The following is a 266,266-nucleotide window of genomic DNA, read 5'->3' on the forward strand; positions in this document are numbered from 1 at the left end:
GAGGAAAATGGATCTATGTGCCCTCTATTGAATTATTTGCAGTATCTGCACTTTGATGTAAAACTGTTTGATATCAGTGATTTCCCCCAGTTTTTAGTTAGGTCAGCTTTTCACCTCACACTGTGTCACCTTTTAGGAGCCAATTCTCTGGTGCCATTGAGTGTGTGTGCTGCAAATGGCAGATTTGTGCCTGCTGTAAAACATAAATTTATTCTCTGGTTTTTGTTTTTGTTTGTTTTTGGTTTGGTTTGGTTTGGTTTGGTTTGGTTTGGTTTTTTTTCTCAACTGCATTTGTAGATCTGCTACTTTTTCATATTTTGGTAACCAGCATCTTGGGGAAAGCAAAATCCTTGTTCATCTTTTCATTAGATCACATAATGAAGAAACTGATGCATGTGATAGTGGTTTCTTTGGATCCAACAGTGCTGTCTTGTGAGGGTTATTATCATGTTCAACTTCCCTAAATACAACTTCTGGGTGTGCAAATACCTTCCATGGCAGAATGCAATCAAGCTTTTGTACCTACAGTTCTCAGAAACTTGTGGCTTGTAATGAGTACTACCATTCCAATTATTGCATTAATTGGTTTAAAATCCTTTTTGAAATCAGTATGGAAATAACAGCATATGTATTCATCAGCTTGTTGGTCTTTCTGTGTAAAACAAAAGATATTTGAGTGAGATTTTAATAACATTTAGAAACTGCTGAGTGGTGCAGCCCATGATTTGTCCTATGTGACACATTTCCTTCTTAAACCAGGTGTAATAATAACTTCTCAGAGATCAGCAGCTTCTATTCAGTGTGAGGCATCTGGGTAGCAAACTGCAGTAATTCAGAGAGATAAATTTAAAAATCATGGAATCATAGAATGGTTTGGGTTGGAAAGGACCTCCAAAAATCATCAAGTTCTAACCCTTCTGCCAATGGCAGGGATACTTTCCCCTAGACCAGGTTGCTCAAAACCCCATCCAACCTGAGCTTGAACATTTCCAGAAAAAGAGCATCCACAACTTCTCTGGGCAACCTGTTACAGTGCCTCACTACCTTCATCATAAAATGTTTCTTCCTTATATCTAGTCTTCTCTGAATCTACTGTCTTTTGGTTTAAATATCTTCAGTAGAGAAACCGAGTTTGAAACTTCATGAAAAGCAGAACAAAAAAATTAAATAAAATATGAAAATTAGGAGTTTGTGCTAACCACTAAGATAGAAATCTTGGCTGGGGAAGAAAAAAAAAGATGCACAGGAAGTGTGGGGGTTGGAAGAGAAGAAAATGCTCTTGTTGGAGATGGGTGACAGTCAAGAACAGCCTTGGTCACCAGAAGCTTCTCTGAAGCACAGAGAGGACCTGTCATCTGTGGGATTTTGGAGTGGTCCAGGGAATGCTCTATGAAAATGAGGAAACAGGTAAGGAAATGCACATAGAGACTGTTATTTCTCTGTTAGCATCTATCTCGTTCTTACATTGTCAAAGCAGAGTACCTCATCTCCTGTTGCTCCCTGAGATGTGTTACGTGCTGCTTTTTCATGTTTTCCTGAAACTTTAGCTCACCTGAGTGAGCTATTTCTGGGGCTGGAGCTCAGAGGAATGGTCACTTAAGCTGTGCTGGGGTGCCACAGCGGTGCAGCTCCAGGGGTTCTGCTCAGCTGAGCTCCAGTTCCATTCTAACAGGAGGCTGGTCTGACATCAGCTCTCATGAAGCAGCTGGCCTTTCAAAAATATCACCCTTATGGACAGACTCCATAGTTTTCTCCTTCACTGGGAGTTATGTAGGTGTGTGGGAAAGTAAATGGGGCTGACACATCATGTTGTGAACAGAAAGATCTTTGTGAACTGGTGGTTAAGGCTTAAAAATTGTTTTAGGTGTGAACAGGGGAAATTTTGAATGTTATATAGTTTCAGGTAATATGTAAGTTTCTCTTTCAGATTTAAAACCAGTAGAGAGCAAAACTACTGCAATGGCTTAGTGGTGTTGATATACCTACTGCTTTGCTTTATAATACTTTTAATGGTGGTGAGGGTATGGAGAGTCAGCTAAAACAAATTGATGTACAAATTTGCACTCAAGTATCTTAAATCTTGAGAGGAAGTGGATGGCTCCACAGTCATAATAAGACTTGCTCACTTTGTGGAAGTTCCTATATTTTTATCTACTCTCAGATATCTTCTTTCTTTTGTTCTAAAAATATCTATAGACATGATATGTGCTGGTGCTATCACATAGCTTCTTCCTGCTGCTTTTAAATTACTGTTTCCAAGTCAGTTTGGTGCTTGCATGTTTCATAGAATCACAGAACAATTCAGGTTGGAGAGGACTTTTAAGATCATCTGGTTCCAACCTCTCTGCCGTAGGCAGGGTCACCTTCCACCAGACCAGGTAAACTTGATCAAGTAAAAGTGAACATGTTCATTTTCAGTTAGTATGTGAAAAAAACTATTCCTTGATATTGGAAAGTGTCCTTGTTTCTGGCTTGAGTTCTGTAACTGAAGTGAGGCCTCTGAAATGGAGGTGTGTATTGAGGTGGGTGAAGTTCTCTTTGGAATAGCCCAGGAGAGAGTGTCAGTCTTTCATGAAGGTTTCAGAGGTGGCCCCTAACTCAGCTATTTTGTTCAGGTAAGTGGAAAAAGTGTGTGACCATCTACTGTCCTCATTCTCAAGTTTTTCTTCTTCATCCCTGCAACCCCAAACCCATGTGGGCTTCAGTTTCCAATGTTGTGTATGAGTACTGCAGACCTGCCAAGGGGCAGCCCTTGGCAATCCCCACTTTACAGAGGCAGAATATCTGAATTGCTCCTATGGGGTGTGACTCTCCTTCAGCTGCCTGCAGCATGGCTAAACTTGGAGAAAAGTATTATTGTGATTTTCAGTGGGTGTAAAAAAGGTGATTCGGGAAATGGACTGAACTTGATCAACTGAGGATACCTGTGGCATGCATGGAAGTAGAGAAGGATGGAAAGCAGTTGGCTTTATCTTGTCTCCTACATCAGCATTCTTTAATAATCTTACAGAAATCTTGCCTTTTCATACAGAAATTGTGTCATCTCTTCTACTTCTAGGCTTATTAGCCTGACATTTCTGTACCTGATCTTCTATTTGATTGCTCATGATGAACTGCATGAGCTGTCAAAAACATAATCTACAATTAAAGTGAAGCCTTTATTTAAATTTCCTCCTTATTTTAGCTTGGCTTACACAACTGCTGTAAGTCAGGCCTGCCTCTTCCAAACATCTTTCAACCCGTTAGTCACTCTCAGGCAAGTTTGACAGGTCTTTAAAAGCAGAGTTGGTTTCTGCAAGTTTTGTGGAAGTCAGTGTCAATATTAGAGAGATGTGGACAGACCAGTGCCCCTTTTCCCTCAAGGAAGGCTACAGCTCCAACTAAGAAGTTTCCTGCCTGCCAGCAGTCCAGTGAGGATGTGTATGGCTCAGGATTGCAATTGGAGATTGTGTCAGAAGGCTTCAAGGATATGGGAGGACAGAGACTAGAGTTACTATGGAGATAGAGGAGCTGAGGCTTGGCAAAAAGTTTGGGGGCCACGTGAGTGAGTGGATAAAAAAACAGCCTTTGTGGATTTGCTGTTCATAGAACATTCTTTGTCCTGCAGGAATTTAGATCATGCAAACCTATTGCTGCAAAGCAAAGAATTTTGGTATTTGCTCTCTGCAGCAGGTTTTACTCATTGCAGTGAATCCCATTGATTATATCTAAACAACCAAGATCACATTTGGCTTTGTTTTTTCCAAGAGATAAATTTTAGAAGAGTGGCCTCTTTCATGTTGATTTCTTTTCCTCCATTTTAGCTAACAGAAGTGCCTAGGATGAATTTGAGGGTGCTTCATCTTTCTTGCTCAGGAATCAAAAAAAGAGATTTTTTTTTTAAGGAAATGAAGAAAACACAATTTTCTTTTGCTTCTTCATGTTGATCACAATAAAATATAACTCCTTCAGGACAAATGTTAAGGCTGAGAAATAAATAAATATTTGCATCACAAAAAGTGACTTTTATTACAAAGCTATGTTAACTGACTACAGTTAACATATTTACATTTAAAGGAATTGTATGAGTATATGTTGAGTAAGATTTAGCTCTAAGAGTTATTTTCTGCTTCATTAAGATTTTCTTTACATCTCATTTTCCCTAGATTTCTGTTAAGAAGACTGGTGGTATCTATGTGGCCAGAGGTGGTGAGCTGAGCTAGATGAAGTGCTAGAGCTTGGTGAGGAGGCAGATGAAGTGCTTGGGGCTTGCTTTGCCATCAGTACAGATTTTGTCATTTTCCTGGAAGTTTCTGTTGTCAGTGGCACTATATCAGTGATATGGCTGACCAAGCACATGTGTCTGCACTGAGGGAGCTGACTGGCTCTCTGGACTCTGTTGTTTGTGTTAATTAGATTTCTATTGACTAGAATGAACCTTAAGCACCTGTTTCATAGTTATCCAAATGTATGTGTTGTAATGGAGGGTACCCTAGCACCTCAATGAATTTCTCCACATGTAGGAGTGTAGTTATATTTAAGTATTACCTCAGTTGCTGTAGAGTGATTATGACACCCATATGGGACTAGTCTGCTGATGTGCCTGTTTGGTTAAGAGTTTGCTCTCTAGATTTTGGGACACTGAATTAGTGAGTACTGTGATCACTGTTGCCTATGCGACTTAGCACATCTTGCACGGGCTGCAGCTTGAGCAGCTCTACACTCTGTGACTCATTTCCTTTAACTGTGAGGAGAACTGCTCACCACTGCAGTTCACTAGCATGGACAAGGTCCATGACATGTTTTCTGATTAGCTAACATGAAATCTAGTTTGTTGGCATTTCTTTTTAAACAAATATGGGCTCTGATTATCCTGTTGCTAAGATGTAATATTTGAAACAGTCATATCCAGAGGACAACTTTTACTTTTCTCAGGTCACTGTACCAGACAGATGCAGCTTTCTTATACTGAGATGTTATAGCTTGGCACTTGTATCCTTCAATTCCATAAAGAAATTTAATCAATTGCTGCATAAGAAACAATCCGTGTGAAACAGAAAATAGCTAAAATATGTATACTTTTGATTTCCTTGAAAAGCAGTTTTGTAGCATCTTTGGGTAACTTTTGCTTGCACTTTTTTACCACCCCCATGTTTATTGTTGTCTCAGTCTTTAACCTCTAAAAGTCATCTTCTATCTCCTATCACTGCTATTGCATCTGTTTTTTAAATCTTGTCATTGCTGTTTCATCAGAATGCATGACAGAGAAGCACTTTATCATTTCATGGAAACTTTTTAGCAAAAAGAAAAAAAAAACAGAACATGTTCTCATGACAAGTAGACAAAATGTCTCATGCTATCTAGATATTTGATAGATCGTGATGACTGTTCTTGCAGGTGCTTTTGGTATTTTGCATAATCACATTTGCATTTTGACAGATTTGTGCTCTTGGTGTGAATCCCCTCTTTATTTTACATCCCTAGACACTTGCGTTGTTTAGGACTGAGTCTTGAGCATGCTTTTTCCCATGACTGATTATTGAGCCTCTGACTTGTTTAGGGGGTCCTATGCACCCCCGTTTAAAAACAACATTGGCTTCTGCAGAAGTTCCTAATCTGAGGTTCCAAACTGGTTTTGGTTTCTTTATTTTAGTGCCAGATTGCACATATTTTTAAATGCTCTGATGCTCTGACAAATAGTTGTGCATGATTCTGCATCTTATAAATAAATAAATACTATGGTCACTGGTGCCCAGTGGGGCAATGCTAAGCAGAGGCAATGGACACAGTCTGAAACTCAGGAGGGTCCATCTGATAATCAGAGAACACGTTTTTAATGTGAGGGTAACTGAGCACTGGAACAGGCTGCCCTGGGAGATTGTGGAGTCTCTGTCCCTGAAGATATTAAAAAGTAATCTGGACATGGGCTTGGGCAAAGAGCTCCCAGCGGCCCTGTTTGAGCTGGGGGTTGGACCCCATGGCCTACAGAGGCTCCTGCAAACCTCAACCACACTGAGATTCTGTGAAATATCGTGTTCAAAGACACTCATTCTCACATCTTCTTTGTACAGCAGTCAGAAATACTTCTGACCAAGAAGAGGCTGTTCCTCTTGACTATCATGGAAATTAGTTGTGAGAACAGAACGTGGTGGTCCTCAACATATGGATGGGGAGAGTAGCTCAGAGAATCTGAAGAACTCTTTGCAACTGACTGAGATATATAAAACAAAAAAAACATTAACTAAATCTTCCAGTAAAGATTGCATAAGTGAAATGAATGAAGAGATCCTAGACTGTGTCTAAAGAGTGTTTATGAAGGGATATTTCATTGCAAACTAATTTCTTTAGCTCAAATTGACACTACCTTCCTTGTGCTAGTATATGGTAATAAAAATCACGATACTTTTAGCAGATTTAAGTATAAGAAGAGAAATACCTCATTTCTCTTTTGTTCCCTTATGAAAGGGACGTTCCTCAGCACATCATAAGCCAGATGAAGTTGAAAGTACAAGATTTGGGTTTAAAAGCTGCTCTCCTGCCCTCTAGTGTTACTATAAAAGTTTTGAATCGGAGGGTTTGTGTGTGAATGAATTTCTCCTGTTTTTTAGAAAACTGAAAACTAACAAATTAATTGTTATTCTAAGCGGAAAATGACACCGGGAGTTTAAAATGTTTTTAGAGCTTTCAGTAGTTACTGCAGAATTAAAACCTCTCCTCTCCTCTCCTCTCCTCTCCTCTCCTCTCCTCTCCTCTCCTCTCCTCTCCTCTCCTCTCCTCTCCTCTCCTCTCCTCTCCTCTCCTCTCCTCTCCTCTCCTCTCCTCTCCTCTCCTCTCCTCTCCTCTCCTCTCCTCTCCTCTCCTCTCCTCTCCTCTCCTCTCCTCTCCTCTCCTCTCCTCTCCTCTCCTCTCCTCTCCTCTCCTCTCCTCTCCTCTCCTCTCCTCTCCTCTCCTCTCCTCTCCTCTCCTCTCCTCTCCTCTCCTCTCCTCTCCTCTCCTCTCCTCTCCTCTCCTCCCCTCTCCTCCCCTCTCCCCTCCCCCCGCCCTTTTCTTCCATGCATGAATTAATAAGGTGAACCTTGCCATCAAACTTACTGAACCTTGTTAAACCACTGTTAAATTCCATGGAATTTATTGAACTCTGTCAAATTATTACCTTACCTCAATAAAACATATTGCCCACTCTCTGCCTTGACTGAGGTGCATTCCACTCATCCACAACAGAGGCTGAGCATTGATATTGCCCTGTAGTGTAAAGGCAGCTTCGTTTTATGACGGTTTATTGGATCTTTTTTGCCTAACACCCAAGAAAAAGCAAAGATGCTGCCGAAGAACACTAGGGGTCACTGTTAAACGGGATTACAATGAGTCTTCGTGCAGTCAATTTACGTGCAAACTGAGCCCGTATTCCTCAGGCCGGTATGTTGACCATTCCAGGACTTGGCTAAGTTTAATTTATCTGGCTATTTTATTTAATCCAGAAAGACGGTAATAAATGAATACCAAGATTGAGCTGGGGGATAGAATATCTTCTGATTTGTTGCCAGTAATCTTTACAAAGGTGGAGATAGTGTTTTGCACACTTCTGTGCTCATTTCTCACAGCGTGCGATGATCTTGCAAGTAGTTTTAAGGACTTTTTTGTGATGATAAATGAGATAAGTGCTTTTAGTCTAAATTCATGGAACCAAACACCAACGATGCCAGAGTACCCGAGGTGCCACTGAGTCACTTTAGTCACAGGGGCTGAGGATGCCTCTTGCAGAATCAGTGCCCTTAGCTCCTGTTCAACTTGGCTAAGCAGACCTCCTCTTCTTGGATATTTTATTTTTTTATCAGCAGTTGATAAATTCTTCACACATACTGGAAGTTTAAAAATTGTTTGAGAAGAAATTTGAAATTCCTCTTGTTTTTTAGCTTAATGAGAGACAAGCCTTTGTCCTGAGCTGCATTTCTCAGTATATTATCCAAGAGCACCCCACCTGTCCCTCAAAGGCCAGAGAGATAAATCATGTCGTGATCTGCTGAGTTGAACTTTTCTACAGTTAGATACAATTCACAGGATAGTAATGAATTCCATAAAATAATCTGTCCTCCTAATATACACGCCCCCAAAAAATATGGTAGGAACTGGAATGTTGCTTGTCAAGTTCAGGCTTAATATCTCATTTGTTTCTATTTGGTTCCTTGGTAGATTCTGTGCTTGCCTCAGGCAATAGCAACATGTTTCTTCGTGATGAAATGTGATCAGTTATTTGGATGTTAACTGTAAGAATGTAAGTGGCATTTCTGTTAGTTTGGCAAGAGTATCAAGAAGTGTTTTTTTCTCTAACTGCTGCCTTGGTTGTTCCAGTCTCTAGATCAATGCACTCCTTTGGAAGCACAGCAAACTAGCCTCAGTGTGTTCTAGTGTTAAGTGTTACAGTTTTTGCTAGCTGACTCACCTTTGGCATGTGTGATGCCTCCCTTTGGTTCTGGCAAAGCCAACACCTATTGACTTCTTGATGGTACAGCATTCAGATGACCTCTTGGCATGTACATATCTACCTGGACTTTCATCAAACCCTGCTTGGAGATCTTACAGATCCCAAATGTTATGGCTGGAGGGAGAATGGGTGTATCAGGGAAGTGACTTTCAGTGAGGTACCAGGTTCTGTCTCTCATCATCAACTTTGTCAAGTTTATCAGATTTCATTTTCCAGTTGATGTAGAAGATTAAATTTGGCTTGAAATTCCCCTGGAGGAGGAAATCTTTTGACTGCCACAGATCCAGTTTCTGCATGCTGTTCTGCTTCTACTCCTGCCTGGCAGCAGCTAGTAGGAAATGGCTGAGGCTTAGGAAAGAGGATCTCACCGATCTTTATGTGACACTGGGGATATCACAATGTGGCACGAAGGTCTCTGAGGCAGGACCTGTTTAGAGATGCTGTGTTTGCTTGTATTCATTGTTAGAAGGGAGACCCTGACCCAAAGCACCTCTGGCAGCATTTTCCACAGGTAGCAGAAATTGCTAGGATGCCCAGGATGCAGAGAGCTAACATGCTTGCTTATGTTTGTGCTCAACAGTGCAGTAGAAACTTGTGAGAGTTATTGCACTTGGGATGTTGATTGTGGATGGGCATTAGTCCTCATGCATGTTCAGGGTAGTCCAGGCTTACTGTTCAAGGACATATATTTGCTCTAAGCATGGTGACTCCAAATGTCCAAAATCCATCAGTTATCACATATGAGTAGAACCTGATGAGAATGGCTTTGTTGTATGTAACAGACAAGGTTGCTCTGTTCAAGAATCACAGGTAATGGTTACTTCACGTGTGAAATTGTTCTAGTTTAATGACCAAACCAGGAGGGGGAGAGGTGATTAAAAGGAGAAGAGTTGGTAGTCCTGTCTAAACACAAAACCACATGCATGGGGCAGCTTTCTCTCTCTTCCTGTCCAGTCTCTCAAATCTAAAGAGCCTTTTCTTTCTTCTGAATGATCTCAGTCCAGTGTCTGGGCTTTCAGTCCTACTGGACTTAACTAAGTTAAGTTGTTTGCCTTGCAGAAACTGAGGATTTGAAAACCACTTTCTAGAACTTCACACATTTGCCACAGTCAGATTAACATGGTCATTCCCTGCAAGCAAGTGACAAGTCACTGAACTTTAAAGAAGTTATGCATTTCACTTTCATGGGATAAAAATTCCTTACCTGTATCTTAGAAAGCACATACATCTGTGGTGTAAAGAGAAAACTGTCTTTTCCTCCATGTATAAGGATCTGTTCAATATTGTTATCAATAATCTGGGTGAGGGAACAGTGTCCATCCTCAGCAGAAGACACCAAATTGGATGTGAGTGTTGATCTGCTAAAGGATAGGTGGTTTCTGCAGGGGGACCTGAACAGACTGCTTTGATGGGCCAAGGCCAATTATATGAGTCTCAACAAGCTGGGTCCTGCACTTGGGTACCAACAACCCCCTGCAGCACTACAGGCTGGGGGCAGAGTGGCTGAAATACTGCCCAGTGGAAAAGGACCGGGGGTGCTGTGACAGCAACTGAACGTGGTCCAGAGTGTGCCCAGGTGGCCAAGAAGGCCAATGGCATCCTGGCCTGTGTCAGCAATAGTGTGGACAGCAGGACCAGGGCAGGGATTGTTCCCCTGAACTCAGCACTGATGAGGCCATACCTCAAATCTTGTGTTCATTTCTGGGCCCCTCACTACCAGAAAATTTCTACTGGTGCTGGGGAGTGTCCAGAGAAGAGCAAGGGAGCTGGTGAAGGGTCAGGAGCACAAATATTATGAACAGCAGCTGAGGGTTAGCCTGGAGATGAGGAGACTGAGGGAGGACCTTACCCCTCTTTACAACTGCCTGAAAAGAGGTTGTAGCCAGGTGGGAGCTGGTTTCTTCTTCCAGGTAACAAGTGATAGGACAAAACAAAACGGCCTCAAATTGAGGGGAGGTTTAGATTGAATATTAGAAAACCTTTCTTCATAGAAAACATTGACAAACATTGGAACAGGCTTCCCAGGAAAGTGTTGGAGTCACTATTTCTGGAGGTATTCAAAAGATATGTAGATGTGGCACTTGGGGACATGGTTTAGTGGTGGACTTGGCAATGTGGTTGTAACTTGTAATTGGATTTGGAGTCCATTCCACTCTAAATTATTTTCTATGTCTAGTTCAGAGATTTGCTCAATACCTATTCCAAGATGCATGTGGAAAGATCTGCAAAGATCCCAGTCACTTTTGTGAACAATATGATGACACTTAGTAATTTGCCAGTCTTTCTAAAACCATTAAATACCTTTTCCAACTTGTGAACTGGTTATTTTCTTCTGTAAAAATAAGTTTATTTCTTCACTTGTGTAATTGCATCAAACTCTATTTTAGGCTTAAGAGAGTGCTTACTGGGGGGGACAGCTTTGAAAGTACTATAAAATTCAAGTAAACAAAAAAAAAATGCAGGCATTTTATATAGTGTGTATATATAAAATATATATACAGGAGCATTCCTAGTTTAAGACCAAAACTTTATTCTTAAAATTTTAGCCCAAAATATACTTGGGAGCAGTAATTTGGATGAAGCATTCTCCAGACCCCTAAGGTCGAAGAATACATTCTGCAGCTGAAAAGGTGGCATATGATCATGATGTACTGAGGGGTGTGGACTCCCCATGAGCTTTTGTTTAGATATGGTAATGTGCAGTACTTGCCCCTTCTAATTGTTAATTACTCCTGTGCTGATATGTTTTGCTTGAGTTTATCTTATGCAGCTGCTGCAAGCCTATGCCAGATGGCAACTTAGCTCTTCAAGCATGAGAAATAGAACTGAAAAGATGAGGAAGGTCTCAGATTCCCCATGTAAGGCTCTGATCCTGTAGGCAGTTGGAATTCTGTTTATGAAGGGCTTGTAAAGTCAAGCCCATTGCATGCTTTAGCCTAATACAATTAACCTCCTCTTTGATTTTAATGGCTTGAGCTGTTTGCCATTTACAAGTGTGGTCAGATAACAACACTTTTAAACTGGAGGCAAACATCTTTATTCAAATTTGATTATCTAATTAAGATATAGAACTATACCAACAAAAGAAGGCTTGTGGTTTTTTATTTGCTTTCCTGAAAATACCGAGCGCCTTTGTTTACAGGCTATTTTGTTTTGGCACATAATTTAAACTCCCAAGTTGGTGTAATTTTTTCCTCCCACTTCCTGGTTGGTTTCATATGTAGACTATGTATTTTGTACTGGGAATGTTCATGGCACAGAACGTGGAGCCCAAACTTGTCAAACTCTAATGTCTGTTTTTGGTATTGGAGGTAGCATAGCATGCAAAATATTTTTCTCTTTATAAAAACTCTGAATTACAAACAACATTTTAAAAAAAATGTCCATACTTATAAATTCCATAGAAGAAAGTGTTTATCAGTCTGAGAAATTATAAACATAAAAATAAAATTGTGTTTACAGTATAGTGGTTAGTTGCATCAGGATAATATGTTATATGATGGAAAAAATGTGCCACTACATCTATGCCAACCTTGGTCTTTTTCTCAGAAAGGTCAGAGGGTGAAATTATGCCCTGTCAGGCAGCCAGAACCATTTTACAGCTGTTATTAGTTGCACTCAGCCTAGAGGAAACGGGCTCCTGCCTTCAGCTCACAAAATCAAAGCCTGAAATTCGTTGTGCAAAACATTCAGATTGGATCTCTAAAGTACTTAAAATCGACCTTGATTCAAGTCCAGACTAGCTCCCATTGCACCCATTTGCTGGAATTTTGTTTCTTTGCTTTTTCCAGCAAACGTGAATATTATTTTTCCCCTATATCTGAAGATCTGCAAACTTTTACAAGTTTTCATTAGTAGTGTTATAATGTGATCTGTGTTTTATACCTTCTTTAGCTGATGTTTGTAAATTTTGCTTTGATTTTTCACACTAAGACTCACTTCAGCTGGTGTCCTAAGACAGTCCAGTGGACAGAGCTGACTCCATGTGTATCCTCATTGACAGTGAGTTTGAACCAGTCAGGTGGTCTGTATCCTTACTGTGTGTCTTCCAGCTCATGTGTCTGCCAAGCTGTGTGTCTTTTCATGTTGTTTAATCTATCAGTCACATTTTGCCTAGCCTAGTGACACTGAAATGCTGTAGCTGGTGACTGCTAGTATGTTCCAAAAGTGTGACACAGGATGTATTGGTAATGCAAAACACAGTTAAGAATTTGGAGCAGCAGCAAAGATGAAGTAATTTGCACTTTAACTTATTAACTTTTAAGAAGCTTGCTTTCAGGGCTGTGAGAACATATGTAGCAAAGGACAGACTGAACTGCTGCACAAGACAGAAAACAGAAAAGCTGCAGAGACTTTGACTAGTGGGTAACCAGTATTTCCTGAGGGTTTACACCCTCTTTGCTTGTCGTTCCTTGGGTGTTTTCACACATATTTATGTGAGTGTGGCCAGGCTACAGCTGCTATCTGTTTGCTACATACCAGCTGACCCAAAATCCAAGGTGTGTTGTCCTCTGGGAGATGCTAGCTATGCCTGGTTAAGGTTGTTCTTTCTTGCACTGTAACCTGTTAATTTTTATTCTAATTTGTGCTAAGCTTCAAACTAAGGAGCCTAAAAGTGCAATGAAACTTGGTCCATGCAGGCTATTAAAAGAGCTTGGCCAGGTTTACTCTGTATGCTTCTGTTGCAAGGAAGCCTGGCAGAGATGGTGAGACCAAATTAAACCAATTACCAATATTATGCTGTTCAGCAAATGCTTCTGTTTCTGATGGTGTTAATGAAGTGGCAGGAGCAATTTGAAGGCCACAGCTCCCGCAATAAAATGCTGGCAGTGCACAAATGAAGCAGCAAGCGGCCCCAGGAGGGACAGCTGGAGGGTGGGGGCAGGAAGGCAGAGGCAAGAAGTGATTGTCTGTCTCCTGAGAATGGGACCAATTTTCAGTGCAGCTATGCCAGCTGAGCTCCGGGGAGGCACCGGGGAATCCAGCTCAATGGGATTTAATTTGTGTGTATGCGTATAGATTATATATGACAGGCACGATTCCACATGCATCCCAAATCATGGCACTGTACTTAAGCCCTTATACATAGATAATGCAGACGTGGGATAATCAAAGCAACCTTTGTCATGCTGAAAGCTGAAACTCCTGAGGGCAGAGTTTAATCAGTGTATTATTGGAACTAAAATTCCAGCCTTACTGTAGCGATTGTATTACTGGATGCCATATTTAATTCATGAAGAGAACTGTGAGTTTTAAAATCGAAATGAGACTCAAAATTTGCTGGTTGATGCAGAATGTAAAATTAATTTTCTTCTGGTCATGAGCAACAAAGAAATAGGTAAGAAAGAGCAAAAAATCTTTCTCATCTGTGGCTGAATTCCTTTTTTCAGATTACTAACAAATACTCAAAAAATACTGAAAATAAACACTGCAGAAAGGTAGCTGTGATTCCCTTCACAAGTTGCATTTCTGTTCATACCAAAGAAGGATTTTCTTCTATTCCTTTAACAGTGCATGTAAATGTCAAACTTCTACAGGCTGAGGAAATATTTCAGCATTACTTAAATTGATAAGAAAATCATTACTTCCCTAGGGTTTTTGTAGTATTATCTCCTTTTGCTCTTTTTTGGAATTGCTAGGAGGTGGTAGTGTATCACTTCTACATACACATATAGACTGTAATCATTATCCTTGTGCTTGAGCTTGTGTGTTTTCCAACAGCTTTAGGAAGCTTTGCTTTAATTAAAAAAAATAAAGAAACTGCTGATTAGAAAGAAAATATGACAGTGAAATAAATCTGGTTATATTCGGTTAATAAGGAAACAGAGGATGATGCCGGATGTGGAGGTGACCAGGATGTTCCATTTCAGCTTTCCTTCCTCATTTAACTGTTCTTTGGCTGCTCCAGCTACAAATAATGTTTCAGAACTGTAACAACAGCAGGCATGGGAGATTTTTCTTACCTACTCCTCTGCCACAGTAGCACATCAACCATCACATCTCCACCTTCCTTCCTGTATGCTCTTTTTTTCCCACCATAGGAATGTCCTTTCTCCTGATGTACCATATCTTCTCCCAGGTATGGTTTAATAGTTGCTGTTCACAAAGCCCCACTAGAAATGAGCTTGTAAATTGGAGAGCTGTAGCAGAACTTCAGGATGACAAATTACACAGTGCCTTCCTGTAGCCCAACAAACTCTAATGCTTCCACACATTGTGGTTCATATGTTTGTTCAGACTCCGGCTTTTCAGCTGTAGAAGAGCAAAAGAATAACTGCACCTCTTGTTGGCAAGGAAGTGACATCCCCACATGATATTTCAGGCACCAACCTCTCACTGACCTGTGAACCTGGACCTCAAACTCTGTGATTGTCTGTGTCCAGTTATCTGTGTCTAGTACATAAATGTGCTTGAATTTGTGATAGTGGCTGAGGACTGTGGAATAACTGTAATACTCAAGAGAAGAGTTCAAATTTTTCATATGCCTGAACTATTTGCTTGGTGACCTAGTTGGCTTGTCTTGGAATGCAAATAGTGAGAATGGTGTCAGGTGCAAATATGACCCTCTGATTAGTGTGACAGTAAACTTTATGCCAGAGTTCCTCAACTCTGAGGTGAAGGTATCATTTTCATCCTTCACAGCAGGCTGTATGGCGGGATGAAACTATTTTAATACTGAAGGGACAGATCAAACAACAGATTTAAACAAACCATCGTGCTGTGCTCTGTCCTGGTAATCTCTACTTCTTGCCGCATGACACTGAGGCTTCTTTTGCTCTTCTTTTGTGCTGATGTAGTTTTTCAATACATACAAGTTAAATCCTACATCTCATCTTAAATAACCATTACCAATTATTTTTAGAAATACATTTAAAACATAGAGCAGTTGAGATGACTTCAGTGAAGTTAGAATGGTGTCAAACATGAGTGTTGGAAGCAAACAAAGATCATAGAATTAGGAACAAAGATCATAGAATCATAGAATGGTTTGGATTGAGAGGGACCCTAAAGATTGTCTAGATCTAATCCCCCTGCCATGGACAGGGACTTTTTGTAGACCAGGTTGCTCTGAACTCCATCCAGCCTGGCTGTAAACACTTCCAGGGATGGGGCATCCAGAATTTCTCTAGGCAAACTGTTCCAGTGCCTCATCAGCCTCACAGTAAAGAATTTATTCCTGGTATCTAGTAAAAAAGATCCTCACTGTTAAGTTTTATTTCCACTTTTGTGGTATCACTCTTTTTCTTTTTTTTTTTCATGTACCTGCCGCATCAACTGAAAACTTTATAAAAATGTTTCTTAACTTTGTAAGAGGAAAGAAAAACTTGAAAACATGAACTCTGCATGTTCTGCAGCTGGAAAGCAACTAAAAATAATCACAGTTCATATTTCAGTTTCACAACTTTTAATGCAATTATACAAGTACAACATTTTTAGAAGGCCTGGCTCAATTTTTTAAAACTGTAGGCAATATGGTTTCAACTCATTGTTGTTGATTAAATTTGGCCTGGAAATCCAGGTGAATAATTTTATCCTGAAATAATAAAAACTCTGTTAAAAAACAAATAACCAAAACCAAACAAACCAAACCCCCCAAAACAAAACCAAAAAACCCCAAGAACAAATTTGGAATATTTAAGTAATATTCCTTTTATTGTGGTAAATATGAAAAAATAATAAAATAAATACACTCATACTTGGTGTTTATCCAGTTTAAAGGGGTGTGTATGTGAATACCAGATTAGTCATTCCTAACTTGGACAAACCCTTATTGTGTCTATATTCATAACTTTTCCATGGAAACCAGCATGGATTATTGAGTTGCAACCATTTTACTGGATTTCTCATGTTTCTATCAACCCTGAGGAGAGCTATTTTGGTGTTAAATACTGCCAGTCAGTGAGTTAATGTTTTTACTTTACCAAAGGAATATGTGGCTTTACTTCTTCCTTCCTTCCTTGCTTAGTCTTAAATTCATCTTTAATGAACTGATTCAACTAATTAACCCACTGGAAAACTATTCTTCTTTCAAAAAAACCAACAAACAATCAAAAATGCCTTTTCTCCTGCAGTTAACTTTGCTCAGGATTTAAACAGCACAAGTATAAGACAAACAGGATGGAGGAGAGGTGTAAGGGTTGGAGTTAAAGGGGAAGAATGACCTCTTGTTTCCCATGGCAGTGAGCTGGTAGTTAATCTCAGTATAGATGTCTTTAAGATTTCAAAATTAATTAATCAGGGGTTTTTTGACGTGTTTTTTTAATGTAAGGCTATAATATCCTCAGCAATTACAGTGAAGATAAAGCTGCTAGCCTGGATTTACAACAGTAAAAATGAAAGAAGGACTTGACCCTGAGATTAACATTTCCTGTAACTCTTGACATTCTTTTTTATAAGTGGTACTTTAGTTCTCTTTTGTTCCAAGTATTTAGTATGTAATCATACCAGTGCTTCAGTAGCAAAGTGTTTTAACTTTGGAGCCAGAGATTTTGAGATACTAAAATTTCTACTTAATTATAAGGCAAATGGCATTTTGTCAAGTATTTGAGGTTATTATCATCCCAAACTGAAGCTTTTAAAGAAGAAAAGGAAATAAGAAATTTTTGGGTTCAATGATGTAACTTGTTAAGGATAGCTGGCCCCTTACAGTGTGCCCTGATGATCCAATCTAAAACCACAAAAAGCAGAGGACCTCCATGGTGTTTCATTTCAGCCATAAGGTCATAGGACATTTTCATTATAAAATATAATTGCTACTAAAGCCAAGTTGTCATCTTCCTTCTGATAGCGAAAGAAGTTTTGGTTCATTAAATTAAATTTCTGGCTCTTGTTTAAAGGCTTTAAAATCTTCCTTTTAGAAATGAGCTACTGTTGAAGGAAACAGATGACACATGCCTGCAATGTGATTGTTGTAAGAGAGGTGCACAACAGAAGCTGAGTTTGTCTGTCCTGGCATTTTCCCCTCATGGTTGATGGCTTGGGATTGCTTCCATCCAGCCATGGAGCTCTGTGGTTGACCACTACATGGTGGTCACCCCCTCCACATGGGGTCTGGACACACTCTAGGATGTGTGTTGCTGCAGCACATTGGAGCAGTCCCACTACTGCTTTGGGCAAATAAGAATCCTTTTTCCTTCTTGACCCAGGCACTTAGGTATGGTGCAGCTTTTCTTTCTGGTTTGGTGGGTTTGGGGTTCCTGCCCTGGGAAACTGCCAATTTTCTGAAGCCCGGAGTTTGCAGTTGTGTGGAAGTCACTGAAGTACTGTAAGGTGGTGGTTATGGAAGATGTACTTCAGTACTAAAAAGTCATAGTCTCATGTGTTAGAGCTTCTTTCTTTCAGAAAATAAGTTTTCATCATTAACATTTCAAATATTTTCTACTGATCCATATTGCAAATGAGAAAGGAGAAAATACCTTAGAAAGCATATCTAAGTGCAGCCTCCAACATGACTGCAGATGAAATTCTATGTTAAATAAAGGAAGAACTGATACTGGTTTAAGTCTTGGTTTTGATTATTAGCCCTTCTGAGAGAATTGCTGCTACCCTGCTTGGCTATGCTAAGATAATTATGATTTTAATGATTTTAATGCGCATTTTCTTTTGAAGAGGTGTAATTAAAAATAAAAAATACAGAATATGTGTTTCAGAACAAAAGGGTGTGTCTCCTGGACCATAGATCAATGGTGGTGTAACCACCATTGGTAGGGCGGTAGATTGTAACATGCAGAGAGTGCTGTTTCTCCTTGTTTCAAGCTGCTAAATCCTATTAAAAGGGATGCTAGGAAAAAAAATTATGTATTTTCAGGATTTTCACTCTGTGAATACAATTACTGTGACAGACACAAAAATTGCATGAAGTCATGAGTAAAGAAGGAAGTGTTGCTGCTGTGGGAGGGTATTAGTCTACTAAGAATTCTACCTCATTCGTGGCAAGTGGCTCAGGGGCTTCAGAGCCTCTGAAGATTTTCCAAAAATCTCACTCTGAAGTATTTGCTGTCAGCCAGCTGTGTCTTTGCTGGAGAGACCTTGGGTACTGAGATGAATATTGTCATGTGGGAAAAAAGTCCAAATTGTAATCAGATCAATTAGTTATGCTACAGTTACTGCTGGCTTATAGTCATTTTCCCAGTTAGGCTTTTTCCTTACTAGCTATTATAATCTCAAAGGCATTTTGTTGGGAATTGTAAGGGAAATGGCTTTTATGTCATTTTGCTTCATGGTTCTTTTCACTATACTGAAGACATAATGTCTTTAATATCTACACTCTTACAGAATACTTAACCCCCTAGTATCCTAAACTATACAAATCCTTCCATCTGATTGTCATCACACGCCAGCTAATTTTAAAATTCTGTTTACAAGTTTTGGTGAGTCTAGCTTTATAGTTAAAAAGGTTAGTACCCTTACAAGTCCATTTTTTTTGATGTGGAAAGTTATTGTTTGCATAGGAACAGCAGTATTTTAACTTAAACCACAGAAATCAAATTATGTTGATGGATAGGGTTACAATCACAAAATGGGCTTGTGACTCCTGTTCTGCTGGTTCACTATGCCAGGAAAGGACTGACTTTCAGAATAAGGGCAAAGCAAAAAGGCTGAGGACAGTAAAATTTCCAGATACTGTCATTATCCAAGAGGGTGTAAGAATTCTTTGCTACTTCCTAAATTGCTTTCACAGGAGTGTATTGGAATAATGCTATTTCTGGAACCCTATCTTGTTCTAGTTGTTCTTTTGCTTTCCATGATTAACATGATCTCTTTCCTTCATCTTACTTTTCACACTTGTTTCAGCTGTTTTTCTCTTTTTTCCCCATCTCATTTACTTGTCTGTTTTTAAAATTTTTCTTCCAGACAGAAAAGAGAAATATAAAATAGAGAACCTGTCACTGCCTTAATTTAATAACCTTATATGTCTTGTTTTCAGGATTATTCTCTTGTCACTTGATTAGCAAAGGAAGCTGACAAGTGCTTGCTGATGATACAGCTGCTGTCCTCTTCCAGAGGAAAGAAAGGGAATTCTCCTTTTCTTTCATTCATGTGAACTGCCTCAGCCACCAGAGTCAGAGAAATTTCCATCAGTCACGCCAGTGGAAAGAAAAATTCTTTCTTCCGTTGGGATTGGTAAAGAATGTCCTTATGTAAAAAAAAATTCTCACTTTTTCCTGCTGCTAGAGCATACACATGACTAGTAAAAAGTTTTCAATTGCAACAGTGGGAGAGTATAAATATACTTGACAAGAAATGGTATGACTTGTATTTTATTAGTTTGACCATGAACTGGTGTCAGGTGAACTATAAAATCACAGAAAGATCATAGAGTATCACAGGTTATGGCAGATCTTGCCAAATACTTCCACTGATCATATTTTCATGTGTAACTTTACTGAATTTCTCCTTGTGATAAAGAGGTTTGCAGCAGGTATCTGCATCAAGTTTGCTTAGTTGTCAAAAGAAAAATGTCCTTCCAAATGGCTTAACCATTTTCAATGGAAATGATGAGTGGAAAAAGGTGTTTTCTAATGACTACTTCTTACAGATGTTCTAGTACCTGTTAATTACAAAGCACAGACAACAGCTGATGTGGGGAAGGCTGCAGTATATATTTACTTTTCCATAATTTTGGAACTTTCTGACTGTGATGCTCCTGGATTTACATCCATACTACTTTTAATATAATTATTTGGTCTGTAAAGTTGCCTCCACAGCAATTAAAGCTGCCTCATATTTTTCATTGTAGAAGCCTCTCTTTTAGCTGGAAGTTTTTGGTCAAGTCTTAACTGGTTGGATTGGAGCTTGTTTTGCTTTCTGCCTCTGATTAAACAGTTTTGGGAAGCTTTAGTAAAACTGATATATCTGTATTCAAAAATTGTGTTCACAGAAAAGCTGGGAAAAGGCTGAGGTAGTTTTTGTTTTCAGTGCCACAATTTTTATTTCTTTTTCTTTCGAGTGCTTTGTCTTCCCTGAACAAGCCCTCTGGAATTAGAACTGGGACCAAAGATTTGGCAAAAGGATAGTCCTGAGGTAGAAGAAACACCATTTACCATCCTCCAAAGACTCAGGCAGATTTTGTTAAGCTATACCTTTGAAAATTCATTTACATGTGTTCAGAAAGTACTGGCTTCAAAAATGTTTATTTCAGTGAGCTCAGGCTAGAGATAATGGTTAAGGAAGTGATTATGGTAGACATACAGATAGTATGAGCCACATAATGAATTAGACTCAAATAACAGAGGACATACCTCAAAAATCAAGACCCATGACCACAGAGGCTTAGCAGTTCAAGGCAATAGGGAGGATGGGTAAAGGCAGAGCTGATGCCAGCTCCCTGCTTGATGGGCAGTACTGCAGCTTCCCTATGGTTAGTGTGGGAGGAAAGCTGGGAATTTCTGACTTGCTGGGCTCAAAGCTTACTAGATGGACATGGAAAAGCAAAACACAATCAATTTTCTTTCCCTGGAAAAGCTTGCTAAAACCTCTTCTAGCCATTTTGTTGTTGATTTCCTTTACCTCTGTTACAGATGAAAATCAGAAGCTGTTACTTTGCCAGTATAGGTTTTGGACCCCTCACTGCATGTGCCCTTCTGGTTACCTTAAATGTTGTTACAGTGTCTGGCTGTTGCTCTCACAGAACTGGTAAGCAATTGCTTCTGATTTCTGCAATAATTTTTAGATTATTTCTGAGAGCGCTATTTCTCCATGGTGCACAGTCTGAGTGAGAAACTACAGTAGCTACAAATTGCCTAATAAAGTCTGAAGAGAGCTCTGGGATTCATTTGATAAGAGTGGCTGCATTAAGTGAAAGGCTGTTAATTGTGTGGCTGGCTGCCATGTGCAGTTAATCCTCAGCACAAAAGTGCTGCAAAATGTGCTCTATGAGCAGTTCTGATCCAGAAATAACTGTGAAGGAAAGAACAGAAGCTCAGGGTTACCCTTTGGCTCTGTGATTTACACTGCCCACGAGGATATCTCGCAACGTTGGCCATGTATTTTTCAGCTTGTTGCCAATCCTCGTGCCATCATTGAACCTGATACTGAGGCTGGGATTTTGTAATTCTATCCAGAATGGCTCAGTTCTCCTGGTTCACTTTCCACAGCTCCTGCTTTTGTTTATCCTCAATTAAACTAGAGGGGAAAACCATATAAGTAGAATCAGACTTCTTCATGCTTGTTTTTTTTTCCCATGCCTGGGAATCCAGAATTTAAAGTATTTGTCAATCTTCTGTAAGGGGAATTTTGCCTGAAATTTTATACCTCCCCTACAGAGACTTGCTCCTTCTTGATCTGCATTAACTGGCCTTTGTAACCCAATTTTTGGTCCTTCTTAAGAGGATACACTGTGTTCAGTGTCTTCCAAACACACTCCTGCCTATATGGAATTTTGGCACATCTTACAAGAGGAACAATTCTATGGCTTTATCTCAGATTAGTATGAACCTCCAGTCTTGGAATTGCAGTAGTGCAGTACTGTAGGTGAGGACATGGCTGATGTCTGAAATGCTTAATCATTGATTTCTGTTACTTTAGTTTATAAGTTTCTCTTGAGTACAAATCTGATATACTGTGTTGAGAAGCATGAAGATAGTCTACTGCCTCAAATGCCTTGGAAACTTTCTGTGATTTCTTAGACTGAAATTTTCCAGGCAGCTGAGTTGATCTCACAGCAGTATCCTGCTACCAAAAAAAGCAAAGGACTGCACTTTTTCTTCCCTGCTCATCTCCCCCCTGCTCCCACTGTGGTCTTCTCCATCTCTTGCAAGAGCCCTGGAATTCGTGACTTTGCAGAAAGTGGCAGAAAAACCATCCGGGTTTGTTTGGTTTTGTTGTGTTGATTTTCTGATGCCGTCACAAATTCAATTAGCTAATGGAGAGGTTTGGTGAAAACCAAAGAAATCCAAAGAAAACAACAGGAGTTTGCCATTTGAATCCTGAACAGAGAGAAGGAATGGAAAGGAGGAGGATGCTCTGCTCTTTCTGTATCTTGTGTAATCACAGCTTCAGCAGTGGAATTAAGTAATTCTTGTTGATGTCTGCACAGCTCTGGATATTATTCACTAGTGGCAAGCCATAAGTGTTATGATACAGATTTGCATGATGTGGCTGTGACCAACTTTGCCTCAGGTAAAGGAACTGTGCAAATGTCAGGGTATTTGTGACAGTGATGTGTAGTGAGTCCTACCTGGGTCATTTCTACTGAGCAGCATTTACTTTCTGGACACACTTTAGGGCTTGGTGAGTAGTCAGTCTATCAAAAAGTAGACTGGCTGCAAATGAATCACAGGAGATACCAACCACCACCTGAACTACACAAACCTTCACTTCAAAAACCTGTCCCTGTTGTTGACTGGTTTTGGTTGTTGACTGTGCCCTATTTGGGATGTGTATTTCTCACTAATCAAAAATATTTAAGATGGTTCTGTCCAGTGATAAATCTTCAAGGCACATTGTGCTTGATCTCCATTGAGCAGTAAATTAAATTTTCACTTTTGCCTGCTTCCTGCTCCACTTTTTAAAAAATTTAATTATATTTTTGCTCTGGCTTTATTTAATCTCTCAGCTTTGGGTTTCCTTTTTCCGGTGGTGTCTGTAGGAACAACTGGCAAAGTCAGCAGCAATGACTCACTTAGTAGGATCAACAGCTTTGCTGAGACATAACAGGTTTGCTTCAATTATTTTCTTAAAGTAGGGCAACGTTTTCCCCTCTCTATTTGTTTTTATTCCCTCAGTTATTAAAGTGAAAAACTAATTTAAAGTCATCTTCTCTTCAACAGAGTGTGGGAGGAAAATGACCTGGCATTAGATTTCATGTGACAGGATAAGCAAGTGGCTTTCTGAAGTGTTGATTATACCTTAGGCTGCCTTTTAAATGTGTCCTCACAGAGCAGTTTATCCTTAGCTATGTTTATCACTGGGAAGGAAACTTGATAACTACATGGAAATAGTGCTGCTGATGTTACGTTTTGGCCTTATAATCATTTTTGTTGTCTCTTTGTTCTCATTATGCAGGACATCTTCTCCAGCAGCAAACAGTTGTCTCTTTCAGTGTCAGAAAGTTAGTCTTCCTCCAACTTCGTGTACAGAAGGGATAAAGAAAGGATTCTGTTTTTACAAGGGCATAACAAGCAGCATGGATATCCAATGGGGTGTTCAAAATTGCTGTATCCTTCTCTACACAGCATGCAACAGATACTGATAGGTAAAGCTCTGTGTTATTATTGAAGAAACCCTTTTTTCCACAATTTTCATAGTGACACAGGGAGACAAAGCCCTTTGCAGTGCTGTGAATTGGACCCTGAAATACTCTCCTGCAACCACAGCCACAGCCTGCATGATTAGTGAATGCATTTTATCAGAGTAAGCAGAATTTCTATAAATATTTGTCAATGTATTTTCCAGAATTATCATCGTAATTTTTGTCTCTAGTTTCGTTCTTAGGGTCTTATCAAAAGCTAGGATTGCTATGGGCAGTGTACAAGCACACAATGGGAGTTATCCAGACTTTTGTGAAGTCAGTGGGATTCCCTCCATTATCTTTGATGGGCTTTGGATCAAATAGTAACTTTTCCATTGACTTCAGTGAGATTTGGACTAAGTCCAGTTGCAGACCATTTTTGTCCTGGAGGGACTGTAGGACACTGTTTTAAATAGAGAAGCAACAACTGGGTGTAACGAACAAATGGGGAGAGATGTATAAGGAAGTATAAATTAGCTATTTTCATCATTGTCATGATTTTAAGGCTTTTAAAATTTTATTTTAAAATGGAAGATGTTAATAATCTCAATTATATATATGTCTTAATTTCTAAAGCTGACTGTGTCAACAGTGGATAGAAATGGAAATAGTCCAGTGGAAGAGAGAGAATCCCTTTGGACATCCTGAGGCATTTTCTAATTTGCAAAAAATGTTGCCATGTTGTTTTTCAAAGAGAACATATCCATGCTAAAAGTGTGTTTGTGGGGATTGGGAATGAATGGGAGAGAGGCAAAAAGAAAAACTTATTTGTACTATTATCTGAGGCCAAACAATCCCTTTTCTGGAAGGGCTGAATTGAAGATAACCAGAGAGAGGCCAGATGGAGGAAAGCAGGGAAAGCACAATTTTCATAGCTGGTCTTCAACATCTTGTCCTCAAAAGGCTCTTGAAAAAGAATTGCTGAAAGAATAGTTTTGTTTTGAGCATACTAATTCAGTGTTTTCCTTTCTCATCCTTTCCTTCCCCATATTTGATTATTTGATTCAAAGATACTTCAAGTCCTATTCAAAACAAATAGTAAATCCTGCTCATCCAGGTCTGATGGTTTTGAGTGGCTAATGTCAGAAGAGCAGGTTTCTGGAAGAAATCTAGTGCATTGTCACATCCTGAGGTGTCTCCTTAGAGCTGAGATCACCTCTGGTGGACATGCAGGTGGTTTGGAACCCAGCTCTTTCCAATGCCCGCCGATGAGAGACTGCAGGAGGCTGTTCTTAGAGGTTTTCATGGTTGTTTATTGTTGCTTATCTCAGGAATGCTTTGTCCAGCGAACAGCAGTCTGCTCGCCAGACGTCCATGGCAGAATCCGCCTGGCAGAGGCAGGACTTATCTTTTATAGTCTAAACTACGTACTAGGTATTTACAAATGACCCCCAATACAATACAATCTTGTTACATGGTCCAGATCTGTTCTTGTCCAATCTAAAAGTGCCAGCGTGTCACCCAGCATGGATGACACGGAGAAGAAGGAGGAAGAATATCCACACCCCCAATTCTCCATGTTGGCCACGTGTCCCTTATCACAAACATTCTAGAAATCTGCTAATTCTACATTCTAACAGTCCAATTTACACTCCATTTACTTTTGTGGCTTGCATTTCTTCTCTCAATGTTGGCAAACTGCTCCAAGGAGCCAAATCCAGCCCCCAAGACACCTGGGTCTCATTCCAGGGTCTTTGGGGACCCCGCCAGGGGGGTCTTAAACCTTCCAAGGAAGCCAGAGGAATACTCTGGACCCCCACATCTCCCCCCTCTGTTTGCACCAAAAACATCTCTTTTACAACTTTCTCCATGGCATGACAAATGCACTGAATGATGCATGGCAAAATGACGAGAAGAACTACAAGCCCCACTAATATATAAAATCCTACTTTCAAAATTTCTTTTTACAAAGGTAAAAGATCAAAAATGTCAAACAGACCATCCATCCTTGATCTAGTAACTTTCTCAAGCTTTGCCACACCTTTTTGCAACTGTCTTATGTTCTTCTGAGTTGATTTTGAATGATCAGACAAGTTCATGCAGGCAGGGATAGCAGCCCAAATTTTGTCCCTACAAACAAAAAACGTTCCCAGCAGTAACTGTGCTAAAACTTGGAAGGATGGTTTGTTTGAGACTATAATACAATTATTATATACATCCTGTTTCAGAGTAACATTCATTGTTTGGTTCTTTGTCACTCCTGAAACATTAAATACAATGCAGAAGTCCATTCTTGTTGAAGCAAAACATTTCTAATTCTTCTGGTTTGAAAAAGGCCACAGGGAGAAATTGAACCCACACATGCCATCCGTCCACAGGAGCTGTCACAACTCGCATCACCCATGAAGGGATGCCCTCTGGAATGGGCCATTCTCTCACTGGCAATCCCACCAGACATATTGAAAATGGCCTTCCTGGCCTGGAATGTCCCAAACAAATTGTGTCCAACCCCGCTGTCTCTGCTAAATTTTCTCCAAACCTTCTCCCTTGGCTGCATCACTGATAAATCTGCTTTGTTATCTAACATAGTTGACGAAAAGATAAGATACAACATTTAAACAAACATGTTTCACTGTCAGTCCTTAAATCTTTTATGTCTTGTCTGAAAATGAGTTCACATTCTTTGTCTTCAATTTTGTCTGCGAACTATTTTCCTCACTTCCACGATTGGCTTTTGCTTGCGTTTGGGCCCAATATGGTTTCATGTATTTTGTAGGAATCCATCTCAATCCTTTATCTGTGAAAACACAAGCACAATCTTTTCCCCACATGATTAGTTTGAAAGGCCCTTCAGTTTTTACCTGTTTCTAAATTTCTGATCAAAACCAAAGGATTTTCTTTTAGCTTTGCTCTTGTATCATTTGTAAAATATCTTATAATTGGTGGAGTTCACTCTAAAAAAGAACTATTTAAGAAGTTTAATACATAATAAAACTTTTGTTCAATCACATGTGAGGCATAGCTTCTGTCTCCCCCCCCCTTTTTTTTTTCTCTAAAATTGTTCATAAAATGATGTCAACTAGAATATAAATGTTTTCTCAGTTTTCCAAAAAATGAGTATTTTGTCACGTCCGTCTGCTACAGTTGAAGACCTTGCAGTCCCCTAGGGTTGACTGCTCCCATAAAAACTGGCGACTATATCATTTGACAATCCCGACAGGACTAAGTAATTTCTTTTGCTTGGCTTTTTTGAAATGTGAAAAAATTCAATCAATACTTGTGTATTTTGATGAAAAATGCATGGCTTAATTTTACCTGCTTAAAAATATCTGGCAAGGTTTGCAAAACAGACATGGTCAATCTATCTGTCCATGCATTCCCTCTACCAAAATTCTGGGAATGATGAGCTTTAATATGTGTAATAGAATATTTATGTGTCCTGTTTTTCTGCAATGTTTTCATACATGATAAATACGAATATAGAATGTCATTGCTTGTTTTCTTTAAAAGTGACCCTTCCAATCTTTTAACTATGTTTTTCACATGCACCGAATCTTTGATTAAATCAAGGGGTTGCTAGAACAATTAAAAAACTCTGACCATTGCTGCCAATTTCACAATCTGTGGTGAATTTTGCACTGTTTCCACATCCAATTCCTATTTTCCTATAATTTAATTCTGATATATAATTACTGATTTGTGAGTTTTCCCTGAACCATCAGTGAACATTATGATCTCGTCCAATGGTTCCTCACTCATTTTTGATTTTTCTCTGAACTTTAATTTTGCTTTCAACAACCTGTGACTCAGATAGTGAATTGTATAAATATCTGTATAATCCAACAACACAACTGCCAAATCCAGTGATTTTGGTGTGCCAAATCAAAACACTGCTTTTTCATGGGTAAATGCATTATAAAAAATCTCTGCCTGTCATTGTCATCAGCCTTGTTTTTCCCTTTATTATGATCTATTATTTTTAAATCTGTAAAAATTGTCTTCGGGGATTGGTAAGATAGAAAAATCCACTCTATAATTAAAAGTTGGTCCCTTTAAGACTCATCCCATTGAAAAATTAAACCATATGACTGTGTTCCTTCTCCCAACACCACTAAACAAAAAGGCAATGAATCTAAATAACGATGTGCTTGTTTCTGCTATAAAATTCCTGCAACCTTTTCCAAAGCTCTTCGTGCTTTTGGTGTGAGAGTTTTAGGAAATTTGATATCGCTGTTCCTTTCAGAAAATTAAATAAAATGAAAGGTCTTCTCTTGTGATTTCTAAAATCGGCTTCATCCAGTTTATCTTTCCAAAAAATTGTTGTAGGTCTTGCAAATTGTTGATTTTTGAGCTGATTTCTATTTTCTGAGGCTTTACAGTCTCATTCAGCTTTCTGAGATCATGAAGCAATCTCCATGAACCAGAGGTCTTCTTCAGAGTAACAAACATGAAAAATTCCAGTGTGCAATTTCACAAATCTTGAAATACTAATTTCCAATCCAGCCTTTTGCACTTTTGTGATCAGACAGTCATGAACTTTTTGCAGCTTCTGTTGCATGGATGCCACAATGAACGAATCATCATCTTGACTAAATTCTTCAAATCACTCAATTTCTTCTTTTTCAAGGCCCACTGACCCATCTAAAGAGGTTTATTAGTTTTTCAAGTCAGTTGTCTGGAGAGAAGTTCATCATCTTTGTTTCTGATTCAATCTGTGAGCTTGCCTCTTCACTTCCAGGGCTGGCATCTGCCCGCGTCTTGGCTGGACATTGCCTCATGTATTTCATTGGCATTCATCTTTGTCCTCTCTCTGTGGAGACACAAGCAGAACCCTTCCCCCAAATACTTATTTTGAAAGCTTTTCAATTTTTCTTTGTTTCTAGATTTTTGATCAAAACTGGAGAATTTTCCTTCAACTATTTTCTAACAAAAAACAAACACAAAGTTTAAATCTTCTGAAGTTAAAACACAATACAGCAATTATCAATACCTTAAATATCAAACATACATTTACAAGATTAGATAATCATCAATTTTTAAAAAACTGTGTCATCACCTCTTAAAAAACTGTGTCTTCACCTCAGGGTCTGCAAACAGCTGACAAACCTCAATTCAATGAGGAATCAGATGGTCATCTCCGGAAAATGAACACCAAATTCACTTCAAGGTTAGCTTCAGCTGTTATACTGACAAGGTCAAATTGCCAATCCAAACGACTGGAATATTATTTTGATGCAGAAAACTCCTGGGTTTACACATTTTTCTCTTTCAGTTAGAATCAAGGCTTGGCCAGAGCCTAAACTCTAATTGGAAGAGAACTCCCTGACATCTTCTTATTAAAGAAAAAAAAACCTCACAACTCTTAACAACAAAACTACAATACAAAATATTTCAAGGTGAAGAAGAAATCAAATTCCTTTAGCAACTCATTTTCTCTAAAATTCTTCTTTAGGGTAAAATGCTTTGAACATGGCAAGCTGCTGCAATGCTTCTGTGATAGCAACTCAGGAAAACCATAACACTAGAAATTCATTCTGAGAATGGAGCTCAAGTAATTTTCTGAAATTCTGCAAAATATTCAAAACTTACACAGGGCCAGGTCACAAAAGACCTGCCAAAATAAAAGAGAGAATTAATAAAAGAAAGACAAAAAAACCATTAAGTTCACAACTTAACTAATTACACATTTGATTCAAGAATACACCTGGAGACTTTCCAAAACTTACTTAAAATGCTGACAGAGTTCAAATTAAACAATGAAACAGAAAATAAAATCATTCTGTGATACAGAATTCATACAATCTTATTACAGTGTTTTTTAAAATTAAATACAGAAACTATATTTAAATCTTAAAAATTGAACTGATAGATAAATACTGCTTTTCCAATATATGTGAAAAGAATTTTGATTTAAATTAAGTTTTACAATTCAAATGATGATCCTAGAAGTGGTCTTGATTTGTGTTCACACAACATTTCATTGATAATTTTAAAAATGTAGACTAGAAATCCATTGCAATTTGATTTGAAGGGAAAACTAAAATATTCATAAATCTGCAAAACATAAATCTGCAAGCTTCTTATAAGAATTCGAAATCTATTGATTTATATTGACAGTATTGCAAATACTTAGAAACTGGTTTCTTTGAAACAATTAACTATAGGAAAATTATAACTCAATGTTGACATTTAAATAAACGTACACTCATATCTGAGAAATAACAAATCACTAAATATAGATGATATGTATTTAAATAAAATACAAAATACCTTATTATACCTTCAATTATTAAAATACCTAATACTATTAAAATACCTTCATCACTCTTAAAATTTCAGCATCTTTTTAACAATACAAAAACAAACACCTTAGTTTAACATACAATAACTGAAAATAAAACTGAGTCTTTTATCAATTTCCCTCGTTCTGCTTGTTCTCCACAATATAGATAAAAACAGGTCTTGGTGTCTCTCCATCCCCCATTCCCCCTCCCCTCAGCAGCACTTGACCCGTGCAGGGCAGGGGAGAGCAGCGGGGGTACTGTCGGAGCCCTTTTTTGGGAGCGGGGCAGCAGTGCTCCCCCTCCTCTCTGTGAGCCCTGGGCTGGTGACCTCACGCTGCTGTGTCCGGGTTTTCTTTGAATCAGCTCCGTTCGGGCAGCTGCCTGTAATTGCTTAAAAGTTGTTAAATTTTTCTCTTTTGACTTTACAAAGCATGAATTTTTCCCCTTTTTGAATCTGTCTTTTCCTGAAACAGTTTTCCCTGCATCGCTGACATTTCTGGGTTTTGTGTTTCCCGCGCGCTTCCTGCTCGGGGCCGGGGCCGGGGCCGCTGCTGCGGCACGGGCCGGCTCTGCCCTGTGGTGACTCATTTCTGGCCCCTCCACGCTGGAATCACTGCTCTCTGAACTAAATTTTGGTTTTTGGGCTCGCATGCCGTGATGCCTGTCTACATTTGAGTGTCCCTGTTCTGTTCCTGTCACTTCCGTGTTCGGGGATGTTGGCATCTCCAGGCGCCACGCCTGCGTGTGCTCCCCACGCCCAGGTCGAACCACGCATGCGTCGCTGGCTGCTCCCGGGTCGGGCTGTCCTGATCTCCCTCCCGGGTGTGACCCGTCCCCCCCGGACGTGGCTGGCCCCGCCGCCGCTCCTGTGCCGGCAGCCGAGACCCAGCCCGTCCCCGGCATGGGCAGCGCCACCCCCGCGAATCCCGCCGCGCCGATCCCGGCCGGAGCCACCTCCCCCCGGCCGCGAGAAATTCCCCCGCCCGCCGCGTCAGGGATCGATCCCGCCGCCCCTGGGGGTCGCTCCGCCTGGGTTCCCAATGAGGCGCCACTGACCAACGGGGTTTTTCCGCTGACAATGAATCGCGCTGCGGTTTCTAGACTCATATCTCCACCCCCCGCCACTGCTGCGCGTGTTCCTGTCCCCCCCGCCCCGCTTTCCGAGATCTGTGGCGTCCCTCTCCGCGAAAGTGGTGACAAAGCCGGTAAAAGTGTCCCTGATCTGAAATCCCGATGGCGTTGCAGTTACTCTGTGTATTCCCGCAGCACCACGAATTGTCTGTTCTAGCATTGTAGAAGTATAAGGTATCGTGTGTCCCATTTCATCTCCCTCCCTTGATCCCCCCACCGCTCCCTGGGTAGAATGCAATTGCCTCCCTGCTGGTGGTGAGGTCATTTTTGAGGGATTGAAAAAACAAAAGTCTAAATCGTCAAAATTCTTTGGAAAAACCTCCATTCTGAGTTTTCCCGATTTAGGGGTAGGTTCAGGTAATTCTATGAATTTGGGTGAATCTGAGGAATCTAAGATGTCCGAAGACGAACTGGTCTGCTGCTGGCAGACAGTTTGTGTAGACACCAGCTGCTGGCTGGATTTCCCTTTTCAAGTCCTGAGAGACCCTCTATGGCCTTCAGAGGACTAGAAACCTTTATTTTTTCAGCAGACAATGCCTCTAACATAACTTGTGCTACCATTAAAAAATCCTTTGCTGAACCCGCTGCTGCTGGCACGGCAGCCATAAACTTCCCTCCCCCAGCTCATAGCTAGGTGAGAATCCTTCCCCAGTCTCTGAGGGACTTTAATTGCTTTCTGCCAAGGAGAGACTGGATAAAGCTACACTTTCGGGAGTCCTTCACTCCCTTATCTTTCAGAGTTACAGACTTATATCAATCACAATTAACTTTTTGCCAGAATCCTGCTGTAAATAGTACATTTGTTTCTGCCTGTGGGTAATGAAACTTCACCCACACAAGCAAATCTCAGAATTCCTTCTCTGTGACAGAGACAGGATGAACAAAAGCTAAAACTTTCAAAGTGGATAGTAAAGTGAGCTGTTCCTTGCTGAGAGTTCTGCCTATAGTGTTCCTATGATATATCTGAATCTGAACCGTCTTACCCAAAAGCAATTTGTCCAAAATCGATTCGGAGGTTCCTGAAACTGACCAGCAGTGCACAGGAGCGAGGCTTCCCGGGACACCTCCTCTCCGACTTGCGTCTGGACCTCGACTTTTCTTGGCAGAGGGCCAAAAATCTCCTCCGCAGTCCTTTTCAACGGCGTGCCTCTTCTGAAGCTCGGTCTTCTGGAGGTCTGTACCTGCCTTTGCAGGCTACAAGGACCAGCCAGATGGTTAAATGTCTCTGCCTGAGGGGGTCTCCTCCAGCTGTGTGCATCTTCTCGAGCTGGGTTTTCAGGGTCCAGGGGTCCGCACCCACCTTTGCAGGCTGCAGCCCACCCAGGGACGCCAAATGTCACATCCTGAGGTGTCTCCTTAGAGCTGAGATCACCTCTGGTGGACATGCAGGTGGTTTGGAACCCAGCTCTTTCCAATGCCCGCCGATGAGAGACTGCAGGAGGCTGTTCTTAGAGGTTTTCATGGTTGTTTATTGTTGCTTATCTCAGGAATGCTTTGTCCAGCGAACAGCAGTCTGCTCGCCAGACGTCCATGGCAGAATCCGCCTGGCAGAGGCAGGACTTATCTTTTATAGTCTAAACTACGTACTAGGTATTTACAAATGACCCCCAATACAATACAATCTTGTTACATGGTCCAGATCTGTTCTTGTCCAATCTAAAAGTGCCAGCGTGTCACCCAGCATGGATGACACGGAGAAGAAGGAGGAAGAATATCCACACCCCCAATTCTCCATGTTGGCCACGTGTCCCTTATCACAAACATTCTAGAAATCTGCTAATTCTACATTCTAACAGTCCAATTTACACTCCATTTACTTTTGTGGCTTGCATTTCTTCTCTCAATGTTGGCAAACTGCTCCAAGGAGCCAAATCCAGCCCCCAAGACACCTGGGTCTCATTCCAGGGTCTTTGGGGACCCCGCCAGGGGGGTCTTAAACCTTCCAAGGAAGCCAGAGGAATACTCTGGACCCCCACAGTGCATCTGCCTAGTTTGCCAAGCTTTGTAACCAAAGCAGGCTAGATGCTAGTTACATGCTAGTTAGATGCTGTAGTATAAAGGTGCCTAAAACTGGTGCATTAATCATCACGTGACAAAATAACCCTGAGGAGAGTGATTGTAAAGAACTGGATACCAGAAGATCACCAGACTTTTTTTCTCCTCTCCTTCTATAGGAGTATGGAAATCAGGAGGAGAGAAAGAACCAGTCTCACCTTGAGGTATCAGTACTTGTAGTGCTGAGGAGCATGTCTAAGATTAGTGGGTTCCTGTTGGTGTTTTTGTTGGTAACCTCTGTGTGTGTGGGGAGTTATACAGTGTTCCATTTTCAAAGGAACTTAAGCAATTATTTTTACAGTAATGGGAAAAAAATTAACATCAGCAATTGAACCCACATCCTAATATAGCATGTGAATTTATGCATGAAGAAGAAATGAATTGTTTTGCTAGTGAAATGGTTTTAAGGTGCCTGGGGATTATTATGTCACACAGTGAGATGATAAACAATTTTAAGGGAATTAATTCTGAAGTCCTTATATGGGTTATGCTCCCATTGCCTGAGGGGCACTGTGTTGGAAATTAAGTCTTTGACAGGGTTTAGTTGCATGTATTTTCTACTTTGCTCATGTTTGGTGGTTTTTTTGATGGTTTTTGTTTTTTGTTTTTTGGTTTTTTTTTTTTTTTTTTTTGTTTTGTTTTTTTGTTTTTTTGTTTTGTTTTGTTTTGTTTTATTTTTTTATTGTTGTTGTTTCCTTTTAGTGAGTAGAGATAATTAGCTAACAATTTATTTTCCACTCTCATCCTTTATTAAAAATTTGTCTCTTGGGAGCAGTAAGATTTTGAAGTATAACTGCCAGTCAAGGCTACCCATTGTTATTTCTTGTGCTTTGAATATGTTAACATCCTTTTGTTCAGTTCTTTGCTCTATGTCTTGGTGATTGTGCTATTCTTGTTATTTGCAATGGTATTTTCTTGGCTGTGCAGAAGTATATCTTAGGAGTCTATTTGAACTCTTTAGCACTTGTTAATCTGAAACTCTGATTTCATCAATAATCATAAAGATAAAAGAAGTTATTTAATGTTGCCGGGAATGTGCTATTCACAGATCCTGATAATCTTGTTGCAACAATCACTTCACTGAGGGGAATAAAAAGGCCCTGAAATTGTGGCCATCTGCTAGGCTCCTTATTTCTTTTGAGAGAAGATGAGAAGGCCTTGTGAAATAGCCAATACTATACCTTCAGCTTGTGGCCATATATTGTTGGGGCACGTGTGTCCACTAATGGTTTTGCTGTCTGGATCTGTAACAGAAATGAAATGTTTATCCTTTGTCGTTGGAAATACCCTTCCATATCACTATGGAAGATCTTCTAATTCCTCTGTTCTGTTATGTTAGCCAGCAGTTACACTATTAAACATATGATTCATTGTATCGGCAAAGCTAGACTTGCCCAGCAGAGTAGTGGAAAATGAAAACGTTCAAGAAAGTTGTTTCAAAGTCTGCTGGAGATGCAATGTCTTCTTTATGTTGGAAAAATGTAGAAAATGCATACAGTCTGGTTACAGTTGTGTTGATGTTATGATACAGAAATGACTGTCCAAGAGAAGGCAGGTATTTTTTGTTAGACAGCCAGCAGAAATAAAAAGACTAGTGTAAGAAAGCACTCAGCACTCCTAAGATAAGTCACATTTTCCAAAAGGATACTTATTTAGCATGCTGCCAGAGGGATAAGAGTACTGGAAAAGGACTTCTTGTGTTGAAAGTATTCCTAGGTCTTTTCTTATTAGTGTTTTAGAACAATCATTAAGATCACATTGTAGATCTAAAGCTTCTAATGGAGTTAGTAGTTTAACAGCATAATAATATTTATCTCCATCTGACCTAAACAGCCAGGTTACATATGAGGGAGAAGAACAATCTGTGAGCTATGTTGGACTAAGTAAATGCCATGGAAAAAAAGCTGGTAATGGGATAGAGCAAGAGAGGATTAAGAGAGGGGACCACTTTCTCTCAGAGTGGGCTTCTGCAGGGAGTGACACTGGATCAGTTAAAACAATGAAACAATGAAATTTTGTCATGAAATACATTTTCACTCTCTCATAACACATGAACTGTTCCAATTCAGGCAGACTCAGTGATATGTAAAGAAGAGAGAAATACTTGCTATTTAAAAAATAAGAGACCCATAAGTAAAAGCAGCAAGCACATCACCAACACAAATCCCTCAGTGTAGGACATGACCAAAGCACTGCCTGAATGCAACAGAAGTCTTCCATGTCTCTTTCTGAAGCATCTTTGTGATGAGCCAAAGACCAGGCTTGAATCCCTAACAGCAGACTTGTCATACATACTACCAGGACAGGTTCCTTGCTTTTAGAACAGAGTAAATAATTTACACCATTGACTGGGATATTGTTTAGCAGTTTCTAACTTTGTCTGAAATTTCCTTGAGCTGCTTGGCTTCCTGTGAGAACATTCAGCTGCTTTTTTTTTTTTTTTGTGGTAGTCATCTCAGAGGAGGTGGGTTCCCAGAAGGAAACTGTTCTCAACTCCAACTGTTTTCAAGGGATGATGACAGGGCTCATCTGCATCCTTTCTACTTCCCATCATGTTAAGTAGCTGACTTTTACTGGATAGCAAAACTAAACTTGGCAAACCTGTGAGAGTTTTGGCTTCTGCTGCTATCTTCTCTGATTCTTCAGGTGCCTTTAATTATCATACTAATAAGTTATTTTAAAAATAACTTTAGGAAGACATGTAATTTGTAAAAGAGTGTTGTTACTGTACCAGTCAGTACAAATTAACAGTGTGAAGTACAAAATGTAGTATTTATGCAAACTCTGATTTTAATTTGCCAACTCTTTCAAACTTGAAACAACTAAAGGTGGGTTTAGAAACCGGATTTCTTCTGTAGAATTCTTATCAATATAATTTCATTTTCTGGGAATTGTTGTGAACAATTTCTGTCTCATTCTTATATGTCTAACTATATATTAACCCTGGCATTTATAAGCCCACCCTTATCTCTGTTGCAGCACTTTACACATGGTTTTGGAAAGATTTTATTTTTAATTCTATACAAAATGTTGCAGAAGGGAAATGTAACTTTTGATATTTTTTCCCTGTTCCTATCTTCTTTGAGGAAAATTATTCAGACTGGAAGCATTTGCTCTTGGATTCACAAAAACATGCTGACATTTTTTGTACCTTTGCAGCATGGAGAATATGATAACTTATCCCTAAACATTGCCATCTTTTCAGTTGTTTCTCCAAGAGGTGTACCTTGTTTTCTTCCTTGCTTCCTATTTCCCACTTTCTCTCTTTCTCTGGTTCACTTTTTTTGTGATCTCCTTCAATGCAAAGCCTTCACATCACCTAGCAGAGACCCTTATGATTTCTTAGAGCAATTTCTGTCTCTCTTGGTAGATCAAAAGGCCAGGCTTCAGGGAGCTCTGTCATTCAGGACAACCTGCCAAATAGCCCTGCTGCCCCCAGGTACCACAGCTGCAGGTGCTTCTGCTCTGGTAGCTGGTGTTCACTGCAGCAAGCCTGTGTTTGTGCCAGGAGAAGGCACAGTGAGCTTTCTGGGAAACCACTACGGGAGTATAGAAGTGCCAGCATGACAACACAGGAGCACTTGAAAAGGCCACTCTCTGGTCACTGGGGACCTTGTTAATCACTGCTTGGTGTGAACCCCATAATAAGAAACAAAATTCTGTACCTTCCAAGCCATCCTTTGCTCCCCATGATAGTTATTCTTTCTCTTCGCTCAGAAATTAATACTTGTTTTTAATCCGAGAGCAATTGAGTCATGGAAAATATTTTGTTCTCTACAAGTACATTTCTTCACTGTATATCATGGTGATCTCTAACCTTTATTCTTGGCCCTTCATGCATATATGAAGTACACTGCTCTGTAGACCAAACAAAGGAGAGTTCTGTATGAACAGTGGATGCTGAGGGTATTTCAGCTACACTGATATCAGCTCCCTGCTTTAAAAGAGCCACTGTTTAAATAGTCAGGCTTATAAACAGTAGTGAGCCTCTTGAAATTAATTCATACAGAAATAAATTTATTTGTTTCAATATTGTCAGTTTAGTTAGAAAAATACATCAATTTCAATTCTCTGCCTCATCTTTAACTTTCTTCCACCTGCAAGTCAAATTAGGGGAACAATGGAAGGAAGGAAGGAAGGAAGGAAGATATTTTTACACAGTTAATGAAGCAGACCCAGTCTGGAAATAATGAAGAAGTATTTCTTCGTATTAAAGCTAATTGTATTGTGATACAATCTTCCTAAGGTAGCAATGCAATTGAATCATTGCTGATGCTATTCACTGCTTACAGATTTTGAAGAGGGCACAGTCCTGCATTATTACTGATTTGGACCAAATGACTAATCAAATCTTTTTCACTTCTAAATTTGTTGAAAATCATTATGATACCCTAAATGGATACAAAAGCTTTACATACATTTGCTGGATATGTGTCCTCTACCTTATTTCTCATCAGTAGCATTCACAACACATTAAGAATGAATAGAGAGATGTTGTAGTCCTTTTGGGTAAGCATATTCTTTAATGAAGTCTTAAGGAACATGCTCTTTATCGAACAGTTGTACCACCTTAAGTTCTTCATACTTTGCTTTGTCCCATTTTAGCTGAAATAGTTGTTGCCACATGGTAGAATTGACAGGTAGGCTTGATAAATCTCTGTAGACTGGTCTTTTTTAAAAAATGGTGTGAGAAACACCAATCTGAGTCTTTTCTAAAGCAAAACCCTGGAGACTTGTGGTATGCTAGTAGCCAGTCACGTGGGGGTTGTCATGGCATTGCTGCACAGAAAATGAATGAATAGCTGTGGTAGCATTTCAAACAATACATCTAACAAATAGAAAATAAGAACTGGATGTTATAACAAAGAGTATTTCATTCATACTTTAAATAGATTACCAGTTATACTTCACAAACCAGCTCTACTTCTCACTAGTGAAGGAAACAGAGTGGTGTAAGCCATTAATCCATGATCCATGACTGGGGTGGGGTTGGAACCAGGCAATCTTTAAGGTCCCTTCCAACCCAAACCAATCTATGACTCTGCAAAATTCATACAAATATGTAAAGGACTGTACAACAAGCTATATTTACTGAGTCTTGAATTGCATGACACCTCAGTAATGCTCTCAACAAACCCACTGGTCTTTTGCTCTGCAATACATTTTTAAAAACATTTATTTCATTTATTAAAATGCACTTTTAGAAAGCCAGGGCTAAAGTGTTCATACTGAAATAGTTCTGGAATTTAATAGCCTTTTCACCTTTCTTTATCTGCTTGATATCTGACTGCTAAGAAAAACAGACAAAACAGACCTCCAAAAGCCATTTACCAAGCTGACTACTGGTTCTCATCCAGGGCCACCATGGCTTTCACTCTTCTTAGGAAATAGTTGGCAGAAAAGTGAATTGGCAAAGATGTTTCCTCAGGCCCTCTCAGAAACAGAAAAGGTTCTTCTGCTTATTTGAGATCAGCTTGATCTCCTCCAAAAACAACTTTGAGTTGACACAGATCATTTGAAGTTTCTCTTGTTATGGTATGGAGCACCCTGAAACTGGGTCTGGAAGACTGCTGAAGAAGTTTGCTTTTGGTTCATGCATTTTCTTTATAAGGTCCTTAGTTTCTAAGGAGAAGACTTGAATTACAACTTGCAGCTGCCTTGGGTCTTTTAAAACAGCTAGGTTAATGCACATTGTATAAGAGTACTGAAAAGTAGAGAGGGACTTGGCAGATAGTACCAAAATTCACAAATGAGAACTGGTCTGTTCAAGGATGAGCTAGGTTCAAGGATGAATTCCTTTTTACTACAAAGCAGTTTGTGCATGTTGATCTTACACAGTGTTTCATGTGGATGCAGCAACACATCTATCACACAACTACCCAACACAGAATCAGGACCAGTGCTCTTTTTAATGTGTATCTTGATTAGCTTTTTCATTTCAGTGGTTGAAGTAAGGTTGATTATAGGCATTAGTGATTTTTATTACACTTGGTGGGAAATGGAGCTTAAACAGCAGAAGCAGACGTATAATTAAAATCTTGATACTTACTAATTTTGAGCTGTAAGGCAAATACTCTTATTTTCAGACAAATGATGGAAGGAAATGAAGAGTGTTTTTTTCCCTACTGTTTGTGTTCTTAATTTCTGGTAAATATAAAAGAAAGACGTTGAGAATGTCAGTCAAAATAAAGAGTACAGAATTTAAGTGCATTTTTTTCAAATGCTTACATAGAATTGAACTGCACGCATAACACAATTATATTTTGCTCTTGATTACATAAAAGTGTTTGGCAGGGCCTTGGGTCAGGGCAGAGTCTTTTAAATTCTATATGTTTAATGATCTGTTATGGATTGATCTTAAGGACATCATTATCTTTTTGGTAATTTTGATGAAGCCCTTAAAATATAAGAAAAACATAGACCCTTAGATTGATGGAAACATAGCCCAGTAAGAAAATGAAATCACCTGGCATGGGTTCCCAGCTGCTTCTCAATTAAATTCTGTGAAGGGAAGTGGCTTTAAACTTCCTCCTTGGTTGCCTATTCTCTTTCTACGCTCAGAAACTGTGTATGTGTTCTAAACTGGGCTCTGGGGGAAACTGGTATTGCTGGGTTTTCATTTAGACATAAAGAAAGAAAAACTCAGCAGCTTCAATGGTTGTCTTCATGTCAAACTACCTAAGGTCCAGCAGCAGATCCTTTCTATCAGAAGATTATTATGGAAGACCGGGACAATAAATCCTACCTCTACTTTTAATTTCACCTCTAAACTTAGAGGTCTAGCAGGAAATTCTTTAAATGGTGCTTCACTGCTTAATCAAAGCAGTCTTCTGAAACATCCTTAAAAAGCTGCAGACTGAACTTGCATGTAATTTCTTAATAGCAAAAGGTACTTGCTAAAGAACAGATGAAAAATTAGTAGATAATTAACATAAGAATATATTTATTTTTGCAAAAAATACATTTTTCACTCTGTATTAAGACACAAATACATTTAGCTTTTGCACACAGCAGAGAGAATTGTGTTTTTCTGCAGCATAAGAGCAAGGTAGTCAATACCAGACTACTGTGTTAACTTGTTAATCTTGGAGCATGCTCAGCTTCTCATCTGAGATCTCAGCACCCGATGGTTCTCATGGGTTTCTGGGTTTGTTTTTTAATCTCACTTTTGTTTTGGTCTGATTTTTAAGTGAAACTCTTCATAAAATATCTGGGGCTGTAAGCTCTGCAAGTGGTATTGCTGCTAGGAATTTGATTCTTGAGTTACTTCCCACTATATTGCAAATAGTGAGTCCCTGCCCTTTCCTCTCCCACCCCCTTTACCAGCAGGAGAGCTTGGGCTGACTCAGGCACTGCTAGCTACAGCAACTGCTCATGTTTACTGCCCAGTTACAGAATAAGTTAAAAAAATGCTTCTTCTGCCATTGCACACCCATTGAGATGGTATGTTTGGAGGTACTGTTTCTCACCATGAGCAGAAGTGCCTTTTCCAAGTTTTTCATTTGCTGTGAACTTGGTATATTTACTAAGAAAATGCAGGATTGTGAATGTACATTTTCTAAGGCTTTAAAGCTTTCTCGTACTTATGAAGAGGAAAATATATCCTGTTGTTTTTGGTTGGTTGATTGGTTGGTTTTTTTGTTTGTTTGTTTGTTTGGTTTTTGTTGACAGCTTTCCTGACTATTTTAAAGTTCTGGCAATTTCTCACTTTATTCTATGAAGTATTTTACGCTGACTGTCTTTGAACATATGCGCAGACTGAAGAACAGGATGGGAGCCACTTGTGGGTGTGTTTGAGGATCAAGCCCAGTCTGCCTTCATTCGTTGCCTGTCCCGGATATGTGTTTCAAGATGGTGAGAGAAGCCAAATTATTGTTCACAATGTTACATGATAGGACCCCCATGCTGTGACTCTGACCCTGCAAGCACGGCCCCTTATCAGATAACTCACGACCCGACTCAGTAGCTGAAGAGTCCATCTGTACTTGGGGGATTAAAAAAGCAACTGGAAGCCGTGCTGGGATGAGTGGGATGAGCTGTGTCTGTGCATGCAGCATACCTAGGGGCTTCCATCTAGGAGCTGCCTGCAGTCATGCCCAGGGTGCCCTTGTGCATGAGAGTGAGCAAACCCTCCCCAGCGTGGCACAAGTGCTTGCAGGGCTGAGTGGGGCAGAGGGACGGGATGTGAGGGCTATGGCCCCCACTGCAGCACAAAAGAGATTGACCAGATGCTTCCTTTTAGACTTGACCCCTTCTGGAAGTTTTGAGCAAGAATTAATTTTTGGCTGGGGAAAAATAAAGTGGGAAACAACTTATTGTCTGAGAAATCAAGACAAGGGAAAGGGGTTGGGAAGAGAGGAAGAGGAAGGGATAAACATTGCTATAATCACAGAAAGTTCTGTTTATCTGTACATATTTATATCTACTTAGACAGTTTAAAATCTTTTGGACTATGTTTACTGAAATACACTATTTCCTTGATCTCCAGAAAAATTCCAAGAAGACTAGCACTGACAGCTAATGTTCCAGAGTGGTTTTAATGTGGGAGGAGGACACAGAGGGAGAGGACAGGGCAGGAGATGACTATTGAGCAATTGATTGAGCTCCTGCATGGAGGTCTGTTTGCTTATGCAGCAGTCCTTAGCTTCCTGGGGAAGGAAGGCTGGTCTTGCTGCATGAATGATACAGAGTAGTTACACACAGGTAAGGCCAGAGCCCTGTCCTGCACCTTTGCTAGAGGAGGGGGGCGTTTTCTGAGTGACAATCTCCCTGTACTGGTGCTGTTCCCAAAGAAGGCATTGGGTGGGGTATGCTCTTGCTGCTGAACAGCTGATCTGTAGCTAGAGGCCAGCATGTCTGGGGATAGCCCCATACGCTCCCAGGTGAGGGTCTGTGTTCAGCCATATGGACACAGAGGTACAAATGTTGCTGCAGCAATGGCTGCAGTGAAGGTGTCAGACTTCTGTGTGTGCAGGCTGGAGGGTGTTGCTGATTCTTTGGCTGGCAGGTTTTTTACTTCTGGGTATTTTCTTTATATCAGACCCTTGCCAAGCTTTACAGGAGTAAATCAGCCAACTTGTCTGCATGAGGCACAGCTAAATTTATACCTGGAATGAGGGCCACTTACCAGCACAGGCAAGGACCATGTTGCTGTAAGAGAGGGGTCAGCCTCCTAAGAGCAAACAGAGGAGGAAACTCGGGGGCCTGAACCACAGCAACCTCCTAAGAACAGACAAAGCAGGGTGAAGCAACAAAGGCTTTAGACTGAAAGCAAATGCAGACAGAAGCTTTGTTCTGGGGGCATGGGCTGTGGCCAGTGTTCCTGAAGGGAATGCTGCACACTGCAGTGGGACATGGTGCTGTTGCAGGGCTGGCCTTTCCCCTGCTCAGGGGACATGTAGTAGTACATGCCTGTATTAATTCTTGCTAATGTGTGGCTCAATGTTTTGGATTTTTTATATTGCTTTTAGGGCTGATATTAATTCTTACTGCTATAAACAGCTGATTGTTTTATAATGGCTAAAAGAAATTAGTGAAGAAAATGAGGAATTAATTAGAATTTTACTAGGTCCTGTGATTGTTTTCTTTTTTTTCCACTCCACCACAGACCTGGATAACCTTAAAAAATAGTTACTTTTTTTTTCTCTTTCTTCATCTTTTTCTTCTCCATTTTCCTTTTTTATTCTCCTTTTTTGACCTCAGAAATAATTGAGAAGTATTCAGAGAAAGGCACTGTTTCCCTGAATGCAAGAGCCATCCAAACACTAACTCTGGGCTAATGTTCTAAACGTGCTGGGCATGCAAAAATTGGTTGCTTAAGGGCCTGTGTTTGATTTTGGTTAAAAAGATGGTCTGAATCTCTAATATAGTGGCACCTGTCTCATTCTCTCTACTGGCTTGGAGAGACCTGCCAATTGCAAAATCACACCAACACACTTAGTCCTGTCATCAGCCAAGAAGACACAATAAGCCAGCCCTCTGACAAGAACTGCCAGTCTTACCTGTGTGTCCTGCTACTGTTCAGCCTGTTCTGCACAAGGGAGAAAGGAAGGCCAGTCCTGCAGTGCTGCCTTTGGATATACCCTCTGGCTTACTTGGATTACTCACTCTGGTTTGCTGGCACAGAGGAAACAAGTTACAAGGTTCTGGCTCTCTGAAGAACACCGCATACAAACACTGGCTTTGTTTTGTTTTGTTTTGTTTTGTTTTGGGTTTTTTTGAGTGAGAGCAGATGTCTTGAATGGGGAGGTTTTGTTGTCCTTGAGAGTCTTTTGGGCCTCCATAAAGCCAGAGTGGTCAATCTCTTTGAATGAGGCTGGAAGACAATGTGGGAATGGTGCAAGGGGACCTGCAATCATGCCATTTCCAGAGGCAAGCCAGCTATATCAGCCTCAGATGGGATTAACTGGGTGCATTAGTTTCAGACTATATATCTTGCCTTGTGATCAGACATAGGCAGATAATGTCATTCTCAATAGCAAATTAATTTCTGTTTGTTAGGGCTTCTCTGTGGATACTTGCAAATATCCCTCCTTGACAAATCAAACTTTCCCAGTGGGTGCAAGAGGAATAAGCTCCTGAGTGCAAGGAATATATTTTGCTCTTTGACATTTCTGCTTGTTCCATGAGTGACCAGACCTTCCATCTGTGGAACTTAGTTGCATTATCACAGCTATTTCCAGCAGGTGGCAGATGATAGTCATGCTAGTAACCCAATCTGGATACAAATGATGTATTTTCCAGGCTGTTTATTCAGATATTGACTTAAATCTACACATTATCTGGTGGCTATAAATGTTTCCAAAAGCAATAAACTAAGATTGCATAATTGGAGCCCATTCGTAGTTCCCCATGAAAATATGTAATTAAATACTTGGGTATAAGTGTGGTATGATTTTTAAATTCAGCCTTGCTTTTTTTTAATCTCCCTTGTCAGAGAAATTGCTTCTATTCCAAAAACTTTCAAATAACCATCTGGCTAATTGTGTTTCACGGTATAAGATTATCTTTGCTCATCAATGGTGGGCTAGAACTCCTTCCTGTAGTCATGCCTGGATAATTAACTGATGCTTCAAATAATTATGTGTTAAAATATAGTGACAAACGGTGCTATATTGCCTTTCCTATGTAGCTTCTCATTGACAGAGTTGCCCTGCCTGAGTGGTACTATCGACTGAAGGAGTTTTTTTCAGATTAACAGTCCTTAATGAGGACCAGATTTTGCTCCTTTTGCTCTTATTAGTAGTCACTGACACACATGAGTAATCCCAGTGTGTTCAATGGGAGCTATTCACCATGCACAGAGAGGGTGGCATTTGCAAGTTGACCTTCCAGCGTTGGTTTCAATGCAGTATTTGAGCAAATGGAAGACCACAGGACCTGACCCGTACTAAACGCGTGACTACATGGAAAAGTCTGCTCAAGGTTTACAGCAGTATGTGGGATAGCTGTGTGCTCCTGCTCGTGGGGGAATGATGCAAAGCTTCACAAAGTCAATGTAAACTTCATGGCATCTGTCTTGCAGGTCTAGCTTATAGCACAAAACTGGAACACATCTCAGAGACAAAGAGGTGTTTGTTTCATGTGTGTTTTGGGGTGGATGTTCATAATATAATCCCAATGGCTTTCCTGTGGGTGGCTACACAGCACCTTGCAGTGGATAAGAGGGAGAAGATAGGGTAAAAGCTCTCCTTGCTGTCCCCTCAAAAGTGATACTACTGATGCTGCCAAACTAGAGGGGTTGAAATTTTGCTTTGGAGGTGGAGAGTAAGGATGGAGTCCTATTTTTTCAAATTAAATCTATTAAAGAACAGAGAAGACTGCAAATGAGCTGATGACTTAAAAGAGATATGAAAATTATGGTTATGGCTGCCAATATGCAATGACTCGTGAAATATGGTTGTTTATATGCTTGTTTGCATAACCACGTATTTATTGTAAACAGAAGTATTCAGTATTTTTAAAACACTAGCAAGTCCTATTGCTGTTCAGTTTTTCTTTCTCAATATTATTTGCTGTTTTTACCTAGTAGTTTCACAGAAGGTAAATGTGGAAGATATGAGAATAGATGCATACCTTTTAAACTGCAGGAAAATTCACCATATTTCATTCCTGTACATAATCATTGGAGTTTTTAGTGGTTTTGTTTTTCTGTAAGATCTTATTGCAGTTTTATTACATTATAATCTTTTATGGAGAGATAAAGGGATTTGTTCCTTAATAGAAAAGCAAAGTTTATAGGTTCAATTAAAGCAGATATGACCCAGAACACAATGCTTTTGCAAGTTTAACCAGAAAGTATTTTATGTTGGTAAACTTCATTGGTATCCTGAATGTTCTTTGCTTGCTGCTGAAACTACTTGGATTTTAACATAGATATATATTTTAGGAGAAAGCTAGATCAACAGATTTTTAGAAATTATGAACAAGAATTAAAAGAGAAAAAAATAATTAAAAAACATATACCATGAAAGTTAGTTGTATTGTCTTGGCTATTGTAAAAACCAGTTCTTACTGGCCCCTTTTTCCTGTAATTAAAGCCATTTTTCTTTTCTCCCTTCTGGCCTCTTCCTGGCCCTGTGTTCCAGCAACAAGCAGCTAAAATGTGGGATTTTTTGAAAAGGCAACTAGTAAGAAAAACAGGTAGACATGCTTTACTTCCTGTACTCAAGGGTCACAGGGGAGATTATTGCTTTCTTTAAGTGTAGCAACTGCAATGCAATCCCCAGTTTTCCTGATTCTGATGCATAGATCTATTTTTATCTGGTGTGTGAGTGTACCATACATGCATATGTGCTGCTACATACACAGAGGTCAGTAACAGCCACTTCAGTAGTATCTGCTCTTTCCCACATTTTTCCTTCAATTAAAGTTTGTCACTTCTGTATTATTGTGAAATCTGTGTTTTCTTTTCACTGTTGCTGATGTTTTGCTAATTAAAGGTTTCTTCTTGTCACCATTCTCTTCCTTTCCTTCTTTTATTTAATGTAATGGCCAGAGTGTTTTTCTGCCAGACTAATCATACAAGCAATTTCACTACTGTTTCATCATTCCTCTGTAGCTACATCAGATGCGAACTCTTAGCCTGGGGAAATGCAGGTAATCACAGACTCAGTCCTAATTTCCTGCTTGCATAGTATATTTCTGCCATATCTCACTATGCATGGAGACAGAAGGAAGGACTGCAGCCTTTTCCTGACCAGTTGGTTGGTTCTAGGATTCCAGGAGCAAAAAATACCCAGCTACTTTTGGCTATCTTCCTGTGAAAGGTATCACTGCAAGGTCTGAATTTATCACACAGACAGGGAATAGGATGCAGAGGCTCTAACAAAGACTTCTTTGCTTCTGCACTCACTTTACCAAGGATAAATGTTTATTTGGTCACCCTAGTCAGCATAGTTGTCATATCATGCAGCATCTCTACATGGATAGTAGCTGCCTTTAGGCCTGGTACAGATATTATTAGTTAAAACTGTCTATGTCTTCCTAGAATTCAATTACAATATTTCAGTCAACAGATCATAATCTTGCTTTTTATAACAGTGATATTTCCTTAGCTTTGTCTTAAATGTGTTGTTCCTTCACATAAATATAGGTAGCAGCTTTGTACTACCCTGGGGATAGAAGGTTCATATTTTGTTAGTTTCTTGCATAATGCAAAAGGAGATTAGAGATCTTCTTATATTCTGTTTCCTCCCAAGAGAAAGCTATCATGTAGATCAAGAGAGGAAATGATTTCCTTGCTTGGCACAAATGAGTCACAGAAAATGACCTTCTTTGTAGTCTAATTTAGATTCAAGAATCCTCTGAAGAGCTGATAATATAAACCCATATGGCTTGGATGAAGAAAGTCGGGATAGACATTGTCACTAACAGACTCATCCACATCTTAAAAAGCAGTATTTCACTTTGCCTAGATTTCTTTTTTGTCAGACTGCTGCAGCTGCACACCTCATGTTGCCTGTACATGTTATGTGTAATATGCACATACATATGTGATGCTGCTGCTGAGGTTTCATTTCAGCAATGGAAAAATTGAAAAAGCCACACACTCTTTGTGTCAAACATCTTTAAAAATACATATTCATGAGAATTTTGAAACAGTGCTTGCATTTACATTGTTGGACTGTGTAACATTTGGCGACAAGTTTATTACAGAGGAAGCAACAAACTCTCAGCTGTATGTCAAGAAAACAAGATCCAACAGAAAATTAACTAGCACACTGATACACAAAAGCATTGATAAAAAGTTTCAGCAGAAAAGATCTGGTGTGAAAAAAGAAGCATAGCTGGACAGCACAGAGAGCTGCAAGCAACCATTTGTAGACTTTCATGTGAGGAATATTAATTTATTCCAACTTTTTTCTTTATTTTTTCTTGCTATACACTGGATTTTTACTTACTAATTTTTTGTGTGTTTTAATGGTTTTAAAGGTTGGACTGTTGGTAATAGATTCTGTAGGCATCTTGGTAGTTTCTGTTATGCTTAAGTGTGGAAGTTTGTCATGCTTCACTACATTTCCTGGGGAAGGCTGGGTTTATGGTTAAATTTTGCCATAGTTTTTCTGGACATATCTGTGCTCTTGACAAAGCTAGACCATTTTGAAAAATAGCCTGGAAGCATAGCCATGGGGAGGTATTCATTCCTAAAACTGCCCAGCATGCCACTGTGCCCTAATCACACCTTTGGACAGAGATGCTTTCTGATCAGTTTGCTTATGATAGTGGTAAAGAATCGGTAAAGAATTTCCAAGTGTCATGTCTTATAGGCCTCTTGTTTTTAACAATATACAAATGGGAGTCATGACAGTACATTTTTTTTTTTACCCAACAAATGTGTTACACCACACACCCTTGTGAGACCAGTCTTACACAGGGAGAGGTTGCAAGCAACACCTGAGGTTAGGGTGTGGGAGAAAATCAGCACCTTAGATTTACAAGGTGATTTTATGCTGAGTCAAATGACATTAGATTTAAGGTGGTGGGCTTTGACTGCAAATTTGGGTGTATGGAAAAGAGTGGAGAATTTATACATAGCTTGATTTTTGTGAATGTACAATGCCTGGTATTGTAGGTAGACGTATTTGTTCATTTCCTGGGTATAAAGGATATAGATGGAAGTGCCATGACTGTTTGAAAAGAATACAGTGGCAAATTGGGAAGGATAGTCTGTTCAGTATATGCTGACAACAACCCTTACAGCAGCAAGTGCTGGGAAGAGAATTGAAAAATTGGTTTTTTGAAAAAATGACTACTTTGGGGTCAACTTTCTGCAGATAAGAAAAGCTTCGAACAGGGAAACGAGGCCAGCTGAAGTCTTATGCAGCAAAAGCAAACACAGAAGTAAAATATTTTATACAAGATGTCCCTAATACTTAGAGCATGGAAGCACGTTTCTCCCTGATGCTGTTGAGGAAGATTTATAAAGATCCTAAGCACAGGATCCATTTACCTTTGCTTATAGCTAAACATTATCCACTGCTTATAGCTCTTAATTCTTTGTTAGTGCCTAGTGTATAGCATTTTGTGCAACAGTTGCTTGTCATTTTTCTTCAGTGAGATAGCCCAGTGGGCTTGTATTTATTTTGTACCAATATGTTCAAGGAATGTGCATGTGTGTTGAAGGAGCAAAAGCAACAGACTTTGTGTATTCCTTTTTATATCTGAGCATGTACAGAGTGTTAAAACAGACATGCATACCCCCAAATTGTTTGTCACATCCAGCATCTGAGAGGCAACATCAGGTTAGCTGATCTAAGACAATGTCCTTCTTAAAATGTGAGCTCTCTGGTCAGCATTCTTGTAGTTTCTATTCAGACTGCTGCTTATGTTGCCCCTTGTCCAGCTGGAAGGTGAGACAAAAGTTGGGGAATCAGAAGTATTGTGACAATTGAAATTTGGGTTATGGTGCAGGAAATGTTAAAGGTTACTAGGGCAGGGAGCACTGAAGGTGTCATGGGGGATGTGAAGGACCAGCAAGCAGAGGAGCTGAAGTGTTGGGAGTGAGCTGAGAGCATTGTAAAAGAAAAGACACGTGGTGGAATAGGTATAATGAGGTTACAGAGGACATTGGGCATATTACAGTGAGGAAGAAGGAATTAAGGCATGGATGTTGGTAAATGGAAGCCTGTACTTCATAAAATCTCTTTAGAGTCCTGTGCTTTAAAAGTATTTTTATCAAATTACATATGTCACTTGGCTATGCAGACAAGGAAGACACAGTAAGTCAGGCAGCTCCTTGAGATAACTCATTGCTTCCTTTTTTGGCTGTGAACTTGCTAGTTTCCTTCAGGTAGGCCCATACCTGTGTGGGAAAACTCAGATGCCTCAGGCTTTCCTACAAGCTGACTTCCTCTGCTATTGTAGCTTCTTCCCAACTTTTCATTTGCTCTTCTATATTTCAGTACTTCACTTTTTTTTTTTTTTTTTTTTTTTTTGGTCATAAAGGGCATTTATTATATGATGCACCTTCCATGATTCAAGCAATGATAGATTGCTCAACTGTTTTCATCAGGCTTGCATGCACCTCTTTGGTATGGACTTCATACCACATGTGACTGATTTGCCTTCTGATTTCTTGCTGTCCTTCATTACTAGATTTTAATACATGTATAGATTGTCCTCACTGAGTTTGCCTTTCTTTCACTCCTGAAATTAGAGCTGGAACAGGAAAGTATTTAATTGTATTATATTTTTTTGTTTGCGGGTTTGAAAAAAGGCATTTTGTTGTGCTTATCAGACATGTTGGACCATGCTGTGCCTGTGCTGTTCTGCATAGGGATGTCCCAAGCCTCTTTAGGGGGTTTGTGACTGCACGAAAGGTAATTTGATTGTTTTAGTTTTTGAAATAATGCAATCTGTAGACCTCCACTGAACTCTGTGATCTGCTTTTGCCAGACCTTTAGGGAAGGCGTATTTCAATTACTGACTTTACAAGACCCAAAGTTTGGCACCGAACACTGACACAGGTCCTATTTCTTGCTTTTTAATGTGTAATCATGCAAGTCTGAAATCTGAATTCCCTGCTCTCCCCGTGCAGTCAGGTAGAGCCAGCTTTGCCGCTGATCAAATGGAGCCAGGAGACAGACTGGCCTGCTCCCAGCGCCCAAACGGGTTTGTTTATTTAATACGGGACTTCTTTTCCTCACTAATGAATGGCTTTCAACCCGGGGCATCGCTAGAGCCCTCTCTTTATGGCTGTGTGGGAAAGAGGACTTGCACATCCCTCCCTCCCTCTCTCTCGCCATGACGCCAACGCCTGCTGCTGGCGGCGTGTCCGGGGCACCGGAGCGGGGCCCCGCAGTCAGTCGGCGCTCGCTCGGGCTGCCCGCGCTGCCCGCAGGGGTCCCGGCGGGGCCGGGCCGGGCCGGGCTGCGGGGGGCGGCCGCGCTCCAGCTGTTGCCGCGCTCCGCGCTGCCCCGCGCTGCCCCGCCCCGCCGGGCAGCGGGCCAATGAGCGCCGCGGCCGCCGCCCCGCCGGCCAATGAGGGGGCGGCAGCGGGGCGGGCGCTGCGGGGCGGCGGGGGGAGCGGCGGGCGCTGCGCTCCGCTGGGCTGCGCGGCCGCTCCGAGCCTCGCTCGCTCCAGCCCGTTGCCGCTGCGTCCCGAGCCGTCCGGCCGCCCTCCCTGCTTCCCGTCTGGCGGAGCATCTCGCCTGCCTCCTCCTGCCCGCTCCCCGCGCCTCCGCGGCGGCGGGGCTCCAGCGCTGCTGAGCGTCAGGCGCAGCGGCGGCACCACCATGGCGGTGGAGGAAGAGGGGCTGCGGGTCTTCCAGAGCGTCAGGATTAAAATCGGTGAGCGCGCGGGGCAGCGGGCAGGGAGCCCCCGCTGGAGCGGAGGTGCCGAGCGCCCCTCGGCGCTGCTCTGCGCCCCGCCGGGGGCGGCGGGGCGGGCGGTGCCCGCGGCCGGGGGGGCTCCGCGGGGGCTCCGCGGGCCGTGCGGGCGGCCGGTGCCCGGGGACGGGCGGGCAGCGCGCTGCGTCCGGCAGGCGAGCGGCGCCGCCGGGACTCCGGGCGCCGCAGGACATTCGGCTAATTTCGCGCGTTTTGGTGTTTGTTTTTTTGTTAGGGTGGTTTTTTCTTTTTTTTTTTTTTTTTTTTTTTTTTTTTTTTTTTTTTTTTTTCTTTTTCATTTTTGTCGCTAAGCTACGCTGTAAAAGTTTGGAAGCCGTCACCGAGTCTCAGCGCTGTGTGTCACTGGCAACGCTGGTGTGAAGCCGGCCCAAAAGCGGCCGTGTGCAGGCAGCAGCCGCTGTCTCAGCCCCTTCCCTCGGCAGGGGGACAGGCAGGGGCTGCTGTCGCTTCCTCACGCCTTCCTCCGGCTCGCGCTTTTGGAGACTCGCTCTTCTTGCTGTTGAGCGAGTTCCAAACCACATTATTAGAAAGTAAGCGACAGATGTCAGCGAGCGGATTAAACTCTCCCTGGTCGAGTTCTGAGTGTGCCGGCTGGGAGGGAAATCCCTCGTTTCCGTAAGACAATCGGTCCCACATGCCGAGGGAGCGGTTCTCCTCCCGGGCCGGGGCGCGGGCGCTGCGCGCTGCAGGGGAAGCGGCGAAGTTCAGCGCCCGGCTCACAGCGGTGCGTACCGAGGGCGTGTGGCTTCCTAATAAAGCTCTTGAAAAATCTCCCTTTGCGTTTCCCTGCGTTCGGAAGCAAACTTGCAGCCACCAATTGGCGTGTTAGATAAAACTGAAACGTGAGATTACGTAGAAAATCTCATTATTGGATAGTGGTATTAGCACTTCAAAGAGAACATTGCTAGGATCGTTTCCGTTAATTGTCAACAGGTAGTTTAGTGATAGCAGATAGTGATAAGTTTTTAAGACTTAAAATTTTATCATATAAACTAAAAATTTTATGTTCATTTTATGTTCTCGTATGCATCCAGAAAAGAGATTCAGTAAGACTGCAGAGTATGGTCGGAGACTTGTTTCAAAGAAGGGAGGGGAAAATAGAAAAGATCTTTTCACAAGGGAGAAATCCGGACACCATGTGTGTGATATTGCAAGTTGTTTCTCTCTGACGTTTTTTAGTAAAAGGGATAACATATCTCGTGTGTAGGATGATGACTTGTGGCTGAGGTGTTTGTGTTTAATTATTTTTTTCGAGAAAAAAACAGTTATGATCTTATACCTGAACGATTGAAGGCACGAGAGTGTGGGATTTTCTTTGAATTGTTGAAAAGATCGAAGACAGTAACAGCAGCAAAAGTCTTGAGATGAATCTCATTATGTCGCGGACTAAAGTTAATCCTGCTGCCGACTTCAGCTATCGGAGCGGAACCCCTATCAGAGCTGAGCGCTTGATTACTGTAGAGCTGCAGCAAGCATCCCCGCTGGTTTTTAGCCTGGATAGCGAGAGGAAGAGCCGCGAGCATCCCGCGCGGTGCTCGGCCGGTGCCGTCAGAGCGGGAGGTGTTCCCGCAGGACGGCGGAACAATGCCCGGCGCTGCGCCGCCGCTGCCCGGCAGGGGGCGCAGCCGAGCGCTTCCGCCTGCAGCGGCGGCTCCGCGGCTTCTGCCGCCTGTTCCAAAGGCACGCTGCCCCCGTGCCTGGCTGTCTCCTGGGAAAGTCGCAGAAAATAGGAAGTGGCGGGATTGCTTTGATGCGTTGAGGAAATATTCCTAATCAGATTGGCCTCGTAAAGCAATCCTAATCTTCTAGAATTTGTATATGGAGCTTGTAGGCTCCCTACAGAAAGTCCTGGGTCTGAAGGGGGGTCACAGACTCACAGGGCTGTAATGGTCGGGAGGGATCTCTGGGTATCATCTACTGCGAACCCCCTGCCAAGGCAGGGTCACCTAGCATGGGCTGTTCAGGAAAGTGTCCAGCTGGGGTTTGAATGTCTCCAGAGAAGGAGACTCCATGAGCTTTCTGGGCAGTATGTTCTAGTGCTCTGCCATCCTCAATGTAAAGCACTTCTTCCTCCACCTCCAAGAGGTGGAACTTACTGTTTCTATTTATGGCCTTTGCTCCTCATCCTGTTTCTGGGCACCACTGAAAAGATGATGAATGTTGGAGTGTTCCCATTCATGGGTATTTTGGTTGTCCTTTTTTTTTTTTTTTTTTTTTTTTTTTTTTTTTTGTAGTGACAGGAGGCTTTGAATCTTTCAGTGGGTTAAGTGAGCTTTGATTTATCATTTTGTGGAAATGGTCAGTTCTGTTCTTTGGGAGCTTGTTTTGCAGCCAAGCTGTGACTGATCTGTGACTTTCAGGCATTCTGTGCTTGATCTGATAAGGTGTTTCCTTCTCTGTAGCACATCTGCTGGCAAATCATGAACGGGAACGCTGATATACAGGTGTGCCTTAGAATAAATTGGATGAAATGTAGGATTGATGCATTGAGCAATCAGTGCAAACAGAGTGGAGCCCTATGTTGGCATGCCTCTCTTAATGGGGAGTGGATGCAGCTGGGAGGCTTCTGGCTGTGCAGAACACCTGTAGCCTAGAGATGTTTGAATGCCCCAATGTAGTGTACTGCTGTGCTGGCTTGTCCTGTATTTCCAAGAAGCTGCAGGTAACTGAAGGCGTTTTCTTCTGCTCATATAACTTGTTCTTTTGGGACTGATGGGCTGCATGAAATCAACCATATTGAGCTAGTGGGTAATTGCATCCTGGGTCTTCTAAGTGCTTCCATGTTCTGAGGAGTGTTGTTTCTAGTCATGCTTGTATTTAGCCTGAGCCATCTGTCTCCTTTTTTGAAAATGTTGAAAAAGTTAGGCTTTGTAGGAAGCTGTGTGTTTGCTTCACTCAGTTGAACTGACAATGGGGTGGCACCTCCTAAAAATGTCTCATTGAGATGCTGAAGTTGTGGAGCAGCAATGTGAACAGTTGATGTGAATACCAGTGTAAAGAGGAGTTGTTACTGTGCTACCTCTTGTCCAGTTTCTTTTGTGGTTAGTTGAATTGAAATAAGTTAATGCCTGGCAACTTCTGCTCATGTTGCAAGGAAGTAACGTACAGTAGAAAGAAAAAAAGTAGTACTTGTGTTAATGAATATGCTGTTCAGATGTCTGGTTGAAATTGATTTATTTTGGCTTCCCATAACTGAAACTGTTGTACTTATGTCTTTTTTTTCCTTAATTGAAAATTATTTTTACCGGAATCCCTTGTACATAAACAAAACAATGTGTCATGTAAGACTAAACAAACACTTCCTATAAGATTGCCACTTTGAGGAAGTGTGCAGTGCTGATATTTCCATGAGTCAGTGTTTCAAAACCTGAAAGGAAACAACATAAAGCTCTATAGCTGATGATTGGCTGGAAAAACTACAAAGAGAGTCCTTCTGCTTGACAACATGACTTTTGTTGTACTGTTAATATTTAATAAATATGCTGTACTTAATTGCTACCTTTTTTCTCCTTAAATGGTATCAACTATTAAACTTTCAGTTTAAAAAAAATAAAAGCTCATGTTTAGTGTTTCTACTGTTGAAAGCTATATGCTGGCTAGCAGAGAACCTGCTGCCAGATTTTACCTTGTGAAATCGTTTATACTTGAAAAATCTAAAGAAACAGCTCATTTGTGAATTTTCACTTTAGCAAGCTTTTCATGTCCCTGAAATCTAGTACTGTTATGCTTAAGGGCATTTGGCTCTGCTTTAAAATAGTATTTTTTTCTAGCAGTAGTAGAGTTTGTTATAGTTCTGTCTGATAGTTTGAAAGTAGCAGTTGGGGCAGGAGGATACTGCACACTGAGAGTTTGTGGGGACTCTAAAATAATGAGGAGGACCCTTTGCTTATTATTCTTTCAAGCTGACATATAATAACAATCCACTTGTGCCCTGTGAGCACGTGTTGCCATTTAGGACATTATGAACTTCTAAAGCTTTCTTTTATCATCTTTCAGAAGGGCTGTTTTGTGGTTCCAGGGTGTTGAGGTCTTAGTCTAAAATGAGGGAATTCCTGCAGCATAAGCTGTCCTTAGCACTAAGTGTGATCAGAATCATGAAGCAGTGAAATATTTGTGATAAAAGTTACCTCCTAACTGATGTAGGTTAGTGCTTCACACACAGCTTACCCTGTTCTAAACTCACCCCATTTTCTAGGAACTGTAAGACCTTGTTTATGTCCAGTTGACAGAATGAGGATGGTTGGTCCATAGATGTGCCATCTCTTTGCCTTTTTATTCTTAGTGTGCCTTCTTTACTAATTCAGGCAGAGTTGTGTAGTTTAAGACACTGTGAAAGCAGTTAAACTTCGTGAAACTGAGTCTTGGGTAGAGTCAGGGAGAGTGTTTAGTTAAGTGCTAGTTTACTGGTGTTTAAGCAGGTTAATTGCCAAGAGAAGGTATTTACAGGCTTCCATCGTTAAACTTGGTACAGAGTAAAAGTTTGGGAGATGTCTCTGCATTTCCCAGGCTAAGAAGAAACTTATTTTGTCCCTGACAAATTTAAGGTCTCCCTTAAGTCTAATAATACTAAAGTTGTTCAGGGAAATCCATTTGGTCTTGAGAAGATGTCCCTTTTAATGTTATCTGCTGGGATTTAGTGCCTTAAGTGGTTACCTGTAGAAGTAATTACGACTAAATATGTTCATTGCATAATACTGTAAAAGGATTTATTCCCATTTAAATGGGGCAAAAGGTTGTGGAATAGATATTTTTAGAATGAGAGAATTTTTCACAGGTACCTTTCTCTCTCTCTCACTATGTGTGTATATATATATATCTGTGTGTATGTGTATATTTATATATATGTAAATGGAAAATTATTATTTAGGAAGTGTGAAATGTTTCTTGTAAAGATAACAATGTTTTTTTTCCGGTGTTTCTAAGTTAGAAGACTAAGAAGTAAAGAAAGGAAGAAGAGCTATTTGCATCTGGCCCTGAATATATTCAAGACTTCTCAAGATCTTTTCTTCACATTAAAAAGTTAACAAGTACAGTTTGAACTGATGTTGCATAGGTAAAATGAAATGGCAACTTAACATTCTTATTGATTGACTGTAGCAATGCTAATTGATGCTTGAGTCTCACAGGCCATGGAAGGTGCAGAATAAATTATGCAGATTTGTCACTGCTGGTTCAGTATTTGAAATTGCTAGATTTGTTGGTGGTTATGTTTTTTGTTTGATAGCTGCAGTCCAAAGCATGAAATCATGATATGCTCACCCAAATTAGTACCTTGATGCTGCTGAGAATGTAGGTCTTGTCTTTCTCCTTCCCTACTCATCTTGCTCCCAGCCATGAAGTGCTCTTTGCACACCTGCTGTTGACTGATGCTCCTCTGCTCTCAAAAGAAAATCCAGTTCACTTTGCAAAGCAGAATGAAAGACTGCAACTTAATTTTCTTTTCAGGTTTTGTTTTTTTCCATTTTAGTGAGTTGTGCACTCCAGTGGTTGTCAGGTGTTTCTGGACAAGTATCCAAGAGCTTGACTGGGAGTGTTTGTGTAGGTTTTCTTGATGGTGCTGTATATGTTACCTGCCAGTACATACCAGCTTGGTCATCTGCTCTGGAGAATAAATGTTAAAGCTCCAGTAAGAACGGCAGAAGGATTATCTGACAAACTAATGTATCTGTACCTCTGACCTTCTGCTTGAGAGCTGCTTGAATCAGTTCAGGAGCTTAGCTCTTTATGAAAGTTTAGGTGTTTTAGCTGGTATTAGTTAATAGTCACACACGCTGCCCATTTCTCCATCACACACTTGTCTTTTAAAGCTGGGGCACCTAATTGATTATGATAATTATTCTTAACAGAACTCCATCTCCCCTTTCTCTGCATCAAAGCAAGGTTTCTCCTTATGCAGTTATGTTGTCAAACACTGCTATCATATTAAGTCATTTGTTGCACTCATGCACTGATCTCCCTTCCATTTAAGGAAGACCTCATGTAAACACTGGACAGTGTTGCCTACACCAAGGTTAGAAAATACAATTGAAAAACCTCATCAAAAATACCTTTGATAGTATTAATCAGGTTAAATTTCCCTCTGTTCTTTCTCACTGACTGATCTCCATTACAGGAGTATAAATTAGGAATAATTCTGTAAGGGCATTTCTGTGAGAGTTGAATTAAGTCTTTGAGTATCTCATGTAGCAATTTTTTTTTTCTTGGAGGAGGTTGGAGGGAAACGATGAGGTAAAATCCACTTTGGGTTGTTAAGGAGTACTTAATACCTCTCATGTTGACACATTTCACTTTGCAAACGGATGTCTTTGGAGAATAAATCTTACAGCTAGGTCTTGTGAGAGCAAGAAGCCTAGAATAAAATCAGAGGCTTGCAGACTTGGCTGCATACTGTAAAATATGTAAATATCAGACAGTTGCATTGCTCATATTGATCTGACCAACAAATGTTCAGCCAAATATGTCAAAGATAAATTAATGTGTGTATACCAGTGGATTGTTAATGCTTCTGGGGAGCAAGTCACCTAAGGCTTATATTAATAGTCAAAACATGCATTAGTAAGTCTTAATGCTGTGTTTTTTAAAATTTCTAGTACTGGAGGTTTATGTGTTTTGTGGTTACACCAAGGAAAAGCTTAAGCTTGGAGTTAATACAGGTTATATGTTATTAAACTGAAAAGCAGATTGTGGACTTGCCCATTCTAACCTTCTGGTTTTACTGATATTTGCTAAACCTTATGAAGTGTCTGTGCTTCAGCAGTGTCTGATTTCTTCAGTGTAGTGGAGTGGTGACTGAATTTAGGATCCAAATAAAAGCTTTGTTTTGGAGTAAAAACAAAACAAATCTAACTTCCTTCCTCTCCCATCCTAACCTCTACCAAGGGGAAAGGAACTTCCCTGAAACTTCACATGTTGTTTTCCTCCTATAGAAGACTTTCTGGGTGAAAGTTTTGCAAAATGAGATTTGAAGCTTCAAAATTATGAAGAACTGGAATATTTTCCCCCTGTTTTCCTTTCTCAAATTTTAATGGATCATTGCCAACTGTAAAACACTTCATATATTCAGTGGAAAGTTTGAGGTCTTTGAGGTTTGTTTGGGTTTTTTAATCCCCCTTCTGCCTGAAAGGGAAAAATATAGTGCATCTGTATTTTTGAAGTCTGTTGAGGAAAGAACACAAACGTTGAAGACTTCTGAGGCTTCTGATTAATGTTTCTGCTGTTCAGTTTTCATTCCAGACCTCTGAAGTATTACCATTTTTTTCTACTTCACCAGAGACTTGTGCATTTGCCTGTTACTAGCTCTCAGGGAGCAGTGGGGTGAAACGAAGGTCCCTTCATTAGCCCAACAACTGAGTCTTGCTGCTCCTTGTTGGAGTGTGGGGCTGTGACTGTGTTGCCATTGACTGAAATGGATTAGTGTGATGTGATGGTAAGAGGGTTTCACTTATTTAAGAATGACTGGTAGGTTTGAACAGATAGCAGTTGATGCCATGTTTAATTTGCATAAATATGAATGTACTTTTATATGCTGCTTGTGGGTGGATGAACATGAGATGAAGTGTCTCGATTCTTCCATGTGTGATGAATGAAAAGTCTTGAAGCTGGAAAGAAGACATAGTTCTGTGATGAGGGGGAAGAGAGGGACACACAGATCTATCTTCCATAAGATGTATGCTTAAGCTTTCTTTTCATATGTTACAGAGACTTTGGGAGGAAATATAATTGTCTGTCTCTAAACTTGTTACTAAGAGATTTTACAATCCATTTAGAAGAAGTTTGCATTGAAAGACCTGAGTTTGTGTTTCAAAAAAAGGAAGATGAAACACTGGAGATGTGTTACACAGGGAGCAGAAGGGTGTTTGAACCTGTGAAGGAGTTTTATTTCCAAGATTCTTAATCTGGAGTGTGTTGTTTGTTTTTATTTATAGATGTAGGAATAAAAATTTTAAGTGACCGATAACTTGTTTGATGGCAATTTGCAAATATAAATTCCATTCAGTTCCAGTTGCATGAAAGGCATGTAGTATAAGTCAACTTTACTATCTTAAATTTTCCTTGCTTTTGAGTTTCATTCAGCTGTAATAGTCCAAGTATTGGAAAATGGACAACTTGAAGTATTTTATTTACAGCTGTGCTTCTGTTATGACTGTCTATATAAATTGCTTATGTTTAAAAAAGCAGCTCAAAAAAGCAGATGAACTGGTGGCTGAGTTTTAAAGTCCTTAAAAATAGGAGGGAGGGGAAGAAGTTTGTTATTACTGTTTCCAATTCCTTCTAAAAATATTTCTATTTACAAATTGTTTACAGCTACTTACTTTTTTTCAAGAACTCTAGAAGAAAACAGTAAGTTAGTGGTAGCTTTTTACAAGGCTGTAGTTGATTCTTGCTTGTATTTCCCAGCTGGTGTTAGAGTACATCTGGAATCTATGAAATTCCTTTCTTTGTTCCTCATTTCCTGTTTCATTGAGTACTACAGTGCAACATTCTGAAAGCTATTTCTCTTAGCATCTTCTAAGATGTGCATTTTAAACCAATTAGTGAGTTTTAAAAGTAGTTATATGTGCTTTTGTTTAACAGTGTAATTGAAAAGTGAAATTGAACTGTATTATGAAATTTCTCAGATGCTTTGTTGTCCTATTTCAGTGAAAAATAGTTTTGTTGATTTATCTGGCTGTCGTTCAGCTTGTAGAATTGTAGGAAGGAGGGTGGTAGAAATAGAAGAAAAATCTGGTAGATAGTACAAAAGCTGCCTTTCTTAGTCTCTCCCTCCCTCCCTCTCTCCCTCCCCCTGCCCAGTAACAATCACCATTTTGTAATGGAAAATTAGATCTATTTTGCAGGAGACACAGGGTGTAACATCCTACAGTTACTTTTTGATTCTGGTTTGAAAGGCTGATGACTGCTATAGAACACATGAACACAACCTTGGAAAACTGAGCTCTGACACTGTGGCACAATGTGAGAGTTATTTGTATCTAAAACAAAACCAATCCATCCTCTCCAAAACAGCTACATTTAACTTAGATTTACTTGTTGGGATTGCATTGCTGCAGATAATTCATAGTCAGTGAAAAAGAGAGGAGATGCAGTTGTCTAACAGAATTGCTCTCATTTTTTGCAAGTAGTTGTTCTGTTCTTCCTGAAAAAATATTGTGCTTTTATGAATACTTAAGGTATCTGAGTGACTGCCCCAAGTTTTCCAGAACAAATGCAAGTTTTTCATAGTCCAGTGCTCAGCTCTTCTGTTGTTGCCATTTACCAGCTGTGAGTGCTGTTTCTGAGATTGCAGTTTTCGTTCTTCATGCTGTCACTAGTCATGAAAGCTCTGTAGTGGTACAATATATGTTCAAAAACTTCTTGACAAAGCACCTGCTCTTAAGATGTGACTTGCATTGGAAGCATTATTTTTTCTTTTTATTAATGCACTTGCTGTTTTCCCTTCCATTTTTGATTTGTGGATTATCTCTGAAATGGTAGCATTTGCTCTCATGGAGAACTCAGTATTGGTGTAGTGCTTATCTTATTTTTAGCTGTTTTTAATACATTTTAGCAGAGAAAAGCAAGGAAATGTCAGCACTGAGACCTGTTACTCCTCTACAGATCTGATCAGTATAATTTCTTGTCTTCCTTTGATATTTTTTTTTTTCCAAATGTCCCTGACAGCAGATATATCATTGATTATGTGAAATAGGTTGTACATGGAGGTAGTTGTGCATTATATTTTTTCTACATATTATAAGGAGCTGAGGGAAGAGCTACTTGTTTCCCACAAGGCATGCAAAAATAGTGACAGAATTGTAAAACTCAGCAGTTGTCTTTCAACATGTAATATGGGCACAGAACCATTTTTAAGGCTTTCAGGTCTTTTGCACTTACATAAAAGTAATGGTACTGCTCAGTTTGTCTGGAAATTTGTTAAACCCAAAAACCATTTTGCTCTGTTTGTGATTATTGTTGCTGTTAGACTGTATTATGCTCTGTTTCAGGGAGGCAGTAAAGGTCTTAGAAAACTTGCACCTATTCTACTCAAGCCAGAGAAGCTGTGCTCCTGTAAATTTTGTGCACTGTTGTAACTCCGTAAGGTCCCTGTCTTAATCTGTGCAAATTCTCAGTAGCCTATACCAAGTCTAGTCCTAAGAGACTTTCTTCAGAGTACTTATCCCTGCAGCACTGGTTCATTAACCTATTAGTTCAGTTCCTCAAATGATAAGTTGCATTTTACCTCCAGGAACATACTGTTCAAGTTCTGAGTTTTGTGTTATTCCCTGGTAGATGAGAGACAGGACCCGTCAGCTATTTCTGGAAATGTTCTGTGGCCCATTCCTCTTTATTAACTCGTAATCACATTACAGTGTAGATACTTCATGTTTAGTACTTTGGCTGATGTTGCTTAATATTCAAATTTCAAATTGTTGGGATACCTGAAGAACCACATTTGTGCTCTATTAGCATTTTTTGCCCTAACTGTAAGGTAGGAATTGACCTATATTCTGTAAATATTTGTCTTACCCTGTGTTTGTAGATTGTTCCACATAATTAATTTTGCTGCATGCTGAGGGCCAGGAGCTCATGGATGATTCTGCTTGACCATTGTAAGCACCAGAGTTCTCACTAACAGGAGCTCCAGGTAGTTGCTGCAGAATAGGCTTAGGTGCTTCAGAGATGGTGATGGCTTAGAAAGGAGATTGTGGTCAGCCCTGTTTAAAGCTGGGGGAGCTGTTAGTGTCCCTTCCCTCTCCTACTGATGTGTAGAGCCAACCTCTGCTGTCTGTGGGTGGTGCCTGCAGTGGACTTAAGGAAGTTGGTGTTGCGTGTTAGAGTTGGAAGGAGCTAGATTCTAAGATAGTGTGCCTCTCCCTACTCCCCCATGGCTTTTTATTTTTTGCCTGAGAGGGAAGAAAAAAGCTAATTTTTATTCAGACCAATACTCCCGCCTGTCTGATTTTCAATGGTGATTCCGTGATTTTTGACAGGGAATAAAAAGTGCTTGGGGGAATTTGGAATGTTGCAGTAGAGCAAAATCATTTCAGTAAAAGTGAAATTCTAACAGGCTGATAATTAGTGTGTTTTGACACCTGATTCTGTTACAGTATTCCAGAAAGTTGTGAGTTTGAAAGTGGAAAAAAAAATGAGCTGAATTACTTTTAAAAGCTTCAGTATTAAATGTAACCAGTCTCTGTAACAGTCTAGTGGAAAATGTTGTGGCTAATAAAGTTTCCTGATAACACCTGCAAATTATTGGTATGCTGGTGCCCTGCTACTGGTAATGGGAATTGGTAATCTAGTCCTGAAAGTAACTTGTACTGCGTGCTCTTGAATAGGGGCTTCACTTTCTTGTCCACAGTGAATCTCTGGAATTTAAGGTGTATTTTTCTCCTGTTCCAGTGGAATCTTATTCAGGTTTATTTGTATTGTATCAAACTCTTTGTGTTTGGTGGCTGTTTGAGCTATAACCAGAAGTACCAGGTGCTTGTAAGATGGGGTCTCTGCTTCAGTACTACCGTGCACACTGCAGTGGGAGACATACAGGAGAGGAGCAAGTTCTGTGCTTAACAGACCATGCACAGTGGCAGAATGAAATGGGGTCAGGCATGAATATCTTATCCAGGAAGGGCTTAGAATCAAATAAGAGCTTACATGTCTGTGAATTCCTTCCAGGCTGCAGATACACCAAAACTCCTCTGGCCTTGCATGGGGTTCACTCAATTCTACAGAATGTGATCTGAAAACCCACTACTTGTGTGGTGGGAAAACACTGGGTATGGGGCTGGGTCAGATTCCCTGTTGCTCTCCTGAACTCCACAATATGAGATGGGGACAGGAACTTCCACCTACTTCCTTCAGAGCATGGAGTCAGTAGCAGGGCAGGACCTTGTAGCTGTGCTGTAAAGACAAGAATTTGGTTACCTTCATACTTCTGGAGGAGGCAGTGATGGTGATTTATTATTGCTTTTGCTGCATTGTAGTTATAACATTTGGTATCTTCAGTGTCATGGTGGAATGCTAACATATTCTTCAGTGTATATGTCTTCTAGGGTATCAGTCTGCAGGAGATAGGATATTTCTCTTGGGGTAGGTTGGGTTTTGATAGAGGCAAAGCGCTGTGCACTTTGGTTTAGTGCAGGTGTCATGCATTTATTTGATATTTTTTTCTTTCCGTTTTGCCATTGTTTTGGACATGGATGCTTTTTTAAAATTTTTTTTTTTTTTTTGCTCTGACAAAGTGTTTGTTGCTTGACCTCTGTGGTACACCTGAAACCAGCTGTGCTGGAGTACTGAGCCTTCACATCTGCAGGGGGAACAGGGTGTGGGAAGGATGAGCTATAGCTCAGCCACTGTGTGCTATTTTTTTTAAATTTTTTTTTTTATGCTTTGCATTGCTTTCTGTTTGAATGATAGTTTTCTTTTGGGAACATGAGATTAGCACTAAAATAGGCCAGCATAGGATGAAGATGACGACAATATAAAGCTTCTAAACGTGATTTTGAGCCATTGGGTTAGCTTTACTTTAATCAGGATTTTAGATTTTTTTTTTCAACAATCATTCAAGTAAAATCTTTGGAACAGAATATCAAGAGTATATTTAAGTATTTCCTTTGAGGAATGGAGCACTTAGTTGGATGTTGATGGGGACTAACATGAATTCTGTTGTAGGGCTGTGATTGAGAGCTTTTGTGGGGGCGAAAGGGAAGGAGGTTGAGACTTTTGTAAATTAAAACTAACTCAAAAGGATGCTGCTGTACATCTTCTGTGGTATTAGGGATGCCTCTGAAAGGTCTTTAGTTATACCCAGGCTTCAGAATCGTATCAGGAGTTACGGCTTAGCTGTAGACAGTGTAATAGCTGTGATAGAAAATTGATTTGTACTCTTGTAACAATCCAGATTGGGTAGTTCTACCCCAAACCTTCAAGATATAAGACAGTAAGTTTGACCTGGTCTGCTTAATTAATTTTACAGTCTCCTCAGGTATAATTTTTAAAGTTCATTAATTGCCTGATTAGCCTTAATGATAAATGAGTTTTTATGCTAATCATTTGAAAGACAGCCTGATTTAGGGAAGTCACTGAAACACGTAGCTGCTGTTCTGCCTGTAAAACAGCCTGGATGCTTGTCTCACTGTGACATTATGACATCAGACATATGTTTTCATTCATGTTCCTGGCAGCTGGAAGCAGTGTCTGAAAGGCTTGTATTGTTTACCTGTGTCTGTTAAGCACCGGTGTGCTTCCAGAGTCAAACACTTGAAACTGAGGGTTACAGTCATGAGGGTTGTTCATTGTCATCTTGAGTCCCTTTGTGTACACAACATTCTCACCTTTACAGGATTACATATTTACTTTTAAAAGAAAAGCACTATACTGCTTTCAGCCCATGGAATGTGTGGTATTTGTGGAATGAGCAATTATTTTATTATTATTATTATTAATTTATTATTATTATCATTGCCATCATTTGCATTCTGTTCTTTTGGAATACATGATTTTCTGCCCATATGTTTAATTCAAAACCTACTCTGGCATTGTTGAGCTCTTTTGATGCATTCCTTACTGTACAGTAGAATCTTTAATCATCCAGCCTTTTTCAAGATAGAGTTGACTCTCTTAAGTAGGGGGCAGGATAGAAAAATGGTATTTATCAGTCATGGTGTCAATTTCCATCTAATTCTACGTTTTTCTGGGAGGCAATTTCGTTGAAGTGGCAAGGATCTTGGACCTGAATATGTATCTAGCCATATTTATTCCATTGTGGCAATCTTCTTTCTTCCTGCTTACTTCATTTGTGATGTGCCTTCCCCTGCTGAGATGCAGAATGCAGATGTCTCACAAGCACCTCTCCAGCTATATGTAGAAGTGGAATCAACTGGCTTTGGCTAAGCTGTGCCCAGAGTGATGAGAGAGCGCTGCCAGGGGAAGGGACAGGGGAGGACAAGCAGGATTCTGTTTCTATGCCTAGCCAAGTCTTGCTTCCTTCCTTTCAAGATCCTGTTCTTGTCAATCTGCACTTGGAGTCAAATGCCTTCTGTGTCTTCCTGACACGATAGGGCTTTTGCAATGAAAGTCCTGCCTGGCATAACCAGTATTGGAGAAATGAAATGCAGCACTGGAGCAAGTATCTCTGTCAAGAATCAGAAAAGATGCTGATTTCTGTTCTCTGGAATTTTAGGGGATTTTTGATTTAAAAAAAAAAAATAATTATTTTGATTATTTTAAAATATTTTTTATATTTAAGGTCAAAAGCTTAATACTTATTTTGCTACCTAATACTTATTTTGAAACCTGGACGATTGCTGGACAAGCTGACTTCTCTTGAGTTCATGTTGCCTGTTTTAGCTGAAACAATTAAGGGGCATAGGAAAAGTTTAAGAGAAAACAGCCTTTGTACTCTATTTGGTTCTGAAGAACAGAAGCTAAAAAGAAAGCACTTATTAAGAAACTGGTACTAAGTTGTTGCTTTCTCTTTCCCTCGTGTACCCACCCTCCCTGCTTGTTAGACTCTTCCTGTTGATCTGCAGGATTTAGGACAGTTTTTGCCTTTCTGTAGGCTAGCAGTAATGGAATTTTGAGCACTGCACTACCAAGGTCTCAGTCCTGGTGTAGAGCATCGGTTTGTACAAATAACTTCTGTTCTAGTTGTTTGGAGTCTAAACAAAAGTCTGCTATAGCCTTATTTTTTTTTTGTTTTGTTTTGTATTCTAGCCGCTTAGCTTTTGGAAAAGCGGCTGTTCGCTTATGTTACAGCATAACCTTTTTGCTTAGCCTTGTTGAGTGTTGCCCTGTTCTGAATAACAATGGTTAAATACTCCACTGATCCTTGCGACCTTAGTAACAGAACTCCAGTGCCCTGCTGATATAAAGGTGTGTTTTATTAATATTTAGAGCAGAACTGAATAAACAAAAGATTAATTTAATGTGAGGCTATCCTATTCCACTTGTCACGGATCACCAAGGGGATTATTTGATTAAAAAAAGGCAGGCTGGAAGCTGAGCTTGACAACAAAGCAGGCAGGGCAGTGATCTTGTCTGGGAGGTGGGGTAGCCAAACAGGGGTAGAGCAGGTTCATGATGTTAGCCAGGGTCAACCAAGAGCCTGGTGACCACCAGAGAGCTCTGCAGTGATGAGTAGGTCCAAGGTAACACCAGCATTTAAGTCACCAGGGCAGAGTCAGGGTTGGTGAGGCAAATGGCTGGGTGCAGACAAAGGGCCCAGGGTCTGAGCTGGAATGCAGCCCAGAGGTGGGGAAGGGTGTCCAGTGAGGCCTTTCTCGCAGGGCTGCCTCCCCAGCAGGCTGCTGAGTTTGCACAGCTGCACTGTGTCACAGCTGGCCCGGAGCCGAGACCCCCAGGGCTGCCGGGAGGCTCCGCTCAGCGCCCTGGCACCCTAACATCTCGTCTGGGCTGGCCTTAGAGCACATAAAACCTTCTGCAGCTCCTGATCCCGGGATAACCGTGGTGTGAATCGTAAAGGGCGAAAAGAGGAAGTGGGGATGCAATAACAGAAAATAGGTCTGTGCGTTTTGTAACACTGACTGTGGCAATAAAACACATCCTGTGTGTAGGGGAGCCAGCCCCCCGTGGTGATTGTTGCAGACACTGTGACTTGCGGGTATTTCCACAGCTCTTTGTGGATAAGGCAAGTGTGGGAGGCACTAGGTGTTAGATAGCTATTGCTACAGTATGTTACCGTGATTGCTGGTTAGTCTGTTGGGATGGACAGAAAGGAAATTCTCTTGAAGTCTCTTTAACCTTTTGCAGCTGTGTTTTTGTGCCTTTATCATCCATGTTCTTTGACTAATATCTTGCTCTCTCATTCTATGACATTTTTAGTGATTTATTCTTCTTCCCTCTTTCTGTGGTTTGAAAACCATGTCTGATTGTTGTGAAGTTTCTGGTGCATGCTCTTACTTCTCTCCAGGCTGTGTCAAGTCTGCCCTTCCATCATGTCAGCAGCATTCTGTTGATTAGCAGAAGAGACCTATTAGAGTTCAGTGTTCCTTTGTTTCCTGCCTCTTTTATTTCCCCCTTCCCCAGAAGGATTTTTTAGAGACTTTTCTGTGTTATTTCTGTGGGAGCTGTGCTGAAGGCTTTGCAGACAGAGGGTTATAGAAATTAGCTTATGAACTCAACTGTGGTTCTCCCTGCAGACCTGTACATGAGATGAAAGGGTTTTTTCTGTTTGCATTTGAGTTTCCTGCTGCTTTGAAAGACAGTGGTGTGTCTCAGAACAGCAGTATTTGCAATATGCTCCTTCCACAGAAGGGAGAGTAATGACTGGTGTTTTACAGATAGGCATGTGGTTCCTTGTCTTCCTCTTTAGTTCTGCCTGGTTAAGAGAGTTAGAAGTTATCACTGTTAATTTTTTTTTTCCTTTCCTGAAAAGGCAATGATAACTCATGCAAAATATTTTGAATTGTAGTCTAATGCATATCATGGTAAATTCATATACTGGAGTATTGCATCTACATGCTGCATACAGTTTTAACTACATCTGAGGCTTGTTCTGCTTAGAGATTTTTGTCTTCTCTTAAGACGCACATAAAATCTGCACTTTGTGGGTTTGGTAATTCCTTGCTGCATGACATCAAGCATTCCCATATGTTTAAGGGTATCTTGCTTGTGTAAGAGCAGGGATGTGAGAGGCAATCAAGTTAAGCAAAGATTAAGGAGACAGCAGTTGGATGGTTGTGGAGGGAAAATTCACAACGGTTAAATAAAGAAAGTGATATAGGATCTCCCAAAACAAAGTAGCAGAGAGGGCCCATGAGATGTGTTCAGAAAGTTATTGAATGTTTCTTTATGGCTTGTCTTGACTGTTAGTGCTGGAGTTGCATGTGAGTTCTTTTACTTAAGTGCAGTGTTGATTCTGGCACTGTCTAAGTTAGATTAGGTGCTCCTTTGAGCTAAAGGGTACAACAGGGAGGTGGAAGTGGAGAGAAGTTGAAAGGAGGGCTTATCTAGTTAAGTGGCTTTTTCCTCCCTGCTGAGAAGACCACAGAGCTGTACTATCTATTCAGTAAACATCTTCCTCTGGGTGTGAGCTGATGGTAATTTGCAGCTCTTAATGATAACAAGGGAGAGAACTTTGTTTTAGATAACCCACATAATGTAGGTGGATGTTGTAAAGCATTTAAATGGGCATCTGAGGTGGGGGGTGGAGAGAGGATGAGGAAGGAAGCTTGTTGAAGAGGAAGGAAGCTTGTTAAATGGGTGTCCTTCTCATTTCTGCAAGTACACTGTAAGTGGTTAAAGCTCAATGATGTAATTGGATTCCTTGGCAGATTTATTTTAGGTGGTTATTTTGCAGTTATCAACTGTACATGTGCCCCATCTCTTTCCATTTAAATGTAAGCCTGACTGGCAGCATTTATGACTTCTGATTCCTGAAGAAAATGAGGTGGGATTTATGTTACAGATTTGGAAATTCAGTTCCTAATCTACAAGACAAATTTTTGATACATGTGTTTGTCTACTTTGCCTTTACAAAAGGGAGAGAACTAGTGGAAGAGGTACCACTTGAACAGGTCTGGGTGTGGGTCTGATAATGGGAAATAGCAGTCTGGGTGTCATTTACTTGAGTTTTGTGTTTCACAAGACTGTAACAATTTGTTGGTGTGGGTTTTTTACCTCTGCAATATGAACATGTGTTGACTTTGGTCAGCCATGCCAGCAGGAGTTACACAACTTACTTGGAATGGCAGACGGTGCCGGACAGAGGATATCCCGTGAATTTGAGAATGAAGCTTGTAGATGATAAATGCCAAGGCAAGAGTTAATTTAGTACCCACTTTCCATAAATAGAGGAAGTTGATTCATACAGTCACAGCTAGAGAGTACATGAGTATGTCAGAGACTTCACTGTCTTGCTTGAGATCACAAATTTGCTGAATAATGTGGCAATCAAGTTGCAAAACACAGCCTTCTACCCTTAGAATGGAAGTCAGAAAGATAAAGTGGCATGGAAGAAATGGTCTTTTTTTGTTGTAATTGTTCTCTTTCACTACTTAGCTCTTCAATACACTCAACACTTTCACTATTCCAGACGCTTCAGGTGTATTTATGATGTAGTAAAAGATTAGCAGCATGTGATATTTGATTGTGCTTGTAGAAAAAGAGTATTCTTTCATCCAGATTAAGCTGTATCAAAACCCAGCAGAATAAGTAGTCAGAATGAAAGTAAGATTTTTTTTTAAATGTCAGCTGAACAGAGTTTCAAAGTTAAAAGTTGCTTGCAAGTTGTGTAGGGTTTTCATATATCTCTGTAACACATGATTATACAGTATAAAAAAACCATATAATGTAAAGCAGTTACATGATTATTATGGTATATATTATGCAGGTTATGATTGTGTACAGTGTATTTTATTATTATATGCTATATATTATTATGGAGAACAGTATTTCAGTTTCTATATATGCTTTACTGACCACAAGTGTTGCTGTTTTGAGGCACATTGGCTTTAAATTACAGCAATAAACATGATGGGTAGAAGAATCACAGGGACTATGGCTTGGGTTGTGCTGTTGATAGGGTTGAGTGTATCCAGAGCTGATTTTAGGACCATCTCTGTTTTTAAATGTGCTAACCATCTGGCACAATTTATATATGTGGTTTGCTTTGTGCTAGAGGGTTTTTTTTGAAGGGGTATGAATAGATATACATACATGTAAGTTTTCTTTTGGGCCAGTTCTGCTGTACTGTAAAGATGGTGTCTAACTGCACTGGTTATTTACTTTCTAGTTTTTTAGAAATGTTAATAGAATAGGTGGTGGAGGCTCGTACCAGGCTTGTTAATGGACTAGGAGAATAGAAGTGAGTGAATTTCTCGGCAGATCTGCAGTAGAGTTTGAAAAATTGTCTGGATTGGCAGAGACTACTTTGTTAGTTTTTAAAACAAATAAATTCTTCTGCCAGGAAAAAAAAAAAAAAAGAAAAGCTGCACCTTGTAAGTTCTTCAATATATACCAGACTGGAGTGGTCACTTCCAAAAGTCTGCCCAGAAAAATGAAGTATTGTAGAATTATTTTCTTCACTACTCTAAATTTGAGACTCAGAGGCATTAGTAGATCCTGAAATGTGAGCTGGTAGTTCAGGGATTTGTTGCATACTGCCTATCAGTGCTAAGCATATTAGAAAAAAAGATAACCGCTTACCCTAAACTGTTCCCATAAAGTAAGTGGTCAGAAGCATAGCTTTCTTTTCTGTCCAAAATTTTTCCTTTGGCTCTATATTGGTCCTGTAGATGCATAACTGATTGAGGACTCATTGCTGTCTGTCCATAAATGCTGATGTTTTGGTAGGAATTGTTTCAACATGTGGTAGCTCAATAATATGTGGTCTCCCTCAATGTATGTTTAAACTGTTACAGTGGAGTATTTATAGTTTCTTAAATTTTACTCTTAAGCATATGGAATATGCATGAAATGCAGTTGATGGGCTGCAGTTGAGCCAGACTGACACAAATAAAATCCTCTCATCATGTTCACACAGATAGTTAGTATGACTCCAAATATTTTCCTTGCTGTTTTCCACTCAAGTGAATCTTGGCTGGAGTTGTTAATAATTATTAAAAAGTATACACCCCTATTCTCCACACCTATATTTGCACTGTCTTGGTGCTTTGTAGGTGTCTTGATGCTATCAGGCTTTGTAGGTGTTTGACAGAGGAGATAAACAATGTTCTCAGTGGTTTTGTAGAGAATCTACAACAACAGCTTTGTGTTCTACACAACATGCAGCTTTTCCGTGCAATTTGAAGTATTCTTTCTGCCTTTCTTCTTGATATGTTAATTATGCTATATTGTACTAGCAAAATGACATTTGGCATCAATTTATTTTTACTATCCCATTTGGAGATGCATGAGTGGAAGACATCCTGTACAAGTGTTATGTTTTAGAGTTAATTTTTAAAATTATCTAGCTCTTGTTATGTTGCCATCTGTTTTCCACTAGCTTGAAGAGGAAACAGCTGTTGTGAATAATCTCAAGACAGTATTTTTAATAAAGTCTAATAGGTCTGCTTACCTTCAGTTTGCATGTGCATCACAGGGAATGACTGTGCTGTCTAAGAGAGGAAAATGTAGAAACTGTAATGAGTTTGGTAAAGCAGTGATTCTGATATGTCTCCTCCATGGCTGGTTTTGAATACAGCTGGAGAGATCAGTGCTAATGGGACACACTTCACTTGCTATAACTGTGCATTGTCTTGTAGAGGGGCTGTTATTGCAGCTCCTGCCCTCGAGTGCAGTGGTTGGCAGGCAGCTGAACCTGCTGATCCAATGTAAGACCTCACTCGTGGCCACACCATGCCATCTTCAGTGTGCTGAGCCAGCAGAGGCTGTAGCTGTACTTGCTCTCAGGGAAAGCACTGGAGATGGAGAGCTAATGACCCAGCCTCTTCAGCTGGCAGAATGCAGTTGTATGGAATTAGAGGTAGCATGTGCATCAGCGGGTGACACCATTTTGGGGAAAATATTTAATTCTCTTATGGAGAATAAGTGTTACTGATGGTAAGTAGGGTGTGGATGCACTTGAATAGCTGATACCTTGTGGGTTTCTTGGTTGTATTTTAGACTTAATTTTGGTAAGGAGCAAGAAACCTCATGAAAGAGATAATGTACATTATGAGCTTCAATCAAAATGGTGATTCAACTGAATAAAGGGAAGGATAAATGAAAGTAGAGAAGTTGGCTGTCAGAGAATGCCTTGGAAAAAAAGTTCAAATTGATTTATTTGAGCTCAAGCATTGCAGAGTGGCCAAAATTTGGTACTGTTCTACATAGATTGGCTTTCTTCACTTATTTCCATTTGATAGAATTTGTTAGGTCTGAAAAACTTTAGAGGAATAATAGAGCTTTTTTTTTTTTTCAAAAGACTCCACAGTAAAAAGAGTGGAGATGCTAATGAGTGGTGGTCAGGAAATACAGAGCTGAATGGAGAATGATGATGAATTGAACTGGATCTTCCCATAAGTAGACCAATGGCATTATAGAACAATGCCAGCAAGAGTGGCTGTGAAAAATGATCCCGTAGTTCTAGTGCTTGAGATTGGAGCCTCAAATCTTCCAGGAGCTTATATCCCATAAGTCTGTATGAAATATGTGTCCAGTGCCATGCAGCTGCCCCATTTCTTGCAGCAAGGTAAAAGGCTGTGGTGTGGATCCATCAGGAACCTCTACAGTGTCAGGGCTAATGGCTGCACAAGATCTGATCTGAGCTGATGTGGTCTGTTCTGCATAATGGATTTGTTAGCTGTGAATGTGTTTTTGCTCCTCTTGGGGGAAGATGGGCAGTGAGCAGTCAGCTGGCCTGTGGTGGCTTCAAGTGGCTGTGAAGCTGCAGTGTTACTGGTGAGGACAGTACAGCTCCCTGCTTAAAACCCCCCTTATAACTCTCTTCTTCTGATGCAGAATGAGTGTGTTGGAGTATAGGAAAGGAAGACACTGACTTGCAATTCTGTTGAAAATCATTGAAAATCATTATACTTGCTTTTGAGCTTTCTTGCCAAACTTATGCTATTAAACAGCGTTTGCTGTTTCTCTGGAGGAATATCTTATGTATGCTAAGAACATATTAGTACAGAAATCTAACTGCCTTTCAAAGGAGAGAAGCTTTGATTGATAACTATGAGAATTCACAAGAAATAAGCAAATAGCAGTGACCTAGAATATTGTTACCTGCATAGATGTTTCTTTTAAAGACTCATGTTTTTGCTTAGCTTTTTAGGCAGTTTCTTTCATTGAATACCAAACTTGCATTTGTTTTCCTGCTTGCAGGTATACCCACTGCTTCACTTCTGAATTCATAATGCAAGTATATTAATTTCAGAACAAGTTAGAGCTGGAAATAAGAAACAAGTAGTTTCTTTTGCAGAAACCCCTACAAGTGAAAAATCTTCAGTACAGGAAAGATCTGTTCTGACTGCACATCTTTTGAAATAATTCACATTCCTATTCACAAACAGCTTATCTTGGGAAGATGAGAAGAAAATATCTTTCTTTGGATCTCTTAACTCCATAGCTGGCAGCAGCATGTTTATACTGTGGTTATGGCATCGTTATTTGAGATGTAACAGTGCTGGAATACATAGAGCTGAACTTTGAACTTTTTGGTGAGAGCTGTTTTTGGGTTTGCCTGTGGTACTCTGTGCTTCAGTTTTGTGTACCTACCCTCTCTCCACTGGGAGTTTCTCTGCCCTTCTGTTTTGGAATGGAATACCTCAGGCAGCTTCCCATGAAGAGTGTCTTTCCTATGAAAGTAATTTTTGTCACAAGGCATTTTTCTGCCAAGTTGCTCTGCAACAGTTATAGTACCTTTTTCATGCCTAAATTGGTGTTCTTTCCAATAAAGCCCTTGGGGGCCATTTTTTTTTTTTCCTCTGTATGGATGTGACAGCACTGTTGTAAGTATACACTGCTAACAGTGAGATATTTCCTGTCATGCTGACTGGGAGCTGTTTGTTTTACCTGTTTGTTAAAAGGACCAGATGCTTTATCTACTGCTCTGCATGGATAAATTCTGTTTTGTATTTGATTTCCCCACCTTGTGCTGTTATGACAGCAGGTAAGAGGCTTCCCAGACCGAGGTGTTGATCTTGACATGCTGCACAGGTGAACCTTTGGTGTAAGACAGGTGAGTCAGGCTGGGATGGCTTTGCTGGCCCTCAGATGCAGCTTGGGCAATCTCTCATGCAGTTGCCTTAGCAAATACTATAATGCATTGCTCCCATGTAGTCTCATCTGAGGGATCTGAAGTTGCATTTTGATTGAGGTATTAGATAGGGATGGAGTTTGACCATGGAAGTTTGCTGTGTGACTTACTATGCACAATCACAGATGGAGTCTGCAGCAGAACTGGGATGAAATCCAGGTCTTCAGCCAAAAGAGAGAGCTTCTTGCATGGGGATGGAACCTTCCTGCACAGAACAACTTTGCTATGTAGTATTGCTTTGTAAAAATAGATGGACCACTTTTGAAACCACATTAAATGAGAAAGGGGTTAACTCAGGCTGAATTCATGACTTTGTGTCTTGGGTGATCTCTGCAAAGAAGCATTAGTTTGTTTTGGTAGCCAAATTTCTGACATATTCATCCCCATCCCACTACTATATGAGTACAGTGTGCACATGGATTTGTGTCCATCTACTCTGTGTAACTTGTGTTCTACCCTAAAAGGTAAAAAAAGGGAATATTTTTATCCAACAAATAGACTTTGGATGGGCATGTCTATTTACGTGCTTTAACTTCTGCAGCTGGTTATTGTAAATGTCTGTGAAGCACTTCCTAACAGTCTGTGAAGGTGTGTGATATAATCCAGAAATCAACTTCATTTTACACATGATTATCAGAAGCATTCCCTGACTCCAGTCTCCTGTTCTTTTGCAAGCCATGAATTTGCACAGGGGTTTGAGAAGATTATTTCAAGACAACTTGATATTGCACATGTGTAGTTTGGCCTTTAGATACCTATTGACACTGACTGCATGTGATGGCATAGTTTCATGTGACCCTCAATAAATATGAAAGGATTTATTGCTTTCTATTTTTTGAGTTTGAGATAAAACTAGTACATGCTGTATCAGCAAGAAAAACATGATTTTCTCACTTCTGTTGGGCTCTGAAAAAGATGAACTGTAAGTTGATGTGTGTGGGTAAATTATCACTTTCTGCCTGCTTGATGTATTCTGTAAAGTGCTGATGACAGAGTTAACCAAGGTTTTGTGTATTTTGGGCTTTTGATGACTGAGTAGTTGCACCACATAACTGTGATTCAAAACTGTGAGTTTAAATTTACTTAAATGTGTGTTGTCCTTTTTGGTGGTTGGGCTGAGGAATAAGCTTGGTTTCAGTGCCTTCTTCACCTGTGTCATGAAAGCAAACCACTGTCTCCAACTAGCTCTGTTGGCTCAAAGACTGTGGAGTCAGATCTTGGTTTGATTTGGCAAAGTTTTCAGAATAAGGCTTCTAAGTTAAGGTTAACACTACATTTCAGTGCATCTTTTGTATTGCATTATGTTTAGGAATGCTGTGCCTTTGTACTTCCATCCTGTCAAATATCCTTTACCTACCCTTCCCTTATCCTCCCTTGTCAGGTATGAATATTTGTGTAGGCTTAAGCATTTTAAGAAAGAGAATGTCTTCTTTGTTGGTACAGCTCTCATTACTGCTGGACACTTGCTACTGAGGCAAAGTCAGAGTAGGTTTGTGCTGTGTTAGACAGAACTATGAAACTGAAGATGCATATAACAATAAAACTTGGTGAATGTATTTTGGAGCAATTGCCAGATATTCCTCATGTTCATGTGTTTGAATTCCTTCATTTCTGCATAGACTAATTATTTCTGCTTTTTCACTAGTAGAAAGTATGCAAAGTATTTAACACTTCATGAATATTTCACAGTCAGAGTGACTTCACCCCATTTTCTACAGCTGATATGACTAACTTGTAAACTAGACCAGAAGAGTGAAAGAAAACCAACATCAGTTGAGTTTCATTATATTAACACTTTGCATAATTTTGAAAAGGAAAGTAGGTCACTTTCCATTTTTAATACCCACTTTATACTTTGCATAAAAACCCAACAAGATTACAGACAGTTCATGAAAAGTTATACATTTCCCTGTAAATACAAATTTTAATCATATGAATGTTTGTGGAAATTGCAGGGGAATATTGTAGTTTTGGCTCAGATGTTTCTTCAGAATCTCAGCTCCTGATATCAAGTGATGTGTTCTTGGAGCACAGAGCTACACAAACTTCTGAAGTTTGTAGTTTAGATCATTGCTTGTAAATAAATGACTGTATTCAACTTCCTGCTTGTTTTTCTGTAGTGTTGTGCCTGTGTTATCTATACTCTGTGCTAAGGAGTGAAGAAGTAAATGTGTTTTCCCATAGTTACTGAAGTTGGATGATCAAGCATTTGGTTCTCATCACATTGCCTGCACCATGAGTCATGCTTTCTTCATTAGGTTTGTTCCTCAGGCCAGGATTCATGTGATGTTCCCCTTCTCTGGGCAATCAGATTAGTCACTGTTTGAAATCTTGTTTAAAAAATAAATCTCACCACAGGTTGTTGCCTGCTTACCCGTTACATGCTCCCCCACTGCTTGCTGTTTGGGTTCAGCAGCATCATTATATTGAAGAATGCATTATAGTCTTGGTAACTGACATGTTATTTGAGCCCCACTGAAATTAGTGTATTAAATTCGGGCCTCATAGTAACTAGCAAAGAATTGTCTATAAGGAAGGTGAATTTTAAGTAACTCAGTGTGCAGAAATACATCTTGGTTAAACTTGGCTTCCCTCATTATACTTTTAAGAACAGAAACTACATTGCAAATGTAATAGTAGCTTGAACTTTGTGAAACCAATAGATTTTTTAAAGCAGTAACAATATAACAAAATAATTTAAAAAATTGTTAACATAGATGGCTTACTGTTGTGGTACCTGAATCAGACTTTAGTATTTGGAGCAGAAATTCTTCTTGCTGAGTTGTCTGTACCTGGAAGTGTTTGATGGAGCTAAGATTTAGTGGAAGTTTCAAACAACTTTGGGACAGTAGCAGTTCCCAGTCCCTACTATGTGATATGCTGTTATGAAGGCTCTTGAAGTTCTTTATCTTGGTATTGGAAGATTTTAGGGGTGATGGTTCATTGTAGCAGTTTGAAAGACAAACTAATGCAGAAAAATGTGTGGTGGCCAGATCAGAAGTAGGAAGAGAGAGGGGGAAATATATAAAGTATGGTTGCTAGCTGGCTATGCTCCATATCTAGTCAATGGACAACAAATTATGATTCAGAAAATGTGTTATGTTTAGGCCCAAATCCTCTTACACAGGAGTCTGTCAACAGTAGATGTTAATGCAGGCACCTAAACTGTGCAAAGTATTGCATCTTATGAATATCCCCAGGACCAATGTCTGTTTTGTGCCTTGAGAGCAAATTAGGGTTATGATATGGTAAAGGGTTAGAAGTTGCTGAAATAAATGGTTATAAGCTCTGTCATAGTTTATAGATGAAAACCTGGTTAGAGGGAAAGATAAATTAATGATCCACATGAAACTTTGATTCTGGTTCTTATGAACAGCTGCATTTTTCGTGTTGTAAGTTGTTAACAGTGTTTTGACAGGAAAATGCTCATGAAGTAGGCGGAGGTGCAGATGAGTGTGGGAGAAAATGAGATTCTGTATAGAAAGTCCAAATAGTGATGGTTTGGGGGTTTTTGTGAAGGATTTTGTGGTGGTCTTGTTCTTTCTTCAATTGTCAGCTGATTCTCACGGGTATCATACACCCACAGTCGTTACAAATACTAGGTCACAATGTTAGTTTTCGTATCGTTCTGTGTGAGGCAGATGCATTTGGTGACTAAAGAGAGATACTAAAATTCAGCTTTGGATGAATTTTGTGGGTGTGGATGAGCAGCTCATAGGGGATACCCAGCTTCCGAAAACCATTGCCAGATTTGAAAAATACTCAGTCCCTAGGTGATTAACTACAACCGAAATTTAATTTTGAGTCTTGCTCTTATTTCTGTGAAAATATCTACTGAAGTAGAACAGACCTATGTTACTTTGAAGTTTGTTTAATCCTCCTGCATTAGGTTCCCCTGGAAGACAACATAACTGTGTATTTTGGCAGTTACTTGATGCAGAGATGAGTTTGTTGGGTCTTATGTACTGTGGGATGGGGACCTGATCCTGTGGCTGCAGATGAACAAGCAAGAACAAGTAAATGCTTAGGTATTTGTGCATGCAAACTTCATTTACTTAAAAGATTCTTCCCCCAGCCACCACCTGGGACACTGGGAAATTGGATGGGGGAATGTTTGTTTGTTTTTTTAGAGTTCATTTTGCTCAGTGCTAGTCAGTCAAGTTCCTTTATTAGATTTGTGGGTAGATCTTTACAGCTTGTTTTAAAAATAATCTCATGCACTCTTAGCTTGCAATTTGAAAACTTTCCAAGGCTTAAGGCAGTGGTAGCTACAATTGTCATTTCTTCCCTATACTCAGGTCAGTTTATCTTCATCTGTATTTTCTAAGTAAAAATTTTATTTCAGCAAGGAGCCAGGAATCCTGTGCTGATGAGATTTCTGAAAAATACAGATACTTGTTTAGTAAACCTGCTGACATGGTAAATGGAATGTTTAGGATCTTGGATGATGATGGTCCAGTTCAGTCAATGTATGGATGTTCTGAAAGTAGCCACTTCTAGAAATTCTTGGGCCAAACTGTGTGGTGACTGTAGTTAAGGCAGTCTGGCTTCAGAGTAGAGGCATGTCGTCCTCTTACTTTCTGTGAAGAAAACAATGGGTTTGTAGATCAGTTGCAGTGTATACTTGCATCTGCGGACTTAAGAGTTTAGCTGCACAGCAGTGCAAGCTGGCAAGTGATTGCTTTGATAGTCAAGCTCAAATGCTTTTAGGCACCTTAAAATGTTGGAGGGGAGATGCTGTTGGTTTTGCTTCATTAACAGAACTGCAAGCCAGCAACAAGAAATTACATAATTTACGTAAATTCTTGTGTACTGTTGTCATGCATCTGTGCAATACAGGCTATTCAACATTTTTAAAGTCACCTATAATCATATAAGGCACCAACCTTAGTAATGTCCAAGTGGGATTTTTGTTTCATTCTACTGGAAAAGGTGTTATTTAAATAAAGACACAGTAACTGAGGTAAAATAAATACTGTGGATGTGTTTGATAGTGTTCTAATCTGAGAGCTGAGTTTGTAACATAGTATTTTTCAGCCACCTAACACTACAGCTAGAAAGGTAGGATTTCCCCTTTTCATTCAAAACCCACTGATAAACATGTAGACTGAGAACTGGTTATGATCACACTTCTCTTAAAGGGTTTCCTTTTATCTTGTTCCTTGGTGCAGAGGTCGCTTGTTGCGTGTGAAGAAACACGAGGAATATTTAAATGGGAAAAAGGAATTTGATGTCATTGTAGGAAAGTACCTATTTTCACTGTTTTTGAAGAAAGACTAAAGTTGAGGAGATATAGAAACCTTATTCTTTCCCTTATGATGATTAATTTTGCAATAGGAAGAATGTTTTGAATGTAGAGGGAGACACTCTTTTCTTAATTAATTCCTAAATCTTAGATGGTTTTCAAGATTGCTCAAAATCACTGAGTTTCTCAACAGCCAGATTTTATTTTGGTTTGAACACTGTGGAGCCAGAGGACCAAACTGAACCTGATCTAAACTTGATCCTGTAGGATTCTGTTTGGTGTAGATGTGATTCTAAAGCAAGAGCCATTGTGGACAGCGGAATCATTAGAGGAAACAGTGACAGTTTCTTAACAGTACCAGTAAAGCTTTGGCCTTTCAGCAGTTGTTGCTTTTGGTTAGTAGTTTTTAATCTGAGCAAAACACAACCTTTGGTAGATTTGTACTTTTCATGTTACTCTAAAAAGTTAGGGTGTTGCTTGTTGGGATAGAAGTGGTTAGTGTCCTGGAAGAGAAGGGATCACTCCTTTTTCATTGCTTCTGTTTGATTGTTTTTTTCCACACAACTGTTGCTTTTTGATCTACAATTACAAATAATGAGATGTACATAGATAAAAATCGTCCTTTTTCTTATTTTTTGTGACGTGACTTTTGGTTTTGTCTGTAAATAATACAAATGAAAGTAAAAAGACTTATTTCCACAGACATTTCTTTTTGCTTACCCTGATGTTTTTGAGAACGGTGCTTTCGTTCCTTAGCAATGACTTGGTTCCTTGCTACAGAGCAACAATCTTAAATTGTACTAAAGTACAGAGGCTCTCAAAAGGGAATACTTGTTGGATTTTGTTGTTTGATGTTGTAAATCATATACTTGTATTTCCTGTGTCATACTGTTTTTCCAAAAATAGCTGAAATTGCTTGCTGTTTGCTCAGTGCAGCTCCATGATGGAATAGCCTGTTTAAAGTTACTTCCTCTCAGCTACTCTGCCCCTCCTGCAGCCTGAATCTCTCCCTCATGGCCTCCCACAACAGATGTTCAGTGACTTAAACTTTGCTGAGAGAAGGTCTGTTATAACTTTAGGAAGCTGATTTTCTTTTTTAAAAAACAACTACCACCAGACCAAGCAACTCCCCCTCACAATTGCCCCACTTCAGAGCAAAAACAAAACACCGACAAAGAGCTGCACAAGCCACAATCTAAACAAAGGTCACAATTCAGAGGTTTCAGAACAACCTGTAGGGCAGCCAAATGTCCCTGCAGTTCTGAAACTGTAAGAAAAACCTCACAAGTCTCTATCAAATGCAGCTGAGAAGTTGCATGAGGTGTCTTGATGCAAAGTACCATCTTCAAAACACAAGCTGGATTGAAAAATAATATATGTGGAACCAAGTCTAACTTTGTATCAACACAAATAAAGAGTCTAGCTAATTCATCAGTTTTTCTGCAGAAATATGAAAAAAAAAATCTCATCAAAGGAATTTATATGCTAACACCAGAATGCCACAAGAAAACCAAATTTAAATGAAAACTCCTTGAGAATACCTTTTTCCTGTCAGTATTCTACTTTAAAATAGTAGAATACCTTCAAAGTGTCCTTTTACACAGAATAGCTTCAGTGTTGCTAAAAAGCAGCTGGACTGTATTTTTTTATTTTGTGGGATTAAGTTACTATTCTAAGGGGATCTTTAGAGAAATCTGATGCCTGCTGTTGACCACAATATTGGCAAGTAGTATGCAACCAGTTATTAAAGAGTTGAGGAGAATTATGCTTCTCCTCTTGTACAAACTAAAATCTTAATTTTGCAAACAGGTCTCATGAAACTTGCTTTATAGGCATCTTTCCTCTCAGCCCTGGGATTTGATTAACAGCCCTTGTGCTGTAAGCACTTAAGTACTTAAGATCATGACAAGATCTTTTGAGCCTTCTCTCTGTTCATTCTTCTTACAAGAAAAGTAAGACTGTCAGCCTGCAGCTTCTCATTGCTCTCCAGCGAAAATATCCTCAGCTGCTTCTGTTACACTCAGAAAAATAAAGCAAGATATGTGGACAATTTATTGGACTTTCAGGGCTGCAAAAGGAGCACTGGAATGTCTGCTCACACATGTATAGGAAAAAGGGAATTTGGCTACTTGCCATTTTGAGTGATAGGTCTGAGTCTGTTCACCATGCAGGCTGGGCTGGTTAGGCTTAGCAGTTTTTACAGTGGATGGAAAGGTCTGTTTGCTGTGCCACAACAGGCTCCACATCACAAAGGGATCTATATGAAGGTTCCTAACTAGTACAGAAGAGTTTAATCCTGTGAGGGGAAAGGAGGTAGTATAGTAGTATGGCACTGGGTGTACTGGTGGAGTGGATTGTGCAGATGGGATTTTAACAGATTCCAAATGTTCCTGTCACTAGGCTGTGGATAGGGGTATCAGCAGGTGCTGGTCTTCAGTTTCAAGCCAAGATTTGGGGTTGGTGCTCTTCCCCTGAAGCAGAGAGGGTTTCCACACAATACTGTTGTTTAAAAAGTTGTAATTAGCATAGTGTGCTGTCCTGGATGGCCACTTGCTGGAGCAGTGCTGTGGTCTCGTGGCCATGGTACTGAGCTGCTCAGGGGCTGCTGCTAATGCCTGGGTCTTCAGTATTGTTTTGTTGAGGAAGTGCCTTCCCTGATAAAATGTGATGACCATTTCACGTGGAAAGAGGCTGGCAAGCAAGGGCTTTTTAGATTAAGAACAGGTCATCTAAAAATCTCATTTTCCAGATCATCAAAATCTCTTCCCAGATGGCTATTTGTGACCTGGTTTAGAAATCTAATGCAATCTGCCTCTCCATGAGAGGAAAGCCATGTGGATACATAAATACCAATGACTGAGGCAAAGAGATTGTTGGACTAGTAGTATTTCCAGCCACATCTGTTTTAAAAGAAATAAATTTTTTAATATATCAATTTTATTTATTAGATATTTGATTTATGTATGTTTGTCTTTTTTTCAGTCTGTGAGAATTATACATGGAGGGAAAAGAACATTTTTGACACGTGGCATGTATAGCACTGAGCTACTTGCATAGCTCCATAGTTGCATGCTAGGTAACTGGTTCTTGGAACTTCCCTTTTAAACTTTATTTTATTTCATTGCTATTTTCTATTTGGAAAGGCAAAAATTAATTCAAACTTTCTTTTCTGAGAGATACACACAGTATGTCTACATATAGGAATAATTTACAAATATAACCATCTGTTCTGCTTTCAAACACTACTTTGATGTAATATAATTATCACATTAGCTGTCCAGTAACAAAATTGTTTTCTAATGTGAATGGAAGTGTTTCAACTGGGACCATTTAAATACTAAACCAAATTGTTTTCTCTTCCTGAGGTATAACAGTCATATCCCTCCTCTAGTCCCTATCTCATCTACAAAAAATATGATCTTTCATTTGCAAGAAAATAAACTGCTTTCTCAGCATTCAACATAAATGCAACTGTTTCTGTTCAGTTCAATGCATAGGTATTTCTGTGTGTTTTGATCTACACTGAGTGCTATTATGTTTCTGTTTTAAGTAAAATTAAGTATTAATTGGAAACTTGCTGTCATCTTGATATTTTACATGCATGCTAAATTTTGTGCATGAGTAGCTTTTTAAGCATAAATTATGATAATCAGAGGTCTGGGTGTACATACATTTTCCTTTTTCAGTTTTTGCTTGATCTGTGGATGTTCAAGCAGTAATGCTTTCTCAGAACAAAGAAAACTTGAAAGGAGTGCTTGAGATAATTTTTCAAGATTTCCAGCATCTCTATTGAGATAGAGAGCTTAAAGGAGAACAGAAGAAGCTTTTCATTCTTGACAGACATTGCTGCTCTGTTTTTGTTCTTGAAATGCTTCCCTGCAAGCTTCTTTGGAGAGTATTTTCCTGAACATAGCAGAAACAAAGTGGATTGTTGTGGGTTTGGATAAGATGCCCTTTTCAGATTTTAGGTGTTTTGTTTCTGTACTCAAGTCTTTCAGCATGCTCCCTGAAGTCAAATGCTCTGGCATTGAAAGCTCAGCTGCTTTTATTGGATTTATTTTTGGAGGTAGGTTTCTGTTTGCTTGTTTGTTTTCTGAAGCAATTTGAGAAATGGTTCTCTCATGCCATCTTGGTTAAATATCTTGCTACTGGAAAACAGCAAGAGAAATCTGCTTATGCATTACAAAGTCTTCCTTAATGCATTCAGATTGGCAGATCTGTGTGTGCTGGTGACCCAATATTTGGCAGCACAAGAGCAGGAAATCTGTTCCAAAAGGTAGATGTTATACCTGGCTGTCATGCATTCTTTCCTTTTCAGAAAGTTGTATCTGGGGAAATGTGTCAGAAGCAAAGATAACACAATGGCAGGCATCTGAATTCAATTAAAAATATTAGATGCTTCAAAAAAATCAAGTGGCAAAACCTTAAGGAAATGTATGTATATACTTGTTTATTCCTGGAAGCATTTTCAAAGTTGTTTTAGTTCTTTCCAGTTATGTTTCCAGTCTATTTCCTTGCCATATGTGCAGAAGAGCTTTTTTTACTTGCTTTCATTTTATTGTCAGTGTTTTAGCAGGGCAGGAATATGCAACATTGGAAAGAGCAAAGAAGATTAATACAATTTTGAGTTTTTCCTTCATCTTTTTCCATCCTGTTGCATTCCCTGTGCCTGGCTCAAGCTAAGCTATGTGTGCTGCCGTGGTAGTCTATTTTTGAACTGTAGCAACCCTGTAGTAATTCTATGAGGAGAATGGGAGAAGCTAGCAAGCCAGTGACATATTCAGAATTGAACAGTCTATTTTTTAAGACTTGTCCAAAATACCTAACATTAACTTCTCCATAGCTAAAATCAGCTTTGCTAGGTTTAAGTACTTAGTGCTAAATTGAGTTCGGCACACAGTTAAATTAGGACCCATGTCCATTAGGAGTGCAGGGATAGAGGAAAAAGCTATTGCAAACTTGAAGAGATTATTCTGCTGCTGTGGCTCCAAATGGAAGCCTTATGCTCCAAAACAAAGTACTTGTGTAGTCTAAATTGTCAGGGTCTTAGACATCTTAAGAAACATTCCATTTCTTCTTAGTGGAAGTAGAAAACTGAAGGTTTTGGAGGCGAGTGTGTTGACCTTTCATCTGCAAGCCCTCTCCAAGTTCTCTAGTGTACAGGTACTTCAACACATAAAGAGGGAAGAAAAAAAGGGAGTTGGCTTTTGAAAATGCAGTTGATGAAGATGCCTCTTCTACACAGATAGGTTAAGTGATTAAATTCTTTCCTGAAATAAATGATCTCATCAGCTGTGTTTTTTTGAGAAAATGGAAATGGCACATGACTGTATCATATATTCAAGGCCTTCTTTTTTTCATTTTGCTGGTAGCAAATCCAAAAGAATACTGATCAGATTGTTCAGCTTCATTGTAGATGGCAAAGCGGTGCCACAGAGTGAACTTTTTTGTCTTGGAGGAATCTAAAGAGCAACCAAAGCTCTAACAGAGAGCGCTTGTTGACTTAAAATGTCTGGCTAGAGAGCTGAGTCTTTAGCTATGCTTGAAAGCTTGATAAATTTTTCTTTCTCAACTGTTCATTGCTGGAGGAATCTAAACAGCCATTGGCTGCTGCTGGTGTTGGGAAGAAACAGTATTTTTTTTTTTTTGTAAGCTACTCAAGTCAGTAACATGATTAATATAGTGTGGTGGTCAATTAATCCCTTGTTCTAGTCTCAGTGGTTTTTCACGGTATTTTTCATTTTTAATAAAGAAATTACTGTAAAATGTCTTCTCCCTCTATCTTCCTTCTGTGTACTTTCTAACATTGTGATGGTGATGATAGCCATTTTCTAGTTGAGCTAAATGGTGTCTTTCTTCACACTGCATTTGGGTTTCAATATAGTGGGCTTTCCTATTGTAAGACTTTAAAAAAAGCAGAGAACTGAGTTTTCAAAAATGTGGTTCTTACAGAGTACTTGACATAGCTATTACCTTTAAGTGCTTAAGTGAATATAGTGCACAATCAAAAATAAAAGAAAATCAACATTGAAAATTGAGATTTTGTTTCATGTAATGCATTAATCTTGAAGTAGGAAGTGGAAGAGTGGAGAAAATGAGAAGCTGTTTTAATGTTTTGGTTTGATTTTGAGCTTGAAAAGTTTTGTGTCTTTCTCTGGGAAGAACCGTGAGAACAGTGTTCTGCCAGCCCTGGAGGAAGACTTCCTTATCAGTCTGCTATTGAAACGCTTCCTGTTGACACTGTCTCATTGGGGAACTGTACCCAGTTATCCAGGAAAGAGGCTGGTCTCATGTGACTTTAATGGAGAAAAATTAGTAGGAATTTGCTTGGAGAGAGAAGACAGACTTGGAGGCCTCATTCTGTGTAAGAGAAGTGCATTTGATTTGTAACTTGCTTGAACTCAGACTAGGAAGAATAAAACTTGGAGATTTAGTATGGCCAGATAGAGTTTAGTGCAGAATGAGCAAGCCATCAATAAATAATCCTCAGTATATTTTTTTTCTGGAGCTGCTGCAGTTAAATTATTGCTAACACTTCAGCTTAGTTTAACACCACATTGAGTGCGGCAACAGATGTTCAGTCACACCTTCAATTTAGTGGAGACAACATTTTTTTAATGCAGTGTCTCTCAACTCTGAAGGAAGTGGGAAGAATGTTATCAAGTTATATCAGCTGAGCTGAAAGTACAAACTTATTTAGAAGAACTTTGGAGTGAGGCATTACTGTCTGAAGCAACAGTTTCACGTCCCTTTTTAGAGCCTCTATATATGCTCCACTGTTAGCCTTGGAAAACATATGCACATACAGTCACCTGTATACAAGCCATTTGTGAGAAACGTGGTCGTGTGATGTTTCCAAGGGCATGCCATGAGTCAGTTAGCAAAACTGTGTGGACAGTGTGCCAGAAAGAGATCATAGGCAGGAGGACATGGAGTCCTGTATCATTTTATGTCTTTCCTTGATAGCTGAGGGTTCAGGTTGTCTCAGCATTTCCTTGCTATGCATCTTCAGTATTTTCAGGCACATGCATCAGATTGCTGTGGAACATATCTGCCAAAAGGAAAAAACCTGTCTTTACTGAAGTTAGTGTTGAAAAAAGCAAGGCGATTCTCTTAAATAGTACAAAGCTATTTGGGAGCTGGAGACTGGGAAACAATGTGTCTAGGAAAGTGCACTTAAGCTGAGCTGCGGACTTTGGGTAAAAAGTTATATTTGTTGCCATCATTTAGAGTTTCCTTCTGTGCTGGCAAACAAGCCTGTGTTCCCTTGGTCTGTGCAGTTTTAGTTTTATTCCTTATATTTTTACCAGGAGAGGATGATCTAGTACCCATGCTATGTGCTAATAATCCCCGGCTACTGGAAGAGCGACAGTAAACAAGACCATGAGTATTGCAGACTTACATTTAGGTCAGAGTTTTTTCTTCAGAATTAAATCACTCATTCACATAGTGATACGTACTTTAGCAAAACTATGAGGGGCATTGTCCAGTTTCCTGTTGGAGAGTTTTGATTTTTATCAGTCAGCCAAGGAAATTTAGTGCTCAGCTTTGGTTGTTAATGGATATGTAGGGGGGAAACCTGTGTTTTTGTTTTTGTTTCATATGCTTGAGTTTGGTAATCTCTTGGTTAGCCTGAGTTCCTCAGTCCTGTCCTTTTTGTTGTTGTTAATTATACATACTTCTTGCTGTAGTTTTGAAACAAATGTTTATTGTGAAGAATATTCATGACTTGCCTAGTACCTTTGTGTAAGGACCTTAGGCAGTTTCACAAGTGCTAATTATCCCATCAGAGTGCTTTGAAGTCCAGCTTGTGATCTGAGGCTTTTGGCTGTAACTAAAGTGACTGTTTTCCATCTCCACATCCGTGGTGAATGGTGGAGCTGTGATCTGCACAGTTTGCTGTGTTCTGGTAATGGCTTTAGGATAAAATCAGTGGGCTGTATTGAAAAGGTTGTTTGCTATGTTGTGTGGTGTTCTTGATGTCTTAGGGGAGCATTGATCAAAACCTAAATATTGTATGGAAGGAGATAGTCTGCATCCAAATACATGGGAATAAATTGGATAGAGCAGACAGCTGAGTTCTTAGCTGAGCTCTAAACCTTGTGAATGTCAGGATCTGCTGCACTGAAAGCAGGAGACTGCTGCAAAGTTTAATAGAGATTGCTCATCTGAGTAGGAAAATATAATACTTTGCTTTAGCCATGTTGCTGACTCTGCATTAGTTGATAGGTGACTAATTCACGGATAACATTTTAATACATATTTTTCTGTTTTTTTTTTTTTTTTCTTGTCTTTAGGTGAAGCCAAAAATCTTCCTACGTATCCGGGGCCAAACAAGATGAGGGATTGCTACTGTACTGTAAACCTGGACCAGGAGGAGGTTTTCAGGACCAAAATAGTGGAGAAGTCATTATGGTAACACATACATATATGAATGTTCTGTTAACTCTTCTGATTCTCTGCTTACTAGGTTTGTTTAATATTCCAAAGATACTTTCTTGAGGGGAGAGGAGAGAATGAATAGGATGCTTCTTACAGTTTTAAAAACACTAGTGGTAAAAACAGTAATGTCATGATACCTGTCTGTGTTTATAGGAAAATGCCTTCACCAAGGCAACCCATATTAATTTTTTCCAAACAATGTACCACCAGTGCTCCTTTCTTTCTGCAATATTTGTTTTATACTTCCCTGAGCTTTTAAAATCTCAATTTAGAAAAAGTGCACTAAACTCCATTTTGCATCTTTCTAGACTCAGAATTTTGTGTTGGTCTGGCTGCCCTAGGGAGTTAATTTTTTTTTTTCCTGTCATGAGGCTGTAACTGAAAGGAGAGGTTTGAACATAAGATGCCTGCCTGATTATCTTGGACAATTCATATGAGATTGCAGAGGTCAAATGTAGGATGGAAGAAAATGAGAAGCATTTAGCAAAGTTAAAATGTTTTCTTCTGGAAATCCTTAGACATCAAAAAAAAAAAAAAAAGGGAAATAGGCTGGGCATATATGCATATTCTGGTAAGCAAAGCTTTTTTTTTTTTTTTTAGTGGAGAGGAAAGAAGCAGCAAGGAACAATCAAGTTTATAACTTTTATCTTAAGAGAACTCTCACCCTTTTCCCAATTTGAGTAATATGTTAGGAATTTGTTATTTGTCTTGTTATTTCAAATAATGTACTTCAGGAAATATCTCTAGACCTCACTCCCAGTCACTCAGAAGTACCTGACACATTCAGGAATGTAAGTGGGATTTATTCCTGTAAGTCTCTTTAATTGTTCTTTCACATAAATTTTTATCATCTTTAAGCCTTGGTGGTTTTGAGTGATGATGCAAATGCTCTTTTCTTTGTATACAAACAAAAATCAAAAATTGGTTTGTATGCCTTCTTACTCACTCCTGTAGCTGACATGTAATGTCCCTGAACCTAGTACCCCTGAACCAGTTGCTTCTTTAAAAGTGATTTTGTAGGTCATATACATTTTTTGTGTTGCTTTGGGATTTTTAATTTTTTTTTTTTCTGGATGATCATTAGTGCTTCACAGGAAAATGGAAGATGGGAAGTGAGGATGTGTGAGAATAGTTGATGTCATTTCCTTGAATTAATCCAAATATTTTTCTATTGAAAAAATAAACTCTTGGTAATAAAAATAAGCAACAAGTATAATTTCTTCAGTGGGAAAAGTTCCATCGGTCTTCAGATTTTCTTTCAGAGGTACACTGGGACTGTGCAAAACTGGAAGATTTCTACTTTCCTGATGGGACTAAGTTCATTTTGTTAATTGTGGTGAATTCAGGGGAGAACTGAGCAATGATCAGAGGTCTGGAAAATGTAACCCATGAGGAAAGGTTAAAATATGGGAATTGTTTAGCCTAGAGAAGAGGGATGAGCGTAGACATAAATATGTAAATAAAAAAATTAAAACCAAAAAACCCCAAACAATCCCCCCACCAAAAGAAAAATTTGAGAGGGAGGGAACTGGTCTGTCTGTCCAGTGTAGATATTGCAAATAATAGTGAACTCAAATTGCAGTGAGGAAGGAGGTTGAGGTTAACTGTGAAGAAAAATCTGTTAAAGGTTCTAAAGCACTGGAGTAGATTTTGTTCAGTTTTGTATTTATTGCTGATGGCTTTCAATAGGTTCTATATGATCAGTCTCAACTAAGTAATAAGGATCTTCCACCTTTAAAACAGTGGTGGGACCTGATGACCTCTCAAAATCCCATTATGGACCTATTTTCTTTGATCTAAGGCTTGACTAAAGATGGTTTCATTTGTCATTCTTCTTCTAGTGAATTCCTGTCTTCAGTGGGAGCCTCCTTCTCCCTGTGTGAGCTTCTGGTTTCAAATACTATTTTTGGAAAACTTGCTGCTTTACAGTCTCTGAATATCCACTTGTAGAGATTGATAACAACTCAGTTTTGCATTTAGCCATATAGGTGTTTCCCTGTCTTTGTTTTGCTGGGGCATAAAAGAAAAGCAGAGAAAAATCCCAAATACATGAGTGGTAATCCTGGGATGTCTTCCCAGTCTGTGGGTAGGAATTGCTCTTACTTCTTGAGGCACACTCAAACAGCTGCTTTTATCTTTCATGACTGTGTTTATATCTTTGAAAAGAAATGTGTACATAGACTTCCAGAAGATGGTTTTCATATGATAGCAGACCCTACTACAGTTCTCTATTGTTTTTGTAGGATTCTGGGATGAGGAGCCAGTCATCTGTTCCATTCTTTAATGCTTTTTTTTTTTTACAAATTGATTTAACCCACTGAGTGAGTTATTGGGCAGGTGAGGCTTAGGTGCCCTATGGGCCATGTAATTTCTGTGCAGCAGAGAAATTAATTTTGAGTTTTGTTGGTCCCTTTTTCTGAGGTATTGCAGTGATACACAATGTTTGGGAACAGGGATGTGAAGCTGAGCCAGTGCTTGGCTAAATTAATTGAGTCCTGCCTGAAATGCTGAGTGGCTGGCATTGGAGTGGATGACACAGCTTGACACAGTTTTCCCCTACAATCTGAAGGGGAGAGCACTGGCTCTGATCTGTTGTTCATACCTGTTTTCTATTTCTTATCACTTCATGTCTGGCTTGCTATAAAGTTATAAGATTTGCTTGTATTTTTACTAATGCTGTAATTTTACTAGTAAGTACAAATAACTTACTTGAGCAATAAGTTAAAAAAATATTTTTATGTAGTCTACAGAAAACAAGATGCTTTGTGTTAAAATCTGAATTATGAGGTCTTTCATATGCAGCCCTAGCACTACTGATTCTGGAATGATGTCTTGTTCAGATTTATCCTGGAGAAGCCCATCTTTTGCAGCATTTCTGAATGTTTTTTTTCCTTCACCTGCATGGAAAGGTTTGTCATTTGATATAATGTCTTGTGTAGTTGGGAATTACTTCCCCCCCACACACTTTTTTTCTCAATTGAGCTTCTTTAGGCTTTTACTAAGCATTGCATAAATGTATATTTTTCCATGCAGGCTTTCTTCTGGTGTAAAGCTTAAATAGAACTGGCAGTTAGAAAAAAGGAAGCGGTTATCTCTCCTTCTCAGAGGGACTTGGATGAATCTCCAATTCTGGCTTGCTTGGAATATCTGTTATAGAACCTTCAGGCTCTGACTCATCATCTCCTCTTTTATGCTGGGACAGTGTAAGAAGTTGCATCCCTGAGCTTTGTCCTAATCTTCTGCAACATATTTTCTTTTTTTATTAGACTGTGGCAGAGGCATGAGAAGACAGCTGAGAGCAGTAACCTTTTAAATCAACAATGCATGAATCATTCAGAACTCAAAAGAATTGAACCAGCACATCCTGTTGTCCAGTCAAGTGCCCTTACCCGTGCTCTGAAGAGAGTATCTATGAGCTTGATGCCCTTTATCTATATTTGTGTCTCAAAAACTGAGAGGAGCCAGCATGGTGAATCTTACCTCCTCTGTTCAGCAGTCAGGTGGGGCTCATAAATTACAATATGGAACTTAAATCATTCCTGCCATCCAGCCTCTTGGCTGTTGTTAAACTGAATGGTGGGCACTGGTGCCTTGTGCTGGAAGATTTTGAGGGTTGCTGTGATAAACTTAGTAGTGTCTGGCTGAAACAAGTCTAGGGTTGGTTACCATTGAGGCAGGCCTTCCTACAAAACCACAGAGCTACATGAAAATGCTGTTTAAATGGGTAGCTCAGAATCATCCCACTTCTCTGGGAATCTTTGGGAAGAGCAGTGAATGTGTGAATTGGTCAGACTGAGGTCTCAAATCAGGTTCTCAGGGAGAGAATCTTGAACTCTTCAAGCAGCACTGTTGTTGTAAACTTGGCACAAGCTTTTACTAAATTCTAAGAAGGTCACATGCAAGTCATAAGATATGAGGGAGAGGTCAGTTAGAGCCAGGATTTAATATGCTTCTCTGTTTTGTATTTGTCATTCAATATTTATATTACTGTCATCTACAAAGACACTGAATAGATTTGGATCCGTTCCATATAACCTAGCAAAGATGTACGTGAAGGGACTCATGTATTTATGTCCTAAGGAGCAAGACTGTTTTTTTGAATGCAGAGATCTACAATTTTTCTTTAGTTCTGAGCTGGAAGTAAACACCCTGACAAGAATTTTGCCTATTAATTCCCTTTGCTCAATAAACTACTTATGTTCTCCCATTAGTAGCTTTCCCTACTCCAGGCTCCACCATCCAGGAGTGTTTCCTAGCTACAGATATTTCCTGAGGATGAACTTTCTTGGATTGTTGGTGTTAAGACTGACTTTGCCTTTGCAGTTTGCATCAAATGTGCCCATTCACTTAAAGGGCAGTGTCAGCTGCAACAGGAAATCAAGGCAGCTTCTCAAATCATAGGTGAAGAATGGAAGGAATGTGACATCTCTAAATTTGTTTCAAGGATATGAATAAAGGGAAAATCTGTCGTACGCTAAGAATCAAATGTCTGACAGTGTGTGCTTTAGAGAGGTGAGCCAAGCATCTTGAGTCTGTGATTATTTAGTTCACCACTATTTCACTGAGGAATTTTTCACGTGCTAAACATAGTGATCAAAGTGCTGAATGAAACAGCAAATGAAGCCATAGGCACTTTCCCCACTTTCCCAGCCCCAGTCTTCCTTTTTTTTTATTTATTTATTTTTTTTTTTGCTAGTTTCTGGTGAACATAACAATGAGAACTTCAAGTCTGCAGTGTGCTTGTAACTGTATATTGAAATGTGCTGTAAAATTGTAATTAAGGCTATATTCTCTTTAATAAATGATTTCTGTGTCTTTATTTTAGGATTAGATCAGGTAACAAATTCAGCCAGTAGCTCTCAGAACTTTCTTTAAGTTATTCTACTGCCATATTTAATGTTACTTTCTAATTCTAGGTTTGCTTAAATCCTTTTGCCCCGTGTGTTTGGAGTTTGTCTGCATAGCTAAACTTCTCGTGTTCTGATAACATCTTGGATGCAGGCCACTTCTCAAATTTTAAACACAAAGTTGCTTCCCTTAGTTGGAGCCTTGCCAAAATTAGCTGTTGCATCTGAGTTAGCTGCATTAGCTGTTTCTACATTCTTACATTGCCAGCTCACCTCCTTGAAATAGCAGCTTTTCCCAGCCCAGAGGCCTTAAGCAGAGAGACCTCGAGGTGGATGTTGTAGTGTGTTCTGCAGCTTCACTCCTGCGTGTTCCCAGGGTCTGCTGTCTTCTGCATGTGACAGCACCCAACCATGACTTGAATTCCTAATGACAATAAACTTCAGATTCCTCTGAGGGAAAGGCTTAGGATTGGTAGGGGCACAACTTCAGCCTGGTCAGGGGTATTATTGAAGGCAAGGACTGCATGGCTATGCAGGGAAGTAATATAGCTGGGAAGAGTGCCAGTAAGGGAAGCCAGATTTAATGGAAGAAGGAGAATGAAGTGAACCTTGAGACCCAAGGCAGGGTTTATGAATGAGAGCGTTTATCTATAGGAAAAGCCACCCATGTAAGTACCAATTGCTGGTGTTGTAGGCTGCTTTGAGTGATTAAAAAAAAAAAAGTAAATGCAGCTGTAATGTGACTTGTGCTGTTTGTGTGTGTCGTCTTACAGAATATTTTGGGAGGTGACCAGGGGCCAAACGGCTGCTGCTTCAATTTATCATAATCCTTGTAAGCCTCATTGAGCCAAACCAGCAACTGTCAAGTGAGGTTGATAACTATAGCTCGTGTGTCTGTCTGTCTCTTCTGAGCACAGGATTGAGAAAATGCACACTGCTTTATTTTTTTCTCTGTGCAGTAGGGCTGGTTATGGGTGTAACAAAGCACTGTTCATCTGAGTGTCTCTGCACAGTGACTGAGAAAAAATTCACTTAGTCTCAGTGGGTGTCTGGTAGACTGCAGCCAGAACTCTCAACAGTGGGCATAAGTGATATATTTGGATTTAGATGTTGCCTCCTGTGCCATATACTTTCCCATTGCATGTCTTCTGCCAAATCTATGCTTCAAATATAATATCAGTGATTTTTAATAAATTGTGTCGGAAAGCTACTGTGGCATATGCCAACTCTGGCTTTTACAGAGCTTGTCTTCCTAGCCTGTTGTCTTCTAGTTTTGTGTCTAGTAGGAGACTGAATTGCATTCAGATTTTATTTGGTTTGCTCTATCTGCTTTGAATAAACCTTCTCCCTTCTACCCCACTCCCTTTACATATGCTGCAAAGCATAGCATTAAAAGTATTAGCCAAGTAGTAGAAAAAGCTTAGTAGTAGAAACAAACAAGTGTGCTCCTTTGTACAGACTGATTTTGCTTCCTGCTCACATGGTGATGTGAACTCTGCTGTTCAGTTCATGCAGCAGGATGAATTCAGTATTTCTAAACCTTTTAAAATAGTCAGAGGATGTGAAGTTGTCTGTGGCATGTTAATAGTCCTTACTTTTAATCACAAAAGCGGTTAAAAAAAAAATCCATACACAAAGAATTCTGGTTTGAGGGGTTTCATTATTATTCATCATGCAGCTCTTTCACTTCATCCACTGAAGTACTGGTGCCAACACAAAAACAAAACTGCTCTAGCGAATCCTAAGTATTGAGAAACAAGCATGAGGTTTTGTAACAGACTGAAACTAAAGAAGTGTTTTACATTTAACATTTGTTTTATGAAATCTCTTCCTCTCTGTTAATATTATTTGTGATATAGTATATATATGAAGCTATGCTATAAAGTTGCAGGTATGCTTCTGGGATTTAGTAAAATATATAAATGTGAACAATTTTTGAACCCTTTTTAGAGAGTTTATTTTGTTTGAAGTAAGGATTCTCTTCCTTATTTGCTTTCATTCCACTTGACCTGCACAGTAATTTTTGTTTCTCTTCTCCTTCCCTGTCTCCTCCTGAAAATATCCACTACCAAAACATGCATTAGAAGACATTCAAAAATAGATATCTTGAAATGGGGAGGGCTGGACAGCTGTAAGTAAGTAAAACAATACCTAGAGGGATCTTTTTTAGTTTTGTTTTCTTGGTATTCCTGCTCCTGTGCCGTAAGCATTCAGAACAAGCAAGTTGTTGGCAAGGGGAGAGTGGGTGTGCCTGAAGATTCAAATCTGTTGCACTGCTTATGCATCTGTCTGACTTTACTTTTTGTGTGTATCTCTTCTGTGATGAGAGCTCTGGAAGCATACTAGGGAAAGTGTCCTGAGGAGAGATTGATCAGTGTGTGTGTTGGTGGTAGAGGCTTTGCAGTAAGAGAGCCCTGTGCTTCCTGAGGAAAAAAGGATTGCTGAGGTTGGGCTTCCCTCTCAGGACATATTAAGGTGATGCATGTGTACTGAAAAAGAAACAAGAAAGGAGTGTGAAGTGAGAGTATGTGGAATAGAAGGCTAATCAGGCTCTTGTCTGCCTGAAAAGCTTGGAGCAAGAATTTAAAAATTGGTACAGATCTTTCTGCATTTCTAACCCCATCAGGAAAACAAGAGACAGCGACTTAAGAACAAGCCCAGTTTCATAACTAAAGACTAGTTGGTACCTGCATTAACACTCTTCTTGTTGCTGTGATGGCAAAACTAAAACAAATTTAGCAGAGCTGTTCTAAACTTAGTAGTCCTTACTGAAGAAGCTGGGTTTGATAATGCAATTATGTGCAGCTTGGAAGGAGATGAATTGTGTTTTCAGGGGAGATCCACTCTTTCTGACCTGGCAAGTTCCTACTCTAGGCAGTTATGTCCCATCACTTGTTTGAAGTCCAGAAGAAACTGAAATAATGACAGCACTGGTCTTGGCCATGCCCTTTCCTTGTAATCATATTCATGTGCAGTCTGTGCTGCCAGGGTTGGGGAGGAGGCCCTCACTGTTACTCCTCCACTTTGAATGAATAAAATTTTTCCTGAGTGTAGGGCTGATTCATCTGTGAGCAAAGTTCAACTCAAAACCTGTAAGTTGAATCTGAACTCACTTGAAAGATTTCTGAGTTTTCGGCTGGGCTAGTTCAAGTATTTGTTTTGGAGGATGTTGTCAGACTCCTGAGGGCTGGGTAGGCAGATGTTGCTGCTTTTTATTAATTGCTCTGTCAAAATAAAAGTACTCACTGAATCCCCACCAGACGAATTCTGGCTTTTCGGAGAGAGGAGACGCTGCGGGAGGGATTTAGCTGTTCTTTTGGAAAAATCATTCTGGAGCCCTGGGGTTCTCGCTCAAGATAAGTTAGCTTGGGAAATAAATCATGGGATTTGACTGCTGCGACCTCTTGCTCTTCAGGTCTTGGTGGGAGACAAAGCCAGTACTGTTCTGAAGAGATACATGGAGAAAAAGCACACATTTAACTAGAAGCTGGAAGTATTTGTGTGGTTGCATTTGATTCCTTCAAAAAGAAGTTACTGTTTCTGCAGAGCTACACAAGATTGGGTTGGGAACATATCGGATTTATCTTGATGTGTATTCTTACAGTTACAGCTTTGCTGGCTAATTACCCAGTGCAGAGTGAGTATGCTTGTTGGAAATCTGCTTGCTTTAATTAATTAAGAACAGTGCACCTCAGGGATGTTACCTGAGTGATGAGAGGTTGTGAATTTACAAGGAGCTCAAGATCTCGGAGGGGAGAAGCTAAGAGCAGAACAAAGCTTTTCTTCTGTTGGTGGTGGTTCAGACTTACAACCTTGTGCCAGTGGTAGTGACTTGATATGGTCCCTGCATGGCTAAGTCAGCCTTCACATCATTTCTTCTGTTAATTAGTCTCTTTCTGATTCTGTGCATTGGGCTAGGTACCTCCTGTTGTCCATGCTGCTTTTCTGACTTCTGTTTATTTTCCTGTGGGACTTGCCAAAGGTTCAGTTGATATCTCCTCCCTGCTCTTCCCTCCAGAATCATTAAAATATACTCAGTATAAGTCACTTTTATTTATATTGCTTTTAGACTTGCAGTACACTGAAGCTTCCCTCATCTTTTTGATGGAGGATTGGATATATAATCCACAGTTCATTAAGTATAGTTTCATTCTAAGGTCATTAGTGAATAAATTCATCTGTCATGTTCTTCCAGCAGAGAGGACAATTTTATGGCTGAATAGAGTATTAAAGCTCAGAATGATGAAAGTGTTTTGCATGTATAATGCACTAGATATCTGGGCAATATTAATGCATTTGTTTGGCCCCCTAGGGTTAAGCCTGTGTGTGAAAGCTTGCACCAAGTGATGTGCACAGAATGAGGCCCTCGGGGCTGCCAGCAGAAGCATGGCTGCTGGGACAGTCATGTACTGCCCACTTTGGAAGAAGCTGCTTGTAACAAAGAATTAAGGAATTTTGTACCTCAAGTATGGCTGTGAAATTCTTGCTACCAAATATGACCTCTCAGAGCAGAGTGGGTAAAGAGGATGTAACAAAGAGTGCTGGATGGGATGGGGCAGTTGGGACAAGCAGTCAAACCAGCTGCCATTTCCACCTGCCAGCTTTTCCTCCCCTGCTTTCACTGTAGGGATGGCTGAGTGGGCCTCACATTGGTTTTTGCAGCTTACAGATGGATGCATTTATTTCAGGGAAGGGGAATTCATTTCAGTGGTGGAAGTTTAACCTGTGGGTATGCCTTGGGCTTTGTTGTTCATCCAACATGTGTTCTTCTCTTTGGCTAGAGGAGTAGTGACTTAAATAATGTTCTTGGTGAATACTGAGTGATGTCTCTGGATTTCATGAAATTAATGTGGCGTTTTCCCTTCAAACACAGACTAATTTTCAGTGCCTTTGTGTTTGAAGGGAGACTTGTCAGCTAGCTCTTAAGGGAACCTGGTGATTCTGAGAGAGCATATTTTTCCAATAGGTAGAAATACAAGCAAAAAAGTAGGGTGGTGTAAAACATCCCTGAAAGAAGCCAGGGGAATGACATTTCCTGACAAAACTATGAAAAATTTAAAAGCTAGTCCAAGAAATTATTAATAACTTTTGCATATCTAATTTTCTAACATAAAAAAATAAATAGTGATTTAAACTACAGCACAATTCTGTCTCATTTTTGAACTCAAGGCAATAAGGAGGCCTGTGATTAAGAGGGGAAGAAAAAGCTTTCTGGAAATTTCGTTTTGTTGGAATTAGATTTATTTTTTTAAGTCTACATCTACAGTGCTTGCTGTATTTGTCCATGTGACTTGAATTGCATCCACTTATTTAGATCCACTGAAGCATGAGTGACTTGGAATGAAAGGTCTGTGTAAAATGGTAGACCTGTCAATGAATAAATAATGTTGATATATGCTTATAGTTCCTAGGAGTAAATCCTTAACCATGTAATTCGATAGAGAGAAACTGAAAGGGCTGATGTCAGGTGTCTGAGATTTTTCTTTTCCCCATTTAAATTGGTAGGATTGAAAGAAAGCCCCTTAGGTTCCTAAAGAGCTTTCCATGCTGAGATAGTACTGCCTTTTTTTTTTTTTAATAATATAATCTTACTGTAAAAAAAAAAAAAAAAAAAAAAATTATTCTATACAATTCCACTATGCAAAAATAGATATTCAGTGCTCTGAGGTAACAAGCATGGTGTCAGCTCCAAGGCTTAGTTACTGTCAGTTCACTGAATCTGATTTTAAATAAGAAACTTTGCAGGGGATGAGAAGATGCAATGGCTGTAGGCATTTTGTTTTAAGTATACTAAATGCTTTAAAAAAAAGAGCTTGAACCATACTGTGTTTTTCTCATCCTGTTCATGTATGCTTTTGTGATCTCTATCCTAATGTTCTACTGTAGGCAGCAGGATCCTCCCTCTCCCCTTCAAGGCACTGTATGTTAACAATGTGGTCTCTGCCCCCTTTGTAAAGGGACACTTGTTTTCAAGATAGAAAGAAGTATCTGTTCTTTTATTTTCTTTTAAAAATCTTGTTCTGTGGGCATTTAAGATATTTAGAGTCAAAATGGAACAATGCTTGGAAGTGCACATTAATTGGTGGGGAAGACCATCAAAGTCTTTAGTGATGTTCTGGGTGTGAAATACAAACACTCTGGCTTGTTCAGGACACCAACACTAATCTATTTTCCTTTTCTTTTGTGTGTGTTTGTGTATGTTGGTTTTTTTTTTTTGTTCACTCAGCCCCTTCTATGGAGAAGACTTTTACTGTGAAATTCCTCGGACCTTTCGCCATCTGTCATTTTATATTTTTGACAGAGATGTTTTTCGAAGGGATTCCATCATAGGTATGTGTTCATAAATTACTACTTTCCTTGCACCTTATTTCTCTTGGATTATAACTTTTGCACCATATGTAGTCTTATGAGTTGGGGGCCTTGATAGGACTGAAAATGATAGTGGTAAGTGCTGTTAAGTATTGTCCTTCTGTCAGTTGTCAAAAATGCCTTCAATATTACATATTCTATATAAAAAAGTTGGGGAGATTAAGCACTATCTCGTGTGATAGTGAATGCAGATCACAGTTTAACTAAAGCAGGCCATAAAACCTTGTTTAAATGTTGACAACTTCATTTGTTTCTGCAAATGTTACTTTTTATGTTTTTTCCTAAGTGCAAGGCAATTAGTCTTGCAGTTTTCCAGGGCCCTCACACTTGCCTGCATGCAGCATTGTTAAACTATGGCTGCCTTAACAACAGGCAGAGGAATAGCTACTGGCCATAGGTACCCCAAGTACAATGATGACAGAATTTTGTGGAGTGTATCAGAGTAAGCTGTCACCTACAGAATAGCACCAAGACTTCCAGTGCCTGTTTAAGATTGATGAGATTCCTGCTTTTCCAGATATTTGCTGTACATTTCATCTGCAGCAAATTGTGTGACACTCCATTTATCTCTTCAAGAATAAAAACCTTGTAAAGGCTTAGTTGTTGTCGAGGAGAACAACAACAACTTCTATTTTAAGTCACCTGATCACTTTGGACTTTTCCCAGTTATTCATCTCTTTTAAAATAAGTAGTGTGTAACTCCCATGGCTATAGCTATCTTGACAGAGGTTGTAGTGAGGAAGTTGTCAGATGTTGAGCAACAGTTTTAATGGCATAAAATTTATTATCTTAAACCATGGGGTGGTGGTACAGGTATTTTACATGTATCTTTACATGACAGTAATTTGTCATGCAGTCACAAGCTTTTTCTTTAATTATTGTTTTACATATGAACTGGGAAATCAGGTAATTTTTCTTTGTCCATAAGTGAGCTCATGTGTGTATAGCATCCTGAGGAGGAGGGAGGGAGTAAATTTCTGATTGTTCAGTGAGCTTTTGCAAAGCTTTTTGTTCTCTCTAATGTCTAGTTTCCCTTGTACTTTGAAAGTAACATCTCACTTCCTTCAACTGGTGAGTTCTACTGTGTTTAAATTATCTGATCTCTTGCGTGTCACCAGTTTTCAGCGGCTGCAGTGACCCTTCAATGGATCAGGGACTTTTCTTGCTCAGGGCTTTACTCCTTCTCTTGGAAAAACAGTCTCCTGAACCACTTAATTCATGTCAGACACGTGAAACTGCAGAGAGAGAAGTGAAAATAGTTTTGTTTTGTCCATGTTTCCTAAGTTCATGTTTTAATAATCCAGCTGTGATGTTTGACGGGAATTATTCAGGAGCTGCAAGAATAATCTTGAAGGTACTGGGAGCAGTTTGTGAAGAGGACATGCAGAAAATACAAAGACTTTTGTTTTCATGCTTGAATAATTGTTCAAGTTTTCATTTTTCACTTTCTTCAGGAAATGACAATATTAACTTTTGCATGTGTTGCAGAATCCACAGGTAGGCAAACTGGTGTGTTACTATAGTGGTCTTAGGATCATAGAAAGGCTTGGGTTGGAAGGGACCTTAAAGGCCATTTAGTTTCAATGCCTCTGGTTGAAACACGGTGAAATGCACACCTCCCACTAAACCAGGTTGCTCAGTGTGGGAGTCCAGAGTATTCCTCCGGCTTCCCTGGAAGGTTTAAGACCCCCCTGGCGGGGTCCCCAAAGACCCTGGAATGAGACCCAGGTGTCTCAGGGGCTGGATTTAGCTCCTTGGAACAATTTACCAACATTGAGAGAAGAAATGCAAGCCACAAAAATAAATAGAGTGTAAATTAGACTGTTAGAATGTAGAATTAGCAGATTTCTAGAATGTTTGTGATAAGGGACACATGGCCAAGATGGAGAATTGGGGGTGTGGATACCTCTTCCTCCTTCTTCTCCGTGTCATCCATGCTGGGTGACACGCTGGCACTTTTAGATTGGATGAGAACAGATCTGGACCATGTAACAAGATTGTATTGTATTGGGGATCATTTGTAAATACCTAGTACGTAGTTTAGATTATAAAAGATAAGTCCTGCCTCTGCCAGGCGGATTCTGCCATGGACGTCTGGCGAGCAGACTGCTGTTCGCTGGACAAAGCATTCCTGAGATAAGCAACAATAAACAACCATGAAAACCTCTAAGAACAGCCTCCTGCAGTCTCTCATTGATGGGCATTGGAAAAAGCTGGGTTCCAGACCACCTGCATGTCCACCTAAGGTGATCTCAAGTCTAAGGAGACACCTCGGGATGTGACAGCTCAGAGCTCCATCCAGCTTGACATTGAACACTTCCAGGGATGGGGCACCTACAGCTTCTCTGGGCAACCTGTTCCAGTGCCTCATCAGCCTCCAAGTAAAAAATTCATTCCTAATGTCTACTCTAAACCTACTCTTTGTTTAAGGCTATTCCCCCTTGTCCTATCACTACATGTCCTTGGAGGCGTCCTCCAAGATGAGGATCTCCTTGGAGCCATGTGTTCCCCAGGCTGAACAGCCTGTCTTCGTAGGAGAGGTGGTCCAGCCTCTGATCAGCTTAGTGACCCTCCTCTGGACTCATTCCAGCAGGTCCACATCCTTCTTGTGTTGAGGCCCCAGACCTGGACAGAGTGCACCAGCTGGGGTGTCACAAGAGTGGAGCTGGAGGGTCAGAATCACCTCCCTAGACCTGCTGGTCACACTGCTTTTGTTGCAGCCCCAGGATACACTTGACTTGGAAATTTGAGGTGGACATTGCCAGATCAATGAGCTTCTTGTCCACCAGCACTGCCAAGTCCCTCTCTTCAGGGCTGCTCAGAATCCATTCTCTGCCCAGCCTGTTTTTGAGCTTCTGATTGCCCTTACCCATGTGCAGGATCTTGTATACTAGGCCTTGTTTAATTCATGAGGCTCCCAAGGTCCCACCTCTTCAACCTGTCAAAGCCCCCCTGGATGCCATTCCTTTTCTCCAGTGTGTCAGCCGAACCACCTGGCTTGGTGTCAGTGTTGATGTAGCACTAGAAGTCAAAACTCTGCTGTTTCCTGTCTACATTGAGATTTTACAGTGCATATTATCTATTGCAATATTTTTTTCTCTCTTCCTCTCTCTGTTACCCTTTCTCCTTATTGCAGGTACATTTTGAAAAGTATTTCAAAGATATGGAAATGTGTTAAATAGCAATGTAGGGAAGAAAAAAATCCAGAATGACTGTTCAGTTTGATACTACTCTCTAAGTTCTGCTTGTAGTAGGAAAATTGTCTGGAAAGAGAACAGTGCTCTGGAGTAACAGCTTGTGGCTGTTTTCAGTAGTTCCTATGGAATGGGAGTCAGCAGCTGCGAAGCTCAACAGTAGAGGTTTTTTTTGAACAAGGGACCTCTTTGATTTGACAAAAGTCTGTAACATTTAAAGGCAATAGTTGCTATATGTGTCTCCAGCTTAGTTTTAAGACTTAAACCTTTACTTGAAGAGGCTTGAGCATGGAAGGCTTGGAAGAGGTCCCTGCTGAAAAGGATGGTCAGAGTAGAGCTAGAATGAGCTCTTTTCCACTGAACCATCAAATTCTGAAGTCAGGGGCCCTTTGTTTGCATTCCAAAGATGACTTGTAACATTCTGTTATCATGACAGACTTTTGCTGAAGAAAATGTGGCTACTACTGCTCCTCCAGCAATGAACTTCTTAGAGGAGAAAGTTGGGGGATTGTGTCTTCCATCCAGGACAGACTAATTTTGAGTCCATGTGTTACTGAGCTTATGAATTTACCTGTGTGAGATGTGCAGTATTTGACATCTCTTTGCATTTTTTTGGCTAATTTTGAGGGGGTTTTGAGACAGAGAATGGAGTGCATATGGGTCATAATGGTGGGAATTTGGCAAGTAGCTGTTTTTGTGAAGATGGTTGGTTGGCAGAATTCCTTTTGGTTCACTGTTAAATGTTTGGAGGAGTTTCTCTTGGTGTTACAGTACTGACTTCCAGGGTTACTGGAGCTCAGGCATACTTTTATTTATTCAAATACGAAGCATAAGTTTGTGATGGTAAATTCTTTAACTTCAGAAATGCAAAACTCATTGTGTGTCAGATGAGAATGGTTAAGCTACCAAAAGTGGAAGATGTGGGAGAGAGAATATGAAAAAACAAGATCCCCCTGAAACCTCTGACACAAACTTCCGAGAAGAGCCAAACAAACTCTAACTGGAACATGTGTAGCAGATATGTTTTGGAGCATACTGTAGTATTTTGGCATACAGGATGGGAGGATTGTGCAGATAAAGATATCTTTTGAGTTTGCATGTTTGCTTATTACATTTGCATTTTCTTAATCAGAATTGCTAAGACATCTGGGATTTTGTTAGTTTAACAGACACAACTTCTGAACAATGGTATCTTGGAAGACTCTTGGATGCTAGTTCAAGTGCAAATATAATGAAGAAAATGAAGAGTTCAGTGGATCTGAAATATTATTTTTCTCTTTAGATAAAATACAGCGAAGATTTACTGTGAAAGTAAACTAGTCTTGAGTTGTTTAATTGATATTCACTATTACTGGATAGAGTTTATGTATTTATTTATGTAGTATGTTCAGATGCTTTAAGTAGGAAATATACCACTGAAAGCAGTGGTAAATGCCATTTAAAATCACATTTGTTTGTTTCTGAATGATCAAGTAGCAATAGCAGGCCAATTTGCTAGAATGTGTCTATTATATGTAGAATAGCTATTTCCATAGAAGAGATGCAGCTAACTTGTAAAACTGTGCCCTCCAGTAATAATGGGGAAAAAAGGTGTCTGTGACTACATGCAGCAGAAGGAATATTAGGATATTAGTGCTGCTAACATCTCAGACAAATGCTCTTTAATGATTGTTTTGATATTTTTCAGCTATTTAGAGATGTTGAATGAAACATGCTGTGTCTGCAATAACAGTAAACTGGGCTTCTCATACCTCAATAACTGAGCTAGATTTAGTGAGGAAAACCATGTTTGTGATGTGTCCTGAGCTGAGTAATGAATAGCTTAGGCTGCCAGGCTGTGACCTTAAACCTACAGATCAGTTCAAAAACAGGAAATATGCCACACCAAATCGCTTAACACTTCTGTGAGAAATTAGTTGATATCATCTGTCCTTCAGGTGACAAGTACACAATTATTTATCCTCTGCTTAAGTCAGTTTGGCTTTTTCCCCTCAACACTTCATATGTCTTGGTTAGAGATGCATGCAACTGACTTGACAACATCTGTGCTAAGCAGGAGCTGAACAGAACAAAATGCTGCTGTGCTTATGGGGATAGAGTGGTGCTAAATAAAGCACAGATAGGAAATGTGAAAGCTTTTCAGTGAAAGAGCAGAAAGCCAGTGGGGAAAGACTATTGTGTGATTCTGTTAATTACATTTGCAATAACTTAACTGCTCTAAGTCACCTTCATACAGGTTGTTAGGTGTGTTGTATGATAAGCTGAGACTCTTGTGGCCATTATATCCTGGCAGTGTGTAATTCTCTTCCTGCTTAATGCTGGATGAGGTGAAGCAAAGTAAAGCACTAAAACAAATTTGCCCTTCAGAAATAGTTAAACTTAGCTAATCTGGACTAAAGTAGATGAAACCAAATCATCTTGGAGACACTCACAAAGTGAAAACACGTTGGAATTTAAAGATGTTTGAGGCTGTGCCTTTGTTAATGGTTACTTCCAAAGCTGAGGAGGTGTTTGCAGAGTTGCCACACTTTATTACCAAACATAAAAACAAACCATCTTCTGTTATTAGGTAACTGTTACCAAATGTAGCTGAAGCATCACCTTTTTTATATATTTTACTGGTTTAAAAGAAAAAAATTAAAATAATCATCCCTGATGAGCTGTGCATCTTGCTAGTTAAGTGCAGGAAAGATTCTCCACTGCAGCATGAAGCAAAGAATTCAGAATTTCAGTAGAAAACAGTGTTCCTTGGTTTCTTCTAGCTTGACCATGGCTTAGGCAGTGGTTTACTGTTTCTGTAATGTACTCATGGATGATGAGGGAGTAATGTATCTACTCAGTATGATACAAATATGTCTACTAATGAAATAAAGGAAACAGATGACTCTTCCACAATGACAAGTCTCAAAAAGATATAAACTAGAAATATCCTGGCAAGGTTCTCTGTAGTTACATAGAAAGGCTAAAGTAAATACTCTCTACATAGAATAAGTTGTTAGGCTGCATTCACAATATCTTTTACCATGATGGGTGGTCCCAAGAGCAGGAAAACAAAGTTGAGCTTTTAAAATTATTGTCTGTATGCAGAATGAGGGAGTGGAGGAGGTGGCTGTTCAGTGCAGGCTCAGGTTTTTGGTGCCTGCAAGTCTGGAGCTCAGGAATCCTCTCCCATTGCAACCAAACAGAGGCTATACCCAGTGTCCCATATGCAGGGCCATTTTAAGGCCCCAGAGAGCAACTGGCAGAGAGATAATACCAGTGGAGTGATTGAGGAGGGTTCTTTTTGTTTGTTTGGGGGTTTTGCTGTTTTTAACAGGAAGGGAGAGCAGAAATTCAGATGCAAGTCAGTTGTGATCTCTTGCATTGTGACCAGCAAAACAACCCTGAGAGAAGATAGTTCATGCAATGTTGCAGCTTGCAACTTTTAAGGGTAGAAGTTATGTTTTGTCCACAGCCTACTTTTCTCTGCTTTATTATCCAAGATAAATCCCACAAAGGGGAAAAATGGACTTAATAAATGATATTCTTAGTGTGTTTGGACTCGTTTTAAAAACCCAAACAAATGAAATTGGGGTCATGAATATCACACACCTCAGTACTCTCTGTGGATGCACTAATGCTGTGCTGGAAGTGTTCTGCTATTATTGCCACTAAATTCTTACCCATTGTAGCAGATGGTCTAATAGTGCTTGTGCTTCATGGTGCACTGCACTGGAGCCATGAGGGAGCAATTCTGCTGCTTCTAGGGCTCTGAAGCCTTATGTTGCCCCTAATTCTCATCCTTAGCTTTGTAATTCTGAAATAGGGGGTTGGCTTGTTTCAATCTTTTTCTGTGTTATGGGAGAGGTGAGTGAATTTGTGCTGTTCTTGAACAAGGCAGTCAGCATTTCTGTACTTTCACTTAAAGACAAATAACCTTTCATACAGATAATCATAAAATTCCAGGTAGGCTGGAATAGCAGTAGTGTTTCTTGTTTTAAGATAATTAGGCTCTCACAGCCTAAAGTGTTGATTAAGTGTTGATTGTCCTTACTCTTTGAAAGTGACTTTCTTTGTACACCTTCATATCAGTTATATTAAATCAATACAGTGCTACAGCGTGTCTGTGCTCTTAAAATACTGACATGAAGCAACTTCTGAAGCAGCCTTGAGGCTCACTTGTTGTCTAACACTACATTATATAGGAAGGAGAAAAAGTCTGTTCAGAGCTGACAGAAGATTCAGTTAATTAGGCTTTTGGGGCCTTTTAATGTGTGACTCAGACCTAACCCTGTGCTGTAAATTAACTGTACTGCAGTCATTGTTAATGAAGGGTATTATATAAAAAATACAATATGATATTGTTTCAAATCACTTGGCAGCAGTGTGTAAAATTCTATTGTTTCCACTGTGTAGGTATTCCAAGATAAAGATAACCTAAAGAGAAGATACAAGAGCTCCTGAAATACTCTGATTTTAGGTTTCTGTAAAATAACTCTTGGATCCAAATGTCTTGGACCATGTTTCAAGTTGGGCCTTGTGCCCTTTTAAAATGACAAGCTTCTTTCCTATTGCTGCTGTGCTACTATTTCAGTAAAGAAATCTTCTACTAGTCTAGCATCTGTCATAAATATCCACATATCTCATCTGCAAACTAGAAAATTGCTCTCAAAAGGTGGGATGTAATCCTTCAGCCAATGCCTAACCCATTTGTCACCAACAGGTAATGCAGACAGAAGGTAACCACGGATGGAGAATGCCTGAGCCAAATTACCAATTTTGTTAGTCTTTGTATGGAGATGTTGACCCTGACTTAACAGGCCTAGAGGTGTTCAGAGACAAGTTCATGAGCTGCATTGGCTTTGGGAAAATGTTTGTAACCAGTGAGAGATGGGCACTGGGAGTGCAGTGCTTCCATAGGCACTTTCCCAGGCAGTATAGCCAGAAATTCCTACCCTTCTCTGTTCAAAATATCTGCCCAAATTACTGATCTCCTACTGTCTTCTGTCTTGTAGCTATGACTCTTAAGTGGGGAAGCTCTAAAACAGGTCAGTCAAAATGACCTTTGTGTTAAAAATGCCAACACCACCCACATGTGACCCATGAAACCTACTTCTTATTCTCTTCTCCTTGCACTGAATGTTTCATTTTCATTGTTTGGGTTTTTTTAGATTTGCTTGATTTCCTCAGCAGTTTCAGTATGACCTGCTGAGATGACAGGGGTGCATGGGTGGAGAATGCAGGAGGCTCTTAAATCAGCTTGTACCAGGGATTATAAAGTAGAATTTGCAGCTTTAAAACCATCCAGGGCTTAGGTAGTAGCTTTATTAATCTGTAAGCTGTCTCCTCAATAATAGGTATATTGTTTTTTCCCTAAAGAGAGGTTCACAGAAGGAAGAACTCAGTTGTGGCATGTTGTACCCTTGTTTTGAGCAGAGTTTAAGGTTTAAATGTTCCACTGAAGATCTGTTCAGCCTGAAGAAGGGGGGTAGGGGGCTGGTCATAGGAAAAATGCTGCCATATGGATGGAAAACACACAGGAGTGTGTGAGGTTTTCCTACCCTCCCCCAGTCTGAGGTCCTGGTGAGCCTTAGGCTTCAGAAAGAAATTAGTTCAGATGAGAAGAATGTTTTTACTTCATCTTTGCTGGTTGTTGCTGAGAATCTAACTTGTAAAAATGTAACTTACACTAAGTTTTGAAATTATACCTTATATTGTTTAAAAAGCTGAGCTATTTCCTGCCTCTTCCCATATAGTGTCTAAAAGCTTAAACAGATGCAGACTCTGCAGCCTGGGGCCACTCCAGGGAAACCAGCAGGAGTGGCTGGGTGCCTCAGGTGCAAGATTTAAAGTTTCTTGATGCTGTCTGGAAGCCACCCAAGTCTTGAGAAAGAGTGCAAAACAATGGGCTCGAGTTTGGGAGCAGGCTGAAGAACCACAAAGAGGAAAACATCCTTTAAATGAGTGGTGGTAAATCTTTCTGACCTCTCGTGTCAGGTTTATCTTCAGGGAGAATTACAGGTTCTTATCGTGTAGTGTCAGGTCAAATGACAGGTGCCAACAGCTTGTGATTATTGGCCTAGATTTAACCTAGTTCTGGTGCTGCTGGAAGTTGTTTGAGCCAGGTCAGAGGCAGGTCAGCCAGTGGAAGAGCAGTGGCTGTGTAGACCAGGGCAGGAACACGACCATGCTCACTGTGTTTTATGTGGGTCTGGTGATGAGGAGGGGGAGGAATGTGAGCTGGATGAGCCTATGGATGTGGCTGGTGCAGGTAAACAGTTACTAAAAATTGTGAGGGAATTTGTTCCCTCACAGGAACAGAAGAAAGCTCCTCTGTGTGCATGCAGGGAACTGTTTAATAGGGCAGATCAAACATTCTGCCCTATCAGTAATATATCTTTGTATATGTTTAGACTGGCCAAACTGTAGGCCTTCTTTTTACTGCCACTCTCTTTTTTTTTTTTTTTTTTTTTTTTTTTTTTTTTTTTTTTTTTCCCTAGTAGGTTTTCCTTCTTTGTGAATCATTTGGTATGCAATGAAAACCCCTGGATAATAGCCAGCCCAGTCAATAAGTTTCAGCCATTAATAAAACTTGCTTGTGTGCAGAGCAAACAGTGCTGTTCAAACAGTTTCCTAATCAAAACAGTTGTATCACCACGTTAACTCCCTCGGAGCTGGAGGCACGTGCCATTGCCTGTGAGCACTTTGTGCTGCACTCATGTACTGGCTTTGTGGCCAGACCCATCTGAGTTACCCTGCCATCCTCATGCAGAGAGCAGTGGAGCTCCCTGCTGAAAGAGGGGGCAATGATCTCACCAGTTATGCTATGTTATATACAGATATATATATATATATAACATGCAGATATTAGGAAACCATCCTAGAGTTTTCTGTAAGGCACTCCTTACATGGGAGGTGACTGTGAATGGGACTGATTGTGGGTAACAGTGTTTGGAAAGTGTGTGCAGTGCTGCAGTTGAGTGGAGGATTTTTGCAAGAGATTAAAGGGTGGAGTGAGGATAGCAAGTAGTGAAAGTAAACAATTTCAGTTGAGGTCCAAAGCAGTAAGTGGAAGGTCATGCATTTCAATGTATTCCTCTCAGTGTTTTAGAAAAACTAGGTTCCCCACAAACCACTGTGATTGGAGAAAAAAAGCAGAAGCTTTATAAAAACACAGTCATCATCCCATGGATTCTCAGCAGCATAACTTGTTGTCTTCTGTTCAGCACAGTTCAGATGTCTTATTTACCCTTCCTGCCATATTATTTTGTAGATTTGTGTAACTTAATTATTGCTTCTCTAACAAGTTTCAAGTATTTTGCTCTGCTTATCCAATAGGGAGTCTCCCTTGTTAATCTCTAGTTAGATGTTTATCAGGATCTGATAATCTCTACAGGCCAAGCAGTGAGAGAATGGTGCTGAGGACAGAATGAACAAGACTTTGAAATAATGGATCAGAAGTTCTTAAGGGAAGCTAGAGCAGAAACCCTGGCAGATGCTGTGGAGGGCAGTTTGGAAGAATGGCAGGGTAGTTTAGGAGCTGGGACTGGAAATCTGGAAACTGTCATCAGAAACAGCCTGAGGTGACAGAAGAATGCAGCTGCAGCATGGTGTGGGGTGCAGCCCAGCAAACAGGAGGGCTGGGTGAAGCCATCCAGCTAAGGGCAAAGGCCATGAATTGAGGGAATCCTGGTGTGTAATGACTTACTGCTAGGACTTCTGTAAGCTTTTGGATTTCAGAAGGGAGGGTGAGTGCTTTTTCTTTGCCACTTTTGTTGTCTTTGCCACTTTTGTTGTCTTTGATCACGTGTTCTTCCTTTTTTTTTTTTTTTCTTTGTAAATGTGTTCTGTGAACATTTCCTGGGGTAATGTATTACTGACATCTGGTCAAACTGCATGAATTTAGGTAGCCTTGGTGATTTTTTTCCCACAAAACTATATCCATTGGTGAATTTTATCTAACAACATTTGGTTAAAGAAAGTCTGTGTTTTTATTACAAAGCAGTGGTTGCAAACTGTATGTGAGTAACTCACTTTAGCAGCAAAAGTCTGCCCAACCACATTTTCAAACCCCAGCTTCCTTGAGCCTTGTCAATGTGTCTGACTGCCCTGGATTCTTTCAAACATGCTGCTTTGCTCAGTGCCTGGGGAGCCACCCAACCCAAAGCAGCTTTCTGAGGATCACGTGCTCCTCAGGCATGCCACGCTCAGCTCTGTGTATACAAAAAAAGACACTTGGAAAAAGTTTCATTGCCCCTCAGAGAGTGCTTTACATACTGCCTGAGAGACTGGGCAGGACAGAAATTTCTGCATTGACCCTTTGCATTCATGTGGGCTCTTAGTTCACAGCTTGGAACTGGGTGCTGTTACTGTACCTACCAAAACAGCTAATTTAGTAGTGGTAAGAGGGGTATAAAAATGTGAGAGTTAAAACTCTTTAGTGTTTTGGGGTGGGTCTCCCCTCCTGGTTTTTTTCCACAGTCAGGGATGGCCCTTGGGTGGCTCTGGCATTCATAATGTGAGATCTTAAAGATTTGAGTGAGGGAGAGAGGTTGACAGGGCCCCAAAATGCAGATGTGGGAATCTGCTGTGACTTGACATCTCTGGTTGTTTCCCTTCTCCTACAAAACTATACAGTGAAATGCCTCATCCTGAAATATTGTTGACAATAACATGTGCATGGAACATTTAATTTGGGATTGTTACAGACATCAGCCACAAAAAAAATCTCTGCAACAGTTTCCAGGCTTTTCTTCCCACAAGTTTCATTGCATGTCAGAAAAGTAATAATGTCATTTTTGTTATAAGCATATTTACAGGCTTGTCCATAATGTCCAGTGCTTCACTGTTAGGAGAGTAGAACTTGATGAATTTTCAAGTGGTTCACAAAATGCAGTGGAAAAGGATGCTCATCAGAATTGTATGATCCATCAATATTGTGTGAAGAAGTATTCCCAAAAAAATATTTCCTTGCTCTAAAGCCTCTCTTGAATAGGATAGGCCCTAAATCATTGTTTTAAAACTTGGTTTTGATGGAAATATATCTTGGTAGAGCTACAGCATGTCTTCAACTGTGCTTCTGGTTTGTTTTATTTCAGGAAAGGTAGCTATACAGAAAGAAGATCTGCAGAAGTATCATAACAGAGACACCTGGTTTCAACTCCAGCATGTTGATGCTGATTCAGAAGTACAGGTGAGATGATTAAAAAAATATCTTGGGAAAGGAGTATTTGTAAGAAGGCCATGGCAGTTTCATGGGTTTCATAGCTCTAGGACAGATGTGCTGCTTCCCTACAAAAAGGAAGTGCTGCCCATTAGTATAGTTTGGGTTTTGGTGATAAGTGTAGGGTGCATTACAAGTGTGCATAAATCACTGGGGGTCAGGATTGTGCCTACAGAAATAATTAAAGCTATGTGAACTATCAGGTCTGATACAAGGAGGGGTGTGTTTATCTCAAGTATGAAATAACTTCAGGCCCTATAAATAACAGTTGATTCCTCAGGGAGTGGAGCCATCTTGAAAATAGTATCTGCAGGTAATGCTTTAAATAATTGTGTTGGCAGGTTGCCACAGGAATGGCAACAAGTACATCTTAAATGTGAAAAACATTCCTTGCCAGATCTCCAGGCCCTCTTCCAAACAACGAAAATGCTGATAATTGTATTACTTCAGCCTAAATTGCAAATTTTTGTACACAGTGAGACTCCTCTTTCTGTACTTGCCTTCTTTTGAAGCAGATTCAGTTTTCTATTACAACATTAAGTCTTGTGAAAACTAATTATAACAAAGCAAGAAATCAAAGTTATATAGCAGGATAATGTGCCACTTACTTTTTTTTTCTCCTGTAAATGTGTATTACAGATCACTTTTGAACCACAATATTTGTTTAGGAGGAGACATGAATATCTGACCTGTGCAAAATCTCAGATAAATACAAGTGGAAATACTTCTGTGTGGTAGGGTTGGACACAGTGTCTTGGCTTTTCAGTCTGTGTGCAGATCTGTGTGGAAGGGGCTGACAGCTGGTCTGTGAGTCAGAGGAGTGAGTTGACAGAAAAAAAACAATTGATAAGATTTGTGTTTAGCCATAAAGGAAAAAAGAAGGCATGATCGTTCACATGAGAACCAAAAAAAACAAAGATAAACACCGGACACCTACAGCTGTAAAACCAAAACTATTATCTGTTTGTAGGATTCTTGTAAAAAGTCTGCCCAAAATGGTGACACTGAATACTTTATACCAATAAATATGATAAGCTGTGTTATTGTAACAAATGAAGTAGGCACTGTGTTAAAGAATGTAAAAAAAGAGAATGCACAGCCATAATAAAAGGCCTTTTTACCTGTTACTATGTGTTATTTTATGTGTCATGTCCTTCCCAACAGCGACAGGTCTGCACATACCAGGTTGGAAAAGGACACTTAAAATGCACACACATTCCAACACACAGTGTGGTCATGGATGGTGAAGTATATGTGAAAATACATGCAAGATTGTTTTCTTCTTGTTTGGAGAGACAAATAATACACTGTTGTGCATGTGATACAAAGGAAGCCTCAGGACAGCCTGTTCAGCCTGACATTCTCCTGTAAAATATTGATCCTCTTTAATGCCACATTTCAGTGTCACTGGTGATGGAAAGGCTTTTAACAGGCTTTTAACGATGAGATCTATTCTGTTTACCCTGGTGTCCCTGTCTTCTTACCCCAAAGCCTCTTATGACTGTGCCTTTAGAACAATAGATTGAGTGTTTATTTCCTGTGGGATGTGAAAACTTTCCCTTTGCAATTTATCAGTTGAAGAAAGCCAATATTTAGATAAGCATCTGCACTGTTTGTTTTTTACAATACTTAAACAGAGTAAGTTTGTGGAAGGTTTTAGACCAGGGTGTTTTCTAGGGCAGTGCTGGTAATGTTGCAGGCTGCTCTAGGTTTTGGAGTGATGAGGAGCACAGGATTTGCAGGAAGCATGTTCTTCTCTGTTTGTAATTGTACAGTTTATGACTTTCACTGTTTGCATCCTTACTAGAGCCCAACTGTTAAATCTGTTTCTGGGCTCCATGATAAGCATTTATTACAAGTAGTGTAAATGTGATTTACATGATACTGTGATTTTATCCATTTATTTAAATATTCCTTGGTCTTTATGTGGAGACTGCAACAAGCCTTAGTTTTCCATAATAGTGGGATCAACTTTGTAAATATTTTGTATGAATTCTTATGCAAGTGAAGATAGCCAAATTAAATATTTTTGTGTTTGTATCTTTTACATTTGTGGTATCTCAGTTGTCCTTCTAAGCACTTTTTCATTTGTAAGGGAAAATAGAATACTTGTGTTAATGATGAGTATTTATACAAGGTTACTCAGTTTTCCTCCAATTTTAAAGAAAATAGTTCAAGAAATTTTAGTAGTTAAGGTTTGCAGTGAATCATACAAATACTAGTACAAAGGCAGTTTTAATGTGCCAACTATTAGTTTTGTCCTTCTAGCAATTTTTCCAATGTAATCTAATGGATTGAACATTGAACCAAGGAAATCCTGCATCTTCTGCTTTTGTCAGCTAGTGGCTGTTGTAGCATTTTCCATGTTGTAGATCACTTCATGGCTATTTAGTTATGCATTATAGCACTCTATTGAGGTAAGCTATTGTCACTCCCACACTTTGAATATAGTGAGAGTAAATGTCAGAATGTGACTTGCTTGGGGTTGTGCAGTCAGACTGAGAAATTAAAAAAAGAGACCTTGTTTCTAATTATTTCTAATACATTAGGCCGTGATATGAAAGAAACTGGGTAAGAATAATAAACCTATCAGGGACTTACCTTTACCCTGTGTGGAGTCTGAAAATACCCAGGTTTTAAGCAGAGCAGCCAGCAGAGTCAGAAACCAAAAACCACCTTAAAAAGAATGGATTGTTCAAATTTGAGTGGTATTGGTTGCTGTGTTTCTTGTGGCCCACTTCTGGGGCACAGTACCTCATTTTTCAGAACAGAAAGACTGATTTGAAATTACAGATAATAACACTTGTGATGTAAGAGCTGATATTTCGAGCTGTCTGAAGTTTAATGAGAAGAATTTAAAATTTGTTCAACATAGTTTGTACCTCATTTATATGAGCTCCTGTATACTTAAATCAATATGTAAGTGTTAATGTTGTATAACTTCATCAGAGATTGTTTCCAAGGTGTTTAGCTTGAGACTTTGAATCTACTTTTATAGTTTTAGAAGATTGCCAATTCTTACTGTTTTACAAAGCTGCTTTGTATTGTCAGGAGTGAGATTATCGCTTCATAAATTTTATTGCAGATAAGGGTGTTACTGACAGCAGGACTACATTAATTGTCAGACTACACAGATACGAGTATTACTGTCAGATGCTTTAATGCCACCTCCATTTATTGCTTCACAGCAAGTAAAGGAGTCTGGCATGATTGCTCATGTTGAAGGAAAAAGGAGGGCATTGTGTGTCTGGGCTGAGTGCTGCTGCGAGGCTGTGATCTCACCCATGGTTGTGTTTGGTCTCACATGGAGCAGTACAGGTGGGGCTGTGCAGCTGCTCAGCCCACAGATGCAGAGCAGGCATTACAACCCACATGCCTTTTGTGGGTTTGGTTTACCATTTGGTCTAGCAAACCTGCCTGGTGAGATAACCAGCATCATCAGGTGCATCTGAATTTCCCTTTGCCCGAGTTGGGGGAAAACAGTAGCACAGTGCTGTGTCATTCAGCAGTGGGCTGTAACTGCCCCTTGGAGTTGACAGGTTTTTATTTGCTCTGCTGGTACATCAATGCCCCCACATTTTACTGGCTGGTTTTACTCTCACTAGTTTGAAAATTACACATTGCATAGTTTGCTCTAGTCCTTTCAGTGGATACCCTGGGTGCTGTTGAGGTATAGCTGGGTAATGAAACAGCAGTTGTGCTCTAGGTGGTTAAGTTTGAGCTGCTCTGTGGAGAGCAAGCTGCTTGTATTTATGTTTGGAATACAAATACAAAATGACATCTGAATATTTCCTTTTTAAATATAGAATAAAATGTTAAATGTGATTGGGAAGTTTTCTTATACAGAGTAAAGAATAGAAGTTGACAGCAGCCATTAATGGCTTAACTTTCCAGACTGAGAAACTTGTTCTGAAAGTATAAAGCTATAACCAGGTGAGTTTGTGTGCATTTAGCTGAAGGAATTTTAAGTTCCCATCTTCTGATGAAGCCTACATCCTCCTCACACAGAGTTAAATGCCCAGTGTTTGCCCAGATATTTTAGTGAGAAGTAGAACAGGAATTGAGCCATTACTGAATTGAAAATGGTTTAACTTTTGCATTGAAATAGATTATGAACAATCAGGTAGCTTCAGCTGGAGGGGAGTGGCTAGGAGCAGAAGAGACAGCATTGTAAGGTGCTTGAGGTCAGTACAAGCATGATGTTGCATACTTTATATGGGACGTGTTTCTTTTCTACTAGTCATTTGTCTTTCAGGACCTGCTGTATTCTCATCATATTTTTTGAGGTCTGGAAGCAAAAATTGCCATGCTATTGTGTGTACCTCTCTTTTGATCCATGAATGTTTTCCTTTTCTTTACAGAAGGAAGTTTACCCAACAGTAACTGATTCAGATATTTGCCTAGGGCTGTAGATGACAGATGCTCTGAGTGGTCCATGTGTTTTCAGTGGAATTTAAGCCCAAGTGCACATGCAGTCTTTAAAAGGCCTTTCCTGGTTTTGAATAGTTTTCCCCTTATATTTTTTTCACATTAAGTTCATAGTTCAAGTCTGTTTTGTGCAGTTTGAGCTTTGCTGCCTAAATAGCCTTTGAGTACATGTAATCAGTGAAGTGGTTAAAGATCCAGAGATATTCTGATTGATATCTATATACACCAGCATACTGCATGTTGTTTGTATATGCCAAAGTGGGGGAGACTTGAAAGGAGAGTTAGATTATTCTGACATGTTTTCCTGTGCAGGCTCTTGTTTTAAAAGTTCCCCTTTTCAAGTGTGCATTGAGTTACTTCCTCCACCTCATTGACAAATGTGAAATAGTCATGTCCTTTTACAGTTGAGTTCTCAGTTTTAAATGACAGAATACTTTTCCAAAGCCAGTTACGCTCAAGGTCTTGTATAAAGTCATTGTCTGGGCAAAAAAGTCTGACAAAAACTTGAAAATTGCTCATTTCCCCTTCCTTCTCATGAGAACTTTGATGTGTCTGAGATATCTATTTGGCTATCAACATAATAAAAATAAAAGGCATGTAAAGGGCAGATAACCAACACTGAGGAAGCAAATTGTCTCACATTTTAACCTTCTGTACTCAAAACTTTGTGCCAATGATTTACTGATGTTAAGTACTTTCTTCAGACACCAAAAGCCTTTCCTCTTCCTTTTACCACATTAGCATTTTGTCTATGCAGGCCTTTGACTATTGTTGATTAAACATGCCTGTTCTTGAATGTGGTCTGGTATCAGTGTCATGTGGTGTACTATACTTCATTAGTGGAAAACATTATTTATGGCTATTTTTGGAGAGTACATCTAAAATCCTCTTGTCTTGCTGGACAACTTGTGGCTCTGAAATGCTGCCTGTATATTAGCTAGAAGAATCTAGCTAAGGCACGGTGTGGTCCTCAAAAACACCATTTCTTTTTGTCAGCACCTTCCCATTGAATGCAGAATTTGTATCCCAAGTATCAGGTTTTGTGAATGAAATCTTGGCATTCCTGGGGTGGGAGTTTTGCCATGAGTTCATCAGAGCCAAGGTTTTACCACAAAAGCTTTTTAATTGGCTCTTCTTCATTTCAGTCTTGTGTGATGGAGAAGTTTATCCCAGATCTGTGGAGGAAGCTGGAAGTGCTACTTTTTTATTTTTATTCACCTTGTTGAAATTTCCAAGGTCTTTCCCATGTCTGCTTGCTTCCTGTTCTATATAAATCAATGCTCTGTGTATATGTGGAGCAAGTCGTGTTGAACTGTGATGGCTCTATTGCTAATTGTTAATTAAGAATATGCATTTGAAGGTACAAGGTTAATTGTCTTTAGGAGGAACTGTATAGGGCAGTTTCACTCCAGTAATTGGTAGAATTACATTATCTGTTGAACAATTAAGAGCATTGCATGCCCACTGTCCAACACTGATATTTGCTATCTTTGTTTAGGTACTTAAACACTTCTAGCATAAAAATGAGTCACTGATGTATTTTGTACAACCTACTATAAGCATGGGTAAATGCAAATTGTAAAAAGAAGAAGCTGCTTCCAGGTTTGGTATCAGCTTTCTACCACACACAGGAAATAAATGGGTGCTACCCTCTATATTTTGAACAGTGGCACTTAAGCTTCTATCTTCTAGTTGTTTTGAAGAGAGGTGACGTGTCTGTTTTGATAGGGTGGGGAGATTTTCAAGGTGAAATGCCTACTGACAAAATTATTTGAGAAACCTGAACCATGCATCAGCAATGGTAAATAATGTTTGTGGTAAAGAGAAAGAGCAGCTATTGACCAGATCCTGCTTTGTGGCAAGACTTCCTCCCTAGGTGAATGTAAGAGCACAGTATTCAGACTTAACAGCACAAAGGGCTAAGACAGCCAATCAAGTTTTGGTCTATTACTCTTCAATAGCTGGTCTGTAACATGATGTGGTGAGGAGCACCTACTGCTGAACAATGAGTGTACATGGTTTTAAAGTAACATACGTGTTATTTTTTATATGCAGAACACAACTTGTCTGAGGAAATGAAACACTGTCACTCACAACATCTACATATTATATCCCATCAAACTATTTGAGAAGAAAACATGATTAATTGTAAGGATTTTTACCATATGGCAGTATTCTTCCTTTAGAGAAACAGGAAGGTGAACAATAATGCCATGTGAAGTTGTTTGCCAGTTACTGAGCAATTCTGACATGCTTGCACATATGGAGAGCAAGCAGATATCAGTTCCGCTTTGCTTAGCATTTATGAATCCATGCAGTGCTGAATAGAGCTGTGCACTTTCCTCAGCAATCAGCTGGGTTGTGTTCCAGTTTCTTGTGAGCTGTGCTGTGGTCCAGCAGGCAGGCTGTGATCTCTAGCATGATCCTTAGACCTTTCCCAGCCGCCTGCTGCCCTCTGCTAAAGGAAGGAGCAGCTGTTATAAGCAGCAAATGTAGACAGCAAACAAACTCCTTCCTCCTCCTGCTCTCAAACTGCTGTTAGGCCTGACCTTGTGTGTTCTCCCACTCCCTCAAGGGCAGCATTTAGTGAGCCTTTGGGTTTGGCTCTGTTTTCTTGTTTGCTTTTAAGTTTTACTGATGGCAGAAAGTGACTTCTTGGGAAATTGGCTGAAAAGGTTTCAGAGTAGGCAGAATCTGCTCAACAACATTTGCTATATCCTGAAATAAAATTTGAAAAGACTGAGAAAGCAATGGCACAAGTTTGGACCTGTATTTGGAACCTCGTTTGGAATTATCTTTGTGCAGTGCTGAGTTCTTCCAATGCTCGTTTCTCCAGACAACTTGGAGCAAGGGAAAATAAACCAGCACACCAGTGTTATCACAGTCCTGAATTTGAGATTAAAAAAAAAAAAATATGCAGTGCTGGCATGAGTCAGTAATGAGCTGTGGTTCATGTTGCTGGCCTAGCCTAGTCCTCTCCTACAGCTCATGTCTGTTACATCTCTTCCCTCCTCCATCTCCAGGAGCTGGGGTGAGACTGCTTGCAGTCACATTCTACCAGCAGGATGAAGAGTAAGGAGCCAAAAGTGGGTTCCAGTCCCTCTTTCCACACTACTGAGCAGTGAGCAGAGTTGTGTTGGGAGAAGTGTCCCCATATGGAATAAATGTTTGGAAAAACTTTTATCCAGGTTCACTCCCACCTTGGAGGGGAAAGTTCCTCAAAATTGGGTAGGCTAGTGAGAAGTAGAAAGGTAGGTGACCACAAACCTCCTGTCCAGCAGGTTTAATAGTAAACAAATACCTTATTTAGGAGTTTTTGTGATGCCAACTATTGTTCTTTTGTAGAAGCAAATTATCATGCTGTGTGAGCCCTGGATATTAAGGCTATTGACCTGATACTGAATATTCAAGCAAACAGTGTATTTTTCGGTTTTGCTTAAAATGAGCAGTGAAGACTTGTTCTTTTCCTTTGATGTTTTTAAAAAGTGAAATATTTCTAAAAATTTGATAGTAACAAAAAGGATGGAGGCCTGATTGATACTTGGTTTAAAATGATTTAGGAAATTTGGGTAGATTTGGCTCCTATCTTGAGCTTAGGCAGACTGACAGTCTTCTGTGCATCTTCTAGAGTCTTAGATAGGTACAGAAGTTCCTGGTATTTGTCAGTGCTTTTTCATAAATATTTCTCTGAAAAACTAGATTGCATCTGTTTTGAGCTAGATTGGATGTTGCATCTGCATCTACACCAGATTGCATCTCTTTTGAGGTAGGTTGGATGTTGCATCTGAATCTACAGTCACTGGTTCATGTGGGGTGTGTCAGATTCCAGGGCAAGTTGTGTGATTGTAACTGCACTCTGACACAGCTCCCCGTGGTGTCCTGCTGACCTTGAAACACTGCCTCTGAGGCCTTGTTCAGGGAGCTAAAACTGCTTTATGCCAGGATGGCAGAACCTTGTCATAAGAGTAACTTCAGGATAATCTGTGGTCATGCATTTTCTTTTCCTTCAAAGTACTGCGGTTAAATTAAACCACAAATTTGCAGCTGCTGGAAACATGAAACAGTTAGGTAGGATTTGTGTACTTTTATTTGCTTTATAACTGTTTTCTGCTGTTTCAATCCACAGTGACTCACGGCTGCATTCCAGGCAGAAAGGAGGTGGTTGGAGACAGGCTTTTCCTGTATCTATAAAACCAGAACTTTGAGTCTGCTTTTTCTTTTCTCTGCCAACTTGCAATCAGTTTCAGTTTAGTTTTCAGATAACGGATTCTGTAGTAAAGGTTATATTTAACAAGCATAGTGGAAGTTGTGTTTTCCTCGGTAAGGCCTTTCAGAAGTTTTTCTTTTTTTGTTACTGATTTCCTTTTGAATACTGTCTGCTTCCCTACAAGAAATTCAATCATCTGATAGCTTCTTTAATCAATAACTGAAAACTGGAAGCTGGCCCCATGATGTGGTGTTAGATGTGGTTAAGAAGGAGGTGTAACCTGTGAACCCACCCTCCATATCAGCTGGAGCTGATGGAAAAGGAAGTGTTCAGCAGCTGAACTGACACTCCTTCAGCTTGTTCCTTGAAAAGGGGTCCTAACCCTTCCAAAAGAGGAGGTTATGCCAACAAGCATAGCTGCTTCTAGGAACACCTTGAAATATATTTGTTAATGGAAATGTTTTGAGTAATTGTCAAACCTCCAGATCTTTTATCAGATTTTTTTTTTTTTGCTCTGCTAACGGGAAAAAAAAGCATTATAGCCTCATAATGCAGGACTGAGCCTAGACTCAATCCCTGGCTCCAAAGGAGGGATTCTCTCTGAGCAGGATGAAGCCACTGTTTCAGCTTTTGGTAATATGATTTATTTTTTTTTTCTGTTGCATTGTCTAATCTTTCATGCTTGTAAACTCGGCAGACCTACTACAATAGAAGACTCTTGTTGTTATTATTATAGTAGTTCTTCTAATAGTAAAAATATAAATTATTTTATTTCAAACTGTCAGTCAAAGATCATGGCAATTCTCTGTTTCTGTGGTACATTTAATCCATTATAGGTTGACCTTCTTGTTGATTAGATTAACTTTTGATCTTATGGACTGATTTATTGCATTTTTCTGTCTTCCCTTTTCAAAATGAATTATGTGATATTTTGTAAACCCGACTTAATGCCATTTGTCAGGAGTGAATTTTTTCAGATGAATCCTTATCTTTTGCTTGATGGTATAATTGATTTGGGAAAAAGCATTCTGTTTATATAAGAGTAACATTTTCTGTAAATTAAACCTGTCAAAGTGTGTTACTGTAACCTTATTTGAGTTTTTAACTGGAAGTAAAACACTGGAAGGTGTTTTGGGAATAGTTGAAGGCTGCTGATCCCAGTGATCCCATGACCTCTGTTTTGCTGTAGGAAGCTTGGAGTCACTTTTTGAGCAGCTGACCATTTTCAAAGCTTTCACAAGAGAAAGATGAAAGCTACAAGAAAAAAAGGCTTTTTAGCCCAGAAGAGGCAGCACTATCATTTTATGCTTAATGTAGCTAGGAAAATGTGTGAAACACTGCTGAATTTTAAATTTTTTTTCAACCTAATTTCTGAAATGAGGAGCTTCCATTTTATTCAGTGTGTGAGATTTGAGCAAATGGCCACTTCAGGTTTGCTCTCAAGCCTGCTAAGGGTCAGTCTCACTTTTAAGACCAGCAGAAATCTTTCTATAAAAACATTTGTATACCTTGTTATTTTCTACAAAGGGATATTTTTCTTTGAAGTTGCTAAGTCTCTGTTCTTGTCTCTTAATTTCTTCAAAATTTGTATTATTATTGATTTCTCTGGTAGTTAGCAGGATATCAACAAAGATAGCAGTAGTGGGTTTTACAGGTTCGTAATATAAATTTATTCTTCAGAGACTAATGTTTTTTAGATCCCATAATAGAATATGCAGCCAGTGGGAGAAAGAACATTGAAGAGCAAGGAAAATATAGTAAAACAAAAGCAAGAAAGCTGATGTACTTAAGTAGAGTTCTTAGCTGATTATGTGCCCAGCCCTTGTCATGTACAGCTACAGTGGGCATTGCAGTGGTACTGAGTCCTTAAGAGCTGGGTCTAGAAGTGGCTTTTTATGCACTTGTGCAGAGAAGTCCTGCTCTTATGAATGAGGACAGGCTTCAGTTTGGAAGCCAGTGACAGATGCTGACTTTGGCACACACTGACAGGGTGAAGAAGGATACCTGTGTCACTGAAACACAAATCAGGAGTGACAGCTGAATGCAACATTTGGTTTTTGCATTGAGGGTGGTACTGGTTTTATTACTTTGTTTAAAATTATGCAAAAGAACTTGGCAGAAGCCTTGTTTGAAATTCACACACTCATGTGGGTTCTTCCCTGCTCAAAATACCAGCGAGCTGCTGTGGTGCCTCTGCTGCTTTATGCAGATTGAAGAGGTTGTCTTCCTTGTTTGCTGGATGAACACCAGTGTTGTCTGCCACATGTACTTGAAGGGTCTGTGTTCCAGCTCTCAGATAGGAGGAAGTGTTACTGAGTCAATACTGAAGGTATAAGTAGATGACAAAGGTTTGAGGAGTGAAAGCATGAAGTGTGTATTCAAGGCAGTGCAGAAAGAATGGTACTGAATAAGGGATGTACACTAGGAAGGGGAGAGAATGACTGCATTCAGCAGTAAGACACAGGATGCCTCATAGGTGCCTTCAGGACAAGTATTCAGGCCCTGGATCCAGTGTTTGTGCTTCTTAACATGAGAGGACCAGGGAATGACCTTGAACTGAACTTCTGTGTGTCCATGCTCCTTAACTATTGCTGCACTCCTTGTTGTGCTTTGGACCACCTTCACCAGCTTTTGTCCAGACAAATCTGCTGTAGGGAAAGAGAATCCTAGCAGCATGGGTGCAACTTGAGGCCAGGGTTTCATCTTCGCTCTCCTCTGTTCCCAGGATGGATATCCCCATAGAGCAGGAAGTTGTAGTAACTAGTCACAAGAGATTGGGAAGTTACTGGCAAGAGTTTTGGTCCTGTACAAAAAGAGCAAAGGTTGAATCTGGAAGATCTTATAAAAGGGGTGGCAGAAGAATTTTGTGTGATTTGAGGTAAAGATGACACTCGTGTTAGAGCTGGGTGGATTTTAGCATCCTTTAGTACAAAGGGTGGAGGGGACAGTAATGAAAATGAAAAGCTCAGTTCTGGCTATGATAGTTTGCAGAAGATGACTGGCATGTCAGATTTGGTCAATATCAAAATGTGTTTTACATTACTGTATATGCACTGTAAAATGATGCTGAGTTTTTGTCAGTGGGAGTGGCTACTCACATTTTGAAGTACAGTGGGATTAATAAGAGAAATGCAATTGGTATTCACCTTTGCCTTTATTTTCTTAGTGTATTGAAGGATAATATCTTGGCCCAAGTCATAATAATGATGTGATGGTAAGGAGTTGAAGACTGTGTAACAGTAAATGCGGTGAATGCTAGCAACATGATTGAACATTTTTAATGTGTTTTTTTAATAGTTGTTGGATATAGTTTTACTGATACTTACAATTTATATTGCTTAATAGATTTTATTTTTATGATGTTTAAAACATGTAGGTGCTAATTTATAACACACTTCCATAATATCATTTTTAACAGTAGTGTTGCAGATACTTGCTTAATATTTAAAATGTTAATTACAACTCCAAGACAACATTTCTGTGTCAGACCATGGACACTCCATATTCTTCAATTAGTACAACACAGAGATAACATAATGGCAAGAATTATGCACCCAAATTTAGTTGAATGAATACTAGTCTGGATTCTCTGGCAGTTCAAAGACCTTAGCTATACAGCTCTTATTTAATCTTCAGACTTCTGGAATTACTTGCACAGACTGGCTTGCTTTGGTTAATAAATTGGAATGATGTGAGTGCCTATGCATAGAACTAACTTTTCCTATGGTGTTTTTGGTGTGTTTCAGGGGAAGGTCCACCTGGAGCTGAGACTGAGTGAAGTCATAACAGACACTGGTGTTGTCTGCCATAAGCTCGCAACACGGTAGGACTTGGAATGTAGCTGTGAAGTTATGGGAAACACTCTGATTGCAAACAGTGTGCAGTGCTTCTCTTGAAAATAGCTGGAGGAATCAACACATTGATTTGGACATCGAGTGTTCTTAATCAGAAATATCCTTATGAATTTATAGGGTGTGAGATTTTTTCCTTTTCCTTCTCTCCACATAATCTGTGTATTTTTCTTCCTAATGGTCTTAAATGTTAATAAATCCCTTATCCAATTTAGTCATGGCATAAATGCTAAAAAGACATCAAAGGGAAATATTAATGTCTTTCTAATTTGCATTGAGGACATTACCAGCTAAGTAAATTTGTAGCACAATGTGTGTGGTGAGTCTTACAGAGCTGACTCAAAACAAAAGTTTGCTGTCATTTACTAAGGCAGCCTCAGAATCTGCCATCCAGTCTCATTCAAGTTGAAATGGAGATGCCACAGGACTCAAATGGCAGTAAAGATTTCTCTGTCCTCTGAGGAGGAGTCTGCAAGACTGCTGCTCTCTGGCCACACCAAAGCTTGTCAGGTTCCTCAGAAGTGGCAGAGCTGGTTGGCTTCTGTGAGGAATGTTTTGTGTTCTCTGGCAGAAGAACTGTCAAAATCAGGCTGCTAGCATCATACACTTCTAGCTGTTTGGCAGTCATGTCAATATGATAAATGCTCTGCTAGGTAAGTTCTGACCAGCCCAATTTTCAGACTAGTATTCAGTACCATTTTGTTGCTGCGTGTGCTAAGGCTTTGTCATGGTATTCTTTCATCTAAGACCTTTTAACAAATGTAGGTGACCCATATGGTGACCTCCATCACTGTAGGCCTGCTCTTGATATGAGGATGTGCTGGGGTAAGTGGTCCTGCCTGCCTGTGCATACACCCTTGGCCATGCAAGTCCTACCAGAACTCCGCAGCAGCTACATTCAAACTCTGCAGTCTGCTGTGAGGAGGCAGAGTGAATACCAGGGGATGGTCTGCTGCAAGTTGCTGTGTAGACTCTGAGCCCAGTGAACTTGTTAACCAGGGCACAGTGCTGCTGAGACAAAGTTGTATCTCATTGAGAACAAAAATTGCCATGTCAGTATAGCTGTGCACCAGCTGGAGGGCCCAGCCTTCCTCTAGCTGCTATCTGAGGTGGCATAATGAGCTTCTACCTCATTGTGTCATTTCTCATTGCACAATTTGAATATGACCAAGTGATGATGGTCACACACATTCTGAGAAGCCAGAGCTCAAACCTCTATCTACCAAGTCCTAGACTGGCATCTTTTGTTTAAGTGTTATTGATCTAGGGGGAAATAGAAGGTGGGAAAAGGCAATTTCTCTGTCAGAGAGGATGTATGTGTGTGGGACATACAGGGCAGTGGGTTTATCACTGAGCTTGGACTCTCCTTGAAGCAAGCCTGGAGGATAGTGTGCTTAGAGAGGGAAAAGGAGCACAGTTGTCCTGATTACCACATTAAGATTTTTTTGCCTTGGCCTTTCTGCAAGTGTGTTCTGCACTCCTTAGATGTGATACAGCCTCAGAGCCTTCTGTCCATATCCTTTGAACCCTGATTGTGGGTTGAGATCCTGTGATATCTGTGACTCTGCAAACATAGATTAACTGAAATGCCCTTCTGCTCTTGTCTGTTTTGAATAGTTAGGTGATGTACTGAAGGATCTTCAGAAGTGTTTGCCTCTGTTTGTTTTATTCTGAGAGTATGCCATACCAAAGCCAGCTGTCTTTTAAAGGTTTTGTCTTCAGTTAAGTGTGACCTGGTAACATTACAGTACCAATGGATTTTTCAATGAACTTCTGAAATGCTAGAAATAGGTGTCTGAAAAAGTCCTTCTTAATATGTAATACATGCAGCTTCTTGCTTCATGAATAGCAGTAAGACAATGACTTACAATGTGATTTTCTAGCTTTCTATTCATTTGGTCAGACACTTTTTAAATACTTATTCAAATTTGTGCTTATATATTCTTGATTTGAAGACTATTTCATTAGCTTTCTACAATGCAGAGAAAAAAAACTTAGATTGGTTTGTGAAGCATTCTGTAACCATGATTTGCTAGGTATTGTTCAGTGTATTAGCTGCAATGTGTAGAAAAATCATGAGGTTTTAACCACTGAATCATAATGAGCCCAGGTGTCTTAGAAACAAAATTTGAGAGTCAGAGCTCAAGCAAGCTTTTTGTCTGCTGAAACTGTCTGTTCCCATTGCCACCTTCTTTTCAGTATCTGACCTAGACACTGACTTTGTCTGATTTCCACATTTATTTGTTATTTGTGTGGTAAGTGACAATGGAGTTTAGCAGTTCAAATAAGGAAATTGGGAAAGAAGAAAGTTTCTGGAGTATGTAGTTCTGTTGATGCAGGTTTTCTTGGGAATGTGTCTTAGCTGCGAGAAAAAACAGAATGCTGAAGGGGAATGATTACATCAGGGGAAAAAAAGCACTTCAAACTGTAGTCCAGCTTTTTCTTCATGCCACACTGATTGCTTCAGGAAGGTCTACAGCAAACTGCAGCTCTTGACATTTTTCCACATGATCTGAAATCTCTTTCAGGTTTATTCATAGACATCTTGGTTCTAGTGCTTCAGCATGTAAGAAAAGAGTGTGGTAATTAAGCAATGCTCAGCTAAATGGCTGTGTAGCTGGAATTTGCCAGTGAGGAGAGCAGCAAAGGCAGGAGAGGCAGAACATTTGTTAGAGGTAGGTCATAAGCAAAAAGCAGAGACTATGAGTTTTAGGGAAGTGCAGCTTCCATTTGAGTATTGTGAAAATAACTGATTTTCTTATTAATATCTCGTGAATGTTACAGTGAGCAAATAAGACAAGGCTGTAAAAATATGAGCAAGAATCTAGAATCACTTCATCTTAAAAACTGACTTTTCTGATGAATCTAATGCTTGTATTGTGAACTTCCTTGACTTTGTTTTTAAAAAAAGTATGTTTTTAGGTTTTTTTAAAGGGAGCATTTAGCTACAAAGATAAACAATACCCTGCAAATGACCTCATACATATAACTGGTTGAACAGTTCAGGTTTGCAAGGAGAACAAAAGCTGCATCCAGTGGGCAGCTGTTTAAAAATACCTTAGAGACACTTGCTTTTTTAAGCCCCAGAGTAGTGCTTGTTTTCAAAGACCACTTATGTAGGCTAAATGAAGACTTGGCCCCATTAGGAAACTTTTTTACTTCTCCAGAAGATATGAGCTTACCCATAGGTATTTATCAGTGTGCCCTCTGAGCCTGTTCACATTGCTGCCACCTCTGCATTCCAAAAAGCCTGGAAAGCAGCTGGGGCTGAGCCAGCCTGCAGTCCCATGGAGCATGCTGTGGCAGTCAGCTGGATGAATGGATGGAAAAATTCATCTGAATGGAAGGGCAAATTAAAATATTTAAGTGCTGAGCTCTTGAACATTAAGTAGTAGATTATTAAAAAATGCAAAAGGCAAGTGTGCTTCCTTAGCCCCTGCAGAGGAAGCAAAAAATTCAATTCAAAAACCTAATAGCTTCTCCTTAGGAAGCATTCAGTACTTTCATTTAGTCTTAAACCACTAAGCTGTTGTGCTTCATCAGAGGCCGTAGGCTCAGCCAGCTGCCACAGCACAATCTCCTGGACTGAATCCCTGCAAAAGAGATTAAAAGGAGAAGCATTAGTGGATTTAAAAGTTACATTGGCCTTACAGATGTAGGCACGACACTCACACTGCTTGTGTCCCCCAGCTACTTCTTCTGTTTTCTCTGCAAGAACTACAAATCTCACTTTGGATGCTTCTTCTGGGAAGAGTTTGCTACTTGTGGGCTCCCCCTGTGGGACCTGTTGCAAAACCTGTTGATCCTTGTGACTGGCCCCTGTAAGTTTCCAGTATCCCAGTTACAGGACTTGGGATGCAGGCTCTTGATGTGTATGTTCACACCATTCAAAGAGAGCAGATGTGCAGCCTGCTGACCACAGACCCTTGCCCAGGTGTGTCAGGTAAAAAACAACATGCATGGACTTTGAGGTTTGGTACCTTCCTGTAGCTGCATTTTTACTAAGTACTGTTGTGCCATGTGGTGAGTCACCTTGAGTGCTGAGAAAGAGAGTCTTACTCAGTTGGCCTGGCTTCTCCCCTCTCTGTCTTTCACTCACAAAAGATCTTGCAGTGTGTTCCACCACACTTTGTACAGCCACAGCCTTCCTGGCCCTCTGCACAATCAGCCACTGCTTGTTGTGACTATCAACATCTGGCCTCACCTTCCACTGGCTGTGAAGTGAAGGCTGTCTCCTGTTTGTCACCTGCCAGAAATCTATCTGTAATTTTATAAATATTTTTAAGATAGGCCATGGAAAGAAGTGGTCAAGACTTTCCCATGCTTCCGGCCACTTATGTACATACACACCCCTTTGTGATGACACACAGCTTCTGGCAGCTGCTTGAGCAATGTTGTATTTTTTTTTTTTTTCCCTCTCATGCTTTTTAAACTGAAACAGACCTTAATCCTGTGCATCTTAAAAACTGCATTTTTTTTTTTCTGTAATGCAGAGGAGGGAAAATGACCAGGGATTCTCTTTCTGTAGCCATGCTGGGTGGGAGTGTTTGATCTAAGTCATGAACATGTGTGTATAGCCATATTACATGAATACATCTGAAAATCAATGGTGTGCACTTCTCCCTAATTTTTTTATGATCTACTTGCCACATACAGAAACTTTTCCTGCTTTACAATTGATGTACTCAGAAAGGATCCCTAGACTTTTTGTAAACCTTTCCCCACCATTGTTAGAGCAATTTTTGGGCAACATGTTTGTGTTTAGCATGGAAAGGTGGTTCCCCAGAGGCTTTAATGCCTCTGGGCTGTCCAGACGTCTTTGTCTCATCTGTCAGAGCCACACAAGCAAGGAACAGCAGATACATGCAGTATTTATTTAATAAAGAGGATGGCTTCTGTAGATAGCTCTGTAGCAATCTGTAGGCTTTGCTGTGGTTAAGCTACTAGAGGCAACATTTAGAGGCAGTGTTCTGTATTTAGCAGGATGACATCTTGCAGCATGCCTGAAGGAACAGGCCACTGAACTCCTGTTGAAAGTCAGAGTGAGCTGGGAGCCTGGCTCCCTGATCATCCTTTGAGAATTCCAGCATGTGTATGTAATTAGTCACATTTAAATGTCTGTATTTATTTAGTGTCCCCAGCTGCTCCTTCAAGTGTTGTCTTATGTCTTGTCTCTAGTTTTAAAAAAGCTTGGAAACATCTGCTTTGGAGAGCTCACCCCTCCTCCCCTCTGCTTCTTTTATTCTCCCACCCAGTAAATCTATATAGCTAAGTAACAACGCATGTGCTTCAGAGGCCACTGCTGCCTTTCATATGCAGTAACACAGTTTTCTGGTAAACAGTTCATAAGGCTACAAATACATTATCAATGCTGAAGTTTTATTTGGTAAGTGAAAATTTTATAGTTCTGGTATGGAAGACATGGCTGCTCTGCATTAATTTATAAATAAAATGCTGTGCATCTCTCCTGAGGGCTCTACAAGATGTATTCCGACCATGTGGAACAAAGTTGAATGGGCAGTTTACAAGAGCAAGCAGGAAAGGAGACAATAAGTAGGTATGACATCCTTAAGATAAACACTTCAGGGATTATTAAAAGAACAGTGACTGATCTGTGGGCTTTAAAAGCCTTCTGAAGAGGAAGAGAGAGGTAAGGAAGAAGGTTTAGTTTGTGGTTAAAGCAGGTCTCTGCCTGGGGGTGGGAGTCCTGGGATTGGTGATGGTTTCCTAGCCTTCCCTGCCATGTGAATAGAGCACAGAGCATGCAGTTAGCTGAATCTGACCTTCCCCTCTGGTTGCTCACATTATAGATCTGAATTTCCTTGTCCATGACCATTGCTGCTCACTGGTTGACAATCACTGCCCTAAATGAGATTGACGTTATGTAACTGTTTAAAAGTCTCTTATGCAATATGATGTTTCTAAGGTTAAGGTAAATGATGCTTCATTTTGAAAATTTCAGAGGCTCAACCTTTTTGTTTTGTTGGTCACAACTCATGAAGGGCCAAGTTTCATATATCAAGTCTGGTTGGAAGGGCTGAGATAATGGCCATTCCTGCTTTTGGATCAGTAGTCTGGATGCTAATCAAAAGCATAAGAGGAAAAGATGATCCCATCTTGTCTAGTGCAGGTTTGCTGTTTCCTCCTGTGATTGCATTTGGAGACACCTTGAAAAACTACAGAAGTGTAGCTAGTCCTTCAATCATGGGACATGCTTAAATACGTTTGTGTAAAATAAAAATGTAGGCATCATCTTTGAGTCATCGCAGAATTTCCCTGTGCTAACTAGCTTGTTTCCTGCTTTTCTCATTTACATTGGAGCTAGTTTACTTTCTAGTACATTACTATCTTAATCAAATACCAGGAACAGGTAAAGAATTTGTCTGAAGGGTTGGATTAAAGAGAAAGCTTGGAAATGAATGGATATATTTACCTATTGATGTTGAAGACCAAATTTTGTTGGCTTTCTGTTGTGGTCCTCTCTCTAATGCTGTTAAGAGTAGAAAGTAGGAGTGCAGGCAGAGTGACCTCTGGGTTTGCTCCTTTCAGTTTAGAGAATATACATTTGTGTTGCTTCAGAGAAGTTTCCATTCCACTGCAGAGACATGCAGCCAGCTTTGAACTCACTTCAGTGTCAAATGAAGCTTATTATCCTGCCTAAAATATGACCTGCATCAATTAGGGGAAAAAAGGTATTGCTAACTATAAGAAGGCCAGTTTAATGTATGCATCAATCAGGTGAACTCCAAGTATTTTGAAAAATTTCAACTTCTGTTTGCTCCTGGGAAGGAATGCTAATGAAGGTAAAAGTGGTTTCATGGCTTCATTTTGAATAAACTCGTGCATCCATTAAATGTGTTACAATCTCATTTCTCTGGAGAGCAAGCCCTACATCAAGCTGTGCCTTTTCCTGCAGGATTGCATCTTGATCATGCTTTTAATCTTGTATGGGTTTCATTACAAACTGATGGGGAAAAAATGCTCAGAGGTTAAATCACATGGTATCTGGTACTTTTATCATGAAGTGCTGCAGTGCTGTGGGTTTTGGGAGTGCAGAGGGGAAGAGAGAAGAGATATGTATCTTTATAAGGCTTTAATGTAGTGCATCATTTTTTTCTTCTTTCCTCCCATCTCTCATAACACTGAGTTTACACTGTGATGTTTCTCCATCCCCACCATAGTGTCTGTTGATTGTTTAGTAGCCTAAATCAAGTTTCAATTGTTCTCCATTAAACCTCTGATATATAGAAATACTGTCTTCTACTGCTGTGTTTCCCACTTAAATGAAGTTTGTTTCACACTTCTTTGTTTTCATATTCAGTGTTTCTTCAGTGCTTCTCTGTTCATGAAATTCTTTATGCAAATCACATACAAGTATCATTTTATCTGTAATCCCAATCAACAGCAACTTCAATTAGACTGTCCTCCAGCAGAGCATGTTTTAAAGTGCTCACCATTTTGAGATTGGATAGTCATCAGCTCTCTGGAATAGATATAAAACTTGGTTTGTAATTAAAGACTCAAATGTAAGTCTTAAGCCATTCTGTTTCAGCAGTAAATGCTTCTGTGTATATAATGTGACAGTACTTCCTGTTTTACACAGAGTAGAGACAGACTGGGATTATAAATGGAGGTAAATTTTTAAATCTGTAAATTTTTTGTGTGTTGCTCCAAGAGCAACTCTTGCCAACATGCTATTTAGGTAGCAGAATGGAACTAGGGACAGACATCAAGGTAGAATAGAATCAGGGGAAGCTGGAGGGTAAAGGGGAAGTTGCAGGGCCCCAAGTGTTGAGGCTGGACGATTTTTTTGTTGGTTTTTTTTTTGGATTTTTTTAAGATATAAGGAGAGTAGAGACATGGTATACAATACCTAGGAAACACTTGTCATTAAGTTCATTGTTCACAGAAGGACTTGTTGAGAGGAAGTTATTGTAAAAAGTCACACAGTGGATGTGGTAATAATGAGAAAGTATCTCTTGCCCTACTCCATCTGAAATCATGTTCATGCTTCTGGGTGTGTTATTGAGAATGCAAGTAGTTATGTGCTATGTCTGAGTACTTCCAGAATCCACAGTGTTAAAATCACCTGGTATCAACTGTATGTCTGTCTTGATATAAATCTTTGACTTGGATACAATTTTTTTGAAATTTTAGTCAGAGTTGTTCGGGGGAAAAAATAATCTATTTTGCCAATTACGTATTTGTAACATAAAAAGCGCTTGTGAGTCAGATTAAAAATCTTTCAGTACACATTTTTAATTTAATAACACTTTGAGATCTGTCATTTTCACTGCCCCACTCTTTTCTGCTCTACAAGGTAGGTTGCTAGTTTCTCTATCTTTTTTTTTCTCATAAATACTAAGAGAAAAGGGGAATACTCTGAAAGAAACTGCAGTAAGCATGGAAATTGTCAAGGAGGACGTGCTTTTGAAGGCAGTAATGTGTGCAGTTAATTTTGACTTATTTTACTGTTGACTTACTTCCAAGCTGATGGTTTTGTAATAATTTCATGCAAGCTTCAAACAGAGGCAACAATTCAGCTAGACTGTAAACAGCTGCAGATGTACTTGCTGTGTGTGGTTTTATCCTTTTAGCTGTTTGACAGTCACTGCTGTACTGTCCAGTTTTGTGCCCCAACCCCATCCCAAACATCATGCTTGTAAAAGGTGGCACAGTGTAACAGCAGACTCTCACTATTTATGTGCTCTTCAGTCAGAAGCTGCTGAGAACAGCTGTGTGCAGCCCTTTCCTCCCTAGGGACAGACACCCAGGGGTGCTCTCTTCTCTGCATAGCTATTGAGTTTAATAAAATTAGTAGAACTGGAGTGTCTTTTGAAATCTTTAGCACTTATTCAAATTTTGTGGAAAGCACCAACTGATTAAAAAAAAATTATCAGCAGGAGATTGATTGACAAGTATAGACAGAAAGCATTTTCTCTTAAGCTTCTATCTTTAGGAGATCAGGCTAAAGAAGCATGATGTTAAACTCAGAAGTGTTCATGGAAGATCTACAGGAAAAATAGAAGAGCTGGTAAATATGTCTTAAAGTGAGTGACTGCTGGATTTATGCAAGAAAAACTTTGATGATGCTAAGATGGGGTGGAGTGTTGATCTGCTGGAGGGCAGGAGGGCTCTGCAGAGGGACCTGGACAGGCTGGATCCAATGATATAGGGTGCACCTTGAGTTCTGGGTCCTCAGTTTAGGAAGGACCTTGAGGTGCTGGAGTGTGTCCAGAGGAGGGCAGTGAAGCTGATGAAGGGTCTGGAGAGCATGTCCTGTGAGGAGTGGCTGAGGGAGCTGGATTGTTCAGCCTGGAGAGGAGGAGGCTCGGGGGGCCCCTCTCACTCTCTGCAATCACCTGAAAGGAGGCTGTAGCCAGGTGGGGACTGGCCTCTCCTCCCAGGCAACCAGTGACAGGATGAGAGGACACAGTCTTGAGCTGTGCCAGGGAAGGATTAGACTGGACATCAGGAAGAAATTCTTCACAGAAAGGGTGATTGGGCTGCCAGGGAGGTGGTGGAGTCACCCCTGGATGTGGCACTGAGTGCCATGGTCTAATTGGCAAGGTGATGTTAGGTGCTAAGTTGGACTTGATGATCTCAGAGGTCTTTCTCAGCCTGGCTGATTCAATGAAATCTCAGTATGCATGTTATTTAGAAGAGAGTCCTTCTGAATGTATGGTTACTTATTCCTACCACAACTGATTACCAATGTTTGGAAGCTCAAGATTAGTGGGAAACAAGTAATAAAACAATTGGGGGTGGGGAGTTTGTTTGTTTTTTGTCATGATCATTAATCAGCAAACAGTTTGAACATTGTGAGGATATTTTAATACTTGTGATCCCTTTGAGTTAAGCCTTGGTTGCTCTTCAGAAATGTGCTCTCAAGATGAAGTAAGCATCATGAATTTGTTGCACAAATTTACTAGGTGAGAACTTTCATCATTGTCTCGAAAGAGGCCAGACTGTGTGATCCTAAAGATCCCTTTTTGTCCCAAACTATGAGAATAAACATAACAGGATGAACTCTTCCTTCAAGACCTGGAATTTTAAAAAAAAGCTGATGTGAGCTACTAATTACAGCTGGTTATACCAACGTGCTTATCTAACTATGCCCTAATTTGCATCTTGTTTTTCCATAAGATGAAGTGACAAGCCACTAAAAACTTCAATAAAGAGCACTTTAAATTACTTTTCACCTCTAGAGGTTTAGTTCTGTACAAGCAATGGTGTAACCACCACTTGGTGAGGCACATTGTCCTTTGGATGGGAATTTCATAGGTTTTAGCTAAACCTATGACATGACTGACCTTTCAGAGTAGAATGTCAAATGGAACAGTGTGCCAGGGGAAATTGTTTACAATTTGTGTAATGCTTTGCTCCTGGTAGGGGCTACCAGGTTTACCATTTGGATGTGCTTTTGTTGTGCAGGTAATTGCAACTGGTGCTTTTTCCTGTCAAACAGGTCAAAGGGATTTTGTCTTCCATTAGAAGTCTGTGGCTTCCTCTCCAGGCACCTTCTGGGTTTTGCTCTGTGATGACTCAGTAGTAGGCATTTTCCTAAATAAAAAAATTATGGAGAGTCTTAAGAGTCTGGTGCTTTACAGTTGCATTGTAGAGGATGACGTACATTGCAGAGGATGATGCTTTATTAAGGAGGTTTCACTGCTAATGGAAGATTTTGTTGGCTGGACTTACTTGCATTGGTGTTGCTACAAAATGGCCACAAAACATCCTTCATGGAATTTCTGTATTATATTCACAGTTTGCCCCTTTAGGCACAGAACACTATTGCATGTCTCCTTGTAGGACCAGAGGAATGATCCAAATTAGCCAAGTCACCGTCCTGTGACAGCTGTTTTTGAAATAAAGGGTTTATGAATCCTGTTTGATCTCTCCTTTTGCCAAGTCAGGGACATTGATCTGGGTTTTTCAATTAATTTCATAGGAAAACATATTAGAAAATGTATCTTTTGATCCTTATGATGATTGTGCTTCTTTGATGCAGCTTTGAGCAACTTGGTCTAGTGAAAGGCGTCCTTGCCCTTTGCAGGGGAGTTGGAACTTTTTGATCTTTTAGGTCTCTCCAATCAAAACTGTTCTATGAATAGCTCTATCTGCATGCATGGAAAAAATTTAGGTAAATGAAAGTTAACAAGCCTGATCTGTATGTTGCTGTTTGGTTTACTAAAGGAGACTCTCTTGTTCTGCTTCCCTCCTTTCACAGATTTGATGTGTCTGCTTTAAACTGAATCTTTCTGGTTTGGGTTGGGTTTCTTTTTTTTTTAAATAAAGGGCAGTTTTTGAGGATATGCCATGATTTCCGTGTTAAATACTGTGTGCTTTTTATTTTTTGTCTCCTTTGTTTGATTACTGCATTGTCTGTAATTGCAATGAGATGCATTGATACATCTTTTTAGATGTAAATCCTCACAGAATTAAGTTATTAATATTATTTTGTATTAATACTATTTTGTGAATTCTAGTTGGAGAGGATTTTTATGTTCACTCTGACACAATTTATATAACTTTAGCCCAGTTCTCTTATCAAAACAAATTCAGGGTATCAGCATTACTTTGGAACTTAGTTGGCAGCATAACTGCCATCAGGTCTCAGCAGGGCTGATGAACCAACTTATTCCTTAATGAAAGTATTGCAAAGTGTAGCAAAGATCACTGCCCTTTAATAATAGCTATTGTTAATCAAGATCCTAGATTGTCTGATTATTCATGTAAATATAATCAAGAGTTGTTCTGAGTTGTTTCAAGTTGAGTTTTTTAAAGCATTAAAGGTTCCACCTACCTCAGGTGTGCCAAGGCATTCTCATTACAGAAAACTGTAGCCTCTGTGAAGTGTTTGAAGGCACCTTTGATTGCTTTCTAGTTCCACAAATAATTACTTCTTTTCTGTATAAATTACAACCTATTTTTTGTTTTGCTTTCGTTTAGAAAGGTGTATTTGTTACTACATGTAATTAAATATATTATGTGAAAATCTCTGTGGAAGAGTATTCAAAAATTTATTTAGTAGAAAAAATCATTGTACTTGGATTGGGTATGGATGAGAAGAAGCTGATTTGGTTTACATTCTGTTGGTGCTACAGCTTTCATTAAACAATCTCATTCCCTTGTATTCCCTTCCTGTGTGCATCCCCCATCACCCAAAAGATGCTTCTCAGCTGATGCATTCTCTTGGCCAAAAAGTCCTGGGTTGTTGGGCCCTGTGGTTCAGATGTGTCATGGCATGTGATTTAGCCACTTTTTTCTAATCTACTGTTCTTCATGTCCTCCCAGTTGTTCCAGGTATTTGTCAGTTCAGGTCACTCACCAGCATGTCTAAACTTTTATTCAAAGTATTACTGTCTATGGCCAGCCTGGGATATCTGTTTGACATGACCATACTCAGCTAGGTAGGAAAGCAGTAGGATGAGCTGCTTCTGTTTATCTCTTCTGTTTCTTAGAGTTGAATGCCCCCACTCTTACACACTCACACCTGCCCACTCCCCACCAGGGCGCCTTATTTCCTTCTCTCTGTCATTAATTCTTTAAAACTTCTGCTTTAAACCTTTTCCTTACCTTTTACTTCATAATCAGATTCCTGCCAGTAGGCTCAAAAGCTTTTGGGTGATTTCTTGGTAATTTTTGCTTTGCCATGGTATCACACTCTCTTAGGGGTGGGTGTCAGTTATTCCAACAGCTTCTTCATTTTGTCTTCCTTCTTGTCATATGGATATCTAACATCTAATAGAGGCCAGAAGCATCTACAACTACTGGCTGGTGGAGAGGAAATGTCAGGATGTGCTCATGCAGCTTGTTTTGTTTGCTTATGTGCTCATGCATGTACACAGTGTCATCAAGTGCTGCCTGAAAGTAGAGATTGTGCTGTGCCTGCTCCTTCCTGGGAGCAGGTTAAACTTGGACAGGTCTCAAGTTAGAGATCACTGCAGTTTTCTTTCCATAAAACCTGTATTTCCCATACAGAACACTGAGACCAATGTACCTTTCCAAGCAAATTAAAATGACATGGGTTTTTTTTTGTGTCTGGCTCCATTATTTAGTCATAACAGCCTTTGTGCCTCTGAATCCCATGGTGCCTTTTGGTCTTCTTTCTTTTCTTATCAGCCTGTACAGACAGGATCTCATTGCTTCCACTTAGGATTGCTGCAGGCCACAGTCACCTCAGCTAAAGCTGCTGGCTGGGCTCTAATCATTTGCTGTGTATTGTAATTGCTGCTGTTTTGTGCTTTGCTCCTTTTGCATTTCTCACCACGCTGCATTAACATGAGTCCTTCTGTGACTGCCTTGATATGTTGACCTATTCCTTGGCTTTCTGCCATGCTACATGAAATTAAAATTTCTTCACTTGCCCCTACAAGAATTAGTATAGTACCATCATTGAGCACATTTATCCTTTCCTGATTGTACCTCTTCTTTTGTTTTCCTATTCCATTTCCATTATAATTTTTATATATTACTTGCTTTGTTTTAACTTGTGTTTGCATCTTTTGTCTTCTCTGAATATCAGCATGTACTAGAATAACTTCTCCTTGCTTAGCCTTTCTCTTTTCTCTCCTGTCGTTAAGTTCTTGCTCCCTGTTAATAGCTGGGGTTGCCAGTCTGAGACCAAGGCAGAAGGAAATGATGATGTCAGTGCCAGGAACAGTCGCTAAATCAATGTAGTTCAAAATTTCAGTGAGCTTGCATCTCTACTTAAAGCCTCAGGCCACTGTCATAGAGGATAATTTAACCATTTTTTAATATTGACATAACTGAAGAGTTTTCTGAAGAGGCTTTTAGGAAGCTTGCAACTCTCCTGTAATTAGCTCATAAACTGCCTTAACTACTAATGGATTAATTCCTTGTCCTGTGAGAACAGGATGGCTGACACACACTGTTTAGTCTGCTCTCTTTAGCACAGATGGTATTCTGTAAGTGTGTGCTTTTAAAGGTCTTTCTAGAGTGGATATTGGAAAGAAAATGGGATGCTTTGAACTGTAGTATGGAGGACAGCTCTCATACTAATAGCAGAAAAAAAGTCTGTTTTTAAACTTTTAAGAAATGTGTAGATGTTTAATGACATGAGAAGTTTGCAGTTTGAGTGATACTGGTATTAGGGATGCATATGTGTTGACAGTATTTCTTCCTTATATTTAATGAAGTAGGGATTTTTGCATTGGATGTAGTTTTTCTGTAACATCTGTAGTAGGATTTGGTAGAATGGGGAAGTAGGGGCTGTGGTCCTTAGCTTTCACTTACTTTCTATATGTTATTTGTTGGCTTTGTGTAAGTATTTATCCCTGTTTTGCTGTAAAATATCTTCAGTAAAATACCTGGGAAATAGGTTTTTGCTTGAAGTAAGACATTAGCAGTCAATTCTTCTTCCTTTGCTCTCTCAGAAGGAAATCACCATTGACAGCCTTGTGTTAACAAGAGTTGTGTGTGAGACAGAAATTTTGTGCATACAGAGTCTTCCACTTAAGACAAAAGCTAATCTGCATGAAGCTGCAAAAACTGTTCTAGCTCAGCTTGGGAAGGAATCTGTTCAGGGTAACACATGTTTAAACACATGTCTAAATTTGTTGGACTATGACAATTTTCAACTGAACTAGAAATGGGGAAGAAAAGGTAGTGCTTACATGGGGTTGCAGCTGTAATCTCAGTTTCAAGGTTTTTATTGTGCTTTTGCCATGGAGGCTTTGGGGATTATTCTAAGGGGAAAGAAATCCAAAATAGTTGCCTATACAAACTATTCCTCTGATGTCCTTAAGGTCAACCAAAATGGGAGTAGTTTGGAGTGTAAATATAATTTGTATATATTATACATATATTATACATATTTGTATTTATATATAAATATATTTTGTATATAAATGTTTTAGAGTGAATGCTGCAAATGATGTAAAAGTCTTTATTCTAAGGAAATACACACTGAGTAAATTGCTGGTCCAGGTGAAGTGCCATTTGTTTGAATGGGGCAGGACTTCATTTAATGCCACAGGCCTCTGTGGCAGAATAAGTTGCCACGTGAAGGGGGGAAAAGTGGCTCCAGTTAACTGTTAATTCTCTTGACTGTTAAGGAGGCAGCAAGTGCTTATTTTTGCTTTATAAGACAGAACTAGTTTGTGCTCCAAAATAAACTCAAAAGGAGGAGAGTATACTGCTGGAGTTCCTCAAGGAGAATGGTTTTCCTGGAAGGGCAGTGAGAGTGGTGGGAGGCTAGACTGGAGAGCAGCAGTGAGGATGAGGACTGGATAAAGACTCTGGCTTCAGGTTTCCTGGAGAGATGAAACAATGTAATGGGAAAATGTCTTGAAAAATCATGATGATAAAGCAAGTATTGATGTATTTTGTTCAGAATGGCTATATCTACTTGGACATTGTTCCCCTTTCCCTGGTTCATTCTACCATGGTGGCACGGTCAGTGGTCACCAGACCCTGCACAGTGCTGTAACATTTGTGTCTGTGAGGGACATAATTCGAAGGTGAACACATCATTGTGAAGAGCACATCATTGCAAGCAATTCCCAGGGTGTGAGAACTGCTATCAGAGGAAACTGCTCTATTCCTAGTACAAAATAGCATTCAGGTGAGAAGAATAGTAGGAAATCTTGTTTTGGTACAAATAGATCACTTCCAAAAGTCATGAAATAGGATAGGGACTTTTGAAATAATCTTTTGCTGGAGTTCACTTACTGGGAGTGGGCATAATCCTTTGGTTTCAAATGATCTTCCAGAGGACCAGGACTTGATTCAATATGTGGATTCCATATTCTTAGCCTTGTTATTCCCTGGGGATAGGGGCAAGTTAAAGTCAGAGTATGGATTGGTAAAGAAATTTTGAGAGGCTTAGGGCATAATAATTATTGTATTTTTGATGATGAAGACAGAGTGGAATTTAAAGCCAGAATCAAGTAAACTGTAAAAATTTTTGTCTTATTCCAGAAGAAACTGGCTACTTGGTCAGCCTCTTGACAAAAAAGGGTTGTGTCTTTATGATAAATCCTCAGTGGACATCCAGTAGGTTACTTTGTGGAAGTAGAGGGCAAATGCAAGGCGTGTCTGAAGGTGCACAAACAGATGTAGCATTTGATCAGACTCAGCCCAGGATGCTGACTCTGAGTCTGTCTGAGACTTGAAGAACTATGAGAGCAGTCATACAGTGACACACTCTCCTGGCCTCTGGAAATTTATGATTCAGGGAATTTCTGAGATAGACGTGGCACCTTTGTGCTTATTAGTGGTGAATGCACTTTGTCTGAATTGCATTCAGAAAACATGTGACTATAACTGGTTTACTAAGACTGTGATAAAGGGAATAAGGAGGAAGCCTGGTAATAATCCCTGCTTGCAGTGGAAGGTGTAAGTTCACTGGTCTAAGAGCAGCTACCATTGCCCACTCAGATGTGAGGTTGGCCAAGGTGTACATGAAAGTCTGTCATGCAGCATTACAGCAAAATCCCTCCTAAACCACTGGGAATGACAAAGGAGCTCAGCTTGTGGTGCAAAGCTCACCAAAATAAAAGAACATTCAGGAATGAACTGGACATCACCTCTTTGCTGTCAGACTAGGCAAAAAAGACTGGACTGCTCTATTATGAAGTTAAAGAGTAATAGCCTTATTTTATGTGCCATGAGAAGCCCAGTCACAAGGAGAGACTATTTAGAGGTGTTCTGTTATCCTTGGAAGAGAAAGAACTCAGGATAGTACAGATGTTACAAGATGACTCTAGTCAGCATAAAAGAAAAATTGGGAAGGAAAAAAAGAAAAAGAGAGCTAGAGATCTAGAGAGACATAAGAAGCTAAGTCATATACCCAGCTCTGGGAAATGTACTTTACCAAAAAAGTACTTAGCATAAGCCAAAGATGCATTGTTTTGATGACAGTTCTTACAAATCTACCACAAGTTTGCTTCTGAGTTGGTATTTGTCTGGTCAGGCTTACCTCACAAAGTACTGAGTGTTCGAGTAATCATTAGGTCACTAGAGCAAGCCAGGAAGAAGTCTCTTGTCTTTAAAATGATGCAGAGCAGAACCTGAGTATGGCCAAAAAAAAAGTGCATGTGAGATGAAATGAAGTCTCAAGATAAAGAAATGAAAGAGAGTTGGAACAAGCAGAAGCTGAAAATAGAGGAATGGTAAGATAGATAAGCCAACTTGCTAAGTACCTATATTCATCTCAGACACCAAGCAATTAAAATATATGGTACAGCTATAGAAAGCAACTGTATTGAAAAAATGATGTATTTATTTTCTCTTGAGGAATCAAGAAAATAAGTAATCAGTAAGAAAACAGTCTAATTTGAGAAGCAGAATGGGAATGGTGTGCAGGTCCCTACACTAGGCTGAAAGCAGGGAAAAAACTGAGCCTTACTCAGTAGATTGAAGGTGATTTATTCTGGAAAAACAGTAAATACACATACAAGTTTTAAGAATAGCTATGTCCTTTCTGGGGGTTTCTTGAGGGTTTTTTGGGTTTTGTTTTTTTGTTTTTTTTTTTTTTTTCCTGTATTTGCCTTGCTTGTCCATTCTGACACTCAAGGAGGCTGCTGACACATATGCATCTTGAACTAATCACAAAGTCTGTAATTTTGAAACAATTTTTGCAGTTCCAGGGCAGAGAATGCCTGTGGGCTTGGATCATTCTGGTGTTGCTCACCTGTATTAAGCCTGGTTTTGAGTGGGTTTGTGTAGGGGCTGTGTCAGAGATTACAGCCTACACTGCTTGGTTGGCAGCCCAGAGGCAGAGGAAATGCCTGTACTGTCAGATACGAGCTGCTTAGTCTTTGTTGAAAAATCTCTCTCTTTTTTTCAAGACCTTCTGCCACCCTCTCAGCTTCCATAGACACAAGGGCTTATGGTATGTGTAGGTTTTTGAGGTTTTCTCTTATCCACTGGGAATTTTCCATAGCTTATTTTTCTTCTGAAGGTTTGGTCATGAACCACATTGAAAACTGAACTGCCTTGTTTCTTGAAACCTATTAATTTTATAAACCACAAGCAAAATACAGTGAGGCAGCTGCACTGAGAGTTTTTTCATGTGACCCAGCACTAACCTTAGCTCTGCCCAGCCAGGCAAGCTGTGGGAGATGGCTCGCTCTGCCCCAGCTGGGTTCAGCTAATGGTGAGAAATTACCAGTTGGGTAGACAAGATTCTGGCAGCCACCAGACATTTTTTTTCTCTGGGGTCTGATGAGTTGACTTGTAGTTCTTGAATAATCTTGGTTGTCTAGGCTTTCTTTCATTATTCTAGTACATGTTAGTTAAGTTAGTTCTGCAGATGACTAGAGCAAGGACATTTTATTATAACTGGCTTTGTTCATTGCTTCCCACTATACCTCCCTTTCCCAAGATCATCCTTTATTACACTTTTTTTTTCCCCAGCTAATCCAGATAAGAACTGTCAAGTCTAAACAACGTGATGGCCATGTGGCATAACTGAGATTCCATTTTATTTCCCTGAGTAGCTGACATTTTGTTCTAGCTCTTTTCCTGCTTGCGAGGTAAAGCCAGTGTTTTGGTACCTGGCTAGGAGAGAGGAGCATTAATTGACTTAGCAACTTTCCCATGAAGAAAATGACAGTAACAAAAGCAGCCCTAGCATTACAGTATCCTGTTGCTAAGGAGAGTGTTCTAACATGAGTCAGCCAGACCTGTGCATTGTTGAATTTTATTGTTTCTCCTCATAATGCTTTGTAAGAGACAAGAACCAGAATGAGCGTCTCTCCAAACATAGCCTTCCTTCCTCAAAATCCTAAGTTCTCAGTTTTTTGCCTGATTTCTTCAACATTCTTAAACAATGACTGCCTTTAAATTACCTGAAAGGCTTGTGATGCAGTATGTTGGTGTCTATTTCCTGTTTTCCCACATTTTGTTTCTTTCAAGGTTGTTTTTGCTTTTCTTATTCCAGCTGCACACAAAGAAGCATCTTACTCTTAAGTCATCATGACTGCACAAGAACATCTGTGTATTTTGTTTTATTCTTTTCCTTTTTTCCTTTTGTTTTTGCTTTTTCCCCAGAGAGCAGAACAGCTATCCTACTGTGTAAAGTGCCCCTCTAATCTAGCCTAGTGCTGGTGCTCTCTGGTGAGTGATACTTCAAGTGGTATGATTGCTCCAGTGTTGCACCCTTTCCTGATCACCAGTTTGGGATTTCCTGAGCTGAGGGAGGCTTCTGGACCATTAAGCTTTAATAGCTGCCTACAAACCTATACTCCATGAGTTTTTATAGTGCTGGTTTTAATCCATGTGTTCTTTCAGTCTCCACATCACCCCATGGCAATAAGTTTTGCAATTTCATTGTGTAGAAAAAGTACTTCCTTTGTTTATTTTTAAACCTTCTGTCTGGCAATTTCATTGTGTGCCCCTAATTCTTATTTTGTAAGGAAATGCTATTCACACCATTCATGATTTTGTGAGCTGTTTGTAGTTGGATAACTTCTGTTTTCTGAGCTGGAGAGTACAGACCTGAGAGAGCTATGAGTGGTTAGAAGCCATCTGTTGTTCTTCCCCATGTGTTCTGGAGAGCACACACAATTCAAATTGCAGGTGCCCAATGATGTACATTGTGTTCTCTCCAACCACCTGGTAATACTGCTTGCCTTTTTAACCATTGCTGATGATGGATGTGATAACAGAGGGCTACCCACAAGAAAAACCTTAAATTCTTCTATGTGGCAATATTAGAATAGAGCCTGTTGTTGTACATGTGTACAGTTAGAGTACACATAATTTTGTTTGGATGAGTTCACACTTTCCATCATTCAAATTCATCTGTGAGTTTTTAAAAATTATTTTCTGTTTTGTTTGTGTAATGATTCGCAAACTCTGTATGTCCTCGAGTGTAGATTATACTCTCTACAATCACTTTCTATTTTCTGCATGCTCTTGAAAGAACTGTTTTACTAAAACAGGAATCATATTCTCTCTGGCCACATGTTCTGACTGTTTAAATTTCACATAATTCTTCCCGTATGGATGACAGCTCACTTGGAATCCATTTATCAGCAGCAGAAAATTGGCTGACTGCTATAAAGCCGTTGAATTACTATTTCATTTTAAGGAACTTCCAGACTGCTTTAAGGAAGCATTGGAACACAGGAGTTTGTGTACACTTGGTGCACAGTTGTTCTGTTAGATAGGAATGTGTTCAAGCTACACCTGCCAACCTGAAAGAATTACCAGTAGTCCTGCTGTAGCTCACTGGCAAAGTGTTTCTGCTGTGAATGTGGTCCTGTTAGTGTAAAGACCACTGGAAGGAAAGTGGTCTGTCTTTACTTGTAAGAAAATCAAGCTGCACCTGCCTCTCCATCAAGACTTTCTACTGGTACTTACTGGATTTCCTCCTGCACTGACAGATAGTCTGTCAGAAGGCTACAGTGTAAAAGTACCTGTATGTTTGTTCTGTTCACATCTGTCCTTTGTAAATTTAAAAAGTGGCATTTCCCTACAATTTTGAGTATTTGTATTATTACATGTACAAAAAAAACTTATTCTGCGCTTTCTCTGTAAGGTAAGCTAGGTGAATTTGGAGTATGATTTGATTGCTTGAAAACAGGCATCTGGTCTATTTATGAGTCCTCTGAGAGATGTGGAGCTACCCATGTGAAATTTATGTATTTCATGGGTACCTCCTGTCTCTCTGGAGCAGCATCAAGGGATGGTGGAAGACACTAAGTCATCTTAAATGGCACTGTATGCATTGCATTGAGGCAACCAAATTATGTGTTTCGTATGTTGCTTGATGTTGAGGGTTCCTGAAGTTTGCACCATGTATTTCCAGCTGATGCTGGGATAGAATCTGTGGCTTGAATTTCACTGTTTGTGTTGTAGCACTCTGCAATATCAGATATGTGCTTGAACTAGGTGGCTCAGAGGCGTCTGAATTCTGTCTCTGTGGATGTTAAACTTGTAGTGAAATAATGAATGTCCAGAAATAAAAGCAGCATATGGCCTGTACAGTCCAGGCTTTTCTCTGTAGTTTTGGTCTATGGTTCCACTTGCATATCCAGAAAACAGAACATAATTTTGTACTAGTGTTAGTGAATTAGCAATGAGGAGTTGATTAGGTTAGGGCTGTGCCATTGAGAGGCTTGTGAGCTGGTGCATTATTGGGGGCTGTCTGTATTAAAAGACAGCTACCTAGCCTTCATTCTGGGAGGCCATGGGCAGGATAATTCAGCTATGAATGTAATGTATCATTTCAACTACCAGTGTGTGCCCCTTAGTGTGATCTTCAGTCTTCTTTTACTTGTAGTACTGTGTGAGCCTATCTACATTGTACCTTCTGTGGTACAAAAGTGATTTCTGAATTGATGCAGAAGTTTTTTCTCCCTTTATGGAGAGTAAATAATAATAGGCCTGTAGTTAAGCTGTAATTAAAGTCTACACTATATGTTACCAAATAACTTGCCATGTGGATGAAATTGTGGAGCACTGTCTGTTACCGATTTTTTTCTCTATTGCTCATCCTAATATACTTTTGCATTGAAGTTACTGTCACTGAAAACAGTAAAATGGCTATTACTTTACATGTGATGTTGTGGCACCCAGAATTTTTGCATGATATTTCACATTGCAATGATAGTACTACTCACTTGCCCAAAGAGCTTCATGGTTTGCCTTCACTGAAATTTCCAGTTAAAATAGTGCAAATACATTAGCCCAGCAGGTTACCTGTTGGAAGCAGACCCTGTTGTGGGAAGGAGAGTCCTGGAAAGTGGCTTATCTTTGTTTCCAGCTGGTGCTGCATTCCTCAGTAGGTTTTAACTTCTGAAATGTGCAGCATTTTTTCACTTTTTGGGGGTAGTTGTGTTGGGTTTTTTCTTATTATTCTTTTTTTTCTTCCCCCAAGAGATGTTGAAATGAGAGTGCAAAAGTGCTGCTTTCCCACCATTGTGTGCAGCAAACCCCAGTTTGTTCCATTCTGTCCCTCCAATGTGTCTGTTACTACTTGAGTGCAGAGCTGCTGAACATGCAGAAGGATGGCTGTGTCATATTGTTTCCTGGTCTGTAATTAACACAACTTTACAAATAAGCTCATGCCAAATTTTGCAAAAGCACTGAGGTCTTCATGAATGTTATTCTGAGAAATTACTTAGCTGCTTCTGGGATCTGTCTGTATTGGTTTTTTTTTATATTTCTGTTACAGAATAAATTCTGGTTATGTGTTTTGGTGAATAAGTTGTCACAGAATTTTAAAGTGCTGACAGCTCTCATCTTGACAGCAGACTCCTACTTTGTGAACCTTAAATTGCTGTGTTTGCATAATATGAAACCTTTGAGTTAAGGTTTCTCAGTAATTTAACAGTATTTTTGACCTTAACTAAAGTCAGTATTTAAGAACAAAATGTGTTCTCAAATTTAAGTATAAATTAAATGTTTCTGCTTAGTGACATTTCACTTCCCTAGTGTAAAATATTATAAAAATAAAAAAAAACTATGAAAATGCTTCACTTTTATTTTCACTCCAGTCTCTTTCCATTTAATTAATTTATTTGTCTTCATTTTCTTCTTTTCTAGAGTTTTGGAGTGCCAAGGGCTGCCCATTGTGAATGGGCAATGTGATCCCTATGCCACTGTTACCTTAGCAGGACCCTCCAGGCAAGTATTGCACATTCAAGAGCTTCCATTTTATAAGGATGGTTTCTGTTTCCTTTGTCTATTAGAAATTCACTTTCTCTGCTTGACATCTGGGAATATTTAGACACTGCTAGAATATGTTAAGTGTTGGGGTGGGTGTATGTATGAACTACTGAATTATGCTAGAGTAAGTAATATGAGACTTGTTTCAGTTTTGATTTATGTAAAGATCTGAATAATCTCTGAATAATTTGAATATCCCAGAGTATATAATTTGTGGTTAGTCTTAATTTATGCATCTTCTCACCTCACAGTTGGAGGCCAGTTTTTGAGCAAATTCATTGCCTAATTTTGGGCAGGGTGGAAGAGAAATGTGAATACATCAACATCTTGCCGAGTATGCACGTTTGCATGTGAATATTTAGAGTGTCTTCGCTTTCAAGGTGTGACAAATTAATGTGTATGTCAATGGCTCAGTCCTGTAATTTGATATATGCAGACATAATAGCACGGATAAAATTTGGAATGAGGTTTTAGTGATGAGATTCTGCATAATACTCTTCAGTTTAAATTTGGGATTCAATTTTCCCATCTGTTATAAAAATTTCCTGTGCTGTTGGATGTCACTGGTTTTTTTTTTCTGCTTTTCTAGTCATCTTTTATGTCTGTGTCATTTTAGAAACATAAAGCTCTGCTGTGACCGCAAAGAATCAGATTTGGTAGCATGGGTTATTATTAATGTTTACAACAATTTATTGAAAGTACTATAAATAAGGAGCATTCTTGACAAATACTTACCTTGCATGCAGAGGAGTCTTTGAGCCTGTCTGTATTCTGCATCTTTGTCTAGGTGTGTTGTGCCTTATCTCCATTAATGGACTTGTATATTTGACTTGAACGCTTTGTTTTAAGCTTGTAATTTGTTTGAAATGGCTATTATTGAAACTGTAAGGAAATTGATTGACTAACCCTTGAATGTCCAAATTTACCTTTGTCTGCTTCCCTGTGCCCACCATTCTGGCTAGTGTATGACTATTGATAATGTACTCCCTTGAGAATAAGGAGCATAGCCTTATCCTATTCCTATCTGGGTTTTGGTGGGGGGGAGAAGCCTTGCCTCCTATCTCCAGCAAGCAGCATGCAGCTTCCCATTCACTGCTTTGTAATTGCTCAATAATTGTGCTGCCTTAATCGCCTCCCGTTCTACATCCTGCTTCCCAGTCCCCTCCCAGATGGGTTTATCAGTAAAGAGGCTGATTGGCAAGTGTGACTGATGAGATGGGGTTGGCAATCTGTCCTGTGTCCTGGAGGAGATTAGTCTCTCATATCTCTCAGCTTCTCCTAGGAATAGCGGGATTTTCTTAATCTGTACATCATTCTCCTCTTTGGATTTTCCAGTGCCTCTCATTTTAGAGTAGGAAAGCTGCTTTATTCAGCTGCAATTATGCAATGACAAGCATAAAAATTTCAACAAACGTGCTGCTGTCTATTGTACTTAGTCATCAGACTTCCTGACCACGACTCTTTCAGTGCCTGTATTATAGATGGAAAAATATTGTATGCTGGTGGACAGGCCCATTCAACTCACACGAGGAGTCTGGAGCAGCACTGAGAATTAGACCCAGCTTTACTTGACCTCTGTGCAATACAGGGTTGTCCAGTGAATAAGCAGTACAAGCCATCTAAGCAGCTTTGTTGCATGAGAAATGAATGATAGATTCTGGGATGAAATGATTAGTAGGTCAGTTTTCCGCATGGCTGATGTGCCTCTCCATCTGCATCTGTTTTATCTATGCCTGCAGAGCTGTAGGGTAAGATTGGTGACACAGGACAGCACACAGCTTTTCTCTCGTAGGTAGTGAGAACAAATCAAGCATAGGTTCACAACATTTGGAGCCATCAAACAGCTGTTGGCTGGCCTGTGAGAAATGCATTGGCTGGCTTGAGCCCAGCACCAAGCAGTCAATGTCTGTGCTCTCAAAGGCAGGCACAGGCTGATGGCATGGCCTATGGGGGCTGAATGGGCAGTCCTGAGCTTGGTCAGGCCTGCTGACTGCTTGGGAGGAGGTCTGCCACATCTTAAACCTACAGAATAGTAGAAACAGAGACTTCTGCTCACCACTGCTCATAATAATTCTCCACCATATTAACCAAGTGCTGCTGGTGCTGCAGGGAAAGGTATGCTAGTACAGCAATAGAAAGTATTCTTACTGGAAAAACCATTCTGAATTTTTTGATTGTCACTGAAAAGCAGTGATTGATTTTTCAGACCAGAATTATAAAATATGAATCACAGAAATAGCTATGCTAGTCTTAGTCTCCTGTGTTTTTAGAGTATGAGGAATTTTTGAGTCACATCAAGACTGACACCATCCTCCAAATGTTGCTGGAGAGCAGAGCCCCATTCTTGCCAGTTTGTAAAGATAAAAGATTCTGCTATGTCAAGCAAGTGATAGAATAAGGGTTCAAGGAATTGTGCTTAAAATGGGATAACAAATGTGATTACTGCCACTTTAGAGAAATAGGAATGCATTGAATCTCTCTCTTAAATGTGTGCAAGTGTCTGTGCCTTGCTGTGCTGGAGCCACATGGCATTCCAGTTTTATCTGATAAATCAAGTGGATGGCTATTTCCTCCTCAGTGGCTCTGTTCTAGGATCACACTTCTACTAATGTTGTTTCTTACCCTTTTTTTTGTTTATTTTGTTTCCTTAATTCAGATCAGAAGCCAAAAAGACTAAAGTTAAAAAGAAGACCAACAATCCGCATTTTGATGAAGTGTTTTATTTTGAGGTTGGTATTTCAAAGGGACGGGTGATAAGCTGAAATACTATACTGTGGATAGCTGGCACGGCATCCTGCTCCATGTTGTGCCAGCTGTCATCTTTGAAGACTGTTTCAAAGCTTGGTGCAGGGGAGAGAAGTACCCGGGCTCAGACTGGCTGTCTGCTGAAGGAGCAGTATCCTGCTTTCACCTCAGGTGCTCTTTAGGAAAAGCTCCTAGCTGAGCACTTCTGAGCAACATTTAATCACAACTCACCCCACTTGAGTTTTGAAAAACACGTATTTGAAAATTAGTTTAAAAACCCCGAACAAACCACACACACAGAGAAACTATATTTTTTTCTTAGTCTGTGTTTTTATAGCTGCTCCACCCTGTCTTTCCCAGTCAATGGGAGAAGGTTATCTCCTTAGGAATACTGAAAACTGCAGAGGAAAAATACACTTAAACTGGTTGTTCTGGCTGTCTACCAGTCTGCTGCAATACCAGTGCCTTTTCTCCAAGTAGGGGAAACCACTATAGCTTTATTTAATACAGAACATTTTCAACAAGTCCAGCTCAAATAAAGTATAAATTATATGAAGTCCTCATTTTGGTTCTTTCTGGCAAGAGTAGCTCTAATTGTGGTGTGTCCATACATATATGTGCATGTGTTTATAATTTAGATCTCTCTTGAAACTTTTCATTTTCTCTTCTAAAGTATGTGTATCATTCTCTTTTTCTCTTGGATATCATAGTCCTGGTCGATACTTGACTGTTCTATTTCAGTAGACACCTCAAGAAAGTATTTGTAATTATGAAGTTGCTGAAAAAAAGCTAGAGTAGCACAGTGCAGTTGGCATAGATTGAAAAGCCCTTTCTGCTCATATGGCTTGCATCATTTAGGTCACATTTGCATTAGAAGTTGTTGCTGGCATAGGGATGGCACCTAGGGATTCTTGAATCAATTCTGGGCCACGGCCACATCAGGAAGGGGAGCTGGGGAGGGAAGAGCCATACAAGTGCTGTTGCACTGTGCAGATCTGAAGTGCACATGTCACCCTTGACATTGCTCTCTTCCCTCTCCTGCAAACCACCATCTTTGCCTGGCAGCCAGTAGTTGTACTGACCAATCTAAAGTCTGTCATACCAGCAGAAACATGCTCTTGGTGATGTAATGTGTTTGGATACAAGGAACAGATTTAGCAAGTTCCTGGTTGGTAGGAGAACTTTCTGGGGTGCCTGAAGGGCTGGAAGCCATGAGGGTAGGCCAGGATAGCTATCTAAGGTGATCTTTTCTAACCCAGCACATCTCATCGTGGAATGCAGCTGCCCTGCTTGCAGGGAGCTTTGTGCCTGCTTCCTGGCTCCATGAGGCTCTGGAGTTGCTGCATGGGCACAGTCAGAGGGGCAGAGGAACTGCACTGAGCTGTCTGTGTGTTTACCCAGGGTTTCAGACCCTCACCTGGCCCAGAGCTGTGGTCTTTGGCAGTGATACAAGAGTGATGCTATATGTAAATAAACTAAAGTGGGCTTCCTTATTTAACATAGGCAGTTCTGGAGGAGCCCGTCAGTGAGAACTTTTTAATGAGAATGTAGTCCAGGAATTCAGACTGTAAGCCACAAAAACTTCACCTGATTCCTCGGCCTTCTGTGTGCTGCAGAAACAGCGAATGTTTGGTTTATAAACACTGAACTTGGCAGGTGGTGCCATACTGGGAGAAGAAGGAGAGAAACAAAGCATCTTCCAGCTGGAGTTGGGAGGGAGGGGGCTGGGGGCTTGCTTAGCTTGCCTTTGTGTGGGAGCTGGGTTGCATGCAAGTACCAGCAAATGCAAAACCTGGGCTCAAGCCCAGACCCCAGTTGTTCTGCTAACTCAGAGCAAGATGAATTCTGTGTTGGTAAGAGCAGAGCTTGGGAAATGATTGAATCAGCCAGAGCTCTGAAATATAAACATACTCTTAGTGCAGACAGAGCCATCATAGATTTATGTCATTTTGAGAGTAGTTAGTACAAATCAGGCTAAACATCTTCAAGGAACAAGGTTCTGTAGAATTGCTGTGACTGGGAAATACATTCACTAATGAGATGTGGGCAGACTTGTGGCTGGTGCATGCAAACGAAGTGTTCTGATTCCTGTGGAGCTGAGATTCGTGCTGTTGACAGCCGTGTCACTTTCTGCTTCTAAACAGCTTCATCAGCTTTTCTGCAGCCTGCTAGCACAGTGATTGTCCGAGCCTCCAAGGAGGAAGCTGATCTGTAAAAGACAGTGAATCCGTGCTTTCCTTTCTACAGCCAAAAAGTCACAAAGAGTCAGTTTTCTAAATGAAAGATAGCTTATTGTTGGTTTGGGAAATAGAAGGGCTTATTTAAGGGGTGTGGTGAGTGAAACTTGCACCTGATAGGAGCCATTTTCACCACTGCTTCAGCTGCAGCGTGGTGTGGAGCTGTGTGTGCAGCTACAGGAAAATGGCCCTCTTAGAGGAATTCAAGAGGGAAGTGCTGGGGGCCTGTTTGTAAACTTGCATGTGCCGAAAAAAACCTGAGCAGCTGATAAATGGTTTTGCAGCTTTCCCAGGTGAAAGGCACCAACGCATTAGAGTTGTGCTCCTTTTTTAGTACAGTGTTTTGGGTCAGCTGCTTCAGCACTGTGGACTGGGGGTTCCTCATCTCCAGTTCCATACAGCTGTTCCTTTTGGAATACCACTCTTGAGCTGTATTGATGTGCACACTAAGTAGTCATATGAGTGAACAGAGAGATGTCATACATGCAGATTCCAGCAAAACTTCTGAGAAAGTTTTTACTTAGGTGTAACTTATGGCATATCCCTTCTATGCTGCAGTTTTTTGGAACACCTCCTGTGTTAGAGATAGTAAGATAGTAAGAGACTTAAAAGTTTGCTTCATTATTAAAAATTATGCCATTAGCTTCGCAATGGTAGTAGAAACTGTCATTTGCCGGCCTGTAGGATGTTTTGTGGGAACAGTAAAGTGTTTGCAAGGTTAGAGTGAGGAAATTTGTGTTTAACTGCTGAAGTTGTAGACTGTATTTAAATCCATTGTGCTCTTTGGTTTACCGTATTCCATTAGTCTGGAGCAGTTGCTCTCCAGTGCTGCTAGTAGTACCTTTTAGTTTTTGTGTATCACTTTGAAAATGTTGCCTGCCTCACACATACACATATGCAAAAGGCTCTGAGTGTCCTCTGCCAAAGATTCTTTTCTGGTTCCTCTCCACTTAGGCAACTGTATCATTGCCTCCCTTAATTGCCATTTGTGTCTCATGTACAGTACAAAACTAAATAGTCAAGTTTACAATAAAAGCCAGTTTTTGTAGGTGGGGAATATTAAGCCACAAGCATATTCAAGCCTACAATAAGGTTCAGCTTCTGTGTGCAACCAAGAGCTGAACCCACACATCATCATACACTCTTGTGTTTGATGAGTTCCTGCTGTGGTTTCAGCTGGGTGGGGTAGCCTTTTTCTTAAGCTTCTGACGCACTATGCAAAAATACAACCACCAGAGCGTTTTTACAATCATGGTAGAAAACAAATTTTAAGAAATGTTTGTGCAAAATCTTTTTATGTTAATGCTCTATACTTCTTTACTTTTCACTTTTTTCTTTGCCTGTGCTTTCTTGTCAATCAGTCTTGCAAATACAGTTGGTGAACTGTCCAGCTGCTTCTATATTCTGATATGCATAACACAGGCTAAGGTCTCTTGGTCTGCTTGGTATTTATTGTATGGGCAGGTTAAATTGACTTCCAGGATACCAAGACAGGAAGAACTTCCAGTGTTAATTGGAAATGCAAAATGTTTTTAAGGGTGGTTGTGGTTCCTCCCCCATGCTCTGCAGAGTGCCTCAGGGCATCTCTTATACAGCTGTATTTAAAGCACAAATATTAATTGCCCTTTTCTTTCCCTAGATGGATTATGAAAGTGGTGCTCCTTTCAATGGTATTTTTCTGTTGTTGATGTAAACTTAAAGTGCTCTAGTAATATTAAAGATGGTTTTTCTTTGTAAAAAAATAGGAGTATCTGCTTACTTTTGGAAATGATGGTGTAACCACTTTATAGGCAATAATCTGGTTTTTTACTTGCATGAATGTTTTCAGTATCGGGACTGAAGTCACTGCTCTTCCAAAGCTTTGTAAAAGTTGTATCAGAATGTTTGTGTATCAGATCAAGCTGCTAAACGTTTCCTCCTTTTTATTAGGTTACAAGACCCAGTAGCTACAACAAGAAATCCCATTTTGACATTGAAGATGTAGATGAAGTGGACAAAATGGAGATTAGGTAATACATAATACATAATAATTAGGAAATACATTATTAGCACAAAATTGTCTTCCAGAGTTGTGTAACTTTGTAGTAGACTGTGTTTGCAAAGTGGCAAGCATGGTTTTTCTGCTGATAAATCAAGATGATTTTGTCGTTTTGTCACTGTATCTGCATGTTTATTTACCTCCACTGTGCTGTAGATTCTATCTTGAACATGTGTGGTGGTTCTGATTCAGGACACATCCTTATTATTTTCCTTTGTTTCTCATGTGCACTAATACACAGTTGCCATTAAGCACAGTCTTTCATGTCTGGGCTCTCCTTTCCTTTCTCCCTCAGTTTTCCAGGACAGCCTAGAGGCTCTGTGATGCTCTAAGTTACAGAGTATGTTTTCTTTTATCCCTTGATTTTAGCAACCTCTACAAGGCCCTTCTTCCCTGAAAGGAGACTCTTGAACTCAGTTTTTCTGGGGCAGAGACAGTTTCTCTTCTCTTTTGCCTTTTAACTTTAACCCCTTTATTGCAAGATTTGCTATGATAAAAGTGAAATCAGTTGCATGGGGATAAAAAGCAATTCTGGTTTCAAAACCAAAACAATCCCACCCCACCCTATGCCACCCTCTTAGCACTATTTTAAAACCTTCTGAGGCCAGGCAACAGTGTCTGTGACAGGTGGATATAAAGAGAGATGAGAAAACAATAGGAGGTGCAAAACTTGAAAGTGTCACATGTGTCTTACCATCACATACTATTGAAACTTTGAGGCTTGGGCCATCTGTATGCACAGTAAATGAATACTGCTATTTCTGCATCAGGTGGTGAGAAATTCCCCACTCCTTTGTGTTTGGAAGGAAGAATGGTAGCATTGCCTCCCTCTCCATATATTCTCACTAGAGAGACAATGAGGCATCTCCCAGAAAACTCCATAGTTCTTTCAGAATCACAACTGGCTATAAGGAAAGGAGGGGAGACCAGGAAAGGGGAGCAATTATTACTCCCAGCAAGCAAAATACATCTGTGTTCATGAATGGATTGAGGGCTGTTCTGATGTGACAGCTGCTGGTTCAATGTAGTGTCACAGCACTAGAAGAGCATTAATAGATTTGTGTTTGCCATGGCTCTGAGGCAGGAAAGGGAAACTACTCAATGTGAGAGAGGCAAGAGCTGTGCTCTTTCACAGAGAACATTTGCATCAGGCAGTGCAAAGGTAACTGGTTTAGGGGCAACCCACAGCTGACTCCCAGGAGTAAAAGCAAAGGCCCAGGTGCAGTGCTGAGCTGCTTTGGTGGTGTCAGTGTTGCAGCACAGCAGGTGACCTAGTCCTAGCACTAGACTGTATTTCTGCTAAGCTTTGCATTGTGAAGGCAGATATGAAATAACATGCCCCATATTCCATGGGATGTATATATTAACTGGACAAATACACCATGTCACAGAAGGCCCAGTCTGGTCTCTAACCATGATGCTCAGCCATGCACTGGTCTTAAATGAAAGCTAAGATTCTCTGATAGATTTATTGATAGTTTTGAAGGAGATGCTAGACACTGACATACAGCAGTTACATATCACTTAATATTTCAATGATTCTTATTTTATACTACTGGACTAAATTAAATTATACAGTTGTTTTACTTGCTAAGTATATTTTCTGGACAAATTACTTGTCTGTAGCAATAATGTATATGGAGCTAAGCTTCAGGAAATTCTGTTGTTCCTGAAAACCAATATATATCACAGTGTGGTACAGATTAATAGTTTGAGAGGAGGCTTGCAAAATAGTTGGGAAAATATTAAGCACTTAAATATAACAGACAAAAGCAGATAAAGTGTTAGTTTTGATTGGGCAAATTCTCCTTAGAGCTTTTGTCCCCTATGGGACAATGTGTTTTTGTTTCCATCTTGGGCTCCCCTTCCGCCCCCACTCACTTCCTCCACTCTGTTTAGTGAGAGTTAGATTGTCCCCAAGACCTCTGGACAGATCATACAATTTATGGGTTTGGGGATTTGTTTTCTTTTTCTCTCCTGAGAAAAATAAAATTCCACAGGGTAAAGAGGAGGCTTGGTCTCTCATGATTTCTCTCTAAAGCTATGAAAAGTTTTCTCTTTTTTTGAGTGGGTGTAGGAAGTTGTAGGCAGGGCATATCAACACTTGGGGACCAGATGTTCTGGTGAATTCATTGTTTCTCCTCCCCCTCTCTCCTGTTTGTTTCTTTCTGTGACTACAATCTGACCAGTTTCAGAATAACACTTGTCATAATTTTGCCTTTTAAAAATCTTCAGAAACAGTGATCTTTTAGACTCTGTGTATTAACTTTTTTAATAACTGCTGTTTATTCTTTCTACTCCAAGAGCACAAACCAATAACTTCAGAATTTGCATGCCTGCTTTGCTTACTGTATAGTATGAGACCTACTTTGAATTGTTAGTTCCTTTTGTACAGATCCTTTGCACTGATTTTTTTCTGTAACTGTGGGGATACCCTATAGCTGTCTGTGTTTGAAAGTGTTATTGCTAGTTAGCATCTCAAAAGAGTTTGGATAAACTAGAAACCAGTAGCCTGTAAATACTTGGTAAATTGTAAGTTTGACTGTGTAAATACACTTAAAGATTCCTCTCCTCCTCAAGCTGCTTAGCTGTCTGAACTGGTTAGCAAGATGATAACCCATCTGATATGGAGAAAGGAGAGAGAAGGTTGAATTTTCAAAGAAGTTTTTTTTTCCCTTTTGGAGAGTTCTTGCCCTGCAGAAATACTGTCCAAATGATCAGAGTCTGGAAAAGTTTACCTAGCAGGCATGCAGTGTGAGCTGATGGTGTGTAGTGTATGACAGCTGATGCAGGAGACACTGTTGAGAGATACAAGGCTCAGAGGATTTAAAAGTAACATATTCTGTCCTTGCATAAGGTAAGATAAACCTTTAACAGGACTGACAACATCTGTTTCTTGGCCAGTCTACTGTGACTTGCTTGACACCAGGAGGATTGTGTAAATATGTCTACAGCTGGACAACTTTGCACCTTGTCCAAGTTAAAGTTGCTCTTTTAAAAATTGTCATTAGTTGAAAACCTGTATTTCTTTCTATGTACTGTTTTCTCTCAAAAAAAGTTTAAAGCATATTCAAGCTGTCACTTACCTGCAAAATAGTCAGCTGATCTTTTTTTTTTAATAAAAACAGAGAAAACCTTAAAATACATACAGAAACAAATACCCTAGAGTTTGAAACCCTTGCCTCAAGGTGGGTATGGTAACATTTATCTACAAACTGGGTTGGACACCAGTACTTCTGATTTGAATCTCAGGGCAGTTGTTTTCCATCCAGATGTTCAAGGGCATATGAAAGGGAAGAAAGGATCATCTATGGATAGATACCAGAACTTTCCAAATGTGAGGGACTGAGTGCCATAATTTGTGTAAGCTTCAGCCAACTGAATGGTAGAACTATCCTACAGCTTTGAATATCTCTACAGAACTAGTTTAGGTGCCATAACACAGGAGTCTTCCTAGGAGCTAGAAACTGGGAAAAATTCTGTAGAACTAATTCTGTAAAGCTGCCACTTATCTGTTAGTAATCCCAAATTAGACAGGGACTGACAATATCTAGTCCTTAAATAACTTTGTGCTTTTTCCCCTGGTGTCCACTGCACCTGTATTTTTCCATTATTTTGGATAGCCGGACAGCTGTCTGAATCTTTAGCAATATGGACAGTGGAAACAGTACAGATGAAAAAAAGTTCATCTGAATGATATTTTTTGCCAATATCTTATGGAGGTGAATTGTAAGGCTTCAGAAGTCTAAGGTAAGGTTATCTCTTTACTGTTTGGAAACCACTACTGTGCAATTTCAAGCCTTTGTAACTCATAGACTAGAGGGTGAAAAAACCTCAATTTGGAAAAAATGTTGGGATTTTTATTTTTTTTTTAATAGTATTTTCAATTATTTGTTTTTATTACAGGGTTGATCTTTGGAATGCCAGTAACTTGAAGTTTGGTGATGAGTTTCTAGGAGAACTGAGACTCCCTCTGAAATTTCTCCGACAGTCTAGTTCTTATGAAGCATGGTATCTGACATTTTTCTTTTGGAGAATAAGTAGAAACATATGTCTACTCTGAAGACTTAAGAGTAATTACTGCTATGTGATAAAGTTTAAATGGATTTAATTTGTATCTTTTTTGTAAGCAAGCCAAAGTAATCTTAGCAAGTGTAAGAACAAGAAGTTTTGATAATGTGATTAGAGGTTTCAGTCTGCCTCTCTTTAGCATGTGGGAGTTTTAGTATGTTGTTTTTGTATTATTTACTGCAGTTCATCAGCAGTGCTATGGTTTTAGTGTGTGGGTTTTTAATCCTATCTACATAAATCTTTGTGTTCAGAACTTCCCATGTTGCAGTTTGTGCAAAACAGACTGGCAAACTTAATTAAGTCTGATTCACATCAGTTTGATACTTATATAAATACTCTGTGTATCTGTGCAGTTTCTCTATGCTCATGTGTAGCCTGAGAAAATCTTATGTTTCAGCACTAAGTTTCTGTCCTATTTTTTGCATATCAGGTATTTTCTGCAGCCCAGAGATAATGGTAACAAGTCATTGAAACCTGATGACCTCGGTTCCTTAAGGTTAAATGTGGTTTACACTGAGGACCATGTTTTTTCCTCAGACTATTACAGTCCTCTGAGAGATGTCCTGCTAAAATCTGCAGATGTTGAGGTAATTTGCTTGTGTTGTTTGTTGTTTACTTGCAGATCATCTTCACAGGGGTCTCTGAATATTTGTCACTATCTTACTGGCACATAGTTGTGTAATTACCAGAGAGGTCAGTGCTTCCTTTTCAGACCTCACAGCCTTGTTAAGCTCTGCATATCTCTTGTGCTTGTTTTCAGTCCTTGCAGAGATCTTTATTTGCATTCTGTATGGTAGTTGAAGGCGGACCTAGGAACACGGTGGTTTTAGCAGCAGCACATTCTCTGTGGTTTTTTAATTTTACATTTTAAAATGCCAAGTAAACTTCAGTTTGATAAATTGTTTTCCTTTACTGGACAGGAACAGGTTTGTTTTCATAATTGAGAAAAACCCAAACCAATAACTAATCCTGAAATTTGGACCATGTATGGCCAGATGTATACTTTTTACAGTTGTAATAGTGCTTTTATTTTTTTCAGTAAAAGAACTGGGTTCTTTACTCACTGTGACTTGAAATTACAAAGGGTTGGATAGAGTTCTTTCTTTTCACTTGCTTCCCAGGCAAGTGACATTTACTGAAAAGACAGCCATTAAAAATGTGGAGGATAAAAAGAGAGTGTACTGTAATTGTTTTTAAGCTGCTGCCCTCTTGTGACCAGAATTTACAGCCCACAAAAACTGGGATGTAATGTCCACCCACTTTATATACAGACATTTGGATAACTGGCCATTGCAACTGCTGTGGGGGGTTCTGCATTACAAAGCTAATGGGAATAGAAAGAAAGAGTGGTTGTTCTGGAAAGATTTCTCAAAGTTTTTATTTTCCACTGTTCAGCCTGTTTCAGCATCAGCTGCACATATTTTGGGTGAAGTTTGCAGAGAAAAACAGGAAGCGGCCATACCTCTGGTCAGGCTTTTCTTACACTATGGCAGAATTGTGCCTTTCATAAGTGCCATTGCGAATGCTGAAGTGAAGAGAACTCAGTAAGTACCAAAAACAAGCTGCTATCAAAAATACCTAAACTAGAATCCTCCACTCAATTTCTATAAATATGCAATTTCTGAAGAAAATGTCAGGGTGATTCCTGTTCTTCCTAGCTAAGTGACAGAGTTCTTTCTAAATTCTTTCAGTGCTCTCAATATCTGGTTAATTTGACCTTTAGGAGGAGTTCCCATCATTTGTTGTGAAAATTATTTGCAAGACTGTTCTAACATGTGAGAGCAGGGATTTTTACTCAGTCTTAGGTATATATGATAACTGAAATTTTTCATTACCTTCAGCTGTTCATATGAAATCATTTTAGCTTTATTGTATACTAATAAATCTTTTAGTGCTGAGTAAGTGTTGAATTAGTTCAAAAAAATAAACAACTTTCTTCCTAATAATGATATTTAAGGAAAGCTGTGTGTCTAATCATCTCAGAGAGCAAAGGATTAAGGATGGGATTGAATTTGGCATGGGACGACAGAAAATGAAGTTGGGTTCTTTTGACTGCTTCTTTTGAATTCCTTGTTTGACTTACTGGTGGGCTGATAGCTCAATAGTGTAAGATCTAGTGTTCATACCAAGAAGGTCCTAAGGAATATTTGTTGCCACAGTCCTTGTGCCTGTCTAGTCATGCTCATGACTAACAGTAGGAGAGAGAATTGAGAGTGAAGGGGAATGACAGATACTGACTGTAAACTTCCTTAGTACAAAATAAAGTCTTTGTGTGGGTTGGCTGTCTTCAGAGTGTCTGGGGGGATCAAGTGTTTTCCTTCCTGTAGGTAGGTGTATTTTTTCTGAGCTGCAGGTTGACTGAAACAGCATGGTTGCTGCAGCATGAGGAAACTTGCTGCAGTTTACTACTGCAGTCATGTTCCTATGATGAAGCAGCAAAGAAGGTGTTTGTTTTCAGGGCTTTCTGGCATTTGTAACAGGCAGTGAGCTTACTTTTTTTTGTGAAACAAAATGATGAATCCAGAAGAGTAATTGATCCTGTTACTGCTTGCAAGTGAGTGCAACCATAGTAAGCTCTAAAAAGCAGAAAAGATGTGTGTGTAAATGAGCAAGAAAATAACTTCAGATCCAGGTTTGATCTGCTGGCATTAGGCACAAGTTTTGATTGTACATATTGTAGATGAGATCATTGGGTATGTACCTATTTGCATAAAGTAAATTGCTAAGCAGGGAGGTACAGGTGTGTGACAGAGCAACTGGCTGAGGCTTTAGCACTCATGGAGGCTGTATGTCTAGTACAAGATGAGTTCTGTGCAAGAGATTTTTAGAAAAACACGAGAGTCTGCAAGGTGCAACCTTGCCACACAGTTGTCAGGGCTGAACTGGAGTCTGTGCTGTGTTATCACAGAACAGTGCTCTAAGTCCCTTAGAAAATGTGGCTGTGCCATTGGAGCTTGTGTTTTCTTCTTCCTCCCAGCTCACAAGTACTTATTTTGTAGGTGCAAATAGTAGCTCGTGTGCAATATCCAGTGTAGTTGTGAGACTAAAATCACTGCCTCTTTCCCTTATTCAAATTAGCACTGTTCAGTAGCATGAGAAAACTGATGTGTTTCCCACATTTGTGCTGTAGGCCTCCTTGATTTGAGCCTGTGTGTTTGGATAGTGCACTGAGCACAGGACACAATGAAGATCTGTAGTCCCTCTGGATTTTCCAAGGCTGCTGCTTTTCTGTTATAGCCTGGAAATGCACTAAATGCTGCATGACTGCATTTAATGGCAGGCTAGTGTCAAAGGGAGGTTTTGCTTGTGCATTCAAACCCAGGATTCTGTCACCTTTTCCTGCTGCTTTTATTTCCATGTATTAGCAGTTCATTACAAAGAGACTAAATTACAGAAAATTGTTCACTTCCAGAGATCCAAACACCATTTTCAGAGGAAACTCGTTAACTTCCAAGTGCATTGATGAGACAATGAAACTGGCAGGGATGCATTATCTGCAAGTTACATTAAAGCCAATTATAGATGAGGTAAGAACAGTTCAGACTGTTTATTTGGTAAAAAGTCGTCGTAAAGACCTTCGGAGAACAAATACTGTTTATTACTTCTCATTTTAAGAACTTTGTAAGAATAATGCTTAATAACTGTTAATAGCTTGTTTCTGCATTAAAGTCCTGTGTTAGGTTAGCCACAGCTGAGCCACCCAATTCAGAAACAGTTGGATTGCATTAAAGGAAAAGGAAAATTTCTGTTTATTAAACAACATTACTCTGTTTTATAAAAGCTAGCATATATTGTGTCTGAGAAATTAATAAATAGTATATACAATAAAAAGCTGTTGTGAAGCTATAAGTAATGTGTTTCATCCAGTGAGTATAAAAGGATACAGTTATTCTTAGATTACTGTGCATGTGATGCACATTGGAACAATGGTTTATTATCTATCCAGTCCAGAATGGTGGGTGTGGGTATTTTAGTGCTGCAATTGGGCAATACTTTCAGACCACAGACTTCCTTTAAATTATTTGACAATTTCTTCAGCTGTTCTTCTCTTAATGTTTCATCAGAAAATGTCAAGTTTTAAAGAATATGGATATACTTTCAAAGTTGACTGTTTTGGAAAAATGGGACTTTTCTTGAACAGCCTTGCTTGAGAGAGTCTAAAGAACTCATTTAGAGTTCTGCATTTCAGTTGTAGGAAATGATAGAATGAATTAATGCTACTTTTTGCTGTTCAAAAGAAAAAAAATACTGTTTTTAAAGTTGGCTTTTGCCTTTTACCTCTCATCTCAAAAGCTAACAGCTTATGCTTTTTACAAAACTTTTTGTACTTGTAGATTAATTTATATATCAATTGTTCACTCTATATTTTTTTCTAGATCTGCCAGGTCCACAAACCTTGTGAAATTGATCCTGTGAAATTAAAAGATGGTGAAAACCTGGAAAATAACAGGGTATGCATTAGATTTTGAAGTCAGTCTCTGTTTATGCCATCAAGTTAAACTGAGGTCCTCAGAAGTCTGATCTTGCAAATAACACTGTCATTCATTAGAATACACTGTAAGCTTTCTTGACACCACCCTTATAATTATTTCACAACAGCTTTACATTACGCTATAAATGCAATACCTGTAGAAAATTAATGACTACTTCTGCTACCCCGAGGATAAGGATAACTTAGCCTGTGGCTAACCTGGAGAAAAGGAAGCTCAGGGGAGACCTCTCTCTCTTCAACTATAAGGAGCTTGTAGCAAGGTGGGGATTGGCCTCTTCTCCCAAGTAACAAGTGACAGGATGAGAGGAAAGGACCTCAAGCTGAGGAGGCTTAAACTGTGTATTGGGAGAGAATTTCTTAAGGGTGGTCAGGCACTGGAATAGGCTGCCCAAGGAGGCAGTGGGATCAGCATCCCTAGAAATGTACAAGAGACATGTGGGGACGGGGTTTGGTGGTGTTCTTGGCAGTGCTGGGTTAACTGTGGGACTCAATGATCTGAGAGATCTTTCCCAGCTTTAATGATCCTCTGATTCTGCTGGTGATGTAGTAAACAGTGCTAGAAGAAGGAATGATTTGCCATACGGCTGTATCATGTAAAGTTTTGTTTGATAGGAATGATATTTTTACTCTTCTTCTTGAATATGTGCATTTCCCAAACAGTATAATTGAGTGAGAGTTTGTTTTTCAAGTGTATAATGTTGGAAGTGGGAATCTTTTAATGATGCCACTATGAATGAAACCAGGAATAGTACCACTTTCCACAGCAGAAAATTATACTAATTTTGCCATAATCTTTGCATTTTTTCAGGAAAATCTGAGGCAATATGTTGATCGCATTTTTACTGTAATTACAAAATCTGGTGTAAGCTGCCCTACAGTGATGTGTGATATTTTCTTTTCACTGAGAGAATCAGCTGCCAAACGTTTTCAAGGTGAGTTTATATATATTGTTTTATTTTACATAACTGATAGTTTTTAAATACAGTAGTTTAGCAGTCTGCATGATCCCTGTTGGAGTTAGTAATTGAACAGCAGCTTATCAAAAATAATATTTGCAGTATGTTAATGCTGTTTTCTCATCGATTATTCATTCCACAAAGGAACATGAATTTTGATGATGATTGGAGTTTTTCTTAAACATCTTTCAAAGGAAGACAGCATTTAAAAAGATCATTGTGATGATCCTTTATGTGTTGAGTATTTGCAAAGTATATGCAATTTTCAAATGTTCAGGATTTTGTAATGGCTCATTCTGCAAATTCTCTGCAGTGGAATTATTTTCTGCTTGCATGTCAATCTGTAATAAAAGCCAGTCTATTATTTGGAGTTACTGCAAGCTCACTACTCTAGGAGGCCATGTGCTGCAAAGGTTTTCTGGCTGTCAGAGACAGTTCTTTCCAGTCCCTCTTAGTTGTTTTGACTCTGTGAGAGAAAGTGGACAATGTAAAACCAGAATTAAGCAAAACAATGAAGCTATGTATTTTAATGAAGTGAAGCAGATTACAGTAGGGAATTTTTGACAGATTAATACAAGTTCAGCTTTCAAACAGTCACTTTGGAATAGGCAAGCTCAAGTGGAAAACCATTGACTGTACTGCTATGCTCTTTATTTTATGTTTAAATAAGTAAGTAACTGTGACTACCAACTGGATGTATTAGGAGTCTGTACAATATTTGTGCTCAGGGCTACAAGTAGGTAACTGAGACTTGGCCTCTGTGCTGAACATTTCATAAACTATGTAAATTATTCATCATACTTCAGTGCATATATGGAATAGCAGATGTCTGCAAAATTCCCTGTGTGGTGGAAAAGTGAATGGTGTTGCAGCTTATATGGTGAACCTGCTTATTTTTTAAAGAGGCTCTCATTGACATTTCCTTGGGTTAGGCTGGCTGATCTCTGGCTCCAAATCCTCTATCATCAGTTAATCCTGTAACTCGCAAATATATACATTATCCAGCACATGCTTGAGTTAGCTCTCTCAAGGCTCTGATCATTTCATGAGGCTTTTCAGGAAGGATTATTGAAATGCTGAGTAGAGATTTTTTTGGCTTTTTTTTTAATAGGTGACCTAGATGTAAGGTACACAGCTGTCAGCAGCTTTATTTTCCTGAGGTTCTTTGCTCCTGCCATTCTTTCTCCAAACCTCTTTCAGCTTACACCACACCATCCAGTAAGTACTGTATCAGTTTTTTTTCTAGCTATGTTTATGGTTCTGTCACCGTAGTCTGTCTCTCGAGATTCTTTCTTCAATTCTTTTAATAGTCTATAGGAAAAGTACCTTTGGTAGTTCAAAGATCTATTATATCTATTGGATATTCAGCCTATGTTGAATGACTATGTATGTGAAGAAATTGGGAGATACTGGAAGAAGAGTGAAATTTAAGGACAAACAAGGTAGATGGTCTAAGCTGCTGTGGAAAAAAGGGTCATTGCTTCATTCTTGCCACATCATGTTAATGCTGGATTGATTGGCAGCAGTGTTGGAAATACTTTAGATGTTAAACAATGTATGTCAGGCTTCCAGTAGTTGTTCTTATTGGGAGTGGGGAGGACATGGACAGCCTTGGTTTTGTTTTGTGAGTGATTGCCTTTGGATCTCTGTAGGTCAGTAGGGTAGTTGTGAAGCCTGATGGCTTACAAGCCAAAAACCTTTTAATATAAAAGCAACTTTTTTCCTAAGTGTTTCATTAGGGGTCTTTTCTGATTTTTTGCTACTCTTCTCCAAGTGAAAAAAGAAATAGAGTTTACCTTCCTCTATTCATTATTTTAAATAGCTAGTCCATATAATATTGTTCTCCTTCCTAGGATCCTCAGACTTCTCGAACTTTGACACTTATCTCTAAAACCATTCAAACACTAGGCAGCTTATCAAAATCTAAATCTGTAAGTATGCTATTTTCATTTAATGGCTTAATTTAGGAAAGTGATTTTTTTAATCTTTTATCACTAATTGTAATTAAGCCTTTAAAATGCTTTAGTTGAACTAGGCTCATGCAAAACTGGTTATGTGTGCTTTGATAAGTCTGTCATATTTAGAGGAAAACTAAATCTGTCTTAATCTGAACTAGATTTCAGTAAAGCAAAATTGTGTGACCAATATAGAAGTCTCTTTCAGAACTCTTCTGTTCTTCCTTTGGAAGAAGGACAATGATCAGGAGAACCTGTGAAGTTCTCTACTTATCTATGATACACGATTAGCAGCTCTACAGCATTTTAAAACTCAGCTGAGAAAGGTCACCCAGCAAGGGGAAGGGCTATAATTTCCTTTTCATTTCAGTTTTCTTTCAGTGGTGAGATTAGAGCTAGATACTCTGGATGTTTGATTGAAATAAGGATACCTAAGGCACCACACTGCTGTAGCTGGTGGTAATTTGGGGTGTTTGGGGTTTTTTTTGTTAGGATTCACACAGGCAGCTGTGGGTGACTGTGTGCCTCAGTTGTGAATCCTTCGAGACAGTAGAATTCTTTTTCTTTCACTTCTTGTCAGGAGGAAAATTTAAAGCCAAAGCAGAATTTTGAAGCATTTGAAGAATGCATGATTAACTGTAGTAACTGAACATATGAAATGCATTCTGCTGCCTCTCTGAAATAAAAGTTTGGTACTATTGAATGTGTACTGTATAACATGAAAGAAGCACTTCGCTTATTTACTTGTGGCCAGAAAAAGCCCTGTCTATCTGCAGTGGCTCTCCTCCTGACCTACTGCTATTAACAATAATATTTTCTGTGTTAACTGTATGAATGATATGCATGGTTTGGGTTTTTTATTCCAGGCCAATTTCAAGGAATCTTACATGGCTACATTTTATGACTATTTCAATGAACAGAAATATGCAGATGCAGTAAAAAATGTAAGTAATGCATGTGAAGGTTCTAAAAACCCTGCTGTGTTGTTGAAATTGAATCCTAGAAAGCAATACATACTGTTGGTAAACCAGGAAGTGTGTTGAGAAAAGCAGACTCCTGATAACTAATATTTAAGGAATTTTTGTCAAATTATACGCGTGTCAATAATAAAATTTCTTTGCATCTATTTCTAATTAATAAGTAGGTTGAATTAACAAGCTGCTACTTAGAGCTTTTGAGATGTGTGTACTTTGTAGAATGCTGCAGATCAGTGATGAAAGTTGCTTAGTCCAAAAGGAAGTGAAAGATTCGTGTAACAAAGGAGAAGCACCAGAAGTATTGGGCATCTGCAGTTCTACTGCTTAAGAGCATTTGTACTATTTTTAGGTTACAACCCAGGAAACCTCCCAAATTCCTCAAACTTCTGCCATTACCTCCTGTTTAACTGCTTTTACAAATATTCTTGTAGCTCTGTCCTATGCAAATGTTGAAAGATTTTAATTTGGGTAGTGGGATCCTTTCATTTTTACATCTGCTTTTTGTTCACCTTTTAGTTTCTAGATCTAATTTCATCTTCAGGAAGAAGAGATCATAAGAGCATAGAGCAACCTATATTGCTTAAAGAAGGGTAAGTATGCATGTGCAACAAAACCATCTACTCCTGTGCTTACTACCATTCTAAGGCAGCCATCTCTTTTTCTGCCACCCCTATTCTATTCATGCAATCAGAGAAGAATGTAGGAAAATTCTTGTATTTGCAATTTTCTGCTGTCTGTGGTTGCTATAGGTGATTTGAATGTATTTTCATTTGATTTAAACATCTTAATATAAATGTGTTTTGAAATAAATGGAGGAAAGAGAAACATGTGGAACTTAATTAGCCGAGCTAAGGCAAATTAACCGTAGATCAGCATTGTATTAAAATTAAGCTGGGGTCTTTTTCCTGAACTCCAGTGAATATAAGCTGTAAAATTGCACTGTGAAGACAGTGGAAGACTGTGAAAACAGATACTGAATAAATTAATGAGAGCAAATGGAATTTGCTTTTGCTGCCCTGTGAGATACATATGCTAACTATTATCATGGCCGTTTTGAGGAAAATTTGACATGCACTTGGAACAGTTTATAGTTTTAGTACCTTTCCTTTTTTGGAAAGTATGTTCCATATGCTGTGTTAATTTCAGATACCAATTGTTGACATTTTTTGTTACAAAATTGGGTTGTTAAGATCATCTAAGTGCACTGTAGAGACAGCTTCTTTGAGCTGGGAGGAAGAAAGTAAAAAAATCCAGATTTGTCAGAGCTCAGTAAGCTCAAATGCTGTTTGAAAGTAAGCCTTTGTGGTCATTTTAAGTAATGCAAAAACTACATTTTCAGTGAAAACATGACTGCCTCTTCTATTTAATCTTGACAGTTCACTTCTCTGATAAGCCTCTGTCCTTAGAAGCAATTTTGTCTATTTTAATTCTATACATTTATCATCCTTTTGGTTTTCAAAATAAATTTATAGTTTGTAACATTTACCCTCTAACTGTAAAACATTTTTTTTCTGCCTCTGTCTTTCTTTTGCTCCTGTCTGATTTTTTTCTGTCTTTTCTTGCTCGGCCTGTGGCTGCTGTTGTAAGGACTCTTAAACTAACAGTAAAGAAAGTTGATGGTAATAGTTCATGCAGGTAAGATGGTAGAGGCAGTTGCTGCTTTGCTGTAGCTACTGGCTGACAGCATGTCCTTTGCAGCAGTAGATTTGTCTGACTTAACTTTGGGGAGGAAGTACTCTGTTTAACCATCCTGAAATGCCTGTGTAAACCCAGAAGAGAACATTTAGTTACTCGTTTCTTGATGTTGACCTTTTATTTTATTTTCCTTAAAACAAAAACCTGCTGTAAATAGAGAATAAAAGATTTCTATCTGTAGGCAAGGGCACCAAGAAGCACTGTATGGATCCTGAAGTGCTTACTGAAAGTGATGAAGAGACCATACATTTTCTAGGCACTTCTTAAGTAGTATTCATGTAAATTATTCTCAAGGTTAAGAAGTAGAAGTTGCCTTCAGCAGTCTATTTATTTTTTTTTTTAATTTTTTGCATCATTACCATGTTTTATTGTAAGACTTTTCACAGTTTTGATTCTTCTCCAGGCTGAATGGCTGTTTTGTGGGGTTTCTATTTGCCTTTGCAATATTTTTGCTTGCTTTTGTGTTTGTAATCTATCTTTGCCTCTGTTAAGAGTATCAAATGGAAGGCTATAGCATAAGTACTTTTGAATGAAAAGATTAGTCCTTGGTTTGCTGACATCAATCATGCCGTCACTGCTTAACAGCTGCCTGCCTGGTTCTTTCCAAAAGGAAGAGAATGAAAAGGAGAACTAATTTTTTTTTTTTATTGTTGGTGAAAAGGGCATATCAGTACTTACAAGCAGAGCTAAGATGTATCCAGACTGAGGTCTACCGTAAGCATGAGAAGAAACAGTATCTCCAACCACCTTGTTCTGAAATGGGTTTATTCTTGGTCTTTTTCTTCCTTTGTGTTTCTATTTGCTCTGACTTCTCATACATCTTGCAATTGCTAGAAACAAAGAAATTGACCTTATAACTTTTGTGATTTTTGAATGCTAGTCACCTATCTGTAAAATAAAAGCACATTTTTCACTTGGCTGTGTCAGCTATGAAGAATTTAATTAAAAATATACTCTTAGCTCTGCCATATGGAGTTTGTGTTTTTCAAAGAGGGGAGACTCTGTAGAAGTTTGCAATCTTAAGTCCCCTTTAAGTGTTGGTATGAGAAGGACTAGAAACTCACTTGAAGAGCATGTTGTCCTGCCTAAGGATATCAGTTCTTCCTTTGAAATTTGCCTTAACCTGGAATTATGATGGCTACTGCCAATGGAACTGGTGACAACCTGAATCATGTGGTGTTATTAAATATTTCTCAAGTATTCCTAGAATAAGGACCGAGACAGTAACTGTCTGACCATTTTAAGAATGAGAAATGTGTAACTATAACTAGTTAAAAAAAATAAAATCTGTTGCTGTAAACAGTCTTTGTCAGTTTATGCCCACACAGCTTGGAATGAGCAGCAGGCACCAGCCCAGCTGGTTACAAAATAGTTAAAGTCTGAAGGAACTTGGGTTTCTGTTTTAGCTTTAAACAGACCTGTGGTTTGGTCAGATGTATTGTAGTTATTTGTGACTGAAGGTACCAGAAGCAAGAAAGAGTAATAGCTGTTCTAAGCATTTTAGTTGTTCTAAGCATTTTAGCTCTGCTGTTGGAAAGAAGTCTTAAACCAGGTTATTCACTGTTCTCCGTGTGCTCTTTGTGCTGTTTAGTGCCTTCCTACTTGATAAAAACTACTCTGTAGTAAGTAGTTTTTGCTCACTCCATTATACAGTTCTGTATTTGGCACAATAGTTAATGTAATGTGTAGAATAGCTGTTATCAACTCTCTACTGCATATGCACACACATTTTTACAAAATCTAACAAAAGTGATGCTGAGCAGTATGAAGTCACCAAAGTCACATTGAAGCTTTTGGATTGATTTAGTGGTTAGGAAAGTGGTGGATGCATCAGAGTTTCCCAGTAAACTAATTTCACAATAAACTCATTCAAGTTTGAAATTAATTAAAACTGACAACTCACTAAATGAGCACCCCTAATCTGCTAAAGAAGGGGTGGGGGTGCTTTGCCTTCCAGCCCTGAGATCACTTTGTATGTTACTGAAATTGCATTCCAACTGCAGTATCTATGTGCAATTGCAAATGAGGCTGTGGAACATCCTGATTTTGTTTCTAGAGCTTGGGAGTGATTAAAGCATGTATAGGCCCTGTGCTCCAGAGTCTTTACGCCTGCCTTTTAATTATTAAACATAGTCTAAACTTTTTGAGCTTTCTCACAGCTTTAAAAAAAAAAAAAAAAAAAAAAAAAAAAAAAAAAAAAAAAAAAAAAAATCAAAGCTTGTAGAGTCAGCAGGTTGAGCTTAGCAGAGCAGTACTAACCATGTTCTGCCTTTTTTCTGCTGTACTAGGAGAACATTTAGCTGGATTTGTAACTGCAGGAAGGGCACAAACTGCAGCTCAGTTAACTAACTACAAGTCAAGTTACATGTCTTGCCCCTCATCTAGATCTGGAAAAAGGACAGACCTAACTAATAGATGCACTAAACCTATCCAAATGTGACTCTTTTTTTCCTTGCCAAGAAAATATCTCATTAATTAGAAAGCCCTCTGTTTCCCCTCCTAAAGCTTTGCAAGTGTGATGACATTTATATTTGTATAATATATATGTATATTTATATACACAAGCATGTATTGTAACAATTGGTGCTCTGTTTACTAGGTTCATGATCAAGAGAGCACAAGGAAGAAAACGATTTGGTATGAAAAACTTCAAGAAGAGATGGTTTCGCCTGACAAACCATGAGTTCACCTATCAGAAAAGCAAAGGTAACAAAGGTTTGCCAATCTTTTTTGATACATTGAAGCAAAGGTTGAACATAAGGATTGTGTAGGAGTAGAAGACTGAGATCTAGATTTGTAACTGTAGAAGACACAGTGCAGGCATGTCTGTCAGCCTGTATGTTCTTGCTCTTTTTTTAGTGTCTGTTGACAGTTAGGGAAGCTTCTTGGATAGCGCAATACCCTATAAGTTAGCAAACTTATAGGTAATATTTGTCTAATATCAGCTACTATCATCTGTAGGTTTCACAGTTACCTTGATTGTCCTAGGGAACAAATCTTACAAGCCTCAAGCTGAATTTGGGTTTGTATTGAATGCTCTCATATGCATCTCAACATGTGCTCATAAATCCTGTAGCATTGGCACAATTGGATGCAGTAGAGAGGGATTCACCTGCAGTCTTTGAACTTTAAAAATGTGTTCACTTAATGTTGCTTAATAGCAAGGAATTTGCTTTTTGCAAATTGTTCCTGTTTGCTCAGTAGTACACAACAATAACCACATCCTTCCATCATGTAAGTACATAGGGAGGAAGAAAGATAAGGAAGTATGTTCAGATCATGCCAGTCATTATTTCACACTTGGCTTTGAGATCTTGCATCACTAGTTCAGTTCAGCTGACAGAAATAATTTATTTCATTATCATCTTTGCAGTAAATATACTGTGTCCTGCTGCAGTAATCAGTTTCTAACAGGTTTGCCAGTATAAGGTAGTGCAGCTGAAAACAGAAATGTACTTAAAATAATATTTTAGGACCATGCTAGCAAATCCCTGCTGAGTGAAGGATTTTCCCTCTTTTCTTATGCAGTCAAAATGATCTTCAAAGAAACTGAATCAGCCCTTAGAAAAAGGGCAAAAGTTGAATATGAGTTGTGAGTAAGAGGCTCATTATCTGTGTGTCTGTGTGTTCTGCAGGTGATCACCCTCTGTGTAGCATTCCAATTGAAAACATTCTGGCAGTGGAAAGACTAGAGGAGGAATCCTTTAAAATGAAAAATGTAAGTAGGTCATCTTCATTAATGTATTTGTTAGGCTGCTCCAGATCCACCAGCCTAATCGCCTTTTTCCCTTTTGTAACCTGGATTGGATTTCTATTGAAAGATGTACAACCACAGCTGCTTGTTCTGTATATAGTAGCAGGAGTTTCCAAAAGTACAGCCCATTCAGATTCTTAGCAGCCCAGTCAGCAGTCTTTGGGTTTCGTGATCTGCAGCACAGTCAGTACTGAGTGCTGCTGCTCAGCTGTCAGCTCTGTAAGGTCACACACAGGTAAGATGATCGAGTCCCTGCCCTTTCTGCCAGGCCTCTGGTGGGAAGGAACTCACTGCTTATAGTTGTGAAGGATCACAACTTCTTTATGAGCTATTAGGTTTCTTTATTGGTTCATGGAAGTACATATATATATATATGGATTTGTATATTTGTATTTAATTTGGGTTAGGTTATGTACCAAAACAACATCTGTGCTGTGCAGTATGATTTGCTATTTTGATTGCCACATTAGGGAATAACATACAGCTGTATTTCTAATGCATGGAGCACTACTGCCAACTTCTGTATTGTGTAAGAGCAGACTTGATGAATTTGGATGATGTTGGGAGCCTTTGTCATGCACCTCTGCCTGTAAAGCTGAGTCCAGTCCTTTAAAAATTGTATTTAAAATTAAACATAAGAAGAGCTCAGGTTTTTTTCCACTTCTGAGCATGCATCTACTGCAGACTTATTTATACAAATAAATGGTCGTGACTTTTATCTTTCTCTACCTTTAAGTCTTTCCTGCCATCTACACTGATTTTGAGTACCATGCAGGGCAGTGCTCAATCCTGCCCTGGATATTAGGTTCCCCAAATAACTCTTTGTTAAAAGCGAAACACAGTTTTAGGCTCTTTAGTATTCCCCAGTTTTAGATAATATTTTGGTGGCATCTCTCTCTCTCTGCCAAAACATGGAGTAAATTTCAGTTCCACCTGCTTCTAGAACACATCTCAATTGTACTGTGGTTTGCTCTGGTGTTTATAACTCTATTACATAGGCAAAAACCAACCAAACTTCAAAATAATTTAGGCGATCAGAAGGCAGCTGTTGCATGCGATGAATTGTTGCCAACTGCACTCTGCAAACTAACTTGATTGAGCTGAAAGCAGCCACAAAATTGAGATAAAACTCCCTGTCTGTAGAGAGGAGTGAGCTATAATTCTGAACTTATGCTGAGTCTAATGAGCTAGACTGAGCATCCAAAATTTGTCTGTGTTGCGAAGATTCATTATAGGAAAAATATACCTTTATTGTTAACATCAAAAACCCTGTGCTGTATTGGTTGCTTAAATTCAGTATTACCTGGGAAATCAAGGTGACTATATTCATTCCAGAAAGTAAGATTCAGTCTTTCCATAAACAGTAGAAAATACTGTTGCCACCTTCTTGTGCTAATATATTCCTATTTTTCTTGCCATACATAAATGGATTACTGCAGCAAGATCAGAATTCTCAGAACACCACAGCAGATGTATTTGCAATGGATATTCCCTCATGGGTGCTTGTGTGATAAAAATTTTCATTTTGTGTAAATACTCTGTGTGTCTGTGTTCTGAATTGTACCAAGTGTGTCCTTCTCACTCGTGTTAAATCTGCCTGTCTGGCAGTAAGACCAGTAGCCTTTGTTGTTCTTAAGTGCAGTTTGGGGAATGTGAGGATGGCTTTAAGTACTGCTTGGGTCTTCTGTGTTGTTTGAGAGGCAACTGGTGGTTTTGGTAGTGTAAAGGTCTTGCAGCCACTTGAAATTCTTGGCTTAGTTGTGGGCTCCGCAGTAACTGTTGCCATATGTTGGATCACTTTGGTTGGTATCCCCTTACAGAAAGCCATACTCCTTAAATCTATTCCTTTCTTGCAATACAGGATGCTCCATTTACCCCAGCAGAACATTAAAATTCTTTTCCCTGTAGCTTTGTGTAAATAGAGGGTTGAACTGCATGCTCCTGTCTTCCTTTTTCTTCCTTCCATCCCTGTTTCCCAAACTCCAATTGCCAGTTATGCCCTGAAGAGTTTTCTTGGAAGGACTCTTTGGTGTGTAGTTGGCACTGTTGGACTGATCACACCAAGCAGTTCCTACACTGCCATACTGTCTTGTGCCTTTCTAATTATTGTCTGATACCAATAGGGATACTAAATCCAGGGCAATGGTTGTTTGAGTTTTCCCTTTGCTATTTGGAATGATGAACATCTAAAAGTGTCACAAAAGAAGAAAGAACTGTGCTTGGAACCAGTCTGCAACATTCTCCCAACCAGCTGGGTGCAGAATTCAAGCTGATATTTCAGGTCTATGTAACAAACAAAGGCAAATTCCAGTTTTGTTGGGTCTGCTTTGTTGTTATTTTGTTATTGTTTGTTTGTTTGTGTATTTTTTGTTGGGCTTTGTGTGTGTGTGTGCACCTCTCTGGTTTTCTTCTTAAAACAGCACAATGAAACCAGCTGTTTGGGAAATTGTCTTCCATATGATATGGGCAGTGTAATGTCTAATGATTTGAATCATCAAATGAAGAAGTAGAGGGGAGAAAGATAGTTTAGGCATACCTGAAAGAGAGAAGAAAATGCATTAAGTATTTGCAGAAGCTAGAGGAAATGAAGGAAATTTACCTTTCCAAAATGTGCAGCTAGGATTACTAACTTGAGCTTAGTTATCTTTAGTGTGTGATCAGTGTAATCAAGCAATAAGGCTGTGCATCAGAAATTTCCTTCTTCAAGAGGAGGAAAATAAATACCCTTTTAGATTGCAAGCTGTTTTGAACAGGTCGGAGAGCTTTAGTTTTAAATTTTTAGTGGTCAAGCTGTAACACAGAATTAATGTGCAATTATATAAACCATCAATCAAAGAGAAACAGTATTTCTGTGATCTTCTAATAACAGCTATAGTTGGATGCAGAACCATGGAAGCTACTAAAAGGCAAGGGTCATGCTGGAACAGGTACTAAAAGGACTGGAGAAAGGGCAGTATTAAAGCAAAGCTGTCGCTAAGGCTGGATCCAAACTCTTGTTTTTCTCTTTTCTGCCTCCTGTTGATGAGCATTTCCTTTCAGGCCAGCACTGGGTTCCTCTGTCAGCCTTCCAAAACCTGCAGTTGCAGCATTACTAAAATTGCTCCCCTGAGGCTGACAACAAATCTTGTTGAGACCCAAGCAGCAAGTTGATATTACCTATTTGTAAATCATCTCCTACAGGAATGGTATCTTATTCCTTGTACCAGGTGAAAGGTCTTGTTCTTTTAAGGGCACATTTGCTGCCTGGTTTTGTGTTGAAATGGATTTACTGGTCCATTCTTTTAGTATGCTGTGTTTTTCCTGCAATAAATCTTCACTCTGAGTCTAGTCTTAAGTTTGCTGACTCATTCTGGTGCTTTATTCTGTGCTTTATTTGCAGATGTTCCAGGTGATCCAGCCTGAAAGGAGAGTCCTGTACATCCAAGCAAATAATTGTGTGGAGGCCAAGGACTGGATTGATATCCTCACCAAAGTCAGCCAGTGCAACAAGAAGCGGCTCACAGTCTACCATCCCTCAGCCTATCTCAATGGCCACTGGCTGTGCTGTAAGGCTACTGCAGATAACACCCCTGGCTGCACACCCTGCACAGGGTAAGGTTTCCATGGGTGTAGCTGCTGCCATGGGTACATGTGTCTCTCCAGGGTGACTTGCAGGTGCACAGTTAACCACGATTTGCCAGCTGTTCAAAGGCCATCTGTTGGTATTCCTGATTCTGCATGTCTTGATCAAAACGTTGACTTTTTAGGATTAGAGATGGTGGTAGGACTTGACTGTTGGATTAAAAATACTTTAGTTTTGATCATCTGTCATTAATAAAAATGTCCAAAACCCCTTCAATATCCTGTTTGTAAATTCCTGAAGCATTCATCTGCTGATAGATTTAATTCTAAACTGATCTTTTCAGGGACTACTCATGCTCTCTCTGTCTGGTTTATAGAAAGCAATTTTCATCTAAACTGAGAGAAGTAAGACTGTAGTGGTAATTAGACTCAGAATATAAGACCTGGGTAGTTGGAAGTTCAGTGCTTTGGCTCCTCCATCTGGTTGTAGCTGATTAATTCAGCAAAATGTCTGGATACTGATACAGTCTTCTCTTTCAAGTCAGTGGAAGGGTGCTGGATAAATAGAGACATAAAGAAGTTTGAACTTTTTGTCTTCTTTTAGGAAGAAATGGAAGATTTCGACCTCTGTTACACACAGTCTGTTGGCTTTCATGAGAATCACTTTTACTTTGTTTTCCTTGTTAAGTGCTTTATGTGCCATAATACACTGCTTAGCATATAACTTTTACCTCTCTTCCTGATGCCTTACAGAGGCCTGCCAGCAAATATACAACTGGATATAGATGGAGATAGAGAAACTGAGCGCATCTACTCTCTTTTCAACCTGTATATGCCAAAATTGGAGAAGATGCAAGGTGAGGATTAAAGATCATTGCCATCTCCAACTCACTTACCAAGGCAAAAATACATGTGAAAAGTTGCATGTTCTGGCTCAACCAGCCTTGCAAATCACATCCTAGAACATAGTGGCCTTTATTCTATTTGTTTCCCCTTCTGCTATCTTCAGGCAGTTGTGTGCATTATTTTTGGTGCAGTCTCATGGTCTGTACAGGGTTCTTTGCGTAATAGCAGTTGTTTGAAATATGGTCTTAACCACATCATCCTAAAATAGCAGACACAGAGTATTGCTTGGATGCTCTGAATTGACAAATCAGAGCCAGCACTGAACCAGAGGTTTACTGATCCTGACAAGAAGCACCAGCAAAGTTGAGGTTTCAGTGGAATATGGTTTTGCCTTACCAGAAGTCCTGTGCATGCACATTCCCTGATTCAGATCCTAAGAACAGACTTGGATACAAATGGTTTCTTTGGAAAGGCTCTTTTGGAATTACCCATCAAGGATGACCTGTGGATGCCTGTGACATGGCACAGTGGGGTTTTGGCTGGGAAACTCTCAGGAGCTGAGGGAAGCAGAGATGTGATGGAAAGGATAAAAGAAAGAAGAGACAGCAGAGGAAGCTGGTACTAGTGGCATGCCAAGAGAAGTATCCGGTGTACACAGTGCCAGACTTGAAATCCCACTTTAGCACAGGGAGTGGCAGGGAAGCCTTCGCTGGGGCACTGATCTTTAAATAGGACTTTATTTTATAATATGAGATAAGCCAGTGGTGTCAAACACACAAACTGGAAAGCACTTTAATCTGTTCCTGGCTGCTGTGCAATTGCAAACTCAGGATCCTGACCACTTCCGAGCTGTCTGAACCGGTGCCCAGCTTTCCCCTGTTCCGAATCCTCGCTGCCAGAGCCAGCGTCGAGTTTCAGTGTTGAGGAAAAGGACGCAGGTCTGGCACAGACCTGCAGCCAGGGGAGGGGAATTTGAAAGCTGAGCCTGGGACAGCAGTAAAGCTAGAAGGAGAGACAAAGTAAAATACTCTTTCCCCTTTTGTCCCCTTCTAATGCGTCCCACTACAGTGCAGGAGTAGATGGCATGGGAAATATATTGTGGATGGTCCTGTGTAGTCAGGGTCCAGATCTCTTAGGAAGACTCCCTGGTAAGATCAGAAGGTACAGAGGTAAAACTTGCCCCTTCGGATATGTCATAAAGCAGGCAGCCAGGCAATATTTATGGCATGTTCTGCTTTGCTTATTGTATGAATCTGTAGGGTTAATGGGTAAAACAATTCAGCCTGTAATGTTTTCAAGTTCAGCCTGTACTTGCTGCCTGGGGATGGAATCTGTCCCAACAGGTGAATACTTGACTTTGTGCAGGCCAACCCTGCAGCACAATGGCAGAGGCAGGCCTGTGTAAGAGTTTCCAGAATGTGTGCATGGGGTGCAGATAGTGGCATTTGAGATTAAAGCATTGCCTGTGCAGCAAAGGACAGCTTCCCACCAAGCCAGGAGCAGCTGCCAGGCTTGCTGCCCTTTCTGTATGAGAGGAGGAGGAGGGAACAGGCATGGACAGCCTCTGTGCCTCTCAACAGCCCAGCAAAAGGGCAGGGAACTTCTGCTGCTGATGTCAGCCACAGTTCTGTGGTGGTCATACAGAAGCAAACCAAGAAACTGTACGAACTCCAGACTGAATATTTTTAGTCTGCTTGTCTTGCTTTTTCCCTCTGCCTGATATCTATTCCTGTGCTTTTTTTTTTTTTTTTTTGTCCAGAGGCCTGTGGGAGCAAATCTGTGTATGATGGGCCTGAAGAGGAAGAGTATTCTACATTCATCATTGATGACCCTAAGGAGACATATAAAACACTAAAGCTGATTATTGAAGGTGTTGGAACTTTAGAGCAGGAGCATGCTCAGTATAAGAGGGATAAATTTAAGAAGACAAAGTATGGAAGCCAGTAAGTACAATGGCTTGTACAAACAGGGGAATGGTCCTGGAAGATGGTATTTCCCTTGCTTATGCTTTGGCTCTCACCATATCTTGTCCAAAAAAGGTCTTGCAAATACATACAGAGTTGCACTGTGACTTAAGATTTATATCACAATATTTTAAAGCACTGAAATAAATTTTTTAACGTTTGTTTTTAATGCAGGTTCATTCATAAAATTTAAATGTGAGTTTGTTACACTGTTGGTTTTAAATTTTTAACCCATGTTGGTGAGCTGAGCAGTTAATAGAAGAAGATACATGTGTTTACCAGCTTATCTTGGAGTGTTGGTTTAAAAAATGGAGAGTGGCTGACACAGCCACAGGACTGTATTTTGTGTACACATAAAGCATTCTGCATATGGCTGACAAAAAAGAGGACCTATTCAGTCAGTTCTAGCTCAAGAAAAATGCAGTATTAACATTACAACTTCAAAAATCAAATTTAGGGAAAAAGTTATTGTGTGTTCCATTTTCTGTTCTGATATTTTCATGTTCTGACAGAAAGCTCTATGTATAATATTGTTTTTTTCTTTTCTTTTAGAGAGCATCCCATTGGTGACAAGAGCTTCCAGACATACATCAGGCAACAGTCAGAGATCTCAGCACATTCCATATGAAGTGCAAAGGAAATCACAGGACAGTGCTGAAGGGTTGATTAGTGATGCTAAATAGCAAAACAAAAGGGAAGCCACACATGTAGCAAAATGTATGGATAAGTGTCAAGCTTACAAACTTTGAGACTTGGTAAACGTATTCTCTTTTCAAGAAACTGTTATAATAGTTGCTATGCACTTTATTCATCTGGTTATTGACAGATGATAAAACCCTGCCTTCTAGGCAGTTGTCATGTGTATTTTTAAATTTGCTTTGGTTTCTTGGAATCTAGTGATCAGTTCAATGATCAAGGTGTGTGGACTTCATCTTGACAACTCCCATGCAATTCCTTGTGTTTTGGAAACCAAGCATGCTGCTAATAGGCAGCATTTTCTAGAATGGTTGTTTATTACTGTTTTTTGTTCCTGATTAATGTATATTATGCCACACCCCCTGCGTGCTCTCTTAGGAAAAGCTTAGTAACACTTTACTTTTAATGCCTGCATTTAGAAAAGAAGCTGAGAAAAATCCCTCTGGCATAATCATCTACATTGTAGCTTGTATTCTGAGCAGGCCTTTTGTTTTTACAACAGTGTAATTTTTGCTAACTGTGCACAGTTTTTAATAGAAATTCAAATCTGAATGGTACTCTTGATATTTTTGAGATACGAAGTCATTTCTCCAGGCACATTCAGCAGACTTTGGATTTGAAGATGCAATCTCAGCAGTATGATAAAACTGACTCTCATAAATACGAGTAAGAAAGAAATGAGCTAATGTCAAAGCTACGTGTCTCTTACACAGTCCAGTGAATGGTAATCTTTGAAAGTCTGCCAGCTGAAAGGCAAGGTGAGCTGATTTTGATGACCTTTTGTCACCACAGTGAAGAGGACAAATGGAATATGAATCTGGCAGCTGAGACATGCTGATTCCCAGGCACAAAAGCTGTCAAGATGGGTTTTCTCTGAAAGGATGTTTATGCACTGGAGTCCATGCTATCCTAGTACCACTGCTTTTCTGGAAAACAGATTTCTACTTTTCCAAAAATGTTTTTAAATACTTTTTAAAAGAGACTTGTTAAGTGATATTTAGTATATTAACATGCATAATGATAACTTGTTAATACTATGAGTGTAGTAAAAATGGGATGAGCTGTGTATCTCACTAATACCAACAAAAGGAGAAGAATAAAGATCTTCTAAATATTCAATGCATATTGATGTATGCTGTTTAGTTGTACACCATAATTTTTCTCTGTGTAAGGGTCTGATATACAAACATCTAGCTTTGATGGCTTGGAAGCCTGCATGATGGACTTTAGGCCTCTGTGGGGTAGAAGCTAGTACAGGTTTTAAGCTGAGTTGAATCAGAAAGCATTGTTCAGTTTAATGTGAAGATGTCTGTGTCTTTGCTTCAAGTGTTAAAGAATAATTCTTAACTGTGTCCTCATTGCATCTGACATGATTTAAGATGGCTAAAGTACTTTGAATGCCTCTGTTTGTTAGTGATGTTCTTAGAAATTAAGTTTTGGTTTTGTTCGAATATATAGTAGACCACCTTCTAGTAGATGATAAATGATCTTTTATTCATCTTCACCCAGCAGACTGGGGAAAGGGAAGTAATGAAGCATTGCAGAGATGCATTTAGGACTCCAAGCTTTTAGCTGCCACAAACTGCAATTTTTAACATGTATTTGTAACTTAATATTGTTTATAAAATACTAATGACCTGTAATGTGTGTTCTATTGCCAATTAAAAGAAATGGTTTATTTCTGAAAACTGTGTCCACGTTTGGAGTATTTTTAAATTCACAGTGGCTACCAGCATACCTCTTGGCACAGCATCTGCTCAGAGTGGGGTCATGGATGGAGATCCTTGTGAGTGTAACCTGCCAAGTCCCATCCTCACTCCTCTTCCCATCCCCACCCACCCCTTTTCTTGTCAGCATTGCTCCCATGGGACTCTGCAGACTGGGCATCTGAGCCAGCCATAAACTACCTTAGCAAAGAAAGCTTGCCAGCTAGGTCAGCATCTTGAACTGGTTCCTTGTGTTACTGCACAGTAAGTGAGCTGAGACCACGTTGGAAGGACAGGAGGAACAAGCTGAGCCCACAGCACCCTGCATGCCTATGGATTGGCTCACAGACCTATGGAACCACCACCCTTCTGATTAGGACCTGTTCTGTGACAAAACCTTGGGCTTGCTGAGGTCTGTGTTAGTCATACTCCTGAAGCTTACCAGTCCTCTCTGGATAATCGTGCACAGAAGTCTGGCTCTGAGAGGTGTGACAAACTGCACACACTGGTTCTCTTGGGGAGTGTTTCCAGGGAGGCTGGGCAAGGATGGAGAGCTGCTGAGGATGTGTTCACTCAGCTTATGTTGGAGGTAACTCCCACTGCTGCAGTGGGTGTCCCCCAGCAGAACCCAGGCGTGTTCTTCCGAGAAGCTTGTGGGGATGAGCTGCTGCAGGAGCTCGAGCTGGGTGACAGCAGTGGTTTAACAGATAAACCACATCCAGGAACAAAAACCAAATTCATGGGGGAAGACACAGCACCAGTGTCCTGGTGAAGGTGAACTTGCACAATTGTGGTTAAGTGTGGGGTTTTGCTGAGGAACTGTAAACCTTGTTTTGAAAACAAAACCTTACATAAAATGAGGTAGGAAACTGACACAAGATTTGTAAGAAATGAGAAGAGTTAAATGCAAAATGACTGTAACACCATTTCCAGCTCTCTCTCTTTTTCACTCAGTCTCATCTGGTGTTAACAATATATCTTAGCTTAAGTCAATAGGAAATCTTTGAAATCTGCTTTTCTTACAGCATAGCATTGTGTGTTTGGTGAGGGGGTGGTATTAGAACTGGGCTTCCTCTTCCTTGCTTAGCCTCTATTCCCTGTCTGTCTCCAGCATATGTTTCTGATGCTATCCTCAGTAACACTCAGAAATCCTGCCCACAAGAAAAATAGCTTGACTGGGAACCTTGGGACAGCATCCCTTGTGTATGGAATGAAGAAAATAGAAAAAAAAAAAAAAAAAAAAAAAAAAAAAATTATAGGCATAAGTAAGCTCGTCAGGGCAGTTGTCTGTCTGAGGCTGAAAAGCAACAAAATTATTTTTGATAGGAAAAGGTTAGAAGCTGGGCTGTTCTCTCCTGGGACTCCTACTACCAAAGAAGTTCCCTGTGCCTGTTTTCTCCCTTGCTGAAGCCATGTGCTGGGGCAGGAAGGATGTGGTGACAGGACCCAGATAGGTAAGGCAGCTGGCGGTGGGACACACTGTCTGAGGCACCTGAACTTCGATGTGATTCCCATCCACTTTCTGCAATACTCTGTGCTGCTTCACCTTTTTAAAGGTCTGTGTGAGAAGCTCACCTGGATAGCAGAATGTGTGAACCTTGCCAGCCCCATTATTAGTTCCAGGAAATGAGAGCTGCAGGAGGAATGTGGTGTAAGGGCTGACAGTGGGTGGTGCTTGGAGATCAAGAGCAGCATCTTCCCACGAGCCACCTTCTCTGGATGCAGCTGGGCTAGCAGGGCTGATTAGAGACAGCATTTCCTTCTGGCTCTTGGGCTACTGCCATTAAATGGTAAATAAATTATTCTAAAGCTCAAGTGGGTACTGAGGAACAGAGAAAGTTTTAGGACAGAAGCACTGTATTCTTATATGGGTAAGATTCTGGATATGGTGTGTGAAAGAAAAGATTGTAAGGAGCCATCATGAATCAGTTGTTCTGGATTCTTAAAATAAAATAGCATCCTAGTAGATTAATCTAGAGGATTAAGCTAGGAGGATAGAATCTAGCCCTCCTAATTTGTGAACAAATTACATGTGCTTTTTTATTTCAATCCTTAATTTTCTTCTGTTACTCTATTTGAACCACTCTAATTTACCTGAAAATTTAACATCATTTGGTTTACTAATTTTGTGCAAAGCTGTTACTTTCAACCACAAAGTTGTCTGATGTTAGCAGGCTTAAATAATAACTGCAAAAACTGCAAAACTAATGTGGAAGTCTTGATTAAACAAAAGGCTAACCAGCAGCCTGGGTAAGATGTAAGGAAGGTTGAAATGGTGAAAACAGAAATTGGCTTTTTACTAGTTTGAAAACGTTGCTGTGCTGAATGTTAACCAGAAGCATGGCCTAGATGGCATTGGTCTGGTTAGTGTTGAGAGCAAATTCTCTCTACAAGTGTGGGGTCTGTGTGGTGTCTGACTTACTTTACTAAATTCATTCATCTTTAACCTCTGTCATAGTTGCACTGTTCTATCCTAAAGCTGTCAAAAGGAAGTATACTTTTTATTGTTTACTTGAGGCCATAACAACAGTGCTACCTAGATATAGACTCTTACAAGCAAATGAGTAAGTTTTGATAGAGATGACAGCACTGCACAGGATTGCCATCATGTACCAAATGCATGAATTTGTAAATTTAATTGACTAAGACACTTTGGATAAATGTAGCCATTTATTTCTCTGGGGTGAAAAATAAAACTGTAGTTATCATGCTTGTGTAGAGAAATCTGATGATGGGAATACAAGAAGTGAATTTTATGAATTAAAGGTGAAGAAAGAAGTACTTGATGAAAATACAAACTGTGCACAGAAAGAAAAAAAAAAAAAAAGAGGGCTACCCTGAAGCGCCTTGTGTTTTGCTTTCTTTGGCAAGTTTTTCTGCATTTCAGCTCAGCTAGAATTCCTACTTCTCATTCTCCATAGTAGCTATCTTTTTGGCAGCCATGACAGCCTATGACTACAGAGGATCACTGGAGAGCTGAGAAAAGCATCTTTAAAAATAGACAGCCTCATCTGTGGTGTCTGGAGATGCAGATGCTTTGCCTCCCACTGTGCCACAGCACTGTGAGAACAGCTCCATGGTGTGTCTCCTCTTGTGGAAAGGCCCCTAACAGAGATTCTGCTGCCTGCCCTGGCTGTGGTCCTGCAGCCCATTAACAGCACTGATGAAACTGAATCAGTGAAATAACTGGGAGTTCTTAGGAGATTTTGGAAAAACCTGGACCATCTACCTAACCAGGTTTACAGCACTCTCATAAACACCTGCATCAGCACAGCTGACAAGATGAGAACAAGCCACGTGGGGAGCTTTACCACCAGAGAACCTGTGATAGTTTCTCTGGCACCATCCCCACAGCCCTTTGCTGCCTCAAATTGGCATGAGAAAGACTGTGAGAGCCTCAAAGGCAGGCTAGTTTTCCCACTAGAGATCTGGGCCTGAATCTCCTTTGCTTGAATATTGTTATTTTTTTCATTTCAGAGAGGTCACCTCCAAAAAGCCCTCATGGGGAATAGTTTGTAGACCCCTCTGAGAGGGCTTAATTTTGAGTCTCACCAAAGAGATGCTTTTTTTTCGAACCAAAGAGAGTCACACCAAAAGCAAATGCTTTTGCTTTATTTAGAAGTTGTGACTACAGGAGAAAGGATGAAGATCCTGGCAGGCCTGGGCAGATAGTATCAGTCTCAATAAGAGGAGAAAGGTATGAAAATCCTCATGGGGTGGCAGGACCCATCTTCCTGGGCTGGAAAGGACCAAGTGTTTATTAGGGCCTGATCAGCTCTTATGTTGGGACCTGGCACAGTCGATGTAAATCAAGAGCCAGGAGGCCATGGCAGCCTAAAGTAGAAAAATCAGAATTGGTTTTACCCACTGGGCTCCCAAAGCTGAATGATGCTCTCTTAATTGAGCTGTCCAGCAATTCATTTTCTCTGCGTGTTTCTCCTGCCTAAGCAATTCCTGCTGTGAAGGAGAGCTGTTGTTTTCTGTTGTGTTCCTTCAGAGCTGAAAACCCTGTGAGCCACCATGCAGCCACATGGGCATGGGCCACCTGCAGCTGCCTGGGGCCAGCAAGGAGGAGAGTGGGGCACTTGCCTGGCTCCCTGCATATGGGTTCTGCAGGACAGGGCTGCTGGGAGACTCCCCAGGCTCTGCAGGCAAGGCTGGCACAACTTCTTTTGCCTTCCTTCCTTACTTGGCCCTGCCCCTCCAAAACTTCCCCAATTTCTTCTCCTCACCTGGTGCCTGGACAGAATAGATGGAGACAGATCTTGATTACCTTCCTCTTTTTCCAAGCACAGCCCCGCCCATTGCCCCTTCTGGTATCTCAGATCTTGTGTTCACCATTGCCCTAGTCCTGGTTGTCATCACTAATCACCAAAGATTCAGTGTGGAAGGGATCTCTAGGGGACCTCTCATCCCACCTGCCCCTCAGATCAGTCTTTTGGCTGCTCCTGGTAGTACCTTTGTCTTTGAGGCAGCACTGCTGTCTTCACTCAGCCAAGGAGGTCACTTGGGCAGTGGTACAATGCTGCAGTGGGGAAGAGCAAAGCTGGTGAGCTCTCTGGGAAGTTCTGCTCTTCCCTTACAAGAACCTCAGTGCTGCTTGGAGGTAATGGGGTGCAAAGAGAAGTATTTCCATGCCACAGGTAACTATGCCAGCATCCTTGCCTGTAAAATTTCACTCATCTGAGTATTTGTGTGTGGCAAGGGCTGAGTTCAAAATCAGATATTAGGGGCTTCAAAATGGCATAAACCAGAAGTGAATTTTCTTTTGCAGGGAAGGGAGAAGGATGTGCATGAACATAACTCTGACAGCACTGTTAGAGTGTTATTTAACCAGGCAATCTCAAATCTCTTGTGATATCTGTGAGAAGAAAGATTTGTATTTAAATTAATTCAGTAAGACATCGTAAGACAAAGAAAATAGAATCTGTCCCTCAGTTGCAGATGTCCACCATGTAGATGCTGACATTTCAATTAGTTACTCATCCTCCAATAGTCAGGGGAAATAGAGAGGCCTCTCTAAACTGTGATTCACAACTCTTATTATAATGTCTGCTTTAGGATGAAATGAATCAAACCTTGAAATTTTTTAATTCCACTCTGTAGACTGCAAAGCACCTGGCACGATCTCTTGCAGCACAACCATCTGGAGCTGGCGAGGTGAAGCCCAGGGTGACAGGAGGGAACCCCGGCTGCTGAGATGAGCGTTGTCACTCTCTGCTCCCCTCCTGCCTTTGGTGCCACAGGGACCGCTGAGGCCACTAGATGGGGGTGCAGGACCTCCTGCAGGATCCATCCCACAGCCCCAGGTCCTGCTCAGGGGGTGTGATCAGCAGTGATGTTGGGACAGCTCTCCGGGGGCACCAGCGCTGGCTCTGCGCGCTGCTGGCTCAGCCTGTGCCAGCACGGACCCAGCTGGGAGGGGAGCCCAGCAAGGGTGGGAGTTTTGAACCATTTAACTTGTGGTTTGTTTCAGTCTCTTTTGCCTTCACTCAGAGTCAGGATTAATGAATACATGATAGAAACAATTTTTCTCATGCTTGGGCTTGGTTCTTTATTAAATCTTATAAAAAAGTACTGAGTATTTGACAGCACTTCCAGCTACCTGCTAGAAGTGAGGAAAGTGGAGAAAGATCCAAGTGCTACAAGGTCTCTTTAAGCTAAACAGTCCAAAAGAGAATTAACACCTATATTATTTATACTTTTAACCCAATAACCAAATTCCTATGACCCTCAGTGTGACACTAACAAGAAACTGATATCTGAAGAAGAAAAAGGAAAAAGAAGGAAAATGAACACTGAAAAAGACACCACTCTTTTTGTGTTTTGTATTGGATGTTGTGTATTGGATACCAGATAAAACAATATTCCTGCTTGGCAGAGGACAGCCAGATGAGAAAGGTAAATCCCTCCTGCTTCAGCACAAAGAGAGTGGCAATTCTCATGTGGTACTGCATAGTTCCAGAGCACCAAAGCAGCAAGGAATTTCCTGGTCATTGCTGTCAGTTTACTTTGTACTTGTATTGAACATGTGGGATATTGTTCTGATTTTTGACAACCTCTGGTCCCCTGATTTGTTGTTCTTTCCTCTTTTCCAAAGTGCAAAGGGAAACACTTGACTGGGTGAGCTGTGCATGCTTATTGTTGAACTCACACTGGAAAATGACAGTGTACTTAAGTCTTCAGTGCCACAAGTGATTCCTGTGGTGTGGATCAGAGAGCTACAGGTGGCTGGGAAGGAAACCCAAGGCCAGAGGGCCTTACAGCATTAATACAGTACATGCCCATCCACATTACTGTCACATCCATGTTACAGCTGGCCCAAAGCATTTATGTTTTAAAAAAATTAAAATAAAATTGTAAACATTGTGAAGGATACTGGCATTCCTAAATTTGGAAGTGGGTATATTACCCTATTGTTTTTGCAAGCACTAGCAGAGGAAGAATATATTGCTTTACTATATTTGATCAATCTTGTGAGACTTCTTTAGAGTGCCTCAGCTATCTGACCAAGAGCAGCTCTCAAGCACATCCTTAAGACACAGCAAGCATCCTTTGTGCCTTACTGTTTCGTTTGAGGGATCAAGTGGAGATATCAGCAGTGTGGAGTCCTTAGCAGAGAGCTGCTGGAAAACCCCCTCTGCTTCTGTGCTGGTGTCCAGGCACCAGAGGAGCTGGGCTGCCTCCCAGGCTGGACAAGGCAGGAGAGAGAAGGAGTAGTGCTGAACAGGGAGTCTTAGAAGCTGCTCAGCTCTGGTCTGGGGAGGGATCTGGACCTCAGCTGGACAGGGGAGAAATTTTCTCCACAGGTTTCTTTCCTGTCCTCTCCTGAGCATCACACATTCAGACCTCTTCCCTGGCACACCTTAATCAAACCTGACCTCCAGAGCCCCTGCTGCTGTCACTGAGCTCCCATGGCATGGGCAGCTCTCCTGGAAGGAGCAGCTCCTGCTCCCCACAGGCTACCAGCTGTCCCTGGCAGGACTCTGGGAACCCAGGGAGCTTGCCAGAGACGTGCCCAGCTGGCACTGGGGAGGCTGTGGCTGTGGGGCACTCTCCAGGGCACATCCTGGAAGGGGAAGCACAAATCACACTGGCTGTGTGGCTTCCCTGCAGCACTCTGCACAGATCAGCTGATCTCTTCTTGTTTGCTCTGTGGTTTTTCCCTGGGAGGAACCTGACGCATGACCTGCAGACATCCCTTCCTAAGAAATGTTTGCCTGAGGTTTGAGCCAACACTTGGACCTGGGAGCAGGGCATTTCTCAGCCAGCTCCTCCTCTGCAATCCCCCTAAATGTCAGGATTTGGTGCCTTTCCCTGGGCAAACATGGGGGCAGGACCCATGTGCTGGTGGCACAGGCTGCTTTCAGCTGTGTTTGCCAGACTGGATGTTTTGGGCACTGGTTAGCTGAGATGTCTGTCTCCAGATGCTGGAGTATCTCATTCTTGGCTGTGAGGGTTGACAGGGACCAGCTGTGAAGCAGATGCTAATTAAAACAGAAAAACAGAGCTCCACTCTGGTTTTCCATATGTCCAAATCACCTTATACAGAGGATTTGCATCCATTATATGGTGATCTGGTTGGTGCAGGGTGAGGCTGTGATCTCTAATAGTTATTTCTAAAGGGCTATGCTGAAGCCATGCTCCTTTTCTTTCAGTGTGTGACTTTGTGTTTAGGTGAGTATTTGCTCCCACCCCATTTTCTACTTAAATTCCTGCTGCTGGTCTGTCTCACACCTGTTTTCTGTCAGCTAAATTTTACCTTCTCATTTCACTGTGGTCATTGCTTTTGTAGTACAAAGCACAGTTTAGGTGGGAAGGGCTGGTGACAAACCACAAAATTAGGTTTATCTTGCACCAGTGAGGTGGATTTGGCTCAGGCTGCTCTTCTCAAAGTGACACTGTGGCAAATACAAAAATCTATGAGAGAGGACACCAGTGTTAGGTACAATATTCCTTTCCCCTGCTATCTGCCTTGTTTCTTTTATAACAGACACAGGTGAGATGATGCTGTAAGATTCACACCCAGCAAAAAGTGAAGAGGCCATTTCCCACTGATAAGAGCTGTGTGTTACCATGTGTTAGCTCAGAGAAAGGCACTGCTGGGCTAAAGCCTAGCAGAAACATTTTCCAGCACTGAGGAGCTCTCTGTGATTTGCAAGTGAAAATGAAGAAAAGGGTGAATGAAGAGCAAATTCAGCTATGAGAAACCTGCTGGGGGTTAAATCTCTGCCTTTGCTGCCCTCCAGGGCATGCTGGCTCTAGGGCATGTGGGTGAGTGAGAGAGGTGTTGCATGCTCCAGGTAAACTTTTGCTTTAAACACTCAGCCTGATGGTCTAGGTAAATCACCTCTTCCTGCTGCAGTGAGAGCCACTCATTATCCAGATATACTTTAGTCTGCTTTGTGGGAGCTGGGCTGTCTGGCAGTCTAGCACTCACTAACAGAGGGCTTCCCCCATCTCATCAGTAGAATCTGAAAGTTGCTCTGGGAGATGTTTTTGGTACAGTGAGTATATAAAACACTTATATCAGCCCAAGTCACAAACACTTTCTCTTGTTAAATGGGTTTTAAAAGCTTTACCCTCAGGGTTTTGAATTATCAGCAAACAAAACAAGACTTGGATTCAGTTGTGAGGTCTTGGTGGATTATGTTTCACCCTGAGTAATAGCTCCAGCATCCCGCTGACTCCTCTCCCCTAAGCCATTCTCTGGACTGAGGGTTTTTGGAGGCACAAAGGGATTGTACATGTATCCTCTTCACTGCATACAACAGATTCCATCTCACAGAATCCCTGAGGGCTGCTGGTGCTGTTCCCCTGGTTGACCCTGAGCCAACCCCAAGCACTCATTCCTGAGCATGATGTGTTTCTGCTGTGGTAGAGGAGAAGCAGACATGATCTGCCACAGCCTGTACAGCTCCTGACCCCAAAAAAAGCTCCTGGAGCAAGTCCAGGGGCCTTGACTTCAAGGGCCCCCAATAAACTCTGGAGTCAGGTGAGGTAAATCAAGGGAGCTGCTCATTGTTCAGTTCCCTTGAAACAGAGGAGTTGAGCATCCTGCTCAGATTCCTTTGATGAAAGATCCTTTCAAATCTGACCAAAACTAAGAGCTAGCATCTGAATCTAAAAAAAAAAAAAAGTAAAAAAAAAAACAAAAAAAAAACAAAAAAAAAAAAACAAAAAAACACACACACAAAAAAAAACACACCTCAAAGCCCTGCTAAGCACAGCAGTTCTCAAGCTCCTCTGTTGCCTACTCTGTTTTTTTGCTGGGAGCCACTGGCCCTACAAACCCTCTGGACAATGTCAGTCTGCATCAGTAAATCTCTGAGGTAGAAGGTGCAAAAATAGCCAGGCTGCACTGCCACCACTGTTAACCCAAATTCAGTAGAGACAGATGCAGGAGTTGCATGCTGGGGGGTGTTGAGGTGCCCCTGTCTCACTCAGTAATTCTCACTTGCTGCCACTGCTGTCTGTGCTTGGGACCCACCAACAGCACTACTGGAGCTGTGGCAGCACCTCACCTACAGAATATTCTCCCAGGTACTCAGAGGGTCAGCAGAAACTAAAGTGTGAGCTTTCTGTCTGTCAGCTGGCCCTTCAGTGAGGGGGTCTGAAGACACCATGCCTGTTGACAATCAGAATTAAGAAAGAAATGAGAAATCTGCCTTCCTCCAAAACCTCCCAGCAAACCTTCATGCAGTCAGGCTGCCAGAGGGCTGGAGAGCCTGAGCAGTGCTGATCCCTGAGGGTGGCCACTTAGTCCTCAATGGTGCAGGGTTGTCTGCGGCACAGCTGCTCCAGCTCAGACTGAGGCATCCAAAATATATTCCAAGGTCACTACAGTTTTCCTTCCTCTAGGACTTGCCTCCACGTCAGCAGCCCTGTGGTGTTTGTTGGAACTACAGACAATTTTCCATCTCACAAAGCACAAGGTTTGCTGCACCATAATGGGTAGGCTGGGTGAAATCTCCCACTTACTGCATGTTTCTCTTGAAACATTTTCCCCTCTCTGCCCTGCCTCCATCAATGGGGCTGACATGATTTCTTCCAAGTTACCAATGTACATCTGCCAGCAGCTTTCCATGTCCTGCTGTATTCCTCAAAAGCACAATACTTTCTCTTGCTGCAACCGAATTAATCACTGCAAAAAACAAAAAAAAACCCCTGTTTGTGTATCAGATACATCATCAGCAAACATTGGGCAATTCTTGTATTGCCCCTGGCAATGTCACACAGGGGAGTAAATATCATTGGATGTCAGCACAGTCTGTGTCCCTAGAAGCTCTTGAAAGCATAATTCCCTTTTCCTGACGTAAATGCCATTTGGGGCTGAAGAATTTAATCTGATGTTCATGCAGCCTCCTTGAAAGGCTAAGGGTAGTGTTTCCTTGATTGCCATTGAGTGGGTCCCATCAACCCTGCAGATGCAGATGGAAATAGCTTTACATAAGATAATGTTTCTTTTTCTATTCTTTTGCCTGGTATTTTTTTGCTGTAGGAAATATGTTGTTCAAAGCAATGGGCTTGCAGGGGCCCAGCAAGGCATCTCTGCAAGCTGGATTCTTTCACTCTGTTCTAACCAGTGGATTTTCTTGGCAAAGGTACATAAAAACAACACAGAGAGCTGCCTTGGAGGAAAGTGGATGTCCTGTAGGCCATGATCTGATGTTTTCCAGACAATGTCTGGCAGCAAAGTGCACTCTTCTCCAATTCTTCACTGTCTTCAAGAGGTGGATAATATAATCAAATGTAGGTGTCCAAGAATAGACTTGACTTGTCTGTTTCTATCTTTTCATGTACTTAACACAAAAACCACCACTAGAAGCTCAAATTGAATTCTCCACTCAGACCTACAAATATTTTTTGGAACTCCTACTTTGCAGTTTGCAGTCTGAGGCTGTCACCCTTTCTCTGCTCATCCCTGGGGAGCTGAGTGCTGGGGCTGGCTGAGGGTAGCCCTGGCCAGCTGAGAGCCTGGGAGAGTCTGCACTCACCAGCACTCACCAGGGGCCCAGAGACATCTTGGTAAAGGAATGCTATGAGCATAGTCAATAAAACACTGATTTTCATGCAAGGAATTGGAAAAATCATGGAGGGGGTAATGGCAAAGAGAGGCTGGCATGGCCTGACTCATCACTAAGTTAGCACAGTGGTAAACATGATCTCTTGAGATGGTCAATGAAAAATGACAGGCAACTTGTGCCTGCAGAAACTCTGCTTGTAAAATTGAGGGAGGTTAGTTTTGGGTGTAGCTGTGAATAGCTCAATGGTGCTACCTCATGGACACAGAGGAAACTACTTCAGCCTTCTATTTCTTTTTTAAATTTTTAATTTATCCTGTAAGTGACAGGCTTGCCACTGGAATCTTTTACTGCTGAACAAATGTTCCAAGTGCATCCAAGTATCCAGCTGCATGCATGGGGAGTTTTGGTTTTTTGGTGGAGGCGGAGTGCAGATTTAAAAGTTGCAAGGTTCAGAGTTTTTCTGTTGAATATAAAGTTTGTAAAGTTTGTATTTGTCCTTCTTCTGTTACCTGTCCAAGTGGTGCAGCCACCACAGGAATTGGTGGAACAGCTGGCTGGAATTGCAGCTGGCCCCTACAGACACCATGCTTTATCTTGGGAAAGATAAAGTTAGGAACAAGCCAAAAATGAACTGCTCAAGGCCTCCAGAAAAGTTGCCAAGGGAAGCCTAATTCTTTTGGGCTTTTTGTTCTTTCCCCCATTTGGTACAAACTGTCTTCTTTTCAATACTGGCTGGAAAAAGATCAATCACCAAAGCATACTAGAAGTGACTCATGATTCAGAAAATTGATCTGGCATGGGAACCCCTCATTCCCTTTCACCACCTTGTTTGCAGCCCTGACACAGAGTATTTCCATGCTGCTAAACTGGGGACTCATCATGAGGCCCCTGGCTGTTACCTGCCCATGCCAGGCAGATTTAAGACACTCTTTGCTTTCACACTGTACCACACCCACCCTGGGTTTCTTCTGAACCACAGGTGGTACCTCTTGGACTCAAAGACATGTTTGTGTTTTGCTGTCTCTTTTTGGTGCAAAGGGTCAGAAATACTGTGAGGCCTCACAGTGCAGCTCCCAGCAGCTGCTTTGTAGCCTTTATAACCAAAGGTGGGAGGGAGTGTGTCCCCACAGACAGTGCTTTCATGAGCTAACTCCAGCTGCTGCAAGAAGACTCAAAGCCTCCATTAGATGGAGAGCAAAGCCTGCAGAGCCAAGCCAGGCTCAGAGCTCCTCTGGGACCAGCACCACCTCTCCTTCATCAGATCAGCCCCTGGGCCAGGAAAGCTTCTCTGTGGGCTACCAGACAGAGCAGCTGTCTAGTCTGTGCACCAGAAATTATTTTTGTTTGCCAAAAGCTCCTACAGTGGTTCTGAAAAAAATTAGAGGTACATTGCAAAATGAGCCTCATATGCACCATAATGGACCTGATAAGATGCAGGATTTTGGGGTCCCAGTGGCAGAGACACATCAGGTGTTTGTAAGAGAAAAGCAGTCACCCTCTGGGGAAATTGCCACTGTCTCTGGTGTCTTCCTGCTGCTTTCCTGTGGAGATGTGGAAGCACACCTTCTTAGCTGAGCTGACCTGGAGTGAATCCCACAAGGGACAGAGCCAAGCTTCTGTAGCAAAGTGTTTGCAGATCTTTATTTTGCATGAGGTTTTGTTTACCAGCGTACAGGATGATGGAGGAGTCAAAGCTTTGTGTCAGCAGTGCCACCATCCTTGGAGCTGAGGTGTAGAACTGTTCTCCTCAGATGGACTCTGATTTTGATATTGGTCAGTCTTCAGGCTTGTGTGAAAACCACACAATACTTCCCTCCTTGCACTGGCACTGAGAGCACTCTGTCTTCCTGAGCTTCCCTCCCAGCAGAGGCACAGGGCAGGAGATTCTACGGATGGGAACAGGTCTGCAGACAAGGCTCCAGCCTGGTTGAAATTCTTTGCCTTTGGCAATTGGTGAGTGTTTCTCCCTGACTAGAGCTTCACAGTGTATCCCAAAGGCAGCAGGCAGCCCTGGAGATGTTTTCCCCAAGCTGGGGTCTGCTGGAGGAGCATCACTGGGAGGGAGGATTGGTGAGGGCTGAGGAAGGATCACCTACCTCTCAGCTGAACATGAATGAATGCTAGTCAGCTGAGGAAGGCTCCTCCCCTCTGGTTTGGGGCCTTGAAGAAGCATTCAGTGAGTTACAGGAAGATTTACACAATGTCCCAGCACAGCCTGCTTCCTGGCTGTGGGGACACAGAGTTTCCAAGAATCCCCTGAGCTCATGTGAGAGGCACCAAGCTGCTGCCTGGCAGGAGAGGTGCTGGCTCTGCACATTCACTCAGCCGCTGCGATGGAAGAGCTCAGCCAAAGGGCTTTTTTGGCACGTTTTTCTGTCAGAAAACATTGAGAAATAGAAATTTAAACTGGCAAGTTTGTCACTAGAAAACCCCATGAAGAGGCTCAGTACTGCTCCTGTGGGAGCTCTTGACTGACGTGTGGTGTAGAAGTCTTTGGACAGGTTTAATGTTAGCTTGACTTCTTTTCTGTGGTGCTGATGGAGACACATGGTAATTGTACTGCTTTTGCATAAGTGCAAAATTCTGGCAGCCTCAGTTTAAAAAGTTTAAATTGCAAAATAAGATGCAGTTTTTATCAGTATAAAAAAAAAAATCAAGGTTCTCCAGTTGAGAACAGCTTATCCCTTTCCACCAATTTATCTGCTTTTATGTGCTTATAACTGCTGAAACAATAGGGAGAGCAAGGAATACTAAAGCTGATTAACTGTAGAAGTGAGTATAGGGCTGTTAGTTTCTCTAGCATCACTGCACTTTGCCATAAATCTGGGTGTCTGGGGAGTCCTGACTGAAGAATGCACACAGAGAGCATTTAGCATGACTGTGTGACAGCCAGTTGTTTGGGTATCCAAATAACACTCTCCATCCCACTGTTTTTGCCAGTGACATACCTATACCAACTGACAGTCAAAACAAGCAAGATGTAGTAATACATGCAAAAAAAAAAAAAAAAAAAAAGCCCACAGGACAAACCACACAGGATAGCAGCCAGAAATACAAATCATGTGTTGTCTGACTTCTAAACTATTGTCTGTGTCAGAGTGGGTTCCCCACATTTATTTACTGCCATGAACAATATCCTGTCTTTTCTTAGTGTCTTTCAGGAGCCCTTTATAAGCAGTCATCCTCTGAGGACCATCATCCTGCAGAAAGGACCCACAGCACAGTGTGACCTAGGCTGCAATGCTGCAGAATAAGGGTTTCCCACCTGTGTGAGGTAGAAATCCCATTTTTCAAGATTCCAGATTCAATACGTATCAACATCCTCCAAACAAAACAAAACAAAACAAAACAAAAAGGTTTTAATCATTTCTCTTGACTTCCTTTGGAAATCAGGAAAAGCTGGGGTCCTAGGCTAGAGGCATGACTAGTGGAGCCAAGCTGCATGAGTGAGCCCCCAGAGATTACAGATTGCTCACACCATATTCCCTATCACCGCTGTGATGAGTTTGTGTGTGGTGCTGCCCTGGGACAGCCCTCAATGGATCACACTTGCTCAAGTCCATGGTGCTGTGGGCATATTTTCTCATAGTCACAAAATGTGATGTTACATTGTCCTAGATCAGCAGGATTTTGCTGTTTTGGAAAAGAATCAGTAGATGACAGTGCTACTTTTCTCCTCTGAGCTTTTATATTAGCTTCCTTTGCAAGCAGCTGATGGCAGGACAACTCTCTGGGAGCTGCCCCCCTGCAACCTTGTATGAGGAAAACCCTTCTGAGGAGGCCCAGCTTACCCTGCAGGAGCACCACATCAGCTGTGGTTGGGGCATATTCCTGCTAGCATCACATGTGACATGCTGCAGTGTGATTTCTTACCCTGGCCACTGCACTTCACGAGTCTGATGGTGCTGGGGATGTTTCCCCAGCTCATGCTCATGTCCCCTGTTTATTGTGGATATTAAAAATCAGAGCAAATTCCACAGCCTAACTCTGAAATGCTGCCCTCCCATCACCAAACTGACATTAACCCCATGCAAGGATAATACCTTAATGGAAAATGCAGGTTCAAACCAGTTCCACACAGAGGAGCTTCCCTCTGGATCAGAAAGTTAATGGTGACAGGGGCAAGGACTCCACACTATCCACATCCCATTGACTCACTAAGCTGGTTTCCTCCAGGGTCACTGCAGGAAGCTGCAGCCCTGCCAGAGGGTCAGTGCTGAGCTTTTGTCTGTGCAAGGTCTTCAGGGATCTCCTCAGGTGGGAGCTCTCAGCAGAGCTGCATATTTTCATATGCACCTCAACTATGAAAGGAGCACTGAAAATAAGAAGGTGGTGTTTGACTGCAGCATGTAAATGCATTTGTATCTTCAGCAGTTGTCCTGAGAGAGGCCATTAATCCTCAGCTGATTTTATCAGGAGGAATTTCTCTCCTGTGAAAAATTTTGCTTTTCAGGTCATGTTGCCAGATGCAATACTGAGCCAAATTCCCTCCATACCTGTGGGTTGGCAGCTGCTGCGGACTGTGTTCCCCTGTATTTACATGGGTTTTGGGTCATTTGGCAGACTTCAAGTTTGAACCCTTTTAAAAAAATATGCAACATAGGTAAATTCCTCTGTGCTAAATAAAAAACTGTCACTTAGGAAGTGTCCTTTCAAATCCATATTTTTGATGTTATCATCAGTTTTGCTTCCCTTTTTGGTTTCATTTATATTTGTTACAGCATATTTTGTTTTTTATCATATCTGACAGAAACAGGCAGCACTCCAGGCTAGGATGAGATGCTATTAGAAAGCAGACATGTTAACTGTGCAGCATTCCCTTAGTGCCAGACATTCATAACCATCCTGCCTTAAAACACTTAGTTCATTATCAGATAAAATTCAAGGGATCAGCCTGAGACAGTTACCTGTAGAAACCACTTTGTGACCATGTGAGTCATGTCTGTGGCACCACCACCTGATCCCTCTCAATGACCAGGTGAATTGGTGCCACATGGATGCAAAAAACAGAAAAAAAGGAGTTTTAGTCAATATAAGTGCTCTCCTCCTGACATGAAAGCTGGACCTGGTGCATTTTCTGGCCTAGGCTGGAGAAAGCCCAAAGGTAAGAGAGAAGCATCTCCATCCTGCTGGTCCCATGCCCCACACCATCTCTCTCCTTTTATCACCTCAGGCTTGGTTTGTGTTTAGACTTCATTTAACAAAAACATGATCTTTTGTCAGGAAAGGCTTTTCTCTCTGTCATGCTGGTCATGAGCCATCTCATCTGATTTGCCAGGTTCTTGAGCAGAGAGTGAAGGCTGTGTGCAGGGTACTGCAGGAAGGCACTGCTAGGAAAACAGAGTTCATAGAGTGCTTTAAGCTGCATGTGTCAGCTGATTATTTTTGCAGAACACAATGTTATTTCCTCCTAAGGACTGAACCTGCTTTTCTTAGTCTTTTCTTGTGTTATTTGTGCTTTGTTGCATTGTATCCTTGCTGCTCTTCAGCCTGTTCTCTCAGGCTCGTTGGGCCCCTCTTGACAAAGAAAGCGGGTTTGTGACAGCGAGAGTGTATTTGCAACACCCTGATAAATGTGGTTTTCTGATATCTGCTCTGGTCTTGGGAGGAGAGGAAAAACTAATGCTTATGGGGTGAAATCATGGCTTGGTGAAAGGCAGTGGCAGAATTCCCACCGGCTTCACTATGGCCAGGATTTCACAACAGAAGAACTTGGGAATCAAAATACCTCCAGTGCCTCCTCTGACTGCCTCAACACTGACCCAGAGCCCACAGAAACACCTCTCAGCTGCTGCCTGCCTGCTGTTGTGTCACACAAGAGGTTATTTAGGAGCAGGGGGCTGCCCAGGCCCAGGCCCAGGCCCAGGCCCAGGCCCAGGTGCTGCTCAGTCACAGCTGCAGGGTAGGAATGACACCACGGCCTCACCTCACACACCGTGCTCCTTGCCTGGCTGGTCCTCTGTGTGCACCTGCAAAATCACCTTTAGCTGTGCAGGCACTTTGGCACTTACTGCTAGAGGGTGGCATCAGTGGGCACCTGAAACTCATGAGCAGCCTCAGAACTCAAATCAGGCCCCCTTTGTCCCAGCCTTTCTTCCCGTGCTTCCTTCAGCAGCTGTTTTCTTGAAGCAGCCTCAGAGCACTACGACATGGTGATGTAAGTGAGGGCTGATGTGGCTCTCTGAGCTGGAAAGCTGAGATTAAATACTGCAAGCTACCCTTCCTCTGGGACTGATCCTGCCCTTGTTGAAGGCAAAGGGAACTTGGTCTGATTTTGCTGACTGTTGTGAATCCTTGTCTAAAGTCAGGATTTCAGCTTTTATCCTCGTGCTCTGAGGGTGGCAAGATGGATCACAAACCATCATTCAAGTTCTACTGTTAAGGACTCTACCAGCCTGGACCTCATCTACTCAATGAGCATGGAAAGGAGAGATTTGTATATAACCATCTCACCCCGCTGGCTGATATAAAAATGGGAATAACGTGGGAAAGGAGCTGCTCATAGGGAAGGTACCCAACTGTGGACACTGCTGAAGGCCTAGGCACATTTCAGCCAGGCCTTTTTCTCTGGTTCTAAGTCTTTTTTTCAGGCTGTAAAACTTTCTCAGCTCCAGCCAGGATTTTTCCCAGGCTAGAGACTTTTCTTTACTGTAAACACAAGAGAAAGAATCATAACAGAGATAAACACCTGCTGGATCCGTGGGAAAGCCAGGGATAATAGGTGTCTCTTTCTCTGACCAATGAACTGTCTGTATTCTGTTTTTCACAAACTGTCTTATTTAAGCCATGGCTTCCTTCAATAAACTGCTTTTCTTGCACCAAGTAGGAGAGTGCCTTGTTGCTGTGTTCTCTCACCGCTCCGTAACCCTTCATATGGCAACACCCAACTGGCTTGTGATCAGAGTTTGATTTTTTCTCATCGTTGCTATTTTCCAGAAACAAAGCATAATGACTTGGGTGTACTCATGCCCAGGACTTCCAATTTCTATAGACAAAATTGTCATAGAAAATGCAATGTGGACATTTACTCCTCTCCTATGCGCCTGTATCTCATCTATGCTCCTTCAAACTCAGATGCTGATGGGCCTGATCCAAAAACCTAAGTGGGATGATTCAGTAGGATTTCACTTTGACAAAGGCTCCTAGTAAGAACATAACTTCCTTGGAAAGGTCCTGTAGCAATCCATCATTTTATCTGACTGAGGTTATCCCACAGGGTACCCTGGGCTAGTGGCCCATGCTGGGCAGAACCTAAAAGTAGAGTTGTTCCTGAGACTGAACCTCCCATATACTACTTCTGCTTGTGGATATTTAATTCATTTGTTCATATTTTGGCATTGCTGCAAAAAATGTCCTGGCCTTTGAAACGTGTGCAGTGCACAAGGTGTGTAGTGCACAAAAGATAAATCAATAATCTAAGTTGAGACTTGTCATGAGACAGGCTTGTCTGCAATTGCCTCCAGGCAATCTTTTAAATTAATTCTTATAACATCTCTGTCATTGCTCTTTGCAAAGTCCAGAAAAATGCATGTGAACAGAGGAACTTCACAATTCATGTTACCTCTGTGTGCTGGGAAAGCTTGTCATGAAAAGGCAAGTGCTGGCAGCAGATACCAACTTTCCTTGCATTTGACATTGCTTGGAAGCATTTTGTGTCTTCAAACCTAAAGCCTAGAAGGCTGTCATGAGAAAGATACTCCCTGGGTGGGTTGTTTATGAGATTCACACTCTGAGGAAAGGGCACAGAGGAACATGGGCTGGAATGAAAAAGGCATCAGGTTGTGTTTTCCTCAACTGACCCCCAGCTCTTCTGTCTCTGGTCCACAAAGTCTCATGGAGCCACTGCACCCCAGCAAGCCCAGTGGAGATCCTTTCAGTGTGGCATGGGCAGCAGGAGACGTGTGTGTGTGTGTGGTTTTGTGTGTGTGTGTGTGTGTGTGTGTTGTGTGTGTGTGTGCGATGTGTGTATGTGTTGTGTGCATGTGTCCTTCCACCCAGCAGGACCTTCAGTCAGCCCTGGCTTTGTGTGCCCAGCCCTGCTTCCCATGCTGCTGGGGACCAGCCTCACCTGGCACATCACCTCCTGGGCTCCTGGCAGCTGGTTCCAGTATCCATCCCAGCAGCAGGCACACCCTGGAGTGTGCACCAACCCCAAACCTCCCACCCATTTCCAGCTGGCAGCACTCACGGGAAACATTGCTGTTCACCCACAGAGCCAAGTGCACTTCAGGGGTGAGAGTAATTTGACTTTGTTATGTGTAAATACAGCTACTCACTGCTCAGAGCCTCAGAGGCTGCTGCCCCAAATCTCAAGAAGAACCAGACATCAAGGGGAGTGAGTAACATACAATGAGGTGGGTTCCAACCCTGAATTGACATGAATAAAACCAGGCAGCTGCTGGATAGCTCTTTCCTGGTGGATCACTGCTCACAGCAATTAAGCATGGCACAGGTGAAGAAGGAGCAGGCACCCAGACCTAACAAAAGAGGGTGTTTCCTGACAAAAACAGGGCTCAGGCTCAGCAGATACATTCTGATTTCCCGTTTCTGTGGTTACTGACAAAGTTTCTTTGTATGATTACATCAGGGCAAACATGAAAGTCTTTCCAGGAAGGGTTTCATGTGAAAAGTTTTTGGCTCCTGAGAGAAGGCTGCTTGGGTTCAAGATCCCCTGGGATAGAAAGGTTTTTTACATGTGGGACTTCAAATCAAAATTGATGCTTTCCACTCTACTTTGCAGTTCAGTCTGGCAGAGATCTACCAGACCTTGGGCTTTTCTAGCTGTGGAAGGAAAACCTCGAGCACAAAGAGCATTTGAATACAAGATAGTTTCCAAAAGTCTCCTACAGGAGGGTGAACCAAACTGGAAAACTGCAATGTAGTCTTCTATTGACCCTCACACAAGCTCAGCACTGCTTGGGCCACAGCTTTTAATTTGTCCCAATTTACTTATTATTCCTGAAAAATAAAACTAAGCATTCTAAGAGAGTTTTAAAATAGCTCAAGTGTGACTCAAGTCCTGCAAACGTATGTCATTTCAGGCTTAGAGAAAGTGTTTTGTCCTTGATTTGCCCTGCAATGTTCAAATCCACAAAATGAGGTGCTATTCACACCACTCTTGATGGTGACTCACCATCCTTTAACCTCCCTGTGCTGGGCCCAGAAGCAGATCCAGGTTTCCATGGGTGGAGGCAGGGACCAGCATTTGGTGTCTTCAGTGTCTGTGTGGCAGCCAAGGAGGAGCATGAAGGGAGCAATTTGCACTTGCATCTCCATTTGAGGGATGCTGAGGGCAGTGAGGAGCAGGCAGCTCACTCGAAGGGCAGGAGAGCCAGAGGGCCATGGATCAGGCATATTCCCCAGCCTTGTGCTGCCCACTGACATTTGTCAGCAATGTTGGGCATCCCTGCCCTGGTAAGGCTCTAAATGGACATTCATGGCTGTTGAGATTACTGTGATTGCTTTGTCTCAGCAGCTTTGCTTTTCATCTCTCCTTTTCTCAGTCCACTAGAAGGAATTGTGCTAATGTCTTTATTCACTTCCCTTTCCTTTTTTGAGTGTAATTCTTTCTTTCCTCTTTCTCCTCTCCTCTCTTTGCTGCAGCCACGTTCAGTTCAGGTTCTTTGCTGTGGTGCATCACAGTGTCTCACAGACCCTGAGAATCAGGTGCTACTCTACAGATTGGGGCCAGGTGTGTGGCTTGAGCACACCCTGGTGAGACTTCATGATGCACTTCTGCTAGAACCTCTCTCTCTTTGTGTGTAGAACCTATATGGTGAAAAAAGGAGACATCTTAATGCCTCTCCTAGTCCCCAGCCATTTGAACACTGTCCTTTCACACATCTGCCACATGCCAGCTGTGGAGTTACATTGATGCTGGCACTAAAGAAAGAGGGACATCCCATATGGTCAGAGGTAAAGGAGCAGAGGGAGAGCTGTTTTTCTGTTCCATGTGGACCTAGCCCTGGCAGGGCAGCCCAGCCCAGGTCAGAACAGAGCTACAGCTTCTGAAGTGCCCCAGATTGCCACAGGAGCTCCTTCTCCAGCCCCCACTGACATGGATATCGTGGGTGATATGGTGGACACAGACACCAGGAGTAAATCTGGATGGACTCAGGACTGCATGGACAACCTCTCTCCACAGCACCCCACCAAATCCCTCAGCTGCCTTAGACCAAGCCATTGCAGTTATGTGTAGTTATTTTACACTGGGACATCTTCAGTCCACTGTGGAAGGCTGGATGACGTGCATGTTTCAGAAACAGAAACACATTTAATGAACTATGACTCTTTTCCCTCCCAAGTGGGTATCACTGCTCAGAATAGCTGTGAGAAGGGGAGCTGTAAACATCTCCCAAGCAGCCTGGCACAAGTCAGACACAGCAACATAGAGACAATCACTGTGATGCTCTGGTTAGCAAACGTGGCTAAGCATTCTCATATTTTTCCTCCAGGCATGGACAGCTCACAGATTGCCATAAAGACTCTGTTTTACAGTCTCCCTGAAGGGTAATTAGCAGCAATGAAAATATTTTCAAAATTGCTAGCTGGTTAATAGTATGCACAGCACAGGAGAGCTCTGAGTCCCAGCACCAGCTAATGATGAGGCATGAAATGCCTCCAAACCAGTAAGCAGTCCAAAACAAAAGCTTGTGTTTTGCTTCTCCATCGTACAGCAGCAGCTTGGGGCAGGCAGGGGAGGTGTTGTTTCAGGCAGGAAGCAACATAAAACCCAAATATTGTTTTTAACCACTATCCAAGCAAAAGAAAAATGCATCTCTCTTGTGGAAACTGAATTTAGGACTGTTGCCCTTGCAGGGATGGCTGGAGCCATCAGGAGGCATCATTTTGCATCTCTGCTTGCTTCAGGAGGTTTGTAATGGGAAGAAGCTCAGCGTGGCGGTGTTTTACTGATCAAGCTTGTGTCCTCTCCTGAACCCCTTAATTGCCTCTTTGTGTTCAAATTTCAAAGTGTTCCTGCTTATCTTACCTTACCTTCCCTTCAATGAGCCAGAAGGGAAAGGATTGAAAAGGGTGAGCTGGAGGATTTGCCATGGGTTTACAGCTTGCAAAGCTCCCAGGCAAGCTGCAGCTCCTCTCCTGTGCTGCTCAGGGCTCACTGCCTTCAGCCCTTGGGGACCTGAGCTCCAGGTGTGCCCTGCTCATTGCCCCTTCCAGTGATTTTTGGGCCTTGCACCTGACAAGGAAGGCAGCTTTGAAATGGCTTTCCACATTTCTGCAGACTGCACATTATCTCTACCAGTCTGACATTGACTGTGGTATGCAGAGGTTGTGACTGATAGTGAAATAAAATGCTTTATTTTGAAAGAGCTACACCATGACCTTCTCACTTTAGTATTATTTTAAAGTACAGAAGGTTTAAAAATAGGTGCATTAGCAGTTGTACATGAACAATATGTTAGTATTGGTTATTTGGGAGTTTGTGGGCTGGTCAATCATGCATCCTCTGGAATCCAAGTCCATTTGAGGAAACACTGGAACATCACATAATGTTATGCTTAAAGACCTTTGCTCTGAATCCTCCTTCACTTGTGATGTTCTTCACATCTGTTAATAACATACATAAATAAGAAAAAAATTTTGGAAGTAAGTTTCAAATTTTCTGAGATTAGAAAATATTTGTCTATAAAATCATCATCAAAATTATCCTTCTTTCACTAAGAAGTACCTAACTGTAAAACTGATTTCTGGAATGGCTGAGAAGGGTATTGTGACTCTCCTGATAATATAGTATGTATAAAAGCACAGTCTTGCAACCTTGTATTTGTTCTGTATGAATAAAATATTCATTCAAATTCCTGACATTAGTTTTAAAAAGGGCACTTATTTTTAACCTTATCTATTAATAGTATTCAATATCAAACTACTCCCAAAGACTTGCAAAGTTATAGAGGACTTTTTTTAGTGCAGAATCAATGCCTAAATAATTTTCACAAGAGTGTTCTGGATGAAAATTAATACCTAAGTTATTTAGCCTTAATTTCAAGATAGTATTCCTGGCCAAGTGCTTTGAGAGCTTTAATGGGTTTCTGGTTGGCATTAAATGCCAGACATGAAATGGACTGTCAATGGAAATGAGTGGACACAGTTTTGATCACTGATTGCAAGGTTGCCACCTTTCTTTAGCTCATTTTTGGCAAGGTTTGCTTCTACAGAGACATTCATGGCAAATCTTGCTTTACTGAGCTGACACAATGCTCTCTGGCAGTAACAACCATATCCCACATGTTTGGGGGTTGAAGTGTTTCAGCTCTACCCTTTCCTGGCACTGGAAGGTGCTGGCTGTCACACTGGAGAGAAAGAGCCCCTTTGGACCACCAAGGGTGTGTCAAATCCTTTCTTTTGCACAATGCATAGCCACAGAAGATGCAAGGTTGTGGGTTATGTAGCAAGGATATTTGGAGTTTAAGGACTCTGAGGAGCCCCAAGGCACCAGGGAGCTTTGGACACTCAGAGAGGAGAATGGTCAGAGCTCTCCTCCCTCCTCTCTGCTGCTCTCCAGCCAACCATGCACAAACAGGGCTAACATAGTGTGCAAGAGCACTTGGGAAATCAAACATCTGTTTGATGAGGGATCAAAACATGATAAATGGAGGTGGGTCAAGAACTGTTGCCAGAAAGATCCAAGAATCACCACCAGATCTCTGCAATGGCTGGTATGCTCACATAGTGAAAAAGTAGTTTTTACTTGGCAGTGTCAGAGCTTGGAAGCTACCAGATGGCAGCCTGTTTTTCCAAAGGTTTTCTCATTGAGGGATTGAAGCCACTCTCATAAAGCTGCAGGCCAGCTCAAAGTCCTGGGAGCCAGATCCCATTCTAACTGCTTGTGATTGTAACATGAAAGAACAAAGGGCCATATCCTGCCATTGATACAATTTCAGGCCTTTTCATGGACACAGCTTAGAGACCCAGATATAGATCAATGACAGGATACAGTCAAAATGACCAAAACTGAGCTAAAAGAATGGTGTCTTCCTATTTCAACTTTGTATGACATAGCACTTGCACATAATGGAGACCAGATTTTTCTTTTAAACAAATAGTCAAATCTGTTGCGTCTCATTGAAGGAATGCTTGAATAGCAAATTCCAAACCTAACACTTCAGTAAATCTAACAAATTTGTTATATTATACCACACAGAGAACCCTCTGCAGATCTTTTCAGTTCAACTTTTGCAGATAGAATATCTTGGCTGAGACCACAGCTGGAGTTGTTACCAATAAAATGAGCCATCTTAAAAGATGATGGGTGATGATGGGTCCACAGCACTCGGTACCAACCATGCCACGTCTCTCTCAGTTTATGCAGAACAACATTTGTGTGATGACTGTCTTACAGCTAAACCTGCCTATCAAGTTGCTGAATGTTTAATCTTTAGAGTGTGTGCATTATTGCATGGATCAGTAAAAAAATCTCCCCCAAACCAGACACAGAGGTTGTGGCTGAACAATATTTTTAGAAGTTAACTTATTCTTCTGCTGGTGGTTATTAGTCCAAATAACTCATGACAGCCTAATTTCTCTTTAAACTTTTTCTCCCTCACAGTCAGAAGTAGCATTTCAAAATATTTGGAAGGGTGCTATTTGTTTTTCTTCCCAAAATCTCCGCAAAGATGTTGTGGATAACCATGAGAGTATCATCCACATTCCTTTATGGTAGTACACAGAGATGTGATTTATTCAGAGAGCCTTTGCACTTTAAACACACGCCAAGCCAAAGTGCCGAGTCTCAGAATGGAGCCCTGGAGCATCCACCTAGGCTGCTCACAAACCTGGCTCCAGAGAGCCATCTCTGCACTGTCCAAGAGTAACAGGGTATGTGACAGAGCTGCTGAAAACCTGGGAGGCTAATGTGAACCAACCAGGCCATCTGGGGCTACTTAGCTGTTCTTGCTGTGTGATAACATTACTTGGCGTGGAGGGCTGGAGCCTCCAGCAAAATCAGACATGACAAAATACTCTGAGCTGAGTCAGAAAAAATAATGATTCTTTTTGCTGCATATAAGCAGAAATCACTGACTTTTTGCATGGCTGACAGATAGGACTAGCTGCTCAGTGGTTCCCTTTGACTACCAATCACCTTGAAAATGCTGAGAAATGGGGGACTCCTTAGGCTTTATTGCAGTGTAAACACAGTGTTGATTCTTCCTCCACAAAATGAGGCCATATCTGCACCTAGAATGAGAGGGAGCTGCTGAAGCAGCTGTAGCTCAGGATGGATTCCCAGGAGAAGCTGGCAACCATGAAGTCACCCTGAGATGAAATACATAATGCTGTAAATTTTCAGTCTTTTTCCTTTATTGAGGCTAAATGTGAATTAAGAGTCTTTCAGTGTTTATCTTGGAGAGAAATAACTATTCCTCCTGCTTGCTGAGATGAGACAAACTTGATCCTGATGTGACACAGAGGGAGTGGGAGCCCAGATTCCACAGCTGCAGATCAGGGGATGCACATGTGGGGTGGGCTTCCCCCCACCAGCAGCATGGATTAACAGGAGTATCAGCAACTTTAGCAGGGATGGAACCATGCAGACCAGATGCACGAGGTGATAATTCCTCTAAATTGGGTCTGCTGACATGGGCTGTGCCTGAGGGAATAAAGATGGCTGAGATTACACAACCAGGTAGCCTGAGGTAAAGCTGAATGCTTTTTACTGGGTGGCAAAAAGATAAATGTTGGGAACCTCAGAAGAAGGCAGACTGGAGTTGGACCCTTGCACGTTCATCTGTGCATAGCTGGGAGCTGCCACCTGGGAGGAAAAGCAAACCTAAATTTCCCTTTACTGCTGCTCTAACACTTTGTGAACTCCCTGTAAGCACTGCCCCAAAACTGCTGCTGTTTAAGGATAATTTTTGCAGCAGGTTAAAAAGTAGGTGATTTCAGGACAGCTTGTGACTGCAGTTCAGGAGAACTGCTACTCAGAAGGGGAATATATCATGCCCCAGGCTCTCTGTAGTTTGTTTCTCACAACTGTGAGCTTCCAACCTCCCCTTCACCTGGGGCTAGGGGCGATGCTCTGGTTTGGTAACATTTTTTACCCTTGATCTGTGGCACACAGATGACCTGCAGTACAATGGTGCCTCAAGCCATTTTGGTTTTGGTGGGTTTTTTGCAGCTGACATCCTCATGTTGCAAAGTCCCAGGCATGCACGGGCTGAACTGTGCAAAACGTCAAGCAATGACCTCAGCTTTGTGACTTAGGAGAGCTTGGTGGTGATGGAAGGGAAAACAAGAGAGTGTGATTCAGTGACTGCTGAGACAGATGTGCTCCTGCAGCTACAGTTTGCTTTTGAATTTAAAGAGTTACTGAGAAATTTAGCCAGCCTAGAAAATTACAAAAAGAGGGAAAGAAGTCCCAGAAAATAACCCAAGCTGGTTCTGGGAGCAAAAGAGTCAACAAAATCTGTTTTCACATGTTTTTTAATTTTGTGGACTTTTGCATTCTACTGCTATACCTACAGGTAGTAGCACTTGCTTTTCTTTCACTTTGTTTTATTTTTATAGCCATGCTTATTGCCTACTCCATGTACAGATGAATTCATAAATCATTATTAAAAAAACCCCAAAACACTAGAAAGCCTGAGATGAAGGAAGACAACTAGAACTCTAAACCAAAGGAATACCAATGTGTCTTTCCCAAGACCCCCAGTCTCTTCCCTGTTCCTTCCCATGTCACCTGTACATGGTGCAACCCCCTGCAACCCTGCCAGCTGTGCTGCCTGACACCATGCACACCTGGCTGCAGCAACATGGGCTGGTAAGGGTGGAGCTCTCTGGCTTTTCTTTCACAAAAGCAGCATTTTGAGCATTTTAGAGGATGGTTTTTCTCAGCTAAACTGGCAAGGGCCATGTATCAGAGCCAAGGATCTCTGAAGAACTCGGGTCACATTTGTGCTGCTTTAGGGGTCAGGCTCATGCTGCAGAGAGCTGTGCAGAGCAGTCCAGAACACAGCTAAACATGAAGCAATACAGGGCTCTAGCTGACCCCCTGCCCTGTTTTCTTGAGTAGAATAGCTGTGAAGATCTCCAAGTGAGAAACTAAAATTGAAAGATCCTTTTTTGGGGGGCAGAGGGAGGAGGGAGAGGTATTAGTGCTATAGGATTTTTAAGAGCATGGGAGTCTTCCTATCTGAGAGGAGATGCAAAAACAAAATGAGATTTGCCGTTGAAGTCTGAAAGTTTCTCTGTGTGTTTTATTTGTGCACATGTCTTTTTCTTCAAATGGAATCTGGACAGTGTTTGGCCCTGAGTGATTTCCAGAAAGTCTTGTTCTTCATCCTCATGGAATTTTTAAGGAGATATTTGCCCAGGCTGTCCACATGAGTGTGTCTTGTAATGTTGATCCCTCAGAGAACAATCATGGATGAAATCGCAAAAAAGGTTGTGCAACACTGTTTTTCTGAATTAGGAGCTTGGAAATAACAAATATACTGGAATTTGGTTTCAGTCCATTCCCTTCTTTATTTGACCTCCTATCAAAAAGAAATAATATATTCTTGTTCTGGAATAGGACCTGTGTCAGCCAGTATATTGGCACAGCTGTGAAATGCGCAGGCTTACTTCAAAACAACATTTTCTTTTGGAAAGGAAATTGCACTGAATTTTTCTGAAGTCATTGGCCAACCATGCAATGACAGGATGGGAATTTGTCCTTCTTTTTGACAGACCACTGTAGTCCTCAATGGACTGAGGGCCTTTCAGCCTGCTCCCCTTTGGTAGCTCTGTGGGTTACAGCTCCCCTGCTCTGCTCCAGCACAGCCAGCCCTCTATCCCAGCTCCCAGGGAACTTTTCTTTAAACAGCCTCTTTAACCACTGAGAGCCCTGTCTGTCCACCAGCCCCTTGCCCTCACAGTGGTCACACTTGTGCTGTCCACCAGTCCTGGGACCCTTTGGGGAGCCAATCTTCATCCCACCCACCTCTTCCTCATTTGGAAGCAGATCTGCTGCCGCCACTGTGAGCTCCAGAGCCTGTGTGCCCATGGCCACAGACAGACACTCTGGGGGCAGAAGCTGCCCTGCCTGCCTCCACCTCAGCTGCACCCTTTGTCTGCAGCACCTGCAGCCTTCTCCCCACCTCCAGGCTTGCTGAGAGCAGAGGAGGAAGACAAGGAAAAGGGGGTACAGCCCTTAGTCTTCCTGTGGCTGCTGCACCTTCTCCTCGCAGGCATCGCACGAGCCTCCATTGCTGCACCTGCCAGCACTGATGGAGCCAACAATTCCCAGCTTGGACAGCTTATCCTCACCATCTTCACAGGCACCCCCCACCACAGCCACACACACACACCAGCCCCCTCAGACCTGCTTAAAACATCTCCTGCTCTGCATTCACCTTTTCCCACTGGCAGCACATCATTGTGGAGCGATGCTTCATCCTCCCTTGCCTCTTGCTCAGAGGAAGTTTGCTCCCCCCAGTCAAATGCAGGATGAAATAGATCACTGGGATATTCAGACCATCACAGGGAGATTCCTTGCTTGTCTACAGGGATGTGCAGTCAGTCACTGCCAAGGATTTTCAGGAAAGGCTATAGACAGAGGAGGCCTGAAAAGAAGGTGGGAAGACTATGTCTACATAAACAATTGATCATGGTATTTGGCTTGCTGATTTTATAATTGTAGTCCTAAATGTCAGCAGGATTCTGTACTGGGGTTTTTAAAAGTTTATAGAGCCCATATTTATCCTATAGATTTTTTCCCAATTCTCAGTTTGATCTTAAAGTATCATCAAATAACATATAATCTTTTGTGAAGTCTCCCCCTCCTCTCACTTAAAACATACTTTCCAAACAGCAAGGTCTGCCTCTTAGTGATTGAGCTGGGAAAATATTAGTATTTTTTCTGTCAAATAGTGCAATAGAAATTGTGCCTGCATAAGGCAAGAATTCAACATAATTCTGAACAGAAAACTCAAATATATATATAGCAAACATGGTCACAGACTCTTGGGTTCTCAGGGAAGGTAATTTCATCAGCAGCCTGATCACTGAACAGGCAAAACCTGCTTACAGTCCATTACAGGCCTATTTTGAAAACACTGACTGCTTCTTGAGAAATCTGTGTGTTCACAGAGGAAAATGGAGGTGAAATAAGTGAGGGAAGAAGCACAAGCTTCTAATTGCACAATTCACCCATGCTAATCAACTTCTTGATTTACCCAGCATATAGAAGCTGATGCAACTGCCCTGAAATCCACTATGGATGTAATTGAATCCTGCTGTAAAACTGTGCTTTTCTTATGGAGTGCTTACTCACTATAACAGTGAAGTTTCAAATTTTTACCAGAGTATTCTAATGCTTGTCCTCTATAGTAAAGAGAATGTTGAAAAACTGGCTTTCTCTTCAAGTTTGTTGGTTTTGTAATGATTCCAATAACTACCACATCACTCAATATCTCTTAATATGCTTGCAGAGACAATCAAAATTTTTGATAAATAGATGGATTTTGAGAAAAAGTTTAGCAGCAGTTACTCATAGATGTGTCTTTCAGCTGCATGCTTTTTTATTATTGTCATCTATATGCTTTTTCCAAACTGTATGTTCCCGGAGAAACACATATTCCTTTCAGCTTGGAACTGTGCAAGTGTAGCAAGTCACCTAATAGGAATATATGGGTCATGGTCTACATGACTTAACTCTGATTCAATGACTTGTGTTCTTTTTCAACTACTTCATCACCAATAGCTGCTGTTGAAGGAGCCAAAATGAATACAAATTGGAAGAACATAAGGAAAGGTCTTTTTCATCATGTAAATATCTATTTTAGGCTCATTTTTAATGATATTTCCATTTTTTTTCAGAAGGAAAATGTTACATTTACTTAACTTTTGTCAACTGAAATGAATGGGCTGTATTCTCTTGCTCCCAAAGGGAGTATTTAGAACTGCCATTAGTCCCCGTAAAATCAGAACTAGGCTTGAAGTGACCTGCAGAATGGAGCACTGTGGTGTACAATAGAACTGCAGATGAGTCTTCAGGAGATGCTAAAGGCACAAACATTTCTCAGCAATGTACCAAACGTTGCTGTTTCCCCCAATGACAATGAAAATTGTCTGAGCAGTACAAAATTCCTGAAAGACTTCATAAATTATAGTATTTCTCCTAAAAGTAGACAAGAATTTTCTATTCTTCCTTTGTAGGAAAGAGAGCGCTTAGAGTAATCTCAGACAGTCACTGTTGTCTTCTCTTGGTATCGTTGACATTTCAGGATTCTTTTTTTTAAAATATGCCACAGTCACAGAGAAAAAACCACAAATGACCCACAAAACTCCTACATAAAGACAAGAACATGTAAATATAAACAGGGCTAATGAAAAATTCAATCAGTTCCATTTTTAATTGCCGGAAGCCAAAGGATCCTTTGACTCAAAATAGGCTGCATGAATTTTTAATGCCACACATGAAATTAACCCTGACCATGCCAGTCTTGCATGTGGTAGGAAGATCTTTATTTGATGTCAGACCCTTGTTCAGTGTATATCTTTCCATGACTGGTCTAGCCTTTCCACTTTAAGATGTTTCCATGCTACAGTATTCTTGAAGTACCATAGAATAAGGAAAAGGGAAAAATGAGTGGATGTAAACAAACTTGAAGTCTTTCAAACCACTCTGCATCTCTTAGGCTTTTTTATTTTCCCCACTGCAGACCTTTTGATTCCAATCTCAGCCCTCTGTACACTTCCCACAGATGAAGAAACAATAGCAAAAAAAAACAATTTGGGCTTTCTGCTGCTGCTGCCTGTGCCACTGTCAAACTGCTGGGCACAGAAGCTGAGAAAGCCCAGGTAGCCTGTCTTGAGAATTCCTGCAGATATCATAGCTGGATCCATAAATAACCTATTGAAGTTGACTGTGCAGTGTCCAAATACATTTAAAGCAGAGGATACTCCAAGCGCCCCTCCCAGCTTAACAAGAGCTCTGAACTGATGTTATGAACTGAAGTAGTGACACTGTACCTGGCAGGTGGAGCATGGTATGTGGGGATGAGCTGCTTCCATGTGGGAGCAACTGCTTTATCTCCACAGAAATGGTGCACATTCTCTGTTGCCTTGTTTGCTTAGTTCTATCTTTTCTGCTCACACCCACAGAACTGTTGGTGTCCACAAGACTCGGTTTTAGATGGTACATGGACAAGCCTACAAGCACACTGGGAAAAATGTCCATCTACTGTTTATCCCATCCTTTTGTCCCATTCAGATGAGTCCCACCACAGCATATTGCAAACCTCTAACAATTCCTATGAAGTTTGGAGCCTTTTATGCTGCAGGGGCTTGATCTAGCTTAATTTCTAGAAATTAGTTAAAGAAAGAGAACATGAGACTGCTTGGGCTAGGCTTCTATTTTTAGTGAGTTTTAAGAAATTTAGGATTAGAAGTACTTTCTGCTGATTCCACTATACTCTCCCTATCTTATTTCATTCTTATGAAATAAAAATATTTGCTGCCAATTCAAATTTCATTAGACTGCATCTAGATGCAAGGTTTGCCTGGTTTCATTCTTTTTAATTTTTAGTTTAGAGGATTATCTGGAGGAAAAAATCCAGGACTAGACTGAGAAATTTAATTTTGCAAAAGCATTGACGTTCTCAATTCTTGTTTAGGATCTGGATCCCACTCATTAATCTAGATGTACAGCTCCACACCATGAGAGAACATAAGTAGTCTGCCTCAAATCAAGATGTACAAATGACTTTCTACGTGCCTGAGGTAACACACACTTGATAGCTTGCCTGGACTGGATCTAAGCTATTGCTCCACACCACTGTGAGACAAAGTAATGAAATCCAGAGCACCAGCTTCTGACAGACACTCAGTGTTGATTGACATCATTCTGAATCAAGACTTTCAGCATCATGAATTAATACTGTGGCTCTCAAGTGGCTATTGGAAAATGTATACATACTTGAATATGTATATTGTTTATACTGTTCCCCTGGACTTACATGTAGGCTACCAAGACAGTCTTCATTTTTTTGCTTCTACATATATAGATGCTTACACAAACTTCTCTTGCTGATTCTCAGCTCCAACTGAACTAAACTCAAGAAGCCACAGGTAATTTTGGATGACATCCCAGGATCGCTGGCAGGGTATAAGGCAACTCTACAGCTCTCTGTTCAGCCTTGAGGTTACTTGGGACCTTCTGCAAAATATGTTTTTGCCATCAACACCTGTTTGTTGTACATAAGGGTTAGCAAACACATTTTTCCTGCTGTGCCAGTGAATGTCCTAGTTTAAGAACCAAAATTTGTTGGAAGAAACTGTGTCTCACCCAGCACAATTTAACTGAAAAAGGTATAGGCAGGAGCTGCATTTTAGCATGTTGAAGCACATTTTTATGTGCAAACAGGATCCAGTGTCCTGCAGATTATCAGTGGGGAAATGGCATCCCCATTCATGGTTTACCCTTCAAGCAATGGGACGGGAGGCAGCTTGCTGGCACAGCCTTACCTGAGCCAGACCTGAAGGTCAGCTGAGATGTCATTGCTCCCTCACACAGAGATCTCATATCCCAGAACTTGTTCTGGACATTCAGCCAAAGCTCTGCTCCTCATCTTCCACGTATGGAGATAATAGGGTGCTACCACACAAAACCCCTGTCTCAGCCACACAAACTTATTCTAGCCCTTTATCGTGGAAAATCCCTTTGGTAGTTTGCGTGTTATCTTGGCAGTATAAAAATGTGTCCTAACTAACAGCTCTGCATTACAGCAAAGCTACTGTACTGAAGACTGGTTTATAGTGGTAATTAGCAACATTTACTGCACCATATATTCCTCTTTGAAATATTTCTGTGCCTTCTGATTTGCTCAGAGACTTCTGGTCTGGGATGCACTGTAATTATCTAAATACGGGAAAACTACCTGTGAAACTGCATTATCTGGATAGACAATCCTCATCACTCCTTGTTGCAGTGCAACTTCACTCATTTGCTTTGAAAGGTTAGGATTTTATTCATAGAAAGCAAGGTTTCTGGTTTCCTGTCCCTCCCTTCGCCTGTTGGGTGTGCAAAGCCATGCAGATCCCAGTGGCCAATAATGATGGCTGATGGCAACCACCACAAGGAAATCTTGTGGTGGCCTATGGGCTCTTTCAATGAAATATTGATATTTATAACACAGATATCTACTGTGGAATAGTCTCTTTTTAACCAATGTACAATGTATTCGGGGTGTGAATCATTTAATCCCAAACCAGACTCCTGAAATAAGTGTCAGATGAACCATGCCCTTTCTGATATCTGCATCTCTCTGCTTGTCATGAAGAAAGCTTGGAGTGAGTGCATCAGACACAAAATCTGCTCCAAACACATCTAAAAGCAGGCAAGATGTTTGATTCCTGCTGTGCATTTCCCAGGCCATCAGATCTGGGTCACCCTGAGTCACACCCCCAGCCTTGCTCAGGCTCTTCTTTTGCAGGCTGGGGCTCTGTGGGAGCTTTTGGCTGCTGGACAGCCACTTGCTCTGTGCTTCAGGCTTCCTTTTCTCATGGAGACAATTCCAACATAGAAAGCAGTAGCTGGGCTCTTTGAGGAATGTTTAATTTTAACTCCTTCCCCCTCCACCCCTGCTTCCCGCCATGGTAAGAAAAAGTAATTAAACACTTGGGGTTTGTGTACATGCATTGTTTATCCATCCTTGCTCTGGCTTCTATGTTTAACAGAGGAAATAACTCCCTATGATAATGTATCTCTACATGCTGGTAACATCAGATAAGCAAACTGGACAAAAAATGTTTTCCTTGGCAATTCTCCACTTTCTTTAATTTGGCTAGAGAACCCACTTTACTTCTGGAATTGTGAAGGCCCCAGTTACACTTGATTGTAACACAAAGAGCTTCACAGTTTTCCTTGTTAAACTCCATGTTGGACTAGGAGACACAGCCCTGCCATTCCTTTCCCTGCAGGATAATTGAGCTGATAAGCATCAAGCCACACACATCAAAACCCACAATGAATGTCATTTGCATTCGTTTTCTGCCTTTACAGAAAAAAAAAAAAAAAAAAAAAAAGGCAATTTGCTTATCAGCCCCCATCCGGAGCTGCACAACTATAGGGATGCATACTAAAGCTGAATACAGGGAAGGAAGAAGGAGTGCATTGTGCACATTGTGAGATTTAGGGGCTTCACCCGCAAAATGGGGATTCCTGTACATTTACTACACTTGCTCTAAGAGCTGGTGTCTTGCAAGTGATGGGCATATGGAAGATTTCTAGTTTCAACAGTGGTAAGTGCTGTGGAAAGCTGAGCTTCATTTCCAGGCAGCAAATACTGTAGGCATATAGTAAGCCTCCTGTTGGAATCTTCCTTGCAGCATATGTACAGACTGAAAGCCTTAAATACACTAGATTATTTGTTGGGTTTTTTTCCCACCCTTTCCTCCCTCCCTTAAGCCAAACATTTGTGCAATAAAATATTTCTAGAGCACAATATATAAACAATGCACACAATAAAAATAAGAACTGAGAAGCACTAGTAAGAAAACAGCTGAACTTAATTTTATAGCCAGATATCAACTTTAGTTTCTTAAGTTTCAATTAATTTTGGTTTGTTTTTTTTTTTTTTCAGATATTAAGGTGTTTTTCTTGCAATATGTATGATCTGTGAGTATTTTGCTTGACACCATTTTCTAACAGAATACTTGATTTTTTTTTTCTTAGTTATAACCAATTTCTGGGTCTCAGAATTTGAACTTTTGGTCAAATAACTTAGAAGAAAACTGTAATTATGTGCTTTTTCCTGATGCAGCTGGTGCCAAATCATAGATGAAAGTAAAGTGATTGTAGACAAAAAACAGCAACTTGGTGACTGGGTTTTCTTTGAAGAGAGTAAATATAAGTAATTTCTGAATAATTCTAGAAAAGAATCTGCAGCAGATGCCAGTATCCAGTGTTGGGATGGGTGTTGTATACAACATACAGTTACTCTATATTGTATATAAAATAATGTATAAAAAACCATTAAAATTCTGAAGGAGGCTAGTGTAGGAGACAATATTCCCTCCTGAACATCCTCTCCATACACCACAGCACCACAGGTCCCTCCATCCTCTCCATTGCTTCACAGCATTGTCTATAAGAAGTGAGGCACTCCTCAGGGACAAGAGTCAGCACTACAGGTGCTGAAGAAAGCCCCAGGCTGTGTCCTGCAGTGGCAGTGGATTTATTTGCTCTTATACCAGCCTGTAAAAGGGGTTGCTGTCCTTCCAGACCTGCTTTGCCCCATTTATTCCATTAAAAGCAAGGTGCTGCTGAGTTTTTATTATGCACCAGACTGCCCCTACCAAAATGCCATGGTGCTGGACATGGTTCTGGGCTGGGTCGTTTGGACCATTGTTTTTCTGGATCCAGTCCTTAAGATCCAAGAAAGGCTTTAGTTATTGCAGTCTGAGTGTAATTCATTCAGCTTTTCTCAACTGCTCATTCATCTCTTCCTGTGGTAGAGCTTGCAGACCCAGCTGGCATCAATGGTAGCAAAACTAAATTTCTTTTTGAAGAATCAGCACTTCATTCTTAAATTACAGCTCTGATACAAGCTAAGATGAAGGAAAGATTTTCCCTCTCTCAACTTAAAAGGAAACAATAATTTTCTACTTTTATTTGAACACTATTCTATTCCATTATTTTTCTCTCCTTGCCATAGAAATTTTTAAATCAAACAACAAAAAGAAAAGATGGTAGCATAAATCTTGGACATAAACCTCCTTCCTTGGACTTTAAAAAATAAAGTCAATCCCATCCCTTCTTGGGTTTTATCTTTGAACTTCCCTGAGACTTCTGCTTTCTAATCAGTAAACAGGAATAATACCTTCCTGTCTCAGAGGACTGTTGTAAGAAGCTTAACTGATTCATGTTTGCAGGATGTTGGGACATGGCAACACACACATGGATATGGAGATGCATATATGTGGATATTTGTATGCATCTATGGATGGAGGTACAGACTGGGTTTATTTTTGTGTTTTTTGTTTTCACAATATCATTATCTTCCTAAGACACAGAAGATTTCTTGTAGGGAAGAGAAGAGAACATTGGTAAATTTACCTGAAATCAGATTGCACATGAATGAAAGATATTTTCCCGATGTGTTTCTTGCCCATTTGAAGTGCCAATGCTAGAAGGTTTTGGTATTTCATAAAATTAGCACAATGCAGGCTCAAAACCAGCTCTCACTGGCAATGTATTGTGACATTACCATATCTTTCAAAGCAATCTGTAATGGAAAAGGGAAGTCATACTTCACCTAGATATCCCTCTCCCTCCCTAATTTTCCTGGTTAGAATAACATGTTTCTGAATGTCATGGTTGGACTCCAGCCCCACACAGCAGCTCACTCTCTCTTCCCCAGTGGGATGGGGGAGAGAACCAGAAGGGTAAGAGTGAGAAACTCGTGGGTAGAGACAAAGACAGTTAAACAGGGAAAGCAAAAGCCACACATGCCAGCAAAGCAGAACAAGGAATCCATCCACTACTTCCCATGGGCAGGCAGGTAAACAGTCAACCCAGTAAAGCTGAGCAACATCACATCAAAATGGTGACTTGAGAAGATAAACACCATTAGTCAAAACATTCCTCCTTCCTTTTCTTCCCCCAGCTTTATATACTACGGGTCATAACACCATATAGTGTAGGATATTCCCTCTGCCTACTTGGGTTCAACTGTCCCAGCTGTGTCCCCTCATTCATGTCTCAGTCCCTCCCAAACTGGACAGCTAGAATTTCCCTAGAAATTTCTGCTAGAAAGCAGAACACCTGTTCTACAATTAAGTTCAGACTCCTGTTATTATTATTGTTATTGTTATTGTTATTGTTATTGTTATTGTTATCAATAAATAAATGTACACATTTCCATTTGGATGGAGAAATCAGCACATCAGATACTGCATTTTTCATACAAAAATTAAATATAAATGTTTGTATTTTAATAGATATGTTTACATACACTTTCCAAAAAATGACTTTTTGTTTTCTTTATTATGTCTATTTCTAATCATGCTCTGTTAAAATCTCCTCTGCTATTATCTCTTCCTCATCCTTTACACACACCAGGGGTTACAGCACTCCACTGACAAATCTTGTTGGAACAAGAAGCTGATCAATAAAGGATTACAGAAAGCCCTGTTTTCATTTGGCAACATGGACTGACTAGAACTCTGTTGCAAAGACTGACGTCCTAAACAATTTAGAGATGCCATAAAATGACTCCTATTTCATTGCATTAAACCACAAATTATAAGCTAGGTTTCTATTCTGGTATTATTCAGCTCCTTCCAGTGCAGTTTAACAGCTGGAAATGAGAAGGTGGCAGCTCCTTGTTACCAGGCAACTCTTCCCAACCACCAGCAGCTTGCCCCAGGGATCAGGGTTTGGGAGCTGCTCTGCAGTGACAGCTCTTCTCCCTTCTTCCAAGCCCAGACTGATGCATGGAGGCTGCTCCAGGGCAGAGTTCCCTCTAAGAGCTCAAAGCATTGGCAAGAGCTACATCTCATTAAAACTCTGTTTTTGTCTCTCTCTGTCCATTATATTGTGTTATACAGCTGGGAATTTAGCCACTGACTTTCAATAAGCCAACTGTTTTTTTTAACACACAAGTAATTTTTCAAGTTATGGGGTTTATCGCTTGGAGTTAACGAGAGTGATAAAGAAACATGGTGATTGTCTGCTGAGAAGCCCTTTTCAAAGGCAGCAGTGGGTATCAGTGCTTTCCCTTCTGCCTTGGAGAGACAGCTCCAACTCAAGTAATGTCTCAGAATCTCCATTTGCCATCTTGGTGTTTATATCACTCCTGGTGAGGTTTTGTAGGGTAGAACGCATCTTATGGGCTTGTATTTGTTCTTACTGCTTTGCTGCAATATTCTTCTCCTCCTCATGTCGCCCTTGAATTTATTTAAATTTTTTTTTAGGTTTTAGTCAAACAACTAACTAAAAATCCCCTAGGACACAAGCACATGTGGAACACATGATGACCTCACTGTACGTTGATATACCAATGGCCTAATAAAACACAAATCCTGTCCACCAGCAATGTTTATGAAACAGAAAACAGAAGAAGAAAAGTGTTCATACTGGTGCAATGCTTCAAAGCAAGGTTCAGTTGTCTCAGCTGCAGAGCATCCAGCAGGAAACTGATGGCCCTGAAGAGAAATTGGTCCCTTGCAAAGGTTATTCCTCTGGTCATTCAGCTCAGCATATGGACATGGGCATCACTAGCACCTGTAGGAAAAGAAGCTTTTCTCCTTCTCCCTCCAGCATAGTGCACTGCTGTCAGAAAACACAGTTTGAATCCCTTATTGAAGAGAGACATTAATTAGAGACTCTTTTATGAAATTTCTTTTTGAGTAAATGACATGTGTGAAAGATGAACAACCTTCCTTTTACATTTCTCTCCATGCATTCAGCTCAAATTTTTACCCAAGTCTTTGTTTCTCTCTCTAATCTACATTTACTTGTTCTTTTCACCCATTTAATCATCACTAGAATTCAGCATATTTTGAAAGTTAACCCTTTTCTTCTTGAGTTAATACATGCTAATTACTCAAATGAATTGTGCAGTATAAGGGCACCTTTTCTGTGATTGTTTTTATCAGAAGATGTTTAACTTGAACACACCAGAGAAGAGGAATTTTATGCCATTGACATTTTTAAAGACCTCTGGATGAAATTTCATGTTCTCACACAAAAGTGTCAGCCTGATCTAAACAAAGGCACATGTTTGTGTGGCACCATGAAGGACTTACATTTGGAAGAGAAGAAAGTAGCTTCTTGTATTTAACCCTGAATCTTATCATGGCTTCTAATTGCTTTTAGTTGCAGTTTCCCATCCTTCTGACATTATTTTTCATCACTTTCATTCTACATCAATGTGTGTCATTGAATAAGGTTTCACATATGCATTAGTAACATCTTTCAGTGGATCTGCATGACTATCCAGCATCATGCTGAGTGCCTGGAAATGTTCTTAGAAGGCTCACATCCTATTTTGGTTGCCTTCCAACTTTCACTTCTCATCATCACAAATACTTTACAATTTTAATTTCTTTCGATTCACTTAACAGCCAAGCATTAAATGAAGCTGACATGTTCAAAACTCTGTTTTTGAAAAGGAAAGTCCAGGCTGTGCAAAAAGCCCCAGCTCATCTGCAGCAGTGGCACATTAGGAGAAGGTCCAGATGGATGCTCCAAACAGGTTTCCCAAGCAGCAGGGACATGCATTGGCACCATCAGAGGTTCCTGTCTTGCAGACTGCGTTCAATTCCTGCTGATGACAAGAAGGAATCTTACATCTTCAGTGTGGGAACCCATACTTGCCTAATTAACTGAGATCCACCTGGGCAAGCTACATACAGTGCTACAGGAGCTTTTTCATCTTTGGTGAAACAGAATTACAAATCCTCAGGCCTTCAAAATTACACTGTTTCAGTAAGGAATTTTTGTGTGATTTTTCCATACAGTCAAGATTTGTGTGTGTGTGCGTGTGAAGACAGTAGGATATTTGGGATTCTACTTTTTTGATATAAATTACCTGTCAGGGGCATTCTAGTGTTATTTATGGTTTGTCTGCTCACAGTAGTTCTAGTTTGTGAGCTCCCTTATTTGCCTAGTCACATGTTGTGAAAATCAAGATATCTTTCAACCTTGACAAAATTATTTTGCCAAATGGCAACATAAGGAGACACTAGAGAAACATTTAGTGATGGTACAACAGGCACTTAATCATCAAGCAAGAAATCTTTTACAACTGAATGTTATATCCTCAGCTGGATAACAGACATGCAAAGGCAGGAGTGAGATAAAAGGAACTGGGCTTCCTACTCAATGCAATTCATTCCACAATCTAATGCTTTCAACAAAGAGATACAGAGGTTGTTTTAAAAATGGAGAAAAGCAAAGCTAATTTTTTCAAAGGGAGTAAGGAGTAAAAAGCAGAGTCAATTATGGAAGATGATTTTCCCCACACATCTTGTCATGATAAATACAACAACCCCACTGGGCTCCCTGCCTCCAGGTGCTCAGCGGTGACTCAGACTGCACAGAAAACCCTCTGGTCCTGCATCCCCACCTCAACCCTTTGATGTCCTGCAGAGGTGTACAATAAACCAGGAGCTGTGGTGTCCTGTAGGCTGTGGCAGGAGGTCTGGTGCTGTTGGTTGGTGACATTTAGTCTGAGAGTTCACCCATGGATGGCAGTGGCACGTTCTGCCCAGGAGTTTGCTCATTGTCTCACTGCAGAGGGAGTGCCACTGCCCAGATAAGCAATTTGTTTTTGCTAGTGCCTAAAGCCATTTTCAGTCACCATTCTAGCCTCCAATGAAAGGAAATCTCACTCACCTGGAACCGAGATAGGCAAGGAGAGAACAAGATGACAGTTCAGAACTTCCTTGTCCTTGAAACTTCCAGTTTATTTCCTGGCATCAGCCCATGAATTATAGTTGACAATTAAGCAGCAAGTTCCAGATCTTAATGTGCTGAGCATATTTGGCATATGGCCAGCCATATGCCAGTACTGCATTCAGGTCAAGGATCATGGAATTGGCTCTCTTACTCTCAGAGGGATTTTCTGGTTAAGTATGCTGCCCTCCACCATCATTTAGTTTCTTAAATATTCGGATGTAATCTCATATCCTTCTACTCCCCCCTACTCATAGAATAAAGAAAAAATAGAAAAATAGGAATGACACCTTAGGAACACTTTCAAAGGAAAAATAACAGGAAATGGATGTGGAATGAGCGTGTGAAATAGTCACTTGCTCTAAAATCTGAGATACTTTGGCAGTGTGGGACAACTCATAGGAGATGTCTAATCAATTTTTCCTTGAGATCAAAGAAGTACTTTACACAGAAGAGAAGGTCCTTTAGAAGCAAAGAACCTCACACCTCATAGCATCCCTGGCTAGAGGACTGATAGAAAGAAGGAAGGCAGGCTTGGGAATCCCTTCCTCTTTCAATGATTATATAGAATCATAGAATTGTTTAGGTTGGGAAAGAACTCTGAGATCATCAAATCCAACTGGTAACCCAGCACTTCCAGGTCCACCACTGAACCATGTCCCCAAGTGCCACACCCACACATTTTTTGACTACTTCCAGGGAGGATGATTCTGCTATTTCCCTGGGCAGTCTGTGCCAATGCCCAACTGGTCTTACAGTGAAGAAAATTTTCCCAACATCCAATCTAAACTTCCCCTGGCACAGCTTCTTGTCCTGTGTCTTGTTAGCTGGGAGAAGAGACTGACCTTCCCTCACTACAACCTCCTTTCAGGTAGTTGTGGCTGAAGGTGCCCCCTGAGCCCCCTTTACTCCAGGTTAAATAACCCTCAGCTGCTCCTCACAAGACTTGTGCTCCAGACCCTTCACCTGCTTCACTGCCCTGCTTCTTCAGCTCTGAACTTCTGAGGTCTATATACTCTTTTCTGGACATTTTAGTTTCATTCTGCAGTTTGCTGACTACAAATTAATTAGTTGCAGGAACCTGAAGGAACTTTGCTCAGTTAAACCTTTTTCTGCTACACCCCTGCAGCCTGGCTACTCACTATGCACTGGTTTCTTTTGGGATTAATTAAGGAAGAGAAACCAGAGGACAGCCACTGGAATTTGGAGTCAGTGTCTCAAGGTCTGTTAATCAATGAATCACTTTTAGATTGTTGATATTTAAAGAACACCTTCTAGTTGTATTTTTAGTCACTTCTCTCAAGACTTGTTAAATTTGGTGCATATTTCTGGTTAGTGTCCAAAAACCAATGGAAACTAATCCTACAGGTTCAGATTTATATTTGGAAACCTCTGTGTCTAGATTACTCTAAAATCAAAAGAGAGTCTAAAATGGGACTAAAATGCTGAGAGTACAAGCAGTTCATATAACATTGTTTTAATATTTTCAGCATTATTTTTCTATCCTGTTTTTCATGTTCCCTAAGACATTACTAGGACAACTGAGACCAGACAACATTAAAAAAAAAAAAAAAAATCCATGAATTCTGAAGAAAATTAAACTGTTGCTTTATTCAACTCATTGCTTAAATCTGCCTTGAATGCTACCATGCCAGAAGAATGGAAGGTGGAAAATACAACTATTGAAAAGACTTCTGAGCTCACAAAAATCAATGTTTGATGTCTGTGCCAAGTAACTTACTGGAAAACATAATAAAGAATTGAACTGTGAACTAAATGATATGTTGGACAAGAATCAGCATTGCATACCAAAAAGGATGTCTTGTTTTGCAAACCCATTGGAGATTCAAGGAGTGATATTTATTTAGATAAGGATGGTTCTAATAATATTAGATACTTGGATTTTAAAAAGCTTTTGAGCTGGTCTTTTACCATGTGCTTTTAAAGTGTGATCATATGGGATAAACAGAAAAGGATAAAAAAAATCTGAAAGAAAGAAAACTCATCATTAGATTACACAATATAATGCAGTTTCCAGAACCCACAAAAATCTCTGCTGTTCAACATCTCCAGAAATTTTATGGAGAAGCTTAATGCCATGAGGTCAGTTGGCAGATAAAATAAAATTCATCTGAACAGACAAATCTTAAACTGGTAATCAAGCCAAACAACCCAGCTTTTATCTTGGCTTAGTGAGTTGAATTGACTTGCTGAGAAGTCACATCAGCAGCAAAAGCATACAAAGATTGTACATCCAGGAATAAGGTGGAAACATAGAGAGAAGGCAGAGTAGGACAACCTGCTTTTGTAGCAAGAAGCTGTTCAGTTTGGCTTGGCTGTATCACTTCATAACACTCTTAACATGACAGGGTAATAAATGACAAGCAAAATTTAATATACAGACACACAAAGTGACACACCCATGAAAGACAACTCTCACCTTCTGTACTCACTGGTAAATCTGCACTCAGAAAGTGTTCTCCACTCAGGAAAGAGATCTCAGACCCCTTGTTCATGGCTTTTGGGAAGAACAGGCCAAGAAGTGACCCATGCAATGTTTGAAAACAGTAAGAAAAAAAACAGAAGTAAGAAAGAAGCAGAACTCTGTTGCTATGAAATCATTGTCTGAAAAGAAGTATAAATAGAAAATACACAGGCAGGATAAAAAGACAGGAAATGGTTTCTGTCTGGGGGGCTCAGGCTGCAATCCCAGAGTAGTCTATGGATTTACTGCTGCAATCCCACTCCACACTTCCTCATGCTGTCACTGAGCTTGTTCAGCACAGTAACCTGGTAGAAAACACACACACACTCACAAAAAGGAAGAGTTTCCTGCCAGGTGACTGAGCTGAAATGGCACAGCCACATCTGTGGATGTGGGCAGGGGGACACAAAGTGGCAGCCAGTCCTAGGAAACCTCTGCCTTCAGCTGTAGGTTAATAAACCATTTTGGCCAGCTTTGCTGATAAAATTAGGTCCAAGCTCCTTTGCCTGCAGCTACTCGCTGTCACCCCTGAAAGCCTCTCCCTTTTGGTATTTGTGCAGCTGTTCAGCAGCTCAGTGGGGGAACTGATCTGAAAAATATTAATCATTTTTGTTGGATTATTCTGATTGAGTTTGTGGCATGCTAGCACAAGAACTGGATGCAGACAAAGGACAGGAGAAAGCAACAGGGACTGGAAGGACTGCTCCTTTGAGCAATGCCAGCTCAAAGGGGTTTGGAAACAAGTAAGAGACCAAAGCTCCATAGTTCAGGAAAAAGGATGGTTCTGAAATCTTATTAGAGAGATCTATAGACTGGTATGGTGAAAACAAATAGGGCATGATCATTCACTATTCCTTAGATGACAAAAATTCAAGTACCCTGTAAAATAATTAAGTACTGGATTTAAAACTAGTGAGAAAAGCTCCTGTCCAGCCTTTGTGTGAATCTGAGACCTTCCCACCACTCCTGGAGGCCAGGTGTACCAACAGATCCAAAAGCTATTTGACAAATTCACAGAGAAGTGGCACATTCGTGGCTGTACAGTTTTCACCTGAGAGCTTTTCTTCAGCACTTCAGGAGCTGAAAACAGAAAGAAAAGGCCACTCAATAGCAGTTTATATGTTTTTATACCTCTTACCTGTATCTCTGCTATTGGCCATTGTGAGATAGAAGATACCAGCCTCAGGACAGTTGCGCTGAATGAGGCTGTTTTCACCTACTTCAACTATATATGATATGAATACATTATTTATATTTGTTATATTATATTAGCAGTATTTTTGTGGTGACACATTATTTATTGTATATCTAGTTGTAGATATATCTGTTGTATCTAAAGATTGTATCTATATCTATTGTATATCTAATACAGTGTATATAATATACTGTATTAGATATACCTAAATAACAAAGTTAAACTAGACAAGTTCTTTTTCTGAAATAAGTTATGCCACTGAAGTTTTCTTGAAGAATGTGTAGATATGGTGTTACTGCTGTCACATTGACCCTTAGACAGAGCAGTACAGAAAAAAGGGGTGGCTTTAAAGGAGTGGAAATAAGTAGCCTACGTGCAGCTCTGAGCTCTGATCCTACCGCTCTAGGTTACAGTTAACAAGGCTTCCCACAGTGCATGTGTCCTGTGTAACTACGGAGGGACAAGGGACACTAAAGCATGGCTTGCAACATATTGGTAATAAACGACATTCATCTCTTTCCTGGGGAGCTCATCCTAAAATACTGGAATAAACTCAAATGCAATTCTGATGAAAACCTGTGTCGGTGTGTGTGGGGAACCCAATTTTCTAATTAATGCCAGGACTGGGCCGGGTTTGGTTTCTCCCCTCGCAGCGATGTGCCCGGAGCTATTAAAGCGGCGTGCCTGGCGGTGCGGGCGCAGTCCCCGCCCGCTCCCGCTCCCGCTGGCCGCCCATCGGCCCGACTCGCCGTGCCCGCCCCCGCCGCTCGGCTGGCGGCTCGGGCGGCCGGGCAGGTAGCGGGGCCGGGCCGGGCGGCCGCTCCGCCGCGGGTGTGCGGCTGTGCGGCGCTGTGCGGGCTGCGGTGCCCGCTGAGGATTGGGCAGGGCGGGCGAGCGGCTCCGCCGGGCTCCGCCGCGCTCCGCAGCACTGCGCGCTCGCCGCTGCCGCTCCCGCCCGGCCCGGCCGCCGCCGCGCCGTGATGCCGCATCCCGCGGCGCCCCTCGGGGCCGCCCTGCTGCTCGTCCTGCTGGCGGCGGACTGCTCGCAGAGTGAGTACACACGCCGCCGAGCATCCCCCGCCGCCCCGCGGGATGCGCAGCGGCTGCGGTGAGGGCGGCGGGGTCGGGGGATGCGGGAGAGGGGCCGCGCTGGCGATGCACGGGAGCCCCGGGCAGGAGAGCGCTCGGTGCCCCCGGAGGGGCGGGCGGGGTGCGGTGGGGGTCGGGGAGCGGGGGCGGCCAGGCGGGCTCGGCTGTTCACCGTGCCTGTCCTTCCTCCCGCTCCTCTTGCTCCTGCCGCCCAGCCGTGCTGCTGCGCGCCCCGGAAGCCGCCCAGTTCCTGCGGCACAGGCAGCGGCGAGCCTACCAGATCTTCGAGGAGACCAAGCAAGGGCACCTGGAGAGGGAGTGCGTGGAGGAGCACTGCAGCAAGGAGGAGGCGCGGGAGGTGTTTGAGAATGACCCAGAGACGGTAAGGACGGAGCTCCGCGGAGGTTTGGGGGGATGTCCGGCTCCGCGCTCCCGCCCACCCTCTGTCCGCGGCTGGATGCCAGCTGCCGGCACAGCTGGGGAAGGCATCGGGAGCGGCAGGACCCAAGGCCATTCGGTGGGTGACTGCAAGGCACGCTAGCGCTCAGCCTGAGCAAGGCTCGGTAAGCGTGGTCTGGGTGAGCAGCCCAGCCTGGCACCGGCTGCAGGGCTGTCGCAGAACGGTCCTGCTCACCCATGAAGCTAAACCAGTACAACATAATGATACAGCTTCTTTGTCTGGATACCTTACCATCCATCCCTGCTCTTCCCTCCAGCTTCCCATCCCAGCTGTATTTAAAATCCCCTGGTGTTGCAGCATATGCCATAATTGGGGTTTCTCAGAAGAATGTCCTAACCACTCTTAAATCTGTGAGGGCAAATTTAGCTTGGGCAGCACCTTAGAATCAGTAGGTTCAGGACCTGTCACTACAACAGCAGGAGAGCATATATGTGGGAACGTGGTACTGCTGCACTTGTAACACTGTGGATTCACACAGTTACAGACTGCACACATACATGGAGCTGTCTTTTCCAGTCTTATCGAGGTTGACTTTCACTTCAGTCTTGTCACTTCAAGCACTATGTGGATGCTTTACTAAGCTTGGCTTACTCCTCCAGTCACTTTACACCTCCTCTCAACACTGTTTTGGGTAGGCTGTTCTCATTGCAAAGACAATCTGGCACTGATTTAGCAGTAGGAAGTGGATTTTCTTGGTGTTCATACTGAGGCTCAGTTCTGCACAGCATGTTCCTGTTAATGGTATGATGCTCTAGGGAGAAGATAGGACAGAGAGGGAGAGAGAGAGCGAGCACGTGTGTGTGTACACAGAGACACAAACCACAGGCAAGGGAGGGACTCAGCAGAGATGTTTTATGCTTCAGTAAGGCAAGTCTTGACACGTGTGCCTCATTAGCAGCCTCAGCACTGAATAGAGAGTGCAGTAGCTTGCTGTCACAGGCAGTAGTAAATACAGCAAAAGCAATGTGATAGGTTTTTGACAGTCTTCATTTCTGAGATTAATATGGCATGCTTGCTCAGGTGATGTTTAATGTTATACCTTTTATGTGTATGTGTAGTCACTTCTGCATGTAGCAGTGTTTGCTTCTGTTCAGCAAAAACTGAGCTACTTCAGAATGTGGATGACTGTAATGGCGTGAGAGTGGCTGGCACAACTACTTCCATATTTGTGTTGAGTAATATAACTTCAAACTCAGTGTAAATATTCATCACATAGCATTGAGTACAGGGAAAACTATGGTGAGTGTGATTTTGCAGCCTTCTGGAACAAAGGTGATCCAAGGTCACTACTTATACTAACTGGCTGCTGGCCAAGAAAGTAGCCAAAGGCAATGCATTGATAGATCAGTTTAAGGGCAGGGTAGTATACAAATATGTCAGGAATTTTTAACAGCATTTGTTACTGATTTTGTAAATTGTAAAGAATACACAGTTGTCCCACTGAAATGACAATAATGAAATCATTTTGGTTTAAAATCTTTTCACGTATAGTATAAATTCTTTATGATACCATCATATTTCCAGTGTGTTTTGTAGGACAATGCTGGCTTTCTGTCATTACAAGTGATTTTGATTTTTTGGTGCATTTCCTTTGCTATTGCTGCTAGGTTTTACTCTGTTCTGGAAACCTGAAGAAAGGCTAGATGGGCTTCTAGTGTCTGTGCCCCCTAACATGTCCTTCTACACCAGGACACTTAGATCTGCAGTGACATAAGATCCTGCATTTTCTGAGACACAAACCTCCCAAGAGCTGGGAATTTGCTTGTTAAGTGCAATGTCCTACTCATTGCATTACTTTGTTTCAATTTGATTGAGAAGCAAGTGTGCTGTAATAAATCAGGGGATTTATGGCCCTTCCTCTCCGTTTTGCAATCAGTATGTGACATAAAAGTGGCAGCTGCTGCTCAGTGGCAGCTTTCTAATGCATGGTGGCAAAGGTTATGTATGGGGGCTGTTGCTACTCTGCACTGGAAGTCTTCACTGTTTTTTTAATGCATAGGTGACTACTCCTCCAGCAGTACCTGTGGATTTCATGGACAGAGTATTAATTCTCAATGGAAGTGTATTTTATACAGTAGAGAGTTATTGTGCTGTCGTTTCACTGATGCTGTTGTACATCCAGCCATAGTGACTGACAGAAGAAGGATGCTGGTTGAGACAGACCTGACTTAGAAAAGCCAAAAACTCTTGTAAACAGCACCAAGCTTTTTGAAGAATTACAGCAACTGCAATCATGCTTCAGCATATTGCCAGGCTGCAGCTGATCCATGCTGGTAAAGTGAGCCTTTGTTGACCAGGGAAATGTGCAGATTGCTGTTGACAGAAGACAATTCCTTGTAGTTTGGGAAGGCTGAAATTTCTGCATGTGCCTGCTAAACCTGGTCACGGAGATTAACTACTTAGGTTGTAACAGAAAGAAAAGCTACAGCACTTTTTGCCCTGTGCTGAGCTCTGTGAGGCTATGCAGGCAAGCCATGATGAACACAGCAGTGCAATCTATCCTGTTGCATCTCCCAGGTTTTATACATGAAAGCATCAGATGAGCACCTGTGAAGGCATTTGGCTGTTTACAGTTCCATAGGAGCAATGGCCTTGCAGCCTTGACAACTCTGTTAGTTTCAGATTAGTTAATCAATCTTGATGCTTCTTGGTTCAACCTCAAGAAAGGCTTGTGATGTCAGACCAAAAGTGCTGTTCCTCTTCCCTTTTCCCCTCCATTAGATGCTAATGAAATGTATGAGTCTTCCTTATCAACCCTGCCATTCTTGACTATCCTGTGGTCATGTGAAGAGACTTTCAATGCATTATTTCAAGACCTATGACCTATAGATTTGATAGGAAATTGCATTAACTGGTTCAAAAAAACAGTTCCAGAAGTTAAGGTAAAAGATGAAGCAAGGCTGTAACGTAGCTCATTGATGCTTCCCAGGTAAAACCATAACCTTATGCAGCCAATTGTAACATCTAAGCCAAAAATTTTACAGAAAGATATATATTTCCTGGACAGACCAGTAAATGAAATAGTGTTACATACCTATACCAGAGCAGCCTTTTTCTGTGCCCTCCATTGTTTCAGTGATCAGCTTTCCAAAACAACATCTGCAGGCAGTCAGCAGAAGATGCACATTCTCTGAAACCTGAATGTGGATTTTGCCACATGTGCAATTGCTTACATCAGCTGCTAAGAATAGTGTATCAGGCAGGGCCCAAGGGCCATTCATGTGCAGGGCAGTGCAGCTTTTGTCTTTTATGTTACGGAAAATATAAATATCAGCTCGCTCAGACTAGAGGAAGGAAGATCAATTGAAACATTTTTAGATTTATTTTTTTTAAGAGGCAGAACAAAACTCAGTCTGTGCCACTTGTATGACTATACATGGTAAAAGCAAGTGGCCTGGATTAATGAGTCTTGCAGCCTACCCTTTTCATGAAGCTGATTATAACATCCTTAAATATTACTGCAGAATTCTGGGATGGTTCCTGTTTTGTAATTTCATTTATGCTAGAGGTGCCAAACAGAAAAATTAAAAGATAATATGGTGGTAAAAAAAAGAAGGATGGAAAACATCTTGATGGGAGGTATGCAGACTGTTTCTAAATGTGATCTATTCAGAATAAATGCTAGGTGTGATAGATGGGATGAAGTTGCAAAATATCTTGGATACAGAGATAAGAATGTTATCTCATTTAAGATGTTGACAAGGCCTTATAAAAGCAGCACTGCAGAAATATTTGACCTTGGTATGCAGTCAAGGTATTACAGCTTGTTAAGTGACTGATAAACTACTCTGGAATTTGGTTGACCCGTTCTAAAAATCTGGTCATCCAAGCATGTAAAACAAAGGGCAGAAGGGAGTGAAGATCTTGATCTTCTCAGAAACATTGTATTTTACTGAAGAAAAAAGTGTCCTTGTGCAAGCAGTTTCTCTGTTTTGAAAAGCTCAGCATAGGGAAAATGTTTGAATGCAGTCTCTTATCCTTTGGTACCATAGTACAGCATCTGTCCCTGCACATCTTGCTTGCTGTTGTTACTGCTGGAGAATTGCTGCTCTTCCTGCAGCTGACCACTGAAATTACCATGCTGAATGCACTGAAAACTGTTAAGCACACCAGAAACGCTGATGTAGGTCAGCCTGGCCACCTGTGTTTACTGTTTATGGATTTGGCCCTCAGTAAAGCACTGAGGAAAGCCAGCTGGTTTCCATGTGCATGCAGAATGGACATCTGATTCATAGGCAGACATGTGAAAATTCTGGTTTTTGAGGGACTTGCATCCAAAATGTTATTAAAATCTACAGCTTGTCAGATACACAAAGCACTGGCAGAGAATCACAGTGCAACTTAGGACTGAAGAGGAATCTACTCCACTCTCCCACTCATGGCAAGGGCAGCAGTGACACCAGACCAAGTTTTTGGGGGCATTTACCATCCAGCAGTGTCAGCATTCTTTCTGCTAGTCTGGGTTTATTGAGAAGCTGAAATGCAGATGAAGCAATGTATAGGGTGGAATAAGACTCAGTTTAGTTGGTTTTCAGTGTGTTGGTGGCTCACTTGGTTTTATTTTTTATGTACTCCATAACGTGACATGGTCTTGATAACACAGATGAGCTTCATCCATGGACTAGGATCATCCAAATTTCATTCTGATCTTTAAGGAGGACTACTTGCCAGGCAATGTTTAGATGTTATTTCTAAGAATAACAAGGTAGATGTAAATATTAATCAAGAAAGTATGAAGGCATGTAGAGGGAGGAGAGGAGTTATTGAGGGAGTGAAGCAGTGTAAAATTTCTTTTAAGTAATTTAGTGAATGTTGTGTAGTCTAGACATGAAAAATACTGATGTCATCTTTAGACACAGATGTCATCATCCCTGTATAGAATATTCCTTTCTAGATGCAGGCAAAAGTCTGGTTTTATTTGCTGTAACAGTTCTTCTCAATACACTGATTTGTTTTAATATTTTGACAGAGCATGGAGAAAGGGCTAGATTTATAGCTGGTGTAAATTTCTTTACCTCTTCTTGTTGGTGCAGAGAGAGAGGAAGAGTTATTGGAAAACTCTGTTCTGATGTTTTAACCTGCTTGGTCTCAGTACATGGAAGAATGGATTCCCAGGCACAGTGGTACCTGTTTAATAGCTTTTGAGAAAGAAAATATGAGGATATTTACAGACTTCTGTCTGGGAAAGGGTTGAAGGAGTGAAAAAGGAAGCAAAAATCTGAGTGCCCAGGTATGTGCCACAGTGGCATCCCAGCCTGCTGGGATGAGGTCTGGGTGTCCACCAGGTATTCTCCCTTCCCTTTATTTCTTTCTCCATGTAGTTTGGTATAACAGACAAGGGAGCTTGGTACCAAAATCCAGTGGGTCTAACTGATCTGCAAGGCAAAAGGAATGGGACTCTGGACCAGGATCACCAATCTACTTTGCAGTACAGCCACAGCATTTGCTGGCAGTGGTGGTGTTCAGTAAAAGGAGGTGATAAAAATACTCCTGCCTGCCTTAGGAGGCAGGTTATGCACTTATTGGCTAAATGCTGCTTTATCCAAAGTTATTGAGAAGGGTGAGCAAAGTTTGCTGTTGATGGAAGCAGACACAACTCCATCAATTCTGCTGAACTCATACCTACCTGATCTGTATCAGTTACCACTCATGGGAGAGCAGCCCAAAAATTCAGAATAGACCTGGAAATACTGACACATCACATCACAAAAGTAGTATACACTAAATGTCCTGTGCAGCAGGAGGGAAGGAGCAGGAGAAGACAAAAGGGACTAATGTGTTGAGGGGCTGTTTGAAGATAGGGTGGAAAAAGATGCTAAGAATGACAAATTGAAGGGGAGTATTTATACTGGTTTCAAGATGGATGATAATGGAAAAAGCAGATGAAGTTAGGGTAAGTCAATTTTCTAGAGCAGTACAATAGGTTTTAATAAATACATGAGAGGGGAATAAAGACAATTACAAATTAAGAAGACAGTTTTGTGGCCATTAGCTAATTTCATTTTCTTTTTTAAATTAAAAAAAAAAGGGAGCAGCCTACTGGGAATTAATACATTTTTTTTTAGCACAGCTGCTTAAGAATCAGGTAAGGGAAACATTGAATGTGTATAAATTAGCAGCTGTGATTGAAGTGTATTCCATAGTCTGAGTGAACTTTATGAATTACAAACAGTCACTTTACACTAAGTAATGAAGAACAAGGATGGAAGTACTACTGCAGATTTAGAAGAAACTGAGAAGGAGCAGAGCAACAAGGTTTACTTCTCCCCTCAGCTGATCTAGGAGAGATAAGCAACTCCTTTGCCTCTTCACTCTTCTTGTACAGCAACTTGGGTGACTGCATGGACCAGTTAAAGTAACTTAACCTAAAGAAAAGTTGTCTGCAGAGAAAAATGGTAATTTTGCAGCAGGATCAGTTCCCCAGTCCAGCAGGGACTGACACAGTGGAAAGCACAGCCTGAGGTTAGGATGGGAAGGCCAGGTGCTGGAAGAGAAACAGAAATGGTTGTCACAGCTCAGCCTGTCAAGACAGTGAATGAACATCCAAGCCTTGGAGAATCTGAAGTTCTTCAGCAGATCTCCCTTCTGCATCTCTGCTTTCATCACAGTTTCATTATGACTGCTGTTCTATAGGCTCTGCATGCATGGACCAGATCTGTGGGGAAACTTGCTTATTGATGGGTTTGTGTTTTCTCCCTGTCCCTTTGAGCATCAGCAGTGGGAGCTGGAAGGAGAGCAAAGTTGGGAAGTAAGGAAGATACCCAGAGAGGGGAACAAGTGTTGGTGTTGTCTTCACTCTACACACCTGCCAGGACAGAAGGGTACATAAATGAGAAGATGAAAGGAGAATGGGTTGTGCTTGCACAGCACAAAATCACATGTTCCTGGAAAGCTACCATATTTGGCTGAATCCTGAGTTCTAGTTCAATTCCAGAAAATATTTAGGACATGAACAGAAAAGCAAAAGTTGCTTAATTATTAAAATAATGAACAGGGAAGTATGAGATCAGATTCTGTCACAAGGGCCTGGTGTTATCTAAGATGTTACTTCCCTATTCCTTCCTTCCCTGTGCCCTCTGAGTCCAAATCCTTAAATGCCTTATGTGATTGAGTGCTGTCAGTATGAGTTGCAACCTCTGTAGATAAGTGAGATCTAAAGAAACAGAATTACATTACAAGGAGGGGAAAAACTTCAGTGGATAAAATGCCACAGAACCTATGAGAGATCATAGCTATTTAAATCATGTTTGATGTGATATATGACATGTTCTGTTTTAAATATGGCTAAAATAATTTCAGGGTAAATATAGATGGTGTTGGAGAGACAGCCTTTTACTTAGGCTACATCTATTGTTTTCCTTAATTTGACTAAACTACCTGAGTGTTAGTTTACCCACATACAAATACTGTAACTCTTGCAACAAGTAAGGATTCAAATAAGCACCCCTGAGTGAACATTTGTCACCAAATTGAGATCTTGCACATTATTGCAGCTGGAGGGAGAGTAGTCTTTCAGTTCTGAGGCAGTGGAGGAAACCTCAATGCATTTGTAATCAGATTTCTGTCAGAATAACTTAAAAGGACATGCAACCAATTGGAATCACACTACAAATTATATTTGAAGTATTTGGCACCAGTTATCCATTTCACACTTTTTGCTGTCTAATCAAACCCTCCCTCAGGCCACCTATAGAAATCATGTTTCTGTGCCCCCTGCATCCTTACGGAATGTAAAGTATCTGTGACGTGTGAACATTTTTTGTCTTTTCTTTCCTTTCAGTAATTTTTTCTCCCTTTTAATTATACATTCCAAACATTGGTGGGTTTTTCCTCATTGCAGAGAAACAATTTTTGCTGAAGTGGCAGCTCAGTAAGCTATTGGGAAACAGTCTTGCTGTCCAAAACAGAACAAAAGATGTTATGGCAGTGGATGGGTTTTATTTCAGACTTGAGGATTCTGCAGAGGTACCCAGTCTCTATGGAAGATGTCATGCTGGAGAGTGTGGTGTTGAATGCTTCTATTTTGGAAAGTTCAACAGCTTGGTAGAAGGCAATCTTTGAGCACCTGAATAGCAGAACAGTGTGGATACTTGACAAATGGACAAAAAATCTAAAACCTACCCTAGGCAGCTGTAACTTGGGTGGTAGGAGATTAGACTAGGAGGTGCTTTTGGATCCTAATGTGACCTACTTGCTTCTCTAATTCCTCATTGCCAAGTTGTGGAGAGAAATTCTCTTTGCCCTTCCTATAAAGAATACAGATTGCCACAAAGCAAAATAGGAAGCAAATTAACCTGTCTGAGTGATGGGTCCCTCATGATAAGGAAAGCTTGTGCAACATAGCATTCATTTGAGCATAAATTCTATAACTACTTATTTAAAATTCTGACTTGCAGAACTGCTTAATGCCCTGGTAGAGGAGGAAGGGCTGAATCTTGCAGTGTGAGATTTGCTGTGCACCTAAAGTCTAGGGCTGAGTTTTAAAAAAAGGAGGAGAGTTCTTGAGCATCAGTGAGATTTGCATTCTCAGGTTGTCACAGTTGAAAACGGGCAAACACTGAGTTATAGCCAATTATGGTTGGTAGCAATAATTTCTTTAAGGATAATGCAAGCCATAGTGTGGAAACATGAAGAACATTAATAAATGAGGTCTGGCCATGTCCAAGACAAACATTCAGTCCTGAAGGAAAGAGGAAAAGGGAGAGTCATTATATGGAAATAAGGAAAGGGCATAATGTGGGAGTTGTTGCTACTCTCTTAGATGTAACTAGGTAACTAAGAAAGTGCTTTTTAGAAATCGCTGTTGCTAACACAAATTAGTGAAATGCTCCAGTGTTAGTGGCACTGCAGTCACAGAATCACAGACTAGTTGAGGTTGGCAGGCACCTCTGGAGGCCTTTTGGTCCATTGTCCTTACCCAAGCAGGGCCACCAAGAGCCAGATGTCCAGAAACATGAGCAGCCTTCCTATAATCTACATCTTTTATTTGTGGCCTCTAGAGCTCAAACATGATTTTCATTACAGTCCATGTCTTACAGTCTTACCTGACCTGGTACTCAAGCAAAATAAACAGCAGCAGTAAGCAGGCCCTATTTTCTGAGGTCTCCAGTGTTACCAGTTACTTTAAAGCAAAGCAAGAGTGAGAACATTTTCCTGGTGTTGACAGGGTCATTGTTATGTTTTCAGAAGGGCTATTTTTATAAAGTGACTCATGTTAACGCCTGTTCTGATTTGGTGTTTTTCCATCTTCTCTAAAAATGCAGCAGGACTACACTAACTTCTGGATTTTACCACTATGGACTTTGGCCATAGAGCTGAAAATAGATGGTGACCCCAGTCACAATGTAGGTTTCCTTTGGCAGGGAGGCTGACATAGGAGTTTCTGCCCCTTCCTCTCCACAGCTGTGAATTCCCACCTTCATGTTGCTGCTCTCCTCAGTTGTTTCAATGAGAGGCATTGTGGGGGAGGCCCCAGAGAAACAGTTCTTATCATTTGGAGGGAAAAAGCCAAATATAAAAATGGACAAGCCAGAGTTTTTGAGGAGTTGTTTGCTTGGGTTAGTTTTTTTGAGGACACTTTTAAAATTATGCTCTCTTAGGTGTCCAGATTAAGTGGCTGTAGTGGCTGTTTTATCAGGGTAATAGTAAGCTCCAGCTGCAGCCCCATGAACAGAATTCTTATACCCATGTTTGGTGTCACTGTACTTTGAAATAAAAATATGCACTCTTAGATCTTGCAACACTGTTGTGGAAGCAAATAATTGCATTTAATGAATCAGAATGTATTCTAGCATGTACATATATTTGTGTGAAAGGGATGGGGGTTGTAGAGCTTAAATCTCTTCTGCTAAAGCACAGCTCTGTCTCCTGGGCAGCAAGAAAAAGGTCTCTGGAGCTGAGCTGAAAAAACAAGCCAGGACCTGCCTGGAGAGACTGGCCTGATGCCATGCTTTCCACCTCCCTGAAAGGGTGGAGATGTGAAGATGTTAGGCACTTCCCAGTCCCTCCTGTTTCTTCCTCTTTACCTGAGATCTCTGCTGAGCTGTGCTTTGGGTGGCCCATGATGGGTAACACATGGGTGAGTTACAACTCTGGTGTGTCATACCACATGTTTGACCTGTAGTGGCAGCAGATAAAGATATAATTTACAAAAGAACCATTTGTGTAGTAGGCACCACAGGCTGCCAGTGTCCAGCTGCCAGGCCCTTGACTATTGCAGCTTCTGCCATCCCAGCCATGCTGGCTGATACCTGGAAACCAGATGGAAAGTTTGGTGAAGAGAGGTGGAAATACATTAAAGTTTTCTTGGTGGGAACAGTCACAGAGGTTGGAATTTTTCAAGCTGCATTTGTGATGTTTGGTCTCTCGTGGAGGTTGGAGCTTCTGCAGCCTTTGTCTTCCTTTTGCCTGCACTGGGACATTACTGCAGGACAGATGGGTTAGAGAGCTTGGTGAGCTCAGTGTCTGTGCAGCAGCCTGTCCAGAGGATGTTTATGTCCAACATGTGTTTGTTTATAGCTTTTTATTTAAAAAGCCAATTGCTCCTGCTTTTATTTTCAGCAGTCATTATTAGGAAGCAGATCTAAAGGGGAAGGGCTGACCACACTTAAGTGTTGACCTTTTTTGTCAGAATCTAAGCTGAAAATTTAACACATAATTCTGTGGTGATTTTTGCCACCCTAGTGGTAACAGTTAAACAGCTTCCTGTGTTTTGATCCTGTGAACAGTGTGTGACTTTCTGGATGGTGAGAAGTTTATTGAGCCTGAAATTAAAGGTGACTTGTTGAGAAATCATCAAAATAGTAACACAGGATCTTTGCCAGCTCCTTCTTTGCAAGCCTCCAAGCACTTCTCTTGGCAGTTTTGTAGAATCCTGAAAATACAATTGAACACTTCTAGTAGAGAGATGAGTTGCACACTTTTAACAGGGACTTAACTGTCTATAGGATTTTCATTTTCCCTGACATATGGGGGTCATTAAACCTTAGTACATCACAAAAGACTGAAAAGACATTGAAGAGTTGAGTGCTCACATGAGAAATAATGGGTGTCTATACCAGGTTAGGCACAGCTTGGGTTTTTAACCAAGAAACTTCTCATCAGCGTTTTTTGAAAAGGGACTACAGTTTAAGCAGGTTCCTTTTCTCAAGGTGTGATATCATTCATCCTTCATTCTTGATTAATCTTTTCTCTGAATGTAAATGTATGTCAATGTATTTACAGAAGCCAGCTGTAAGAAAAGTTAAGTATGGAAAAAAATGGAAAGCTAATCGTACAAGAATGAGTAATGTTAGAACCTGTGAGCATGTGTCTTTATTTTAGAGTGGTAGTATCAGCAGGTTTTGTACACCTGTAAACCTACTAATCAGCAAGTGCTTTTGTATAACATAAGCAAATGAGAAAGACAGGGAAAGGAGAGCTAAATTTCTATTAATAGCCACCTGTTAAAATTACTTGGCAACATACTTTGTGGAATGAATCTTGTGGTGGTATAATGCCTTGGAGTTTCACTTATCTGCTGTTCAACTGGCATTGAGTCAATACAGTGTTGGTTTGAATTTGGAGGTTACTTTTACAAAAGTAAATTCTATACCACTTTCCTAGCACTAAACCAGTTCATCAGAGGTCAAGGAGAAAATGCATTTGCCACCACTGGCACAGAGCAATTAGGCTGATAGCCATGAATATGAAAACTTCTATTTATTGTCCTGTGAGTACCAAAACAATTGTTTTTGCCAGGATCTGGATTATCCTGTCGGTGGTTAAATACATCTGCACATTCTTGTGAAGTACATGGAATAAAGGGGAAATAGTGAAAGAAATGTTTGGAATATTTTATTATTTTTTCTCCTCAAGTACTGTTTGAAGTTCGGTTTGTGGTTATAGCACAAATGGGTACCCATCTGAATACTTAAACTGCTTAGATTTATTTTTATTTTGACTGCATTTTTTTTACTGGTTGTTTCCAAACTAAAACCTTAAAAAAAAGAAGAGGGAACCATAGTGGGTTCTGAGCTCATCTCTCTGATGAAACATTTCAAGATGAAGAAACATTTCAAAGCTCAACTCCAAAAGATGCCAAGCATATCACCCTCATGTCAGAATTGAAAATTAACATAAGTGTAAGCTGCTGCTTCTACTTCCTTGCTGATGCTGTCATAGTTTAAGCTGAATATTTACATGGTGCTTTTCAGTAACTGGAGCATATTTGCCAGAAGCAATTGATTCTTCTGGTAAATTACAGGAGTGCAATTGATTGCACTGGACAGTCCAGATCAAACTGAATGATGTTGTTTATAAATGCCTCTACAGATCCAATCCAAACATCTGTAATAAGAGGAAAAGATAAAATAGTTTCTTCTCTTGCACATTGTATAGACCAATTTAATTTTGTAGAATGCAGGGTATTTACTGTCCCAATCTCACTGAAGATGGTGTTATATGGAAATTGCTCCTCTTGAATGAAAGAGAATTATACTGTGCATATGCTTTCATAATTAGCTGAGAAGTAGTTTATTTAAACAAATAAAAAAATTATACATTGGTAAAATGCATGTTTTTCCTCATTCAATGCCCCAAATACCATTCTAACAGCACTTCAGTTAGTGACTTAAATACTATGAAAACCAGCATGAAGGTGGAAAAAAATGCTTTTTTTCCTGGCCATGAAGTTTCATATTTTTTAAAGAATATGATACAATTGTCAGCTCCATCCAATCTCCCATTCTTCCATGCAGCACAAGTGCATTTTTCTGCTGTTCCTCTGTGTTGGTGCAAGCAGTCAGGGACTCCCAAGGTCTCACCAGGCTGAATATTCTAACATGCAAGGTTAGATTCACATCCCATCAGCAAAATGATGCTGCTCTCACTGTATGGCTGCACTTTGTTGATGCAAAGTAGGGAAGAGTAATGCATGACCATGTAGACAAGAGGAATGGTAATGCCCTTTGCAGGCTGGTTTTAGAGCAATGGATGTCAATTTTCCCCCTCCTGCAAAATGTCATTTCTCCCCTCTTTGAGCATCCAGGATGTGAGGTGTGGGTGGCACAGCAGTGGGTGTGGTGTTCATAGTCTGCATCAGCAGAATGCCTTTGAGGAGGCATGTGGTGACTGAATGATCCTGTACTCTTCCCTCTAGGGTTTTGCCTCTAGATTCCAGTTCCTTCCTCTACCTCATGCCAGCAGCAGCAGCTTTATGTCTTGGAGGATGTATTCATGCTCAGTCACTGACCAGATCAGCTGCCATCAGAAAATACCTTGAGATGAGCTAATGTTTCTGTCCTTTTCAAATGACAAAATGCATGTATAATACTGTTCTGAATAAAAGGAAATTAGGTGTTTGGAATTGTCATGCAAGACCACTAAAGTAACAGCTGCTCTTAAATAGCGTGAAAATAGAAGCAAATATGATTCAATAATTTTTAAATTTTTTTTTCTTTCTCCTTCTACAGGAATATTTTTACCCGAAATACTTGGGTGAGTTGCAGCTTTTATTTTCACTTTGTGGGAGTGCTGGCATGTGCCTAGCACTTGAGCTTGTCACAGCTGAAGTCTCTGCTAAGGAAAATGATGTAAATCTGATTGCAATAAACAAGCATTGCTAACTTTTAAGATAGCCTTCACATTTCTTATTGTACTTTGAGGTGTGTGTTTTTACTTACGTGTACATTTGCAGACAGAAATGCTTTATGTGTTTTCTGCATGTTAAAATCTTGATGTTGCTTATTTATCTGTGGCTTGCAGTGTTATGAAATAATTTGTAATTTTCTACCTTTTTTCCTTTTTAATTAAGTTAGTTATTAACTAATCTCCTTGGAAAAAAAAGTGTCTGATTGAGCTACTGGCTTATATTATTAACTGTATCATAGCCATGGCATCAAACTGTTTTCTATTTGTGTTTAGTATGTTGTACTTAAGATCACAAATGTCACAGTGGGAGAAAAAAACCCATGCTTTTTAGGTGTTTTAAGAAGTTTAGTTGGTCAAATTGGAGTAGCTAATACCATAGTTTTTAGAATCATAGTAGAAACTGGTTAAGTAATCATCCTTTTCAAATGGCTTTTAACTGCTGTACATCAAAGCTAAAAGCCTCAGAACTTTAAGCCATCTGGGAGATGATAGTATTGCACAGATTTTGCATCCACCTTGCAAATCCTTGCAGGCCAGGTATCATTTTACATGCTTTGAACAGCTGTCCTTGACCACTGCAACAATAACAATTTCATTTTCTGTTTTTCAGCTTGTATTCAGAAATATGGGTCACCGTATACAAGAAATCCAGATTTCCTTACATGTGTTCATAGTAAGCATTTTTGGTTTTTATATTGTAGTTAAATGTTATTCTACCTGAAGGTATGGGACTAGATCATCCATCTCTATTTTTGGTAGTATTTCAATACTTGTCTTCCTACTCTTGAGGCTTAAGACTCCATACTAAACAAAATCTTTCCCATTTTATAACCTAATGCCATCTTACTGTCAAGTTTTAGTGCTTTGATATTTTATGATGCAAATTTATTTCCCACAGTTTCCCAAGGTGAATAATATGAGAAGCAAGAGGGACAAGAAATAGGAGGTACCATAAGTCTGTACACTACATTTGGTACCTTGTTTTCTATTCTCTTGAATGCTAGCCTTGGCTCACCCTGTTCAAAAACCTCAAGAAAAGTTTAAAGTCAAACCACACTTTGTCAGCCTTCTTTACATTAAGAAATCAGTTTCATGTATCATGTGACTATGCTTTGAATATTGCTACCTTTAAAACCTCAAATCAGTTTGGAAGCCAAACTGATAACTTTGTAGAGGGTGAAGGGTTTTTTGTCCTTCACTAACACTAGAGAAGAGAATTTAATGAATTCTTTCTAGTTGCCTTAGCTGTGCCAAAGGTAGAAAACTGCATAAGTATTTTAAATATGAGCAGTTCAAATGTGGAGAAAATCAGATGTATGTATATTTATTTTCTTTTTAGCCCTGGGTTTCAGTCTTTTATACTGATCAAGTTTAATTAGTCATGTTCATCGAAGCAGGATAAGTATTTAGTCAACTTTTCACATTTATAAACTGCATTAAAACAACATTTTTCTTTAAGAGTGAATTCCAAGGTTAATAAGTGGTATGTGAAGAATTTCCCTCACATATTGCAGCAGTATCACTTAAGGATGTTGAGTCCTTTGAACTGGGAATTCTCAGACCTGTGGTACCTGTGCTGGCTGCAGTATGCCAGCTGCTCCAAAGTGGGTTGGGAGGCTGAATGCTCACATGTACTTGTGCATGTGGCACAGCAAAGAGGCAGGAGTTTCTGCTGAAAATGTTGGTATTGACTGGGAATATTTATTTCCAAACAGCTAATCAGTGTCTCAGAAATGAGAGTCTAAAGGGTAGTGATGAAAAAATCTGAAAAAATAAAAGCTGAATAATTGTTTTTAGGGATTTCTGCCCATTGCAGATGCAGTGGTTTGGAAAGAAAATTATAATATTTTCCCCCATTAAAATATTAAAAGGTTTTTAAGTGGCTGAGTTTTGGCTGGCCATCATCAGTTCACAGGAGAAGTAAGAGAGAAGGAGCCTGAAACACACTTGGAAGAATGACAGGCTTTGTGCTTGGCCAATTCTAGTGGGTCTCTTAATTTTTCACAGATGCTGCCAAAATACTGTGTAGCTCTATGGGTTTGTGCCTGCAAGACACTTCTAAACTTTGTTTCTTAACAGCCTTTCTCCTCTCAAAACAAGGTAGTGGAAGGTTCTTTTAACCTGGTGTACAAAAACATTGGACAACCTGAGGGCTGGAGGGTGATTAACTGTGCTAGTTTATACTGGAAATAAGGTAGAAATTTTAAGTATGACAGTGATTAGATAGCTTAGACAGAATATGTGAGGATTCCTAATTTCATAAACTCCTGAGATCAGGTTACAGCTAGGATTCAGCTCCAGATTCAGAGGATTCAATACAGTGTGTAAATAGATATTTTCAGCATGGGTGCTTGCATGAACAGTATTCCCATCAGAGTTAGCAGAGAGTTAATCTCTGGTTCTAGAGGGATTCCCCCAACCAAACACTGTCTGCTCTGGGGAGAACTGAGTCCCTCTATGGACTCAGTTTATTGCACTACCTCCATTGACTGCAATCAGTATTTATAATTGCTTTGCAGATAGATGCTTACTTTACACATGGATACCTATACCTTCTCTGCAGATCTGGATCATTTTCTAAAAGACATCCTGCAGGTCATCTAGGAATTAAGTATTTGATTCTGCAAGGCTTTGGAAAACTCTACAGGACTTTTGGGAAATGAAGCTTCACATGGCCTTAAACACTATCAGATTGTTGTTAAATCACATGCACCCAGTTTTTACTATTAAGTTACTGAGTGTAATATCATTTGCAGCCTAGCATTTTATGAAGTTTCAATATGAACTATTTTGTGGGTATCAAAAAATAAATTCACAGAACAAAGTAATGAACTGAAAGTGACAGTCAGCAGGCATAAGCAAAGTCTTGTTTCCATACAGATTTTGAAGATGGAATTGGTAGTTCTATTCTCTGTCTGCACTTATGAGCTTCATAGGTGCTATCAGACACAGCTCAAAGCACATGAAAAGGTCATGCTCATCACTACTTTTAACACCTTTACTAAAATCTGTCATGTAAATGAAAGAAAACAAAGCTCCAATTTTTTGTTTTGCAATGGTTTCAATCAGGAGCACCTTCTATGGAGCCAGCAGAATTACACAATTGTGAAGCCACCAGAAGAGTATAAGAGTGTGTCTTGTGTTCTCAAACTCTTGTGGTAAGAGAGAGCAAACAATCAGCAGAGTGCTGATGTGATAGAAATCTCTGTGGTTGATATCCATGTATTATACCATGGGTTGTTACCCTGCTGGACAGTGTTACCACCATGTGGCTCTGCAAGGCATGTCAGAATCCAGTCTGAGGGGAAGAATCAGAAACCTGTGGATGCATCAGATAAGTTGTGCATAACCCTGTTGACTTGATTTGCTTATCAAATGACTGAAAGCACTGCCATATTTAGGACGATTGGTATGTGCTGCTAAAAAGCAAAAATACTTGGCTTACTAAAGCATTCTGTTTAATGTACACATTCTGATATGTCTAGGAAAAGGAACATCCTGGGCAGACTTGCTGTATTGTGGCTCTTTGCCACCTTAATGTGGCCTCTCCTTCCCCAGCTCCTCCACCTCCAGCAGTGTGTCAGCTGGGCAGGGATTTACTGGGAGGTGTTCTGGCACAGCCCATGTAGCTGGGCTTTGTTTTGTGTGGCCTGGCCTCTTTGGCTGTGGCTTTGCCCCAGCTCTGCACACCTGGAAGGTTTTGTCTGAACACACTGGGAAAGCTTTTTCACTGTGTGAATGAACCAGGAGTGGCACAGGTTGCCCAGGGAGTTTGTAGAGTCACCATCCCTGGCATAGCCAAAAGCCTTCTGGCCATGGTACTGAGAAACTGGCTGTAGGTGGCCCTGCTTGAACAGGGAGGTCACACAAGTGACCTCTGGAGATGCCTGCCAAGCTCTAGCAGCTGAGATTTAAATCCAAGAGTCAGTGCAAACAAAATTCTGTTCAGTGCTTTATGAGACATCAAATGGAGCTGCTACTGCCTGCAGTCACAAAAGTGTTAAAAGTTCTTGAAAGTAGTTTGTCATGACAGTGACTTTCAGGATCACACAGAAGAAGCCAAGAAGAGACATGTAGAAGTAGAATAATCCTGATAAAAGTAGGAGTTTTAACTTTTTTCAGTTTGAGGAGTCTGGTGGTGCTGCTAATCCATGAGCAGTTCCTTCCTGCCATGCTACAAAGTCATGTTTTAGAATAACAAGAGTCTGTATTGGACTCAGCAGAACCAGTGCATGGAAACCAGTGCAGGTCTTTTCTGCTGCTGCTCACTTAATGTGTACACACTGGGCATTTTCAAATGCTGGGAGGAGATATGTGGAAAGAAAGGCTCTTAACTGGTGAGTTTGCAATCTGCAAAATGAGCTTCTGTGCTGTTCTTTCTGGTTAAACTTGTGGAAACACTTAACACATCGATGTTTTTGAACACTGGTGATCTAGAGCACTGATGTTAACTGGTTACTAATATATGATAGCTACCAGCTCACTTTTTTTGTGGAAACAAGGGTATTCTGTCATCCTTCCTTTAGCTACCTCTGTGAAGCACTGTCCCTGTTATGCAGGTAAGTGGGTAGGTGAATTTGGACAGGTGGCTCCAGTTGGTGAGTAGTTACATGATGCTTTGAGATTTATTCCTTCAGTCATTCCCAAAGTGTGGTGACTACTCCCCTGCTTCATTCCAGTGAGAAAACTCATTGCCAAATCCTTGAACTTGGGTTAAAAATCCCCATAGGAACATTGTGCTGTTTGTAAACTGGATTCATAGTTTGCTATTCTTTGGCTGTTGATATATGGGTATTCCTTTTATTATTTTCTTTCTAAGTAATAGAAAAGATCTAACAAAAATTTCATTTGTAAACTTTTGCTAGCCAGAAATCTATCAGCCCTGGTAAGATCCTCAGCTGAAGATTGAAAAGTGTACCCATCCTTTCTTGAGTACTTAAGTTGATATTGCATTTTCTTTTTTTTTATCTTCCCAAAAATTAGTGAGAGTAGAAGAGCTACATTGAGTTGTTTTTTTTCAGAATGTGTCCTTCAGATATGGGGGTGGTAACTCACTCCCCTTTGCAATGAAACAAATTCCACTGCATGTGCTCTGCAAAATTCCTGGCACAGCTTGTTTGGCATGTGAGCACTAAGAATTAGCTTATAGTTTTGCCAGGTGCAAGTATTTTTGAGTGATTCCCCAATACTGTTTAGGCTTCCCATTTTCTAAAGAGAGTGAAACACCTGATTGTCTGTGGCTTTAATGTATTGTCCTGTTTTGTTTTGGTTTTTTTATTCTTTGTGTAAATCAGATTTGCCAAACCAGTGTTCTCCTAATCCTTGTCACAAAGAAGGGACGGTCAAATGTGAGGATCTCAAGGGGGATTTCTATTGTGAATGCAAGCATGGCTGGCAGGGAAAAAGGTGTGAAAAAGGTAATTTGGTTTCATTATCTTTTATTCTTTTAACAAAGATATTTTGAGTTTTGCTGTATTCTCAAATGATCACTGATATTGTGCTCCACAATTCAAAAGTCACAGAACTGATCCTGGATTACACACTGTGTTTTTACCTTTTTGGGAAACTGGCAGTTTTTTCACATCAACATTTTTATATGACTCTCATAGAGCTCAGCTTGATCTTGGCAAGGCAATCCAAGTAGTTATGGTCCAAAGTTCTGCTCCACCCCTCTAAAAGCAGCAGCAGAAATAGAGTAGTAGTGGCTTTTCAACAGAGCTGCATCAGCTGCTGCAGTGAACCCTGGTGTAACAGATCACAGACTGCAGAGCCAGAGGAGCTGGCCCATCTCCCCATTAGCATCCCTGCATGGCAACAGTGACTTCCAAGTCAAGTTGAGGTTTGAGTCTGATGACACACAAACTGATAAAATTAGTCTGTTAAAGACTCGTTGCTAGTCTGACCTTATTCCATGTCCACTTAATTCCATATATTCCAGTGGTATATTTCCATCACCTCAAAAGAGAATTTCAGAAACTACTTGTGCAAGAAATTCCAGCTGCCCACAGAACTTTCTCTACAAGTTATCTTCCCTCCTCTTGTTTTCTGCTTTCCTTGTTTTGTTTTTTTCTTCTGCCTGAAAGGCATCCTGTCAGGGCCGCTGGTTTTTGCTTCTCAATAGTAAGTAATGACTAGAAATTATATTCAGCCAATCCAGAATTGTGGCAACAGGCAATCCAAACCTTTCCTTCTCATGTAAGTATTGTGATGAGTTTCCAGGATCACTCAAGCATCTTATTTAATCAATTCAGAAAGCAGACCAGTCAGCATTCAGTTGGCTTTGAGAGCTCAGACACTGATCAGTCTGAAGCATATTTTCTTATTTTCTAATAAAATGCCATGATATGCTGTTCTACCCATCAGCTAACTCTGGAGTCTCATAGACAAGCAAGACAATGAGCAGGTAGGGTAGATTGAGGGTCAGGCTTTTGCTGCCAGCTTCAGTGGGGCACAGTTAAAGTCAATGTTCAGCAGGTGTGAACTTGGAACTTCCTGTGTTCTCATGAGTTCTGTATTAGAAACAATATAGTGTTCCTGTTTTATTTAAAGCTTTTGTCCTGAACTTACTGGCCATACATAATTTTAGTACTCAGTTATTATATAAAGTACATAACCAGTTTGCTCCTGCAAACAAGCTTCTTTGCCTCCACAGGACTAAAGATACTTTTAGGTACTCTCAGAGCTGTGAAGGAGCTACTATTCAGTTACAGATCCTCCTCTCTCCCCCTTTTTTTTTTTTTTTCTATTGTAAGTTAAACAAACTTGAGCTTATATGCATGAAGTGTTTGAATGAAGTCTTTGTACTTTTTGTTATCACTGTGTTGCAACTGCAATATTGTTTCTTGCTTGGTCTTTCTTCTTCCCAACACCTATTCCACTCTCACCCTGTGGCTTATTTACAGATGTGAAAAGCTGACTGTGACACTTTCTTTTGCTGTAGATATTGATGAATGCAGAGCACAGAACGGTGGCTGTAACCAGCTCTGCCTCAACAAGCTAGGCAGCTACCGGTGCTCATGCTACAGTGGCTATGCTCTTAAAGACAGCAAGATCTGTGAAGGTAAGCTTTGCTGGGACTCTCTTTGCTTCAAGGGGGATGCTCTGTGACTTGTGTCTGTATTTTGGAGAGCTGGGTTGCCCTGGGCAGTCCTGTTCTGCTCCCTAGCCCAGCAGAAACTTGCTGGTAGCTCCTCTCAGCTTTACTCCACTGGGGTTGTGCTGGGTGCTCCAGCCAGGCTGCATGTCTGGGCTTGTCAGCAGTTGGACCATGATGCTCTCAAAAGCATAACACAGGCGTGATTCATGGAGGATTTGTGGCTTGGATTGTGCTAAATTGGTTTGGTTGATCAGTCCTCATATCCTGACATTGAGAGGAGGAAGTGCTGGCCAGATGTGTTGTTGTGATTCTTTCCAGTCTCACAGTGTTGTAGTATGTGAGCCATTTGTTTTTCTTATTGTTTGTAGATTTGTTTCTTATTGTTTTTAGGTTTGGATGTGTGCAGCAGCTAATGAATTCAGATAGACACAGATGGCTAAATTCACTGCAACACAATATTAATAGGTGGAGAAAGGCCCTAGCAAAGTTTGGCAGCTATTTATTTTGGCAGCTGAGAACAGAAAGTGAGGACCTGAAGTTTCTGATTGAAACTGCTGAATGAATTTACCCAACCAAAACTTAAGCAACTGAGATTTTAAAAGTGTTAAGAAACTGCATGCTGAGACAGACTCAATAACTCAACAGGTGGCTGTTAAAGTTATGTTCATCTTATGAAAAAACAGGAATATTTATCTCTTAGAGATGGATGTGATGATATATTTCTAAACAATTTGCATACATGAGCTAAACAACTTATTAATTCTACCAGCAAAAGGAAAAAGATCAAGATTTTGTTTCTATGTCACTTCCACTCTAAAAAGTGATGACTGTACAGATAACATGGTATCCCTTCATAAAGGGAGCAGCAACTTAGAAGAGCCAACTTCACTTTTGAATTGTCCTCTGGTGCCAGTCAGCACAGGTGGATGACAAGGGGCTGACAAATGTGTTTGTTTTCCTGTGTATGTGCATTTGTTCCATGCCCTAGTACTGTTTCCTAGAGCACTGTGAGCACTGCAGTATGAGCATTCTGTAGCTTCAATATGTGACCTTCCAGCTGCTGAGATTACTGCCAGGTGTGCTTATTGATAGCTCAGATTTATCACTGCATTTTGACATTTTTTATGTTTGTTCCTGTCATCATGGGCATACACACAAAATTTCCCTCTTGTCTTGAATTGTAGGCCCAGCTACACAGAGTACTCAGCCAGTTCATTCATACATGGGAAAATCAACAAGAGTGATGTGTAACTGTAGTTTTAACACATACTAGAAAGCAAAAGTAAATATTAAACTCTCGGTATACTGCAAATGTTTTGTCAACACAGGGACTCTGCAGGGTATTAGTTAACATGTGTGGAAAACAGTCAGGTTTTTTTTATGGACTTCAGTTCCAGTTCATTGCCTGCCCTTATGGCAAAACCCCACATCTCTCTGGCATGGCTTGTTCTCTGTGACAAATTGAGCTGTTTCAATTCTCCTTTGCCACTACAGACCAGCAGATTTAGATCTTAGCTTTGTTAATATATGAAAAATTATTGTTTGCTTATCTGAGGACACAGAACAGAAATCTCTCAAGTGCCATAGGCTGTTGTTCCTTCAGTGTTTCAGTAAAATTCATGTTACTGCTCCTAAGTTTCTGCCTGTTGCTTTTTTTAACCTGCAGTTTTAGCCCCCCTGACTGGGGAGCGTGGGGCTTTTTGGTTTTGTGGTAGTTGTTTTGTTTTACAGCTTTTCTCCTGGTTCACTTTGCCTTGGTTTTCTTTCCAACAGTGCTTAATGGCTTAAGCTAAAAAGACCAACTGATTTTTGAAGCCTGAAGTCACTTCTTATAGCTAGCTAACCCTAAAAGGATGTTCTTAAAGATACTGCTTTTTCAGTTTCCAAAATTACGCAGGGATTTCCTTGCCCTAAGCTCACTCCATGTGAGCAGTGATTATACTCCTCTGAAGTCATGTTGTTTAATTGCTTGTTTTGCAGACATAGATGAATGCACAGCATCAGCAGACATCTGTGGAGAAGCTCATTGTAAAAATTTAATCAGCTCGTATGAGTGTCTTTGCGATGCAGGCTACAAGTATGATGACCTGAGGAAAACTTGCCAGGGTAAGCTCAAGAAATATATTAGTGTTTAATATATAATTTAAATGTGTAGAACTTCAGAAGTTTCAAGCTTCAGTAAAAGCTTTTTTAATTTCTCTTTTAATCTTGCTGACACACTGGAGTTCTCTTCCCTTTCCCTAGCTGGGAGTAAGTTTGCAGTTTGCAGTCACTTTTCAGTTCATTGAATTTGCTGTCATCTTTGAGTTCAGTCTTTGATTACTTGAATCAAGCTGTACGAGCCAAAGTCCTGAGATTTCTTGAAATTTCAACAAGTGCAAGATCTGGTGAAAGCTCAGAAGCATCTGTGCATGCTGCTGTCTCTCTTCATAGGACAAGAAAAGTTACAAAGCAGTAGCTCTTTTTTCAAAACCTGTCTTGTGGTATTACTCTGAACTAGGAACTCAACATGTACTGGATCCATGCACAGTTCTGCTGGCTACACTGCCACAAGCTTTTTCAACAGAGTAAGTTTTGAAAGTATTCCAAAACCAGCATTGTTCCCTGCCTTTTGTCTAAGTTAACCTAATGACTCAAATCACACTCCTCCAGCCAGTCCTGTTGGACATTAAGTGTTAAACTCTGCCTGAAGAGATGCCTGTGGGCTGCCACAGTTTGGTTTCCTGCATTTGTTTGTGAAGAAGATAAAAAATAGCTGGAGAAAAAAAGAAAACAGTGAATGAGAAGCTCAGGTTTTATATGCAGTCCCTGACTGCAAGGAGCAGCAGTCAGTACAGACATAGCAGAAGGGGCCTGAAGGGAGGAAGTCTTGTCTAGAAGTTAAAACCCAAGGCTCTGCTCCAGCAGACAAGTAGTTGAACTCTGCTTTCAGCCTTCCCACTGACTTGCTATGTATCTTTGGGCAGCTGGAATCTGTCAGTGGAAATAGATTTCACAGAATAAGCTGAGTTGGAAGGGACCCACAAGGATCCAAGGATAGAGTCCAGCTCCCAGCCCTGCATAGCACCATCCCCAAGAGTCACACCATGTGCCCAAGACCCTTATCCAAATGCTTCTTGAACTCTGTCAGGCTTGGTGCTGTGACCATTTCCCTGGGGAGTCTGTTCCAGTGTCCAAACAACCTCTGGGTGAAAAACCTTTTCTTCATATCCAGCTTAAACCTCCCCTGACACAGGCCTTCCCTCAGTTCTGTCATATTTAAACAAACTCAGTGTTTTTGTCTCTCTTCTTTGCTGGTCTTGTGCAGATATAGATGAATGTGAAGAAAAGCTCTGTGAACAGACCTGTGTCAACTCACCAGGGAGTTACACCTGCCATTGTGATGGCAGAGGGGGAGTGAAGCTTTCCCAGGACATGAATACATGTGAGGTATGTCAGTGTTCATTGCTGTAACTGCAAACAGACCTTTACTTTGCAGCACTCTCTGATTCTCTTTCTGCTGTGTGAGAAGTAGCACTCAGAAATGTGTTTTGATTGTAGAACATCATACCATGTGTGCCTTTTGCTGTGGGAAGGAGTGTTAAATCCTTGCACCTGGGGAGGATGTTCAGTGGCACTCCTGTTATCAGGCTGCGCTTCAAGAGGAAACAATTGACCAGGTGAGGACAATTTAGAACGATGCTGAAATGCTCTGACTGGCTTTGATGCATGCAAGGGAGTTGTTACAATAATAATTGACCCTGCATTCATTGTTATTTGCTTGGATTATGAAGTCCTAAACCAGTAATTAAGAAAGGCAGTCTTGACCACAGAGCTGATAGGATAATTACTGAAATATAGTGTTGTATTCTTTATTCTTGATGATGTTTTAAAAGCTATATTCACATCTTAAAGCTTTCAGGAGTGCATTAAAAGCTAGTATGTTTTAACAGAGTTTAGAGCTGCTAGATGCTATCTGTATGGAAAGTACTCTGTGGTTTTTGAACTCTGCATAACTAATTTATTTCTTGGCACCTGTGCGGTCAGACTTGTGGCTGAGTTCGACTTTAGAACCTTTGATCCTGAAGGTATCCTTTTCTTTGCCGGAGGCCATCGGGACAGCACGTGGATGGTGCTGGCTCTGCGGGAAGGGCGGCTGGAGCTGCAGCTGAAGTCCGGCGGCATCGGCCGCGTCACCAGCACCGGGCCCCTCATCAGCCACGGCATGTGGCAAACGGTGAGCCCAGCCCTGCCCTCTGCCCCTCTGGGGTGTGCTCACCCAGTGTGATAGGCTTTGGGTGCTCTTGGGAAAATGCCTTTCCAGCCTGTCTATCCATGCATGCTATTATGTTACACGTTCTAAGGTGAGAATGGGGTGTATTTCCTAGGAAATTGAATTTTACTTTATATCCGTTGTAATATAGACTGCACCTCTAATTTGCACAACCAGAGCAACCACTTGCACAAACAGTGCCTTTGAGATGCAGTAGGGCTAAGGTGACTTCAAGAAGATGCCCTCTGGAAGTGATTAAGAGGGAAGGAACTCTGTTCTTTTAAGAAAGTTTACAAGTCTAAAATCATCAAGTCCAACTGTCAACCCAACACTACCACTATAACCCCTAAAGCATCTTTTTATTGATACCATAATCCCAGTTTATGAGATTGTAAGGATTGTAAAGGTTCATGTTCTTGGCACTCTCACACACCCACTGGTGATTTTGGGAGTGTTATGGTTGTTGCCATTTGTGTCAGGATCATGAGAAACATCTTGCAGTATGATCTACACTAGATGAGCAGTTTATCATGCTTTCTCACTTCTGCCTTTTCCTCTCCTTTCATTTTTTCTTTCTTAATTAGTTCTTTTAACTTTTTAGTTGATGTGCCTCTTGGAGAGTGGGTGGGAAGTTCTCACCTAACTCACATATATGAGACAAATGCAGATACTAGTAACTGTGAATCATTTTCTGGTTTACATTTTTTAGTATATAAAACTTCAAAATTTTATATTAAAGAAATAAGCAAGGTGGGAAAAAATTATTTCTAATTAATAAATGAAGAAATCCCTGAGTACATTCACTATCAACTACTGACATTTGATAATGTTTCCAGCAGATGAGGTGCTACTTGGTTCAGTTCCTTTAATGTCAGCAAAACAATTTAGATTCCAAATGGAGAACTGTAGAGGTTCAGTGAAGCTGTAGATAAAATGTGTGACATGCTGTATCTTTACATAAAGGAATAGCTTCAAGCCATTTCTTACTGAATTTTATGGTAAGAGTTGTTCTGCTAATTTGAAATATGACAATGGTAATTGCCTGCAAAGAGAGAATGGTGGCAGAAGATGTGAAAAGCAGAGTGGATGCCACTGGGGTGACTTGGGAGTCACAAAAATCAGCACTCACCAAGCTAATTCATTTAACACAGGAGCTAACATACTTGTTAAGTGCCAGACCTCATTATGGGATAATTACAAACTATCCCATATTAGTTTGGGTCTGCTGTATTTTCTTATCTCTTGCTTTCACCCTAGAGATACTTGGCTCTCCTCTGCTTGACATCTAGTGTCACACAGCTCTAAATGCAATTTAATCTCTATGGCTGAGGGATACAACTATAAATATGTTCCTACATTTTATCCCCTCCCTCATTTCTCCATTCTTCTCTGTCTGGCATGCTTTTTAATTTAGGAAATCCCATTCAAGGATTTCTTCTTACTGTCTCCTATTATAAAACATGTAGCCAGACATTTCATTTTAAGCATGGACTTGTGTGCACTTTGCAGCCTCACTTTCTATGAAGCACAACCCCAACAATCTTCAGATATCACAGCCCAGGCTCAGGTGCAGTTGTGAGCTTTAGTCTGGACTTCAGTATGCACAGAATCAAGCCCTTAGTTTTGGTTACATCTTAACCAGAAGACTTTGGATACTGGAGAGAACTTCATATGGGTCATGAGAAAATAGCAATTTTACTATTTAGCTTTCAGCAGATGGAAAAACAATGAGTATTTCAAAGCAAAATATGTGAAAAAGCACCAGCAGCGTTCTCATCTCTTGAGCAAAAGTTGCATACTTTAATGGAAATACCATGGGATTTTCAAATATTCTACCTAGGTATTTTCTCTGGTGTTAATCCTTCCTAAGATGTTTTGAAATGAGCATTGAACTAGCATTGAAAACACAAACAAGCAAACTTCAGGAACCACTTTTTATGTGGTCATTTGTGTGTAATCCAGCTGGATGAAGTGGCACATATGAAATTAAGATAGTAGAGGATGCACTCGCCTTCTGTTTGTTTTGCATTTCCAAAAACATAATTTTGTCTTATTTTCAGTGTTCAGTTTAGTACTGCTCTGAGGACACAGTCTGGTTAGCAAAAATAATAGCTTACCTGCACTGTTAAATGTCAGGGCTGGAAGTTAAGCAATCACAAGGTTGGTATTTGGTTTTAACCCTGCAGCTGCCTGTAGGTCTGTCCCCTTTCCATGCTGTCTACTTGCTTTTCAGCAAACAGAGGACAGGCTGGCTATCTGCTACCACGTATCCAGGGCATGAATCCAAACCACAGAGCTGAGTGCCCATATGGCTAACCACTTGGGAACCCTTAGCTATGAGAACTGTCCTCCTCAATGTCCCCAAGCCATGGGGGCAGGCAGCAAGTAGCTTCTCCTTGCCACAAGAGCAGGGAAATGAGCAGGATGTAACTACTGAAATACTTCCTCTTTTGGTTTATTTGTGATGGTGGTGCACCAGCAGTTAAGCTTTGACTCTAAGAAGCAGGAGCTTAAACAGCCAGAGGGCATTGTAAAGTAGGCAGAATGTAATTTCCTAAACTGGAATCTGTTGAGAATTCCCACAGGGATTAACCTCTTCTCTTATAGAAGTTATCACTGATTTGGGTTTGCTTGTATCAAAGATCAGATGAAGCTAAGAGCTCAGAATTATTTTTTTTTATTTTTATGTTATTACTTGCAATATTACAATGTCATAAAATTTTAGAAGGCCCTGTGTTCTGGGGCCCTGTAAGTAGCAGTATTTCCTCACAGTATGGGCACTGCTGCTGTTGGCTTTTCCCAGTTCCTGTTAGCTCTGTGTCTGCCCACTGTCTGTGCAGCAGCAGGTACGTGGTCTGTGCCAGCTCCTTGTGGCACTCCACAGCCCAGAGCATTGGGGCAGTGGTGACCACAACACTGAGCAGAGGTGTTTGTGTGAGTTTTTGGCTACACAGCCCATGTAGCTGAGCCAGCTGGGCTGCCAGGACCTGTGGGCTTATGCTCCCACACACTGAATGGCCTTTACAATCATCCAATACCCAAAAAAAGCCTGTTTGAGACTGGCTCGTGTCTCTATGGAATGCAGTCTGGAGATGTAGGTGCTATTTTAAACAAGCAAGCTTCAGACAAATAAATTCATGTCCTGTAGGATGTGGCACACAGCAACACACCAGGTGGAAACAGTGTTGTAGCAATATAAACCAGATTGTACTGGAATCCACAAGAGAAGAAAAAAGGTCCCTGAGAGGAGGAAAGTCTGTGAATAATCTTTTCAACTCTCAAATTCATTTTATCTTCATTACTGAAGATTGCAATCCAAAGGGAGTGCCTGGGTATAAACCTGCTCAACCCTATCCTCCTCTATGTTACAGCCACAGAGTAAGAGCTCAGAATAGCTGATAAGAGCAATTTTGGGACAGCTAGTCAAAATGCAGAGAGAAAGATGCTCAGGACCCAGCCTGCTAGCTGAGAGGGAAGGACATGTCTAAACATCCTCTGAAATAGATAACTGGTTCTGTACAGCAGCTCACTGATGGAAGCAGCATCTGGGTGTCCCAGGGAACAGAGCTGCACAGATGAACAGTGAGTAGGGGAAGTATCTGTCATAGAGTGGGGAGAAGATTATGAAAGAGGTGTGTTCATTTCTTCTTCTCTACAGGAAGATTGTGATTGTCTTCTGCTACAGCCACAGAACACCCTGTTGGCAGCAGGACCCACGTCCCAAGGCAGCAGAATCTCAGCTGCTGTTCAGCATCAGTTGCATCAGCCCTGGGCTTCACCTTCTCTCTATCCACAGAAGCTTTACAGTGCTTCTCTGTGCAGTCTGATCATAATCAAAATGATGATTCTTTTTTTTATTTCAATGATAATAGAATCTTCCTAGCAGTAGCTTTGCAGAGACATGGAGAGAAAATTTGCAGATGCTTTTTTGAGAAAAAAGTTATTGCCTATTACACATTTTTATTACCCTCTCAAAAATTACATCCTCTGTTGTGCTTTTTGAAGAGGTCAGTATTCAAAGACTGGGCCTGGGAGGCTTCTGTATTATCTTACACCAATCCAACAAAAGATATCTTGCTTGTCTTTCCAGCTTTTCCTTTCATGTGCAGTTGCAATAGGAAGTTTCTGATTAATAACTCATTATTGCATTTACATTTTGCATAAAGCAACCTACAAAAGTCATGTATTTAATCCACTCATATTTTTCTGTAGCTGTTTTGAAGTAGCTGGACTCCCTTCACCATTAAGGGTAATTACAGACTGCTTTCTAGAGTAGATTTACATATCAAGATGGAGTGTGACTTAAAAGGTGAACAAAGAAGTTTGGGGACTGCAAATATTTCTTTGTCTTGGGGATTTCTCTGGGGTCTGCCCTGTAGCTGAGGCTGCAGATACTAAGTTGTCTTCATACTGAATTAAACAATTTGGATTTTTACTTTTTCAGATCTCTGTTGAGGAACTCGAAAGAAATTTGATTATAAAGGTCAACAGGGATGCAGTTATGAAAATAGCTGTCTCAGGGGACCTGTTTACACTAGACAAGGGAGTGTATCAGCTGAATTTGACAGTAGGAGGAATTCCTTTCAAAACAAAGGACCTTATTCTACCAGTAAGTATAGCATGATAACTTGTGTTCCTTTGCATGCCTGAAGGGCTTGATTTCATCTTCTGGGGTAATGTAGGTCCTTCCTGAGAGCAGTTCAGCCTGCCCTGAAACAGATGGAATTATCAGCTTGGACAGCTTTCTGTCCATTGATTATAGCAGGAGCCTAAGCCAGCAGCAAAATTAAGGCTCCAGATTTTTTGATTGTTTGGGTGAGATGTATCCCACCTGCAGAGTTAGGGCACAGCAAAACTGGAGCACATGCCAAAATTCACAGTGATCATGCTGGCTTGGAGGGCATGAGTGACCCAGGGGAGGGGTGGGTGGGCACACTGCTGTGTGAGGGTGCCACTGTGCCTGATAAGTCTGGAGCAAACAAAAACAAACCAAAACTTATTCTTCACGTGTAACAGATCACAATTTGCTGCATTTGTTTGCTATGTCAGTATAGTGAGACCCAAGGAAAAACAGAAGATTATTTTTCTTTATTTCTTCCTAATTGAAGCCGATACAGTGTATGAGTAAAAGTTAAGGCTGTCCTTGGGTGAGATTGGATGATTGCTGTGTTTCTGGAATAGCTGCTGCTTAGGCTGGTTTGAATGTCCACCACAAGCAGAGTTGGCACCTTGAAACACAAATTTGCATCTCTTTATTCCTAAATGAGGTGACAAGCTTCTGGCTCTGTGACTGGCAGCAGCTGAGCCTCACAGCTCCTGTGCCTCACAAGAAATCATTCAGGGCCACTGCATGCTGGAAACAGTAAGCTCAGGGTGTAGTCAGAATCTAGGACTGGGATCCAGAAACTCCTCAGGTTTTTATCCTGGCTCAGACACTTAATTCTCTCCCTCCTTTAGTTAATTGGGAGTAGTGGTGCTGTTTTAGAGGCTTTGCAAGGAGCGTTCTCTTTACACACTGACTCACATTTGACTGCTGACATTAGGTACAGGACAGCCTAACTAGAAGCTGGAAGGAATAAGGTGTGTACAGAGTGGTGTGCTGGTCTTGTGGTGCAGGCAGCCTCCTTGAGCCAGAACCCAAAATCCTGTACTGTGATCAGCTCCAATGTCTGTCTTGTGTGTAATGCAGGCTGTTTGCATTGACAAAAAGGATTGGGATTTTTCAGCCTCAAGTTAGCCTTCGGCATTTGCAATGCAGAATTACAGAGCTTTGGCTACAGAGCTTTAGAAATAAGTTGTGCTAATGATGGGCAGCACACAGAGGAGCTTACAGAATCAACACAACCAAATCAGCACCTGCAGTAGCTAGTGCTCTTCTGGTCTGTGGAGACAAGCTGAGCTCAGAGGAGTTTCCTGGGGAAATACTGACCACAGACTTGCTTGGGGTTGCAGGGCTGGGGTTGCCGCTCATTGATTTGCATGTGCATAACACATCAAAATTATTTCTTCTGTTTATTATCATAATATAACTCAGTATTCCTTTGCACACAATTCCCCTTCACTGAACAACAGTTTGAGGCATAAGACACTGCTTTATCCTCCTAGATAAACCCTCGGCTGGATGGCTGCATGCGGGCGTGGAACTGGCTGAACGGGGAGGACACCTCTATCCAAGAGACCATAAAGATGAATGAGAAGATGCAGTGCTTTGCTGTGGCAGGACGAGGCTCTTTCTACCCTGGCCGAGGGTTTGCTGTGTTTAATCTTACTTACAGTAAGTAGGCTGTTTTTTTTATTTATTTCTGACCTGTTGTCCTGCCATTAACCAAACCTGGTTAATAAACAGTGTAAAACTTATATGTATGCCAGAATCACTGTTGATTGATGCAGAAAAGATTAAACTTGTGGTTCTTAGTGAAGGAAGGCCTATATATGATAGTTTGAGCCAGTGCAAATATTCCTAGCATGGATTAGGTTTTTTCTGTGTAATACATTTCACAGTAATTTTCCAGTAATACATTTCACACCCAGACTGACTCCAGCTCTTCCTCAGCCTTAGAGGCTTTACATAACTCTATCAGCAGCTTAGGTGCTTCTAGTCCTTACCATTTTTTTCTAAAAGCCATGTTGCTGTATCTTGAGGTTATGATAGACAGAAAAATTAATACTGTCTATTGTCTTGGATTCACTTTTAATCACAGGGTGTCATTACTTATACTTGGGACAAATGCATTAAGCATATCTTTGATAGAAGCCAATGAAATTGGCATACAGTAATAATAGGTTTCAAATCAAACTTGTCCATACTAATGCAGCACTCACAAACCCTTTTATTGTTCTAGATTATTGTGTTTGCTTATCTGTGTAATCAGCTATCAGTATTTCTGAACCAACACAAATGCTGGCCATCAATTTCAGTGTGGTGTGTAAGTGCTGCTCTGCAGGAGCCATCTGTTCAGTGTTATGTGGATTTTTCTGCTGTGCCATGGCAAATTAGGGAGTACCAGGTGTCTGTTATATTACTTAGCACATGGATTCAAAAGTTGCAAACTAAAGACAAGGCAGCATCTAAAGTGCAGGTGAAGTGTCTATGTCTTTTTTTTAAATTTTATTTCCTTTGCAGTGGTAAGCTTTATAAAGAATGGATTATTGTATTTCAAGATGTGGTGAAGTAGCAAAGCTAATACTTCTGTGAAGGGAGGTTGTAGGAGCAGGATTGAGAACTTTCTTTGCAGCCTTCATTACTTTTCAAATTATAACGGCACTGAGGCAATAAGAAGATACCAGAAAGTTTAATTCAGGGTTCAACAGGTGAAATAAAATATGTCGCCCTTCTGAGAGATTGGTCATCAGGAAGAGTATGTGATGAATGTAGTCTGCTTCTACAAATTTGAGTTTAATACTTAAGGCTTTCATAGAAATGTTTCCTTTGTGTGTTGAATTTCAACTTATATTTCTCAATGATCTCTGGGCAGACAGTTCAAAAATTGTTTTTGGATTGACTTATCTTGGAGCAGTTCTTTGAATGTGTCAGATTGGCAGCCATGGGAATTTGATTAACTCTTTGTGATAAAACAGCTTAATTTTATCCTTTGACATCTTGAAAAGTAGCAGAATGCATAAGGTAACAAGAGGAAATGGATGCCATTATCTAGTCTGATTTTATGTTCAGGTGCTTTGGAATTTTTTATTTTTTTTTAATAAAAAAATGTGGTAGTCCCTCCAGATGCTCATCTGCTTATGCTCTTCTCCAGGGAGAAATTGAACAGCTTACGCATTTGACACATTGTCCTATGAATTTCTTTTTCTGCAGTTCAGCTTTCTTCTGGAAATGAAACCAAGACAAATTGGGAAATAGAAGTAAATGCTGTAATTCAACCAGCAACAGATACTGGTGTGCTGTTTGCCCTAGTTACAGAAGAAGCATCTGTCCCTTTATCACTATCTCTGATTGACTATCACTCCACAAAGAAACTGAAACAACAGGTACAAACAAGTACTTTTGTAGAGAAGCTTCCTTGCTGTTTCCTGGTAACTGGAAGTCAGTTTTAGAAACACTTGTCAGGTTTGGTGCCTGCCTCATAATTTGTCCTTCCTGTTCAGAGCAGGGTCTGAAACAACAGTGCTTGTCTGAAGTTCTGCCTCTTACAGGTGTGTGTCAGATGCTAACAGGGACCTCTTGGCAAATGTGGCCTAGGTAAAAGATCTGCTCTACTGAATGCAGGCTTTTTTTTTTTTTTTTTTTTCTGGCACAGAAACTGTTTAGAGCCATAAAACAGGGATTTCCATTCTCACTTGTCAGTAACTGTCCCAGAGTAGCCAGGAGACAGGCTTTAGGTGTGGGAAAGGTGCTGGGAAAGGCCAGTTATAGAGGAGTGTTGGAGCTACTATTTAATGGCATTCATAACAAAGCATTCTGGCATATTCATATTCTGACATTCCACAAGGGTAAACCAGGAAGCATTTCACTAAATCCCATGAGCAAATTTTCATTTATAGTACAGCAGCTCCACTCAGTTTGGCTCCAGTGCCATATGATGACTTCTGCAAGACCCAGTAAAAACTCTCTCTGAGAAAACATGGTTTCAAGAATTAGTCCCACTGGTTCATTGATTTTATTTTTTTTTATCTATGCAAATGAGTTCAGAACACAATCAGCAATACTAATAAGCCCAGTTCTCTGGAGGCTCTGCAAAATATTTGTAATAAAGGGCACATTGGGCTCATCCTGGTACTGGGTAAGTGTAGCTAGGTATTTTTCTGCTCACTGCCTGTTTTTCTTTCTTTCTTTTCCCTCCTGTTCAGTTTATCATCGTGGCCTTGGAGAACACAGTTGTGTCCAGACTGGCAATAAACCTCTGTGATAAGAAGGAACACTCTGTAGAAGTCCTCCTCAAGAAAGATCACTTATCCCTGAGGGTGGATGGGGTACCAGGAGAGAGTGAGCTGAGCACCTCTGAGCTGGAGGAGAGCCTGTCCACCTTGGAGAGCTCTTTGCAGTCAGTGAAGACATACGTGGGAGGATTGCCAGGTGAGCCTCCAGTTTTGTACCCTGGACCACAAACTTCCAACTCACCTTGCTGAGGTGAGAGTCAGGAAAAAATTTCTGTTCAAGCTGTGAGACTCCTTCTCTGTTTCTGCTTGGGCAGGCTTTGTCTGCAATGCAGGAACATAATGGATCTGGGGTTGCACTTTCCTTGAATGATTTTGTCCTTCTGAGGGCAGCTGGAGGCAAAAATAGAAAGAGGAGGTTCAACAATAGGAATGATTTAACCTGAAGGATTGCTGTAAACTGGGTTATTATCTTAAACCTGGTAAAATCCATTGGAGCTGGACTGCAGGTTCCAGCTGCTTCATTAATGTCATTAATCCATGGGAGCACTCTTTGAGGGGAGTACTGGGGCCTCAAGTTGTTTTGTCTGAACCTTGGGAAGTCCAGTGTGGGATTCTCACTGGCTGATGCTCTCTCTGGACTGGTCACAGCATGACACAGTTGACTGACTCTCTCCCAGGAGAGAGCATGCAGGGACAACCAAGGGGTTAACACCATTTGTACTTTCTCTGCCTTTTCAACAGCAACAGGGTTTCTTCTGGGAGGTCAGTCTGTGCCTCTCTTCTGAACCTGTAAGATCAAACTTTCATCTGAATAGTGAATTTTGGCCAAGTTTGGGAGTTTGTTTCTTGTTCTGCCTGAACAGGTTTATCAGTCCCTTCTGCTGAGGAATGCTATTAAAGCAACACTCATGTCTCTGATGCACATGATGCTAGCAGCTAAGCAGAATCCTGCCCTTACTTGCCCAAGCAAGGGAGAGGTACAAATGTTGGCCTCTTGTTAGGTGCTGAAGCAGCCAGGCTGGAACAGGATGGCTGAGGTGCCACATGTGCTAGGACACATGGTGAGGCTGTCCCCACCCTGAGCAAGAGTTTACAGAGGTTTTATGCTGATTATGCAAATGGCTCCCAGTCACACCTAAGAGAGGGAAGCCACATATTCTGGGACATTCACACAGCGGCAGCAACAAGGCTGAAATCCCAAACGTGGCATTTTCTACTCTCAGACTGAATTATCTAAGCTGGTCATTGCACAGGCAGATTGCCTGCTTTCTTTTAAGTTGCTCTCAGATGCACAGCAGAGGCTTCCACAGCTCAGAAGATCATCTGATTCTGTCACTGTCCTAAGTTCTCTGTGGTTTGCTTAGACTGCCTGTGCTGAGTGCAGCACTGGTTTTAATTTTTAATTAATTTTTTTTTTTAAAATTTTTCTGGTGCAGCCAGAACTAAGTGTGAGAGTTACCATGGCTGTGGCAGCTCAGACTCAGCTGGCTGCTGTAGGTTTAGCTGCTATCCACCCTTTGATCTGTTGTGCTTAGCAACAGGAATTTCTGCCAGCACTCTGCTTTTGCCATTGAGAGGAACCCAGTGCTTGCATGAGAAACCCTGTCATTTGCCAAATAAGTAAACATTTCAGCACTTCAGTTGGATTAATCACCCTGGGTTAAGTAACAATAGCGAATGGTCAGATCTAAGTGAGTTTGGCTCATTCAGATTTTGAAACCATTACGTAGTTTTTTTGGTTTTTCCATGCTTCAATACTCCGTGGAAAAAACAGTATAGTGGTCAAACTTCATGTCTTTATTCCATTTGCTACAAAAAAAGAAAGAATTCTGGATCCAAATGTAATAAGTCTGATCTTAAGCACAGCTAATGTTGCATATGTGGAACAAATACTAGTTAGAGTTTCAACAGATAAGAGGGAACACATAGATATTTATTACATTTTCTATAGGCTTTTCAGTTCTGGTAAATCCTAAATTATGTAATTTATGGGATGCATAGGTGGTTTTTCAGAAAATAGGCATTCCACCAGGTGAAGGAACATTTAAACTGGGCTTCCAAATCTTAACATGACCACATTTTGGACAGATAAATTTCTAGTCATAACAGAAAATGGAATATTTCATATTATTTACAACCACAACACAAAGAAAAAGACATATTTTTTAAAAAAATCTCTTACAAATCCTTCAGAAAGCCCATACTGTCTTTCAGTCAGCCCTGTGGCACATGTAATAGCAATCTGCCTAACTCCTTAGATGTGGCTTCAAGCTGTTTAGTCACAACTTCAACTCCTTCTAACTCAAATTTAGTTTACCTTTGTGTGAGGTATTACAACAGAGATGCTGCATTCCTTTAAGCAGACTTTGCAGATAAACTTTGGTAAATGGGGAGGAATGGGAAATAGATAACATCATTAATTAAAGCAACTACCAAGCAATGGTACTTCTCCCCAGGAAGCTGAAGAGATTTATTGTATTTCTTTGTGGCTTGCAGATCTCCCACAAATATTCTCTCCCACTCAGTCCCAGATTCTGTCTGAGCTGTGTCTGATCACATCAGCCCTGCATATCTCCAGGCAGAACACTTTAAATTTCATATAATCTTGGGTCAACAGGACAACCTATTGTTCAAGTTGTCCTTGCTTCGATGTAAAGATAAGTGATTTATTTAGCTACCTGAATCACTGTGAAGTTAAATATTCTCTGAGACTCATTATTTTCCATTGCACAACCAGTTTGATTGGCTCAGCTTTGGGTTGTAAATAAACCAATGACCTTTGGGGAAAGGTAGAGGACAGAGCTCATGTAGATTTTCTTGTTATTATGTTACTGTGTGGAGTTTTTGTTTGTTTACAGTCAGTGTGTACATGATATTACAGAAGTTAGTAGTTAGATTGACTAATTTCCTCTAGTCTATTGGATTGTACTTAGTGTCTTCTTCCTTGCCATCTGTTTTCTGCCCCTGGTAAACTGATTAAAGGAACGTCATTGTGGATCTCCACAGTAAAAATTAGTCTCATTAGCCTGGCCAATTTAACTGATGCATTCCAGCACCTTTCTGATGAAAGCCAGCTACCTTCCTGTGCTCATACACAGCAAAACTGTGGTAAAGATGAGTCCAGCAAATAGTAGAGGCAGCATATGGGAAGTGCTTCATTGTCATAAAGTTCTTCCTATAATCTTTTGGAAGCTGTTTTGCAGAGAAAGAGCATTAGAGGAAGGTCTAACATCTCCACTAATAACAAAGCAGAGGGTTCAGAGATGGAGGGGGGAAACATGGGGCTGGAAAGCAGTGTGAACACATTGTGCCACTGCAGTGAAACCTTGCTGCTCTGCAGCACAGTTCCATGGTTTCATCAGGTCTGGGGGCCTTGCAGAGACACAGAGCAGCTGAGGAAGGGTTCAGCCTGGGAGAAGGGCTTTTGTGCACCAGAACAGATGGTGTTTTCCTCACGCCTGGGATTGTGCTCTTGCCTTCTGGCGAGAGGGCAGGGGGAGGTGGAAACCCCAGCATGGCAGGAGGTGAGCTTGAATTCATTGAAGTGAGAGCCACCTGAGCCTAGGCAGGGCAGGTATTTATCTAGAAGCAGCTGTCAGAGATATTAATCTCCCCTTTCCGACAGACGTTCCTGTCACTTCCACTCCGGTCACCGCGCCCTACCACGGCTGCATGACCCTCAAGCTGAGCAACACGGCACTGGACTTGGATGAGGCTCTCTACAAGCACAGTGACATCACCTCACACTCCTGTCCTCCAGTCCAGGAGGATCAGTAGGTACCACTGCAATGAGAAAGTTTTATACTCAGAAACTTTCAGTGCTTTTCTTTTTTTAAAAGATATAAATTATTCAGACCTACCGCACTGCGTGTATAGTTTCTTGAACACTGAAGTTACGTAGAAGCTACTGATCCTTATGTCAGATTGATTATTGAAATACTCTTTGCTTTGAGGTTTAAAGGTTGTAATATATTTGTAAATAGTTCAGAAGACTAATATTAAGTAAGTCAAAAGTACAGAATATACTGAAAGTGAATACTATCTTTAGACTGTAAGGGACAGTTTCATCTGTAATGTGGGAAACCTGGTAATATATGAGTGTGGACTGGAAGAAAAATAATAATTCTGTATTATTTTTTATTACCAAACACTGCTTTCTGATTTGCAAAATATGAGAGAATAAAATATTTACATACAAGTTTTTAATTTACCTGTACTGAGATTATTCCGTATTCTGGTATTTGGAGACAATGACTCAGACTGTGCCTGATGTGGGGCTGCTTTTTTGATTTGGAATTTTTTTTTTTTTTTTTTTTTTTTGCCTTTGGAGGTTGGGGGTTTATATGCTTACATCAGAATTTCATATCTTCTCAGCTGCAGAGCAAATGGTGGCTGCTGTTCTTATTGCTAGAGTTTCTCTTTCTGGTACCACAGAAAGAAGACTCAGTTGTGACCTTTAGAAAAACTCTTGGTCAACAGAAAATGGAAAATGAAGTTGGGTCAGCAGGAAACATTTAGAAGAAAAGACTCAATAAGTTGAAAGCCATACGGCTTTTGTGTCAATGGCTGCTGGAGTAAATGATGAGGTGTTGGGAATTGGAGAATATTAGCTGGTGATGACATATTTTTGCTGCTGCATTTTTAGGCTGGCTCGTTTGTTGTGAGCCTAGTGGGAGCAGAGAGGCTTGAGCTGTGAGAGTTAGCCAGGCTGAACTGCAAGAGATGAGAATATCCATGGGGGTTTATGCAGGAAAGGTTTCAGAGCCATAAAGTGTGTTCAGTTTTTCAGCTATCCTTCTCAAGCTGGAATGGACTTTGCCTAGCCTGTCTTGAGTCACTTAAATCTTGTTTTATTTGGTCCTTGTCTTGCAGTAAATTAATAAACTAATATTGGTATATGCTGCAGTGAAAAATCCAAGTACTGGGTGGCTAAGTTTATACCATCCTTCAGAGGATTAGCATGAAAAAGGTCTAATTCCACTAAGTCTTTTATAAATTATTCTTGGCCAGTCATGTTATGTTTTCCCTAAGCAGATAAGGGGATGACACATTAGTCTAATAATCCTCATGTGTGACAACATCTGTGACCAAACTGTGAAGATACAACTGCCCAGAGAAGAAGAAAGAAGGGGAAGATTATTCCAAGCATATTTTCTGGCAAGGATCCTTGCTTTATTTAGCAGAGAAGAGGAAGGTACTCTATTAGCCACTAGACATGGCATCATAGCTTCTTACCATGAGCAAATCAATCAGCGGTAATGCAGTAGGGGCAGAAAAAAACAGAACTTTATCACTTTCAACTAACCTACTCATTTACACTTGAAGAAGGAGCTACTGTCAGGTCTGAACAGACACAAGTGTGAAAGGAAATCTCTCATTAGACAGGAATAACTTACTGACAGACTGTGCATGGATAGGAAAATCCAGGAGTAGTTCTATGTTTTTGCTTTTTTTCAGCTGAGCAAGGGAAACCACCTTGTTCCTGAAAGTGCTTTATATTAAGCTGATGACTGGATCTGGATTTGATGGAGTACTCAAGAAATATTAGATTAATATCTTCACTAAGTGCTGGAAATACTGAAGATATTCTGTTTAATAGAATGTCCACATTGCAGTGCTTTATTTTCTGTATGTTTTTCATGGTTATTTTTGTCCTTTACTGAAATACAGCTCTGTGCTTGTTTTTGTTGCAGTGGCCAGTATGAGGTTGTAGTTTGGGTTTGTGCTGGAAAACAGTGTTGATAGCTCTGGGATGTTTTAGCCATTGCTGAGCAGGGCTTGCAGAGTGTCAAGTCCTTTCCTGTTTCTCCAGTGAGGGGCTGGGGGTGCACAAGGAGTTGGCAGGGGACACGGCTGGGACAGCTGATCCCAATGACCAGAGGCATATTCCACACCATATGGCATCATGGTCAGCACATACAGCTGGGGGACAAAGGGCAAGGGGAGGGCACTCAGAGTGATGGTCTTGTCTTCCCAAGTCACCATTTCCTGTGATGTTGTGTTTACTGGAGATATCTGAACACCTGGCTGCTCACAGGAGGTGGTGAATGAATTCCTTGCTCTCCTTTGCTGGTATGTGTGGCTTTTGCTGTACCTATTCAGCTGTCTCTATCTCAGCCCACGAGTTTCTCACTTTTACCCCTCTGCTTCTCTCTCCAATCCCAGTGAGGGAGAGTGAGCGGCTGCCTGGGGCTGGGCTGCCGGCTGGGGTCCAACCACAAAAATCTCCCATCTTTTAAACTTGGAGGAACTCCACTAAAAAAAATACAGACTCAGAAGACACCTATTTTTAAACCAAGAAGATGAAACAAGCCCTGTTTTACTTTGTTCTATTAAAATAAAACATTCTAGCAAAATAGTTTCATGTCTGGTATTTTTATAAAATCTCTGCGGTAGCTCCCAAAAAACTACCATGTGATTCATAAATGAATCAAAAACATGTCTGACCTTTGTGTTAATGTAAGTGACACTGTTTATGAGGCCAGAATTATTTTGGGTCCTGGAAATGTGAATCCTGTGGGTACTTTATGGTACTCTGCATTTCCACACTAAATATCACATGTACAGGAGCATTTAATTTTGTAACTCAGAGCAGAAACTGCTCCTGGACTTTGCATATGTGTGGAGATATTTTGCATAGACCACAATGCACCCTGACTCAAAATGTGGCTTAGAAAAGAAACTCAGAATTTCTGTCTGGAGAAGGACAGAAGAGGCAGGGGTGGGAGGGGAGGGTTGTGTAAAGGTGAATTTTTTTAATACCGTACTGCAGTACCATACTGGAGAAAGGTTTGGAGGAAGAGGAAGCTGCAATAAGCATTCCTTCGTTCCTTCTCAGTCACTTGCTTCAACCCAAAAGAAGCACTGATTTTATACTTGTTCAGTTAATCTAGGTGCTCAACCCAAAGGGATCAAGCCTGTTCTGGACTCTGAGCCCTCAAAATGAACCCAGGAGGTTCCCCTGGTAGTCATTCATAGCAAGTAAAAAGAAGTAAATGTGTAGTTTCACTTATTTCATAA

The 266,266-nt window shown here is 40.6% G+C and overlaps 2 protein-coding genes across 3 annotated transcripts; both read left to right on the plus strand.

Annotated features, from left to right (window-relative positions):
- Positions 1 to 50,607: 50,607 nt before the first annotated feature.
- On the plus strand, positions 50,608 to 179,753 carry RASA3 (RAS p21 protein activator 3). Of its 2 annotated transcripts, none has more exons than XM_056496386.1 (24): positions 50,608 to 50,893; positions 87,198 to 87,315; positions 98,416 to 98,519; positions 110,830 to 110,924; positions 123,336 to 123,412; positions 145,962 to 146,042; positions 148,741 to 148,813; positions 152,996 to 153,075; positions 157,011 to 157,115; positions 157,606 to 157,762; positions 158,571 to 158,719; positions 160,588 to 160,702; positions 161,552 to 161,626; positions 162,476 to 162,599; positions 163,735 to 163,841; positions 164,477 to 164,554; positions 165,445 to 165,522; positions 166,072 to 166,145; positions 169,850 to 169,965; positions 170,886 to 170,968; positions 174,384 to 174,595; positions 175,319 to 175,422; positions 177,171 to 177,354; positions 177,928 to 179,753. In XM_056496386.1, exons 1-24 carry the CDS (start codon positions 50,839 to 50,841, stop codon positions 178,001 to 178,003), a joined length of 2,520 nt encoding a protein of 839 aa, XP_056352361.1. In that variant the 5' UTR covers positions 50,608 to 50,838; the 3' UTR covers positions 178,004 to 179,753. The 2 variants fall into 2 exon arrangements, with proteins under 2 accessions (XP_056352361.1, XP_056352370.1); XM_056496395.1 differs by having other exon boundaries at positions 169,850 to 169,956.
- A 44,887-nt stretch (positions 179,754 to 224,640) lies between these two features.
- GAS6 (growth arrest specific 6) lies at positions 224,641 to 263,452 on the plus strand. The gene is made up of 15 exons (XM_056482345.1): positions 224,641 to 224,935; positions 225,190 to 225,356; positions 238,886 to 238,910; positions 239,674 to 239,736; positions 244,358 to 244,480; positions 246,004 to 246,123; positions 248,140 to 248,265; positions 249,467 to 249,588; positions 249,700 to 249,818; positions 250,186 to 250,375; positions 254,856 to 255,020; positions 256,517 to 256,685; positions 258,225 to 258,397; positions 259,217 to 259,442; positions 262,872 to 263,452. Exons 1-15 carry the CDS (start codon positions 224,866 to 224,868, stop codon positions 263,021 to 263,023), a joined length of 2,010 nt encoding a protein of 669 aa, XP_056338320.1. The 5' UTR covers positions 224,641 to 224,865; the 3' UTR covers positions 263,024 to 263,452.
- The last annotated feature ends 2,814 nt before the right edge of the window (positions 263,453 to 266,266 follow it).

Source organism: Oenanthe melanoleuca, chromosome 1, assembly GCF_029582105.1.
Source record: "Oenanthe melanoleuca isolate GR-GAL-2019-014 chromosome 1, OMel1.0, whole genome shotgun sequence".
Taxonomy (NCBI): domain Eukaryota; kingdom Metazoa; phylum Chordata; class Aves; order Passeriformes; family Muscicapidae; genus Oenanthe; species Oenanthe melanoleuca.

What these genes read in the sequence shown, in the direction of transcription:
- GAS6 (XM_056482345.1), top strand. Translation starts at nt 224,866, where the DNA reads ATGCCGCATCCCGCGGCGCCCCTCGGGGCCGCCCTGCTGCTCGTCCTG. An exon ending in CAAAGGACCTTATTCTACCA is followed by an intron (nt 255,021 to 256,516) that starts GTAAGTATAGCA and finishes TTATCCTCCTAG; the next exon opens with ATAAACCCTCGGCTGGATGG. An exon ending in ATACGTGGGAGGATTGCCAG is followed by an intron (nt 259,443 to 262,871) that starts GTGAGCCTCCAG and finishes CCTTTCCGACAG; the next exon opens with ACGTTCCTGTCACTTCCACT.
- RASA3 (XM_056496386.1), top strand. Translation starts at nt 50,839, where the DNA reads ATGGCGGTGGAGGAAGAGGGGCTGCGGGTCTTCCAGAGCGTCAGGATT. An exon ending in ATGCTGATTCAGAAGTACAG is followed by an intron (nt 110,925 to 123,335) that starts GTGAGATGATTA and finishes GGTGTGTTTCAG; the next exon opens with GGGAAGGTCCACCTGGAGCT. An exon ending in GAAAAGCAAAGGTAACAAAG is followed by an intron (nt 169,966 to 170,885) that starts GTTTGCCAATCT and finishes TGTGTTCTGCAG; the next exon opens with GTGATCACCCTCTGTGTAGC.